The sequence below is a fragment of the Pristiophorus japonicus genome, chromosome 26 (assembly GCF_044704955.1).
Source record: "Pristiophorus japonicus isolate sPriJap1 chromosome 26, sPriJap1.hap1, whole genome shotgun sequence".
NCBI lineage: Eukaryota > Metazoa > Chordata > Chondrichthyes > Pristiophoridae > Pristiophorus > Pristiophorus japonicus.
In genome coordinates, this window is record NC_092002.1 from 12,036,324 (window position 1) to 12,313,408 (window position 277,085).

General features: G+C 44.1%; 5 protein-coding genes and 1 long non-coding RNA gene across 16 annotated transcripts; 4 read left to right on the plus strand and 2 right to left on the minus strand.

The window, feature by feature from the left end:
• Window positions 1–1,717: 1,717 nt before the first annotated feature.
• Window positions 1,718–143,981, minus strand: LOC139239185 (hepatocyte nuclear factor 3-beta-like). 3 transcript variants are annotated; one of them, XM_070867819.1, is made up of 2 exons: window positions 143,912–143,981; window positions 1,718–2,896 (listed from the first exon to the last, which is right to left on the minus strand). In XM_070867819.1, the coding sequence occupies exon 2, from the start codon at window positions 2,873–2,875 to the stop codon at window positions 1,718–1,720; it is 1,158 nt and encodes a 385-aa protein (XP_070723920.1). In that variant the 5' UTR covers window positions 2,876–2,896; window positions 143,912–143,981. The 3 variants fall into 3 exon arrangements, with proteins under 3 accessions (XP_070723920.1, XP_070723918.1, XP_070723919.1); XM_070867817.1 differs by lacking the exon at window positions 143,912–143,981 and adding an exon at window positions 129,524–129,595; XM_070867818.1 differs by lacking the exon at window positions 143,912–143,981 and adding an exon at window positions 129,045–129,147.
• A 6,095-nt stretch (window positions 143,982–150,076) lies between these two features.
• LOC139239184 (WD repeat-containing protein 20-like) lies at window positions 150,077–170,307 on the plus strand. Of its 6 annotated transcripts, none has more exons than XM_070867809.1 (4): window positions 150,077–150,386; window positions 151,622–151,822; window positions 157,073–158,350; window positions 169,532–169,669. In XM_070867809.1, the coding sequence occupies exons 1-4, from the start codon at window positions 150,135–150,137 to the stop codon at window positions 169,583–169,585; spliced, it is 1,785 nt and encodes a 594-aa protein (XP_070723910.1). In that variant the 5' UTR covers window positions 150,077–150,134; the 3' UTR covers window positions 169,586–169,669. The 6 variants fall into 6 exon arrangements, with proteins under 6 accessions (XP_070723910.1, XP_070723911.1, XP_070723912.1 ...); XM_070867810.1 differs by having other exon boundaries at window positions 151,622–151,804; XM_070867811.1 differs by having other exon boundaries at window positions 157,073–158,342; window positions 169,532–169,649.
• A 6,569-nt stretch (window positions 170,308–176,876) lies between these two features.
• Window positions 176,877–228,271, plus strand: LOC139239186 (delta(14)-sterol reductase TM7SF2-like). Of its 3 annotated transcripts, XM_070867822.1 has the most exons (13): window positions 176,877–176,940; window positions 203,869–203,943; window positions 206,145–206,256; window positions 207,754–207,932; window positions 210,064–210,118; window positions 210,203–210,400; window positions 210,582–210,685; window positions 220,797–220,916; window positions 221,007–221,175; window positions 224,785–224,865; window positions 225,772–225,894; window positions 227,500–227,627; window positions 228,066–228,271. In XM_070867822.1, exons 2-13 carry the CDS (start codon window positions 203,923–203,925, stop codon window positions 228,075–228,077), a joined length of 1,302 nt encoding a protein of 433 aa, XP_070723923.1. In that variant the 5' UTR covers window positions 176,877–176,940; window positions 203,869–203,922; the 3' UTR covers window positions 228,078–228,271. The 3 variants fall into 3 exon arrangements, with proteins under 3 accessions (XP_070723923.1, XP_070723921.1, XP_070723922.1); XM_070867820.1 differs by having other exon boundaries at window positions 227,500–228,271; XM_070867821.1 differs by lacking the exon at window positions 176,877–176,940 and adding an exon at window positions 203,707–203,783 and having other exon boundaries at window positions 227,500–228,271.
• LOC139239188 (uncharacterized) lies at window positions 221,045–225,405 on the minus strand. The gene is made up of 3 exons (XR_011588611.1): window positions 225,106–225,405; window positions 224,776–225,010; window positions 221,045–222,262 (listed from the first exon to the last, which is right to left on the minus strand). It is a non-coding gene; the product is annotated as an uncharacterized lncRNA (long non-coding RNA).
• Window positions 228,272–228,824: 553 nt separating the features above from the next.
• On the plus strand, window positions 228,825–243,394 carry tbcb (tubulin folding cofactor B). Its single transcript, XM_070867823.1, has 6 exons — window positions 228,825–229,163; window positions 233,255–233,398; window positions 235,179–235,275; window positions 239,333–239,524; window positions 241,706–241,778; window positions 241,929–243,394. Exons 1-6 carry the CDS (start codon window positions 229,041–229,043, stop codon window positions 242,044–242,046), a joined length of 747 nt encoding a protein of 248 aa, XP_070723924.1. The 5' UTR covers window positions 228,825–229,040; the 3' UTR covers window positions 242,047–243,394.
• A 5,723-nt stretch (window positions 243,395–249,117) lies between these two features.
• Window positions 249,118–254,969, plus strand: sdhaf1 (succinate dehydrogenase complex assembly factor 1). Of its 2 annotated transcripts, none has more exons than XM_070867596.1 (2): window positions 249,118–249,175; window positions 254,498–254,969. In XM_070867596.1, the coding sequence occupies exon 2, from the start codon at window positions 254,516–254,518 to the stop codon at window positions 254,795–254,797; it is 282 nt and encodes a 93-aa protein (XP_070723697.1). In that variant the 5' UTR covers window positions 249,118–249,175; window positions 254,498–254,515; the 3' UTR covers window positions 254,798–254,969. The 2 variants fall into 2 exon arrangements, with proteins under 2 accessions (XP_070723697.1, XP_070723698.1); XM_070867597.1 differs by lacking the exon at window positions 249,118–249,175 and adding an exon at window positions 250,566–250,601.
• The last annotated feature ends 22,116 nt before the right edge of the window (window positions 254,970–277,085 follow it).

Sequence of the window (277,085 nt, forward strand, 5' to 3'; positions counted from 1 at the left end):
CCGAAGCTCGCGTCCGCTAGAATCGGGTAGGGCCCAGCGATACTTCTGCACTCCCACAAAGGTTATTGCCCCCAGGCGGGGCGCCACGCAATTTCTGGCCCCCGAGAGTTACAGGGGGAGGGGAATCAGGCGGGAAGGTGGAGCTGAGGTCGAAGGTCAGCCATGATCTTATTGAATGCCCGAGCAGGCTCGAGGGGCCGAATGGCCGACTCCTGCTCCTATTATCATTTAAAAAAAAACATTTTTCGTTCATGGGATGTGGACATTGCCGGCATTTATTGCCCATCCCTAATTGCCCCTTGAGAAAGTGGTGGTGAGCCGCCTTCTTGAACCACTGCAGTCCATGTGGTGTAGCTGCTCCCACAGCGCTGACTGTGTCGTAGCGGTTTGGTACAACTGAGTGTCTCGCTGGGCCATTTCAGAGGGGCAGTTAATGATCAACCACATTGCTGTGGGTCTGGAGTCACATACTGGCCAGACCGGGTAAGGGCAGCAGATTTCCTTCCCTAAAGGACATTAGTGAACCAGATGGGTTTTTACGACAATTCGGTAGTTTCATGGTCACAATTAGTGACACGAGCTTGTTAATTTCAGATTTATTTAATTCACTGAATTTAAATTCCCCAGCTGCCGTGGTGGGATTTGAACTCGGGTGTCCGATCATTAGTCCAGGCCTGGGGATTACTGGTCTAGTAACATAACTACGATCCTCTTATGTCAAGGCGTGCGGTTACCCAGGTGGGAGGTGCATATTACAGCCATTGGCAGATTCTAGTCTGCTCTAACTTTCAACTTCATGCAAGACAGTCGACGAGTTGCGTCCAATTTATTATTCGCCGCGGAGGCCGGCGATAAGCGTTTGACTGTGGGGGCTCTTGTCCCCGAATTCGAAATCCAACCCGCATCAGCCAATAAAAGCGATCATGACGCAGGGATCCTGTCTGATGATCAATGTCTCTGGGATTCCGATCCTGGGGATTGTGCCTCGAGCCTCCTATCCCGGGGCATCCTGCCTCCAGTGTACGTGCGAATCCTATCTGGGCGATCCCACCCTCGGGATTGCTTGAGGCTCCTGTGGCAGGGATGCAGCCCGAGTCTCCTGTGCACGTAAGGAACCCGGGAGAGGCGAGGGCCCAGGGGCAGCACGGGCCCAGCCCACACTGTGCGAGATGTGCGCGCACTAGGTCCGTGCAGCAGAGCAGGTCTCCAGTCGTCCTGGTTAACCCTTGCCACTGGACAAAGGCCGGTGTGCAACGGCCACCCCACGTTAAAAAAATCTACGCACAGGCATCTTCCGCCCCTGGAGTTCAGGACTGGAACATCAGGTCCTTCATTGAAACTCATGTGGAAGCAAGTCATCCTCGTTCGAGGGACCTCCTGTGACGATGATGACACGTAAGGACCTCGCTTCAGGTCGCCTGTCTGATAGCTGCTGTCTCACAAGTCCTCGGACTAGGGTCCTGTGCAGGGGATCCCAGTCTATTTTTTTCTTTCCAAAAAAAAACGCATTGCAAACAAAAAACAATCCAAAAAGAGAGGTGTGACAGTCCGGAGGGAAGAGGCCGGACGAAGGGACGGAGGGGGGTAAGTGAGCCCACACAAAGACACAAAGAGGGAGAGGGTGCCGAGGGCCAATGCAAGGCCCTGAGTACTTTGCACCTCTCGGCTCGAGCTGTGGTCCACGGGCTCGCCATCGGCCGGCAGGGAGCTGCCGCGGTTACGAGGTGTTGAGGACCGACCTGTTGTACATCACCTGGTAGTAGGAGCTGGACTCGTTCATGGCCCCTAGCCCCTCGAAGCCGGGCTTGCCCAGCAGGGAGTTGTAGGTGTTGTTGTAGTGCAGCGGCTGGTCGTAGAGCTTGAGGTCCATCTTGTGGGACTGCTCGGAGGACATGAGGTTGGTGATCGAGAAGGGGTGGTTGAAGCTGTAGTGGGGGTCCATCTTGAGCTCGCTCTGGAGGTCGGGCAGGTGCTGGGCGGAGGGCGAGAGGAGGTGGTGGACCATGGCCTGGTGCAAGGGGGCCGGCGAGCCCCCGGAGGCCGAGGGCCCGCTGTCCGCCCTGCGGCAGGCCAGCTCGGTCAGAGTCCGCTGCTCCTCGGACCCCGGCGAGCCGTCCGACCGGCTGGACTCGGCCTCCTCGGAGCTGGGGCTGGAATGCTTGCCGCCCGGGCCGACCTCTGACCCCTTGGCGCCCGGCTCCGGGGCCGGCCGAGGCGCCAGCTTGTCCTTCTGGCACTTGAAGCGTTTCTGGCGGCGGAGGTAGCAGCCGTTCTCGAACATGTTGCCCGAGTCCGGGTGCAGGGCCCAGTAGGAGCCCTTGCCGGGCTTGTCGGGCGAGCGGGGCACCTTGACGAAGCAGTCGTTGAAGGACAGGGAGTGGCGGATGGAGTTCTGCCAGCGCTGCTGGTTCTCCCGGTAGTAGGGGAAGAGGTCCATGATCCACTGGTAGATCTCGTTCAGCGTCAGCATCTTGCTGGGGGCCTGCTGGATGGCCATGGTGATGAGGGAGATGTAGGAGTAGGGGGGCTTGGCGTGGCTGAAGCTGCGGCGGTACGGCTTGGCCTCCTTGCCTCGGCTCAGCGCCGGCGCGTAGGCCAAGCCTCCCAGCTGCGGGCCCATGTTCTGGTAGGGCGACAGCGAGTTGATGGGGGGCGGCTGGCCTCCCGCCGGGCCCACGCAGGGGCTGACGGAGCCCGGCATCGAGGAGAGCCCGTTGGTCATGGGGCTGACCGTCCCCGGCAGCACCGAGAGGGGCGGGCTGAGGTTGGTGTAGGACATGTTGAGCGAGGCAGGCGACAGGTTTCCAACGGAGCCCATGGAATTCATGCTCATGTAGCTGTTGATGGTGTTCACTGTCCCCAGACTGGGATTCATGCTGCTTGCCACAGGATAGATCTTTGGGAAGACACAGAGATTCCATGTCAATGCAAGGTAGACGCAACTGAGAAATAATATTCCTCACAGTAACATTTCATGTCATTCTACAGCATTTTCATGACCTCGGGACATAGAAACATAGAAAATAGGTGCAGGAGTAGGCCATTCGGCCCTTCGAGCCTGCACCGCCATTCAACGAGTTCATGGCTGAACATGCAACCTCAGTATCCCATTCCTGCTTTCTCGCCATACCCCTTGATCCCCCAAGTAGTAAGGACTACATCTAACTCCTTCTTGAGTATATTTAGTGAATTGGCCTCAACAACTTTCTGTGGTAGAGAATTCCACAGGTTCACCACTCTCTGGGTGAAGAAGTTTCTCCTCATCTCGGTCCTAAATGGCTTACCCCTTATGCTGTGACCCCTGGTTCTGGACTTCCCCAACATTGGGAACATTCTTCCTGCATCTAACCTGTCTAAACCCGACAGAACCTTCGCTGCACTCCCTCAACAGCAAGAACGTCCTTCCTCAAGTTAGGAGACCAAAACTGTACACAATACTCCAGGTGTGGCCTCACCAAGGCCCTGTACAACTGTAGTAACACCTCCCTGCCCCTGTACACAAATCCCCATCTCAAAACGCTTTTACGTATAAGAGTTAGGAAGTCCTGCTACAATTGTACACGGCCTGGAGTACTGCGCACAGTTTTGGTCTCCTTATCTAAGGAAGGACATATTTGCCTTGGGGCTTGGCACCCGGACTCGGGCAACATGTTCACGAGATTGATCCCTGGAATGAGAGAGTTGTCTTGCGAAGAGGGATTGAGTAGTTTAGAAGAATGAGAGCTGATCTCATTGGAACACACAATTCTGCGGGGCATTGACAGGGTAGATGCAGAGAGGATGTTTCCCCCCGGCTGGGGAGTCTAGAACCAGGGGTCACAGTCTCAGGATAAGAGGTTGGCCATTTAGGACTGAGATGAGAGGGTGGTGAATCTTTGGAATTCTCTGCCCCAGAAGGCTGTGGATGCTGAGTATCTCAATGTATTCAAGGCCGAGATCGATAGTTCAAGAGGAATCAAGGGAAAGAAACATAGAAACATAGAAAATAGGTGCAGGAGTAGGCCATTCGGCCCTTCGAGCCTGCACCACCATTCAATAAGATCATGGCTGATCATTCCCTCAGTTCCCCTTTCCTGCTTTCTATCCATACCCCTTGATCCCTTTAGCCGTAAGGGTCATATCTAACTCCCTCTTGAATATATCCAATGAACTGGCATCAACAACTCTCTGCGGCAGGGAATTCCACAGGTTAACAACTCTCTGAGTGAAGAAGTTTCTCCTCATCTTAGTCCTAAATGGCTTACCCCTTATCCTTAGACTATGTCCCCTGGTTCTGGACTTCCCCAACATCGGGAACATTCTTCCTGCATCTAACCTGTCCAGTCCCGTCAGAATTTTATATGTTTCTATGAGATCCCCTCTCATCCTTCTAAACTCCAGTGAATACAGGCCCAGTCAATCCTGGGAATCAGTCTGGTGAACCTTCGCTGCACTCCCTCAATAGCAAGAATGTCCTTCCTCAGATTAGGAGACCAAAACTGAACACAATATTCCAGGTGAGGCCTCACTAAGGCCCTGTACAACTGCAGTAAGACTTCCCTGCTCCTATACTCAAATCCCCTAGCTATGAAGGCCAACACACCATTTGCCTTCTTCACCACCTGCTGTACCTGCAACTTTCAATGACTGAGGTACCTTGACACCCAGGTCTCGTTCCAACTCCCCTTTTCCTAATCTGCCGCCATTCAGATAATATTCTGCCTTCATGTTTTTGCCCCCAAAGTGGATAACCTCACATTATACTGCATCTGCCACGTGTTGGCCCACTCACCTAACCTGTCCAAGTCACCCTGCAGCCTTTTAGCGTCCTCCTCACAGCTCACACTGCCACCCAGCTTAGTGTCATCTGCAAACTTGGAGATATTACACTCAATTCCCTCATCCAAATCATTAATGTATATTGTAAATAGCTGGGGTCCCAGCACTGAGCCCTGCGGCACCCCACTAGTCACTGCCTGCCATTCTGAAAAGGACCCGTTTATCCCCACTCTCTGCCTTCTGTCTGCCAACCAGTTCTCTATCCATGTCAGTACATTATCCCCAATACCATGTGCTTTAATTTTGCACACCAAACTCTTGTGTGGGACCTTGTCAAAAGCCTTTTGAAAGTCCAAATACACCACATCCACTGGTTCTCCCTTGTCCACTCTTCTAGTTACATCCTCAAAAAATTCTAGAAGATTTGTCAAGCATGATTTCCCTTTCATAAATCCATGCTGACTTGGGACCGATCCTGTCACTGCTTTCCAAATGCGCTGCTATTTCATCTTTAATAATTGATTCCAGCATTTTCCCCACCACCGATGTCAGGCTAACCAATCTATAATTACTCGTTTTCTCTCTCTCTCCTTTCTCAAAAAGCGGTGTTACATTTGCTACCCTCCAGTCCATAGAAACCAATCCAGAGTCGATAGACTGTTGGAAAATGATCACCAATGCATCCACTATTTCTAGGGCCACTTCCTTAAGTACTCTGGGATGCAGACTATCAGGCCCTGGGGATTTAATCGGCCTTCAATCCCATCAATTTCCCTAACACAATTTCCTACCTAATAAGGATTTCCTTCAGTTCCTCCTTCTCACTAGACCCTCGGTCCCCTAGTATTTCCGGAAGGTTATTTGTGTCTTCCTTCGTGAAGACAGAACCAAAGTATTTGTTTAACTGGTCTGCCATTTCTTTGTTCCCCATTATAAATTCACCTGAATCCGACTGCAAGGGACCTACGTTTGTTTTCACAAATCTTTTTCTCTTCACATAGAAGCTTTTGCAGTCAGTTTTTATGTTCCCAGCAAGCTTCCTCTCATACTCTATTTTCCCCCTCCTATTTAACCCCTTTGTCCTCCTCTGCTGTATTACAAAATTCTCCCAGTCCTCAGGTTTGCTGCTTTTTCTGGCCAATTTATATGCCTCTTCCTTGGATTTAACATTATCCTTAATTTCTCTTGTTAGCCACGGTTGAGCCACCTTCCCCGTTTTATTTTTACTCCAGACAGGGATGTACAATTGTTGAAGTTCATCCATGTGATCTTTAAATGTTTGCCATTGCCTATCCACCGTCAACCCTTTAAGTATCACTCGCCAGTCTATTCTAGCCAATTCACATCTCATACCTTCGAAGTTACCTTTCCTTAAGTTCAGGACCCTAGTCTCTGAATTAACTGTGTCACTCTACATCTTAATAAAGAATTCTATCATAGTATGGTCACTTTTCCCCAAGGGGCCTCGCACAACAAGATTGCTAATTAGTCTTTTCTCATTACACATCACCCAGTCTAGGATGGCCAGCCCTCTAGTTGGTTCCTTGACATATTGGTCTAGAAAACCATCCCTAATACACTCCAGGAAATCCTCCTCCACCGTATTGCTATCAGTTTGGTTATCCCAATCAATAGATTAAAGTCGCCCATGATAACTGCTGTACCTTTATTGCACGCATCCCTAATTTCTTGTTTGATGCTGTCCCCAACCTCACTACTACTGTTTGGTGGTCTGTACACAACTCCCACTAGCGTTTTGTGCCCTTTGGTATTCCGTAGCTCCACCCATACCGATTCCACATCATCCAAGCTAATGTCCTTCCTTACTATTGCATTAATTTCCTCTTTAACCAGCAACGCCACCCCATCTCCTTTTCCTTTCTGTCTATCCTTCCTGAATGTTTGAATGCCCCTGGATGTTGAGTTCCCAGCCTTGGTCACCCTGGAGCCATGTCTCCGTGATGCCAATTACATCATATGGAGAACTCCAGTGAATACAAGCCCAGTTGAGCCAGTCTTTCTTGATAGGTCAGTCCCGCCATCCCGGGAATCAGTCTGGTGAACCTTCGCTGCACTCCCTCAATAGCAAGAATGTCCTTCCTCAGGTTAGGAGAACAAAACTGGACACAATACTCCAGGTGTGGCCTCACCAAGGCCCTGTACAACTGTAGCAACACCTCCCTGCCCCTGTACTCAAATCCCCTTGCTATGAAGGCCAACATGCCATTTGCTTTCTTAACCGCCTGCTGTACCTGCATGCCAACCTTCAATGACTGATGTACCACGACACTCAGGTCTCGTTGCACCTCCCCTTTTCCTAATCTGTCACCATTCAGATAATAGTCTGTCTCTCTGTTTTTACCACCAAAGTGGATAACCTCACATTTATCCACATTATACTTCATCTGCCATGCATTTGCCCATTCACCTAACCTATCCAAGTCACTCTGCAGCCTCATAGAATCCTCCTCGCAGCTCACACTGCCACCCAACTTAGTGTCATCCGCAAATTTGGAGATACTACATTTAATCCCCTCGTCTAAATCATTAATGTACAATGTAAACAGCTGGGGCCCCAGCACAGAACCTTGCGGTACCCCACTAGTCACTGCCTGCCATTCTGAAAAGTACCCATTTACTCCTACTCTTTGCTTCCTGTCTGACAACCAGTTCTCAATCCATGTCAGCACACTACCCCCAATCCCATGTGCTTTAACTTTGCACATTAATCTCTTGTGTGGGACCTTGTCGAAAGCCTTCTTAAAGTCCAAATATACCACATCAACTGGTTCTACTAGAAACATCCTCAAAAAATTCCAGAAGATTCTTCAAACTGGCTGCCGCATTTGCCACATTACAACAGTGACTTCACTTCAAAAAGTATTTCACTGACTGCAGGGTGTTTTGGGTCATCCGGAGGTTGTGTTCAAGGATACACATTTCTTCTTTTTCTATTTGAAGTACCAAAGTTTTTATTTACATGAGAAAGCCATTTGAATTTCGGCTCAACAAGTGTCCTTCACAGATTCACATCAAACGGGAAACAAATTCCTTCTCAGATTCATGAATCCCCGGTAACACCAACCCCTCTGTTCACGTGGAACGGAAGATACAAATCGACAGACAGCAACATACGACTGTATCCTTCCACAGGCCAAGTTTGCCCCTGCCCACTACACTGTGGCTAACTCTGCAACACATGCATACGGTCGCTGACACAACAAAGGAATCGGATATAAAAACACACACTGACACACTGGTATAAACACACACTGACACACTGATATAAACACACACTGATACACTGGTATAAACACACACTGACACACTGATATAAACAGACACTGACACACTGCTATAAACACACACTGACACACTGATATAAACACACACTGATAGCAACACAAACTGACACACTGATATAAACAGACAGGGACACACTGATATAAACCCACACTGATATAAACACATACTGAAACACTGATATAAATACACACTGATATGAACACACACTGACACACCGATATAAACACACACTGATAAACTCACATAAACACACACTGTCACACTGATATAAGCACTCACTGACACACTGATATATACACACACTGATATAAACACACACTGACACACTGATATAAACACACACTGACACAGATATAAACACACACTGACACACACTGACACACTGATATAAACACACACTGATATAAACACACACTGACACACTGCTATAAACACACACTGACACATTGGTGTAAACACACACTGGCACACTGCTATAAACACACACTGACACACTGCTATAAACACACACTAACACACTGATATAAGCACACACTGACACACTGATATTAATACACACTGACACACTGCTATAAACACACACTGACACACTGATATAAACAGACCCTGAAACTCTGATATCATCACACACTGATATAAACACACGCTGACACACTGAAAAAACACTCACTGATACACTGATATAGACACACACTGACACACTGATATAAACACACTCTGACACTGACATAAACACACACTGACACACTGATATAAACAGACACTGACACACAGATATAAACACACTCTGATATCAACACAAACTGACACACTGATATAAACAGACAGGGACACACTGATATAAACCCACACTGATATAAACACACACTGAAACACTGATATAAATACACACTGATATGAACACACACTGACACACCGATATAAACACACACTGATAAACTCACATAAACACACACTGTCACACTGATATAAGCACACACTGACACACTGATATATACACACACTGATATAAACACACAGTGACACATTGACATAAACATAGACTGACACACCGATATAAACACACACTGCCACACTGATATAAACACAAACTGATAGAAACACACTGATATCAACACACACTGATAGAAACACACACTGACACTGATATAAGCGCACACTGACACACTGATATAAATACACACTGATATAAATACACACTGACACACTGCTTTAAACATGCACCGACACAGATTTAAACAAACACTGATATAAACACAGACAGAAACACTGATGTAAACACAGACTGACCCACTGATATAAACACACACTGACACACTGATATAAACACATACTGACACACTGATATAAACACACTTGCACTGGTTTAAACACACACTGACACTGATATAAACACACACTGATATAAACACACACTGACACACTGATTTAAACACACACTGATATAAACGCAGACTGAAACAAGGATGTAAACACACACTGACACACTGATATAAACACAGACTGAAACACTGATATAAACACACACGGACACACTGATATCAACACACACTGACACACTGATATCAACACACACTGACACACTGATATAAACAGACACTGATATAAACGCACACTGATACAACCACACACTGACAAAGTGATATAAACACACACGGACACACTGATATAAGTGCACAGGGACACACTGATTTAAACACACACTGACACACTGATATAAACACTCACTGACACACTGACATAAACACACACTGACACACTGATATAAACACACGCTGACACACTGATGCAAACACAAACTGACACACTGATATAAACAGACACTGACACACTGATATAAACAGACATTGACACACTGATATAAACACACACGGACACACTGATATAAACACACACTGACACTGATATAAAAAAACACTGACATACTGATATAAATACATACTGATATAAACACACACTGACACACTGATATAAATACACACTGATATAAACACACACTGACACACTGATATAACCACATACTGACACGCTGATATAAACACTCGCTGACACACTGATTTAAACACACACTGACACTGATATAAACACACAGTGCCACACTGATATAAATACACATTGACACTGATACAAACACAAAATGACACATTGATATAAACAGACAGTGACACACAGATATAAACACATACTGATATAAACACACACTGACACACTGATACAGACACTGACACACAGATATAAACACACTCTAATATCAACACAAACTGACACACTGAAATAAACAGACAGCGACACACTGATATAAACGCACACTTATATAAACACACACTGAAACACTGATATAAATACACACCGATATAAACACACACTGACACTCTGACATAAACACACACTGACACACCTATATAAACACACTGATATAAACACATACTGACACACTGATATAAACACACACTGTCATAAACACACACTGATATAAACACACTCTGATACACTGATACAAACACACACTGCCACACTGATATAATCTCACACTGATACACTGATATAAACACACACTGACACTGAGATAAACACACAATGACACTGATGTTAACACACACTGACAGACCGATAAAAACACACACAGATATAAAAACACACTGATATAGACTGATATAAACACACTGACACACTGATATAAACAGACACTGACACACTGATATAAACACACATTGATATAAACACACACTGACACACTGATATAAACACACACTGACACATTGATATAAACAGACACTGACACACTGATATAAACACACATTGATATAAACACACACTGACACACTGATATGAACAGACACTGACACTGATATAAATACACAATCACTCACAGTTATAAACACACTCTCATATCAACATAAACTGACACTGCTATAAACACACGTGACACACTGATATAAACACATGCTGATACACTGATATAAACACTCACTGACACACTGACATAAACACACACTGACACTGATATAAACACACTGACACACTGATATAAACACACACTGACACTGATATAAACACACACTTACACTGATATAAACAGATACTGACACACTGATATAAACAGACATTGACACACTGATATAAACACACGCTGACACAATGATATAAACAGCCACTGACACACTGATATAAACAGACATTGACACACTGATATAAACACACGCTGACACAATGATATAAACAGCCACTGATACACTGATATAAACACAAACTGACACACTGATATAAACAGACACTGACACACTGATATAAACACACACTGACACTGATATAAAAAAACACTGACATACTGATATAAATACATACTGATATAAACACACACTGACACACTGATATAAATACACACTGATATAAACACACACTGACACACTGATATAAACACACGCTGACACAATGATATAAACAGCCACTGACACACTGATATAAACAGACACTGACACACTGATATAAACACACACTGACACACTGATATAAACACACGCTGACACACTGATACAAACACAAACTGACACACTGATATAAACAGACACTGACACACTGATATAAACACACATTGATATAAACACACACTGACACACAGATAAAAACACACACTGACACATTGATATAAATACACACTGACACACTGATATAAACACACACTGATATAAACACACTGGCACTGATATAAACATACACAGACACCGATATAAACACACCCTGCCACACTGACATAAACACACACTTTTATACTGATATAAATACACACTGATATAAACACTCACTGACACATTGATATAAACACACTGGCACTGATATAAATGCACAGTGACACTGATATAAACACACACTGACACACTGATATAAACACACACTGATATAAACGCACACTGACACACTGCTTTAAACACACACTGACATACTGATTTAAACACACACTGACACACTGATACAAACACACTGGCACTGATATAAACATACACAGACACCGATATAAACACACCCTGCCACACTGACATAAACACACACTTTTATACTGATATAAATACACACTGATATAAACACTCACTGACACATTGATATAAACACACTGGCACTGATATAAATGCACACAGACACTGATATAAACACACACTGACACACTGATATAAACACACACTGACACACTGATATAAACACACACTGACACACTGAAGAAACACTCACTGATATAAACACACACTGACACACTGCTTTAAACACACACTGACACACTGATTTAAACACACACTGATATAAACACAGACTGAAACAAGGATGTAAACACACACTGACACACTGATATAAACACAGACTGAAACACTGATATAAACACACACGGACACACTGATTTAAACACACACTGACACACTGATATCAACACACACTGACGCACTAATATAAACACACACTGACACACTGATATAAACAGACACTGATATAAACGCACAGTGATACAACCACACACTGACACACTGATATAAACACACACGGACACACTGATATAAGTGCATAGGGACACACTGATTTAAACACACACTGACACACTGATATAAACACACACTGACACACTGACATAAACACACACTGACACTGATATAAACACACACTGACACACTGATAATAAACACACACTGACGCACTGATATAAACACACACTGACACACTGATATAAACACACACTGACACTGATATAAACAGACACAGACACACTGATATAAACAGACAATGACACAATGATATAAACAGACACAGACACACTGATATAAACAGACAATGACACACTGATATAAACACACACTGACACTGATATAAACACACACTGACACACTAATGTAAACACACACTGATATAAACACACACCAATATAAACACACAGTGACACACTAATATAAACACACACTGATTATAAACACACACTGATTCACTGGTATAAACACACACCAATATAAACATACACTGGCGCACTGATATAAACACACACTGATACAAACACACACTGACACACTGATATAAACACACGCTGGCACACTGATAAAAACACATACTGACACACTGATATAAAAACACAGTGACACCGATATAAACATACGCGGACACACTGATATAAACACACACTGACACACTGATATAAACACACACTGACACTGATATAAACACACACTGACCCACTGATATAAAAACAGGCCGATATAAACACACACTGACATACTGATATAAACACACACTGATATAAACACACACTGCCACACTGATATAAACACACACTGACACACTGATATAAACACACACTGATATAAACACACACTGATACACTGATATAAACACACACAGACACTGATATAAACATATACTGACACACTGATATAAACAGACATTGACACACTGATATACACATACACTGACACACTGATATAAACACACGCTGACACACTGATACAAACACAAACTGACACACTGATATAAACAGACACTGACACACTGATATAAACACACATTGATATAACCACACACTGACACACTGATATAAACACACAGTGACACTGATATAAAAACACACTGACACACTGACATAAACACACACTGACACACCTACATAAACACACTGATATAAACACACACTGATACACTGATATAAACACACGTGTACACACTGATGTAAATACACCTTGATATACTGATATCAACACACACTGCCACACTGATATAAACACACACTGACACACTGATATAAATACACACTGATATAAACACTCACTGACACACTGATATAAACACACTTGCACTGATATAACACACACTGACACACTGATATAAACACACACTGACACTGATACAAACACAAACTGACACATCGATAATAACAGACAGTGGCACACAGATATAAACACAGGCTGATATAAACACACACTGACACACCGATATAAACACACACTGACGCACTGATATAACCACATACTGACACGCTGATATAAACACTCGCTGACACACTGATTTAAACACAATTGCACAGATATAACACACACTGACACTGATATAAACAGACAGCGACACACTGATATAAACCCACACTTATATAAACACACTCTGAAACACTGATATAAATACACACCTATATAAACACACACTGACACTCTGACATAAACACACACTGACACACCTATATAAACACACTGATTTAAACACACACTGATACACTGATATAAACGCACGGGGACACACTGTCATAAACACACACTGATATAAACACACACTGATACACTGATAGAAACACACATTGCCACACTGATATAATCTCACACTAACACAGAGATAAACACACAATGACACTGATGTAAACACACATTGCCACAATGATATAAACACACACTGATATAAACACATACTGACACACTGATATAAACACACACTGTCATAAACACACACTGATATAAACACACACTGATACAAACACACACTGCCACACTGATATAATCTCACACTGATACACTGATATAAACACACACTGACACTGAGATAAACACACAATGACACTGATGTAAACACACACTGACAGACCGATAAAAACACACACAGATATAAAAACACACTGATATAGACTGATATAAACACACGCGGACACACTGATATAAAAACACACTGATATAAACACACACTGACACAAACACACACTGACACAATGATATAAACACACACTGACGCACTGATATAACCACATACTGACACGCTGATATAAACACTCGCTGACACACTGATTTAAACACACTTGCACTGATATAACACACACTGACACTGATATAAACACACAGTGACACACTGATATAAACACACACTGACACTGATACAAACACAAACTGACACATTGATATAAACAGACAGTGACACACAGATATAAACACAGACTGATATAAACACACACTAACACACTGATATAAACAGACAGCGACACACTGATATAAACCCACACTTATATAAACACACACAGAAACACTGATATAAATACACATCTATATAAACACACACTGACACTCTGACATAAACACACACTGACACACCGATATAAACACACTGAAATAAACAGACACTGACACACTGATATAAACAGAAATTGACACACTGATATAAACACACACTGACACAATGATATAAACAGCCACTGACACACTGATATAAACAGACGCTGACATACTGATACAAACACACACTGCCACACTGATATAATCTCACACTGATACACTGATATAAACACACACTGACACTGAGATAAACACACAATGACACTGATGTAAGCACACACTGACAGACCGATAAAAACACACACAGATATAAAAACACACTGATATAGACTGATATAAACACACGCGGACACATAGATATAAAAACACACTGACGCACTGATATAAACACATACTGACACACTGATAAGAACACACTTGCACTGGTTTAAACACTCACTGACACTGATATAAACACACGCTGACACACTGATATAAACACTCACTGACACACTGATATAAACACACACTGACACACTGATATAAATACACAGTGACACTGATATAAACACACACTGACACACTGATATAAACACATACTGACACACTGATATAAACACACTTGCACTGGTTTAAACACAGACTGACACTGATATAAACACACACTGATATAAACACACACTGACACACTGATATAAACATGCACTGACACGCTGATATAAACACACACTGATATAAACACCCGCTGATACACTGAAAGAAACAGACACTGATACTGATATAAACACACACTGACACACTGATATAAACACACTGGCACTGATATAAACATACACAGACACCGATATAAACACACCCTGCCACACTAATATAAACACAGACTGACACACTGATATAAACACACACTGACACACTGATATAAACAACCTGACACACTGATATAAACACACACTGACACACTGATATAAACACACACTGACACTGAAATAAACAGACACTGACACACTGATATAAACAGACATTGACACACTGATATAAACACACACTGACACAATGATATAAACAGCCACTGACACACTGATATAAACAGACGCTGAAATACTGATATAAACATACACTGACACACTGATATAAACACACGCTGACACACTGATACAAACACAAACTGACACACTGATATAAACACAAACTGACGCACTGATATAAACACACACTGACATAAACACATACTGACACACTGATATAAACACACTTGCACTGGTTTAAACACAGACTGACACTGATATAAACACACACTGATATAAACACACACTGACACACTGATATAAACATGCACTGACACGCTGATATAAACACACACTGATATAAACACCCGCTGATACACTGAAAGAAACAGACACTGATACTGATATAAACACACACTGACACACTGATATAAACATACACTGGCACTGATATAAACACAAACTGGCACACTGATACAAACACAAACTGACACACTGATATAAACAGACACTGACACACTGATATAAACACACACTGACACACTGATATAAACACACGCTGACACACTGATATAAACACACATTGATATAAACACACACTGACACACTGATATGAACAGACACTGACACTGATATAAATACACAATGACTCACAGTTATAAACACACTCTCATATCAACATAAACTGACACTGCTATAAACACACGTGACACACTGACATAAACACACACTGACACTGATATAAACACACTGACACACTGATATAAACAGACACCGACACACTGATATAAACACACACTTACACTGATATAAACAGATACTGACACACTGATGTAAACAGACATTGACACACTGATATAAACACACGCTGACACAATGATATAAACAGCCACTGACACACTGATGTAAACAGACACTGACACACTGATATAAACATACACTGACACACTGATATAAACACACACTGAAGCACTGATATAAACACACTGATATAAACACACACTGACACTGATATAAACAGACACAGACACACTAATATAAACAGACAATGACACAATGATATAAACAGACACAGACACACTGATATAAACAGACAATGACACACTGATATAAACACACACTGACACTGATATAAACACACACTGACACACTAATGTAAACACACACTGATATAAACACACACCAATATAAACACACAGTGACACACTAATATAAACACACACTGATTATAAACACACACTGATTCACTGGTATAAAAACACACCAATATAAACACACACTGGCGCACTGATATAAACACACACTGATACAAACACACACTGACATACTGATATAAACACACTGGAACTGATATAAACATACACAGACACCGATATAAACACACCCTGCCACACTGACATAAACACACACTTTTATACTGATATAAATACACACTGATATAAACAGACATTGACACACCGATATAAACACACGCTGACACAATGATATAAACAGCCACTGACACACTGACATAAACAGACACTGACACACTGATATAAACATACACTGACACACTGATATAAACACATGCTGACACACTGATACAAACACAAACTGACACACTGATATAAACAGACACTGACACACTGATATAAACACACACTGACACACTGATATAAATACAAGCTGACAGACTGATATAAACACACTGGCACTGATATAAACATACACACTCACTGATATAAACACACACTGACACACTGCTTTAAACACACACTGACACACTGATTTAAATACACACTGATATAAACACAGACTGAAACAAGGATGTAAACACACACTGACACACTGATATAAACACAGACTGAAACACTGATATAAACACAGACGGACACACTGATTTAAACACACACTGACACACTGATATCAACACACACTGACGTACTAATATAAACACACACTGACACACTGATATAAACAGACACTGATATAAACGCACACTGATACAACCACACACTGACACACTGACATAAACACACACTGACACTGATATAAACACACACTGACACACTGATATCAACACACACTGACGTACTAATATAAACACACACTGACACACTGATATAAACAGACACTGATATAAACGCACACTGATACAACCACACACTGACACACTGATATAAACACACACGGATACACTGATATAAGTGCACAGCGACACACTGATTTAAACACACACTGACGCACTGATATAAACACACTGATATAAACACACACTGACACTGATATAAACAGACACAGACACACTGATATAAACAGACAATGACACAATGATATAAACAGACACAGACACACTGATATAAACAGACAATGACACACTGATATAAACACACACTGACACTGATATAAACACACACTGACACACTAATGTAAACACACACTGATATAAACACACACCAATATAAACACACAGTGACACACTAATATAAACACACAGATTATAAACACACACTGATTCACTGGTATAAACACACACCAATATAAACACACACTGGTGCACTGATATAAACACAGACTGACACACTGATATAAACACACGCTGACACACTGATAAAAACACATACTGACACTGATATAAACACACACTGACACACTGATATAAAAACAAGCCGATATAAACACACACTGACATACTGATATAAACACACACTGATATAAACACACACTGCCACACTGATATAAACACACACTGACACACTGATATAAACACACACTGATATAAACACACACTGACACACTGATATAAACACACACTTACACTGAAATATACAGACACTGAAACACTGATATAAACAGACATTGACACACTGATATAAACACACACTGACACACTGAAATCAACACACACTGACGCACTGATATAAACACACACTGGCACACTGATATAAACACACACTGACACTGATATAAATACACACCGACACACTGATATAAACACATCCTGACACTGATATAAACACAAACTGACACACTGATATATACAGACACTGACACACAGTTATAAACACACGCTGAATAAACTCACACTGAAACACTGATATAAATACACACTGATATAAACACACACTGACACACTGATATAAACACACACTGTCACACAGCCATAAACACAATCTGACACACTGATACAAACACACACTGACACACAGATAAAAACACACACTGACACACAGATAAAAACACACGCTGACACACTGATACAAACACAAACTGACACACTGATATAAACAGACACTGACACACTGATATAAACACACACTGACATACTGATATAAACTTATACTGATATAAACACACACTGACACACTGATATAAACACACACTGACACACAGATAAAAACACACACTGATATAAACACACACTGACACACTGATATGAACAGACACTGACACTGATATAAATACACAATGACTCACAGTTATAAACACACTCTCATATCAACACAAACTGACACACTGATATAAACACATGCTGATACACTGATATAAACACTCACTGACACACTGACATAAACACACACTGACACACTGATATGAACACACTGACACACTGATATAAACACACACTGACACACTGATATAAACACACACTGACACTGATATAAACACACACTGACACACTGATATAAAAACAGGCCGATATAAACACACACTGACATACTGATATAAACACACACTGATATAAATACACAACAATATAAACACACACTGCAGCACTGATATAAACACACACTGATATAAACACACACTGATACACTGATATAAACACACACAGACACTGATATAAACATATACTGACACACTGATATAAACAGACACTGACACACAGTTTTCAACACACTCTGATATATAGACAAAGTGACACATTGATATAAGCAGACAGGGAAACACTGATATTAACCCACATTGATATAAACACTCTTTGAAACACTGATCTAAATACACACTGACACACTGCTATAAACACACACTGACATATTGACATAAACAGACAATGACACACCGTTATAAACACACACTGCCACACTGATATAAACACACACATATAAATACACACTGACACACTGATATAAACACACACTGATATAAACACACACGGACACTGATATAAACACACACTGACACAATGAAAAAACATACACTGACACTGATATAAACACACACTGACACACTGAGAAACACAAACACTGATATAAACACAAACTGACACACTGATATAAACACACACTGATACTGATATAAACACAAACTGATATAAACACACACTGATATAAACACACACTGACACACTGATATAAAAACACACTGACACACTAATATAAACACACACTGATATAAACACAAACTGACATACTGATATAAATACATACTGATACTGATACAAACACAAACTGACACACTTATACAAACACACTGACAAACTGATGTAAACACACACTGATATAAACATACACTGACACTGATATAAACACACACATATAATTACAGAGTGAAACACTGATGTAAACACACACTGACACACTGATATAAACACACACTGACACTGATATAAGCGCACACTGACACACTGATATAAACACACACTGATGTAAACACACACTGACACACTGAAATCAACACACACTGACGCACTGATATAAACACACACTGACACACTGATATAAACACACACTGACACACTGACATAAACACACACTGACACTGATATAAACACACACTGACACACTGATAATAAACACACACTGACGCACTGATATAAACACACTGATATAAACACACACTGACACTGATATAAACAGACACAGACACACTGATATAAACAGACAATGACACAATGATATAAACAGACACAGACACACTGATATAAACAGACAATGACACACTGATATAAACACACACTGACACTGATATAAACACACACTGACACACTAATGTAAACACACACTGATATAAACACACACCAATATAAACACACAGTGACACACTAATATAAACACACACTGATTATAAACACACACTGATTCACTGGTATAAACACACACCAATATAAACATACACTGGCGCACTGATATAAACACACACTGATACAAACACACACTGACACACTGATATAAACACACGCTGACACACTGATAAAAACACATACTGACACACTGTTATAAAAACACACACTGATACAAACACACACTGACACACTGATATGAACAGACACTGACACTGATATAAATACACAATGACTCACAGTTATAAACACACTCTCATATCAACACAAACTGACACACTGATATAAACACATGCTCATACACTGATATAAACACACACTGACACACTGATATAAACACACACTTACACTGAAATATACAGACACTGAAACACTGATATAAACAGACATTGACACACTGATATAAACAGACGCTGACACACTGGTATGAACATACTCTGACACACTGATATAAACACACGCTGACACACTGATACAAACACAAACTGACACACTGATATAAACAGACACTGACACACTGATATAAACACACACTGGCACACTGATATAAACACACGCTGACACACTGATACAAACACAAACTGACACACTGATATAAACAGACACTGACACTGATATAAATACACAATGACTCACAGTTATAAACACACTCTCATATCAACACAAACTGACACACTGATATAAACACATGCTCATACACTGATATAAACACTCACTGACACACTGACATAAACACACACTGAAACTGATATGAACACACTGACACACTGATATAAACACACACTGACACACTGATATAAACACACATTGATATAAACACACACTGACACACTGATATGAACAGACACTGACACTGATATAAATACACAATGACTCACAGTTATAAACACACTCTCATATCAACATAAACTGACACTGCTATAAACACACGTGACACACTGATATAAACACATGCTGATACACTGATATAAACACTCACTGACACACTGACATAAACACACACTGACACTGATATAAACACACTGACACACTGATATAAACACACACTTACACTGATATAAACACACACTTACACTGATATAAATAGACACTGACACACTGATATAAACAGACATTGACATATTGATATAAACACACGCTGACACAATGATATAAACAGCCACTGACACACTGATATAAACAGACACTGACACACTGATATAAACATACACTGACACACTGATATAAACACATGCTGATATAAACACAGACTGAAACAAGGATGTAAACACACACTGACACACTGATATAAACACAGACTGAAACACTGATATAAACACACACGGACACACTGATATCAACACACACTGACTCACTGATATAAACAGACACTGATATAAATGCACACTGATACAACCACACACTGACACACTGATATAAACACACACGGACACACTGATATAAGTGCACACTGACACACTGATATAAACACACGCGGACACACTGATATAAGTGCACAGGGACACACTGATTTAAACACACACTGACACACTGATATAAACACTCACTGACACACTGACATAAACACACATTGACACTGATATAAACACACACTGACACACTGATATGAACAGACACTGACACTCATATAAATACACAATGACTCGCAGTTATAAACACACTCTCATATCAACACAAACTGACACACTGCTATAAACACACGCTGACACACTGATATAAACACAAACTGACACACTGATATAAACAGACACTGACACACTGATATAAACAGACATTGACACACTGATATAAACACACACTGACACACTGATATAAACACAAACTGATATAAACACACACTGACACACTGATATAAACAGACACTGACACACTGATATAAACACACATTGATATAAACACACACTGACACACTGATATAAACACACACTGACACACTGATATAAACACACATTGATATAAACACACATTGACACACAGATAAAAACACACACTGACACACTGATATAAACTTACACTGATATAAACACACACTGACACACTGATATAAACACACTGGCACTGATATAAACATACACAGACACCGTAATAAACACACCCTGCCACACTGACATAAACACACACTTTTATACTAATAGAAATACACACTGATATAAACACTCACTGACACATTGATATAAGCACACTGGCACTGATATAAATGCACAGTGACACTGATATAAACACACACTGACACACTGATATAAACACACACTGATATAAACGCACACTGACACACTGCTTTAAACACACACTGACCACTGATTTAAACACACACTGACACACTGATTTAAACACACACTGATATAAACACAGACTGAAACAAGGATGTAAACACACACTGACACACTGATATAAACACAGACTGAAACACTGATATAAACACACACGGACACACTGATATCAACACACACTGACTCACTGATATAAACAGACACTGATATAAACGCACACTGATACAACCACACACTGACACACTGATATAAACACACACGGACACACTGATATAAGTGCAAACTGACACTCTGATATAAACACACGCGGACACACTGATATAAGTGCACAGGGACACACTGATTTAAACACACACTGACACACTGATATAAACACTCACTGACACACTGACATAAACACACACTGAAACTGATATGAACACACTGACACACTGATATAAACACACACTGACACACTGATATAAACACACACTTACACTGAAACATACAGACACTGAAACACTGATATAAACAGACATTGACACACTGATATAAACACACACTGACACACTGAAATCAACACACACTGACGCACTGATATAAACACACACTGACACACTGATATAAACACACACTGACACTGATATAAATACACACCGACACACTGATATAAACACATCCTGACACTGATATAAACACAAACTGACACACTGATATATACAGACACTGACACACAGTTATAAACACACGCTGAATAAACTCACACTGAAACACTGATATAAATACACACTGATATAAACACACACTGACACACTGATATAAACACACACTGTCACACAGCCATAAACACAATCTGACACACTGATACAAACACACACTGACACACAGATAAAAACACACACTGACACACAGATAAAAACACACGCTGACACACTGATACAAACACAAACTGACACACTGATATAAACAGACACTGACACACTGATATAAACACACACTGACATACTGATATAAACTTATACTGATATAAACACACACTGACACACTGATATAAACACACACTGACACACAGATAAAAACACACACTGATATAAACACACACTGACACACTGATATGAACAGACACTGACACTGATATAAATACACAATGACTCACAGTTATAAACACACTCTCATATCAACACAAACTGACACACTGATATAAACACATGCTGATACACTGATATAAACACACTGACACACTGATATAAACACACACTGACACACTGATATAAACACACACTTACACTAAAATATACAGACACAGAAACACTGATATAAACAGACATTGACACACTGATATAAACACACACTGACACAATGATACAAACAGCCACTGACACACTGATATAAACAGACACTGACACACTGATATAAACATACACTGACACACTGATATAAACACACGCTGACACACTGATACAAACACAAACTGACACACTGATATAAACAGGCACTGACACACTGATATAAACACACACTGACACACTGATATAAACACACGCTGACACACTGATACAAACACAAACTGACACACTGATATAAACAGACACTGACACACTGATATAAACACACATTGATATAAACACACACTGACACACTGATATAAACACACACTGACACATTGATATAAACAGACACTGACACACTGATATAAACACACATTGATATAAACACACACTGACACACTGATATGAACAGACACTGACACTCATATAAATACACAATGACTCACAGTTATAAACACACTCTCATATCAACACAAACTGACACACTGCTATAAACACACGCTGACACACTGATATAAACACAAACTGACACACTGATATAAACAGACACTGACACACTGATATAAACAGACATTGACACACTGATATAAACACAAACTGACACTGATATAAAAACACACTGACACACTGATATAAATACATACTGATATAAACACGCACTGATTCACTGATATAAACACACGTGTACACACTGATCTAAATACACATTGATATACTGATATCAACACACACTGCCACACTGATATAAACACACACTGACACACTGATATAAATACACACTGATATAAACACTCACTGACACACTGAAATAAACACACATGCACTGATATAACACACACTAACACACTGATATAAACACACAGTGCCACACTGATATAAACACACACTGACACTGATACAAACACTTGCTGACACACTGATTTAAACACACTTGCACTGATATAAACACACAGTGACACACTGATATAAACACACACTGACACTGATACAAACACAAACTGACACATTGATATAAACAGACAGTGACACACAGATATAAACACAGACTGATATAAACACACACTGACACACTGATACAGACACTGACACACAGATATAAACACACTCTAATATCAACACAAACTGACACACTGATATAAACAGACAGCGACACACTGATATAAACCCACACTTATATAAACATACACTGAAACAATGATATAAATACACACCTATATAAACACACACTGACACTCTGACATAAACACACACTGACACACCTATATAAACACACTGATATAAACACACACTGATACACTGATATAAACGCACGGGGACACACTGTCATAAACACACACTGATATAAACACATACTGATACACTGATACAAACACACACTGCCACACTGATATAATCTCACACTAACACAAAGTTAAACACACAATGACACTGATGTAAACACACAATGACACTGATGTAAACACACATTGCCACAATGATATAAACACACACTGATATAAACACATACTGACACACTGATATAAACACACACTGTCATAAACACACACTGATATAAACACACACTGATACACTGATACAAACACACACTGCCACACTGATATAATCTCACACTGATACACTGATATAAATACACACTGACACTGAGATAAACACACAATGACACTGATGTAAACACACACTGACAGACCGATAAAAACACACACAGATATAAAAACACACTGATATAGACTGATATAAACACACGCGGACACACTGATATAAAAACACACTGATATAAACGCACACTGACACTGATATAAACACACACTGATATAAACACACGCTGACACACTGATATAAACACTCACTGACACACTGATATAAACACACACTGACACACTGATATAAACACACTTGCACTGGTTTAAACACACACTGACACTGATATAAACACACACTGACACACTGATATAAACACACTGGCACTGATACAAACACAAACTGACACATTGATATAAACAGACATTGACACACAGATATAAACACAGACTGATATAAACACACACTGACACACTGATACAGACACTGACACACAGATATAAACACACTCTAATATCAACACAAACTGACACACTGAAATTAACAGGCAGCGACACACTGATATAAACCCACACTTATATAAACACACACTGAAACACTGATATAAATACACACCTATATACACACACACTTACACATCTATATAAACACACTGATATAAACACATACTGACACACTGATATAAACACACACTGTCATAAACACACACTGATACACTGATACAAACACACACTGCCACACTGATATAATCTCACACTGATACACTGATATAAACACACACTGACACTGAGATAAACACACAATGACACTGATGTAAACACATACTGACAGACCGATAAAAACACACACAGATATAAAAACACACTGATATAGACTGATATAAACACACGCTGACACACTGATATAAAAACACACTGACGCACTGATATAATCACATACTGACACACTGATAAGAACACACTTGCACTGGTTTAAACACACACTGACACTGATATAAACACACACTGATATAAACACACGCTGACACACTGATATAAACACTCACTGACACACTGATATAAACACATACTGGCACACTGATATAAACACACTTGCACTGGTTTAAACACACACTGACACTGATATAAACACACACTGATATAAACACACACTGACACACTGATATAAACATGCACTGACACGCTGATATAAACACACACTGATATAAACACCCGCTGATACACTGAAAGAAACAGACACTGATGCTGATATAAACACACACTGACACACTGATATAAACACACTGGCACTGATATCAACATACACAGACACCGATATAAACACACCCTGCCACACTGACATAAACACACACTTTTATACTGATATAAGTACACACTGATATAAACACTCACTGACACACTGACATAAACAGACAATGACACAATGATATAAACAGCCACTGACACACTGATATAAACACACACTGACACACTGATATAAACACACACTGACACTGATATAAACACAAACTGATATAAACACACACTGATATAAACACACACTGACACACTGATATAAAAACACACTGACACACTAATATAAACACACACTGATATAAACACAAACTGACACACTGATATAAATACACACTGATACTGATACAAACACAAACTGACACACTTATACAAACACACACTGATATAAACACACACTGACACATTGATATAAACATACACTGACACTGATATAAACACACACTGATATAATTACAGACTGAAACACTGATGTAAACACACACTGACACACTGATATAAACACACACTGACACTGCTATAAGCGCACACTGACACACTGATATAAACACACACTGATGTAAACACACACTGACATACTGCTATAAAACACATTGCAACTGATGTATACACAAACTGATATAAACACAAACTGACACACTAATATAAACACACACTGACGCACTTATATCAACACAAACTGACACCGATATAAAGACACATTGCCACACTGATATAAACAGACACTGGCACACTGACATAAACGCACACTGATCTAAGCACACGCTGAAACACTGATATAAACACTCACTGACACACTGATATAAACACACAACGACACACTGATATGAACACACACTGAAAGAAACACACACTGATGCACTGATATAAACACACGCCAACACACTGATATAAAAACACACTGACACATTAATATAAACACAGAGTGACACACTGATATAAACACACACTGACACACTGAAATCAACACACACTGACGCACTGATATAAACACACACTGACACACTGATATAAACACACACTGACACTAATATAAATACACCACCGACACACTGATATAAACACATCCTGACACTGATATAAACACAAACTGACACACTGATATATACAGACACTGACACACAGATAAAAACACAAACTGACACACAGATAAAAACACACGCTGACACACTGATACAAACACAAACTGACACACTGATATAAACAGACACTGACACACTGATATAAACACACACTGACATACTGACATAAACACACACTGAAACTGATATGAACACACAATGACTCACAGTTATAAACACACTCTCATATCAACACAAACTGACACACTGATATAAACACATGCTGATACACTGATATAAACACTCACTGACACACTGACATAAACACACACTGAAACTGATATGAACACACTGACACACTGATATAAACACACACTGACACACTGATATAAACACACACTTACACTGAAATATACAGACACTGAAACACTGATATAAACATACACTGACACACTGATATAAACACACGCTGACACACTGATACAAACACAAACTGACACACTGATATAAACAGACACTGACACACTGATATAAACACACACTCACACACTGATATAAACACACGCTGACACACTGATACAAACACAAACTGACACACTGATATAAACAGACACTGACACACTGATATAAACACACACTCACACACTGATATAAACACACGCTGACACACTGATACAAACACAAACTGACACACTGATATAAACAGACACTGACACACTGATATAAACACACATTGATATAAACACACACTGACACACTGATATAAACACACACTGACACATTGATATAAACAGACACTGACACACTGATATAAACACACATTGATATAAACACACACTGACACACTGATATGAACAGACACTGACACTGATATAAATACACAATGACTCACAGTTATAAACACACTCTCATATCAACATAAACTGACACTGCTATAAACACACATGACACACTGATTTCAACACATGCTGATACACTGATATAAACACTCACTGACACACTGACATAAACACACACTGACACTGATATAAACACGCTGACACACTGATATAAACAGACACTGACACACTGATATAAACAGACATTGACACACTGATATAAACACACACTGACACTGATATAAAAACACACTGACACACTGATATAAATACATACTGATATAAACACACACTGATTCACTGATATAAACACACGTGTACACACTGATCTAAATACACATTGATACACTGATATCAACACACACTGCCACACTGATATAAACACACACTGACACACTGACATAAATACACACTGATATAAACACTCACTGACACACTGAAATAAACACACTTGCACTGATATAACACACACTAACACACTGATATAAACACACAGTGCCACACTGATATAAACACACACTGACACTGATACAAACACTTGCTGACACACTGATTTAAACACACTTGCACTGATATAAACACACAGTGACACACTGATATAAACACACACTGACACTGATACAAACACAAACTGACACATTGATATAAACAGACAGTGACACACAGATATAAACACAGACTGATATAAACACACACTGATATAAACACACACTGACACACTGATATAAAAACACACTGACACACTAATATAAACACACACTGATAGAAACACAAACTGACACACTGATATAAACACACACTGATACTGATACAAACACAAACTGACACACTTATACAAACACACTGACAAACTGATATAAACACACAATGATATAAACACACACTGACACATTGATATAAACATACACTGACACTGATATAAACACACACTGATATAATTACAGACTGAAACACTGATGTAAACACACACTGACACACTGATATAATAACACACTGACACTGATATAAACACAAACTGATATAAACAAACACTGATATAAACACAAACTGACACACTGATATAAACACACACTGATACTGATACAAACACAAACTGACACACTTATACAAACACACTGACAAACTGATATAAGCACACACTGATATAAACACACAATGACACATTGATATAAACATACACTGACACTGATTATAAACACACACTGATATAATTACAGACTCAAACACTGATGTAAACACACACTGACACACTGATATAAACACACACTGACACTGCTATAAGCGCACACTGACTCACTGATATAAACACACACTGATGTAAACACACACTGACATACTGCTATAAAACACATTGCAACTGATGTATACACAAACTGATATAAACACAAACTGACACACTAATATAAACACACACTGACGCACTTATATCAACACAAACTGACACCGATATAAACACACATTGCCACACTGATATAAACAGACACTGGCACACTGATATAAACACACACTGACACTGCTATAAGCGCACACTGACACACTGATATAGACACACACTGATGTAAACACACACTAACATACTGCTATAAAACACATTGCAACTGATGTGTACACAAACTGATATAAACACAAACTGACACACTAATATAAACACACACTGACGCACTTATATCAACACAAACTGACACCGATATAAAGACACATTGCCACACTGATATAAACAGACACTGGCACACTGATATAAACGCACACTGATCTAAGCACACGCTGAAACACTGATATAAACACTCACTGACACACTGATATAAACACACACTGACATACTGATATAAACTTATACTGATATAAACACACACTGACACACTGATATAAACACACACTGACACACTGATATGAACAGACACTGACACTGATATAAATACACAATGACTCACAGTTATAAACAAACTCTCATATCAACACAAACTGACACACTGATATAAACACACGCTGACACACTGATACAAACACAACCTGACACACTGATATAAACAGACACTGACACACTGATATAAACACACACTGACACACTGATATAAACACACGCTGACACACTGATACAAACACAAACTGACACACTGATATAAACAGACACTGACACACTGATATAAACACACACTGACACACTGATATAAACACACGCTGACACACTGATACAAACACAAACTGACACACTGATATAAACAGACACTGACACACTGATAAAAAACACACATTGATATAAACACACACTGACACACTGATATAAACACACACTGACACATTGATATAAACAGACACTGACACACTTATATAAACACACATTGATATAAACACACACTGACACACTGATATGAACAGACACTGACACTGATATAAATACACACTGATATAATTACAGACTGAAACACTGATGTAAACACACACTGACACACTGATATAATAACACACTGACACTGATATAAACACAAACTGATATAAACAAACACTGATATAAACACAAACTGACACACTGATATAAACACACACTGATACTGATACAAACACAAACTGACACACTTATACAAACACACTGACAAACTGATATAAGCACACACTGATATAAACACACAATGACACATTGATATAAACATACACTGACACTGATTATAAACACACACTGATATAATTACAGACTCAAACACTGATGTAAACACACACTGACACACTGATATAAACACACACTGACACTGCTATAAGCGCACACTGACTCACTGATATAAACACACACTGATGTAAACACACACTGACATACTGCTATAAAACACATTGCAACTGATGTATACACAAACTGATATAAACACAAACTGACACACTAATATAAACACACACTGACGCACTTATATCAACACAAACTGACACCGATATAAACACACATTGCCACACTGATATAAACAGACACTGGCACACTGATATAAACACACACTGACACTGCTATAAGCGCACACTGACACACTGATATAGACACACACTGATGTAAACACACACTAACATACTGCTATAAAACACATTGCAACTGATGTGTACACAAACTGATATAAACACAAACTGACACACTAATATAAACACACACTGACGCACTTATATCAACACAAACTGACACCGATATAAAGACACATTGCCACACTGATATAAACAGACACTGGCACACTGATATAAACGCACACTGATCTAAGCACACGCTGAAACACTGATATAAACACTCACTGACACACTGATATAAACACACACTGACATACTGATATAAACTTATACTGATATAAACACACACTGACACACTGATATAAACACACACTGACACACTGATATGAACAGACACTGACACTGATATAAATACACAATGACTCACAGTTATAAACAAACTCTCATATCAACACAAACTGACACACTGATATAAACACACGCTGACACACTGATACAAACACAACCTGACACACTGATATAAACAGACACTGACACACTGATATAAACACACACTGACACACTGATATAAACACACGCTGACACACTGATACAAACACAAACTGACACACTGATATAAACAGACACTGACACACTGATATAAACACACACTGACACACTGATATAAACACACGCTGACACACTGATACAAACACAAACTGACACACTGATATAAACAGACACTGACACACTGATAAAAAACACACATTGATATAAACACACACTGACACACTGATATAAACACACACTGACACATTGATATAAACAGACACTGACACACTTATATAAACACACATTGATATAAACACACACTGACACACTGATATGAACAGACACTGACACTGATATAAATACACAATGACTCACAGTTATAAACACACTCTCATATCAACATAGAAACATAGAAACATAGAAAATAGGTGCAGGAGTAGGCCATTCGGCCCTTCTAGCCTGCACCGCCATTCAATGAGTTCATGGCTGAACATTCAACTTCAGTACCCCATTCCTGCTTTCTCGCCATACCCCTTGATCCCCCTAGCAGTAAGGACCTCATCTAACTCCTTTTTGAATGTATTTAGTGAATTGGCCTCAACAACTTTCTGTGGTAGAGAATTCCACAGGTTCACCACTCTCTGGGTGAAGAAGTTCCTCCGCATCTCGGTCCTAAATGGCTTACCCCTTATCCTTAGACTGTGACCCCTGGTTCTGGACTTCCCCAACATTGGGAACATTCTTCCTGCATCTAACCTGTCTAACCCCGTCAGAATTTTATATGTTTCTATGAGGTCCCCTCTCATTCTTCTGAACTCCAGTGAATACAAGCCCAGTTGATCCAGTCTTTCTTGATAGGTCAGTCCCGCCATCCCGGGAATCAGTCTGGTGAACCTTCGCTGCACTCCCTCAATAGCAAGAATGTCCTTCCTCAGGTTAGGAGACCAAAACTGTACACAATACTCCAGGTGTGGCCTCACCAATGCCCTGTACAACTGTAGCAACACCTCCCTGCCCCTGTACTCAAATCCCCTTGCTATGAAGGCCAACATGCCATTTGCTTTCTTAACCGCCTGCTGCACCTGCATGCCAACCTTCAATGACTGATGTACCATGACACCCAGGTCTCTTTGCACCTCCCCTTTTCCTAATCTGTCACCATTCAGATAATAGTCTGTCTCTCTGTTTTTACCACCAAAGTGGATAACCTCACATTTATCCACATTATACTTCATCTGCCATGCATTTGCCCACTCACCTAACCTATCCAAGTCGCTCTGCAGCCTCACAGCATCCTCCTCGCAGCTCACACTGCCACCCAACTTAGTGTCATCCGCAAATTTGGAGATACTACATTTAATCCCCTCATCTAAATCATTAATGTACAGTGTAAACAGCTGGGGCCCCAGCACAGAACCCTGCGGTACCCCACTAGTCACTGCCTGCCATTCTGAAAAGTACCCATTTACTCCTACTCTTTGCTTCCTGTCTGACAACCAGTTCTCAATCCATGTCAGCACACTACCCCCAATCCCATGTGCTCTAACTTTGCACATCAATCTCTTGTGTGGGACCTTGTCGAATGCCTGCTGAAAGTCCAAATATACCACATCAACTGGTTCTCCCTTATCCACTCTACTGGAAACATCCTCAAAAAATTCCAGAAGATTTGTCAAGCATGATTTCCCTTTCACAAATCCATGCTGACTTGGACCTGTCATGTCACCTCTTTCCAAATGCACTGCTATGACATCCTTAATAATTGATTCCATCATTTTACCCACTACCGATGTCAGGCTGACCGGTCTATAATTCCCTGTTTTCTCTCTCCCTCCTTTTTTAAAAAGTGGGGTTACATTGGCTACCCTCCACTCCATAGGAACTGATCCAGAGTCAATGGAATGTTGGAAAATGACTGTCAACGCATCCACTATTTCCAAGGCCACCTCCTTAAGTACTCTGGGATGCAGTCCATCAGGCCCTGGGGATTTATCGGCCTTCAATCCCATCAATTTCCCCAACACAATTTCCCGGCTAATAAGGATTTCCCTCAGTTCCTCCTCCTTACTAGACCCCCCGACCCCTTTTATAACCGGAAGGTTGTTCGTGTCCTCCTTCGTGAATACCGAACCAAAGTACTTGTTCAATTGGTCCGCCATTTCTTTGTTCCCCGTTATGACTTCCCCTGATTCTGACTGCAGGGGACCTACGTTTGTCTTTACTAACCTTTTTCTCTTTACATATCTATAGAAACTTTTGCAATCCGTCTTAATGTTCCCTGCAAGCTTCTTCTCATACTCCATTTTCCCTGCCCTAATCAAACTCTTTGTCCTCCTCTGCTGAGTTCTAAATTTCTCCCAGTCCCCAGGTTCGCTGCTATTTCTGGCCAATTTGTATGCCACTTCCTTGGCTTTAATACTATCCCTGATTTCCCTTGATAGCCACGGTTGAGCCACCTTCCCTTTTTTATTTCTATGCCAGACAGGAATGTACAATTGTTGTAGTTCATCCATGCGGTCTCTAAATGTCTGCCATTGCCCATCCACAGTCAACCCCTTAAGTATCATTCGCCAATCCATCTCAGCCAATTCACGCCTCATACCTTCAAAGTTAGCCTTCTTTAAGTTCTGGACCATGGTCTCTGAATTAACTGTTTCATTCTCCATCCTAATGCAGAATTCCACCATATTATGGTCACTCTTCCCCAAGGGGCCTCGCACAACGAGATTGCTAATTAATCCTTTCTCATTACATAACACCCAGTCTAAGATGGCCTCCCCCCTAGTTGGTTCCTCGACATATTGGTCTAAAAAACCATCCCTTATGCACTCCAGAAAATCCTCCTCCACCGTATTGCTTCCAGTTTGGTTAGCCCAATCTATGTGCATATTAAAGTCACCCATTATAACTGCTGCACCTTTATTGCACGCACCCCTAATTTCCTGTTTGATGCCCTCCCCAACATCACTACTACTGTTTGGAGGTCTGTACACAACTCCCACTAACGTTTTTTGCCCTTTGGTGTTCTGCAGCTCTACCCATATAGATTCCACATCATCCAAGCTAATGTCCTTCCTAACTATTGCCTTAATCTCCTCCTTAACCAGCAATGCTACCCCACCTCCTTTTCCTTTTATTCTATCCTTCCTGAATGTTGAATACCCCTGGATGTTGAGTTCCCAGCCCTGCTCATCCTGGAGCCACGTCTCCGTAATCCCAATCACATCATATTTGTTAACATCTATTTGCACAGTTAATTCATCCACCTTATTGCGGATACTCCTTGCATTAAGACACAAAGCCTTTAGGCTTGTTTTTTTAACACCCTCTGTCCTTTTAGAATTTTGCTGTACAATGGCCCTTTTTGTTCTTTGTCTTGGGTTTCTCTGCCCTCCACTTTTCCTCATCTCCTTTCTGTCACTGCTATAAACTGACACTGCTATAAACACACGTGACACACTGATATAAACACATGCCGATACACTGATATAAACACATGCTGACACACTGACATAAACACACACTGACACTGTTATAAACACACTGACACACTGATATAAACAGACACTGACACTGATATAAACAGACATTGACACACTGACATAAACACACACGGACACACTGATATAAACACACACTGACACTGATATAAAAACACACTGACACACTGATATAAATACATACTGATATAAACACACACTGATTCACTGATATAAACACACGTGTACACACTGATCTAAATACACATTGATACACTGATATCAACACACACTGCCACACTGATATAAACACAAACTGACACACTGATATAAACACACACTGACACTGATATAAATACACACCGACACACTGATATAAACACATCCTGACACTGATATAAACACAAACTGACACACTGATATATACAGACACTGACACACAGTTATAAACACACGCTGAATAAACTCACACTGAAACACTGATATAAATACACACTGATATAAACACACACTGACACACTGATATAAACACACACTGTCACACAGCCATAAACACAATCTGACACACTGATACAAACACACACTGACACACAGATAAAAACACACACTGACACACAGATAAAAACACACGCTGACACACTGATACAAACACAAACTGACACACTGATATAAACAGACACTGACACACTGATATAAACACACACTGACATACTGATATAAACTTATACTGATATAAACACACACTGACACACTGATATAAACACACACTGACACACAGATAAAAACACACACTGATATAAACACACACTGACACACTGATATGAACAGACACTGACACTGATATAAATACACAATGACTCACAGTTATAAACACACTCTCATATCAACACAAACTGACACACTGATATAAACACACGCTGACACACTGATACAAACACAAACTGACACACTGATATAAACAGACACTGACACACTGATATAAACACACACTGACACACTGATATAAACACACGCTGACACACTGATACAAACACAAACTGACACACTGATATAAACAGACACTGACACACTGATATAAACACACACTGACACACTGATATAAACACACGCTGACACACTGATACAAACACAAACTGACACACTGATATAAACAGACACTGACACACTGATAAAAAACACACATTGATATAAACACACACTGACACACTGATATAAACACACACTGACACATTGATATAAACAGACACTGACACACTGATATAAACACACATTGATATAAACACACACTGACACACTGATATGAACAGACACTGACACTGATATAAATACACAATGACTCACAGTTATAAACACACTCTCATATCAACATAAACTGACACTGCTATAAACACACGTGACACACTGATATAAACACATGCCGATACACTGATATAAACACATGCTGACACACTGACATAAACACACACTGACATTGATATAAACACACTGACACACTGATATAAACAGACACTGACACACTGATATTAACAGACATTGACACACTGACATAAACACACACGGACACACTGATATAAACACACACTGACACTGATATAAAAACACACTGACACACTGATATAAATACATACTGATATAAACACACACTGATTCACTGATATAAACACACGTGTACACACTGATCTAAATACACATTGATACACTGATATCAACACACACTGCCACACTGATATAAACACAAACTGACACACTGATATAAACACACACTAACACTGATATAAATACACACCGACACACTGATATAAACACATCCTGACACTGATATAAACACAAACTGACACACTGATACATACAGACACTGACACACAGTTATAAACACACGCTGAATAAACTCACGCTGAAACACTGATATAAATACACACTGATATAAACACACACTGACACACTGATATAAACACACACTGTCACACAGCCATAAACACAATCTGACACACTGATACAAACACACACTGACACACAGATAAAAACACACACTGACACACAGATAAAAACACACGCTGACACACTGATACAAACACAAACTGACACACTGATATAAACAGACACTGACACACTGATATAAACACACACTGACACACAGATAAAAACACACACTGATATAAACACACACTGACACACTGATATGAACATACACTGACACTGATATAAATACACAATGACTCACAGTTATAAACACACTCTCATATCAACACAAACTGACACTGCTATAAACACACGTGACACACTGATATAAACACATGCTGATACACTGATATAAACACATGCTGACACACTGACATAAACACACACTGACACTGATATAAACACACTGACACACTGATATAAACAGACACTGACACACTGATGTAAACAGACATTGACACACTCACATAAACACACACGGACACACTGATATAAACACACACTGACACTGATATAAAAACACACTGACACACTGATATAAATACATACTGATATAAACACACACTGATTCACTGATATAAACACACGTGTACACACTGATCTAAATACACATTGATACACTGATATCAACACACACTGCCACACTGATATAAACACAAACTGACACACTGATATAAACACACACTGACACTGATATAAATACACACCGACACACTGATATAAACACATCCTGACACTGATATAAACACAAACTGACACACTGATATATACAGACACTGACACACAGTTATAAACACACGCTGAATAAACTCACACTGAAACACTGATATAAATACACACTGATATAAACACACACTGACACACTGATATAAACACACACTGTCACACAGCCATAAACACAATCTGACACACTGATACAAACACACACTGACACACAGATAAAAACACACACTGACACACAGATAAAAACACACGCTGACATACTGATACAAACACAAACTGACACACTGATATAAACAGACACTGACACACTGATATAAACACACACTGACATACTGATATAAACTTATACTGATATAAACACACACTGACACACTGATATAAACACACACTGACACACAGATAAAAACACACACTGATATAAACACACACTGACACACTGATATGAACAGACACTGACACTGATATAAATACACAATGACTCACAGTTATAAACACACTCTCATATCAACACAAACTGACACACTGATATAAACACACGCTGACACACTGATACAAACACAAACTGACACACTGATATAAACAGACACTGACACACTGATATAAACACACACTGACACACTGATATAAACACACGCTGACACACTGATACAAACACAAACTGACACACTGATATAAACAGACACTGACACACTGATATAAACACACACTGACACACTGATATAAACACACGCTGACACACTGATACAAACACAAACTGACACACTGATATAAACAGACACTGACACACTGATATAAACACACATTGATATAAACACACACTGACACACTGATATAAACACACACTGACACATTGATATAAACAGACACTGACACACTGATATAAACACACATTGATATAAACACACACTGACACACTGATATGAACAGACACTGACACTGATATAAATACACAATGACTCACAGTTATAAACACACTCTCATATCAACATAAACTGACACTGCTATAAACACACGTGACACACTGATATAAACACATGCTGATACACTGATATAAACACATGCTGACACACTGACATAAAAACACACTGACACTGATATAAACACACTGACACACTGATATAAACAGACACTGACACACTGATATAAACAGACATTGACACACTGACATAAACACACACGGACACACTGATATAAACACACACTGACACTGATATAAAAACACACTGACACACTGATATAAATACATACTGATATAAACACACATTGATTCACTGATATAAACACACGTGTACACACTGATCTAAATACACATTGATACACTGATATCAACACACACTGCCACACTGATGTAAACACAAACTGACACACTGATATAAACAGACACTGACACACTGATATAAACACACACTGACACTGATATAAATACACACCGACACACTGATATAAACACATCCTGACACTGATATAAACACAAACTGACACACTGATATATACAGACACTGACACACAGTTATAAACACACGCTGAATAAACTCACACTGAAACACTGATATAAATACACACTGATATAAACACACACTGACACACTGATATAAACACACACTGTCACACAGCCATAAACACAATCTGACACACTGATACAAACACACACTGACACACAGATAAAAACACACACTGACACACAGATAAAAACACACGCTGACACACTGATACAAACACAAACTGACACACTGATATAAACAGACACTGACACATTGATATAAACACACACTGACATACTGATATAAACTTATACTGATATAAACACACACTGATATAAACACACACTGACACACAGATAAAAACACACACTGATATAAACACACACTGACACACTGATATGAACAGACACTGACACTGATATGAATACACAATGACTCACAGTTATAAACACACTCTCATATCAACACAAACTGACACACATTTATAAACACATGCTGATACACTGATATAAACACTCACTGACACACTGACATAAACACACACTGAAACTGATATGAACACACTGACACACTGATATAAACAGACACTGACACACTGATATAAACACACACTGACACACTGATATAAACACACATTGACACACAGATAAAAACACACACTGATATAAACACACACTGACACACTGATATGAACAGACACTGACACTGATATAAATACACAATGACTCACAGTTATAAACACACTCTCATATCAACACAAACTGACACACTGATATAAACACATGCTGACACACTGATACAAACACAAACTGACACACTGATATAAACAGACACTGACACACTGATATAAACACACGCTGACACACTGATATAAACACACACTGACACTGTTGTAGAGAGTAGAAATATATATAGACTTAGGCATTAGGCACCTGCTGGATATTTAAAACTCACATAAGCTTAAATGGACACACACATAAAATGGCTGCCCAGGCATTATGGGAAATCAGGTAGTCAAACTGTGAACTGTTGAACGTTCACTGACCGAGCAATAACCCTGTGAGGCCCACTGTAGGAATGCCTGGGAAGACAGAGATAAGAAGGAAACCATCTCCTGTGAACAAGGCCATGAAACCAATTATTTCAGGAAGAAAGATAAGAGGGAAACCATTTGCTGTAAACAAGGCTATATACCAATTATTTCTCCCAGATGAAAGAACTAGGGAGAGAACCTATAAAGCCATCGATCAGCCCAAGCTGACAATAACCGAACATATGGTTCCCTGGATAGTAGGAGAATTCTATTGGGTTAAAGAACCTATATGTAATCTATAATCGTTGTGATTGGCTTGTGTCCAGCCGTGATGGGCTGTGTAACTGTAGTAAACTGTTTTGTAACTGTTGTGAAACATATAAAGGTGCATGTAACTCTTTGTTCTGTGAAGAGAAACCTGGATACGGTCCTGAGTTTTTCCTTCCCGCTGAGCGTAATAAAAGCTGCTTCAGCATTGGAACCGACCCTGAGTGTTGAGTGATTCTTCTAAGAAAACACTAACGCTAACAATGGCGTAGTCGACGGGATTTCCCGGAGTCGCTGGACGCCCTTGGAAAAAAAAACCCGGGTGAGTATAAAAAACAATTTTTAAGTATAAAGGGTGCGGAAGGTGGAAGCTGGTTGATCGACATGAGGAGACGGTCTAATATCTCAAACGCCTAGCCTGAGCCTGAATTGAGAGGACTTTTGTCCCACGTGACGGCCAGGAACCAAGTAGGCGTAGGGAACACACTTAGACCGTGGGATCGTGATACCGAGAGACATCTTCCGGACTCAGTAGTGTAATTTGAAATACCCCGGGATAGAACCAAGCGGTGTACAGCGGCTAACGGAATCCAAACCTGTGAACAGGGTCGGACCAACAGGCTGAGCGGTGGTAGGTAGTCGTTAAGGATACGTAGAGCACTGCGGGAATTGCTTAAACGCGTTTTTAAGAATTGTATAAGTTTGTGCAACAGCAGAACTTGTGACCTGACAGTAGCCAAGAGACAGTTTACTACAAGTCGCGCTAGAAAGAAAGCGGACCTCTGAGAGTAGATTCCTAACGGTAGTAGTCCTACCCAGGAATGGCCATGAAAACAAGTAAACTCGAGTGGGGACCAGAAGGGTCGCTTACCCGCCACCTGGCGGAAAAACAAAAGAAGCTAATTGCAAAAATGATTAAAGCAGGGTGGAATCCTCAGGAATTAGTTATGTGAGGAATTATTTAGATAAAACTACGAATTCCCTGAAAGGTCATGGATCCAAAAATAGAGCCGGCCAAAACAAGAAGAGAGACTGTTGTAAATGTCTGATCGTTGAGTGAGAAGTGTCTGTGTGATTTTTGACTGCAGAATGAATTTTTTATGTTTTCATGTTCCGAAAGCCTGGTTGGAAGAGGAATGCAAGTGTCTGTTTATTTTAGAAACAGAGTGAAAGTCTTTTTTTAAACCCTTTGTAATGTTGTCCTGTATGTGGGAAGTTTTAAGACATTTAAGTTAGAAACGCAGGTGTGGATTTATTCGGATGATAAGTTACGGAGCTAGGAAAATAAACAAATAAAGAATAGGTTTGTTGAGCAAAATATTTATTTGACATGCTCACTTACTTGCCGAAAGAAAACATGCAATGATTGATTGGGTTGAAAGACATAAATTTAGTCTCGGAATGAGATAAAGAATGCTTTAAAAAAAAAGAGCTTCTAAAAAAAAAGTTTTAAATAAAGATTGAAATTACAACGTTTGAATTGGGATTTTGAGATATTCAGAGAAGGCACAGGAAATACTGAGGTGGATTTAAAAAAAAAAGAGAAAGATTAAATTAAATCTGATCAGGTCAAACTCCTGGGCAAGTGGCGAGCTATCTGCGAAGGTGTAAAAGGAACTTTTGGAAAATGTTAAAAAACAGCAAGCTTTAGTAATGACTTTGAAACTGGAGCATTTTGAGATAACGAAAGGCAGCACTCAAAAGCTGGACTCCATTCCAGTTATGGAGAAAAAGAAAAAGATAAAGACGCCACTTTGAAAGTAAACAAATTATTTTAAATTAACAACTTTATGGAGTTACGAACCCTCCGTGTAAAATACAAAACCTAATTTGAAGAAAGAAAAAAAAAGATGTAACAGACTAAATGGAAAAAGACATAACTTACTAAATACTAGTTGATGTTTGCTGTGAAAAAGACATTGGTTTAATTAGAAGAGAAAAAAAATTGGAATAAGTAAAAAAACACTCTACATGGATTCGAATTTTCAATTATGAAAAAGTTTCAATGTAGTTTGAAAAGATTTCCAAAATGTCCCGAACAGTCTAAACAAGCAGGAGGGTTTTGAAGATAACGAGGAGAAAGAGAGAAATAAAAAAAAAACAGAATTGAATTTCAGTAAACAAAATTGCTATTGTATGTGTGGTCTTGTTTTAAAACAATTAAAAAAAAAAATTCTTTGGCAAGTACTTGAATTAGAAGTTAAGAAAACATTGGAGTTTACTCTAATGATTTATGCTGTTTAACGGATTCCTAATTTCGAAGCCAGTTTTGAAGGCACAAAGACTTTTTTTTTTCAGATGATTACGTGAAGTCACGTAATGACATCAGGTCTTCTTACAAACCTGGAAAGGAGTTAACCCTTTCCATTGACAGCCGTTTTATACTGAACATTATTAATTTGGATTTCTTAATAGGGAAAAAAAAGACTCACCTAACAGAGGAAACAAAAATAAAAACAGAACTAGCTTATGTAATAATACTTGCCTGATACAATAAAGAAATAGATATTCAATAAAACAAATTGAAGAGTTAAAAGCTAAGATAAACAGGCTGGAAGAGATAACGGGACTAGACGGATAGTGCAGTGCGCAGCCATAGCACCATCACCTCTGGCAATAGAGCCAATGTACCCCACGGTGGGTAGGTGTAGTCCACAAACCCAACCTAACGGTAAAGCAGACAACGATGTTTGGAGGAATAGCTTTGGCCTTGGTCATAATAGGAGTTTGGGTAATATTTAAGTGGGTAAAGACACGGGCGCACGCCCTACAGATTCAGCTCGAAATGGTTCGATTATAACCTTGTCCTTCTGATTTTGCAGGGTGACAGGGACACTCGTAGAGCAAAAAAACTTAACCCCTGGTGACGACCAGGCCGTCTGTTTAAAATTACAGATAATACTTACCGGAATGGGAATACGAAAGGCGCTACTCGTAATATGGATAGCCCTGCGACATGCACGTACCCTGGGCAACACCGACGGACAGCAGAGCACGCTGGAAATAAACAACTATATGAACTATGGAGTCTTGTTTAATTTAACGGACGGAATGTGCATCCCAGCAGCCAAGGACTGGAGCAAGGACAGGACTTATTTTAATGCATGGTTACAAGTGAATCCTAATAAGAATCCTAATAAGAATAAGAGTATGTGTACAGTGCTCCACGGGTATAAGGAGCAGATGCATTAAACGGAGGGATGTCAAAGGGCCTGATGAATGTACTTTCGGCATAATTTGCGCGCCTCCGGGACAATCCCAGCAATCGGTCATCCGCAAGAAGGGAATGGGGCTGTGTGGGTATTACGAGGAGGCGGGGGCGGCTGCAATATAATTGTATGTATGTTTCTCACCCCCTCCGACACCGCGCCCCATAAGAATCACTACATTGCCCGAAGAACTGCCTTGTCCCATAACTACTAAGGGACCAGAAAATGGGATTGCAATGTACAACGAAGGGGAATTATTGTATGATAATGTTAAACATGAAATTGTGCCTGTTCTGATCAATATTTCAGGCATCCAGATGCCGGAATATTGTACCGAACAGTCAAGGAAGATGTACAATGTATTAAGTAAAGTCGTAATGCAGCAGGCTGCCGATGCCATGGGTGCCAGTAAGTTCCGGGGACAGGGGTTAGCACCCAGGGTGAAGAGGGAAATAGTAAATGATGTTGCTACCGTTTTCAATACAGGAACCTCCGTAGTGAACTCGATAGACACACAAGGGCTAAATGAGAAGGTAGAACAGCTTAAAGGGGTGATGAAGGGGTTATTGGAGAGGGTGGAGCAAAACCAGGAAGACCAGGCCAACCTAGGAAAGGAGGGTGCCGAAATCCAGTTGGATGGCATCTCAGTCCTGGAAGCTCACGCTAAAACCATCAATCACCTCATTGATAGAGAACAAGAAGATACAATAAAGCAAAGACAGGGGCAACTCTGTCATGCTTATGGTCTGTGGATGGTGGGACAGATCCGCCACAACCTCGACCAGATCCAACGCGGGGAAGTACCCGATTGGATAGACAGTTCACATTTGGCTCAGTTGGCGAACCAAAGGGGGACACTGGATAATTGTACTCTGAAGGGACTGACCCGAGTATACCCCGCAATTCCAGATTGCCAGATGGGTAGGACTACCGGGATAGGGATAGTCCTGTTGATCCCCATAGCAACGCCGGACTCAGGGCCGTTCCCCTTATACCAACTAGAGAATATCGGAGTAATACGGGAAAATGTCTCCATACGCTACTACCTAACCACCACCTCTGCCGTTCGTCGAAAGAACATACTTACTGGGATTTCCCTAGCAGATTGCAAGCAAAGGGGGGAAATCACAGTATGCCCTCACCCGGTGGGCCGAGGGGAACTAGACGAGTGCGGGTTTAACCGAACCAACGGGTGTGTACTAGAAATAGTGCCCGCACACATGCACTTCGCGAGGGCAGGCTACGGAGGGAGGGGAAGATACTGCGTCTCTACTACTGAGCGTTCATACCAGTATAATGACCTGCAGTGCCCTATACCGCAGCCAAACTTTTGCTTTACACCACTACGACCTGTCGCGATCGGGCAAGCGCATATCACCCAGGTTAGGCGCCGGAAGTCCGAAGTTATTGAAGTAACTGATCAGCTCCATGATCATTTGCAGGATTATGACGAGCCAGAGCAGGTCCCTATCCCACATCTAACCGAGGTATTACGGGAGTTGAGGCTCAGAGTGGGTCAATCTGTAAAACTCTATCACCAGCTACAAACTAAAATCAAAGAAGATACCGAGGTAACTTACAAAGTTAGAGTTGGTGGAGAAAGGTCTGGGACTGGGGAATAAATGTGAACATCCACCCATGGATTCGAATAATTTCACACACACTGGTCGGAATACAATTAATCTTAGCAATAACATGGGGCGTGATGGCCTGCCAGGTATGCAGGCACCACAAACGGCGGAAACGGACTAATCACCGTTCCCTGGATATTAAACAGGCCTGTTTGATAAGGGGACGGGAGGAGCTAGCCTTTGTTAATTTGATCTAAGCAACCGGGACTCCTGAAACCGCGTGACTGGCCAGCACGTTGAGGCAAGGAGTACCGGGCAGTGCACAAATATCAGATAAAGGCAGTACGGTCGGTTAAAAGGGGACTAGGACTAGTCCCTTTACCGAAAGGGGGGAATTGTTGTAGAGAGTAGAAATATATATAGACTTAGGCATTAGGCACCTGCTGGATATTTAAAACTCACATAAGCTTAAATGGACACACACATAAAATGGCTGCCCAGGCATTATGGGAAATCAGGTAGTCAAACTGTGAACTGTTGAACGTTCACTGACCGAGCAATAACCCTGTGAGGCCCACTGTACTAATGCCTGGGAAGGCAGAGATAAGAAGGAAACCATCTCCTGTGAACAAGGCCATGAAACCAATTATTTCAGGAAGAAAGATAAGAGGGAAACCATTTGCTGTAAACAAGGCTATATACCAATTATTTCTCCCAGATGAAAGAACTAGGGAGAGAACCTATAAAGCCATCGATCAGCACAAGCTGACAATAACCGAACATATGGTTCCCTGGATAGTAGGAGAATTCTATTGGGTTAAAGAACCTATATGTAATCTATAATCGTTGTGATTGGCTTGTGTCCAGCCGTGATGGGCTGTGTAACTGTAGTAAACTGTTTTGTAACTGTTGTGAAACATATAAAGGTACATGTAACTCTTTGTTCTGTGAAGAGAAACCTGGATACGGTCCTGAGTTTTTCCTTCCCGCTGAGCGTAATAAAAGCTGCTTCAGCATTGGAACCGACCCTGAGTGTTGAGTGATTCTTCTAAGAAAACACTAACGCTAACAGACACATTGATATAAACAGACACTGACACACTGATATAAACACACACTGATATAAACACACGCTGACACACTGATACAAACACAAACTGACACACTGATATAAACAGACACTGACACACTGATATAAACACACATTGATATAAACACACACTGACACACTGATATAAACACACACTGACACATTGATATAAACAGACACTGACACACTGATATAAACACACATTGATATAAACACACACTGACACACTGATATGAACATACACTGACACTGATATAAATACACAATGACTCACAGTTATAAACACACTCTCATATCAACATAAACTGACACTGCTATAAACACACGTGACACACTGATATAAACACATGCTGATACACTGATATAAACACATGCTGACACACTGACATAAACACACACTGACACTGATATAAACACACTGACACACTGATATAAACAGACACTGACACACTGATATAAACACACACTGACACTGATATAAAAACACACTGACACACTGATATAAATACATACTGATATAAACACACATTGATTCACTGATATAAACACACGTGTACACACTGATCTAAATACACATTGATACACTGATATCAACACACACTGCCACACTGATATAAACACACACTGACACACTGACATAAATACACACTGATATAAACACTCACTGACACACTGAAATAAACACACTTGCACTGATATAACACACACTAACACACTGATATAAACACACAGTGCCACACTGATATAAACACAAACTGACACTGATATAAACACAAACTGACACTGATATAAACACAAACTGACACACTGATATATACAGACACTGACACACAGTTATAAACACACGCTGAATAAGCTCACACTGAAACACTGATATAAATACACACTGATATAAACACACACTGACACACTGATATAAACACACACTGTCACACAGCCATAAACACAATCTGACACACTGATACAAACACACACTGACACACTGATATAAACACTCACTGACACACTGACATAAACACACACTGACACTGATATAAACACACTGACACACTGATATAAACAGACACTGACACACTGATATAAACAGACATCGACACACTGACATAAACACACACGGTCACACTGATATAAACACACACTGACACTGATATAAAAACACACTGACACACTGATATAAATACACATTGATACACTGATATCAACACACACTGCCACACTGATATAAACACACACTGACACACTGACATAAATACACACTGATATAAACACTCACTGACACACTGAAATAAACACACTTGCACTGATATAACACACACTAACACACTGATATAAACACACAGTGCCACACTGATATAAACACACACTGACACTGATAAAAACACTTGCTGACACACTGATTTAAACACACTTGCACTGATATAAACACACAGTGACACACTGATATAAACACACACTGACACTGATACAAACACAAACTGACACATTGATATAAACAGACAGTGACACACAGATATAAACACAGACTGATATAAACACACACTGATATAAACACACACTGACACTGATATAAAAACACACTGACACACTGATATAAATACATACTGATATAAACACACACTGATTCACTGATATAAACACACGTGTACACACTGATCTAAATACACATTGATACACTGATATCAACACACACTGCCACACTGATATAAACACAAACTGACACACTGATATAAACACACACTGACACTGATATAAATACACACCGACACACTGATATAAACACATCCTGACACTGATATAAACACAAACTGACACACTGATATATACAGACACTGACACACAGTTATAAACACACGCTGAATAAACTCACACTGAAACACTGATATAAATACACACTGATATAAACACACACTGACACACTGATATAAACACACACTGTCACACAGCCATAAACACAATCTGACACACTGATACAAACACACACTGACACACAGATAAAAACACAAACTGACACACAGATAAAAACACACGCTGACACACTGATACAAACACAAACTGACACACTGATATAAATACACACTGACATACTGATATAAACCTATACTGATATAAACACACACTGACACACTGATATAAACACACACTGACACACAGATAAAAACACACACTGATATAAACACACACTGACACACTGATATGAACAGACACTGACACTGATATGAATACACAATGACTCACAGTTATAAACACACTCTCATATCAACACAAACTGACACACTGATATAAACACATGCTGATACACTGGTATAAACACTCACTGACACACTGACATAAACACACACTGAAACTGATATGAACACACTGACACACTGATATAAACAGACACTGACACACTGATATAAACACACACTGACACACTGATATAAACACACGCTGACACACTGATACAAACACAAACTGACACACTGATATAAACAGACACTGACACACTGATATAAACACACATTGATATAAACACACACTGACACACTGATATAAACACACGCTGACACACTGATACAAACACAAACTGACACACTGATATAAACAGACACTGACACACTGATATAAACACACATTGATATAAACACACACTGACACACTGATATAAACACACACTGACACACTGATATAAACACACGCTGACACACTGATACAAACACAAACTGACACATTGATATAAACAGACACTGACACACTGATATAAACACACATTGATATAAACACACACTGACACACTGATATGAACAGACACTAACACTGATATAAATACACAATGACTCACAGTTATAAACACACTCTCATATCAACATAAACTGACACTGCTATAAACACACGTGACACACTGATATAAACACATGCTGATATAAACACACACTGACACACTGATATAAACACACGCTGACACACTGATACAAACACAAACTGACACACTGATATAAACAGACACTGACACACTGATATAAACACACATTGATATAAACACACACTGACACACTGATATGAACAGACACTAACACTGATATAAATACACAATGACTCACAGTTATAAACACACTCTCATATCAACATAAACTGACACTGATATAAACACATGCTGACACACTGACATAAACACACACTGACACTGATATAAACACACTGACACACTGATATAAACAGACACTGACACACTGATATAAACAGACATTGACACACTGATATAAACACACACGGACACACTGATATAAACACACACTGACACTGATATAAAAACACACTGACACACTGATATAAATACATACTGATATAAACACACACTGATTCACTGATATAAACACACGTGTACACACTGATCTAAATACACATTGATACACTGATATCAACACACACTGCCACACTGATATAAACACACACTGACACACTGATATAAATACACACTGATATAAACACAAACTGACACACTGATATAAACAGACACTGACACACTGATATAAACACACACTGGCACACTGATATAAACACACGCTGACACACTGATACAAACAGAAACTGACACACTGTTATAAACAGACACTGACACACTGATACAAACACACATTGATATAAACACACACTGACACACTGATATAAACACACACTGACACACTGATATAAACACACATTGATATAAACACACAGACACACTGATATGAACAGACACTGACACTGATATGAATACACAATGACTCACAGTTATAAACACACTCTCATATCAACACAAACTGACACACTGATATAAACACATGCAGATACACTGATATAAACACTCACTGACACACTGACATAAACACACACTGACACACTGATATAAACACACGCTGACACACTGATACAAACACAAACTGACACACTGATATAAACAGACACTAACACACTGATATAAACACACATTGATATAAACACACACTGACACACTGATATAAACAGACATTGACACACTGATATAAACACACACTGACACACTGATATAAACACACGCTGGCACATTGTATTAACACACGCTGACACACTGATACAAACACAAACTGACACACTGATATAAACAGACACTGACAGACTGATATAAACACACATTGGTATAAACACACACTGATATAAACACACACTGACACACTGATATAAACACACGCTGACACACTGATACAAACACACATTGACACACAGATAAAAACACACACTGACACACTGATATAAACACACACTGACACACTGATATAAACTTACACTGACATAAACACACACTGACACACTGACATAAACACACACTTTTATACTGATATAAATACACACTGATATAAACACTCACTGACACATTGATATAAACACACTGGCACTGATATAAATGCACAATGACACTGATATAAACACACACTGACACACTGATATAAACACAGACTGAAACAAGGATGTAAACACACACTGACACACTGATATAAACACATGCTGACACACTGATACAAACACAAACTGACACACTGATATAAACAGACACTGACACACTGATATAAACACACATTGATATAAACACACATTGACACACAGATAAAAACACACACTGACACACTGATATAAACACTCACTGACACACTGATATAAAAACACTGGCACTGATATAAATGCACAATGACACTGATTTAAACACACACTGACACACTGATTTAAACACACACTGATATAAACACAGACTGAAACAAGGATGTAAACACACACTGACACACAGATAAAAACACACGCTGACACACTGATACAAACACAAACTGACACACTGATATAAACAGACACTGACACACTGATATAAACACACACTGACATACTGATATAAACTTATACTGATATAAACACACACTGACACACTGATATAAACACACACTGACACACTGATATGAACAGACACTGACACTGATATAAATACACAATGACTCACAGTTATAAACACACTCTCATATCAACACAAACTGACACACTGATATAAACACACGCTGACACACTGATACAAACACAAACTGACACACTGATATAAACAGACACTGACACACTGATATAAACACACACTGACACACTGATATAAACACACGCTGACACACTGATACAAACACAAACTGACACACTGATATAAACAGACACTGACACACTGATATAAACACACATTGATATAAACACACACTGACACACTGATATAAACACACACTGACACATTGATATAAACAGACACGGACACACTGATATAAACACACATTGATATAAACACACACTGACACACTGATATGAACAGACACTGACACTGATATAAATACACAATGACTCACAGTTATAAACACACTCTCATATCAACATAAACTGACACTGCTATAAACACACGTGACACACTGATATAAACACATGCTGATACACTGATATAAACACATGCTGACACACTGACATAAACACACACTGACACTGATATAAACACACTGACACACTGATATAAACAGACACTGACACACTGATATAAACAGACATTGACACACTGACATAAACACACACGGACACACTGATATAAACACACACTGACACTGATATAAAAACACACTGACACACTGATATAAATACATACTGATATAAACACACATTGATTCACTGATATAAACACACGTGTACACACTGATCTAAATACACATTGATACACTGATATCAACACACACTGCCACACTGATATAAACACACACTGGCACACTGACATAAATACACACTGATATAAATACTCACTGACACACTGAAATAAACACACTTGCACTGATATAACACACACTAACACACTGATATAAACACACAGTGCCACACTGATATAAACACAAACTGACACTGATATAAACACAAACTGACACACTGATATATACAGACACTGACACACAGTTATAAACACACGCTGAATAAACTCACACTGAAACACTGATATAAATACACACTGATATAAACACACACTGACACACTGATATAAACACACACTGTCACACAGCCATAAACACAATCTGACACACTGATACAAACACACACTGACACACTGATATAAACACTCACTGACACACTGACATAAACACACACTGACACTGATATAAACACACTGACACACTGATATAAACAGACACTGACACACTGATATAAACAGACATTGACACACTGACATAAACACACACGGTCACACTGATATAAACACACACTGACACTGATATAAAAACACACTGACACACTGATATAAATACGTACTGATATAAACACACACTGATTCACTGATATAAACACACGTGTACACACTGATATAAACACACACTGACACTGATACAAACACAAACTGACACATTGATATAAACAGACAGTGACACACAGATATAAACACAGACTGATATAAACACACACTGATATCAACACACACTGACACTGATATAAAAACACACTGACACACTGATATAAATACATACTGATATAAACACACACTGATTCACTGATATAAACACACGTGTACACACTGATCTAAATACACATTGATACACTGATATCAACACACACTGCCACACTGATATAAACACAAACTGACACACTGATATAAACACACACTGACACTAATATAAATACACACCGACACTGATATAAATACACACCGACACACTGATATAAACACATTCTGACACTGATATAAACACAAACTGACACACTGATATATACAGACACTGACACACAGTTATAAACACACGCTGAATAAACTCACACTGAAACACTGATATAAATACACACTGATATAAACACACACTGACACACTGATATAAACACACACTGTCACACAGCCATAAACACAATCTGACACACTGATACAAACACACACTGACACACAGATAAAAACACACACTGACACACAGATAAAAACACACGCTGACACACTGATACAAACACAAACTGACACACTGATATAAATACACACTGACATACTGATATAAACTTATACTGATATAAACACACACTGACACACTGATATAAACACACACTGACACACAGATAAAAACACACACTGATATAAACACACACTGACACACTGATATGAACAGACACTGACACTGATATGAATACACAATGACTCACAGTTATAAACACACTCTCATATCAACACAAACTGACACACTGATATAAACACATGCTGATACACTGGTATAAACACTCACTGACACACTGACATAAACACACACTGAAACTGATATGAACACACTGACACACTGATATAAACAGACACTGACACACTGATATAAACACACACTGACACACTGATATAAACACACGCTGACACACTGATACAAACACAAACTGACACACTGATATAAACAGACACTGACACACTGATATAAACACACATTGATATAAACACACACTGACACACTGATATGAAAAGACACTGACACTGATATAAATACACAATGACTCACAGTTATAAACACACTCTCATATCAACATAAACTGACACTGCTATAAACACACGTGACACACTGATTTCAACACATGCTGATACACTGATATAAACACATGCTGACACACTGACATAAACACACACTGACACTGATATAAACACACTGACACACTGATATAAACAGACACTGACACACTGATATAAACAGACATTGACACACTGATATAAACACACACGGACACACTGATATAAACACACACTGACACTGATATAAAAACACACTGACACACTGATATAAATACATACTGATATAAACACACACTGATTCACTGATATAAACACACGTGTACACACTGATCTAAATACACATTGATACACTGATATCAACACACACTGCCACACTGATATAAACACACACTGACACACTGATATAAATACACACTGATATAAACACAAACTGACACACTGATATAAACAGACACTGACACACTGATATAAACACACACTGGCACACTGATATAAACACACGCTGACACACTGATACAAACAGAAACTGACACACTGTTATAAACAGACACTGACACACTGATACAAACACACATTGTTATAAACACACACTGACACACTAATATAAACACACACTGACACACTGATATAAACACACATTGATATAAACACACAGACACACTGATATGAACAGTCACTGACACTGATATAAATACACAATGACTCACAGTTATAAACACACTCTCATATCAACATAAACTGACACTGCTATAAACACACGTGACACACTGATATAAACACACACTTACACTGATATAAACACACTGACACACTGATATAAACACACACTTACACTGATATAAACAGACACTGACACACTGATACAAGCAGACATTGACACATTGATATAAACACACGCTGACACAATGATATAAACAGCCACTGACACACTGATATAAACAGACACTGACACACTGTTATAAACATACACTGACACACTGATATAAACACACGCTGACACACTGATACAAACACAAACTGACACACTGATATAAATAGACACTGACACACTGATATAAACACACACTGACACACTGATATAAACACACGATGGCACATTGTATTAACACACGCTGACACACTGATACAAACACAAACTGACACACTGATATAAACACACATTGATATAAACACACACTGACACACTGATATAAACACACACTGACACACTGATATAAACACATGCTGACACACTGATACAAACACAAACTGACACACTGATATAAACAGACACTGACACACTGATATAAACACACATTGATATAAACACACATTGACACACAGATAAAAACACACACTGACACACTGATATAAACACACACTGACACACTGATATAAACTTACACTGATATAAACACACACTGACACACTGACATAAACACACACTTTTATACTGATATAAATACACACTGATATAAACACTCACTGACACATTGATATAAACACACTGGCACTGATATAAATGCACAATGACACTGATATAAACACACACTGACACACTGATATAAACACAGACTGAAACAAGGATGTAAACACACACTTACACACTGATATAAACACATGCTGACACACTGATACAAACACAAACTGACACACTGATATAAACAGACACTGACACACTGATATAAACACACATTGATATAAACACACATTGACACACAGATAAAAACACTCACTGACACACTGATATAAACTTACACTGATATAAACACACACTGACACACTGATATAAACACACTGGCACTGATATAAACATACACAGACACCGATATAAACACACCCTGCCACACTGACATAAACACACACTTTTATACTGATATAAATACACACTGATATAAACACTCACTGACACATTGATATAAACACACTGGCACTGATATAAATGCACAATGACACTGATATAAACACACACTGACACACTGATATAAACACACACTGATATAAACGCACACTGACACACTGCTTTAAACACACACTGACACACTGATTTAAACACACACTGACACACTGATTTAAACACACACTGATATAAACACAGACTGAAACAAGGATGTAAACACACACTGACACACTGATATAAACACAGACTGAAACACTGATATAAACACACACGGACACACTGATATCAACACACACTGACACACTGATATAAACAGAAACTGATATAAACGCACACTGATACAACCACACAATGACACACTGATATAAACACACACGGACACACTGATATAAGTGCACACTGGCACACTGATCTAAACACACGCGGACACACTGATATAAGTGCACAGGGACACACTGATTTAAACACACTCTGACACACTGATATAAACACTCACTGACACACTGACATAAACACATGCTGACACACTGATATAAACACACACTTACACTGAAATATACAGACACTGAAACACTGATATAAACAGACATTGACACACTGATACAAAGACACACTGACACACTGAAATCAACACACACTGACGCACTGATATAAACACACACTGACACACTGATATAAACACACACTGACACTGATATAAATACACACCGACACACTGATATAAACACATCCTGACACTGATATAAACACAAACTGACACACTGATATATACAGACACTGACACACAGTTATAAACACACGCTGAATAAACTCACACTGAAACACTGATATAAATACACACTGATATAAACACACACTGACACACTGATATAAACACACACTGTCACACAGCCATAAACACAATCTGACACACTGATACAAACACACACTGACACACAGATAAAAACACACACTGACACACAGATAAAAACACACGCTGACACACTGATACAAACACAAACTGACACACTGATATAAACAGACACTGACACACTGATATAAACACACACTGACATACTGATATAAACTTATACTGATATAAACACACACTGACACACTGATATAAACACACACTGACACACAGATAAAAACACACACTGATATAAACACACACTGACACACTGATATGAACAGACACTGACACTGATATAAATACACAATGACTCACAGTTATAAACACACTCTCATATCAACACAAACTGACACACTGATATAAACACACGCTGACACACTGATACAAACACAAACTGACACACTGATATAAACAGACACTGACACACTGATATAAACACACACTGACACACTGATATAAACACACGCTGACACACTGATACAAACACAAACTGACACACTGATATAAACAGACACTGACACACTGATATAAACACACACTGACACACTGATATAAACACACGCTGACACACTGATACAAACACAAACTGACACACTGATATAAACAGACACTGACACACTGATATAAACACACATTGATATAAACACACACTGACACACTGATATAAACACACACTGACACATTGATATAAACAGACACTGACACACTGATATAAACACACATTGATATAAACACACACTGACACACTGATATGAACAGACACTGACACTGATATAAATACACAATGACTCACAGTTATAAACACACTCTCCTATCAACATAAACTGACACTGCTATAAACACACGTGACACACTGATATAAACACATGCTGATACACTGATATAAACACATGCTGACACACTGACATAAACACACACTGACACTGATATAAACATACTGACACACTGATATAAACAGACACTGACACACTGATATAAACAGACATTGACACACTGACATAAACACACACGGACACACTGACATAAACACACACTGACACTGATATAAACACACACTGACACACTGATATGAACAGACACTGACACGCATATAAATACACAATGACTCACAGTTATAAACACACTCTCATATCAACACAAACTGACACACTGCTATAAACACACGCTGACACACTGGTATAAACACAAACTGACACACTGATATAAACAGACACTGACACACTGATATAAACAGACATTGACACACTGATATAAACACACACGGACACACTGATATAAACACACACTGACACTTATATAAAAACACACTGACACACTGATATAAATACATACTGATATAAACACACACTGATTCACTGATATAAACACACGTGTACACACTGATCTAAATACACATTGATACACTGATATCAACACACACTGCCACACTGATATAAACACACACTGACACACTGATATAAATACACACTGATATAAACACTCACTGACACACTGAAATAAACACACTTGCAATGATATAACACACACTAACACACTGATATAAACACACAGTGCCACACTGATATAAACACACACTGACACTGATACAAACACTCGCTGACACACTGATTTAAACACACTTGCACTGATATAAACACACACTGACATTGATACAAACACAAACTGACACATTGATATAAACAGACAGTGACACACAGATATAAACACAGACTGATATAAACACACACTGACACACTGATACAGACACTGACACACAGATATAAACACACTGATATAAACACACTCGAATATCAACACAAACTGACACACTGATATAAACAGACAGCGACACACTGATATAAATACACACCTCTATAAACACACACTGACACTTTGACATAAACACACACTGACACACCTATATAAACACACTGATATAAACACACACTGATACACTGATATAAACGCACGGGGACACACTGTCATAAACACACACTGATACACTGATACAAACACACACTGCCACACTGATATAATCTCACACTAACACAGAGGTAAACACACAAAGATACTGATGTAAACACACTGATATAAACAGTGATGTAAACAAACACATTGACTCTGGATCAGTTCCTATAGAGTGGAGGGTAGCCAATGTAACCCCACTTTTTAAAAAAGGAGGGAGAGAGAAAACAGGGAATTATAGACCGGTCAGCCTGACATCGGTAGTGGGTAAAATGATGGAATCAATTATTAAGGATGTCATAGCAGTGCATTTGGAAAGAGGTGACATGATAGGTCCAAGTCAGCATGGATTTGTGAAAGGGAAATCATGCTTGACAAATCTTCTGGAATTTTTTGAGGATGTTTCCAGTAGAGTGGACAAGGGAGAACCAGTTGATGTGGTATATTTGGACTTTCAGAAGGCGTTCGACAAGGTCCCACACAAGAGATTGATGTGCAAAGTTAGAGCACATGGGATTGGGGGTAGTGTGCTGACATGGATTGAGAACTGGTTGTCAGACAGGAAGCAAAGAGTAGGAGTAAATGGGTACTTTTCAGAATGGCAGGCAGTGACTAGTGGGGTACCGCAAGGTTCTGTGCTGGGGCCCCAGCTGTTTACATTGTACATTAAGAATTTAGACGAGGGGATTAAATGTAGTATCTCCAAATTTGCGGATGACACTAAGTTGGGTGGCAGTGTGAGCTGCGAGGAGGATGCTGTGAGGCTGCAGAGCGACTTGGATAGGTTAGGTGAGTGGGCAAATGCATGGCAGATGAAGTATAATGTGGATAAATGTGAGGTTATCCACTTTGGTGGTAAAAACAGAGAGACAGACTATTAGCTAAATGGTGACAGATTAGGAAAAGGGGAGGTGCAACGAGACCTGAGTGTCGGGGTACATCAGTCATTGAAGGTTGGCATGCAGGTACAGCAGGCGGTTAAGAAAGCAAATGGCATGTTGGCCTTCATAGCAAGGGGATTTGAGTACAGGGGCAGGGAGGTGTTGCTACAGTTGTACAGGGCATTGGTGAGGCCATACCTGGAGTATTGTGTACAGTTTTGTTCTCCTAACCTGAGGAAGGACATTCTTGCTATTGAGGGAGTGCAGCGAAGGTTCACCAGACTGATTCCCGGGATGGCGGGACTGACCTATCAAGAAAGACTGGATCAACTGGGCTTGTATTCACTGGAGTTCAGAAGAATGAGAGGGGACCTCATAGAAACATTTAAAATTCTGACGGGGTTAGACAGGTTAGATGCAGGAAGAATGTTCCCAATGTTGGGGAAGTCCAGAACCAGAGGTCACAGTCTAAGGATAAGGGGTAAGCCATTTAGGACCGAGATGCGGAGGAACTTCTTCACCCAGAGAGTGGTGAATCTGTGGAATTCTCTACCACAGAAAGTTGTTGAGGCCAATTCACTAAATATATTCAAAAAGGAGTTAGATGAGGTCCTTACTACTAGGGGGATCAAGGGGTATGGCGAGAAAGCAGGAATGGGGTACTGAAGTTGAATGTTCAGCCATGAACTCATTGAATGGCGGTGCAGGCTAGAAGGGCCGAATGGCCGACTTCTGCACCTATTTTCTATGTTTCTATGTTTCTATGACACTGATGTAAACACACATTGCCACAATGATATAAACACACACTGATATAAACACATACTGACACACTGATATAAACACACACTGTCATAAACACACACTGATATAAACACACACTGATACACTGATACAAACACACACTGCCACACTGATATAATCTCACACTGATACACTGATATTTACACACACTGACACAGAGATAAACACACAATGACACTGATGTAAACACACACTGACAGACCGATAAAAACACACACAGATATAAAAACACACTGATATAGACTGATATAAACACACGCGGACACACTGATATAAAAACACACTGATATAAACGCACACTGACACACTGATATAAACACATACTAACACACTGATAAGAACACACTTGCACTGGTTTAAACACACACTGACACTGATATAAAAACAAACTGATATAAACACACGCTGACACACTGATATAAACCCACACTGACACACTGATATAAACACACTTGCACTGGTTTAAACACACGCTGACACACTGATATAAACACACACTGACACACTGATATAAACACACACTGACACTGATATAAACACACACTGACACACTAATGTAAACACACACTGATATAAACACACACCAATATAAACACACAGTGACACACTAATATAACCACACACTGATTATAAACACACACTGATTCCCTGGTATAAACACACACCAATATAAACACACAATAGCGCACTAATATAAACACACACTGATACAAACACATACTGACACACTGATATAAACACACGCTGACACACTGATAAAAACACATACTGACACACTGATATAAAAACACAGTGACACCGATATAAACACACACTGACACACTGATATAAAAACAGGCCGATATAAACACACACTGACATACTGATATAAACACACACTGATATAAATACACAACAATATAAACACACACTGCAGCACTGATATAAACACACACTGATATAAACACACACTACCACACTGATATAAACACACACTGCCACACTGATATAAACACACACTGATACACTGATATAAACACACACAGACACTGATATAAACATATACTGACACACTGATATAAACAGACACTGACACACAGTTTTCAACACACTCTGATATATAGACAAAGTGACACATTGATATAAGCAGACAGGGAAACACTGATATTAACCCACATTGATATAAACACTCTTTGAAAAACTGATGTAAATACACACTGACACACTGCTATAAACACACACTGCCACACTGATATAAACACACACTGACACACTGATATACACATACACTGATATAAACACAAACTGACACACTGATATAAACACACACTGATACTGATATAAACACAAACTGATATAAACACACACTGATATAAACACACACTGACACACTGATATACACATACACTGATATAAAAACACACTGACACACTGATATAAACACACACTGATATAATCACAAACTGACACACTGATATAAACACACACTGATACTGATATAAACACAAACTGATATAAACACACACTGATATAAACACACACTGACACACTGATATAAAAACACACTGACACACTGATATAAACACACACTGATATAAACACACACTGACACATTGATATAAACATACACTGACACTGATATAAACACACACTGATATAATTACAGACTGAAACACTGATGTAAACACACACTGACACACTGATATAAACACACACTGACACTGCTATAAGCGCACACTGACACACTGATATAAACACACACTGATGTAAACACACACTGACATACTGCTATAAAACACATTGCAACTGATGTATACACAAACTGATATAAACACAAACTGACACACTAATATAAACACACACTGACGCACTTATATCAACACAAACTGACACCGATATAAACACACATTGCCACACTGATATAAACAGACACTGGCACACTGATATAAACGCACACTGATCTAAGCACACGCTGAAACACTGATATAAACACTCACTGACACACCGATATAAACACACACTGACACACTGATATAAAAACAGGCCGATATAAACACACACTGACATACTGATATAAACACACACTGATATAAATACACAACAATATAAACACACACTGCAGCACTGATATAAACACGCACTGATATAAACACACACTGACGCACTGATATAAACACACACTGACACACTGATATAAACACACACTGACACTGATATAAATACACACCGACACACTGATATAAACACATCCTGACACTGATATAAACACAAACTGACACACTGATATATACAGACACTGACACACAGTTATAAACACACTCTGAATAAACTCACACTGAAACACTGATATAAATACACACTGATATAAACACACACTGACACACTGATATAAACACACTGGCAGTGATATAAACATACACAGACACTGACATAAACACACCCTGCCACACTGACATAAACACACACTTTTATACTGATATAAATACACACTGATATAAACACTCACTGACACATTGATATAAACACACTGGCACTGATATAAATGCACAATGACACTGATATAAACACACACTGACACACTGATATAAACACACACTGATATAAACGCACACTGACACACTGCTTTAAACACACACTGACACATTGATTTAAACACACACTGGCACACTGATTTAAACACACACTGATATAAACACAGACTGAAACACTGATATAAACACACACGGACACACTGATATCAACACACACTGACACACTGATATAAACAGACACTGATATAAACGCACACTGATACAACCACACACTGACATAAACACACACGGACACACTGATATAAGTGCACACTGACACACTGATATAAACCTTCACTGACACACTGACATAAACACACACTGACACTGATATAAACACACACTGACACACTGATATGAACAGACACTGACACACTAATATAAACACAAACTGACACACTAATATAAACACACGCTGACACACTAATATAAACACAAACTGACACACTGATATAAACAGACACTGACACACTGATATAAACAGACATTGACACACTGATATAAACACACATGGACACACTGATATAAACACACACTGACACTGATATAAAAACACACTGACACACTGATATAAATACATACTGATATAAACACACACTGATTCACTGATATAAACACATGTGTACACACTGATCTAAATACACATTGATACACTGATATCAACACACACTGCCACACTGATATAAACACACACTGACACACTGATATAAATACACACTGATATAAACACTCACTGACACACTGAAATAAACACACTTGCAATGATATAACACACACTAACACACTGATATAAACACACAGTGCCACACTGATATAAACACACACTGACACTGATACAAACACTCGCTGACACACTGATTTAAACACACTTGCACTGATATAAACACACAGTGACACACTGATATAAACACACACTGACACTGATACAAACACAAACTGACATATTGATATAAACAGACAGTGACACGCAGATATAAACACAGACTGATATAAACACACACTGACACACTGATACAGACACTGACACACAGATATAAACACACTCTAATATCAACACAAACTGACACACTGATATAAACAGACAGCGATACACTGATATAAATACACACCTATATAAACACACACTGACACTCTGACATAAACACACACTGACACACCTATATCAACACACTGATATAAACACACACTGATACACTGATATAAACGCACGGGGACACACTGTCATAAACACACACTGATACACTGATACAAACACACACTGCCACACTGATATAATCTCACACTAACACAGAGTTAAACACACAATGATACTGATGTAAACACACAATGACACTGATATAAACACACATTGCCACAATGATATAAACACACACTGATATGAACACATACTGACACACTGATATAAACACACACTGTCATAAACACACACTGATATAAACACACACTGATACACTGATACAAACACACACTGCCACACTGATATAATCTCACACTGATACACTGATATAAACACACACTGACACAGAGATAAACACACAATGACACTGATGTAAACACATACTGACAGACCGATAAAAACACACACAGATATAAAAACACACTGATATAGACTGATATAAACACACGCGGACACACTGATATAAAAACACACTGATATAAACGCACACTGACACACTGATATAAACACATACTGACACACTGATAAGAACACACTTGCACTGGTTCAAACACACTTGCACTGGTTTAAACACACACTGACACTGATATAAACACACACTGACACACTGATATAAACACACTGGCACTGATACAAACACAAACTGAGACATTGATATAAACAGACAATGACACACAGATATAAACACAGACTGATATAAACACACACTGACACACAGATACAGACACTGACACACAGCTATAAACACACTCTAATATCAACACAAACTGACACACTGATATAAACAGACAGCGACACACAGATATAAACCCACACTTATATAAACACACACTGAAACACTGATATAAATACACACCTATATAAACACACACTGACACTCTGACATAAACACACACTGACACACCTATATAAACACACTGATATAAACACATACTGACACACTGATATAAACACACACTGTCATAAACACACACTGATATAAACATACACTGATACAAACACACACTGCCACACTGATATAATCTCACACTGCTACACTGATATAAACACACACTGACACTGAGATAAACACACAATGACACTGATGTAAACACACACTGACAGACCGATAAAAACACACACAGATATAAAAACACACTGACATAGACTGATATAAACACACGCGGACACACTGATATAAAAACACTCTGACGCACTGATATAAACACATACTGACACACTGATATAAACACTCACTGACACACTGATATAAACACACACTGACACACTGATATAAATACACAGTGACACTGATATAAACACTCACTGACACACTGATAACAACACATACTGACACACTGATATAAACACACTTGCACTGGTTTAAACACACACTGACACTGATATAAACACACACTGATATAAACACACACTGACACACTGATATAAACATGCACTGACACGCTGATATAAACACACACTGATATAAACACACACTGACACACTGATATAAACACACTGGCACTGATATAAACATACACATACACCGATATAAACACACTCTACCACACTGACATAAACACACACTTTTATACTGATCTAAATACACACTGATATAAACACTCACTGACACATTGATATAAACACACTGGCACTGATATAAATGCACACTGACACTGATATAAACACACACTGATATAAACACACAATGACACACTGATATAAACACACACTGATACACTGATATAAACACACACTGACACACTGAAGTAAACACTCACTGATATAAACACACACGGACACACTGATTTAAACACACACTGACACACTGATATCAACACACACTGACGCACTGATATCAACACACACTGATGCACTAATATAAACACACACTGACACACTGATATAAACAGACACTGATATAAACGCACACTGATACAACCACACATTGACACACTGATATAAACACACACGGACACACTGATATAAGTGCACACTGAAACACTGATATAAACACACACGGACACACTGATATAAGTGCACAGGGATACAGTGATTTAAACACACACTGACACACTGATATAAACACTCACTGACACACTGACATAAACACACACTTACACTGATATAAACACACACTGACACACTGATATAAACACACACTGACGCACTGATATAAACACACTGATATAAACACACACTGACACTGATATAAACATACACAGACACACTGATATAAACAGACAATGACACAATGATATAAACACACTCTGATATCAACACAAACTGACATACTGATATGAACACACACTGACACACTGATATAAACACACACTGACACACTAATGTAAACACACACTGATATAAACACACACCAATATAAACACTCAGTGACACACTAATATAAACACACACTGATTATAAACACACACTGATTCACTGGTATAAACACACACCAATATAAACACACAATGGCGCACTGATATAAACACACACTGATACAAACACATACTGACACACTGATATAAACACACGCTGACACACTGATAAAAACACATACTGACACACTGATATAAAAACACAGTGACACCGATATAAACACACACTGACACACTGATATAAAAACAGGCCGATATAAACACACACTGACATACTGATATAAACACACACTGATATAAATACACAACAATATAAACACACACTGCAGCACTGATATAAACACGCACTGATATAAACACACACTGCCACACTGATATAAACACACACTGACACACTGATATGAACACACACTGATATAAACACACACTGATACACTGATATAAACACACACAGACACTGATATAAACATATACTGACACTGATATAAACAGACACTGACACACAGTTTTCAACACACTCTGATATATAGACAAAGTGACACATTGATATAAGCAGACAGGGAAACACTGATATTAACCCACATTGATATAAACACTCTTTGAAAAACTGATGTAAATACACACTGACAACTGCTATAAACACACACTGACATATTGACATAAACAGACACTGACACACCGCTATAAACACACACTGCCACACTGATATAAACACACACATATAAATACACACTGACAAACTCATATAAACACACACTGATATAAACACACACGGACACTGATATAAACACACACTGACACAATGAAAAACTATACACTGACACTGATATAAACACACACTGACACACTGATATATACATACACTGACATAAACACAAACTGACACACTGATATAAACACACACTGATACTGATATAAACACAAACTGATATAAACACACACTGATATAAACACACACACACACTAATATAAAAACACACTGACACACTAATATAAACACACACTGATATAATCACAAACTGACACACTGATATAAACACACACTGATACTGATACAAACACAAACTAACACACTTCTACAAACACACTGACAAACTGATATAAACACACACTGATATAAACACACACTGACACATTGATATAAACATACACTGACACTGATATAAACACACACTGATATAATTACAGACTGAAACACTGATGTAAACACACACTGACACACTGATATAAACACACACTGACACTGCTATAAGCGCACACTGACACACTGATATAAACACACACTGATGTAAACACACACTGACATACTGCTATAAAACACATTGCAACTGATGTATACACAAACTGATATAAACACAAACTGACACACTAATATAAACACACACTGACACACTTATATCAACACAAACTGACACCGATATAAACACACATTGCCACACTGATATAAACAGACACTGGCACACTGATATAAATGCACACTGATCTAAGCACACGCTGAAACACTGATATAAACACTCACTGACACACTGATATAAACACACACCGGCACACTGATATGAACACACACTGAAAGAAACACACACTGATGCACTGATATAAATACACGCCGACACACTGATATACAAACATACTGACACAGTAATATAAACACAGACTGACACACTGATATAAACACACACTGACACTGATATAAACACAAACTGATATAAACACACACTGATATAAACACACACTGACACACTGATATAAAAACACACTGACACACTAATATTAACACACACTGATATAAACACAAACTGACACACTGATATAAACACACACTGATACTGATACAAACACAAACTGACACACTTATACAAACACACTGACAAACTGATATAAACACACACTGATATAAACACACACTGACACATTGATATAAATATACACTGACACTGATATAAACACACACTGATACACTGATATAAACACACACTGATGTAAACACACACTGCCACACTGATATAAACACACACTGACACACTGATATAAATACACACTGATATAAACACTCGCTGACACACTGATTTAAACACACTTGCACTGATATAACACACACTGACACACTGATATAAACACACAGTGCCACACTGATATAAACACACACTGACACTGATACAAACACAAACTGACACATTGATATAAACAGACAGTGACACACAGATATAAACACAGACTGATATAAACACACACTGACACACTGATACAGACACTGACACACAGATATAAACACACTCTAATATCAACACAAACTGACACACTGATATAAACAGACAGCGACACACTGATATAAACCCACACTTATATAAACACACACTGAAACACTGATATAAATACACACTGACACACCGATATAAACACACTGATATAAACACATACTGACACACTGATATCAACACACACTGTCATAAACACACACTGATATAAACACACACTGATACACTGATACAAATACACACTGCCACACTGATATAATCTCACACTGATACACTGATATAAACACACACTGACACTGAGATAAACACACAATGACACTGATGTAAACACACACTGACAGACCGATAAAAACACACACAGATATAAAAACACACTGATATAGACTGATATAAACACACGCGGACACACTGATATAAAAACACACTGATATAAACGCACACTGACGCACTGATATAAACACATACTGACACACTGATAAGAACACACTTGCACTGGTTTAAACACACACTGACACACTGATATAAACACACACTAATATAAACACACACTGACACACTGATATAAACATGCACTGACACGCTGATATAAACACACACTGATATAAACACCCGCTGATACACTGAAAGAAACAGACACTGATACTGATATAAACACACACTGACACACTGATATAAACACACTGGCACTGATATAAACATACACAGACACCGATATAAACACACCCTGCCACACTGACATAAACACACACTTTTATACTGATATAAATACACACTGATATAAACACTCACTGACACATTGATATGAACACACTGGCACTGATATAAATGCACACTGACACTGATATAAACACACACTGACACACTGATATAAACACACACTGACACACTGATATAAACAGACACTGACACGCTGATATAAACACACACTGATATAAACACCCGCTGATACACTGAAAGAAACAGACACTGATACTGATATAAACACACACTGACACACTGATATAAACACACACTGACACACTGATATAAACAGACACTGACACACTGATATAAACACACACGGACACATTGATATAAACACACACTGACACTTTTATACTGATATAAATACACACTGATATAAACACTCACTGACACATTGATATAAACACACTGGCACTGATATAAATGCACACTGACACTGATATAAACACACACTGACGCACTGATATAAATACATACTGATATAAATACTCACTGACACACTGATATAAACACACTTGCACTGATATAACACACACTGACACACTGATATAAACACACAGTGCCACACTGATATAAACACACACTGACACTGATACAAACACAAACTGACACATTGATATAAACAGACAGTGACACACAGATATAAACACAGACTGATATAAACACACACTGACACACTGATATAAACACACTGGCACTGATATAAACATACACAGACACCGATATAAATACACACTGCCCCACTAATATAAACACAGACTGACACACTGATATAAACACACACTGAAATAAACACACACTGACTCACTGATATAAACACACACTGACATAAACACACATTGACCCACTGATATAAACACACACCGATACAAACACACACTGACACACTGATATAAACACACACTGATATAAACACACACTGACACAACGATATAAACACACACTGATAAAAACAACGCACTGACACACTGATACCAACACACAGTGACACACTGATATAAACACACACTGACACGCTGAAAAACACAAACTGATGCACTGATATAAACACACACTGATATAAACACACACTGACACACTGATATAAACACACACTGACACACTGATATAAACAGACACTGACACGCTGATATAAACACACACTGATATAAACACCCGCTGATACACTGAAAGAAACAGACACTGATACTGATATAAACACACACTGACGCACTGATATAAATACATACTGATATAAATACTCACTGACACACTGATATAAACACACTTGCACTGATATAACACAGACTGACACACTGATATAAACACACACTGACGCACTGATATAAATACATACTGATATAAATACTCACTGACACACTGATATAAACACACTTGCACTGATATAACACACACTGACACACTGATATAAACACACACTGACGCACTGATATAAATACATACTGATATAAATACTCACTGACACACTGATATAAACACACTTGCACTGATATAACACACACTGACACACTGATATAAACACACACTGACACACTGATATAAACAGACACTGACACACTGATATAAACACACACGGACACATTGATATAAACACACACTGACACTTTTATACTGATATAAATACACACTGATATAAACACTCACTGACACATTGATATAAACACACTGGCACTGATATAAATGCACACTGACACTGATATAAACACACACTGACACTGATACAAACACAAACTGACACATTGATATAAACAGACAGTGACACACAGATATAAACACAGACTGATATAAACACACACTGACACACTGATATAAACACACTGGCACTGATATAAACATACACAGACACCGATATAAATACACACTGCCCCACTAATATAAACACAGACTGACACACTGATATAAACACACACTGACACACTGATATAAACAACCTGACACACTGATATAAACACACACTGACACACTGATATAAACACACACTGAAATAAACACACACTGACTCACTGATATAAACACACACTGACATAAACACACATTGACCCACTGATATAAACACACACCGATACAAACACACACTGACACACTGATATAAACACACACTGATATAAACACACACTGACACAACGATATAAACACACACTGATAAAAACAACGCACTGACACACTGATACCAACACACAGTGACACACTGATATAAACACACACTGACACGCTGAAAAACACAAACTGATGCACTGATATAAACACACACTGATATAAACACACACTGACACTGATATAAACACACACTTACACTGATATAAACACACACTGACACACTGATATAAACACACACCGATATAAACAGTAGGACCTAAATTAAAAAGTAGGACCTCAAAAGTAGTAATCTCTGGATTGCTACCAGTGTCACGTGCTAGTCAGAGTAGGAATCGCAGGATAACTCAGATGAAAATGTGGCTCGAGCAGTGGTGCAGCAGGGAGGGATTCAAATTCCTGGGGCATTGGAACCGGTTCTGGGGGAAGTGGTACAAACCGGACGGTCTGCACCTGGGCAGGACCGGAACCAATGTCCGAGGAGGAGTGTTTGCTCGTGCTGTTGGGGAGGAGTTAAATTAATATGGCAGGAGGATGGGAACCAATGCAGGGAGACAGAGGGAAACAAAATGGAGACAGAAGCAAAAGACATAAAGGAGATGAGTAAAAGTGGAGGGTAGAGAAACCCAAGGCAAAAAACAAAAAGGGCAGCAAAATGCTAAAGGGTTAAAGTGTAATAAAAAAGCAAGCATGAAAGCTCGGTGCCTCAATGCGAGGAGTATTCGGAACACAGGAGAGGGCTCTGAGCTAGTTCGAGTGGGTGAGAGCTCAGATGAACAGGGCCCCAAGAAAGAATGCAAAAGGAAGGAGGCAACAGAGCAGAGTAGCACTGGGGTAAGTGTAAACCACAAGGTGATAGGAATGGACAATATGTATGAATATAAAGGGGCTGTAGGAGGGGTCAAAACTAAAAATCATGGTTTAAAAACTAGTATTAAAACACTCTACCTAAACGCACGCAGCATTCGAAATAAAGTAAATGAGTTGACGGCACAAATCATTACAAATGGGTATGATTTGGTGGCCATTACAGAAATGTGGTTGCAGGGTGGCCAAGACTGGGAATTAAACATACAGGGGTATCTGACAATTCGGAAAGATAGACAAGAAGGGAAAGGAGGTGGGGTAGCTCTGTTAATAAAGGATGATATCAGGGCAGTTTAGAGAGATGACATTGGCTCTAATGAACAAAATGTTGAATCATTGTGGGTGGAGATTAGAGATAGTAAGGGGAAAAAGTCACTGGTGGGCGTAGTTTATAGGCCCCCAAATAATAACTTCACGGTGGGGCGGGCAATAATCAAGGGAATAATGGAGGCATGTGAAAAAGGAACAGCAGTAATCATGGGGGATTTTAACCTACATATCGATTGGTCAAATCAAATCGCACGGGGTAGCCTTGAGGAGGAATTCATAGAATGCATACGGGATTGTTTCTTAGAACAGTATGTTGCAGAATCTACAAGGGAGCAAGCTATTTTAGATCTAGTCCTGTGTAATGAGACAGGAATAATAAATGATCTCCTAGTAAAAGATCCTCTCGGAATGAGTGATCACAGTATGGTTGAATTTGTAGTACAGATTGGGGGTGAGGAAGTAGTGTTTCAAATGAACGTACTATGCTTAAACAAAGGGGACTACAGTGGGATGAGGGCAGAGTTGGCTAAAGTAGACTGGAAACACAGACTAAACGGTGGCACAATTGAGGAACAGTGGAGGACTTTTAAGGAGCTCTTTCATAGTGCTCAACAAAAATATATTCCAGTGAAAAAGAAGGGCGGTAAGAGAAGGGATAACCAGCCGTGGATAACCAAGGAAATAAAGGAGAGTATCAAATTAAAAACCAATGCGTATAAGGTGACCAAGGTTAGTGGGTAACTAGAAGATTTTGAAAATTTTAAATGACAGCAAAGAATGACGAAGAAAGCAATAAAGAAAGGAAAGATAGATTACGAAAGTAAACTTGCGCATAACATAAAAACGGATAGTAAAAGCTTTTACCGATATATAAAACAGAAAAGAGTGACTAAAGTAAATGTTGGTTCCTTAGAAGATGAGAAGGGGGATTTAACAATGGGAAATGTGGAAATGGCTGAGACCTTAAACAATTATTTTGCTTCGGTCTTCACAGTGGAAGACACAAAAACCATGCCATAAATTGCTGGTCACGGGAATGTGGGAAGGGAGGACCTTGAGATAATCACTATCACGAGCGGGGTAGTGCTGGACAGGCTAATGGGACTCAAGGTAGACAAGTCCCCTGGTCCTAATGAAATGCATCCCAGGGTATTAAAAGAGATGGCAGAAGTTATAGCAGATGCATTCGTTATAATCTACCAAAATTCTCTGGACTCTGGGAAGGTACCAGCGGATTGGAGAGCAGCTAATGTAACGCCTGTTTAAAAAAGGGGGCAGGCAAAGGGCAGGTAACTATAGGCCGGTTAGTTTAACATCTGAAGTGGGGAAAATGCTTGAAACTATCATTAAGGAAGAAATAGCGGGACATCTGGATAGGAATAGTGCAATCAAGCAGACGCAGTATGGATTCATGTAAGGGAAATCATGTTTAACTAACTTACTGGAATTCTTTGAGGATATAACGAGCATGGTGGATACAGGTGTACCGATGGATGTGGTGTATTTAGATTTCCAAAAGGCATTCGATAAGGTGCCACACACTGACACACTGATATAAACACACAGTGACACACTGATATAAACACTCACTGACACACTGATATAAACACACAGTGATATAAACACTCACTGACACACTGATATAAACACACACTGACACACAGATATAAACACACACTGATATAAACACTCACTGACACACTGATATAAACACACACTGACACACTGATATAAACACACACTGACTCTGATATAAAAACACAATGACACACTGATATAAACACACACTGACACACTGATATAAACACACACTGACACACGAATATAAACACACACTGACACCGATATAAACACACAGTGACACACTGATACAAACACACAATATAAAAATACACTGACACACTGATATAAACACACACTGACACACAGATATAAACACACAGTAACACACTGATTCAAACACACACTAATGCACTGATATAAACACACACTGATATAAACACACACTGACACACTGATGTAAAGACACACTGACACACTCATATAAACACACACTGACACTGATATAAACACCCACCGACCCACTGATATAAACACACAATGATATAAACACACACTGACACTCTGGTTTAAATACATACTGATATAAACACACACCGATATAAACACACACTGACACACTGATATAAACACAGACTGACACACGGATATCAACACACAGTGACACACTGATATAAACGCACACTGATATAATCACACAGAAACTGATATAAACACATACTGACACTTATATAAGCACTAACTTACACTTCTATAAACACACACTGACACACTGATATACACAGACACTGACACTGATATAAATACACAGACACACTGATTTAAACGCAGACTGACACACTGATATAAACACACAGTGACACACTGATATAAACACTCACTGACACACTGATATAAACACACACTGACACACTGATATAAATACACACTGACACACTGATATAAACACACACTGACTCTGATATAAAAACACAATGACACACTGATATAAACACACACTGACACACTGATATAAACACACACTGACACTGATATAAATACACACTGACACACTGATATAAACACAAACTGATGCACTGATATAAACACAGACTTATATAAACACACACTGACACACTCATATAAACACAAACTGACACTGATATAAACACACACTGATACTAATATAAACACTCAGTGACACACTGATATAAACACACACTGAGGCACTGATATAAACACACGCTGATATAAACACACATTGACACACTGATATAAACACACACTGACACTCAGAGAGAACCACACGCGGACACACTGATATAAACACAAACTGAAGCACTGATATAAAAACACACTGATATAAACACACACTGACACACTCATATAAACACACACTGATACTGATTATAAACAAACTGGCACAATTATATAAACACACAATGACACATTGATATAAATACTCGCGGACACGCTGATATAAACACACAGTGACACACTGATATAAACACACACTGCCACACGGATATAAACGCACACTGACACTGATATAAACACATACTGACAAACTGATATAAACACACACTGATATAAACACACACTGACACACTGATATGAACACACACTGACACACTGATATCAACACACAGTGACACACTGATCTAAACACACACTGATATAAACACACACTGACACATTGATATAATCACAGACTGATACACTAATATAAATACACACGGAAACACTGATATAAACACACACACTGACACACTGATATAAACACACACCAATATAAACGCACACCGACACTCTGATATAAACACACACTGATATAAACACACACTGACACACTGATATAAACAAACACTGACACTGATATAAACACACACTGACACGCTGATATAGACACACACTGACACTGTTATAAACATACACTGACACTGATATAAACACACACTGAGACACTGATATAAAGACACACAGACACAATGATATAAACACACGCTGCCACACTGATATAAACACACAATGACACACTGATAAATACACATGCTGAAAGACTGAGATAAATACACACTGACACACAGCTATAAACACACGCTGACACACTGATATCATCACACACTGACACACTGAGATAAACACATACGGACACACTGATATAAACACTCACTGACACACTGATATAAACACACAGTGACACACTGGTATAAACACACACCGACACTGATATAAAGACACACTGACACACTGATATAAACACTCACTGACACAATGATGTAAACACACACTGACACTGATATAAATACACACTGACACACTGATATCAACACATACTGACACACTGATATAAACACTCACTGACACAATGATATAAACACATGCCGAGAAACTCATATAAACATACACTGATATAAACACACACTGACACTGATATAAACACACACTGCCACACTGATAAAAACACACACTGACACTGATAAAAACACACACTGACACACTGATATAAACACACACTGACCCACTGATGAGGATGAGGTCCTACGAGATGAATTAACGGACCTAAGAGTTAAATTATAAAGTAGGCCTCAAAAGTAGTAATCTCGGGATTGCTACCAGTGCCACGTGCTAGTCAGAATAGGAATCGCAGGATAGCTTAGATGACTATGTGGCTTGAGCAGTGGTGCAGCAGGGAAGGATTCAAATTCCTGGGGCATTGGAACTGGTTCTAGGGGAGGTGGGACCAGTACAAACCGGACGGTCTTCACCTGGGCAGGACCGGAACCAATGTCCGAGGGGGAGTGTTTGTTAGTGCTGTTGGGGAGGAGTTAAACTAATATGGCAGGGGGATGGGAACCAATGCAGGGAGACAGAGGGAAACAAAATGGAGACAGAAGTAAAAGACAGAAAGCAGAAGAGGAAAAGTGGAGGGCAGAGAAACCCAAGGCAAAAAACAAAAAGGGCCACTTTACAGCAAAATTCTAAAGGTTCAAAGTGTGTTAAAAAGGCAAGCCTGCAGGCTCTGTGCCTCAATGCGAGGAGTATTCGGAATAAGTTGGATGAATTAACTGTGCAGATAGCAGTTAACGGATACGATGTGGTTGGCATCACGGAGACATGGCTCCAGGGTGACCAAGGCTGGGAACTCAATATCCAGGGGTATTCAACATTTAGGAAGGGTAGACAGAAAGGAAATGGAGGCGGGGTGGCGTTGCTGGTTAAAGAGGAAATTAATGCAATTGTAAGGAAAGACATTAGCTTGGATGATGTGGAATCGGTTTGGGTGGAGCTACGGAATACCAAAGGTCAGAAAACGCTAGTGGGAGTTGTGTACAGACCTCCAAACAATAGTAGTGATGTTGGGGAGGGCATCAAACAGGAAATTAGGGGTGCATGAAATAAAGGTGCAGCAGTTATCATAGGTGACTTCAATATGCATATAGATTGGGCTAACCAAACTGGAAGCAATACGGTGGAGGAGGATATCCTGGAGTGCATAATGGATGGTTTTCTAGACCAATATGTCGAGGAACCAACTAGGGGGGAGGCCATCTTAGACTGGGTGTTGTGTAATGAGAGAGGATTAATTAGCAATCTCATTGTGCGAGGCCCCTTGGGGAAGAGTGACCATAATATGGTGGAATTCTACATTAGGATGGAGAATGAAACAGTTAATTCAGAGACCATGGTCCAGAACCTAAAGAAGGGTAACTTTGAAGGTATGAGGCGTGAATTGGCTAGGATAGATTGCCGAATGATACTTAAGGGGTTGACAGTGGATGGGCAATGGCAGACATTTAGAGACCGCATCGATGAACTACAACAATTGTACATCCCTGTTTGGCGTAAAAATAAAAAAGAGAAGGTGGCTCAACCGTGGCTATCAAGGGAAATCAGGATAGTATTAAAGCGAAGGAAATGGCATACAAATTGACCAGAAATAGCAGTGAACCCGGGGACTGGGAGAAATTTAGAACTCAGCAGAGGAGGACAAAGGGTTTGATAAGGGCAGGGAAAATAGAGTACGAGAGGAAGCTTGCAGGGAACATTAAAACAGACTGCAAAAGCTTCTATAGATATGTAAAGAGAAAAAGGTTGGTAAAGACAAACGTAGGTCCCCTGCAGTCAGAATTGGGGAAGTCATAACGGGGAACAAAAAAATGGCAGACCAATTGAATAAGTACTTTGGTTCGGTATTCACTAAGGAGGACACAAACAACCTTCCGGATATAAAAGGGGTCAGCGGGTCTAGTAAGAAGGAGGAACTGAGGGAAATCCTTATTAGTCGGGAATTTTGTGTGTGTTGGGGAAATTGATGGAATTGAAGGCCGATAAATCCCGAGGGTCTGATGGTCTGCATCCCAGAGTACTTAAGGAGGTGGCCTGGGAAATAGCGGATGCATTGACAGTCATTTTCCAACATTCCATTGACTCTGGATCAGTTCCTATCGAGTGGAGGGTAGCCAATATAACCCCACTTTTTAAAAAAGGAGGGAGAGAGAAAACAGGGAATTATAGACCGGTCAGCCTGACATTGGTCGTGGGTAAAATGATGGAATCAATTATTAAGGATGTCATAGCAGCGCATTTGGAAAGAGGTGACATGATAGGTCCAAGTCAGCATGGATTTGTGAAAGGGAAATCTTCTGGAATTTTTTGAGGATGTTTCCAGTAGAGTGGACAAGGGAGAACCAGTTAATGTGGTATATTTGGACTTTCAGAAGGCTTTCGACAAGATCCCACACAAGAGATTAATGTGCAAAGTTAAAACACAAGGGATTGGGGGTAGTGTGTTGACGTGGATTGAGAACTGGTTGGCAGACAGGAAGCAAAGAGTAGGAGTAAATGGGTACTTTTCAGACAGGCAGTCAGTGACTAGTGGGGTACTGCAAGGTTCTGTGCTGGGGCCCCAGCTGTTTACACTGTACATTAATGATTTAGATGAGGGGATTAAATGTAGTATCTCCAAATTTGCGGATGACACTAAGTTGGGTGGCAGTGTGAGCTGCAAGGAGGATGTTATGAAGCTGCAGAGTGACTTGGAAAGGTTAGGTGAGTGGGTAAATGCATGGCAGATGAAGTATAATGTGGATAAATGTGAGGTTATCCACTTTGGTGGTAAAAACAGAGAAACAGACTATTATCTGAATGGTGACAGATTAGAAAAAGGGGAGGTGCAACGAGACCTGGGTGTCATAGTACATCAATCATTGAAGGTTGGCATGCAGATACAGCAGGCGGCTAAGAAAGCAAATGGCATGTTGGCCTTCATAGCGAGGGGATTTGAGTACAGGGGCAGGGAGGTGTTGCTACAGTTGTACAAGGCCTTGGTGAGGCCACACCTGGAGTATTGTGTACAGTTTTGGTCTCCTAACTTGAGGAAGAACATTCTTGCTATTGAGGGAGTGCAGCGAAGGTTCACCAGACTGATTCCCGGGATGGCGGGACTGACATATCAAGAAAGACTGGATCAACTGGGCTGTATTAACTGGAGTTCAGAAGAATGAGAGGGAATCTTATAGAAACATTTAAAATTCTGATGAGTTTAGACAGGTTAGATGCAGGAAGAATGTTCCCAATATTGGGGAAGTCCAGAACCAGGGGTCACAGTCTAAGGATAAGGGGTAAGTCATTTAAGACCGAGATGAGGAGAAACTTCTTCACCCAGAGAGTGGTGAACCTGTGGAATTCTCGACCACAGAAAGTTGTTGAGGCCAATTCACTAAATATATTCAAAAAGGAGTTAGATATAGTCCTTACTACTAGGGGGATCAAGGGGTATGGCGAGAAAGCAACAATATGGTACTGAAGTTGCATGTTCAGCCATGAACTCATTGAATGGCGGTGCAGGCTCGAAGGGCCGAATAGCCTACTCCTGCACATATTTTCAATGTTTCAAAAAAATGTTTCAATGATATAAACACACAATGAAATAAACACACACTGACAAACTGATATAAACACACACTGATCTAAACACACACTGACACTCTGATATAAACACACACTGACACACTGCTTTAATACACGCGGACACACTGATATAAACACACACTGACACACTGATATAAACACACACCGATATAAACACATACTGACACACTGATATAAACACACACCGATATAAACACATACCGATATAAACACACACTGACACATTGATATAAACACACACTGACACACTGATAGAAACACACACCGATATAAACACATACCGATATAAACACACAGTGACACACAGAAAGAAACACACACTGATATAAACACACACTGACACACTGATATAAACACACACTGATATAAACGCACACTGACACGCTGATATAAACACACACTGACACTGTTTTCAGCAGACACTGACACTGTTATAAACACACGCTGACACACTGATATAAACACATACTGACACACTGATATAAACACACATTGACACTGATATAAATTCACACTCACACTGATATAAACACAAACTTACACTTATATAAACACAACCTGACAGGCTGAAATAAACACAAACTGACACTGTTATAAGCAGACATTGACACTGTTTTAAACACACACTGACACACTGATATAAACACACATTGACACACTGATATAAACACACATTGACACACTGATATAAACACACACTGACATACTGATATAAACACACACTGACACACTGATATAAACACAGACTGACACATTGATATAAACACACAGTTACACACTGATATAAACACACTACGATATAAACATACACTGACACAATGATATAAACACACACTTATATAATCACACTGACACTGATATAAAGACACACACACTGATATAAACACACACTGACACTGATAGAAAAACACACTGACACATTGATATAAACACACACTGACACTGATATAAACACATATTGACACTGATATAAACACGCACTGATAGAAACACAAACTGACACTGATATAAAATACACACTGACACACTGATATAAACACACAATGACACTGATGTAAACACACACTGACACTGATATAAACACATATTGACACTTATGTAAACACGCACTGATAGAAACACACACTTACACTGATATAAACAGACGCCGACACACTGATATAAACACACAATGACACACTGATAAATACACATGCTGAAAGACTGAGATAAATACACACTGACACACAGCTATAAACACACGCTGACACACTGATATCATCACACACTGACACACTGAGATAAACACATACGGACACACTGATATAAACACTCACTGACACACTGATATAAACACACAGTGACACACTGGTATAAACACACACTGACACACTGATATAAATACACACTGACACTGCTATAAACATACATTGGCACTGATATAAACATACACTGACACACTGATATCATCACACACTGACACACTGAGATAAACACATACGGACACACTGATATAAACACTCACAGACACACAGATATAAACAACACAGTAACACACTGGTATAAACACACAATGACACACTGACATAAACACACAATGGCACTGATATAAACACACACTGGCATTGATATAAACACACACTGACACACTGGTTTAAACACACACTGGCACTGATATAAACACACGCTGGTTTAAACACACACTGGCACTGATATAAACACACACGGAAATACTGATACAAACACACACTGACACAATGATATAGACACACATTGACACACTGATATAAACACACACTGACACACTGATATAAACACACACTGACACACTGATATAAACACAGACTGACACGTTGATATAAACACACAGTGACACACTGATACAAACACACACTGATATAAACATTCACTGACACAATGATATAAACACACACTTATATAATCACACTGACACTGATATAAAGACACACACACTGATATAAACACACACTGACACTGATAGAAAAACACACACACTGATATAAACACACACTGACACTGATATAAACACATATTGACACTGATGTAAACACGAACTGATAGAAACACACACTTACACTGATATAAACACACGCCGACAGGCTGATAGAAACATACTTCGGCACTGATATAAACACACACTGACACACTGATATAAACACATGCTGACAAACTGATATAAACACATGCTGACACACTGGTATAAACACACACTGACACACTGACATAAACACACACTGACACTGACATAAACACACACTGACACTGATATAAACACACACTGACCCACTGATATAAACACACACTGATATAAACACACAGTGACACACTGATATCATCACACACTGACACATTGAGATAAACACATACGGACACACCGATATAAACACTCACTGACACACTGATATTAACACACAATGACACACTGGTATAAACACACACTGACACACTGACATAAACACACACTGGCACTGATATAAACACACACTGGCACTGATATAAACGCACACTGACACACTGATATAAACATTCACTGACACTGCTATAAACACACACTGACACACTGATATAAACACACACTGATATAAACACACATTGACACACTGATATAAACACACATTGACACACTGATATAAACACACACTGACACACTGATATAAACACATGCTGACACACTGCTAAATACACATACTGACACACTGAGATAAATACACACTGATATAAACACACACTGGCACTGATATAAACACACACTAATACACTGATATAAACACACACTGACACATGGATATAGAAGTGTCTGTTGTATCACGACACGCTGCTGATGGTTGGGGCGACAACAGCGAGGTGGCCTTGGGAATAGTGGATGCGTTGACAGTCATTTTCCAACATTCCATTGACTCTGGATCAGTTCCTATGGAGTGGAGGGTAGCCAATGTAACCCCACTTTTTAAAAAAGGAGGGAGAGAGAAAACAGGGAATTATAGACCGGTCAGCCTGACATCGGTAGTGGGTAAAATGATGGAATCAATTATTAAGGATGTCATAGCAGTGCATTTGGAAAGAGGTGACATGATAGGTCCAAGTCAGCATGGATTTGTGAAAGGGAAATCATGCTTGACAAATCTTCTGGAATTTTTTGAGGATGTTTCCAGTAGAGTGGATAAGGGAGAACCAGTTGATGTGGTATATTTGGACTTTCAGAAGGCGTTCGACAAGGTCCCACACAAGAGATTGATGTGCAAAGTTAGAGCACATGGGATTGGGGGTAGTGTACTGACATGGATTGAGAACTGGTTGTCAGACAGGAAGCAAAGAGTAGGAGTAAATGGGTACTTTTCAGAATGGCAGGCAGTGACTAGTGGGGTACCGCAAGGTTCTGTGCTGGGGCCCCAGCTGTTTACACTGTACATTAATGATTTAGATGAGGGGATTAAATGTAGTATCTCCAAATTTGCGGATGACACTAAGTTGGGTGGCAGTGTGAGCTGCGAGGAGGATGCTGTGAGGCTGCAGAGCGACTTGGATAGGTTAGGTGAGTGGGCAAATGCATGGCAGATGAAGTATAATGTGGATAAATGTGAGGTTATCCACTTTGGTGGTAAAAACAGAGAGACAGACTATTATCTGAATGGTGACAGATTAGGAAAAGGGGAGGTGCAAAGAGACCTGGGTGTCATGGTACATCAGTCATTGAAGGTTGGCATGCAGGTGCAGCAGGCGGTTAAGAAAGCAAATGGCATGTTGGCCTTCATAGCAAGGGGATTTGAGTACAGGGGCAGGGAGGTGTTGCTACAGTTGTACAGGGCATTGGTGAGGCCACACCTGGAGTATTGTGTACAGTTTTGGTCTCCTAACCTGAGGAAGGACATTCTTGCTATTGAGGGAGTGCAGCGAAGGTTCACCAGACTGATTCCCGGGATGGCGGGACTGACCTATCAAGAAAGACTGGATCAACTGGGCTTGTATTCACTGGAGTTCAGAAGAATGAGAGGGGACCTCATAGAAACATATAAAATTCTGACGGGGTTAGACAGGTTAGATGCAGGAAGAATGTTCCCAATGTTGGGGAAGTCCAGAACCAGGGGTCACAGTCTAAGGATAAGGGGTAAGCCATTTAGGACCGAGATGCGGAGGAACTTCTTCACCCAGAGAGTGGTGAACCTGTGGAATTCTCTACCACAGAAAGTTGTTGAGGCCAATTCACTAAATATATTCAAAAAGGAGTTAGATGAGGTCCTTACTGCTAGGGGGATCAAGGGGTATGGCGAGAAAGCAGGAATGGGGTACTGAAGTTGAATGTTCAGCCATGAACTCATTGAATGGCGGTGCAGGCTAGAAGGGCCGAATGGCCTACTCCTGCACCTATTTTCTATGTTTCTATGTTTCTATGTTTCTATGTAAACATTCACTGACACTGATATAAACACACACTGACAGACTGATTGAAACACTCACTGACACACTGATATAAACACATAGTGACACACTGGTATAAACACACACTGACACACTGATATAAACACACACTGACACTGATATAAACACACACTGGGACTGATATAAACGCACAGTGACACACTGATATCATCACACACTGACACACTGAGATAAACACATACGGACATTCTGATATAAACACTCACCGACACACTGATATAAACACACAGTGACACACTGGTACAAACACACACTGACACACTGATATAAACACACACTGACACTGATATAAATACACACCGGCACTGATATAAACACACACTGACACACTGGTATTAACACACACTGAAATAAACTCACACTGACACACTGATATAAACACACACTGATATAAACACACACTGACACACTGATATAAACACACACTGATATAAACACACACAGACACTTATATAAACACACACTGACACAGATATGAACACACACTGATACACTGATATAAACACACGCTAACACAGATATAAACACACACTGACACACTGATATAAAGACATTGACACACTGATATAAACACACACTGACACGCTGATATAAACACACATTGACACACTGATATAAGCACACACTGACACACTGATATAAACGTTCGCTGATATAAACACATTGACACACTGATATAAGCACACACTGACACACTGATATAAACGTTCACTGATATAAACACACGCTAACACTGATATAAACACACACTGACACACTGATATAAACACACTGACACACTGATATAAACACACAATGACACACTGATATAAACACACACTGATATAAACACACACTGACACACTGATATAAACACACATTGACACACTGATATAAACACATTGACACACTGATATAAACGCACAGACACACTGATGTAAACACACACTGACACACTGATATCAACACACTGATATAAACACACACAGACACTGATATAAACACACACTTAAACAGATATAAACACACACTGATACACTGATATAAGACACTGACACACTGATATAAACACACACTGACACACTGATATAAACGCACACTGACACACTGATATAAACACACACTGACACTGATATAAATACACACCGACACACTGATATAAACACACACTGACACACTGATATAAATACACACTGATATAAACACACACAGATATAAACACACGCTGACACACTGATATAAACACACACTGACACACTGATATAAACACACACTGATATAAACACACACTGACACACTGATATAAACACACACTGATATAAACACACACTGACAAACTGATATAAACACACACTGACACACTGATATAAACACACACTGACACTGATATAAACACACACTGGCACACTGATATAAATACACACTGGCACACTGATATAAACACACAATGACACTGATGTAAACACACATTGACACACTGATATAAACACATGCTGGCACTGATATAAACACACAGTGATACACTGATATATACACACAGTGACACTGATATAACACGCACTGATAGAAATACATACCGACAGACTAATATAAACACACACTGAGAGAAACACACACTGATATAAACACACACTGATATAAACACACTGACAATCATATAAACCACACTGACATACTGATATAAACACACACTGATATAAACACACACTGACACACTGATATAAACACACACTGACACTGATATAAACACACACCGATATAAACACACTGACACACTGATATAAACACACACTGATATAAACACACTGACACACTGATATAAACACACACTGACACACTGATATAAACACACACTGATATAAACACACACTGACACACTGATATAAACACACACTGACACTGATATAAACACACACTGGCACACTGATATAAACAAACACTGGCACACTGATATAAACACACAATGACTCTGATGTAAACACACACTGACACACTGATATAACCACATGCTGGCACTGATATAAACACACAGTGATACACTGATATATACACACAGTGACGCTGATATAACATGCACTGATAGAAATACATACCGACAGACTGATATAAACACACACTGAGAGAAACACACACTGATATAACTACACTGACAATCATATAAACCACACTGACATACTGATATAAACACATACTGACATACTGATATAAACACACACTGATATAAACACACACTGACCCACTGATATGAACACACACTGATATAAACACACAGTGAAACACTGATATAAATGTACTGACACTGATATAAACACACACTGATATAAAGACACACTGACATAAACACACACTGACACACTGATATAAACACACACTGACACACTATACAAACACACATTGACACTGATATAAACACACACTGACACATTGATATAAACACACGCTGACAAACTGATATAAACACACACTGACACACTGATATAAACACACACTGACACACTGATATGAACACACACTGACACTGATATACACACACTGATATAAAGACACACTGACATACTGATATAAACAAACACTGACACACTGATATGAACACACACTGACACAATGATATAAACACACACTTATAGACACACACACTGACACACTGATATAAACACGCTGACACAATGATATAAACACACACTGACACACTGCTTTAAATACACACTCATATAAACACACAGTGACACACTGATATAAACACACTGACACACTGATATAAAGACACACTGACATACTGATATAAACACACAATGATATAAACACACTGACATACTGATATAAACACACACTGACACACTGATATAAACACACACTGACACTGATATAAACACACACTGGCACACTGATATAAACACACGCTGGCACACTGATATAAACACACACTGAGAGAAACACACACTGACACTGATATAAACACTCATTGACACTGATATAAACACACATTGCACAATGGTATAAACACACACTGACACTGATATAAACACACACTGATATAAACACACACACACACACTGATATAAACACACACTGACACACTGATATAAACACACACTGACACACTGATATAAACACACACTGATCAAAACACACACTGACACACTATACAAACACACATTGACACTGATATAAACACACACTGACACATTGATATAAACACAAGCTGACAAACTGATATAAACACACAGTGATACACTGATATATACACACAGTGACGCTGATATAACACGCACTGATATAAATACATACCGACAGACTGATATAAACACACACTGAGAGAAACACACACTGACACTGATATAAACACTCATTGACACTGATACAAACACACATTGACACAATGGCATAAACACACACTGACACTGATATAAACACACACTGAAATAAACACAGTCTGACACACTGATATAAACACACACAGACACACTGATATAAACACACATTGACACACTGATATAAACACACACTGACACACTGATATAAACACATTCTGACACACTGATATAAACACAGTCTGACACACTGATATAAACACACACTGATATAAACACACACAGACACACTGATATAAACACACATTGACACACTGATATAAACACACACTGACACACTGATATAAACACACACTGACACACTGATATAAACACACACTGACACACTGATATAAACACACACTGATTTAAGCACACACATTGACACAGTGATATAAACACACACTTATATAAACACACACATATAAACACACACTGACACACTGATATAAACACACACTGATATAAACACACACTGAAATAAACACACATTGACAGACTGATATAAACACACTGACACACTGATGTAAACACACATTTACGCACTGATATAAACACACTGACACGCTGATATAAACATAGACAGATATAAACACACACTGACACACTGATATAATCACACACTGACACACTGATATAAACACACACTGACACACTGATATAAACACACTGACACACTGATATGAACAAACACTGATACACTGATATAAACACACAGTGAAACACACACTGATATAAGCACACACTGACACACTGTTATAAACACACACATATAAAACACACTGACACACTGATATAAACACACACTGATATAAATACACTGGCACACTGATATACACACACACTGACATACTGATATAAGCACACACTGATACTGATATACACACACTGATATAAAGACACAAAGAGATGAGTAAAAGTGGAGGGCAGAGAAACCAAAGGCAAGAAACAAAAAGGGCTACTGAATATAAAAGGGCTGCAGGAGGGGTAAAAACTAAAAATTATGGTTTAAAAACTAGGATGAAAACACTCTACCTAAATGCACGCAGCATTAGAAATAAAGTAAATCATTACAAATGGGTATGATTTGGTGGCCATTACAGAAACATGGTGGCCAAGACTGGGAATTAAACATACAGGGGTATCTGACGATTCAGAAAGATAGGCAAGAAGGGAAAGGAGGTGGGGTAGCTCTGTTAATAAAGGATGATATCAGGGCAGTTGTGAGGGATGATATTGGCTCCAATGAATAAAATGTTGAATCATTGTGGGTGGAGATTAGAGATAGTAAGGGGAAAAAGTCACTGGTCGGCGTAGTTTATAGGCCCCCAAATAATAACTTCATGGTGGGGCGGGCAATAATCAAGGGAATAATGGAGGCATGTGAAAAAGAAACGGCAGTAGTTATGGGGGATTTTAACCTACATATCGATTGGTCAAATCAAATCGCATGGGGTAGCCTGGAGGAGGAATTTATAGAATGCCTACGAGATTGTTTCTTAGAACAGTATGTAACAGAGCCTACAAGGGAGCAAGCCATTTTGGATCTGGTCCTGTGTAACGAGACAGGAAAAATAAACGATCTCCTCGTAAAAGATCCTCTCGGAATGAGTGATCACAATATGGTTGAATTTGTAATACAGATTGAGGATGAGGAAGTTGTGTCAGAAACAAGCGTACTATGCTTAAACAAAGGGGACTACAGTGGGATGAGGGCAGAGTTGGCTAAAGTAGACTGGAAACAAGGACTAAACAGTGGCACAATTGAGGTACAGTGGAGGACTTTTAAGGAGCTCTTTCATAAGGCGCAACAAAAATATATTCCAGTGAAAAAGAAGGGCGGCAAGAGAAGAGATAACCTGCCGTGGATAACCAAGGAAATAAAGGAAAGTATCAAATCAAAGACCAATGCGTATAAGGTGGCCAAGGTTAGTGGGAAACTAGAGGATTGGGAAAATTTTAAGCAACAGCAAAGAATGACTAAAAAAGCAATAAAGAAAGGAAAGATAGATTACGAAGGTAAACTTGCGCAAAACATAAAAACAGATAGTAAAAGCTTTTACAGATATATAAAACGGAAAAGAGTGACTAAAGTAAATGTTGGCCCCTTAGAAGATGAAAAGGGGGATTTAATAATGGGAAATGTGGAAATGGCTGAGACCTTAAACAATTACTTTGCTTCCGTCTTCACAGTGGAAGACACAAAAACCATGCCAAAAATTGCTGGTCATAGGAATGTGGGAAGGGAGGACCTTGAGATGATCACTATCACTAGGGAGGTAATGCTGGACAGACTAATGGGACTGAAGGTAGACAAGTCCTCTGGTCCTGATGAAATGCATCCCAGGGTATTAAAAGAGATGGTGGAAGTTATAGCAGATGCATTTGTTATAATCTACCAAAATTCTCTGGACTCTGGGGAGGTACCAGCGGATTGGAGAGCAGCTAATGTAACGCCTCTGTTTAAAAAAGGGGGCAGGCAAAAGGCAGGTAACTATAGGCCGGTTAGTTTAACATCTGTAGTGGGGAAAATGCTTGAAACTATCATGAAGGAAGAAATAGCGGGACATCTGGATAGGAATAGTGCAATCAAGCAGACGCAGCATGGATTCATGAACGGGAAATCATGTTCAACTAACTTACTGGAATTCTTTGAGGATATAACGAGCATGATGGATACAGGTGTACCGATGGATGTGGTGTATTTAGATTTCCAAAAGGCATTCGATAAGGTGCCACACAAAAGGTTACTGCAGAAGATAAAGGTACGCAGAGTCAGAGGAAATATATTAGCATGGATAGAGAATTGGCTGGCTAACAGAAAGCAGAGAGTCGGGATAAATGGGTCCTTTTCGGGTTGGAAATCGGTGGTTAGTGGTGTGCCACAGGGATCGGTGCTGGGACCACAACTGTTTACAATATACATAGATCCCCTGGAAGAGGGGACAGAGTGTAGTGTAACAAAATTTGCAGATGACACTAAGATTAGTGGGAAAGCGGGTTGTGTAGAGGACACAGAGAGGCTGCAAAGAGATTTAGATAGGGGTGGGCTACGGCTTGGCAAATGGAATACAATGTCGGAAAGTGTGAGGTCATCCACCTTGGGAAAAAAAACAGTAAAAGGGAATATTATTTGAATGGGGAGAAATTACAACCTGCTGCGGTGCAGAGGGACCTGGGGGTCCTTGTGCATGAAACTCTTTTGAGTTCCTTGTGCATGAATCCCAAAAGGTTAGTTTGCAGGTGCAGCAGGTAATCAGGAAGGCAAATGGAATGTTGGCCTTCATTGCGAGAGGGATGGAGTACAAAAGCAGGGAGGTGTTGCAGCAACTGTATAAGGTATTGGTGAGGCCGCACCTGGAGTACTGCGTGCAGTTTTGGTCACCTTACTTAAGGAAGGATATACTAGCTTTGGAAGGGGTACAGAGACGATTCACTGGGCTGATTCGAGAAATGAGGGGGTTACCTTATGATGATAGATTGAGTAGACTGGGTCTTTACTCCTTGGAGTTCAGAAGGATGAGGGGTGATCTTATAGAAACATTTAAAATCATGAAAGGGATAGACAAGATAGAGGCAGAGAGGTTGTTTCCACTGGTCGGGGAGACTAGAACTAGGGGGGCACAGCCTCAAAATACAGAGGAGCCAATTTAAAATCGAGTTGAGAAAGAATTTCTTCTCCCAGAGGGTTGTGAATCTGTGGAATTCTCTGCACAAGGAAGCAGTTGAGGCTAGCTCATTGAATGTTTTCAAGTCAAAGATAGATAGATTTTTAAGCAACAAGGGAATTAAGGGTTACGGGGAGAGGGCGGGTAAGTGGAGCTGAGTCCACGAACAGATCAGCCATGATCTTATTGAATGGCGGAGCAGGCTCGAGGGGCTAGATGGCCTACTCCTGTTCCTAATTCTTATGTTCTTATGTTCACACTGACATACTGATATAAACACATTGACACAATGATATAAACACACACTGATATAAACACACACTGACACACTGATATAAACACACACTGACGCACTGATATAAACACCCGCAGACACACTGGTATAAAAACACACTGACACACTAATATAAACACACACTGACGCGCTGATATAAACACACACTGATCTAAGCACACACATTGACACACTGATATAAACACAATGACACAGTGATATAAACACACATTGACACACTGATATAAACACACACTGATATAAACACACACTGACACACTGATATAAACATACACTGACACACTGGAATAAACACACACTGACACTGATATAAACACAATGACACAGTGATATAAACACACATTGACACACTGATATAAACACACACTTACACACTGATATTAACACACACTGACACACTGCCATAAACACACACTGACACTCTAATATAAACACACACTGACACACTGATATAAACACACACTGATATAAACATACACTGACACACTGATATAAACACACACTGATATAAACACACACTGATATAAACACACACTGACACTGATATAAACACACACTGACACTGATAAAAACACACACTGACGCAGATATATATACACACTGACACACTGATATAAACACACAGATATAAACACACACTGACACACTGATATAAAAATATACTGACACTGATATAAACGCACACTGACACACTAATATAAAGACACTGACACACTGATATAAACACACACTGACACACTGATATAAACAAAGTGACACACTGATATAAACACAAACTGATATAAACACACACTGACACACTGAGATAAACACACACTGATATAAACACACACCGACACACTGATATAAACACACACTGACACACTGATATAAACACACATTGACACTGATATAAACACACACTGACACTGATAGAAACACATACTGACACACTGATATCAACACACACTGACATTGACATGAACACACACTGATATAAACACAGATTGACACACTGATATAAACACACACTTCTAAAAACACACACTGACACACCGAGAAAAACACACACTGATATAAACACACAATGTTTTAACCACACACTGATACACTGATATAAACACACACTGACACACTGATAGAAACACACACTGACATTGACATGAACACAACTGATATAAACACAGATTGACACACTGATATAAACACACACTTCTAAAAACACACACTGACACACCGAGAAAAACACACACTGATATAAACACACAATGTTTTAACCACACACTGATACACTGATATAAACACACACTGACACACTGATAGAAACACACACTGACACACTGATATAAACACACACTGATATAAGCACACATTGACACACTGATATAAACACACACTGATAGAAACACACACTGAGATAAACACACACTGATATAAACACACACTGACACACTGATATAGACACACTGATATAAACACACACTGATATAAACACACACTGACGCACTGGTATAAACACACACCGACACTGATATAAACATCCACAGACACACTGGTATAAAAACACACTGACACACTGATATAGACACACTGATATAAACACACACTGATATAAACACACACTGACACACTGATATAGGCACACTGATATAAACACACACTGATATAAACACACACAGACACACTGGTATAAAAACACACTGACACTGATATAAACACACACTGATATAAACACACACTAATATAAACACACACTGACACACTGATATAAAAATACACTGACACTGATATAAACACACACTGACACACTAATATAAAGACACTGACACACTGATATTAACACACACTGAGACTGATATGAACACACACTGATATAAACAGAGACTGACACACTGATATAACCACACACTGAGATAAACACACACTGACAGACTGATATAAACACACACTGACACACTGATATAAACACACTGACAAACTGATACAAACACACACTGACACACTGATATAAACACACACTGATATAAGCACACATTGAAACACTGATATAAACACACACTGAGATAAACACACACTGACATACTGATATAAAACACACACTGAGATAAACACACACTGATATAAACACAGTGACACACTGATATAAACACACATTGACACACTGATATACCCACACTGACACACTGATCTCAACACACATTGACACACTGATATAAACACACACTGATAGAAACACACACTGACACACTGATATAAACACACTGACACACTGATACAAACACACACTGATATAAACACACACTGATATAAACACACACTGACACACTGATATAAACATACATAGATAGAAACATTCACTGACACACAGGTATAAACACACAACGACACTGATATAAACACCCATAGACACACTGGTATAAAAACACACTGACACATTGATATAAACATACACTGACACACTGATAGAAACACACGCTGATCTAAGCACACACATTTACACACTGATATAAACACAATGACACAGTGATATAAACACAAATTGACACACTGATATAAACACACACTGATATAAACATAAACTGACACACTGATATAAACATACACTGACACACTGATATAAACACACACTGACACACTAATATAAACACACTGACACACTGACATAAACACACACTAACACTGATATAAAGACACATTGCTATAAACACACACTGACACACTGGTATAAATACACACTCATACACTGGAATAAACATACACTGACACACTGATATAAACACACACTGACACACTGATAGAAACACACACTGACACACTGACATAAACACATACTGATATGAACACACACTGACACACTGGTATAAACACACACTGACACTGATATAAACACACTGACACACTGATATAAACACACTGACACACTGATACAAACACACACTGATATAAACACACACTGATATCAGCACACACTGATATCAAGACACACTGACACACTGATATAAACACACACTGATATAAACAGACGCTGATTAATCACACTGACACACTGATATAAACACACACTGACACACTCATATAAACACACACTGATATATGCACACATTGACACACTGATATAAACACACACTGAGATAAACACACACTGACATACTGATATAAAACACACACTGAGATAAACACACACTGATATAAACACACAATGACACACCGAGATCAACACAAACTGATATAAACACACGCTGATATAAACACACACACTGACACACTGATATAAACACACACTGAAATAAACACACACTGACACAATGATATAAACACACACTGATATAAATACACACTGATAGAAACACACACTGATATAAACACACACTGACACACTGATATAAACACACATTGATACACTGATATAAACACACACTGATATAAACACACACTGATATAAACACACATTGATACACTGATATAAACACACACTGATATAAACACACACTGATATAAACACACTGACACACTGATATAAACACACACTGACACAGTGGTATAAACACACAATGACACACTGATATAACCACACAGTGACACACTGATATAAAATACACTAACACTGATATAAACACACACTGACACTGATATAAACACACACTGGGACTGATATAAACGCACAGTGACACACTGATATCATCACATCACTGACACACTGATATAAACACACACTGATATAAAGATACACTGATATAAACACACATTGATACGCTGATATAAACACACACTGACACACTGATATAAACACACTGACACACTGATATAAACACACACTGATATAAACACACACTGATATAAACACACACTGACACACTGATATAAACACACACTGATATAAACACACACTGACGCACTGGTATAAACACACACCGACACTGATATAAACATCCACAGACACACTGGTATAAAAACACACTGACACACTGATATAGACACACTGATATAAACACACACTGATATAAACACACACTGACACACTGATATAGGCACACTGATATAAACACACACTGATATAAACACACACAGACACACTGGTATAAAAACACACTGACACTGATATAAACACACACTGATATAAACACACACTAATATAAACACACACTGACACACTGATATAAAAATACACTGACACTGATATAAACACACACTGACACACTGATATTAACACACACTGAGACTGATATGAACACACACTGATATAAACAGAGACTGACACACTGATATAACCACACACTGAGATAAACACACACTGACAGACTGATATAAACACACACTGACACACTGATATAAACACACACTGATATAAACACACACTGAGATAAACACACACTGACATACTGATATAAAACACACACTGAGATAAACACACACTGATATAAACACAGTGACACACTGATATAAACACACATTGACACACTGATATACCCACACTGACACACTGATCTCAACACACATTGACACACTGATATAAACACACACTGATAGAAACACACACTGACACACTGATATAAACATACACAGATAGAAACATTCACTGACACACAGGTATAAACACACAATGACACACTGATATAACCACACACTGACACACTGATATAAAATACACTAACACTGATACAAACACACACTGACACTGATATAAACAGACACTGGGACTGATATAAACGCACAGTGACACACTGATATCATCACATCACTGACACACTGATATAAACACACACTGATATAAAGATACACTGATATAAACACACATTGATACGCTGATATAAACACACACTGACACACTGATATAAACACACTGACACACTGATATAAACACACACTGATATAAACACACACTGATATAAACACACACTGACACACTGATATAGACACACTGATATAAACACATACTGATATAAACACACATTGACGCACTGGTATAAACACACACCGACACTGATATAAACATCCACAGACACACTGGTATAAAAACACACTGACACACTGATATAGACACACTGATATAAACACACACTGATATAAACACACACTGACACACTGATATAGGCACACTGATATAAACACACACTGATATAAACACACACAGACACACTGATATAAAAATACACTGACACTGATATAAACACACACTGACACACTGATATTAACACACACTGAGACTGATATGAACACACACTGATATAAACAGAGACTGACACACTGATATAACCACACACTGAGATAAACACACACTGACAGACTGATATAAACACACACTGACACACTGATATAAACACACTGACAAACTGATACAAACACACTGACACACTGATATAAACACACACTGATATAAGCACACATTGACACACTGATATAAACACACACTGAGATAAACACACACTGACATACTGATATAAATCACACACTGAGATAAACACACACTGATATAAACACAGTGACACACTGATATAAACACACATTGACACACTGATATACCCACACTGACACACTGATCTCAACACACATTGACACACTGATATAAACACACACTGATAGAAACACACACTGACACACTGATATAAACACACTGACACACTGATACAAACACACACTGATATAAACACACACTGATATAAACACACACTGACACACTGATATAAACATACATAGATAGAAACATTCACTGACACACAGGTATAAACACACAACGACACTGATATAAACACCCATAGACACACTGGTATAAAAACACACTGACACATTGATATAAACATACACTGACACACTGATATAAATACACGCTGATCTAAGCACACACATTTACACACTGATATAAACACAATGACACAGTGATATAAACACAAATTGACACACTGATATAAACACACACTGATATAAACATAAACTGACACACTGATATAAACATACACTGACACACTGATATAAACACACACTGACACACTAATATAAACACACTGACACACTGACATAAACACACACTAACACTGATATAAAGACACATTGCTATAAACACACACTGACACACCGGTATAAATACACACTCACACACTGGAATAAACATACACTGACACACTGATATAAACACACACTGACACACTGATAGAAACACACACTGACACACTGACATAAACACATACTGATATGAACACACGCTGACACACTGGTATAAACACACACTGACACTGATATAAACACACTGACACACTGATATAAACACACTGACACACTGATACAAACACACACTGATATAAACACACACTGATATAAACACACACTGACACACTGATATAGACACACTGATATAAACACACACTGATATAAACACACACTGACGCACTGGTATAAATACACACCGACACTGATATAAACATCCACAGACACACTGGTATAAAAACACACTGACACTGATATAAACACACACTGATATAAACATACACTAATATAAACACACACTGACACACTGATATAAAAATACACTGACACTGATATAAACACACACTGACACACTGATATAAACACAGTGACACACTGATATAAACACAAACTGATATAAACACACACTGACACACTGAGATAAACACACATTGATATAAACACACACCGACACACTGATATAAACGCACACTGACACACTGATAAAAACACACATTGACACTGATATAAACACACACTGACACTGAAATAAACACACACTGAGATAAACACACACTGACACACTGACATTAACACACACTGACACACTGATATAAACACACACTGACACTGATATGAACACACACTGATATAAACACAGACTGACACACTGATATAACCACACACTGAGATAAACACACACTGACAGACTGATATAAACACACACTGACACACTGATATAAACACACTGACAAACTGATACAAACACACATTGACACACTGATATAAACACACACTGTTATAAACACACACTGACGCACTGGTATAAACACACACCGACACTGATATAAACATCCACAGACACACTGATATAAACACACTGACACACTGATACAAACACACACTGATATAAACACACATTGATATAAACACACACTGACACACTGATATAGACACACTGATATAAACACACACTGACATAAACACACACTGACACACTGATATAAACACACACTGACACTGATATGATATAAACGCACAGTGACACACTGATATCATCACATCACTGACACACTGATATAAACACACACTGATATAAAGATACACTGATATAAACACACATTGATACGCTGATATAAACACACACTGACACACTGATATAAACACACTGACACACTGATATAAACACACACTGATATAAACACACACTGATATAAACACACACTGACACACTGATATAGACACACTGATATAAACACACACTGATATAAACACACACTGACGCACTGGTATAAACACACACCGACACTGATATAAACATCCACAGACACACTGGTATAAAAACACACTGACACACTGATATAGACACACTGATATAAACACACACTGATATAAACACACACTGACACACTGATATAGGCACACTGATATAAACACACACTGATGTAAACACACACAGACACACTGGTATAAAAACACACTGACACTGATATAAACACACACTGATATAAACACACACTAATATAAACACACACTGACACACTGATATAAAAATACACTGACACTGATATAAACACACACTGACACACTAATATAAAGACACTGACACACTGATATTAACACACACTGAGACTGATATGAACACACACTGATATAAACAGATACTGACACACTGATATAACCACACACTGAGATAAACACACACTGACAGACTGATATAAACACACACTGACACACTGATATAAACACACTGACAAACTGATACAAACACACACTGACACACTGATATAAACACACACTGATATAAGCACACATTGACACACTGATATAAACACACACTGAGATAAACACACACTGACATACTGATATAAAACACACACTGAGATAAACACACACTGATATAAACACAGTGACACACTGATATAAACACACATTGACACACTGATATACCCACACTGACACACTGATCTCAACACACATTGACACACTGATATAAACACACACTGATAGAAACACACACTGACACACTGATATAAACATACACAGATAGAAACATTCACTGACACACAGGTATAAACACACAACGACACTGATATAAACACCCATAGACACACTGGTATAAAAACACACTGACACATTGATATAAACACACACTGACACACTGATATAAACACACGCTGATCTAAGCACACACATTTACACACTGATATAAACACAATGACACAGTGATATAAACACAAATTGACACGCTGATATAAACACACACTGATATAAACATAAACTGACACACTGATATAAACATACACTGACACACTGATATAAACACACACTGACACACTAATATAAACACACTGACACACTGACATAAACACACACTAACACTGATATAAAGACACATTGCTATAAACACACACTGACACACCGGTATAAATACACGCTCACACACTGGAATAAACATACACTGACACACTGATATAAACACACACTGACACACTGATAGAAACACACACTGACACACTGACATAAACACATACTGATATGAACACACACTGACACACTGGTATAAACACACACTGACACTGATACAAACACACTGACACACTGATATAAACACACTGACACACTGATACAAACACACACTGATATAAACACACACTGATATAAACACACACTCACACACTGATATAGACACACTGATATAAACACACACTGATATAAACACACACTGACGCACTGGTATAAATACACACCGACACTGATATAAACATCCACAGACACACTGGTATAAAAACACACTGACACTGATATAAACACACACTGATATAAACATACACTAATATAAACACACACTGACACACTGATATAAAAATACACTGACACTGATATAAACACACACTGACACACTAATATAAAGACACTGACACACTGATATTAACACACACTGACACACTGATATAAACACAGTGACACACTGATATAAACACAAACTGATATAAACACACACTGACACACTGAGATAAACACACACTGATATAAACACACACCGACACACTGATATAAACGCACACTGACACACTGATAAAAACACACATTGACACTGATATAAACACACACTGACACTGAAATAAACACACACTGAGATAAACACACACTGACACACTGACATAAACACACACTGACACACTGATATAAACACACACTGACACTGATATGAACACACACTGATATAAACACAGACTGACACACTGATATAACCACACACTGATATAAACACACACTGTTATAAACACACACTGACACACTGATATAAACACACTGACACACTGATACAAACACACACTGATATAAACACACATTGATATAAACACACACTGACACACTGATATAGACACACTGATATAAACATACACAGATAGAAACATTCACTGACACACAGGTATAAACACACAACGACACTGATATAAACACACACTGACACACTGATATAAACACACTGACAAACTGATACAAACACACACTGACACACTGATATAAACACACACTGATATAAGCACACATTGACACACTGATATAAACACACACTGAGATAAACACACACTGACATACTGATATAAAACACACACTGAGATAACACACACTGATATAAACACAGTGACACACTGATATAAACACACATTGACACACTGATATACCCACACTGACACACTGATCTCAACACACATTGACACACTGATATAAACACACACTGATAGAAACACACACTGACACACTGATATAAACATACACAGATAGAAACATACACAGATAGAAACATTCACTGACACACAGGTATAAACACACAACGACACTGATATAAACACCCATAGACACACTGGTATAAAAACACACTGACACATTGATATAAACATACACTGACACACTGATATAAACACACGCTGATCTAAGCACACACATTTACACACTGATATAAACACAATGACACAGTGATATAAACACAAATTGACACACTGATATAAACACACACTGATATAAACATAAACTGACACACTGATATAAACATACACTGACACACTGATATAAACACACACTGACACACTAATATAAACACACTGACACACTGACATAAACACACACTAACACTGATATAAAGACACATTGCTATAAACACACACTGACACACCGGTATAAATACACACTCACACACTGGAATAAACATACACTGACACACTGATATAAACACACACTGACACACTGATAGAAACACACACTGACACACTGACATAAACACATACTGATATGAACACACACTGACACACTGGTATAAACACACACTGACACTGATACAAACACACTGACACACTGATATAAACACACTGACACACTGATACAAACACACACTGATATAAACACACACTGATATAAGCACACACTGACACACTGATATAGACACACTGATATAAACACACACTGATATAAACACACACTGACGCACTGGTATAAACACACACCGACACTGATATAAACATCCACAGACACACTAGTATAAAAACACACTGACACACTTATATAAACACACACTGACACATTGATATAAACACACACTGATATAAACACACACTGATATAAACACACACTGACACACTGAGATAAACATACACTGACACACTGATATAAACACAGTGACACATTGATATAAACACAAACTGATATAAACACACACTGACACACTGAGATAAACACACACTGATATAAACACACACTGACACACTGACATAAACACACACTGACACACTGATATAAACACACACTGACACTGATATGAACACACACTGATATAAACACAGACTGACACACTGATATAAACACACACTGAGATAAACACACACTAACAGACTGATATAAACACACACTGACACACTGATATAAACACACTGACAAACTGATACAAACACACATTGACACACTGATATAAACACACACTGTTATAAACACACACTGACATACTGATATAAACACACTGACACACTGATAGAAACACACACTGATATAAACACACATTGATATAAACACACACTGACACACTGATATAGACACACTGATATAAACACACACTGACATAAACACACACTGACACATTGATATAAACACACACTGACACTGATATGATCACACACTGATATAAACACACACTGACATAAACACAGATTGACACACTGATATAAACACACACTGATATAAACACACACTGACACACCGAGATCAACACATACTGATATAAACACACGCTGATATAAACACACACACTGACACACTGATATAAACACACACTGACACACTGATACAAGCACACACTGACACACTGATAGAAGCACACACTGGTATAAACATACACTGACACACTGATAAAATACACACTGACACTGATATAAACACACACTGACATACTGATATAAACACACACTGATACATTGATATAAACACACACTGATATAAACACACACTGACACACTGATATCAACACACTGACACACTGAGATAAACACACATTGATACACTGATATAAACACACACTGATATAAACACAGATCGACATACTGATATAAACACACACTGATATAAACACACACTGACACACTGAGATAAACACACATTGATACACTTATATAAACACACACTGATATCAGCACACACTGATATCAAGACACACTGACACACTGATATAAACACACACTGATATAAACAGACGCTGATTAATCACACTGACACACTGATATAAACACACACTGACACACTCATATAAACACACACTGATATATGCACACATTGACACACTGATATAAACACACACTGAGATAAACATACACTGACATACTGATATAAAACACACACTGAGATAAACACACACTGATATAAACACACAATGACACACCGAGATCAACACAAACTGATATAAACACACGCTGATATAAACACACACACTGACACACTGATATAAACACACACTGAAATAAACACACACTGACACAATGATATAAACACACACTGATATAAATACACACTGATAGAAACACACACTGATATAAACACACACTGACACACTGATATAAACACACATTGATACACTGATATAAACACACACTGATATAAACACACACATATATAAACACACATTGATACACTGATATAAACACACACTGATATAAACACACACTGATATAAACACACTGACACACTGATATAAACACACACTGACACAGTGGTATAAACACACAATGACACACTGATATAACCACACACTGACACACTGATATAAAATACACTAACACTGATATAAACACACACTGACACTGATATAAACACACACTGGGACTGATATAAACGCACAGTGACACACTGATATCATCACATCACTGACACACTGATATAAACACACACTGATATAAAGATACACTGATATAAACACACATTGATACGCTGATATAAACACACACTGACACACTGATATAAACACACTGACACACTGATATAAACACACACTGATATAAACACACACTGATATAAACACACACTGACACACTGATATAGACACACTGATATAAACACACACTGATATAAACACACACTGACGCACTGGTATAAACACACACCGACACTGATATAAACATCCACAGACACACTGGTATAAAAACACACTGACACACTGATATAGACACACTGATATAAACACACACTGATATAAACACACACTGACACACTGATATAGGCACACTGATATAAACACACACTGATGTAAACACACACAGACACACTGGTATAAAAACACACTGACACTGATATAAACACACACTGATATAAACACACACTAATATAAACACACACTGACACACTGATATAAAAATACACTGACACTGATATAAACACACACTGACACACTAATATAAAGACACTGACACACTGATATTAACACACACTGAGACTGATATGAACACACACTGATATAAACAGATACTGACACACTGATATAACCACACACTGAGATAAACACACACTGACAGACTGATATAAACACACACTGACACACTGATATAAACACACTGACAAACTGATACAAACACACACTGACACACTGATATAAACACACACTGATATAAGCACACATTGACACACTGATATAAACACACACTGAGATAAACACACACTGACATACTGATATAAAACACACACTGAGATAAACACACACTGATATAAACACAGTGACACACTGATATAAACACACATTGACACACTGATATACCCACACTGACACACTGATCTCAACACACATTGACACACTGATATAAACACACACTGATAGAAACACACACTGACACACTGATATAAACATACACAGATAGAAACATTCACTGACACACAGGTATAAACACACAACGACACTGATATAAACACCCATAGACACACTGGTATAAAAACACACTGACACATTGATATAAACACACACTGACACACTGATATAAACACACGCTGATCTAAGCACACACATTTACACACTGATATAAACACAATGACACAGTGATATAAACACAAATTGACACGCTGATATAAACACACACTGATATAAACATAAACTGACACACTGATATAAACATACACTGACACACTGATATAAACACACACTGACACACTAATATAAACACACTGACACACTGACATAAACACACACTAACACTGATATAAAGACACATTGCTATAAACACACACTGACACACCGGTATAAATACACGCTCACACACTGGAATAAACATACACTGACACACTGATATAAACACACACTGACACACTGATAGAAACACACACTGACACACTGACATAAACACATACTGATATGAACACACACTGACACACTGGTATAAACACACACTGACACTGATACAAACACACTGACACACTGATATAAACACACTGACACACTGATACAAACACACACTGATATAAACACACACTGATATAAACACACACTCACACACTGATATAGACACACTGATATAAACACACACTGATATAAACACACACTGACGCACTGGTATAAATACACACCGACACTGATATAAACATCCACAGACACACTGGTATAAAAACACACTGACACTGATATAAACACACACTGATATAAACATACACTAATATAAACACACACTGACACACTGATATAAAAATTCACTGACACTGATATAAACACACACTGACACACTAATATAAAGACACTGACACACTGATATTAACACACACTGACACACTGATATAAACACAGTGACACACTGATATAAACACAAACTGATATAAACACACACTGACACACTGAGATAAACACACACTGATATAAACACACACCGACACACTGATATAAACGCACACTGACACACTGATAAAAACACACATTGACACTGATATAAACACACACTGACACTGAAATAAACACACACTGAGATAAACACACACTGACACACTGACATTAACACACACTGACACACTGATATAAACACACACTGACACTGATATGAACACACACTGATATAAACACAGACTGACACACTGATATAACCACACACTGATATAAACACACACTGTTATAAACACACACTGACACACTGATATAAACACACTGACACACTGATACAAACACACACTGATATAAACACACATTGATATAAACACACACTGACACACTGATATAGACACACTGATATAAACATACACAGATAGAAACATTCACTGACACACAGGTATAAACACACAACGACACTGATATAAACACACACTGACACACTGATATAAACACACTGACAAACTGATACAAACACACACTGACACACTGATATAAACACACACTGATATAAGCACACATTGACACACTGATATAAACACACACTGAGATAAACACACACTGACATACTGATATAAAACACACACTGAGATAACACACACTGATATAAACACAGTGACACACTGATATAAACACACATTGACACACTGATATACCCACACTGACACACTGATCTCAACACACATTGACACACTGATATAAACACACACTGATAGAAACACACACTGACACACTGATATAAACATACACAGATAGAAACATTCACTGACACACAGGTATAAACACACAACGACACTGATATAAACACCCATAGACACACTGGTATAAAAACACACTGACACATTGATATAAACATACACTGACACACTGATATAAACACACGCTGATCTAAGCACACACATTTACACACTGATATAAACACAATGACACAGTGATATAAACACAAATTGACACACTGATATAAACACACACTGATATAAACATAAACTGACACACTGATATAAACATACACTGACACACTGATATAAACACACACTGACACACTAATATAAACACACTGACACACTGACATAAACACACACTGATATGAACACACACTGACACACTGGTATAAACACACACTGACACTGATACAAACACACTGACACACTGATATAAACACACTGACACACTGACATAAACACACACTGACACACTGATATAAACACACACTGACACTGATATGAACACACACTGATATAAACACAGACTGACACACTGATATAACCACACACTGAGATAAACACACACTGACATACTGATATAAACACACACTGACACACTGATATAAACACACTGACAAACTGATACAAACACACATTGACACACTGATATAAACACACACTGTTATAAACACACACTGACACACTGATATAAACACACTGACACACTGATACAAACACACACTGATATAAACACACATTGATATAAACACACACTGACACACTGATATAGACACACTGATATAAACACACACTGACATAAACACACACTCACACACTGATATAAACACACACTGACACTGATATGATCACACATTGATATAAACACACACTGACACACTCATATAAACACAGATTGACACACTGATATAAACACATACTGATATAAACACACACTGACACACCGAGATCAACACATAATGATATAAACACACGCTGATATAAACACACACACTGACACACTGATATAAACACAAACTGACACACTGATACAAGCACACACTGACACACTGATAGAAGCACACACTGGTTTAAACATACACTGACACACTGATAAAATACACACTGACTCACTGATATAAACACACACTGACACATTGATATAAACACACACTGATATAAACACACACTGACACACTGATATAAACACACTGACACACTGAGATAAACACACATTGATACACTGATATAAACACACACTGATATCAGCGCACACTGATATTAAAACAGACTGACACACTGATATAAACACACACTGATATAAACAGACGCTGATTAATCACACTGACATACTGATATAAACACAGATCGACACACTGATATAAACACACACTGATATAAACACACACTGACACACTGATACAAGCAACACTGACACACTGATATAAACACACACTGATATAAACACACACTGACACACTGATAAAACACACACTGAGACTGATATAAACACACACTGACACACTGATATAAACACACACTGACACACTGATATAAACACACAGTGACACATTGATATAAACACACACTGATATAAACACACACTGACACACTGATAAAAACACACTGACACACTGAGATAAACTACATTGATACACTGATATAAACACACACTGATATCAGCACACACTGATATAAAGACAGACTGACACACTGATATAAACACACACTGATATAAGCAGACGCTGATTAATCACACTGACACACTGATAAAAACACACTGACACACTGAGATAAACTACATTGATACACTGATATAAACACACACTGATATCAGCACACACTGATATAAAGACAGACTGACACACTGATATAAACACACACTGATATAAACAGACGCTGATTAATCACACTGACACACTGAAAAAAACACAGATCGACACACTGATATAAACACACACTGACACACCGAGATAAACACATACTGATATAAACACATGCTGATATAAACACACACACTGACACACTGATATAAACACACACTGACACAATGATACAAGCAACACTGACACATTGATATAAACACACACTTATATAAACATACACTGACACACTGATATAAACACACTGACACACTGAGATAAACACACATTGATACACTGATATAAACACACACTGACACACTCATATAAACACACACTGATATAAGCACACACTGAGATAAACACACACTGACATACTGATATAAAACACACACTGAGATAAACACACACTGATATAAACACAGTGACACACTGATATAAACACACATTGACACACTGATATACCCACACTGACACACTGATCTCAACACACACTGACACACTGATATAAACAAACACACACTGATACACTGATAGAAACACACACTGACACACTGATATAAACACACTGACACACTGATACAAACACACACTGATACAAACACACACTGATATAAACACACATTGATATAAACACACACTGACACACTGATATAAACACACACTGACACTGATATGATCACACATTGATATAAGCACACATTGACACACTGATTTAAACACACATTGATATAAACACACACTGACACACTGATATAAACACACACTGACACATTGATATAAACACACACTGAGATAAACACACATTGATACACTGATATAAACACACACTGATATCAGCACACACTGATATAAAGACACACAGACACACTGATATAAACACACACTGATATAAGCACACATTGACACACTGATATAAACACACACTGATATAAACAGACGCTGATTAATCACACTGACACACTGATATAAACACACACTGACACACTCATATAAACACACACTGATATAAGCACACATTGACACACTTATATAAACACACACTGATATAAACACAAACTGACACACTGATATAAACATACACTGACACACTAATATAAATACACACTGACACACTGATATAAACACACTGACACACTGACATAAACACACACTAACACTGATATAAAGACACACTGCTATAAACACACACTGACACACTGGTATAAATACACACTCACACACTGGAATAAACATACACTGACACACTGATATAAACACACACTGACGCACTGATACAAACACACATTGACACACTGATATAAACACACACTGTTATAAACACACACTGACACACTGATATAAACACACTGACACACTGATACAAACACACACTGATATAAACACACACTGATATAAGCACACACTGACTCACTGATATAGACACACTGATATAAACACACACTGACGCACTGGTATAAACACACACCGACACTGATATAAACATCCACAGACACACTGGTATAAAAACACACTGACACACTTATATAAGCACACACTGACACACTGATATAGACACACTGATATAAACATCCACAGACACACTGGTATAAAAACACACTGACACACTTATATAAACACACACTGACACACTGATATTAACACACACTGACACACTGATATAAACACAGTGACACACTGATATAAACACAAACAAATATAAACACACACTGACACACTGAGATAAACACACACTGATATAAACAAACACAGACACACTGATATAAACACACTGACAAACTGATACAAACACACATTGACACACTGATATAAACACACACTGTTATAAACACACACTGACACACTGATATAAACACAGTGACACACTGAAATAAACACACACTGATATAAACACACACTGACACACTGACATAAACACATACTGACACACTGATATAAACACACACTGACACTGATATGAACACACACTGATATAAACACAGCCTGACACACTGATATAACCACACACTGAGATAAACACACACTGACAGACTGATATAAACACACACAGACACACTGATATAAACACACTGACAAACTGATACAAACACACATTGACACACTGATATAAACACACACTGTTATAAACACACACTGACACACTGATATAAACACACTGATATAAACACACACTGACATAAACACACACTCACACACTGATATAAACACACACTGACACTGATATGATCACACACTGATATAAACACACACTGATATAAACACAGATTGACACACTGATATAAACACACACTGATATAAACACACACTGACACACCGAGATCAACACATACTGATATAAACACACGCTGATATAAACACACACACTGACACACTGATATAAACACACACTGACACACTGATACAAGCACACACTGACACACTGATAGAAGCACACACTGGTATAAACATACACTGACATACTGATAAAATACACACTGACACTGATACAAACACACACTGACACACTGATATAAACACACACTTATATAAACATACACTGACACACTGATATAAACACACTGACACACTCATATAAACACACACTGATATAAGCACACACTGAGATAAACACACACTGACATACTGATATAAAACACACACTGAGATAAACACAGTGACACACTGATATAAACACACATTGACACACTGATATACCCACACTGGCACACTGATATAAACACACACTGACACACTGATATAAACACACACTGATATAAACACACACTGATACACTGATATAAACACACTGACACACTGAGATAAACACACATTAATACACTGATATAAACACACAGTGATATCGGCACACACTGATATAAAGACAGACTGACACACTGATATAAAGACGCACTGATATAAACAGACGCTGATTAATCACACTGACACACTGATATAAACACAGATCGACACACTGATATAAACACACTGACACACTGAGATAAACACTCATTGATATAAGCACACATTGACACACTGATATAAACACACATTGATATAAACACACACTGACACACTGATATAAACACACACTGACACATTGATATAAACACACACTGATATAAACACACACTGACACACTGATATAAACACACTGACACACTGAGATAAACACACATTGATACACTGATATAAACACACACTGATATCAGCACACATTGATATAAAGACACACAGACACACTGATATAAACACACACTGATATAAACAGACGCTGATTAATCACACTGACACACTGATATAAACACACACTGACACACTCATATAAACACACACTGATATAAGCACACATTGACACACTGATATAAACACACACTGATATAAACATACACTGACACACTGATATAAACATACACTGACACACTAATATAAATACACACTGACACACTGATATAAACACACTGACACACTGACATAAACACACACTAACACTGATATAAAGACACACTGCTATAAACACACACTGACACACTGGTATAAATACACACTCACACACTGGAATAAACATACACTGACACACTGATATAAACACACACTGACACTGATATAAACACACTGACACACTGATACAAACACACATTGACACACTGATATAAACACACACTGTTATTAACACACACTGACACACTGATATAAACACACACTGATATAAACACACACTGATATAAGCACACACTGACACACTGATATAGACACACTGATATAAACACACACTGATATAAACACACACTGACGCACTGGTATAAACACACACCGACACTGATATAAACATCCACAGACACACTGGTATAAAAACACACTGACACACTTATATAAACACACACTGACACATTGATATAAACACACACTGATATAAACACACACTGATATAAACACACACTGACACAATGAGATAAACATACACTGACACACTGATATAAACACAGTGACACACTGATATAAACACAAACTGATATAAACACACACTGACACACTGAGATAAACACACACTGATATAAACACACACCGACACACTGATATAAACACACACTGACACTGAAATAAACACACACTGATATAAACACACACTGACACACTGACATAAACACACACTGACACACTGATATAAACACACACTGACACTGATATGAACACACACTGATATAAACACAGACTGACACACTGATATAACCACACACTGAGATAAACACACACTAACAGACTGATATAAACACACACTGACACACTGATATAAACACACTGACAAACTGATACAAACACACATTGACACACTGATATAAACACACACTGTTATAAACACACACTGACATACTGATATAAACACACTGACACACTGATAGAAACACACACTGATATAAACACACATTGATATAAACACACACTGACACACTGATATAGACACACTGATATAAACACACACTGACATAAACACAGATTGACACACTGATATAAACACACACTGACACACCGAGATCAACACATACTGATATAAACACACGCTGATATAAACACACACACTGACACACTGATATAAACACACACTGACACACTGATACAAGCACACACTGACACACTGATAGAAGCACACACTGGTATAAACATACACTGACACACTGATAAAATACACACTGACACTGATATAAACACACACTGACATACTGATATAAACACACACTGATACATTGATATAAACACACACTGATATAAACACACACTGACACACTGATATCAACACACTGACACACTGAGATAAACACACATTGATACACTGATATAAACACACACTGATATAAACACAGATCGACATACTGATATAAACACACACTGATATAAACACACACTGACACACTGAGATAAACACACATTGATACACTTATATAAACACACATTGATATCAGCACACACTGATATCAAGACACACTGACACACTGATATAAACACACACTGATATAAACAGACGCTGATTAATCACACTGACACACTGATATAAACACACACTGACACACTCATATAAACACACACTGATATATGCACACATTGACACACTGATATAAACACACACTGAGATAAACACACACTGACATACTGATATAAAACACACACTGAGATAAACACACACTGATATAAACACACAATGACACACCGAGATCAACACAAACTGATATAAACACACGCTGATATAAACACACACACTGACACACTGATATAAACACACACTGAAATAAACACACACTGACACAATGATATAAACACACACTGATATAAATACACACTGATAGAAACACACACTGATATAAACACACACTGACACACTGATATAAACACACATTGATACACTGATATAAACACACACTGACACACTGATATAAAATACACTAACACTGATATAAACACACACTGACACTGATATAAACACACACTGGGACTGATATAAACGCACAGTGACACACTGATATCATCACATCACTGACACACTGATATAAACACACACTGATATAAAGATACACTGATATAAACACACATTGATACGCTGATATAAACACACACTGATATAAACACACACTGATATAAACACACTGACACACTGATATAAACACACACTGACACTGATATAAACACACACTGATATAAACACACTGACACACTGATATAAACACACACTGACACAGTGGTATAAACACACAATGACACACTGATATAACCACACACTGACACACTGATATAAAATACACTAGCACTGATATAAACACACACTGACACTGATATAAACACACACTGGGACTGATATAAACGCACAGTGACACACTGATATCATCACATCACTGACACACTGATATAAACACACACTGATATAAAGATACACTGATATAAACACACATTGATACGCTGATATAAACACACACTGATATAAACACACACTGATATAAACACACTGACACACTGATATAAACACACACTGACACTGATATAAACACACACTGACACACTGATATAGACACACATTGATACACTGATATAAACACACACTGATATAAACACACACTGATATAAACACGCACTAACACACTGATATAAATATACACTGACACAGTGGTATAAACACACAATGACACACTGATATAAACACACACTGACACACTGATATATAAATACACTAACACTGATATAAACACACACTGACACACTTATTTAATGCACACTTACACACTGATATCAACACACACTGATATAAACACACACTGATAGACTGATATAAACACTCACTGATTTCAACACACACTGACACACTGATATAAACACACTGACACACTGATATAAACACGCACTAACACACTGATATCAACATACACTGACACACTGATATAAACACACGCTGAAATAAACACACACTGACACGCGGATGTAAACACACACTGATATAAACAGATACTGACACACTGATAGAAAAATACACTAACACTGATATAAACACACACTGACACACTGATATAAATACACACTGATATAAACACACACTGAAATAAACACACACTGACACACTGATATAAACACACACTGATATAAATACACACTGATAGAAACACACACTGACACATTGATATAAACACGCACTAACACACTGATATAAACACACACTGATATAAACACACTGACACACTAATATAAACACACACTGACACTGATATAAATACACATTGATACACTGATATAAACACACACTGATATAAACACACACTGATATAAACACACCGACACACTGATATAAACACGCACTAACACACTGATATAAACATACACTGACACAGTGGTATAAACACACAATGACACACTGATATAACCACACACTGACACACTGATATAAAAATACACTAACACTGATATAAACACACACTGACACACTGATATAAATACACACTTACACGCTGATATAAACACACACTGATATAAACACACACTGATAGACTGATATAAACACTCACTGATTTCAATACACACTGACACACTGATATAAACACGCACTAACACACTGATATCAACATACACTGACACACTGGTATAAATACACACTGATATAAACACACACTGAAATAAACACACACTGACACAATGATATAAATACACACTGACACACTGATATAAACACGCACTGATATAAACACACTGTCACACTGATATAAACACACACTGGCACACTGATATCAACACAAAATGGCACACTGATATGAACACACACTGACACACTGATATAAACACGCACTGATATAAACACACTGTCACACTGATATAAACACACACTGGCACACTGATATAAACACACAATGGCACACTGACATAAACACACACTGACACTGATATAAATGCACACTGATATAAAAACACAATGACACACTGATATAACCACACACTGACACACTGATATAAAAATACACTAACACTGATATAAACACACACTGACACTGATATAAACACACACTGAAACACTGATATAAACGCACACTGATAGACTGATATAAACACACACTGATATAAACACACATTGACACACTGATATAAACACACACTGATATAAAGATACACTGATATAAACACACATTGATACACTGATATAAACACACACTGATATAAACACACACTGATATAAACACACTGACACACTGATATAAACACACACTGACACTGATATAAACACACACTGACACACTGATATAAACACACATTGATACACTGATATAAACACACACTGATATAAACACACACTGATATAAACACACACTGACACTGATATAAACACACACTGGGACTGATATAAACGCACAGTGACACACTGATATCATCACACACTGACACACTGATATAAACACACACTGATATAAAGATACACTGATATAAACACACATTGACACACTGATATAAACATACAATGACACACTGATATAAACACACACTGATATAAACACACTGACAGACTGATAGAAACACACACTGACACACTGATATAAACTAACACTGATATAAACACACACTGATATAAACACAAACTGATATAAACACACACTGATATAAACACACACTGGCACACTGATATAAACACACACTGATATAAATACACACTGATAGAAACACACACTGACACATTGATATAAACACGCACTAACACACTGATATAAACATTCACTGACACAGTGGTATAAACACACAATGACACACTGATATAAACACACACTGACACACTGATATAAAAATACATTAACACTGATATAAACACACACTGACACACTTATTTAATGCACACTTACACACTGATATAAACACACACTGATATAAACACACACTGATAGACTGATATAAACACACTGACACACTGATATAAACATGCACTAACACACTGATATCAACATACACTGACACACTGATATAAACACACGCTGAAATAAACACACACTGACACGCGGATGGAAACACACACTGATATAAACAGATACTGACACACTGATATAAAAATACACTAACACTGATACAAACACACACTGACACACTGATATAAATACATACTGATATAAACACACACTGAAATAAACACACACTGACACAATGATATAAACACACACTGATATAAATACACACTGATAGAAACACACACTGATATAAACACACACTGACACACTGATATAAACACACATTGATACACTGATATAAACACACACTGATATAAACACACACTGATATAAACACACTGACACTCTAATATAAACACACACTGACACTGATATAAACACACACTAATATAAACACACACTGACACACTGATATAAACACACACTGACACACTGATATAAACACACACTGCCTCACTGATATAAACACACACTGATATAAACACACACTGATATAAACACACACTGACACACTGATATAAACACACACTGATACACGGATATAAACACACAATGATATAAACACACACTGACACTGATATATAAACACACACTGATATAAACATACACTGACACATTGATATAAACACACATTGACACACTGATATAAACACACACTGATATAAACACATACTGATATAAACATACACTGACACACTGATATAAACACACACTGGCACACGGATATAAACACAGACTGATATAAACACACACTGACACGTAGATATAAACACACACTGACACACTGATATAAACACACACTGAAATAAACACACACTGTCACACAGATATAAACACACACTGACACTGATATAAACACACGCTGATATAAACACTACTGACACACAGATATAAATACACACTGACACACTGATATAAACACACACTGACACACTGATATAAACACATACTGCCACTGATATAAACATACACTGACACACTGGTATAAACACACACTGACACACTGATATAAACACACACTGAAATAAACACACACTGTCACACAGATATAAACACACACTGACACTGATATAAACACACGCTGACACTGATATAAACATACACTGACACACTGGTATAAACACACACTGACACACTGATATAAATACACACTGATATAAACACACACTGAAATAAACACACACTGACACAATGATATAAACACACACTGCCACTGATATAAACACACACTGACACACTGATATAAATACACACTGATATAAACACACACTGAAATAAACACACACTGACACAATGAAATAAACACACACTGACACACTGATATAAACACGCACTGATATAAACACACTGTCACACTGATATAAACACACACTGGCACACTGATATAAACACACAATGGCACACTGACATAAACACACACTGACACTGATATAAATGCACACTGATATAAACACACACTGCAACACTGATATAAACACACACTGCCTCACTGATATAAACACACTTTGACATACTGATATAAACACACTGACACAATGATAGAAACACACACTGACACACTGATATAAACACACACTGATATAAACACACACTGACACACTGATATATACACACACTGATACACTGATATAAACACACACTGATATAAACGCACACTGACATACTGATATAAACACACACTGATACACGGATATAAACACACAATGATATAAACACACACTGACACTGATATATAAACACACACTGATATAAACATACACTGACACATTGATATAAACACACATTGACACACTGATATAAACACACACTGATATAAACACACACTGATATAAACATACACTGACACACTGATATAAACAAACACTGACACACTGATATAAACACACACTGACACACTGATATAAACACATACTGACACTGATATAAACATACACTGACACACTGGTATAAACACACACTGACACACTGAAATAAACACACAATGATATAAACACACACTGCCACTGATATAAACACACACTGACACACTGATATAAACACACATTGACACACTGATATAAATACACACTGATATAAACACACCCTGATATAAACACACACTGACACACTGAAATAAACACACAATGATATAAACACACACTGCCACTGATATAAACACACACTGACACACTGATATAGACACACATTGACACACTGATATAAACACACACTGACACACTGATATAAACACACACTGTTATAAACACTGATATAAACACACACTAACACACTGATATAGACATACATTGATACACTGATATAAACACACACCGACACACTGATATAAACACACACTGATGTAAACATACACTGATATAAACTCACACTGACACACTGATATAAACACACATTGACACACTGATATAAACACATTGACACACTGATATAAAGACCCTGACACACTGATATATACACACACTGACACTGATATAAACACACACTGACACACTGATATAAACACACTGATATAAACACACACTGACATAAACATAAACTGACAAACTGATATAAACACACAATGATATAAACACACACTGGCACTATATAAACACACACTGACACACTGTTATAAACACACACTGACACACTGTTATAAACACACACTAACACACTGATATAAATACACACTGACACTGATATAAACACACACTGACACACTGTTAAAAACACGCACTGAAACACTGATATTAACACATACTTACACATTGATATAAACACACACTGACACACTGATATAAACACATACTGGCACACTGATATAAACACACACTGACACACTGATATAAACACACACTGATATAAACTCGCACTGACACACTGATATAAGCAAACACTGATAGAAACACACACTGACACACTGATATAAACACATTGACACACTGATATAAACACCCTGTCACACTGATATATACACACATTGACACACTAATTTAAACACACACTGACACTCTGATATTAACACACACTGACACTGATATAAACACACACTGACACATTGATCTAAACACACACTGACACACTGATATAAACACACACTGCCTCACTGATATAGACACACTTTGACATACTGATATAAACACACTGACACAATGATAGAAACACACACTGCCTCACTGATATAAACACACACTGATATAAACACACACTGATACACTGATATAAACACACACTGATATAAACACACACTGACACACTGATATAAAAACACACTGATACACGGATATAAACACACAATGATATAAACACACACTGACACTGATATATAAACACACACTGATATAAACATACACTGATATAAACATACACTGACACACTGATATAAACACACACTGGCACACGGATATAAACACAGACTGATATAAACACACACTGACACGCAGATATAAACACACACTGACACAGTGATATAAACACACACTGAAATAAACACACACTGTCACACAGATATAAACACACACTGACACTGATATAAACACACACTGAAATAAAACTACTGACACACAGATATAAATACACACTGACACACTGATATAAACACACACTGACACACTGATATAAACACATACTGACACTGCTATAAACATACACTGACACACTGGTATAAACACACACTGACACACTGATATAAACACACACTGAAATAAACACACACTGTCACACAGATATAAACACACACTGACACTGATATAAACACACACTGACACTGATATAAACATACACTGACACACTGGTATAAACACACACTGACACACTGATATAAATACACACTGATATAAACACACACTGAAATAAACACACACTGACACAATGATATAAACACACACTGCCACTGATATAAACACACACTGACACACTGATATAAATACACACTGATATAAACACACAGTGAAATAAACACACACTGACACAATGAAATAAACACACACTGACACACTGATATAAACACGCACTGATATAAACACACTGTCACACTGATATAAACACACACTGGCACACTGATATAAACACACAATGGCACACTGACATAAACACACACTGACACTGATATAAATGCACACTATTATAAACACACACTGTAACACTGATATAAACACACATTGACACACTGATATAAACACACACTAATATAAACAAACACTGACACACTGATATAAACACACGCTGACACACTGATATAAACACACAGTGATCTAAACACACACTGATACACTGATATAAACACACACTAATATCAACACACACTGATAAAAACACATTGACACAGTGATATAAACACCCTGATACACTGATATATACACACACTGACACACTGATATAAACACACACTGACACACTGATATAAACACACACTGATATAAACACAAACTGATATGAACACACACTGACAAACTGATATAAACGCACACTGATATAAACACACACTGCCTCACTGATATAGACACACTTTGACATACTGATATAAACACACTGACACAATGATAGAAACACACACTGACACACTGATATAAACACACACTGATATAAACACACACTGACACGCTGATATATACACACACTGATACACTGATATAAACACACACTGATATAAACACACACTGACACACTGATATAAACACACACTGATACACGGATATAAACACACAATGATATAAACACACACTGACACTGATATATAAACACACACTGATATAAACATACACTGACACATTGATATAAACACACATTGACACAGTGATATAAACACACACTGATATAAACACACACTGATATAAACACACACTGACACTGATATATAAACACACACTGATATAAACATACACTGACACATTGATATAAACACACATTGACACAGTGATATAAACACACACTGATATAAACACACACTGATATAAACATACACTGACACACTGATATAAACACACACTGACACACTGATATAAACACACACTGAAATAAACACACACTGTAACACAGATTTAAATACACACTGACAGTGATATAAACACACACTGATATAAACACTACTGACACACAGATATAAATACACACTGACACACTGATATAAACACACACTGACACACTGATATAAACACATACTGACACTGATATAAACATACACTGACACACTGGTATAAACACACACTGACACACTGAAATAAACACACAATGATATAAACACACACTGCCACTGATATAAACACACACTGACACACTGCTATAAACACACATTGACACACTGATATAAATACACACTGATATAAACACACCTGATATAAACACACACTGACACACTGAAATAAACACACAATGATATAAACACACACTGCCACTGATATAAACACACACTGACACACTGATATAGACACACATTGACACACCGATATAAACACACACTGACACACTGATATAAGCACACACTGTTATAAACACACACTGACACACTTGATATAAACACACACTGATGTAAACATACACTGATATAAACTCACACTGACACACTGATATAAACACACAATGGCACACTGACATAAACACACACTGACACTGATATAAATGCACACTGATATAAACACACACTGACACACTGATATAAACACACACTGATATAAATACACACTGATAGAAACACACACTGATAGAAACACACACTGACACACTGATATAAACACACATTGATACACTGATATAAACACACACTGATATAAACACACACTGATATAAACACACTGACACACTAATATAAACACACACTGACACTGATATAAACACACACTAATATAAACACACACTGACACACTGATATAAACACACACTGACACACTGATATAAACACACACTGCCTCACTGATATAAACACACACTGATATAAACACACACTGACATTGATATAAACACACATCTGACACACTGATAAAAGCAAACACTGATGGAAACACACACTGACAAACTGATATAAATACACAATGATATAAACACACACTGCCACTGATATAAACACACACTGATATAAATACACATTGGCACACTGATATAAACACACACTGGCACTATATAAACACACACTGACACACTGTTATAAACACACACTGACACACTGATATAAACACACACTGATATAAACACACACTGACACACTGATATAAACACACACTGACACACTAATATAAACACACACTGACACTGATATAAACACACACTGACACACTGGTAAAAACACGCACTGACACACTGATATAAACACATACTTACACACTGATATAAACACACACTGACACACTGATATAAATACACACTGATATAAACTCACACCGATATAAACAGATACTGACACACAGATATGAACACACTGACACACTGATATAAACACATACTTACACACTGATATAAACACACACTAACACACTGATATAAACACACACTGATAGAAACACACACTGACACTGATATAAACACACACTGACACACTGGTAAAAACACGCACTGACACACTGATATAAACACATACTTACACACTGATATAAACACACACTGACACACTGATATAAATACACACTGATATAAACTCACACCGATATAAACACACACTGACACACCGATATAAACACACACTGACACACTGATATAAACACACATTGACACACTGATATAAACTCACACTGATATAAACAGATACTGACACACTGATATGAACACGCTGACACACTGATATAAACACACACTAAAACACTGATATAAACATACTCTAATATAAACACACACTGACATTGATATAAACATACACTGACACACTGATAAAAGCAAACACTGATGGAAACACACCCTGACACACTGATATAAACACCCTGACACACTGATATAAACACACACTGACACTGATATAAACACACACTGGCACACTGATATAAACATACTTACACACTGATATAAACACACATTGACACACTGATATAAACACACACTGACACACTGATATAAACACACACTGACACACTGATCGAAACACACACTGACACACTGATATAAGCAAACACTAATATAAACACACACTGACACTGATATAAACACATTGACACACTGATATAAACACCCTGACACACTGATATATACACACACTGACACTGATATAAACGCACACTGACACACTGATATAAACACACACTGCTATAAACACACACTGACACACTGATATAAACACACTGACACACTGATATAAACACACACTGACACTCTGATATAAACATACACTGATACACTGATATAAACACACACTGATATAAACACACACTGACACATTGATATAAACACACACTGATATAAACACACACTGACACACTGATATAAACACACTGACACACTGATATAAACACACACTGACACTCTGATATAAACACACACTGACACACTGATATAAACACACACTGACACACTGATATAAACACACAATGATATAAATACACACTGACACTGATATAAACAAACACTGATATGAACACACACTGACACACTGATATAAACACACATTGACACACTGATATAAACACACACTGATATAAACACACACTGACACACTGATATAAACTCACACTGATATAAACAGATACTGACACACTGATATGAACACGCTGACACACTGATATAAACACACACTAAAACACTGATATAAACAAACTCTAATATAAACACACACTGACATTGATATAACCACACACTGACACACTGATAAAAGCAAACACTGATGGAAACACACACTGACACACTGATATAAACACCCTGACACACTGATATAAACACACACTGACACTGATATAAACACACACTGGCACACTGATATAAACATACTTACACACTGATATAAACACACATTGACACACTGATATAAACACACACTGACACTCTGATATAAACACACACTGACACACTGATCGAAACACACACTGACACACTGATTTAAGCAAACACTAATATAAACACACACTGACACTGATATAAACACATTGACACACTGATATAAACACCCTGACACACTGATATATACACACTGACACACTGATATAAACACACACTGATATAAACACACACTGACACACTGATATGAACACACTGACATACTGATATAAACAAACACTGACACACTGATATAAACACACACTGATATAAACACACACTGGCACACTGATATAAACACACACTGACACTGATATGAACACACACTGACACACTGATATAAACACTCACTGATATAAACACACACCGACACACTGATATAAACACACACTGACACGCTGATATAAACACACACTGCTATAAACACACACTGTTATTAACACACACTGACTCACTGATATAGACACACATTGACACAGTGATATAAACACAGTGGCACACTGGTATAAACACACACTGACACACTGATATAAACACACACTGACACACTGATATAAACACACACTGATATAAACACACACTGATATAAACACATTGACACACTGATATAAACACCCTGACACACTGATATATACACACACTGACACTGATATAAACGCACACTGACACACTGATATAAACACACACTGATATAAACACACACTGACACACTGATATAAACACACTGACACACTGATATAAACACACACTGACACTCTGATATAAACACACACTGACACACTGATATAAACACACAATGATATAAATACACACTGACACTGATATAAACACACACTGATATGAACACACACTGACACACTGATATAAACACACACTGATATAAACACACACTGACACTGATATAAACATACACTGACACACTGATATAAACACACACTGATATAAACACACACCGACACACTGATATAAACACACACTGACACACTGATATAAACACACACTGACACACTGATATAAACACATTGACACACTGATATAAACACCCTGACACACTGATATATACACACACTGACACTGATATAAACACACTCTGACACATTGATATAAACACACACTGATATAAACACACACTGACACACTGATATAAACACACACTGACACTCTGATATAAACACACACTGACACACTGATATAAATACACACTGACACTGATATAAACACACACTGATATGAACACACACTGACACACTGATATAAACACACATTGACACACTGATATAAACACACACTGATATAAACACACACTGACACACTGATATAAACACACACTGATATAAACACACACTGACACACTGATATGAACACACTGACACACTGATATAAACACACACTGGCACACTGATATAAACACACACTGATATAAACACACACTGACACACTGATATAAACACACACTGATATGAACACACACGGACACACTGATATAAACACACACTGATATAAACACACACCGACACACTGATATAAACACACACTGACACCTGATATAAACACATACTGCTATAAACACACACTGTTATTAACACACACTGACTCACTGATATAGACACACATTGACACACTGATATAAACACAGTGACACACTGATATAAACACACACTGACACACTGATATAAACACACACTGACACTGATATAAACACACACTGACACTGATATAAACACACACTGATATAAACACATTGACACACTGATATAAACACACACTGACACACTGATATAAACACCCTGACACACTGATATAAACACACACTGAAATAAACACACACTGACACACTGATATAAACACACATTGACACACTGATATAAACACACACTGACACACTGATATAAACACACACTGACACACTGATATAAACATACACTGATATAAACACACACTGGCACACTGATATAAACACATTGACACACTGATATAAACACACACTGACACACTGATATAAACACCCTGACACACTGATATAAACGCACACTGATATAAACACATTGACACACTGATATAAACACACACTGACACACTGATATAAACACCCTGACACACTGATATAAACACACACTGAAATAAACACACACTGACACACTGATATAAACACACATTGACACACTGATATAAACACACACTGATATCAACACACACTGACACACTGATGCAAACATACACTGATATAAACACACACTGATATAAATACACACTGATATAAACACACACTGATATAAAACACTGATATAAACACACACTGACACTGATATAAACACACATTGACATTTCTAAACTTCCTTGTGAGCGAGCTTCATTTAACATCCAAGTAATGTTCAATTTCAGGCTGTGCCGAGTGACCCCTTGAAAGTGACCCGGTCGATTTCAGGGCTGCAATCAGTGAGACGTTATGAATGAAATGAATTTGAATCTGACGCCCTGACGGAATTTGTTCAATCTCTTTGCGGCACTGACGATCCGGACTGATATTCCATCCTCACTGTGTTGCCCCAGCTTCCAGACAAGCTGTAACTTGTCAGGCTTGAAGTTGTCATCCACTCAAGCAATAGGCTCCTTTTGGAGGTTGAGAAACAGAATGCAATCTCCTTATTCCCAAATTGAGAGATTGGTAAAGCACTCTCTGTTGCTTCGGTGATCTGACAAAGACTTTGCACGGAATAGAACATTTGGTAAAATGATTGCATGCCCTGTCGGTATCCCAGCACCGACTCCAACAGGTGGCCCATGTGATATACTGACCTCGCCAGGGTCCGAATATAAACTGCTCCACTCCGGCATTTCATGTGATTCCATTTTCACTGAACCCAACATTTCTTTTCCTTCGAAAAACACCAGTCAGATGAAACAAGGCAGGGGGGAGTTTGGAGTGGGGGGAGGGGGGGGAGGTTGGGGGTGGGGGGGAGGGGGGGCTCCAAATTGTATTCCAATCCCTAACCCCCCGGAGTTGTGACCGAGACTTCACCAAGCAGAGGAACTCCGAGTTTCAGAGGGAAGAGGACTTGGAGGACCTAGATAGGCCAGGGAGAGAGGGGATGGGGGTGGGGGGTGGGGGAGGGAGGGGGTGGGGGGGTGTTGGTTCCTTGACACTCCGATTCGAAAGGATCCCAGAGTTGCAGCAGCACAGCCCTGGCACACTGGTGGCCGTAGAGTCCAAAGCTTCAGGCTTGCTCAGATGTTGGTGGGAGAGGTCCCTTGAGTTGGTGAGCCCCTTTCACACTCCACCTGGGCTTTACAGCAGTTGCAGCTCTTGTGCTCTCTCTCTCTCTCGCTCTCGCTCTCGTTTTTTGAGGTCCTCAGGCAGCCTCTGGGATACAAGTGTGTGACTGTTGGGGAAGTTACTGATTAACTGAGCGCTTGAGGTGTGGTGCCTCTGGACCAAGGTTGCTGCAGTTGGGAGGCTTTGGGGAGGAGATAGACAACCAGGCGACAACACCGCCCTCTGGCGGCCGCGGCGGCGAATTGCTCAAGCCTGCCGTCCCGAGTCTGGTCAGACAATGTCCTCTGCCCCAGGGTGGGGACATCCTGCACCTTCAGGACGCAGTCCTGTCGAGTGCATTCCAAAATGAATTTCAACCCATCCCTGCTTGCATTCCCCCCCACCCCATCATCATTGGCAGTCCCTCGGAATCGAGGAAGACTTGCTTCCACTCTAAACATGAGTCCTTGGGTGGCTGAACAGTCACAGGGGTCACAGTCTAAGGATAAGGGGTAAGCTACTTAGGACTGAGATGAGGAGAAATTTCTTCACTCAGAGAGTTGTTAACCTGTGGAATTCCCTGCCGCAGAGAGTTGTTGAGGCCAGTTCATTAGATATATTCAAGAGGGAGTTAGATGTGGCCCTTACGCCGAAAGGGATCAAGGGGTATGGAGAGAAAGCAGGAAAGGGGTACTGAGGTGAATGATTAGCCATGATCATATTGAATGGTGGTGCAGGCTCAAAGGGCCGAATGGCCTACTCCTGCACCTATTTTCTATGTTTCTATGTTTCCAATATGGGAACCACAGTCCCTGTCACAGGTGGGACAGACTGTCGTTGAGGGAAGGGGAGGGTGGGACTGGTTTGCCGCACGCTTCTTCCGCTGCCTGCGCTTGATTTCTGCATGCTCTCGGCGACAAGGCTCGAGGTGCTCAGCGCCCTCCCGGATGCACTTCCTCCACTCAGGGCAGTCTTTGGCCAGGGACTCCCAGGTGCCGCTGGGGATGTTGCACTTTATCAGGGAGGCTTTGAGGGTGTCCCTGTAACGTTTCCTCTGCCCACCTTTGGCTTGTTTGCCGTGAAGGAGTTCCGAGTAGAGCGCTTGCTTTGTGAGACTTGTGTCTCGTGCCTTAAATAGCAACCCAACTCGGGAGCAGCAAAGCAGCATTACAGACGGCTCATGGCTGAGGTCCATCAAAAAGCCCGGGACCTAAAGAGCAGGTGGTGGATGTAGAAAGCACAGGAGATACAGCAGCTGGCCGACAGCCATGATGTGCGAGGATTCTTCATCGCAGTCAAGGCCACATACGGTCCAAACTCCCAAGGCCCCACCCCACTGCTGGCCAAGAACGGGGAAACACTCATCAAGGATGCAGGTACAGCAGGCGGTTAAGAAAGCAAATGGCATGTTGGCCTTCATAGCGAGGGGATTTGAGTACAGGGGCAGGGAGGTGTTGCTACAGTTGTACAGGGCCTTGGTGAGGCCACACCTGGAGTATTGTGTACAGTTTTGGTCTCCTAACTTGAGGAAGGACATTCTTGCTATTGAGGGAGTGCAGCGAAGGTTCACCAGACTGATTCCCGGGATGGCGGGACTGACCTATCAAGAAAGATTGGATCAACTGGGCTTGTATTCACTGGAGTTCAGAAGAATGAGAGGGGACCTCATAGAAACGTTTAAAATTCTGACGGGTTTAGACAGGTTAGATGCAGAAAGAATGTTCCCAATGTTGGGGAAGTCCAGAACCAGGGGTCACAGTCTGAGGATAAGGGGTAAGCCATTTAGGACCGAGATGAGGAGAAACTTCTTCACCCAGAGAGTGGTGAACCTGTGGAATTCTCTACCGCAGAAAGTAGTTGAGGCCAATTCACTAAATATATTCAAAAGGGAGTTAGATGAAGTCCTTACTACTCGGGGGATCAAGGGTTATGGCGAGAAAGCAGGAAGGGGGTACTGAAGTTTCATGTTCAGCCATGAACTCATTGAATGGCGGTGCAGGCTAGAAGGGCTGAATGGCCTGCTCCTGCACCTATTTTCTATGTTTCTATGTTTCTAGGACACCGAGGCAGTCAGGGCCTGCTGGAAGGAACACTTCGAAGATTTCCGAGACTCTGCCTTTGACTCGAGTGTTCTCGACTCCATTCCGCTGCATGCGACCTGCCACCACCTCAGTGAGACCCCAACACTGCACGAGGTAGGGAAGGCCATAAGATAGCTAAAAAAAACAACAAGGCTACGGAAGCAGATGGAATCCCTGCTGAGGCACTGAAGTATGCGGAGAGGCACTACTGCCGTGAATATACGACCTCATCTCTCTCATCTGGAGGGAGGAGAGGATGCCGGGAGATCTCAGAGATGCAGTGATCATGACTATCTTTAAAAAAGGGGACAAGTCCGACTGCGGCAACTACAGAGGTATCTCCCTGCTATCAGCCACTGGAGTCCTCCTCAACCGTCTTCTCCCCGTGCCCGAGGAGCTCCTCCCAGAATCACAGTGCAAATTTCATCCCCTACGGGGCACAATGGACATGATTTTTACAGCGCAACAACTGCAGGAAAAATGCAGGGAACAGCACCAGCCCTTATACATGGCCTTCTTTGACCTTATACAGGCCTTTACACTCCCACCCCACACTTCTCTAGCGATGAGGAAAGATTGGACAGGCTGGGGTTGATTTCTTTGGAACAGAGGAGGCTGGGGGGAGACCTTATTGAGGTGTATAAAATTATGAGGGGCCTGGATAGAGTGGATAGGAAGGACCTATTCCCCTTAGCAGGAGGTCAACAACCAAGGGGCATAGATTTAGGAGGTTTAGAGGAGATGTGAGGGGAAATTTCTTCACCCAGAGGGTGTTGGGGGTCTGAAACTCACTGCCTGAAAGGATGGTAGAGGGAATAACCCTCGCAGCATTTAAAAAGTACTTGAATGTGCACTTGGATATCACATTGCTGTGTGTGGGAGCTTGCTGTGCGCAAATTGGCTGCGGCCAATTTGGGACGTCCGGTGGTCGTGAAAGGCGCTATAGAAATGCAAGCCTTTTTCTCCCCGGGGAGGAGACACAGTCTGCCAGTCGGAACGTGCGGTGGGAATTAACCCAAAAGAGACAAGCCGAGTTGGCTCTGCATTAATGCGCTGAGGAAACCAGACCGTGCTCTGGGTCTAGGTCTGTCTGAGAGTTTGGTGAGTGTGGGGTATCTTTGCTTTTTTTTCCGGCTTGAAACCTGGAGGGGAAAAAAGATTTTTGTATAAATTGGGAGGCGTCGAAAGCTGGTTCCCTGAAAGAATTCCCTTCTGTGTGTGTGTCTGTGTATCAGACTAGACGACAACATACAGCCACTCTCAGGCAAAAAAAAATCCAGATTCCTCCTTCAGGAACGCTTCCGCCGACAAACCTCCAACTCTGTCAATATCCCTGCTGCCTTGGAATTCAAAGACTTTTCTGATACATTTATTCCAGCCAATGGGGTGAGGTGCAGGGAGTGTGGGAGGAGCCAGCATTGGATCAGTTGGGGGCCAAATGTTACTGTAAAATGTCCAGCTGATTTATTAAAACACAAGAGGTGAGGCGACTTGGGTTTGATGCAATGTCCCAAATTGTTTTGTCTGTAAGTTTCCGGATTGTGAAATGTACCTGCCAGTCAAGTGGAAACCCTCCCGGCCAAAGCATGTGCAGGGGCAATCGGATACCCGCAGGTTTGCCCCTGAAACTCCAGCCCGGATAGACAGACAACTGTTCAAACCTTGGAAGAAAAAACATTTTTTTAAATGGGTGCGGCGTGTCTGGCACCTGCTCGGTGTCAACACGGGGGTGGTCGGAGGGACATTGCGGGAGCGGTGAGCACTCTGGTTCAGCAGCTCCATGTCCCAAACCCAGAACTCCAACACACCGCCCGGCTTCAGACCCGGCATAAAATGTGAAGTGTGAGTGAGTGTGTGTGTGTGAGTGAGAGTGTGTGTTGGAGTTTGTATGTATGCGCGAGTGTGAATGTGCGTGTTGGAGTGTGTGTGAGTGTATGTGTGTTGGGGTGTGTGTGTGTAAGAGTGTGTGTGTTGGAGTGTGAGAGATTGTGAGTGTGCGTGTTGGAGTGTGCGTGGGTGTGCGAGGTGTGAGTATGTGTATGTGTGAGTGGTGTGTTGGTGTGTGTGTTGGAGTGTGTGTGGGTGTGGGTGTGTGAGTGTGTTGGGGTGTGTGTGTGTTGTGGGGTGTGTGCATGTGTGTGTGTGTTGGAGTGTGTGAGAGAATAGGTCTGTGAGTGTGTGTTTGTGTGTGTAGGTTTGAGTGTGTGTATGTGTGTGTGTGTAGGTTTGTGGGTGTGTGTGTGTGTGTTGGAGTGTTGGTGTGTGTAGGTTTGTGAGTGTGTGTTGGAGTGTGTGTAGGTGTTGGTGTGTGTGTTGGAGTGTGTGTAGGTGTGGGTGTGTGAGTGTGTTGGGGTGTGTGTGTGTTGTGGGGTGTGTATGGGTGTAGGTGTGTGAGTGTGTGTGTATGTAGGTGTATGGGTGTAGGTGTGTGAGTGTGTGTGTGTATGTAGGTGTATGGGTGTAGGTGTGTGAGTGTGTGTGTATGTAGGTGTATGGGTGTAGGTGTGTGATTGTGTATATGGGTGTAGGTGTGTGTGAGTGTGTCTATGTAGGTGTATGGGTGTAGGTGTGTGAGTGTGTATATATAGGTGTATGGGTGTAGGTGTGTGAGTGTGTGTATGTAGGTGTAGGTGTGTGTGTGAGTATGTGTGTATGTAGGTGTGTGAGTGTGTGTGTATGTAGGTGTATGGGTGTAGGTGTGTGAGTGTGTGTATATAGGTGTATGGGTGTAAGTGTGTGAGTGTGTGTATATAGGTGTATGGGTGTAGGTGTGTGAATATGTGAATGTAGGTGTATGGGTGTAGGTGTGTGAGTGTGTGTATATAGGTGTATGGGTATAGGTGTGTGTGTGTGTATATAGGTGTATGGGTGTAGGTGTGTGAGTGTGTGTGTGTGTGTGAGTGTGTGTATGTAGGTGTATGGGTATAGGTGTGTGAGTGTGTGAATGTAGGTGTATGGGTGTAGGTGTGTGAGTGTGTATGTAAGTGTATGGGTGTAGGTGTGTGAGTGTGTATGTAAGTGTATGGGTGTAGGTGTGTGAGTGTGTGTGTATATAGGTGTATGGGTGTAGGTGTGTGAGTGTGTATGTAAGTGTATGGGTGTAGGTGTGTGAGTGTGTGTGTATATAGGTGTATGGGTGTAGGTGTGTGAGTGTGTGTGTGTGTATGTAGGTGTATGGGTGTAGGTGTGTGAGTGTGTGTATATAGGTGTATGGGTGTAGGTGTGTGAGTGTATGTATGTAGGTGTATGGGTGTAGGTGTGTGAGTGTGTGTATATAGGTGTATGGGTGTAGGTGTGTTTGATCTCTGCCTGCAGCCTGTTCCAGCGATGCTGTGTCTGGACCAGGCCCAGCATTGACCTCCGGCAGCTGGTTATGGAGCAGCCTGGTGGCCCATCGCACCCGTTACCTGCCGACAGTAGAAAAGCAAAAATATGAAGCAGCTGTTTTATTTTTAATGTCTTTATAAATGAGCAGTGCCCGGTGGTCCTGATCCCACTGTTCACCAGCAGGTGAAAGCAGCATCACCTCTCCGTCATCAGCCGTCTCGAGTTACAGATAGCTGGGCAGGAGTCCAGCAGCGAGAGGGTTAAGTTCCGTTGTGTTTAAGTGATCAGCCAAGTTCTCCGCTGCTGAGGAGCAGGGGAGGAAGTTTCTTGCCACCTACTGCTTGCCGCTGAACGGGAAGTTAATCATTCTCGTCCTTGTGTGCTCAAATCTCTCCATGTCTGCGCTCCTCCAATTCTGGCCTCTTGAGCACCCCTGATTTTAATCGCTCCAACGTCGGCGGCCGTGCCTTCTGTTGCCCGGGCCCCAAGCTCTGGAATTCCCTCCCTGAACCTCTCCACCTCTCTCTCCTCCTTTAAGACGCTCCTTAAAACCTACCTGTACTTCAGTGGGTAGCACCCTCACCTCTGAGTCAGAAGGTTGTGTGTTCAAGTCCCAGTCCAGGGACTTGAGCACATTAATCGAAGAATAAAGGGTTATGGGGAGCGGGCAGGGAAGTGGCGCTGAGTCCATGATCAGTTCCGCCATGATCGTATTGAATGGCGGAGCAGGCTCGAGGGGCCGAATGGCCTCCTCCTGCTCCCAAGTCTTATGCTCTGACACTCCCAGTGCCAGTACTGAGGGAGCGCCGCACTGTCGGAGGTGCCGTCTTTCGGATGAGACGTTAAACCGAGGCCCCGTCTGCTCTCTCAGTATAGATGTAAAAGATCCCACGGCACTATTTCGAAGAAGAGCAGGGTGGAGTTATCCCCGGTGTCCTGGGGCCAATATTTATCCCTCGACCAGCATAACAAAAACAGATTATCTGGGTCATTATCGCATTGCTGTCTGTGGGAGCTTGCTGTGCGCAATTTGGCTGCCGCGTTTCCTACATTACAACAGTGACTACACTCCAAATGGACTTCGTTGGCTGTAAAGCACTCTGGGACATCCGGTGGTCGTGAAAGGCGCTATATAAATGCAAGGTTTTCTTTACCTCTTTGAGCACCCTTTTGGTCACCTGCTTTGGCTCGGTATCAGATTATTGTGTCTGATAACTCTCCTGTGATGGGCCTCGGGATGTTTTCCTGCGTTGACGGCGCTATATGACGACAAGTTGTTGTTGCCGAGCCCACCTGGGGCAGGTTGGGCCAAGTCGGTGTTGCTTCACCTCCGTACCGTGTGCAATGCCGCCCTCCGGTGGCGGGTCAGTGACATTCCATCCAGGTACTTGAACAGATCACAATCCCCAGGGTTCAGGAGCTGCCGTGTATCTTTGGCAGAAGATAAGGCGGAAACCCCAGAGCGCCCCACCCCTGTTCCTATTTATTGTGTTCTTATGGGGGATCGGGAGAAGACCGACAGAAACTTTATATTTCCATCCATTTTCAAAGGGCTCTCGGGGACTGAGGGCCCTCGGGGACTGACACAAAATGCCAAGTGATGTTTGATACAATATAGGAGGAGTCGGCCATTCGGCCCCTCGAGCCTGCTCTGCCATTCAATCAGATCATGGCTGATCATCGACCTCAACTCCACTTTCCCCGCTCGATCTCCAGATCCCTTGATTCCAAAAATCTATCTCTGTCTTGAATATACTCAATGACTGAGACTCCACAGCCCCCTGGGGCAGAGAATTCCAAAGATTCACCACTCTCTGAGTGAAGAAATTTCTCCTCATCTCTGTCCTAAATGGCCGACCCCTTATCCTGAGACTGTGACCCCTGGTTCTAGACACTCCAGCCCGGGGGGAAACATCCTCCCTGCATCTACCCTGTCAATCCCCCTCAGATTCTTATAGGTTTCAATGAGATCAGCTTTCATTCATCTAAACTCCAGAGAGTATAGGCCCAATCTACTCAGTCTCTCCTCATAGGATAACCCTCTCATCCCAGGAATCAATCTGGTGAACCTTTATTGCACCCACTCTGAGGCAAGAATATCATTCCTCAGATAAGGAGACCAAAACTGTGCGCATTACTCCAGGTAGGTGCTGCACAGAGGAAGGTGAAATGGGCAACTCCCAGACTTCAGAAATGGTGGTGAAATAACTACAGGTGAAGTTGAAAAAGATTTAGGCGCCTTAGGAGATTCAACACTCAGTGTATCGAACCAATGCAGAGCATCAATCAGTGAGACCAGCGCTCACTGTATCCGCTCTGTGCCAGTGCTCACTGTATATTCCCTGTGCCAGTGCTCACTGTATACGCTCTGTGCCAGTGCCCACTGTATCTGATCTGTGCCAGTGCTCACTGTATATTCCCTTTGCCAGTGCTCGCTGTATATTCCCTGTGCCAGCGCTCACTGTTTCCGCTCTGTGTCAGCTCTCACTGTATCCGCTCTGTGCCTGCACTCACTGTATCCACTCTGTGCCTGCGCTCACTGTATCCGCTCTGTGCCAGCTCTCACTGTATCCGCTCTGTGCCAGTGCTAGCTGTATCTGCTCTGTGCCAGTGCTCACGGTAGCTGCGCTTGGTCAGTGCTAGCTGCATCTGCTCTGTGCCAGTGCACACTGTGTCCGCTCTGTGCCAGTGCTCACTGTGTCTGCTCTATGCCAGCTCTCACTGGATCCGCTCTGCACCAGTGCTAGCTGTATCTGCTCTGCGCCAGTGCTAGCTGTATCTGCTCTGTGCCAGTGCCCACTCTATCCGCTCTGTGCCAGCTCTCACTGTATCCGCTCTGTGCCAGTGCTCACTGCATCCACTCTGTGCCAGTGCTAGCTGTATCCACTCTGTGCCAGTGCTAGCTGTATCCGCTCTGTGCCAGCACTCACTGTATCTGCTCTGTGCCAGTGCTCAATGTATCTGCTCTGTGCCAGTGCTCACTGTATCCGCGCTGTGCTAGCGATCACGGTATCTGCCCTGTGCCAGTGTTAGCTGTATCCGTCCTGTGCCAGTGCTCACTGTATCTGCCCTGTGCCAGCGCTCATTGTATCCGCTCTGTGAAAGTGCCCATGGTATCCGCTCTATGCCAACGCTCACTGTATCTGCCCTGTGCCAGTGCCCACTGTATCCGTTCTGTGCCATGCTTGCTGTGCCGCACTGTGCCAGTGCTCACTGTATCCGCTCTGTTCCAGTGCCCACTGTATCCGCTATGTGCCAATGCTCACTGTTTCCGCTCTGTGCCCGTGTCCACTGTTTCCGCTCTGTGCCAACGCTCACTGTATTGGCTCTGTGCCAGTTGCCACTGTATCCGCTCTGTGCCGGCGCTCAATATATCCATTCTGTGCCAGCGCTCGCTGTATCCGCTCTGTGCCAGTGCCCACTGTATCCGCTCTGTGCCAGTGCTCAATGTATTCACACTGTGCCATCGCTCGCTGTATCTGCTCAGTGCCAGTGATCACTTTATCCGCTATGTGCCAGTGCCCACTGTAACCGCTTTGTGCAAGCACTCACTATACCCGCAATGTGTCAGCGCTCGTTGTATCTGCTCTGTCTCGGTGCCCACTGTACCCACTCTGTGCCAGCGCTCACTGTATCCACACTGTGCCAGCGCTCGCTGTATCTGCTTTGTGATCACCGTATCTGCTCTGTGCCAGTGCTAGCTGTATCCGCTCTGTGCCAGCGCTCACTGTATCTGCTCTGTGCCAGTGCTCACTGTATCTGCTCTGTGCAAGTGTTTACTGTATCCACTCTGTGCCAGTGCTAGCAGTATCCGCTCTTTGCCAGTGCTCACTGTATCTGCTCTGTGCCAGTGCTCGCTGTATCTCATCTGTGTCAGTGCTTACTGTACCTGACATATGCCAGTGATCACTGTATCTGCTGTGTCAGCACTCACTGTATCTGCTCTGTGCCAGTGCTGGCTGTATCTGCTCTGTGCCAGTGCCCACTTTATCCGCTATGTGCCAATGCTCACTGTATCTGCTCTGTGCCAGCGCTCACTGTATCTGCTCTGTGCCGGTGATCACTGTGTCTGCTTTGTGCCAATGCTCACTGCATCTGATCTGTGCCAGTGCTCACTGTATCCGCTCTGTGCCAGCACTCACTGTATCCGCTCTGTGTCAGTGCTCACTCTATCCGTTCTGCGCCAGTGCTCTTGTATCTGCTATGTGCCAGCGCTGGCTGTATCTGTCCTGTGCCAGTGCCCACTGTATCTTCTCTGTGCCAGTGCCCACTGTATCCGTCCTGTGTCCGCGCTCACTGTATCTGCTCTGTGCCAGTGCTCACTGTATCTGCTCTGTGCAAGTGTTTACTGTATCCGCTCTGTGCCCGTGCTAGCAGTATCCGCTTTTTGCCAGTGATCACTGTATCTGCTCTGTGTCAGCACTCACTGTATCTGCTCTGTGCCAGTGCTGGCTGTATCTGCTCTGTGTCAGTGCCCACTGTATCTGCTCTGTGCCAGTGATCACTGTGCCTGCTTTGTGCCAATGCTCACTGCATCTGATCTGTGCCAGTGCTCACTGTATCTCATCTGTGTCAGCGCTCACTGTATCCACTCTGTGCCAGCACTCACTGTATCCGCTCTGTGTCAGTGCTCACTCTATCCGTTCTGCGCCAGTGCTCTTGTATCTGCTCTGTGCCAATGCTGGCTGTATCTGTCCTGTGCCAGTGCCCACTGTATCTTCTCTGTGCCAGTGCCCACTGTATCCGTCCTGTGTCAGCGCTCACTGTATCTGCTCTTTGCTAGTTCCCACTGTATCCAGTCTGTGCCATCGCTCACTGTGTTCCCCCTGTGCCACTGCTCACTGTATCTGCTCTGTGCCAGTGCCCACTGTATCTGCCCTGTATCACTGCTCACTGTAACTACTCTGTGCCAGTGCTCACTGTATCTGCTCTGTGCCAATGCTAGCTGTATCTGCACTGTGCCAGTGCCCACTGTATCCGATCTGTGCCACTGCCCGCTGTATCCGCCCTGTGCCGGCGCTCACTGTATCCGCCCTGTGCCCACGCTAGCTGTATCCACTCTTTGCCAGTGCTAGCTGTGTCCACTCTGTGCCAGTGCTCACTGTATCTGCTCTGTGACAACGCTAGCCGTATCTGCCCTGTGCCAGTGCCCACTGTGCCTGCTCTGTGCCAGTGCTAGCTATATCCGCTCTGTGCCAACACTCACTGTACCCACTCTGTGTCAGCACTCACTGTATCCGCTCTGTGCCAGCACTCACTGTATCCGCTCTGTGTCAGTGCTCACTCTATCCGCTCTGCGTCAGTGCTCACTGTATCTGCTCTAAGCCAATGCTGGCTGCATCTGTCCTGTGCCAGTGCCCACTGTATCCGCTCTGTGCCAGTGCCCACTGTATCTGTCCTGTGCCAGCGCTCACTGTATCTGCTCTTTGCCAGTTCCCACTGTATCCAGTCTGCGCCAGCGCTCACTGTATTCCCCCTGTGCCCCTGCTCACTGTATCTGTGCTATGCCAGTGCCCACTGTATCCGTCCTGTGCCACTGCTCACTGTATCTACTCTGTGCCAGTACTCACTGTATCTGCTCTGTGCCAATGCTAGCTGTATCTGCACTGTGCCAGTGCCCACTGTATCCGCTCTGTGCCACTGCCCACTGTATCCATCCTGTGCCAGCGCTCACTGTATCCGCTCTGTGCCCACGCTAGCTGCATCCACTCTTTGCCAGTGCTAGCTGTGTCCACTCTGTGCCAGTGCTCACAGTATCTGCTCTGTGACAACGCTAGCCGTATCTGCCCTGTGCCAGTGCCCACTGTCTGCTCTGTGCCAGTGCCCACTGTAGCCGCCCTGTGCCAGCGCTCACTGTATCCGCTCTGTGCCAGCGCTCACTGTATTCCCGCTGTGCCCGCACTCATGGTATCTGCTATGTGCCAGTGCCCACTGCATCCGCTCTGTGCCAGCGCTCACTGTATCCGCTCTGTGCCAGTGCTCACTGTATCTGCTCTGTGCCAGTGCTCACTGTATCTGCTCTGTGCTAGTGATCACTGTATCTGCCCTCTATCAGCACTCACTGTAACTGCTCTTTGCCGGTGCCCACTGTATCCTCTATGTGCCAGCGCTCACTGTATTCTCCGTGCCACTGCTCACTGTATCTGCTCTGTGCCAGTGCCCACTATATCCGTCCTGTGCCACTGCTCACTGTATCTGCTCTGCGCCAGTGCTCACTGTATCTGCTCTGTGCCAGTGCTCACTGTATCTGCTCTGTGCCAATGCTAGCTGTATCTGCCCTGTGCCAGTGCCCACTGTATCCGCTCTGTGCCACTGCCCACTGTATCCGCCCTGTGCCCGCGCTCACTGTATCCGCTCTGTGCCAACGCTAGCTGTATCCGCTCTGTGCCAGTGCTAGCTGTATCCACTCTGTGCCAACGCTGGCTATATCTGCCGTGTGCCAGCGCTAACTGTATCCGCTCTGTGCCAGCGCTCACTGTATTCCCCTGTGCCAGCGCTCATGGAATCTGCTCTGTGCCAGTGCCCACTGTATCCGCCCTGTGCCAGCGCTCACTGTATCCGCTCTGTGCCAGTGATCACTGTATCTGTTCTGTGCCAGTGCTCACTGTATCTGCTTTGTGCCAGTGATCACTGTATCTGCTCTGTGTCAGCGCTCACTGTATCTGCTGTGCCAGTGCCCATCGTATCCACTCTGTGCCACGCTCACTGTGTCTGCTCTGTGCCAGCGGTCACTGTATCTGCTCTGTGCCAGCACTCACTGCATCCGCTCTGTGCCAACGCGCACTGTATCCGCTCTGTGCCAGTGCCCACTGTATCCGCTCTGTGCCAGTGTCCACTTTATACGCCCTGTGCCAACGCTCACTGTATCCGCTCTGTGCCAGCGCTCACTTTATTCCCCCTGTGCCAGCGCTCACGGTATCCGCTCTGTGCCAGTGCCCACTGTATCCGCCATGTGCCAGTGCCCACTGTATCCGCCCTGGGCCAGCGCTCACTGAATCTGTTCTGTGCCAGTGCTCACTGAATCTGTTCTGTGCCAGTGATCACTGTATCTGCTCTGTGCCAGCGCTCACTGTATCTGCTCTGTGCCAGTCCCCACTGTCTCCACTCTGTGCCAACGCTCACTGCATTTGCTCTGTGCCAGTGCTCACTGTACCTGCTCTGTGCCAGCGCTAGCTGTATCCGCTCTGTGCCAATGCTCATTGTATCCGCTCTGTGCCAGAGCTAGCTGTAACCGCTCTGTGCCAGAGCTAGCTGTATCCGCCCGGTGCCATTGCGCACTGTATCCGCTCTGGGAAAGTGCTCACTGTATCCGCTCTGTGCCAGAGCTAGCTGTATCCGCTCTGTGCCAGCTCTCACTGTAACTGCTCTGTGCCAGTGATCACTGTAACTGCTCTGTGCCAGTGCCCACTTTATCCGCTCTGTGCCAACGCTCACTTTATCCGCTCTGTACCAACGCTCACTGTATCTGCTATGTGCCAGTGATCACTGTATCTGTTCTGTGCCAGTGCCCACTGTATCGCTCTGTGCCAGCGCTCACTGTATCCGCTCTGTGCCAGTGTCCACTGTATCCGCCCTGTGCCAACGCTCACTGTATTCCCCCTGTGCCAGCACTCACGGTATCCGCTCTGTGCCAGTGCCCACTGTATCCGCCATGTGCCAGTGCCCACTGTATCCGCCCTGGGTCAGCGCTCACAGTATCCGCTCTGTGCCAGTGGTCACTGTATCTGTTCTGTGCCAGTGGCCACTCTATCTGTTCTGTGCCAGTGATCACTGTATCTGCTCTGTGCCAGCGCTCACTGTATCTGCTCTGTGCCAGTCCCCACTTTATCCAATCTGTGCCAACTCTCACTGTATCTGCTCTGTGCCAGTGCTCACTGTACCTGCTCTGCGCCAACGCGCACTGTATCCGCTCTGTGCCAACGCTCACTGTATCTGCTCCGTGCCAGCGCTAGCTGTATCCGCTCTGTGCCAATGCTCATTGTATCCGCTCTGTGCCAAAGCTAGCTGTAACCGCTCTGTGCCAGAGCTAGCTGTATCCGCCCGGTGCCATTGCGCACTGTATCCGCTCTGAGAAAGTGCTCACTGTATCCGCTCTGTGCCAGAGCTAGCTGTATCCGCTCTGTGCCAGCTCTCACTGTAACTGCTCTGTGCCAGCTCTCACTGTAACTGCTCTGTGCCAGTGCCCACTTTACCCGCTCTGTGCCAACGCTCACTGTATCTGCTCTGTGCCAGTGCTCACTGTATCCACCCTGTGCCAGCTCTCACTGTATCCACTCTGTGCCAGTGATCACTGTATCTGTTCTGTGCAGTGCTCACTATATCTGCTCTGTGCTAGTGATCACTGTATCTGCTCGGTGCTAGTGATCACTGTATCTGCTCTGTGCCAGCGCTCACTGTATCTGCTCTGGGCCAGTGACCACTGCATCCACTCTGTGCCAGTGCCCACTGTATCGCTCCGTGCCAGCGCTCACTGTATCTGCTCTGTGCCAGTGCTAGCTGTATCCGCTCTGTGCCAATGCTCACCGTATCTGCTCTGTGCCATTGCACACTGTATCTGCTCTGGGAAAGCGCTCACTGTATCCGCTCTGTGCCAGAGCTAGCTGTATCCGCTCTGTGCCAGCTCTCACTGTAAGCGCTCTGTGCCAGCTCTCACTGTAACCGCTCTGTGCCAGTGCCCACTTTATCCGCTCTGTGCCTACGCTCACTGTATCTGCTCTGTGCCAGTGCTCACTGTATCTGCCCTGTGCCAGTTCTCACTGTGTCCACTCTGTGCCAGTGATCACTGTATCTGTTCTGTGCCAGTGCTCACTGTATCTGCTCTGTGCTAGTGATCACTGTATCTGCTCTGTGCCAGCGCTCACTGTATTTGCTCTGTGCCAGTGCCCACTGCATCCACTCTGTGCCAACGCTCACTGTATCCGCTCTGTGCCAGTGCCCACTGTATCGCTCTGTGCCAGCGCTCACTGTATCTGCTCTGTGCCAGCGCTCACTGTATCTGCTCTGTGCCAGCGCTAGCTGTATCCGCTCTGTGCCAACGCTCACCGTATCTGCTCTGTGCCATTGCACACTGTATCTGCTCTGGGAAAGCGCTCACTGTATCCGCTCTGTGGCAGAGCTAGCTGTATCCGCTCTGTGCCAGCTCTCACTGTAACCGCTCTGTGCCAGTGCCCACTTTATCCGCTCTATGCCAACACTCACTGTAACCGCTCTGTGCCAGTGCTCACTGTTACCGTCCTGTGCCAGTGCCCACTTTATCCGCTCTGTGCCAGTATTCACTGTATCCGCACTCGCGATACTCTGTGTGTCCGCTCGGGGGCAGTGCAGCTGCCGTCCTGCGTGATGACGTCAGCCCGTGAGCCTGAACCAGGAAGTCCGTGTGAACGCGGAAGGTGGGTGTCGCTGTCGCGGCTCCGGGGACTGGGAATGGCGGGGGGAGGGAGAGGGGGAGACCGAGGAACGGCGGGGGGAGGGAGAGGGGGAGACCGAGGAACGGCGGGGGGAGGGAGAGGGGGAGACCGAGGAACGGCGGGCGGCGCACACCGGCTCCCGAGGCCCCGCGGGGCCGGCACTGAGTCACCGATCGGCGGCCGGTCAAACCCGGGCCGGTCCGATGGGAAATCCGCCAAAACACCTGTGTGAGGGTCAGGGGTTAGTGTGTGAGGGGGTCAGTGTGTGTGTCAGGGAGTCAGAGGTCAGTGTGTGAGAGAGTCAGGGGTCAGTATGTGGGGGTCAGGGGTCAGTGTGAGAGTCAGGGGTCGGTGTGCGTCGGGTCAATATGTGAGCGGGGTCAGGAGCCCGTGTGTGAGCGGGTCAGAGGTCAGTGTGTATGTGAGGGGTCAGAGGTCAGTATGTGCGTGTCGAGGGTCAGGGGTCCGTGTGTGAGCGGGTCAGAGGTCAGTGTGTATGTGAGGGGGTCAGGGGTCAGTATGTGAGATGGGGGAGAGGGTCTTGTCGCTCAGATTTCTAACAAACTTGTTTTCTGTGATTTAGCCTTAAGAATTGAAGCTGTTTAAGGATTCTTCTTGGCGTGAGGAGAGTGGACGATGTCAGATGGAAGTAGAGGGCTTAGCCTTCCAGAGCTGGCACAGCAGGTAATCCAGTCTGGTACAACAATTTACACATTACCCACTGTCTGATACAGCAGGTAAATCCCTAACCTGACCCTCTCCAGAGACACTAATCCATCCAAGCTAGTTACAGCCTCTCTGTCTGCCTGTCCCTATCACCGTCTCTACCCCTGTCTGTGCCTCATTATCATAAGAACATAAGAAATAGGAGCAGGAGTAGGCTGTACGGTCCCTCGAGCCTACTCCACCATTCAATAACATCATGGCTGATCTACTTCACTTTCCCACACAATCCGCTTGATACCCTTTTGTGTCCAAAAATCTAGGGATCTCAGTCTTGAATATACTCAACATCCACAGCCCTCTAGTTGAAAATTCGAAAGATTCACAGCAGTGAAGAAATTTCTTCTCGTCTCAGTCTTAAATGGCCGACTCCTTATCCTGAGACTGCGCCCACCCCTAGTTCTAGACTCTCCAGTCAGGGGCCACAACCTCTCACCATCTATCTCTGTCTGTCTCTCCCTGTCTGTCTGTTTCTATCACTGTCTCTGTCCCTCTCTATCCCTGTTTGCCTGTCTCTATCGCTGTCTCTCTATCTCTGATTCTCTCTCTCTTTCTGTCTCTATCTCTGTCTCTCTCTAATCCTGCCTGTCTGTCTCTATCATTGTGTCTGTCTGTCTCTCTATTGCTTTCTGTCTCCCTATTGGTGTCTGTCTCTCTATCACTGTCTGTCTCTCTATCTCTGTCTCTATCTCTCTCTAATCCTGCCTGTCTGCCTCTATCATTGTGTCTCTCTCTATCCCTGTCTGAGAGAGACAGTCACATTCAGCTGAAACGATGTAATTCTGGCTCTGATTGTTAAAGATAGCGCTGTGGAATTGGCTGAATTCTGAAGATGAGGCGAGCAAGCAGCTGTTGAAAGCAGTGACTGGAGCGCGATTGGCTCACTCACTGTTGCAGCGCCTGACGGGACAGGACACCATTAACCTGTACAAGGTAACGAGAAAGGCCGGCTGTGGACTCTTCCACCCTGGATCCGCTTCGGTTTGGTCTTAATCGCGAGGAGGTTCCTGATGGGTAAATCTGGGCGGAGGGGCTTCTGGAATGAGCATGTGATTATCATGTGAAAAGGGGGAGGGGCCAATGGGGAAATCTCCCTGGGAGTGTTTGATGGAGACAGTGTAGAGGGAGCTTTACTCTGTATCTAACCCCGTGCTGTATCTGCCCTGGGAGTGTTTGATGGGACAGTGTAGGGGGAGCTTTACTCTGTATCTAACCCCGTGCTGTATCTGCCCTGGGAGTGTTTGATGGCACAGTGTAGAGGGAGCTTTACTCTGTATCTAACCCCGTGCTGTACCTGCCCTGGGAGTGTTTGATGGGACAGTGTAGAGGGAGCTTTACTCTGTATCTAATCCCATGCTGTACCTGCCCTGGGAGTGTTTGATGGGACAGTGTAGAGGGAGCTTTACTCTGTATCTAACCCCATGCTGTACCTGCCCTGGGAGTGTTTGATGGGACAGTGTAGAGGGAGCTTTACTCTATCTAACCAGTGCTGTACCTGCCCTCAGAGTTTTGGATGGGACAATGTAGAGGGAGCTTTACTCTGTATCTAACCTGTGCTGTACCTGCCCTCGGAGTGGGTGATGGGACAGTGTGGAGGGAGCTTTACTCTGTATCTAACCCCATGCTGTACCTGCCCTGGGAGTGTTTGATGGGACAGTGTAGAGCGAGCTTTACTCTGTATCTAACCCCATGCTGTATCTGCCCTGGGAGTGTTTGATGGGACGGTGTAGAGGGAGCTTTACTCTGTATCTAACCCCGTGCTGTACCTGCCCTGGGAGTGTTTGATGGGACAGTGTAGAGGGAGCTTTACTCTGTATCTAACCCCGTGCTGTACCTGCCCTGGGAGTGTTTGATGGGACAGTGTAGAGCGAGCTTTACTCTGTATCTAACCCCATGCTGTATCTGCCCTGGGAGTGTTTGATGGGATGGTGTAGAGGGAGCTTTACTCTGTATCTAACCCCGTGCTATACCTGCCCTGGGAGTGTTTGATGGGACAGTGTAGAGGGAGCTTTACTCTGTATCTAACCCCGTGCTGTACCTGCCCTGGGAGTGTTTGATGGGATGGTGTAGAGGGAGCTTTACTCTGTATCTAACCCCGTGCTATACCTGCCCTGGGAGTGTTTGATGGGACAGTGTAGAGGGAGCTTTACTCTGTATCTAACCCCGTGCTGTACCTGCCCTGGGAGTGTTTGATGGGACGGTGTAGAGGGAGCTTTACTCTGTATCTAACCCCGTGCTGTACCTGCCCTGGGAGTGTTTGATGGGACAGTGTAGAGGGAGCTTTACTCTGTATCTAACCCCGTGCTGTACCTGCCCTGGGAGTGTTTGATGGGACAGTGTAGAGGGAGCTTTACTCTGTATCTAACCCCGTGCTGTACCTGCCCTGGGAGTGGGTGTTGGGACAGCGTAGCAGGTGGCCCCCTGGAGGAGCAGCTGGATGGGGTAGGGAGCGTGGATCCGCTCCTCTGCAGCACGCCCTCGGTGTCTCTTCCCTCCCCGCCCGAGGAGCGTCAACAACTCTCGGGTGCTTTCCTGATCCTTTGTGTCGGGGGCCGTTGGAGAAACACTGTCACGATTCCAGCAGTAACCACGTTGCGTTCCCGTCCACAGAGGCAGTGCATCCTCGGCATGGCGGAGTTTGTGAAGGCCAATCCGCGCGCCTCGCAGTCTCAGCTGAACGAGGAGCTGAAGAAACAAGTGCTGCTGTTTGCAGTGCGAGTCAGTGCCTCCCAGTGACTCCCAGCCACAGGCCGATTGCGTGTAGAGTCTGGACCTTTGCCACTGTTTGAACTTGACTTGAGCGACCCCAATCGATGCCTTTTGTTAATCTCTCTGTCACATTCTCTCTCGCCCTTCATTCACTTCGCTGTGACATTCCCCAATGCTGTTGACTGTGTTACTAACCTCCTCATTCTTCCATGGAATTTCGAACTTGCTGAGAATGAAGCTTTGTTGCTGGGGTGCCTAATAAGGGGACTTCAGATTTATTATTGAACAGTTACACTAAAGTGTGCATTTGATCAGGAATGTTCCCTTTAAACATTGTGCCAAGCAACATTAAATCTCGGTAAACAAACTCTTCCAAGTCTACTCTTCAATCTCTCGTCGTCTTTGGGTTATTGAAACTTCTGCGTCTTCCAACTATGTTCTGTTTTGTGGCAGCTTAGGCCCGTGGCTCAGTGGGCAGCCCCCTCGCCTCTGAGTCAGAAGGTTGTGGGTTCGAGTCCCACTCCAGGGACTTGAGCACAAACATCCAAGTTGACACTCCCAGTGGAGTGCTGCAGTGTCAGAGGTGCCGTCTTTCGGATAAGACGCCCTGTTTGCCCTCGAGTTATCCCCGGTGTCCTGGCCAATATTTGTCCCTCAATCGACATCACTTTAAAAAAAAAACCCACAACAGATTATCTGGTTGCTGCAGGTGGGATCTTGCTGTGCGCAAATTGGTTGCCGCGTTCCTTAATTTACAACAGTGACTACACTTCAAAAAAAGTACTTCATTGGCTGTAAAGCGCTTTGAGACGTCCGGAAGTCGTGAAAGGCGCTATAGAAATGCAAGTCTTTTTCCACCCGCATCTGGTCCTGAAACCAGCCTCTGTCGATATCTATCAGATCAGCTTTGTGCAATAGGGTGAGATGTAGTAGGAGGAGGCTTGTGTGGAGTATAAACACCGGCACGGACCCGTTGGACCGAATGGTCTGTTTCTGTGCTGTACGTGTCAGCTGTGGCTCACCTCGCCTCTGAGTCAGAAGGTTGTGGGTTCAAATCCCACTCCAGGGACTTGAGCACAAAAATCTAGGCTGACACTCCCAGTGCAGTGCTGAGGGAGCGCCGCACTGTCGGAGGTGCCGTCTTTCGGATGAGACGTTAAACCGAGGCCCCGTCTGCTCTCTCGGGTGGACATAAAAGATCCCACGGCACTATTTCGAACAAGAGCGGAGGAGATGTCTTGGAGCCAATATTTATCCCTCAATCAACAACAAAAACCAGATGATCTGGGTCATTATCACATTGCTGTCTGTGGGAGCTTGCTGTGCGCAAATTGCCTGCCGTGGTTCCCCCATTACAACAGCGACTACACGCCAAAAAGTACTTCATTGGCTGTAAAGCGCTTTGGGATATCCGTTGCTGGTGAAAGGCGCTATATAAATTCAAGTCTTGTTACATTCCATGTCATTCACCCACACACACAGACTGCTGCGGGCCGGAGGGGGCGCTGTGGGCGGAGGCCGGAGCCGGGAGAGGAGAGGCCGGGCCGGAGGGGGCGCTGTGCGCGGAGGCCGGGAGAGGAGAGGCTGGGCCGGGCCGGGCCGGAGGGGGCGCTGTGGGCGGAGGCCGGGAGAGGAGAGGCCGGGAGGGGGCGCTGTGGGCGGAGGCCGGGCCGGGCCGGAGGGGGCGCTGTGCGCGGAGGCCGGGAGAGGAGAGGCCGGGAGGGGGCGCTGTGGGCGGAGGCCGGGCCGGAGGGGGCGCTGTGCGCGGAGGCCGGGCCGGGAGAGGAGAGGAGGGGCCGGGCCGGGCCGGGCCGGAGGGGGCGCTGTGCGCGGAGGCCGGGCCGGGAGAGGAGAGGAGAGGCCGGGGCCGGGCCGGGCCGGGCGGGTGTTGTGGCTTCGGGCTGAAGATGGCGGCCGAGGGCGGAGGCAAGGAGCTGAACGAGATCAAGTCGCAGTTCCGCACCCGGGAGGGCGCCTACAAGCTGCTCAGCCTGTCCGAGTACAGCCGCCCCAACCGGGTGCCGCTCAGCGCCGCGCAGGGCACCAACCCGGTGCGGGTGTCGCTGGTCAACGTGCGGGACCAGAGCGGCAGCGGGGACCGCATCTGCTTCAATGTGGGCCGCGAGCTCTACCTCTACTTGTACCGCGGCCCCAGGAAGGTAGGCCCAGCCCTGGGGGCAGGGGTTGGGGTGTCAAGGGTTGGGGGTCAAGGGTGGTGGGGTGTCAAGGGTTGGGGGTCAAGGGTGGTGGGGTGTCAGGTAGTGGGGTGTTAAGGGTTGGGGGGTCAAGGGTGGTGGAGTGTCAGGTAGTGGGGGTCATATACTGTGGGAGGTTTAAGGGTAGTGAGTCACAGGCTTGGGGTGTGGTGGATTCAAACCAGTTAGAGAGCGGTCACGGTTTGAGGGGCTGTCGTGTAGTGAGGGGGTCAAGGGTTGGGTGCCGGGTATTGGAGAGTTCAAGGGTTGGGTGTCGAGGGTAGTGGGGTGTCCAGGTAATGGGTAGTGGTGGGGAGGGTTAAGGGTAGTGGGTCACAGGTTAGGGGTCAGGTCGGGTGTGTGGTGGTTTGCGGTCTGGTAGTGAGGGGTCAAGAGTTGTGTGGTCAGATAGTGAGGTAACAAGTTTTAGGATCAGGTAATGCGATATCAAGTTTTGGGATTAGGTAGTGAGATTTAGGGTCAGGTAACATGGGGGGGGGGAGAGAGAGAGGAAGAGTTCGGGTCAGGTAGCAGGGGATGGAGAACCAGTGCTCATGGGCACAAGTGTTGGGAGACAAATGCAATGCAATACAATACCGAATGATCGCAAAACATCTGTTCCCATTAGAGCAGTGAAATACATTTGTATTTGTCAAGATGTTAATGTTTGTGATAATGGAATTACTCGGTGAGATATCAAGGGGGCCAGGCTGTGCGTTTACAAATTGTTTGGAGCTACAGGCTACATGGTCCCATCAAACACTATCAGGCTAGATTGTCAAGCTGGCTGGATGGACAGTGTGTAACCCACAACATCATCCGGGGGGGAAGAGCAGCCAGCATTGGTTCAGTGACTACATTTCAGGAAGTACTTCATTGGCTGGAGATTCTAGAACTAGGGAGCATAGTCTCAGGATAAGGGGTCGGCCATTTGGGACTGAGATGAGGGATTTCTTCACTCAGAGGGTGGTGAATCTTCGGAATTCTCTGCCCCAGAGGGCTGTGGAGACTCAGTCGTTGAGTATGTTCAAGGTTGAGATCGATACTTGGACTCTAGGGAAGTCAAGAGATATGAAGATCGGGCAGTAACGTGTAGTTAAGGTTGAAGATCAGCCATTCTTGTGTTCCGCTCATGCTGCTTGTAATACTGAGACCCAGAGCCGTCTGGACTGACAGTGAGTCTTTTATCTTCTCCTCAGGCAGCAGATCTGAGTAAACCCATTGACAAACGTATATACAAAGGGACGCAGCCCACCTGTCATGATTTTAACCAGTTCACCGCGACACCCGACAGTGTCTCGCTCGTCGTGGGCTTCTCAGCAGGGCAGGTCCAGTACCTGGATCCCATCAAGAAAGAAACCAGCAAGTTGTTCAATGAAGAGGTAGTGTCATCGCCCCAAGTACGAGTTGCACTTTCGAGGTTTGGCAATGATTCGGTCACTTTCTAACCAGCTGGGCAGCGGTTTCGGTTGTCCTGTTGTGGAGTGACGCAAGAGTGTTCGAGTCTACCCGAGTCTATCCTGTCCTTGTGGGGTGATTGAGTGTTCCTGAGTCTATCCTGTCCTTACAGAGTGACTGTGTGTCCGTGAGTCTATCCATTATTGTGGAGTGACAGTGTTCCTGAGTCTATCCTGTCCTTGCAGAGTGATTGAGACTGTTCCTGAGTCTGTCCCTGGGCACGGTAGTTTCATCATCATCATCATCATAGGTAGTCCCTCGAAGCGAGAATGGCTTGCTGCCACGCCAAAAAGGGATGAGTTCAGAGGTGTTTCAATGTTCCAAATCCCGAACTAATATTCCGGATCCCGAACTACATGTTGAAGGGTGGAAGATGCCTGTGCGTGAATATTTTTAACGTGCGGTGGCCGTTTTGGAGGATGTGGCACATGCGACTCCTCATCTGTAACAGAAAACAGCAGACGAGTGGTTAGCAGCAGGGGAGGGGGCAGGGTGACATGAGGAAGGTCACATAGCACAGGCTCATTTGAAATACTGCCCCGACTCCCATTATATGTAGTTCAACGACACTACGTCACATTGCCCCAACCCTAGTCCACAGACACTACGTCACATTGCCCCAACCCTAGTCCACAAACACTACATCACATTGCCCCAACCCTAGTCCACAGACATTACATCACATTGACCCAACCATAGTCCAGAGACACTACATCACATTGCCCCAACCCTAGTCCACAGACACTACATGACATTGCCCTAACCCTAGTCCACAGACACTGCATGACATTGCCCCAACCCGAGTCCACAGACACTGCATGACATTGCCCCAACCCTAGTCCACAGACACTGCATGACATTGCCCTAACCCTAGTCCACAGACACTGCATGACATTGCCCCAACCCTAGTCCACACACACTACGTCACATTGCCCCAACACTAGACAAGAGACACTACATGACATTGCCTCAACCCGAGACAAGAGACACTACATGACATTGCCCCAACTCTAGACAAGAGACACTACATGACATTGCCCCAACCCGAGTCCAGAGACACTACATCACATTGCCCCAACCCTAGTCCACAGATATTACGTCACATTGACCCAATAGTCCACAGACATTACATCACATTGCCCCAACCCAAGACAAGAGACACTACATCACATTGCCCCAACCCTAGTCCACACACACTACATCACATTGCCCCAACCCTAGTCCAGAGACATGACATCACATTGACCCAAACCTAGTCCACAGATATTACGTCACATTGACCCAATAGTCCACAGACATTACATCACATTGCCCCAACCCTAGTCCACAGACACTACATGACATTGCCCCAACCTTAGTCCACAGACATTACATCACATTGCCCCAACCCTAGACAAGAGACACTACATCACATTGCCCCAACCCGAGACAAGAGACACTACATGACATTGCCTCAACCCGAGACAAGAGACACTACATGACATTGCCTCAACCCGAGACAAGAGACATTACATCACATTGCCCCAACCCTAGACAAGAGACACTACATGACATTGCCCCAACCCTAGTCCAGAGACACAACATCACATTGCCCCAACCCTAGTCCAGAGACACTACATCACATTGCCCCAACCCTAGTCCACACACACTACATCACATTGCCCCAACCCTAGTCCAGAGACATTACATCACATTGACCCAACCCTAGTCCACAGACATTACGTCACATTGCCCCAACCCGAGTCCAGAGACATTACATCACATTGACCCAACCCTAGTCCACAGACATTACGTCACATTGACCCAATAGTCCACAGACATTACATCACATTGCCCCAACCCTAGTCCAGAGACACTACATCACATTGCCCCAACCCTAGTCCACACACACTACAAGACATTGCCCCAACCTTAGTCCACAGACATTACATCACATTGCCCCAACTCTAGACAAGAGACACTACATCACATTGCCCCAACCCTAGTCCAGAGACACGACATCACATTGCCCCAACCCTAGTCCACAGACACTGCATCACATTGCCCCAACCCAAGACAAGAGACACTACGTCACATTGCCCCAACCCTAGTCCACACACACTATGTCACATTGCCCCAACCCTAGTCCACAGACACGACATCATATTGCCCCAACCCCAGTCCACAGACACTACTGGGGCTGTGGCTGAGAGTGTTGTGGACTGGAATCTTTGCGTCCTGCAGCAAGGCCTTTCAATGGAGAAGAGAAAGGACTGGGAGATCGTCGGTGCTCTCCCGTACTCCCTGGATCGAGAGGACCGGGTGGCCTTGGGCTGAGGGCCAATAATGAGAAGCCTCCCATTTAACCGAGATCTTCCTCCCATTCGCTCCCTTCCATTCCTGCTGGCAATGTTATTTTTGTCACGTGGTCACTCGATTCACCCTCCCATTCCCCTTAGAATTTCCTTTGCCCGCCAATCCCGACGTGTAATGCTGCACACTGGAGGTCCCCTCAGCCCCGTTTAAAAATAACTTTCTCCCACTCAACTCACCGCATGAGTGGCACTCGGGATCCCAGCCTGTCACCTGCGTGGGCGGGATTTAAACCCAGCCCTTACTGTGCCACCCACCTGACCTTTCACCTGGTTGGACCTTGGTGGGACAGCAGCGTGCGAGGCGCTGAATGTACTTTCTAATGTCCAGAGTTTTGACATTGGCAGTAAATCGCTCATCTCTGTCTTTGAAAGCTGCCACGGGATTTTGTATTCGGGGTTAAATCTAACACAGCTACCACCTCGTGCCATGGGGAATGGTAGCATAGCGGCTATGTTGCTGGGCTAGTAATCTAGAGGCCTGGGCTAATGATCCAGAGACCCGAGTTCAAATCCCGCCACGGCAGCTGGAAGGATATAAATTCAGTAAATTAAATAAGTCTGGAGTATACAGCTAGTGTCGGTAATGGTGACCGAATTGTCGTCATAGCCCACTAATAGAATGCTGCACTGTCAGGTGCTGTCTTCCAGATGAGACATTAAACCGAGGCCCCGTCTGCTCTCAGGTGGACGTAGAAGATCCCATGGCTACTATTTCGAAGAAGAGCAGGGGCGTTCTCCCCGGTGTCCTGGGGCCAATATTTATCCCTCAATCAACACAACAAAAACAGATTATCTGGGTCATTATCACATTGTTGCTTGTGGGAGCTTGCTGTGCGTATTTTGGCTGCCGTGTTTCCTACATTACAACAGTGACTACACTTCGAAAGTGCTTCATTGGTCATAAAGCACTGTGGGACGTCTGGTGGTCGTGAAAGGCGCTATATAAATGCAAGTCATTAATGTCCTTTAGGGAAGGAAATCTGCCGCCCTCACCCCGGTCTGGCCTATATGTGACTCCAGACCCACAACAATGTGGTTGACCCGTAACTGCCCCTCTGAAATGGCCTCTGGATTGTCTCCACATCACGGAGCTAAATATTCCGGGCGCATTTTGTGCAGAAGATCCGCTTTCTCTTATTTACTGAAAACCAAGGCTCCGTCCTTGGGCATATTTGGGGGTGAGAGGGCTTCGCTCGCCTGTTACTGGGCTTCTCCCCGCAGACAGCCAGCAAGGGGACTGAACACGATGCCGTGAGATACGGGCCGGGTTCCTAAGTCCCCTCGGCGCTGCCGGTTTTTGTTTCTCTGCTTCTTTGCTTCAGGGTCTTGAGTGTGAAAAATCTTAAGCTGACACTCCACCCCAGTGCAGTGCTGAGGGAGCGCCGCACTGTCGGAGGGGCCGTCTTTCGGATGAGACGTTAAACCGAGGCCCCATCTGCGCGCTCAAGAAAGACTTGCATTTAGATAGCGCCTTTCGCAACCACCGGACGTGTCTCGAACTGAATTTGAGCTTTTTAAAAAAAATTAATTCAGTGGACGCAAAAGACACTATTTCGAAGAAGAGCAGGGGAGTTATCCCCGGTGTCCTGGGGCCAATATTTATCCCTCAATCAACATAACAAAAAACAGTTCATCTGGTCATTATCACATTGCTATTTGTGGGAGCTTGCTGTGCGCAAACTGGCTGCCGCGTTTCCTACATTACAACAGTGACCACACTTACAAAGTACTGGCTGTAAAGCGCTTTGGGACGTCCGGTGGCCATGAAAGGCGCTATATAAATGCAAGCCTTTCATGGCTTAAAGGGTTAAACTACGAGGGCAGGTTGCGTAAATGTGGTTCACGCTCCCTTGAGTTCAGAAGGTTGACGGCCGATCCAATTGGGGTGCTTAAAATGGTAAAATGATTCAATAGGGATAGACACAGAGAAACTATTTGCTCTGTTGCGGGAATCCACCACAAGGTGGGGATAGTGTTAAGATGACAGTGAGGACATTTAGGAGTGAGATCAGGCAGCCTTTTTAATCTGGAACATTGCTGTTTGTGGGAGCTTGCTGTGCGCAAACTGGCTGCCGCGTTTCCCACATTACAACAGTGACCACGCTCCAAAAAGTACTTCATTGGTTGTAAAGCGCTTTTGGGACGTACGGTGGTCGTGAAAGGCGCTATATAAACGCAAGTCTTTAATGTCCTTTAGGGAGGGAAATCTGCCGCCCTTACCTGGTCTGGGGCCTATACGTGACTCCAGACCCACAGCAATGTGGTTGACGTTGAAATGGCCCAGCGAGCCACTCCGTTGTCACCACCGCCTTCTCGAGGGCAATTCGGGATGGCCAATCACCATCATCGTCACAGGCAGTCCCTCAAAATCGAGGAAGACTTGCTTCCACTCTAAAAGTGAGTTCTCAGGTGGCTGCACAGTCCAATACTAGAACCACAGTCCCTGTCACAGGTGGGACAGACAGTGGTTGAGGGAAAGGGTGGGCGGGGAGTCTGGTTTGCCGCACGCTCCTTCCGCTGCCTGCGCTTGCTTTCTGCACGCTCTCGGCGACGAGACTCGGGGTGCTCAGCGCCCTCCCGGATGCTCTTCCTCCTCTTAGGGCGGACTAGTCTTTGGCCAGGGACTCCCAGGTGCCGGTGGGGAATGTTGCACTTTATCAGTTAGGGATGGGCAATAAATGCCAGCGATGCCCATGTCCCATGAATGAATTTTTTTTTTTTTAAAAAAAGCTCACATTCAGTTTGCGAGGTGTCCGGTGGTCAGGAGAGAGGCACGATACAAATGCAAGTCTTTCTTGGCAAGCAGTTAACGGTGGTTTCTTTCTCCTTGCGCCACAGAGGTTCATCGACAAGACCAAGGTGACGTGCCTGAAGTGGGTGCCGGAGTCCGAGAGCCTGTTCCTGGTCGCCCACACCAGCGGCAACCTGTACCTGTACAATGTGGAGCACCCCTGTGGCACGGCGGCCCCCCACTACCAGCCGCTGAAGCAGGGCTCCGGCTTCTCCGTCTACGCCTGCAAGAGCAAGTCGTGCCGTAACCCGCTGCTGAAGTGGTCGGTGGGCGAGGGGGCCATGCACGCCTTCGCCTTCGCTCCCGACGGCAAGCACGTGGCCTGCGCCAGCCAGGACGGCGGGCTGCGGGTCTTCCACTTCGACTCCATGGAGCTGCACGGGGCCATGAAGAGCTACTTCGGGGGTCTGCTGTGCGTGTGCTGGAGCCCCGACGGCCGCTACATCGTGACAGGCGGCGAGGACGACCTGGTGACGGTCTGGTCCTTCTGGGACTGCCGGGTGATCGCCCGGGGCCACGGCCACAAGTCCTGGGTCAGCGTGGTGGCCTTCGACCCCTACACCAGCAGCGTGGGCGAGGGCGAGGCCCCCGAGCTCAGCGGCAGCGACGAGGAGCTGCCGGAGCGCCCCCCGCTGGCCCGGGCCCGCACCGCCAGCTCCCTGTCCCGCCTCTCCAAGCGCAACTCCGCCTCCGCCGACGGCCGTCCGCCGTCCAGCCTGACCTACCGCTTCGGCTCGGTGGGCCAGGACACCCAGTTCTGCCTGTGGGACCTGACCGAGGACATCCTCTTCCCCCACCAGCCCCTGTCCCGGGCCCGCACGCACACCAACGGAGTGGGTGGCGGCGGCGGCGGCCTTCCGTGGTCGCTGAGCGGCCTGGCGCTGGAGTCGGGCCCCGCCAACCCCCTGCCCCACTCGCTCTCCCGCTCCAACAGCCTGCCCCACCCGCCCGCCGCTCGCCCACCGGCCGGCAAGGCCCCCGCCACAGACGGGGGCGGCCCCTTCGCCGGCGGCGGCGGCCGGTTCGCCACGCTGACGCTGCACGACAAGGCCGCCGACAAGACCCACAAGCCCAGCCACGGTGTCGGCCACGCCGCCAGCAAGAGCAACGACAAGCTCCACCTGGTGCCCAGAAGCAAGCTCGACCCCGCCAGGGCCCTGGGCACCGCCTTGTGCCCCCGCATGGACGAAGTGCCCCTGCTGGAGCCCCTGGTCTGCAAAAAGATCGCCCACGAGAGACTGACGGTGTTGATATTCTTGGAGGACTGCATCGTCACTGCCTGCCAAGAGGGCTTCATCTGTACGTGGGCACGGCCAGGTAAAGTGGTGAGTATGGGAGTGGCGGCTGGCCAGAGGCGTGGTCTCTGTCGCCTCCTCCAGCCCCACAACCCTCACTGCATGCCTCCAATTCTGGCCCCTTGAACATCCCCCCCCCCCACCCCATCTTGGATGTCCGAGGAGAGAATGAGTTTGAGCAGGAGATGGGACATTGAGTGTCAACAGAGTGAGGATGGAGGTTAAGAGGAACAAAGCAGGAGATAGACAGAACTTTGAGCAATAAGGGAATAAAGGGTTATGGGGAGCGAGCAGGGAAGTGGAGCTGAGTCCATGCGAGAAGAATAAGAGGGTATCTCATTGAATTCTGACGGGGTTGGATAGACTGGATGTGGGGAGGATGTTTCCCCCGGGCTGGGAAGTCTAGAACAAGGGGTCACAGTCTCAGGATACGGGGTAGGAAATTTAAGACCGAGATGAGGAGAAATGTTTTCACTCAGAGGGTGGTGAACCTGTGGAATTCTCTACCACAGAAGGCTGTGGAGGCCAAGTCACTGAATATATTTAAGAGGGAGATAGATAGATTTCTAAACACAAAAGGCAACAAGGGGTATGGGGAAAAAGCGGGACTATGGTGTTGAGATAGAGGATCAGCCATGATCATATTGAATGGCGGTGCAGGCTCGAAGGGCCGAATGGCCGACTACTGCTCCTATTTTCTACGTTTCTATGATCAGATCAGCCATGATCTTATTGAATGGAGGAGCAGGCCAAATGGCCTACTCCTGCTCCTATTTCTTATGTTCTTAACATTCAAAGGATCAGTGACCATCGTAGAGAGATACAACAGAGAGAGAGAGAGAGAACTATCAATTCTGGCTTCTTCACGTCCCCGATTTTCATCGCTCCAATATTGGCAGCCGTGACTTCAGCTGCCTCGGTCCCTAAGCTCTGGAATTCCCTCCCAAAACCTCTCCGCGCCTCTCCTTTTAAAACGCTCCATAAAACCTACCCTTGAGACCAAGCACCTGTCCCAATATCTCCATATGTGGCTCAGTGTTGGATTTTGTTTTGCATGGTTCCTCTCAAACGCTCTGGGACGTTTTTGCTACATTAAGGGCGCTATATTGTTGTTGGTCAATTGAGAATAAGCCGCACTTGTATGCAGTCGCAAAGTGTGGTTTGTGAAGGGCTTGCCGATATTCTAGCAGAGTTCGCGGAAGCCATGCCACAAGTTGCACAGCTTCTGAGAGCAGTTTGTACCCATGTGTGATCTCCTTGTCTCTGTCACTTTCTCCAGCCCTGCAACCTTCCGAGCTCTCTGTGCTCCACCAATTCTGGCCCCTTGCACATCCCCCAATTTCCTTCGCTCCACCATTTGTGGCCATGCCTTCAGCTGCCCGGGCACCAAGCACGAGAATTTCCTCCCTTAACCTCGTCACCCCTCTCTCTCCTTTTAAGATGCTCCTTAAAACCTACCTTTGTGACCAAGCTTTTGGTCACCTGTCCTAATATCTCCTTTTGTGGCTCGCTCTATCTGCGTGCTGCCCCCTCGGTAACATCATCGAAAAGCACAGCGTCAGTTTCCACATGTACGCTGACAACACCCAGCGCCACCTCGCCACCACTTCACTCGACCCCTCCACTGCCTCTAAATTGTCAGACTGCTTGCCCCACATCCAGTGCTAGATTGGCAGAAATTTTATATTTTTAATTTTTAATTAAATATTGGGAAGACCGAAGCTGTTGTTTTCGGTCCCCGACACAAGCTGTGTTCCCTGGCCACCGACTCCATCTCTCTCTCTCCCTAGCATCTGTCCGAGGCTGAACCAGACTGCTCGCAACCTCGGTGTCATATTTGACCCTGAAATGAGCTTTCCGGCCACATATCCGCAGCGTAACTGAGACCAAACTATTTCCCTCTCCGTAACATAGAAAATAGGTGCAGGAGTAGGCCATTCGGCCCTTCTAGCCTGCACCGCCGTTCAATGAGTTCATGGCTGAACATGCAACTTCAGTACCCCATTCCTGCTTTCTCACCACACTCCTTGATCCCCCTAGTAGTAAGGACTACATCTAACTCCTTTTTGAATATATTTAGTGAATTGGCCTCAACAACTTTCTGTGGTAGAGAATTCCACAGGTTCACCACTCTCTGGGTGAAGACGTTTCTCCTCATCTCGGTCCTAAATGGCTTCCCCCTTATCCTTCGACTGTGACCCCTGGTTCTGGACTTCCCCAACATTGGGAACATTCTTCCTGCATCTAACCTGTCTGAACCCATCAGAATTTTAAACGTTTCTATGAGGTCCCCTCTCATTCTTCTGAACTCCAGTGAATACAAGCCCAGTTGATCCAGTCTTTCTTGATAGGTCAGTCCCGCCATCCCGGGAATCAGTCTGGTGAACCTTCGCTGCACTCCCTCAATAGCAAGAATGTCCTTCCTCAAGTTAGGAGACCAAAACTCTACACAATACTCCAGGTGTGGCCTCACCAAGGCCCTGTACAACTGTAGCAACACCTCCCTGCCCCTGTACTCAAATCCCCTCGCTATGAAGGCCAACATGCCATTTGCTTTCTTAACCGCCTGATGTACCTGCATGCCAACCTTCAATGACTGATGTACCATGACATCCAGGTCTCGTTGCACCTTCCCTTTTCCTAATCTGTCACCATTCAGATAATAGTCTGTCTCTCTGTTTTTACCACCAAAGTGGATAACCTCACATTTATCCACATTATACTTCATCTGCCATGCATTTGCCCACTCACCTAACCTATCCAAGTCGCTCTGCAGCCTCATAGCATCCTCCTCGCAGCTCACACTGCCACCCAACTTAGTGTCATCTGCAAATTTGGAGATACTACATTTAATCCCCTCGTCTAAATCATTAATGTACAGTGTAAACAGCTGGGGCCCCAGCACAGAACCTTGCGGTACCCCACTAGTCACTGCCTACCATTCTGAAAAGTACCCATTTACTCCTACTCTTTGCTTCCTGAATGACAACCAGTTCTCAATCCACGTCAGCACACTACCCCCAATCCCTTGTGTTTTAACTTTGCACATTAATCTCTTGTGTGGGACCTTGTCGAAAGCCTTCTGAAAGTCCAAATACACCACATCAACTGGTTCTCCCTTGTCCACTCTACTGGAAACATCCTCAAAAAATTCCAGAAGATTTGTCAAGCATGATTTCCCTTTCACAAATCCATGCTGACTTGGACCTATCATGTCACCTCTTTCCAAATGCGCTGCTATGACATCCTTAATAATTGATTCCATCATTTTACCCACTACCGATGTCAGGCTGACCGGTCTATAATTCCCTGTTTTCTCTCTCCCTCCTTTTTTAAAAAGTGGGGTTACATTGGCTACCCTCCACTCGATAGGAACTGATCCAGAGTCAATGGAATGTTGGAAAATGACTGTCAATGCATCCGCTATTTCCCAGGCCACCTCCTTAAGTACTCTGGGATGCAGTCCATCAGGCCCTGGGGATTTATCGGCCTTCAATCCCATCAATTTCCCCAACACAATTTCCCGACTAATAAGGATTTCCCTCAGTTCCTCCTCCTTACTAGACCCTCTGACCCCTTTTATATCCGGAAGGTTGTTTGTGTCCTCCTTAGTGAATACCGAACCAAAGTACTTGTTCAATTGGTTTGCCATTTCTTTGTTCCCCGTTATGACTTCCCCTGATTCTGACTGCAGGGGACCTACGTTTGTCTTTACTAACCTTTTTCTCTTTACATATCTATAGAAACTTTTGCAATCCGTCTTAATGTTCCCTGCAAGCTCCTTCTCTTCCTCCATTTTCCCTGCCCTAATCAAACCCTTTGTCCTCCTCTGCTGAGTTCTAAATTTCTCCCAGTCCCTGGGTTCGCTGCTATTTGTATGCCACTTCCTTGGCTTTAATACTATCCCTGATTTCCCTTGATAGCCACGGTTGAGCCACCTTCCCTTTTTTATTTTTACGCCAGACAGGAATGTACAATTGTTGTAGTTCATCCATGCGGTCTCTAAATGTCTGCCATTGCCCATCCACAGTCAACCCCTTAAGTATCATTCGCCAATCTATCCGAGCCAATTCACGCCTCATATCTTCAAAGTTACCCTTCTTTAAGTTCTGGACCATGGTCTCTGAATTAACTGTTTCATTCTCCATCCTAATGCAGAATTCCACCATATTATGGTCACTCTTCCCCAAGGGGCCTTGCACAACGAGATTGCTAATTAATCCTCTCTCATTACACAACATCCAGTCTAAGATGGCCTCTCCCCTAGTTGGTTCCTCGACATATTGGTCTAGAAAACCATCCCTTATGCACTCCAGGAAATCCTCCTCCACCGTATTGCTTCCAGTTTGGTTTGTCCAATCTATGTGCTTATTAAAGTCACCCATTATAATTGCTGCACCTTTATTGCATGCACCCCTAATTTCCTGTTTGATGCCCTCCCCAACATCACTACTACTGTTTGGAGGTCTGTACACAACTCCCACTAACGTTTTTTGCCCTTTGGTGTTCTGCAGCTCTACCCATATAGATTTCACATCATCCAAGCTAATGTCCTTCCTAACTATTGCATTAACCTTTAACCAGCAATGCTACCCCACCTCCTTTTCATTTTATTCTATCCTTCCTGAATGTTGAATACCCCTGGATGTTGAGTTCCCAGCCCTGATCATCCTGGAGCCACGTCTCTGTAATCCCAATCACATCATATTTGTTAACATCTATTTGCACAGTTAATTCATCCACTTTATTACGGATACTCCTTGCATTAAGACACCAAGCCTTCAGGCTTGTTTTTTTAACACCCTTTGTCCTTTTAGAATTTTGCTGTTCAGTGGCCCTTTTTGTTCTTTGCCTTGGGTTTCTCTGCCCTCCACTTTTCCTCATCTCCTTTCTGTCTTTTGCTTTTGTCTCCTTTTTGATTCCCTCTGTCTCCCTGCATTGGTTCCCATCCCCCTGCCATATTAGTTTAACTCCTCCCCAACAGCACTAGCAAACACTCCCCCTAGGACATTGGTTCCGGTCCTGCCCAGGTGCAGACCGTCCGGTTTGTACTGGTCCCACCTCCCCCAGAACCGGTTCCAATGCCCCAGGAATTTGTATCCCTCCCTGCTGCACCACTGCTCAAGCCACGTATTCATCTGAGTTATCCTGCGATTCTTACTCTGACTAGCACGTGGCACTGGTAGCAATCCCGAGATGACTACTTTTGAGGTCCTACTTTTTAATTTAGCTCCTAGCTCCTTAAATTCGTTTCGTAGGACCTCATCCCTTTTTTTACCTATGTCGTTGGTACCAATGTGCACCACGACAACTGGCTGTTCTCCCTCCCTTTTTAGAATGTCCTGCACCCGCTCCGAGACATCCTTGACCCTTGCACCAGGGAGGCAACATACCATCCTGGAGTCTCGGTTGCGGCCGCAGAAACGCCTATCTATTCCCCTTACAATTGAATCCCCTATCACTATCGCTCTCCCACTCTTTTTCCTGCCCTCCTGTGCAACAGAGCCAGCCACGGTGCCATGAACTTGGCTGCTGCTGCCCTCCCCTGATGAGTCATCCCCCTCAACAGTACTCAAAGCAGTGTATCTGTTTTGCAGGGGGATGACTACAGGGGACCCCTGCACTACCTTCCTTGCACTACTCTACCTGCTGGTCTTCCATTCCCTAGCTGGCTTTGGACCCTTCACCTGCAGTAAGACCAACTTGCTACACGTGCTACTCATGTCATTCTCAGCATCGTGGATGCTCCAGAGTGTATCCACCCTCAGCTCCAATTCCACAACGCGGTGCGTCAGGAGCTGGAGGCGGATACACTTCCCGCAGACGTAGTCGTCAGGGACACCGGAAGTGTCCCTGAGTTCCCACATGGTACAGGAGGAGCATATCACGTGACCGAGCTCTCCTGCCATGACTTAACCCTTAGATACACTTAAATTTGCAACAACAATGTTAAAAGTTACTGACTGATATAAAAAAGAAAGAAAAAGAAAAGCTACTCACTAATCACCAGCCAATCACTTACCCCCTTGGCTGTGTCGTCACCTTTTGATTTCTTTCTACTTTTTTGCTTTCTCTCCCAGGTGGAGCTGTACAAGCCCCACCTCTCTCCCCGGACTGCCCGACTGCTGAACCTCTCTCGACGTTCGTCCGTCTCCGCCTCTTGCCTCAGCTCATCCGCTGCTGAAACCCTCATCCGTGCCTTTGTTACCTCTAGACTTGACTATTCCAACGCACTCCTGACTGGCCTCCCACATTCTACCCTACGTAAACTAGAGGTGATCCAAAACTCGGCAGCCTGTGTCCTAACCCACATTAAGTCCCGCTCACCCATCAACCCCTGTGCTCGCTGCCCCGTGTCCTAGTTCACACCGAGTCCCGCTCACCCATCACCCCCTGTGCTCGCTGCCCCGTGTCCTAGCTCACACCGGGTCCCGCTCACCCATCACCCCCTGTGCTCACTGCCCCGTGTCCTAACTCGCACCGAGTCCCACTCGCCCATCGCCCCCCGTGCTCACTGCCCCGTGTCCTAACTCGCACCGAGTCCTGCTCTCCCATCACCCCCTGTGCTCGCTGCCCCGTGTTCTAACTCGCACCGAGTCCTGCTCTCCCATCACCCCCTGTGCTCGCTGCCCCGTGTCCTAACTCGCACCGAGTCCCACTCGCCCATCGCCCCCCCGTGCTCACTGCCCCGTGTCCTAACTCGCACCGAGTCCTGCTCACCCATCACCCCCTGTGCTCGCTGCCCCGTGTCCTAACTCGCACCGAGTCCTGCTCTCCCATCACCCCCTGTGCTCGCTGCCCCATGCCCTAACTCGCACCGAGTCCCGCTCACCCATCACCCCCTGTGCTCGCTGCCCCGTGTCCTAACTTGCACCGAGTCCCGCTTGCCCATCACCCCCTGTGATCGCTGCCCCATGCCCTAACTCGCACCGAGTCCCGCTCACCCATCACCCCCTGTGCTCACTGACCTACATTGGCTCCCAGTTAAGCAACGCCTCGATTTAAAAATTCTCATCCTTGTTTTCAAATCCCTCCATGGCCTCACCCCCTCCCTATCTCTGTAATCTCCTCCAGCCTCACCCCCCCCCCCCCGAGATGTCTGCACTCTTCTAATTCTGTCATATTTGACCCTGAAATGAGCTTCTGACCAAATATCTGCCCCGTAACTGAGTCCAAACCATTTCCACTTCAGTAACATCGCCCGTCTCCGTCCCTTGCCTCAGCTCATCTGCATTCCCAATTTTAATCGCTCCACCATCGGTGGCCGTGCCTTCTGTTGCCTGGGTCCCAAGCTCTGGAACTGCCTGCCTAAACCTCTCCGCCTCTCTTTTGACTTTAAGACACTCCTTAAACCCTACCAAGCTTTTGGACAAGTGAGTAAAGGGTTATGTGGAGTGGGCAGGGAAGTGGAACTGAGTCCATGATCAGATCAGCCATGATCTTATTAAATGGCGGAGAGGCGCTCGAGGGGTCACATGGCCGACTCCTCCTATTTCTTGTGACATCCGCCCAGATTTCCCCTTGTGTGGCTCAGTAACAAATTTTGTTTTATAACACTTCTGCGAAGCGCCTAGGGTCATTTCACTACAGTAAAGGCGCTGTAGGAATGCAAGTTGTCATGCATCTCAGATCCTGCGGGAACAGCCAAACAGAGTGGGTGGGAGGAGAGGGCGACGAGAGAAACCCTCCCCACTGATGGCAGAGGACCGAAGTTAGAGAAACACTTCGACACACAAAGGGCAGCAGACGTTTGGAACTCTCTGCCGCTCACTGCAGTTCGTGCTCGGTCAATTATTAATTTTAAATCTGAGATTGTTGGAGGATTCTGAATGTAAACATGAGTTTGCTCGCTTTGAGGGGAGGGGAGGATGGGGGGAAAGGAGGGAGGGAGGGGAGGTTATTTTGTACCAGTCTTTATCCCTTAATACCTTTTTGGTTGACAAAAATCTACCAATCCCCGATTTAAAATTAACAATTGTCGCAGCATTGATTGCCGTTTGCGGAAGAGAGTTCTAAACTTCTACCGCCCTTTGTGTGTCAGAGTGTTCCCTAACTTCACTCCTGAAAGGCCTATTTTTAGACTCTGTCCCCTGGTCCTAGACTCCCCAACCAGCAGGAATAGTCTCACTCTATCTACCCACCCTATCTGTTCCACTTAATATCCTGAAAACTTCGATCAGGTCACCCCTTAACCATCTAAATTCCAGGGAATACAGCCCGAGTTTGTGTAATTGCTCCTTGTAATTAATCAGGTCTGATTCTGGTAAATCTCTGCTGCACTCCCTCCAAGGCCTGGTGCCCAGAACTGCTCACAGTGAACCCGGGATTATCCCTTTGGCCCTTTGGTACTTCACCCCTGGCCGTTTTTAAAGGGTTAACCCTAAACGGTGTGTGTTGACGGGGGCTGGTTCTCTGGAGGTGTTTCGCTGATCCTCAACCTCACGCCCCCCCCCCCCCCCACACATACACATAGGAGAAGAATCGCTGGACAGTGAGGAGGAGGGCTGGCTGGAGAGGGGGGTTGGGAGGGTGTGGTGCGTGGAGGGCTGGCTAGCGAGGGGGGGGGGGGTTGGAGGGCATGGGTGCGGTGCGTGTCGGTTAGCGATCAGGAGCAGAATCTCGAACATCCCCTAATGTGGAGGTGCTGTGACTACCTGTGAGGCTGCTACTGCTGTCTTGGCTAAGAGCATACTCTCGCAGGCTGTGTCGCGGCTCTAGGGTCCTCTGCAGGGCTTGGTGGCAGAGTAACGTTATCCACCAAGGGAAGTCACTGTGGCCCACTCTGTACTGGTATGTTACAATTATAATACAGCGTCCCTGTGGTGGTTATTTTACAGGGGTAATTACTGATACTTTGCCCATTTACAAATGTTCTTAGTCACGACATTAGTCCCTTATCCCGCGAGGTGACCCCTTAGCGCCTCCCAAACCCGGGACCTCTACCGCCCGGAAGGACACGGACAGCAGGCGCATGGGAACACCACCACCTCCACGTTCCCCACCGAGTCACACACCATCCTGACTTGGCCGTTCCTTCATCGTCGCTGTGTCAAAATCCTGGAACTCCCTCCCTAACAGCACTGTGGGAGCACCTTCACCACACGGGACTGCAGCGGTTCAAGAAGGCGGCTCACCACCACCTTCTCAAGGGGCAATTAGGGATGGGCAATAAATGCCGGCCTTGCCAACAACGTCCACATTCCAAAATCAAGGAAAAGAAAAAAAATAACACCTTTGTTGGAAGGGGAATGCGCATTTATCATCATTGAAATGTGGGGGGGGGCGTCCAGTGGACTCCACAACCGAGGTGTAGATAAACAGGCCCTGCCTCAAGGGTGGTGCTTATCTGAAACCTTTCCCCCACCCCCAGAGGGCAATACTGGATCAGTGAAATTTCCACGGCTGAGCACAGTAGGTTTGTTTTCGGTAACGGTGCAGCGAAGGTTCACTGGATTGATTCCTGGGATGAGGGCTGTCCTATGATGAGAGATTGTGTCGAGTGGCCCTATACTCTCTGCTGTTTAGAAGAATGAGGTGTGATCTCATTGAAACATAAGATTGTGAGGGGGATTGACAGGGTAGATGCTGAGAGGATGTTTCCCCCCCCGGACTGGAGTGTCCAGAACCAGGGGTCACAGTCTCAGGATAAGGGGTCGGCCATTTAAGACAGAGATGAGGAATTTCTTCACTCAGAGGGTGGTGTGAATCCTTGAAATTCCCCGCCCCAGAGGGCTGTGGATGCTGAGTCATTGAATATATTTCAAGGCAGAGAGCGCTCGAGTTTTGGTCTCCAGGGGAATCGAGGGATGTGACGATCAGGCGGGAAAGTGGAGTTGAAGTTGACGATCGTCCATGATCTTATTGAATGGTGGAGCAGGCTCGAGGGGCCGTACGGCCTTCTCCTGCTCACATTTCGTATGTTTTTATGATCTGGACCAAAGGCGGGTAAATGGGCTTGAGGTACAGATCAGCTGCAATGCAATTGAACGATTCAATACTCTCAACAGGAAGGACGTTCTTGCTATTGAGGGAGTGCAGCGAAGGTTCACCAGACTGATTCCCGGGATGGCGGGACTGACACATGAGGAGAGGCTGGATCGACTGGGCCTGTATTCACTGGAGTTTAGAAGGATGAGAGGGGATCTCATAGAAACGTACAAGATTCTGACGGGACGGGACAGGTTAGATGCGGGAAGAATGTTCCCGATGTTGGGGAAGTCCAGAACCAGGGGGCACAGTCTTAGGATAAGGGGTAGGCCATTTAGGACCGAGATGAGGAGAAACTTCTTCACTCAGAGAGTTGCTAACCTGTGGAATTCCCTGCTGCAGAGAGTTGTTGATGCCAGTTCATTGGATATATTGAGGAGGGAGTTAGATATGGCCCTTACGGCTAAAGGGATCGAGGGGTATGGAGAGAAAGCAGGAAAGGGGTACTGAGGTGAATGATCAGCCATGATCTTATTGAATGGTGGTGCAGGCTCGAAGGGCCAAACAGCCTACTCCTGCACCTATTTTCTATGTTTCAAAGGGCTGAATCGACTACTCCTGATCCTCTTGTGATTACTCTCTCTAGTCCCTGTCACGGGGTGTCAATGGTTAAAGAATATTGCAGCACAGAAGGAGGCCATTTGTCCCATCATGCCTGTGCCGGCTCTTTGAAAGAGCTATCCCCCGTTCTTTTCCCCCATCGTCCTGCAATTCATTTTCCTTTTCAAGTATTTATCCAAGTGCCTTTTGAAAGTTACTTTTGAATCTGCTTCCACCGCCCTTTCTGGCAGCTCATGCTAGCCTGGTGGAGAAACCATAGCAACAGCCCCACGAGCCAGTTCCGCCATTCAATTAGTGCGACTTAACATTACAACAGTGACTACACTCCAAAGGTACTTCATTGGTTGTAAAGCGTTTTGAGACGTCCGGTGGTCGTGAAAGGCGCTATATAAATCCAAGTCTTTTAACTCTATCCGTCTTGGTTCCCGTAACCCTTAATGCTCTTGCCTAACAAGCATCGGTTTTGAAAATTTCAATTGACCCCCCCCAGCCTCAACAGCTTTTTTTTGGGGGGGGGGGGGGTGAGTTTGAGATTTCCACTGCCCTTTACGTGAAGAAGTGCTTCCTGACAGCACCCACTGAACGGCCTAGCTCTAATTTTAAGGTTATTCCTCCCCCCCCCCCCGTGTGTTGATAAAACCTATGCGTATTTTCTGTTTTCAGGGTTTACTGTCTGCACAGAATCAAGCTAATTCACCGAGCGGGACTGTGGTGTAGCTGGAATCTGGTGCGAAAGGACATTGAGCTGTTGAGATACGTGGGCACTGCTGGTATCTCGGCACTCGCCCGTCAAGACCCGGAGCCGCTGGTGCATCGACACTCCTGGTTCGCGGAGAAGGAATCCCCAGAGCTGCGTCGGCCACGAGCCGAAATGGACTCCTTTATTTATTAATCATTTGAAACTAAAATCCTTGTCAGTGGAGCTCGGCCCTTAAATGACATCTAATTTATGTAACTGTACAGTCCAAGTGTAACACAGAGCGCGAAACGAGGAGCTTTATCAGTGTCTTAACTACAGATAGATTATTATATATTGTGTACATAGACAAAGGAACTAATCGAGGACAGGCAATCAATGTAATTCTCATCGCAGAGGCCGGTACAAGCCGGGAGCAGGCCAGATCCCACACTCCCGAGCACTAGAAATAGGATTTGGTCCAAGGCAAATCCCAATTATGTTCATCTCCAAACTGAAGAGGAAAATCACCCGAGGCTTTGAAGCCCGAACGGAACACTCCATCTGCTGTTGTTTGCAAAATGGGATGATGGCGAGTCGATGGTCGCTATTTTGTTTTTTTTGCACTTAATCGAATTGTTCGACCAGAGGCTGGGCTGTGATGCAGTACATTTGGTACCATTACCTCTGGCTATAAATATTGTCCCTGCAGAGATTTGCAACTGATAACTGGTTTCTCCTTTATTAAAATATTTAAAATATGTTTCTAATACGGTAGGGTTGTTTTTCTTGGCTACTTTTAGCCAGTGTCTGGAGGGAATAAAAACAGAATACGGGAAATCTCAGCGGGTCAGGCAGCATCTGTGGAGAGGAAGCAGCGTTAATTCTTCGTGTCGATGACCCTTCGTCAGAACTCACCAGTTGACCAGTTGCGATGTTGGGGAAGTCCAGAACCAGGGCTCCCAGTCTAAGGATAAGGGGTAAGCCATTTAGGACCGAGTTGAGAAACTTCTTCACTGAGAATTGTGAACCTGTGGAATTCTCTACCACAGAAAGTTGTTGAGGCCAGTTCATTGGACATATCCAAGAGGGCGTTAGATGTGGCCCTTACGGCTAAAGGGATCAAGGGGTATGGAGAGAAAGCAGGAGTGGGGTACTGAAGTTGCATGATCAGCCATGATCATATTGAATGGTGATGCAAGCTCGAATGGCCTGATCCTGCACCTATTTTCTATGTTTCTATGACCTGCTGAGATTTTCAGCATTTTCTGTTTTCAATCCAGATTCCAGCATCCGCAGTATTTTGTTTTTGTATTGGTGTCTGGAGGGAGCAAGGGTGACCTTGAAGTGAACCTCTGAGCTGTGGGAGGGCCCGGAGATAGAAACATAGACAATAGGTGCAGGAACAGGCCATTCGGCCCTTCGAGCCTGCAGTACCATTCAATATGATCATGGCTGATCATGCAACTTCAGTACCCCACTCCTGCTTTCTCTCCATACCCCTTGATCCCTTTAGCCATAAGGGCCACATTTTACTCCCTTTTGAATATATCCAACAAACTGGTATCAACAACTTTCTGTGGTAGAGAATTCCACAGGTTCACAATTCTCTGAGTGAAGAAGTTTCTCATCTCAGTCCTAAATGGCTTACCCCTTATCCTTAGACTGTGACCCCTGGTTCTGGACTTCCCCAACATCAGGAACATTCTTCCTGCATCTAATCTGTCCAATCTCGTCAGAATTTTATATGTTTCTATGAGATCCGCTCTCATTCTTCTAAATTACAGTGAATATAAGCCTAGTCGATCCAGTCTTTCTCCATATGTGGGCATGTGAGATAGAACTGACCATTTTGTGTTTCTGCAGGACTGAGATGAGGAGAAATGTCTTCACTCAGAGGGTTGTGAATCTTTGGATGCTAAACGGTTCAGTATATTCAAGACTGAGCTCGATAGATTTTTGGACTCTCGGGGAATCGAGGGATATGGGGATCGGGCGGGAAAGTGGAGTTGAGGTCGAAGATCAGCCAGGATCTTGTTGAATGATGGAGCAGGCTCAAAGTGCCATATAAGGACATAAGAAATAGGAGCAGGAGTCGGCCATTCGGCCCCTCGAGCCTGCTCCGCCATTCAATAAAATCATGGCTGATCTACCTCAACTCCTCCTTCCTGCACTATCCCCATATCCCTTGATTCCCTTAATATCCAAAAATCTATCGATCTCTGTCTTGAATATATTCAACGACTGAGCCTCCACAGCCCTCTGGGGTAGAGAATTCCAAAGATATACCACCCTCTTGAGTGAAGAAGTTTCTTCTCATCTCAGTCATAAATGGCCGACGCCTTATTCCGAGACTATGATTTATTTCTAGACTCTTCAGCCAGAGGAAATATCCTTCCAGCATCTAAACTGTCAAGCCCTGTAAGAATTCTGTGTGTTTCAATGAGATCACCTCTCATTCTTCTAAACTCTAGAGAATATTGGCCTAGTCTACTCAATCTCTCCTCACAGGACAATCCCCCCCTCCATCCCAGGAATCAGTCTGGCGAACCTTCGTTGCACTCCCTCTATGGCAAGTATATCCTTCCTTAGGTAAGGAGAACAAAACTGTACACAATACTCCAGGTGCGGTATCACCAGAGCCCGATATAATTGCAGTAAGATGTCTTTTATCTTCTACTCAAACCCTCTTGTAATAAAGGGCAACATACCATTTGCTCTCTTAAACGCTTGGTGTACCTGCATGTTAACGTTCAGCGATTCGTGTACAAGGACACCCAGGTCCCTCTGAACACCAACATTTCCCGATATCTCACCATTTAAAAAATACTCTGCTCTTCTATTTTGACTACCAAAATGGATATAACTTCACATTTCTTTATATGACCCGCTTCTGCTCCTAATTCTTATGTTCTGATGCTGGCTCCAGGCTTACTCTGGCCTGCGACAGCCTCTCAGTTTCCTGGGCCAGGCTGCTGCACCTTCCCTCTTATTTGCTGATATTCCACGGACATAGCGGGAATTTAAGCCTGGGCAGGACTCCTGCGATACTTTGTCTATGGGGAACCTTTTCACGCATTCTAAACATTGCTCTTGCATTAAAGTTTCTTCCAAAAATCAGCAGGAAAAGACATGCCGAGAGGTGACTGGTGGGCAATGTGTCCACACGCAATGTTTCTGATGTACCCTGTGATCTTCCTGGCTCATCTCACAGCGAGTGGGATGACTTAGAAGAACATAAGAAATAGGAGTGGGTCACTAGGCCCCTCGAGCCTGCTCCGCCATTCAATAAGATCATGGCTGATCTGATCATGGCCTCAGCTCCACTTCCCCGCCCTCTCCCCATAACCCTTGACCCCCTTATCACTCAAAAATCTGTCTTATCTCCACCTTAAATGTATTCAATGACCCAGCCTCCACAGCTCTCTGGGGCAGAGAATTCCAAAAATGCACCACCCTCTGAGGGAAGAAATTCCTTCTCATCCCCATTTTAAATGGACGACCCCCTATTCTGAAACTCTGCCCCCTCGTTCTAGATTCCCCCACAAGGGGAAACAACCATTTGCTCTGTTCCTTTCATCTCGGGTAAGATATACTAGGCTTGTAGAGAGTGCTGTGCAGATTCACCAGAATGGTACCATGGCTTAAAGGGTTCAATCACGCAGACAGGTTGCCTAAATGTAGTTCGTGCTCCCTTGGGTTCAGAAGGTTAAGTGTGCGATCCAGTTGAGGTGCTGGAGATGATAAAGGAATTCAATAGGGTCGATACAGAGAAACTATTTGCTTTGGTATGGGAATCCACAACAAGTGGGGGCATAATTTTACAGACTCTGACCCCTGGTTCAAAAATCCCCAGCCAGGGGAAACATCTACCCTGTCAAAGCCCTCTAAGAAGTTTGTATGTTTCAATGAGATCACCTCTCATTCTTCTAAAGTCTAGAGAATATAGGCCTGGTCTACTCAATTTCCTAATAGGACAATTCCCCCATCCCAGGAATCAGTCTGGTGAACCTTCGTTACACTCCCTCTATGACAAATATACCCTTGGGTAAGGAGACCAAAACTGTGCTCAATAAGTCCATATAAGCCATTGGCCATAGGAAGGGTAGGTTTACCAGAATGATACCTGGACTCCAAGGGTTAAATTAATAGAAGAGATTATACAACTGGGGTTGTATTCGCTTGGAATTTAGAAGGTTAAGGGATAATCTGATCGAAGTTTTCAAGATATGAAGGGGAACTTTTTTTAAACTGAGTTGAGAAGTAATTTCTTCTCCCAGAGGGTTGTGAATCTGTGGAATTCTCTGCCCAAGATAGCAGTTGAGACTAGCTCATTGAATATATTCAAATCACAGAGAGATAGATTTTTAACCAATAAGGGAATTAAGGGTTATGGGGAGCGGGTGGGTAAGTGGAGCTGAGTCCACGGCCAGATCAGCCATGATCTTGTTGGGTGGCGGAGCAGGCTCAAGGGTCTAGATGGCCTACTCCTGTTCCTAATTCTTATGTTCTTATTAATGTTGGGGAAGTCCAGAACCAGCGGTCACAGTCTAAGAATAAGGGGTAAGCCATTTAGGACCGAGATGAGGAGAAACTTCTTCACCCAGAGAGTGGTGAACCTGTGGAATTCTCTCCCACAGAAAGTTGTTGAGGCCAATTCACTAAATATATTCAAAAAGGAGTTATATCTAATCCTTACTACTAGGGGGATCAAGGGGTATGGCGAGAAAGCAGGAATGGGGTACTGAAGTTGCATGTTCAGCCATGAACTCATTGAATGGCGGTGCAGGCTCGAAGGGCCGAATGGCCTACTCCTGCACCTATTTTCTATGTTTCTATTAACTGGTAGGGTAGATAGAGAAAAACTATTTCCGCTGGTTGTCAATCTAGCACTGGGGGGCATAGGAGTAAAGTTCTGAGGAACTTCTAGGCTCAAACGGTGGTAGAAGTTTTTTAACTCTCTTCCGCAAACGGCAATTGATGCTAAGTCAATTGTTAATTTTAAATCGGAGAGTGCTAGCTTTTTGTTAACCAAAGGTATTAATGGATATGGGGCAATGGTGGGTAGATGGAGTTAGATCACAGAGAAGCCGTGATCTCACTGAATGACGGAACAGCTCGAGGGCCTAAATGGCCGCCTCCTGTTCCTATGACGATCCTTTTAATTTGAATGTCAGCTCATGGTCTCACAGATACGTTTGATCGACACCCTTTATTAAACTCTGCAAATTCCACATACTTAGTATGCAGTAATTAGGAGATTGGTACAAACTTTGTGCTCACGATTAAAGAACCCATCAGGAGTCCAAATTGAGTTCTCTGACCGCTCACAGTCGCCCGGAGCAAGACTAGTTAAGAATCCCTTCGATGTATCGTGACTTTATACTGTTGAGTGCATAGGCTTGGTACATAGTGGCAACTTGGGACGTTTTACTATGTTAGTGGTGTTATATAAATGCAAGCTGTAAGCACGCCTGCAGTACGCACAGTTAAGGCACAAGTGCGTTAGTTGTGCGTAGGGTTGGTACATGAGGACACCCATGCACCTCACGGACCACTTCTCCCCTCGTGTACGCGTATTGAAGTTTTATCTGTTTAATTTTATCTGGGCATTTCACTCTTGAACAATCAGGCTGGCGTTGAACCCCTGGTTTTTCACATCTGGTCTTATGTCCAAACTCCCCGCTCATCCCTGACGCGTAACCAGACACCTCGTAACATTCCTCTCACACTTCTTCCCCACAAGCTTTCTTCCTTTTGCAGCTTTCGCTCGCGTTGGAGGCCATTCAGCCCCTTCCTCATATCATACCTATTCCACCATTCATGGCTGATCTGTAACGTAACTCCATTTAGCCCTCTTGGTTCCGTATCCCTTAATAGCCTTGCCTATCAAAAATCTTTATCAATCTCAGTTGTGAAATTTTCAATTGACCCCCCAGCCTCTTTTGGGAGAGGGAGCGTTCCAAATTTTCACTACCCTACAAGTAATCGCTCCACCATTGGTGGTCGTGCCTTCATCTGCCAAGGAGCCAAGCTCTGGAATTCCCTCCCTAAACCTCTCCGCCTCTCTGCCTCTCTTAAAACCTACCTCTTTGACCAAGCTTTTGGTCACCTGCCCTAACTTCTCCTTAGGTGGCTCGGTGTCAGGTGAAACACGTTGGGACGTTTTACTATGTTAAAGGTGCTATATAAATGCAAGTTGTGTATGAGGGTGGAAGGAACGGCAAATTTTGTTAAAGGAAGAAAGACTTGGATTTATATAGCGCCTTTCACAACCACTGCGATTCTGCTAATGAAGTACTTTTGGAGTGTAGTCACTGTTATAATGTAATAAAGGAATAAATGTAGTTGAGTGAGCAACAATATACCACATGTAGGGTGTAGGCAAAATTGACCAAATTGCATTTATTGCACGTCTCTTGTATCCCTCGAGAAAGTGATGGTGAGCCGCCTTCTTGAGCCGCTGCAGTCCGTGTGGTGAAGGTACTCTCACAATGCTATTAGATAGCGAGTTCCAGGGTTGATTTTCCAAATGTCCTGCTATTGCTTCCTTAATAAGGCATTTTCCCAACGACAGGCTAACTGGTCTATAGTTTCCTGCTTTCTGTCTCCTTTTTTAAATAGGGGCATTACATTTGTGGTTTTCCAATCTGTTGGGACATCTCCACAATCCAGAGAATTTTGGTAGATTACAACCAATGCATCCACTATCTCTGCAGCCACTTCTTTTAAGACCCTAGAATGCAGGTCATCAGGTCCAGGGGACTTGTCCACCTTTAATCCCATTATTTACCAAGTACTTTTTCTTTAGTGATAGGGATTGTTTTAAGTCTCCGCACCCCCACCCCCCACCCCCCCCCCCCCCCTCCCCGCAATAGCTTCTTGATAATCAATTATTGGGATGTTTTTAGTGTCTTCTACTGTGAAGACCGATACAAAATATTTGTTCAACGTCTCTGCCATTTCCCCGTTATTAATTTCCCTGTCTCATCCTCTGAGGGACCAACATTTATTTTAGCAAGTTCCAGGGTTGCACTGTCAACAATACAAAAAAGGTGAATGAACCCTTTAAAATTCTGAACTTGAGTTGATATCAAAAGTATATTATAGTTTAACCAAATATTCCTTAATTTCCACTGCTGTAAAACTCTCTCAATTAAATGTTTTGCAATGTTGCTTAATTCATCATTTGTGCAATCCCAGATCGTGGGTTGCTGAAGTAGTTCACCCCTATATCGTTTAAAATGAAGTCACACCCTTGGGTTGTTACAGCTGTTTTGTGGGTGTGTACATTGGCTTCCTGTCCGTATGCTAGTTATAATTCTAAGTTGCAGCTTTTTGGTGAGTTCCTCATTCTGGCACACTGAAGAAACGGTGCCAAGCTTAAAGCCAGCAGGTAAAGATAAAGAGTTTTATCTTATCTCATTTTAAATGTAACATTGTAATCAATGTAATATTTTTCAATTGCTTTTAATTTGATTTAACCAGCAAATATCAAACTATAAATAAGAGAAACAATCTTATCTCTGAAAATCAAGAAGCAGAATCAATTGGTGGAGCTAAGAAACAGCAAGGGTCAGAAAATAATGGTAGGAGTTATTTACAGGTCTCCAAACAGTAATTGTAATGTAGTGCAGAGTATAAATCAGGAAATTAGAGGTGCATGTAACAAGGGTAATGCAGTAATCATGGGGGACTTTAATCTGCATATAGACTAGGCAAACCAAATTTGCAGTAATAGTGTGGAGGACGAATTCATGCAATGTATACAAGATGGTTTTCTAGATCAATATTTTGAGGAACCAACTAGGGAGCAGATATTTTAGATCTAGAAATTGTACAATGAGAAAGGGTTAATTAATAATTTTGTAGTAAAGGGGCCCTTAGGGAAGAGTGGCCATAACATGATAGAATTTTATATTGAGTTTGAAAGTGCTTTAGTTAAATCCGAAACTAGGGTCTTAAATCTAAAGAAAGCAAACTACATAGATATGAGGGGCGAGTTGGCTAAAGTAGATTGGGAAACAACATTAAAGGGTATGATGGTAAATGAGCAACGGCTCGCATTTAAAGAATTAATACATAATTTACAACAAACATACATTCCTTTAAGGCACAAAAACTCCACAGGTAAAGTGGTCCAACCGTGGTTAAGAAGAGAAGTTAAAGATATTATTAGATCAAAGAGACTTATAATGTTGCCAAAAAGAGCAGTAAGCCTGAGGAGTGGGAGAATTTTAGAATTCAGCAAAGTAGGGCCAAGAAATTGCTTAAAGAAAGGGAAAATAGAATATGAGAGTAAACTAGTGAGAGACATAAAAACAGACTGTAAAAGCTTCTATGGGTATGTAAAAAGGAAATGGTTAGCAAAAGTAAATGTGGGTCCCCAATAGGCTGAGAAAGGAGAAATTATAATGGGAATAAGGAAATGGCAGAGAAATTAAATGAGTACTTTGTGTCTGTCTTCACGGAAGAAGTCACGAAAAACCTCCCGGCAATAGTGGGGTACCAAGGGTCTAGCGAGAATGAGGAATTGAAAGAAATTAGTATCAGTAAAAGAATAGTACTGGAGAAATTAATAGGACTGAAAGCCAATAAATCCCCTGGACCTGATGGCCTACATCCTGGGGTTTTGAAAGAGGTGGCTATAGAGATAGTGGATGGATTGGTTGTCATCTTCCAAAATTCCATAGATTCTGAACAGTTCCTGCAGATTGGAATTTTTTGAGGTTGTAACGAGCAGAATAGATAAGGGGGAACCAGTGGATGTGGTGTATTTGGATTTTCAGAAGGCATCAGATAAGGTGCCACAAAATTAGGGCTCATGGGATTGGGGGTAATATACTAGCGTGGATTGAGGATTGGTTAACGTCAGATAACAGAGAGTAGGAATAAACAGGTCATTTTCAGATTGGCAGACTGTAACTAGTGGGGTACCGCAATGATCAGTGCTTGGACCCCAGCTATTCACAATCTTTATCAATGATTTGGATGAGGGGACCAAATGTAATATATCAAAGTTTGGTGATGATACAAAGCTAGGTGGAATGTAAGTTGTGAGGAGGATACGAAGAGGCTTCAAGGGGGTACAGACAGGCTGAGTGAGTGGGCAAGAACATGGTAAATGGAATATAATGTGGAGAAATGTGAAGTTATCCACTTTGGTAGGAAAAATACAAAAGCAGAGTATTTTTTAAATGGTGAGAGATTGGGAAATGTTGGTGTTCAGAGGGACCTGGGTGTCCTTGTACACCAATCACTGAAAGTTAACATGTGGGTACAGCAAGCAATAAAGAAAGCAAATGGGACGTTGGCCTTTATTACAAGAGGATTTGTGTATAAGAGTAAAGGGGGCCAAAATTGCCTCTTTCCTTAAGGCCTGTTACCACCGTTGCGGAGTGCAATGGCCGCCAACTTTTGGTGGAATGTCCGCCAATAGCCCAATTGCCCTCCCGAGGTTTCCCGCCGGTGCCCCAATCCCTCCCTTACCGCTCCGCTGCTGCCGATCCACAGTAAGCGTGTCATCACTGCGCACCCACCGCCCATCTACCCCACCGACTGCGACACTCCCTTCTGAAAATCTTCAGCCCGCTCAGCGGTGCCAAAACAAGCTTTCAGCCGATAAGAACATAAGAAATAGGAGTAGGATTCGGCCATACGGCCCCTCGAGCCTGCTCCGCCATTTAATAAGATCATGGCTGATCCGATCATGGACTCAGGTCCACTTCCCCGCCCGCTCCCCATAACCCCTTAATCCCTTATCGGTTAAGAAGCTGTCTATCTCTGTCTTAAATTTATTCAAAGTCCCGGCTTCCACAGTTCTCTGAGGCAGCAAATTCCACAGATTCACAACCCTCTGAGAGAAGAAATTCCTCCTCATCTCAGTTTTAAATGGGCGGCCCCTTATTCTAAGATTATGCCCTCTAGTTCTAGTCTCCCCCATCAGTGGAAACATCCTCTCTGCATCCATCTTGTCGAGCCCCCTCATAATCTTGTACGTTTCGATAAGATCATCTCTCATTCTTCCGAATTCCAATGAGTAGAGGCCCAACCTACTCAACCTTTCCTCATAAGTCAACACTCTCATCTCCGGAATCAACCTAGTGAACTTGCTCTGAACTGCTCCAAAGCAAGTCTATCCTTTCGTAAATATGGAAACCAAAACTGCACGCAGTATTCCAGGTGTGGCCTCACCAATACGCCGTCTAACTGTAGCAAGACTTCCCTGCTTTTATACTCCATCCCCTTTGCAATAAAGGCCAAGATTCCATTGGCCTTCCTGATCACTTGCTGCACATCCATACTTACCTTTTGTGTTTCATGCACAAGTATCCCCAGGTCCCGCTGTACTGCGGCACTTTACAAATTTTCTCCATTTAAATAATAACTTGATTTTTGATTTTTTTATCTGCAAAGTGCATGACCTCACACTTTCCAACATTATACTCCATCTGCCAAATTTTTGCCCACTCACTTAGCCTGTCTATGTCCTTTTTCAGATTTTTTGTGTCCTCCTCACACATTGCTTTTCTTCCCATCTTTGTATCATCAGCAAACTTGGCAACGTTACACTTGGTCTTTCTTCCAAGTCATTAATATAGATTGTAAATAGTTGGGATCCCAGCACCGATCCCTGTGGCACCCCACTAGTTACTGGTTGCCAACCAGAAAATGAACCATTTATCCTGACTCTCTGTTTTCTGTAAATTAGTTAATCCTCTATCCATGCTAATATATTACTCCCAACCCCGTGAACTTTTATCTTGTGCAGGCACCTTGTCAAATGCCTTCTGGAAGTCTAAATACACCACATCCACTGGTTCCCCTTTATCCATCCTGTTCATTACATCATCAACGAATTCCAGTAAATTTGTCAAACATGACTTCCCTTTCATAAATCCATGCTGACTCTGCCTGACCGAATTATGCTTTTCCAAATGTCCTGCTACTACTTCTTCAATAATGGACTCCAACATTTTCCCAACCACAGATGTTAGGCTAACTGGTCTATAGTTTACTGCTTTTTGTCTGTCTCCTTTTTTAAATAGGGGCATTACATTTGCAGTTTTCCAATCTGCTGGAACCTCCCCAGAATCCAGTGAATTTTGATAAATTACAATCAATGTATCCACAATCCCTGCTGCTACTTCTCTTAAGACCTTGGGATGCAAGTCATCAGGTCCAGGAGATGTATCCACCTTTAGTCCCATTATCTTACTGAGTACCACCTCCTTAGTGATTGTGATTGTGTTAAATTCCTCCCCCCCTATAGCCCCTTGACTATCCACTGTTGGGATATTGTTAGTGTCCTCTACTGTAAAGACTGATACAAAATATTTGTTCAGAGTTTCTGCCATCTCCATGTTCCCCATTATTAATTCCCTGCTCTCGTCCTCTAAGGGACCAACAATTACTTTAGCCACTCTTTTCCTTTTTATATACCTATAGAAACTCTTGCTATCGGTTTTATATTTCATGCTAGTTTACTTTCATAGTCTATCTTCCCTTTCTTAATCATGGGCCAGTGAGGCTGTGGCCTTCTGCAACGGCGGAGCGGCTTCCCTTAAAGGGGAAGGCGCACTGCCGCCATGTTTTTTTTTTGTCGTCCGACGGCCAGGTCGGCCCGACAAACATGCCGCCGGGTTTGGCCGGGCCGCCAACAGGCAACCTGGCAGCCCCTCTTGGCCCGGCAGAAGCCCTCCCTGGTGGCCAAGCGGGCCCGAAGCTTTAAAAGCGCGGAGGCTCTCCCCTTTAAGTGAAGGGGAGAGCCGTGGTAACGTGGCGACGTGATGACGTGATCACGGCGGTGTCTCGGCACCGCCCCCAACTTCTGCCCCTCGGTTCCTGTGATGTATGTAATAATTCGATAGACTGAATGCTGTAAACTTACACAGCTACAAACCTGGCTCTGCTTTATTCGGGCACAAAGTGATTACACTACATGATGGCTTGCGTTTTCTACCTGGGCCGCACACATGTGCACACAGCCCAATGATCTTCGACAATGGCACCACCTGGTGGCTAGTAACCCCAAGCATACATACATGACAGTTCCTGTCACCGCTGCATTTTTACCCCTCCGGTGTAGTCACTGCCCTCCCATTATGACCGACTTCCGGATCAAAACAAAAAAAATAACAAAGAGCGCAATTTCGTGAAAGGGTGACCTGAACCACAGCTGCGGTAAAAACCATCGAAACGGGGCTCCGTCTCAGGCTGGGGGCAATTTGTACCTCAAGATGTCTTACTGCAATTATATAGGGCCCCGGTGAGATTGCACCTGGCGTATTGTCCACAGTTTTGGTCTCCTTACCTAAGGAAGGATATACTTACCATAGAGGGAAGTGCAGCGAAGGTTCACCAGACTGATTCCTGGGATTGTCCGAAGAGGAGAGATTGAGTAGACTAGGCCGACATTCTCTAGAGTTTAGAAGAATGAGAGGTGATCCCATTGAAACATACAGAGTTCTTACAGGGCTTGACAGGGTAGATGCAGGGAGGATGTTTCCCCCCGGGCTGGGGAGTCTAGAACCAGGGGTCACAGTCTCCAAATAAGGGGTCGGCCATTTAGGACTGAGATGAGGAGAGATTTCTTCACTCAGAGGGTGGTGAATCTTTGGAATTCTCTGCCCCAGTGGGCTGTGGATGCTCAGTCGTTGAGTATATTCAAGTCAAAGATGGATAGAATTTTGAATATTAAGGGAATCGAGTGATATGGAGAGTTATTCCCCGTGTCCTGGGGCAATATTTATCCCTCAATCAAAATAACAAAAACAGATTATCTGCTCATTATCACATTGCTGTGTGTGGGAGCTTGCTGTGCGCAAATTGGCTGCCGCGTTTCCCACATTACAACAGTGACTACACTCCAAAAGTACTTCATTGGCTGTAATGCGCTTTGAGATGCCCGGTGGTCGTGAAAGGTGCTATATAAATGCAAGTTTTTTTATTATCTGCAAATTTGCAGATCGTGCCTCCAACACCTACATCCTGATCTGTAATAAAAACAGTAAATCGCAGCCATCCCCACACACAACCCTGCGGGACGCCACTCGTAACCGGTCTTCAAACAGATGCAAATCCCCTATAACTGCTTTTTGCCTATTTTACTATTGTCAAATTAAGTTGTACTACAGATAAATGAGAAAAGGCCCCAAGGAAGACTGGGATAGAAACATAGAAATATAGAAAATAGGTGCAGGAGCAGGCCATTCCGCCCTTCGAGCCTGCACCACAATTCAATAAGATCATGGCTGATCATTCACCTCAGTACCCCATTCCTGCTTTCTCTCCATACCCCTTGATCCCTTTAGCCGTAAGGGCCATATCTAACTCCCTCTTGAATATATCGAACGAACTGTCATCAACAACTCTCTGCGGCAGGGAATTCCACAGGTTCACAGCTCTCTGAGTGAAGAAGTTTCTCCTCATCTCGGTCCTAGATGGCTTATCCCTTATCCTTAGACTGTGTCCCCTGGTTCTGGACTTCCCCAACATCAGGAACATTCTTCCTGCATCTAACCTGTCCAATCCCGTCAGAATTTTATATGTTTCTATGAGATCCCCTCTCATTCTTCTAAACTCCAGTGTATAAAGGCCTAGTCGATCCAGTCTCTCCTCATATGTCAGCCCTGCCATCCCGGGAATCAGGCCGGTGAACCTTTGCTGCACTCCCTCAATAGCAAGAACGTCCTTCCTCAGATTAGGAGACCAAATCTGAACACAATATTCCAGGTGAGGCCTCACCAAGGCCCTGTACAACTTTGTAAGGCCTCCCTGCTCCTATATTCAAATCCCCTAGCTATGAAGGCCAACATGCCATTTGCCTTCTTCACCGCCTGCTGTACCTGCATGCCAACCTTCAATGACTGATGAACCATGACACCCAGTTCTCGTTGCACCTCCCCTTTTCCTAATTCGCCACCATTCAGATGATATTCTGCCTTCATGTTTTTGCCACCAAAGTAGATAACCTCACATTTATCCACATTATATTGCATCTGCCATGCAATTGCCCACTCACCTAACCTGTCCAAGTCACCCTGCAGCCTCTTAGCGTCCTCCTCAAAGCTCACACCACCACCCAGTTTAGTGTGATCTTGGAGATATTACACTCAATTCCTTCATCTAAATCATTAATGTATATTGTAAATAGCTGGGGTCCCAGCACTGAATCCTGCGGTACTCCACTAGTCATGCCTGCCATTTTGAAAAGGACCCGTTTATCCCTACTCTCTGCTTCCTGTCTGCCAACCAGTTCTCTATCCACGTCAGTACATTACCCCCAATATCATGTGCTTTAATTTTGCACACCAATCTCTTGTGTGGGACCTTGTGAAAAGCCTTTTGAAAGTCCAAATACACCACATCCACTGGTTCTCCCTTGTCCACTCTACTAGTTACATCCTCAAAAAATTCTCGAAGATTTGTCAAGCAAGATTTCCCTTTCATAAATCCATGCTGACTTGGACCGATCCTGTCACTGCTTTCCAAATGCGCTGCTGTTTCATCTTTAATAATTGATTCCAACATTTTCCCCACTACTGATGTCAGGCTAACCGGTCTATAATTACCTGTTTTCTCTCTTTCTCCTTTTTTAAAAAGTGGTGTTACATTAGTTACCCTCCAGTCCATAGAAACTGATCCAGAGTCGATAGACTGTTGGAAAATGATCACCAATCCACTATTTCTAGGGCCACTTCCTTAAGTACTCTGGGATGCAGACTATCAGGCCCCGGGGATTGATCGGCCTTCAATTCCATCAATTTCCCTAACACAATTTCCTGACTAATAAGGATTTCTTTTAGTTCCTCCTTCTTGTTAGACCCTCGGTCCCCTAGTATTTCCAGAAGGTTATTTGTGTCTTCTGTCGTGAAGACAGAACCAAAGTATTTGTTCAATTGGTCTGCCATTTCTTTGTTCCCCATTATAAATTCACCTGTTTCTGACTGCAAGGGACCTACGTTTGTCTTCACTAATCTCTTTCTCTTCACATATCTATAGAAGCTTTTGCAGTCAGTTTTTATGTTCCCAGCAAGCTTCCTCTCATACTCTATTTTTCCCCTCCTAATTAAACCTTTTGTCCTCCTCTGCTGAATTCTAAATTTCTCCCATTCCTCAGGTTTGCTGCTTTTTCTGGCCAATTTATATGCCTCTTCCTTGGATTTAACACTATTGTTAATTTACCTTGTTAGCCACGGTTGAGCCACCTTCCCCGTTTTATTTTTACTCCAGACAGGGATGTACAATTGTTGAAGTTCATCCATGTGATCTTAAAATGTTTGCCATTACATATCCACCGTCAAACCTTTAAGTATCATTTGCCAGTCTATTCTAGCCAATTCACGTCTCATACCATCGAAGTTACCTTTCCTTAAGTTCAGGACCCTAGTCTCTGAATTAACTGTGTCACTCTCCAACTTAATAAAGAATTCTACCATATTATGGTCACTCTTCCCCCAAGGGGCCTCCCACAACAAGATTGCTAATTAGTTCTTTCTCATTACACATCACCCAGTCTAGGATGGCCAGCCCTCTAGTTGGTTCCTCGACATATTGGTCTCGAAGATCATCCCTAATACACGCCAGGAAATCCTCTTCCAGCGTATTGCTACCAGTTTGGTTAGCCCAATCTATATGTAGATTAAAGTCGCCCATGATAACTGCTGTACCTTTATTGCACGCATCCCTAATTTCTTGTTTGATGTTGTCCCCAACCTCACTACTACCGTTTGGTGGTCTGTACACAACTCCCAGTAGCATTTTCTGCCCTTTGGTATTCCGCAGCTCCACCCATACAGATTCCACATCATCCAAGCTAATGTCCTTCCTTACTATTGCGTTAATTTCCTCTTTAACCAGCAACGTTACCCCACCTCCTTTTCCTTTCTGTCTATCCTTCCTAAATGTTGAATACCCCTAGATGTTGAGTTCCCAGCCTTGGTCACCCTGGAGCCATGTCTCCGTAATCCCAATTATATCATATTCGTTAATAACTGCCTGCACAGTTAATTCATCCACCTTATTATGAATACTCCTCACATTGAGGCACAGAGCCTTCATGCTTGTCTTTTTAACACACTTTATCCCTTTAGAATTTTGCTGTAATGTTACCCTTTTTGATTTTTGCCTTGGGTTTCTCTGCCCTCCACTTTTACTTTTCTCCTTTCTATCTTTTGCTTTGCCCCCATTTTACTTCCCTCTGTCTCCCTGCATAAGTTCCCACCCCCCTGCCATATTAGTTTAAACCCTCCCCAACAGCACTAGCAAACACTCCCCATAGGTCATCGGCTCCGGTCCTGCCCAGGTGCAGACCATCCTGTTTGTACTGGTCCCACCTCCCCCAGAACCAGGTGCAATGTCCCAGGAATTTGAATCTCTCCCTCTTGCACCATTCCTCAAGCCACATAGTCGTCTCAGCTATCCTGCTATTTCTATGTGTGTATTGCTTATGTAGTTAGGGCAACCTGCAATGGCCAACACCTGATGATGTAATGATCAGGGTGGATAAAAGGGAACCACTGGATGTGGTGTAGTTGGACTTTCAGAAGGCATTTGACAAGATGCCACATAAAAGGTTACTGCACAAGATAAAAGTTCACAGGGTTGTGGGTAATATATTAGCATGGATAGAGGATTGGCTAACTAACAGAACACAGAGTCGGGATAAATGGTTCATTCTCTGGTCGGCAATCAGTAACTAGTGGGGTGCCGCAGGGATCAGTGCTGGGACCCCAACTATTTACAATCTATATTAACGACTTGGAAGAAAGGACTGAGTGTAACGTAGCCAAGTTTGCTGACGATACAAAGATGGGAGGAAAAGCAATGTGTGAGGAGGACACAAAAAAATCTGTAAAAGGACATAGACAGGCTAATCGAGTGGGCAAAAATTTGGCAGATGGAGTATAATGTTGGAAAGTGCGAGGTCATGCACTTGGGCAGAAAAAAAAATCAAAGAGCATGTTATTATTTAAATGGAGAAAGATTGCAAAGTGCTGCAGTACAGCAGGACCTGGGGGTACTTGTGCATGAAACACAAACGATTAGTATGCAGGTACAGCAAGTGATCAGGAAGGCCAATGGTATCTTGGCCTTTATTGCAAAGGGGATGGAATATAAAAGCAGGGAAGTCTTGCTACAGCTATACAGGGTATTGGTGAAGCCATATTTATGAAAGGATATACTTGCTTTGGAGGCAGTTCAGAGAAGGTTCACTAGGTTGATTCTGGAGATGAGGGGATTGATTTATGAGAAAAGGTTGAGTAGGTTGGGCCTCTACTCATTGGAACTCAGAAGAATGAGAGGTGATCTTATTGAAACGTGTAAGATTATGAGGGGGCTTGACAAGGTGGCTGCAGAGAGGATGTTTCCACTGAAGGGGGAGACTAGAACTAGGGGACATAATCTTGGAATAAGGGGCCGCCCATTTAAAACTGAGATGAGGAGAAATTTCTTCTCTCAGAGGGTTGTAAATCTGTGGAATTCACTGCCTCAGAGAGCTGTGGAAGCTGGGACATTGAATAAATTTAAGACAGAAATAGACAGTTTCTTAAACGATAAGGGGATAAGGGGTTATGGGGAGCGAGCAGGGAAGTGGAGCTGAGTCCGTGATCAGCCATGATCTTATTGAATGGCGGAGCAGGGTCGAGGGGCCATATGGCCTACTCCTGCTCCTATTTCTTATGTTCTTATATAAAAGCCGATCCCTGTAATGCATTTGCTTCATTGGTTCTTTGCTGAAGAATTCATAGCAACACATTGCTATAAAGAACTAGTTGGTTTATTAGCAAAGGTTTAACAATCACACTACACATTACCAATTCATCCACCAGGCTCACAACCACTTGCCTCGTCGTGGATCCCTTGAACCCAACTGACTGGGGTTTTATTGAGGTCGCAATTCAGGTGCACCAGAAAGCTGGTGCTTTGGAGTGGTACGCACTGTCATGTATCCTACATGGTTACTGCTTGTACTATTACAAGGTGTGCCACCAGAGGGCACAGCAGTGGGAGACTTGTAGGTTACCTGTACAGCTGTGCCTGGCCTAGTATAAAAGGCAGGGCCACCAGGTGTGATCCTCACTCTGGAGTTATCAATAAAGGACTAAGGTCATGACAGTTCAAGTCCAACACATTGCCTCATGGAATCATTAACAGAGCATCTAAAGACATAATACTTACCACGGGAACTCCTGGTGCGGTAAGTAGATCCATTTTCAGGACTTTGATATTTTTACAATTTTCTACAAGAAATGGATGATAATGGGAGTGGGCCTTAGATTCAAAGCCAGGCTGACTGGCTGAAAATGGGTCGGTTGGGCCGTCCACCGCTGTCAATCAGCGTGATGACATCACAGCGCGTGTGCATCACCACGCTCGCTCCCCTCCGTTAAAGGGGAGAGCTTCGATCATTTTTTTAACTTTGGCCACTAGGCCACCAGGTAGGGTTTCGGCCGGGCCAGCAGCCTGGCACTCGAGCGGGGGTGCCAGGCTGCCCGTTGGCGGCCCAGCCGAATCCGGAGGCAGTGTTTTGCCGGAAGGTCGGTGCGGAGACGGTGCACCGGCAGAAAAACCTGCCGGGGGCACCATGCGGTGGGGGGATCAAGGGATTCAGCTGAAAATGGCCACTAAGTATTTTTTTATGCCTTTAAATTGGCGGTGTAACCACTTGGGCGGGATGGGGCCCAGGCCGGAAATTCCCCGACCTGGATTTAGGTCAGATCGGCCTGTTGACCCCAAAGCGGCGGCCATTCGATTTTTTAGGAAAGGCCGCCGCAAACGGGCATTATCAGGTCTCTTCGAGGTCCTGAATTTTAGCCCCATTGAGTGTCGTCAACATCACTTTTGTTAAATTTCAAAATATATACTTTATTCATATAAAAATTTACACGATACATTGGAAAGCAGTTCAGTGCATTTAGATACGGTCAGCAATTCCATACAATACATTTGATGCTGACGGCAGTTCCGTTCAATACATTTGCTTGCTTTACATTTCGAGGTACATTTCAGTACAATCCAGGATACATTGTAATACAGTCATCAAATTACGTTACATGTGGCACTATACGGTACACGGAATGGGTGAGGGTACAGTTACATTTCTTTGCAACATACATTACTAAACAGAACTTGCATTATACATGGCACCACATGGGTGTTTTCAGATCATGGTGCTCTATACAAAAAAGTTTTACAAGTACAGCCCGAGGGGGGTTTTATACTGATTCCAGCCCCCGGGTTTACTGTGGCAGAAGGGCTTTAAACTGTGGCTCTTCCCCACCGTGTCTTTGCGGCGACTGCACCAATTTTTAGTGCGTCCCTCAGCGCGTACTCCTGGATCTTGGATTGCACCAGTCTGCAACACGCAGACGTGGACATCTCCTTGCTCTGGAAGACCAGCAAGTTTCGGCAAGACCAAAGTGCGTCTTTCACCGAGTTGATGGCCCTCCAGCAGCAGGTGATGTCTGTCTCGGTGTGTGTCCCTGGGAACAGCCCGTAGAGCACAGAGTCCTGTGTTATGGAGCTGCTCGGGATGAACCTCGACAGCAACCACGGCATCTACATCCAGTCCTGCCTTGCGAAGGGGCAATCCCAAAGGAGATGGATGACTGTCTCGTCCGCACCACAGCCAACTCGGGGGCAGAGTGCCGTGTCTCTGAAACCCCGGCTGTGCATGAAGGATCTGACAGGTAGGGCCCTCCTCACCGCCAACCAAGCTACGTCTTGGTGCTTGTGTGAAAGTTCTGGCGATGAGACGTTCTACCAGATGAGTTCGACAGTCTGCTCGGGGAACCACCCAACAGGGTCCACCCTCTCCTTTCGTAGGGCATCCAGGACGTTACATGCTGACCACTGTTTTATGGCCTTGTGGTCAAAGTTTTTTTTCTGAAAAACTTTTCCACGAAGGACTGGTGGACAGGCATGGTCCAACTGGTGGGGGTGTTTCGTGGCAGCGTGGCCAGACCCATCCTTCGCAACACCGGGGACAGGTAGAACCTCAGCACGTAGTGACACTTGGTGTTTGCGTACCGGGAGTCGGTGCACAGCTTGATGCAGCCGCACACAAAGGTGGCCCTCAGGATGAGGGCCACGTTCGGAACATCCTTTCCTCCACTGTCCAGAGATTTGTACATCGTGTCTCTGCGGACACGCTCCATTTTGGACCTCCAGACAAAGTGGAAGACGGCCCGGGTGACTGCCGCGGCACAGGAGCGAGGGATGGACCAGACCTGTGCCACGTGCAGTAACCCTGAGAGCACCTCACTCCTGATGACCAGGTTCTTTCCTGCGATGGAGAGGGAGCACAGCTTCCACCATCCCAGTTTTTGTTTCACTTTGGCGATACGCTCTTCCCAGTTTTTGGCGCACGCCCCGTCCGCTCCGAACCATATTCCCAACACCTTCAGGTAATCTGGCTTAACAGTGAAGGGAATAAAGGATCAGTCGGCCCAGCTTCCAAAGAACATGGCCTCGCTCTTGCTGCGATTGACCTTTGCTCCCGAGGCCAGTTCAAACTGGTCGCAGATTGTGAGCAATCTGTGGACCGACTGCGGATCCGAGCAAAAGACGGCGACGTCGTCCATGTACAGGGAGGTCTTGACCTGAGCGCCTCCGCTGCCTGGGATCGTCACCCCTCCAATGCCCGCATCCTTCCTGATGGACTCGGCAAAGGGCTCGATACAGCACACAAACAAGACAGAGGAGAGGGGACAGCCTTGCCTGACTCCAGATCTGATCGGAAAGCTTTCAGTTTCCCACCCGTTGATTAGAACTGCGCTACTGATGTCTGTGTAGAGCAGTTGGATCCAATTGCGGATACCCTCCCCAAACCCCATTTTGGAGAGCACGTCCATCAGGTACGTGTGCGAAATCCTGTCAAAGGCCTTCTCCTGGTCTAAGCTGATTAAACAGATGTCCACCCTCCTGTCCCGCACATAGGCGATCGTATCCCTGCCTTGCAAAGGGGCAATCCCAAAGGAGATGGATGATTGTCTCGTCCGTACACAGCCAACTCGGGGGCAGAGTGCCATGTCTCTGAAACTCCGGCTGTGCATGAAGCCACTCACACCTCAACAGCTCTACCAGCTCTGTGTGCATACTCGAAGGCGCACACAGTACAGCCCCCACCAGCTGGTGTGTACGGTTAACATACCCTCCTCCGTCCTTCCTGCAACCCTGTTCTGCATCTTGACCCTCCCTCTCCCTCCGCTCCACTCTACCTTCAGTGGCAGAGCCATCACCTGCCCTGCTGTGGCTCTACACTTTTGCCGTTCCCTCATCAGGTTCCTTCGCCCCACTGCCACCCTATAACCTTTAAAAACCATCTAGAAGGTGTTGGTTTCAACAACAACAACAACTTATATTGATATAGCGCCTTTAACGTAGTAAAACGTCCCACGGCGCTTCACAGCAGTGTTATGACAAAACCGATAAATTTAACACCGAGCCACATAAAAAGAAATTAGGTCAGGCTGGGTCAAAGAGGTAGGTTTTAAGGAGCGCCTTAATGGAAAATAGAGAGGTAGAGAGGCGGAGAGGTTTAGGCAGGGCGTTCCAGAACTTGGGGCCCAGGCAACAGAAGGCACGGCCACCGATGGTGGAGCGATTATAACCAGGGGTGCTCAAGAGGCCAGAATTTGAGGAGCGCAGACATCTTGGGGGGTTGTTTCACCAAAGTCCTGGTTGCCCCTCCCGTCCGTTCAGCAGAGCCCGAGTGCTTGCTCCTTTTCCCATTTGTGAAGTGTCTCAGGACGTTTGCAAAACCGAAGGCCCTACAAAGAGGCACGGCCTTTGATCCTCCGCGAGGTGCACCCACTGACCATACAGGCTGCAGCCGCACTGGGTGGGCACAGCGGAGGGGGATTGAAGTGGGGCGGACTCTCGGCCACCCCAAAGGCCCCGCTCCTCAACCCAAGGCCAATGAACAGATGTAGCTCTCCCTGTCAGCCTCACGTCCTGGCGACGCCTCCCTTGTAAAGGGCTCCCTCGCTGGGACAGAACCTGCCTCCATTCCATCGTACAGCACAGAAGGAGGCCATTTGGCTCATTGGGCCTGTGCCGGCTCTTTGAAAGAGCAGTCTAGTTAGTCCCACGCTCCCTGTTCTTTCCCCCTAGCCATGAAAATTTCTCCTTTTCAAGTATTCATCCAATTGCCTTTTGAAAGTTACTATTAAATCTGCTTCCACCACCTTTCAGGCATGCCTTCCCGATTATAGCTCGCTGCTGAAAATAAATCTTCCTCATGCCGGCTTCTGCTTCTTTTACCAATTACCTTAAATCTGCTTCCTCAGGTTACCGACACACCTACCAGTGGGAATAGTCTTACTATTTGGCTCAGTGGGCAGCACACTGGCCTCTGAGTCAGAAGGTTGTGGGTTCAAGTCCCACTCCAGGAACTTGAGCACAAAAATCTAGGCTGACACTCCCAGTGCAATGCTGAGAGAGCGCCGCACTGTCGGAGGTGCTGTCTTTGGGATGAGACGTTAAATCGAGGCCCTGTCTGCTCTCTCATGTGGACATAAAAGATCCCATGGCACTATTTTGAAGAAGAGCCGGGGAGGGTTATCTCGGTGTCCTGGGGCTAATATTTATCCCTCACTGAACATAACAAAAACAGATTGTCTGGTCATTATTGTTATGTATGCAATAAAGGTTCAAAGTGAGTACTGTTTAACTAAGCAAGGTACAACCTTGATCGGTTTTATTTGGGCCCAAAGTGCCTGACTCTCAACATGGCTGGCCTTTTATACCAGAGCAGCACCATGTGCGTGCTGCTCAGTGGCCTTCAACAATGATGCCATCTGGTGGCTACAAACAGAACGTACACACATTGCTGAGTGTGGGAGCTTGCTGTGCGCAAATTGGCTGCCGCGTTTCACATATTACAACAGTGACTACACTCCAAAAGTAGTTTATTGGCTGTAATGCACTTTGAGACGTCCGGTAGTCGTGAAAGGTGCTATATAAATGCAAGTTTTTTTTATCATCTGCAAATTTGCAGATCGTGTCTCCAACACCTACATCCTGATCTGTAATAAAAACAGTAAATCGCAGCCATCCCCACACACAACCCTGCGGGACGCCACTCGTAACCGGTCTTCAAACAGATGCAAATCCCCTATAACTGCTTTTTGCCTATTTTACTATTGTCAAATGAAGTTGTACTGCAGATAAATGAGAGAAAGCCCCAAGGGAGACTGGGATGTGTGTATTGCTTATTTGGTTAGGGCAACCTGCAACGGCCGACACCTATATAAAGGGCGACCCCTGTAATGTATTTGCTTCATGGGTTCTTTGCTTAAGAATTCATAGCAATACATTGCTATTAAGAATCACTTGTTTGGGAAGAGTTATACTAATATAGCAGGGGGATGGGAACCTATGCAGGGAGACAGAGGGAAACAAAATGGAGACAGAAGCAAAAGATAGAAAGAAGAAAAGTAAAATGGAGGGCAGAGAAACCCAAGGCAAAAAACAAAAAGGGCCACTTTACAGCAAAATTCTAAAGGGTCAAAGTGTGTTAAAAAGACAAGCCTGAAGGCTCTACGCCTCAATGCGAGAGGAGTATTCGGAATAAGGTGGACGAATTAACTGCGCAGATAGCAGTTAACGGATACGATGTGATTGGCATCTCGGAGATATGGCTCCAGGGTGACCAAGGCTGGGAACTCAACATCCAGGGGTATTCAACATTTAGGAAGGATAGACAGAAAGGAAAAGGAGGCGGGGTGGCGTTGCTGGTTAAAGAGGAAATTAATGCAATTGTAAGGAAGGACATTAGCTTGGATGATGTGGAATCGGTATGGGTGGAGCTGCGGAATACCAAAGGGCAGAAAACACTAGTGGGAGTTGTGTACAGGCCACCAAATAGTAGTAGTGAGGTTGGGGACAACATCAAACAAGAAATAGGGATGTGTGTAATAGAGGTACAGCAGTAATCATGGACGACTTTAATCTACACATTGATTGGGCTAACCTAACTGGTAGCAATGCAGTGGAGGAGGATTTCCTGGCGTGTACAAGGGATGGTTTCCTCGACCAATATGTCGAGGAACCAACCAGAGAGCTGGCCATCCTAGACTGGGTGATGTGTAATGAGAATGGACTAATTAACAATCTTGTTGTGCAAGGCCCCCTGGGAAAGAGTGATCATAATATGGTAGAATTCTTTATTAAGATGGAGAGTGACAAAGTTAATTCAGAAACTAGGGTCCTGAACTTAAGGAAAGGTAACTTTGATGGTATGAAGCGCAAATTGGCTAGATTAGACTGGAAAATGATACTTAAAGGGTTGACGGTGGATAGGCAATGGCAAACCTTTAAAGATCATATCGACAAACTTCAACAATTGTACATCCCTGTCTGGAGTAAAAATAAAATGGGGAAGGTGGCTCAACCGTTGTTAACAAGGGAAATTAAGGATAGTGTTAAATCCAAGGAAGAGACATACAAATTAGGCAGAAAAAGCAGCAAACCGGAGGACTGGGAGAAATTTAGAATTCAGCAGAGGAGGACAAAGGGTTTAATTAAGAAGGGGAAAATAGAGTATGAGAGGAAGCTTGCCGGAAACATAAAAACTGACTGCAAAAGCTTCTATAGATATGTGAAGAGAAAAAGATTAGTGAAGACAAACGTAGGTCCCTTGCAGTCGGATTTGGGTGAATTTATAATGGGGAACAAAGAAATGGCAGACCAATTGAACAAGTACTTTGGTTCTGTCTTCACAAAGGAAGACACAAATAACCTTCTGGATGTACTAGGGGACCAAGGGTCTAGTGAGAAGGAGGAAGTGAAGGATATCCTTATTAGGCGGGAAATTGTGTTAGGGAAATTGACGGGATTGAAGGCCAATAAATCCCCAGGGCCTGATAATCGACATCCCAGAGTACTTAAGGAAGTGGCCCTAGAAATAGTGGATGCATTGGTGATCATTTTCCAGCAGTCTATCGACTCTGGATCAGTTCCTATGGACTGGAGGGTTGCTAATGTCACACCACTTTTTAAAAAAGGAGGGAGAGAGAAAACAGGTAATTATAGACCGGTTAGCCTGACATCAGTAGTGGGGAAAATGTTGGAATCAATTATTAAGGATAAAATAGCAGCACATTTGGAAAGCAGTGATAGGATTGGTCCAAGTCAGCATGGATTTATGAAAGGGAAATCATGCTTGAGGATGTAACTAGTAGAGTTGACAAGGGAGAACCAGTGGATGTGGTGTATTTGGACTTTCAAAAGGCTTTTGACAAGGTCCCACACAAGAGATTGGTGTGCAAAATCAAAGCACATGGTATTGGGGGTAATGTACTGACGTGGATAGAGAACTGGTTGGCAGACAGGAAGCAGAGAGTCGGGATAAACGGGTCCTTTTCAGAATGGCAGGCATGTCTAGTGGAGTGCCGCAGGGCTCAGTGCTGGGACCCCAGCTATTTACAATATACATCAATGATTTAGATGAAGGAATTGAGTGTAATATCTCCAAGTTTGCAGATCACACTAAACTGGGTGGCGGTGTGAACTGTGAGGAGGACGCTAAGAGGCTGCAAGGTGACTTGGACAGGTTAGGTGAATGGGCAAATACATGGCAGATGCAGTATAATGTGGATAAATGTGAGGTTATCCACTTTGGGGGCAAAAACACGAAGGCAGAATATTATCTGAATGGTGGCAGATTAGGAAAAGGGGAGGTGCAATGAGACCTGGGTGTCATGGTTCATCAGTCCTTGAAAGCTGGCATGCAGGTACACAGGCGGTGAAGAAGGCAAATGGTATGTTGGCCTTAATAACAAGGGGATTTGAGTATAGGAGCAGGGATGTCTGACTGCAGTTGTACAGGGCCTTGGTGAGGCCCCACCTGGAATATTGTGTTCAGTTTTGGTCTCCTAATCTGAGGAAGGACATTCTTGCTATTGAGGGAGTGCAGCGAAGGTTCACCAGACTGATTCCAGGGATGGCTGGACTGACATATGAGGAGAGACTGGATCAACTTGGCCTTTATACACTGGAGTTTAGAAGGATGAGAGGGGATCTCATCGAAACATATAAGATTCTGACGGGACTGGAGAGGTTAGATGCTCCCGATGTTGGGGAAGTCCAGAACCAGGGGACACAGTCTTAGGATAAGGGACAGGCCATTTAGGAATGAGATGAGGAGAAATTTATTCACTCAGACAGTTGTTAACCTGTGGAATTCCCTGCCGCAGAGAGTTGTTGATGCCAGTTCATTGGATATATTCAAGAGGGAGTTAGATATGGCCCTTACGGCTTAAGGGATCAAAGGGTATGGAGAGAAACCAGGAAAGGGGTACTGAAGAAATGATCAGCCATGATCTTATTGAATGGTGGTGCAGGTTCTAAGGGCTGAATGGCCTACTCCTGCACCTATTTTCTATGTTTCTATGTTTCTCGGCTCACAACTACACACCTCATCGTGGATGACCGAGACCCAATTGACTGGGGTTTTATTGAGTCTTGTGAATATCAAGTGACAGGCTAAGGCACTCACAACTCAACAGCTCTACAACTATTTTAAATAAACAGAGAAAGTCGATTGCTCACAACCACCTGCCTCATCGTGGACCCCCCGAACCCAACTGGCTGGGGTTTTATTGAGGTCGAAATTCAGGTGCATCAGAAAACTGGTGTGGTACTCACCGTGGGAACTCCTCGTGCGGTAAGTAGATCCATTTTCAGGACTTTGATATTTTTTCAATTTCCTACAGGAAATGGATGATAATGGGGGCGGGCCTTAGATTCAAAACCAGGCTGACTGGCTGAAAATGGGTCAGTTGGGACCTCCGTCGCTGCCAATCAGCGTGGTGACATCACAGCGCGTGTGCATCACCACGCTCTCTCCCCTCTGTTAAAGGGAGAGCTTCGATCATTTTTTAACTTTGGCCTCTAGGCCACCAGGGTGGGTTTCGGCCGGGCCAGTGGCCTGGCACCCAAGCTTGGTCAAAGAGGTAGAGTAGCCAGCCTCCTCCTGTAGTCTGTGTGTCAATAGACCTGGTCGAGTTCAGCTTCTGTTCAGGCACGGCCCGAAGATGTTGATAGAATGGAACCCAGTGATCGTGGTGAGGTTCGAGGACATGGGGCGATGATGGGGCTTTTTCATGAGCAACTAACCAAAAAGCAACAAGTAGAACTGTAATTGACATAGAACAATAGGCCAGGGAGCCAATCAGGGTAGAGCACATCCATAACATCTCAGCATCTGGCCACAAGCCTAGGTCTTGGCTTTATGTTACATTGTGTAAGCAACACCTCGGTTTCAAAATGATCATCCTTGTTTTCAAATCCCTCCATGGCCTCGCCCCTCCCTATCTCTGTGATCTCCTCGAGCCCCACAAACCCCCCGAGATATCTGCGCTCCTCTAATTCTGCCCTCCTGAGCATCCCTGATTATAATCGCTCAACCATCAGTGGCCGTGCCTTCTGTTGCCTGGGCCCCAAGCTCTGGAACTCCCTGCCTAAACCTCTCTGCCTCTCCGCCTCTCTTTGTTTCTCTAAGACACTCCTTAAAACCGACCTCTTTGACCAAGCTTTTGGTCACCTGCGCTAATTTCTCCTTATGTGGCTCAGGGTCAATTTTTTTAATCTCATAATACTCTTGCGAAGCACCTTGGGGCATTTCGCTACGGTAAAGGCGCTATTTAAATACAAGTTGTTGTATCGAAGGGGACAAATGTCTCAGGGACAGTTGGTAAAAACCCATTTAATATGGAGCTGTTGCTTCTTAAAGGCAGGCATCATACTTTCTCTCTTTCCTTCATCCTTTTATTCCCCTCCCCTCCTTGCCTCCTCAAGCTGCTGACTCAGGGGGTAACAGTGACCCTACAATACCCTATTCTGTGTATTATGTCTGTAATGTACTTGTGAATGACTCCATGAGGCAATGTGTTGTACTCAAACTGTAGTGACCTTGGTCCTTTACTCGTAACTCCAGAGTGAGGCAGCCGCATGGTGGCTCCCCTTTTATACAGCCCCTGCCACCAGGGCAGGAAACCCCGGTCTCCACCTGTTGCACCCTCTAGTGGTGCCAGCATAGTATATACACAGTGTAAACCTTATTTTATAGTACATCAGGTAAACAAGTCTCCATCTTATGCAACTATACAATGACGACACAGAGAGTATATCTATAGTCTGCATATATAACACTGTGTTTCCCGATTGCTTGTTAACATCCATTGGTAGTTTGGTTCAAAAAAAAGGACAAAATAAATGCATAAAAAGATAAGGGACTGGATTTTCCGCTCCTTTGCGCTGCAGGTTTCGTCCCGGGCGCGGCGTGAAAGGCGTCGGCGAGGTCTCCCGTGCCCCGCCGCGATCCTCCCGTCGGGTTTCACGGTGGCGCTGAGCAGCACCGCCGGGAAGACCCGCGCCGGGTGTGTGCAACGCCTCTGGTTGCGACACCGGCGCGAGTTTTGCCCGACCCGTCCGCCTGAAAGAGCGCCCGTCACGCAGCGCCCGGGAACTCGGAGCAGTCCGGCACAGCCGGCGGCGGAGAGAAAAGTGAAGTACTCCACAGGAAAGTGCGAGCGTTTGCTCCTTTAATTTTTTTTTTTTTAGCGTGGGCAATGTTGTGGGAATGTTTTTTTAAGGTTCCCCCCCACTCCCCCCTCTCGGAGCGCACAAGGCCCCCCGGCACTTTGGCTCGCGAGTTTCCCATCCTTGCCCCACAAAAAGTGCACAGCGCCTCCCTTCGTACTGCGCCCCTGACGCAGGGCCAGAATGCCCAAACTCCCACACTAAAGCGCAAACTATTCCGGTAACTTTCGCCCCGAAAACAGAAAAACCTAAGACCCAGCCCAAAGTCCTGGTGAGGTGTCATTTTAATTCCGATCTCCGTGGAGTGGAATGTCGCAGGGCGGAGGGTGCTTTTACTTGGGACTGAACTGCGAATTACGATAAATCAAGTGAGATGGTTCTGAGTCTGTGGTGAGTGTGTGCTGTGACTGCTCTTCACACTGACAATACCAAAGGAAGCATTTCTTGTGAAGGTGCTAGTCTGAGCTGCAGTTTGTGATGAACAGAGAGGTCAAACCACATGCTGCAGCTGTGATGTAGAATGAATTGAAGCCCTTACTGCAGCTACTGGCAACCAAATTGTAATTTGATCCATTATTGCAAAAAGTATTCATTTGTTTAATTTGTCGGTTTTAATAAGGGAGCTCTTGATTTATTGTTTCGACCAAAATGTTATGGGCGTCGCTGGCAAGGACAGCATTTATTGCCCTCACCCCTTGGCCTTCTCTTTTCACTATTTTATCTCGATGTAATTATCTCCTTATTCTTTACCCCCTCCATCCCCTGGCCTTTGATACCTCTGCTGGAAGAAGATTGCCCAGGTAGAAGTCTACCCTGTAATTTTCCCTCCCCATTGCAAAAGGACAACATCGCCACATGGCTGGTGATATTGGTGTACTGGTTTCTGTGCAAGTATAGCTTGAGGCAAGCGGTGACTCAAATTCCACCAGCTAGTGTCAACCACAACACAAATAAATATGGTCAAAGGGCAGGGCTTCAGTCCCCACATCCTTTATTTATGCGGTGAAATACTCAGAGGATTGTGAACTGTAAGAATGCAAAACAAGGAATAGATTTCTTGTCATCATCATCATAGGCAGTCCCTCGAAGCGAGGATGACTCGCTTCCACGCGAAAAAAGGATGAGTTCCCAGGTGTTTCAATGAAGGACCTAATATTCCCGATCCTGAACTACATCCTGAAGGGTGGAAGATGCCTGTGGGTGGATTTTTTTAACGTGGGGTGGCCGTTGCACACCAGCCGCCACACGGGGCTTGACAGAGCTAGGCCTTGGTCCAGTGGCAAGGGTTAACCAGGACGACTAGAGACCTGTTCTGCTGCATGGGCCTAGTGCGCGCACATATCGCAGTGTGGGCTGGGCCCGTGCTGCCCCTGGGCCGCTGGCCCCGAACTCGCGCCTCCCCTGGGCCTCGATCACATCCCTCCACAGTCTCTCGCCGCTCCTGCTGTATCATAGATACATAGAAAATAGGTGAAGGAGTAGGCCATTTGGCCCTTCGAGCCTGCACCGCCATTCAACAAGATCATGGCTGATCACCCATTCCAGCACCCACCCCCCGCTACACCCCTCCACACCCCCCGACCCCCCCAGCCACAAGGACCACATCCAACTCCCTCCCGAACACATCCAATGAACTGGCATCAACAACTCTCTGCGGCAGGGAACCCCACAGGCCAACAACTCCCCAAGTGAATAAGTCTCTCTCCATCCCAGCCCCAAACATCCCACCCCCCCCCTCCCCCCCACACTGGCTCCAGACCCACCCAACACCGGGAACACTCCCCCCGCACCCAACGTATCTGCCCACGCTCCAATCACCGACCTGGACCTTGATGACGTCACTCTTCGCTGCCGTCGCAGCTCGTGATGCTCCCCGAGGTCTCCACGCTGCTCCCAGGCCGCTGCTCGCCGCTCCTTTTATGGCCCCGACCTGCCGCTGGTGTTCTCACGCAGGTCTTGTAATACATCACCAGGAGTAACAATACCTGGGAAGAGGTATAATAATCGAACAATCCACTAATAATCTAATCAAAGCATTAAATAAAGCCAGAAAAGGCACAAGCAAGTGAAAAACAAAATCAAGGGATCGCTTCGACACATAGAACTTAAGGGAATTGTAAATACTAAATACAGAGATTGCACGGTTACATAAAATCATGCAATAAAGAGGCAATAAAAGAGAAAAATACTCATTTGACTGTGGGTCTGGAAAGTGTCACATTAACAGGGAGATCTGGGGGCCGAAATTGCCACCCTGCCCTAAAGGGGGCGCACGTACCCCGTGTCAATGGTTTTTACCGCCGCGGTGGTTGAGGTCGCCTCTCGAGCGACGTTCCGCTCTTTGTTGCTTTTTGTTTATTCGGATCCGGAAGTCGCTCTTACTGGGGGCGGTGATTACACCAGGGTGGCGATTCCCTGGCGGTGGTAACTCCGGAGGGGCGGAAGTTTGGGCGGGGGGGGGGGCGGGCGCGGAGTGGCCGCCGCGATGACGTCATCACGGCGCCGCGTCATCACGGCTCCGCCCCCTCACTTAAAGGGGAGAGCCCTCACGATCTTAAAACTTGGGTCCGCTGCGCCATCAGGGAGGGTTTCGGCCGGGCCAGCGGCCTGGCACCCACGAGGGTTTGTGTTTGCCAGGCTGCCTGTTGGCGGCCCGGCCGAAAACCCGGGGGCATAATTGTCGTCCCGACATGGCAGTCGGCCAACAAACCAAAACATGGCGGTAGGCCCTCCCCTTTAAGGGAAGCCACACTGCCGTTACAGAAGGCCTCAGCCTCACTGGACCACCGGGTGAAAGCTTGTTTTGGCACCGGCAGACGGGCCGAAGGTTTTCACGGCGGAATTTCGCCTGGGGGGTGGGGGGGGGGGGGGTAGATCGGCGGTGTGCACTGTATCGACGCACTTAGCACGGATCGGCAGTGGCGGAGCGGTAGTGGAGGGAGCAGGGCACCGCCGGGATAACACGGGAGTGGAATTTTGATAATGGCGCCCGTTACAAGAGAAGTCGGCGGCCATTGCACTCCGCAGCATGGCCGCCGATTTCTGGTGTTAAGAGGCCTTCAGGAAAGGGGCAATTTTGGCCCCCCCTGCTCACCAAATTAAAAATAACGTGGCTCAGTAAGTGAAGATAAAATCAAGAATTAATAATTACACGTCAGGAGCAAAATGTCTACTATGTTCATGTGTCTTCAAATATCTGCTGAAACCTGAAGGGCGCCTCCCTGTGGCGGAAAATGGTAAACTAACGGAAGGTGTATCATGGAGACTATCACAAGGAATCTGGTTTAATGTAGTAAAACATCCCAAGGCCCTTCACAGGAGCCATTCTTCAGACAAAATTTGACACCGAGCCACATAAAGAGGTATTCGGACAGGTGACCAAAAGCTTGGTCAAAGAGGAAGTGTCTTAAAGGAGGAGAGGTAGAGAGGTGGAGAGGTTTAGGGAGGGAATTCCAGAGCTTGGGGCCCAGGCAGCTGGAGGCACGGCCACCAATGGTTGAGTGAAGAATATTGAGGATGCACAAAACCGGGGTGTCCTTGTCCAAGAAACACAGAAAGCTAGCATGCAGGTACAGCAAGCAATAAAAATGGCATGTTGTCCTTTATTGCAAGGGGGTTGGAGTATAAGAGTAAGGAAGTCTTGCTACAATTGTACAGGGCCCTGGTCGGACCACACCTGGAGTACTGTGCACAGTTTTGGTCTCCTTATCTAAGGAAGGATATACTTGCCTTGGAGACGGTGCAATGGAGGTTCACTGGATTGATTCCTGGGATGAGAGGGTTGTCCTAAGATGAGAGATTGTGTAGAATGGGCCGATACTCTCTGGAGTTTAGAAGAATGAGAGGTGATCTCATTGAAACAAACAAGATTCTGAGGGGGATTGACAGGGTAGATACTGAGAGGATGTTTCCCCCCGGGCTGGAGAGTCTAGAACCAGGGGTCACAGTCTCAGGATAAGGGGTCGGCCATTTAGGACTGAGATGAGGAGAAACTTCTTCACTCAGAGGGGAGTGAATCTTTGGAATTCTCTACCCCAGGGGGCTGTGGATGCTGAGTCTCTCAATATATTCAAGGCTGAGATCGATAGATTTTTGGAGTCTAAGGGAATCAAGGGATATGGGGATCGGACGGGAAAGTGGAGTTGAGGTCGAAGATCAGCCGTGATCTTATTGAATGGCGGAGCAGGCTCGAGGGGCCTTATGGCCTACTCCTGCTCCTATTTCTCATGTTCGTAAAGGCCAGAATTGGAGGAATGCAGAGGTCTCGAAGGCTTGAGGGGCTGGAGGAGGTTACAGAGATAGTGAGGGGGCGAGGCCATGGAGAGATTTGAACGTTCGATGTCAAGGCTTACTGATGCAACATTGTCACTGGGGTGAAGTCCCAGAAGGGTAGGATAAGAAGAAAGAAAATTGGTGAGAATATTTATATTTTAAAAATAAGCTTAGGATGTGTGAGAATGTGAAACTCGCTGCCACAGGGAGTGGTTGAGGCGAATAGTATCGATGCATTTAAGGGGAGGCTGGACAAGTATATGGGGAGAATGGAATAGAGGGTTATGCTGATAGAGTTACATAAGAACATAAGAGCATAAGAATTAGGAACAGGAGTAGGCCATCTAGCCCCTCGAGCCTGTTCCACCATTCAACAAAATCATGGCTGATCTGGCCGTGGACTCAGCTCCACTTACCCGCCCGCTCCCCATAACCCTTAATTCCCTTATTGGTTAAAAATCTATCTATCTGTGAGTTGAATACATTCAATGAGCTAGCCTCAACTGCTTCCTTGGGCAGAGAATTCCACAGATTCACAACCCTCTGGGAGAAGAAATTCCTTCTCAACTCGGTTTTAAATTGGCTCCCCCGTATTTTGAGGCTGTGCCCCCTAGTTCTAGTCTCCCCGACCAGTGGAAACAACCTCTCTGCCTCTATCTTCTCTATCCCTTTCATTATTTTAAATGTTTCTATAAGATCACCCCTCATCCTTCTGAACTCCAATGAGTAAAGACCCAGTCTACTCAATCTATCATCATAAGGTAACCCCCTCATCTCCGGAATCAGCCTAGTGAATCGTCTCTGTACCCCCTCCAAAGCCAGTATATCCTTCCTTAAGTAAGGTGACCAAAACTGCACGCAGTACTCCAGGTGCGGCCTCACCAATATCCCTATACAGTTGCAGAAGGACCTCCCTACTTTTGTACTCCATCCCTCTCGCAATGAAGGCCAACATTCCATTCGCCTTCCTGATTACCTGCTGCACATGCAAACTAACTTTTTGGGATTCATGCACAAGGACCCCCAGGTCCCTCTGCACCACAGCACGTTGTAATTTCTCCCCATTCAAATAATATTCCCTTTTACTGTTTTTTTTCCCAAGGTGGATGACCTCACACTTTCCGACATTGTATTCCATCTGCCAAACCTTAGCCCATTCGCTTAACCTATCTAAATCTCTTTGCAGCCTCTCTGTGTCCTCTACACAACCCGCTTTCCCACTAATCTTTGTGTCATCTGCAAATTTTGTTACACTACACTCTGTCCCCTCTTCCAGGTCATCTATGTATATTGTAAACAGTTGTGGTCCCAGCACCGATCCCTGTGGCACACCACTAACCACCGATTTCCAACCCGAAAAGGACCCGGCATGGACTGGTTGGGCCGAATGGCCTTTTTCTGTGCCGTATATCCGGTGTAAGTGTGACTGGACTGTTGAGCAGGGAAACTAACTTTCTGAATTTGCTTCTTGCCGTTGGTAGTTATGCTTTTGTCTCCACAGTTGCGTTGACTTTCTGCTCCTGCCTTATGATTGGTGAAAGTGAGAATCAGATACATGATGAGCGACCATTCTCAGGTGAGGGTTTCAACTTGTTTTTAGAAACATAGAAACATAGAAAATAGGTGCAGGAGTAGGCCATTCGGCCCTTCTAGCCTGCACCGCCATTCAATGAGTTCATGGCTGAACATGCAACTTCAGTACCCCATTCCTGCTTTCTCACCATACCCCTTGATTCCCCGAGTAGTAAGGACTTCATCTAACTCCTTTTTGAATATATTTAGTGAATTGGCCTCAACAACTTTCTGTGGTAGAGAATTCCACAGGTTCACCACTCTCTGGGTGAAGAAATTCCTCCTCATCTCGGTCCTAAATGGCTTCCCCCTTATCCTTAGACTGTGTCCCCTGGTTCTGGACTTCCCCAACATTGGGAACATTCTTCCTGCATCTAACCTGTCTAACCCCGTCAGAATTTTAAACGTTTCTATGAGGTCCCCTCTCATTCTTCTGAACTCCAGTGAATACAAGCCCAGTTGATCCAGTCTTTCTTGATAGGTCAGTCCCGCCATCCCGGGAATCAGTCTGGTGAACCTTCGCTGCACTCCCTCAATAGCAAGAATGTCCTTCCTCAGGTTAGGAGACCAAAACTGTACACAATACTCCAGGTGTGGCCTCACCAAGGCCCTGTACAATTGTAGCAACACCACCCTGCCCCTGTACTCAAATCCCCTCGCTATGAAGGCCAACATGCCATTTGCTTTCCTAACCGCCTGCTGTACCTGCATGCCAACCTTCAATGACTGATGTACCAGGACACCCAGGTCTCTTTGCACCTCTCCTTTTCCTAATCTGTCACCATTCAGATAATAGTCTGTCTCTCTGTTTTTACCACCAAAGTGGATAACCTCACATTTATCCACATTATACTTCATCTGCCATGCATTTGCCCACTCACCTAACCTATCCAAGTCACTCTGCAGCCTCATAGCATCCTCCTCGCAGCTCACACTGCCACCCAACTTAGTGTCATCCGCAAATTTGGAGATACTACATTTAATCCCCTTGTCTAAATCATTAATGTACAGTGTAAACAGCTGGGACCCCAGCACAGAACCTTGCGGTACCCCACTAGTCACTGCCTGCCATTCTGAAAAGTCCCCATTTACTCCTACTCTTTGCTTCCTGTCTGACAACCAGTTCTCAATCCATGTCAGCACACTACCCCCAATCCCATGTGCTTTAACTTTGCACATTAATCTCTTGTGTGGGACCTTGTCGAAAGCCTTCTGAAAGTCCAAATACACCACATCAACTGGTTCTCCCTTGTCCACTCTACTGGAAACATCCTCAAAAAATTCCAGAAGATTTGTCAAGCATGATTTCCCTTTCACAAATCCATGCTGACTTGGACCTATCATATTACCTCTTTCCAAATGCACTGCTATGACATCCTTAATAATTGATTCCATCATTTTACCCACTACCGATGTCAGGCTGACCGGTCTATAATTCCCTGTTTTCTCTCTCCCTCCTTTTTTAAAAAGTGGGGTTACATTGGCTACCCTCCACTCCATAGGAACTGATCCAGAGTCAATGGAATGTTGGAAAATGACTGTCAATGCATCCACTATTTCCAAGGCCACCTCCTTAAGTACTCTGGGATGCAGTCCATCAGGCCCTGGGTATTTATCGGCCTTCAATCCCATCAATTTCCCCAACAGAATTTCCCAACTAATAAGGATTAGAAGGATAGCTTCCCTTACCGCTGCTTCAGACCTGTCATTTTTTTTTGTTTCACCTTCCCCCATGCGCTGTGATTCTCCTCTCATCCCTCATATTGAGCCTAAGTATTGATGCTTCTTTTCAAATCCCTCCATGGCCCTCGCCCCTCCCTATCTCTGTAATCTCCTCCAGCCCCACAACCCCCCCCCGAGATATCTGCGCTCCTCTAATTCTGCCCTCCTGAGCATCCCTGATTATAATTGCTCAGCCATCGGCGGCCGTACCTTCTGTTGCCTGGGCCCCAAGCTCTGGAACTCCCTCCCTAAACCTCTCCGCCTCTCTACCTCTCTTTCCTCCTTCAAGACGCTCCTTAAAACCTCCCTCTTTGACCAAGCTTTTGGACACCTGCGCTAATTTCTACTTATGCGGCTCGGTGTCAAATTTTTATTGCTTAATACTCCTGTGAAGCACCTTGGGACGTTTCACTATGTTAAAGGCGCTATATAAATACAAGTTGTTGTTGTTGTAAATATTACAACCTCCTTATATCTTTTCAGAATCAAGTGTCTTCTCTTCTGCGTAAGAAGCAGGCGTGCCTTGTGAGCGAGGAAACGGATCAAACTCCCGCAGCTTCACCTCTGGAGAAAGACGACAGATTCTCCACCCTTCGTAAGCTATTAGCCAGAGCGGAGAATTAAGTTTTGTTTCATTCAAGCTCAGGCCCGATATTTCTTGGGTTTCGGAGATGAGCTCCGAGTATTAGGGAAAAACATGAGAGAAGTAGAACGACAAATCACAGAAGGCAGCAAGCTGGATGTTGTGTCCTTAGATGCTCCAGTAATGATTCCTTAGTCCTTTATTTGTTAACTCCAGAGTGAGGATCACACCTGGTGGCCTGCCTTTCGTACTAGGCTAGGCACACCTGTACAGGTAACCTACAAGTCTCCCACTGCAGTGCCCTCTGGTGGCATACCTTGTGATGAGTACCAATAGTAGCCATGTAGGATACATGACACTGGACATGGAATGAGAGGGAGAGACAGTCAAATCGTAGAGGCTGGCAAGTGGGATGTTTTACTACATTGCAGGCACTATATAAATGCAAGTTTTTACAACAGTTGTTCTTTTAATATCGAGTGAATCATCATCATCATAGGCGGTCCCTCGAACGAGGATGACTTGCTTCCACGAGTTCACAGATGTTTCAATGAAGGACCCGATGTTCCAGTCCTGAACTCCAATTGGTGGAACAGGTGGAAGATGCCTGTGGGTGGATTTTTTTAACGTGGGGTGGCCGTTGCACACCAGCCACCACACGGGCTTGACAGAGCGAGGTCTTGGTCCAGTGGCAAGGGTTAACCAGGACGACTGGAGACCAGCTCTGCTGCACGGACCTAGTGCGCGCACATATCGCACAGTGTGGGCTGGGCCCGTGCTGCCCCCTGGGGCCTCGGCTCTTCGGGGCCCCGTGCCCTTATTCGCCGCACTTCCGCCGCGATCTCTCACCGCTCCTCCGCCACAAGCATTCGCTGCACCTCCGCCACGACCCCTCACCGCTATTCCGCCACAAAAACACTCGCTGCACCTCCGCCACGGTCTCCCTCCGCACCAAACATTCGCCAAACCTCCGTCACCTATAGTACAAGAGCGACTACACTGCAAACGTACTTCACTGACTGTAAAGCGCTTTGGGAATATCATGAGGGTGTAGAATCATAACAGCACAGTAGGAGGTCATTTGGCCGGTCAAGCCCATGCCGGCTCTCTGCAAGAGCACTTCAGCTAGTCCCAATTCCCTGCCCTTTCTCTGTAGCCCTACAAATTGTTTTCTTTTAAGTACTTATCTAATTCTATGAAGTGTTTATTTCTATAGTATGGTTGATGTGTTTCTGAAGAACCATCCAGCATTATAGTTAGTCAGGCCTTCACACATATCTGTGCCAGTAGCCCTGTCACAATTTGCCTTATGAGCTGGTGCCACAGCCTGCACTAATCTCCCACCAACGCAAGGTAAGTTCTTCTCTGTCTATGAATATTGTACAGCTAATTCACAAAGTTGTGGATCAGCAGATTACAGATATTCTAAGGCAAGGTTCCATTCCCGTTGTCTCTGATGCCTTGAGTCTGTCGCGGCCGAACTTGACATGTAGCTGTTTTGTCTTTCAGATCTTGCGGTGCTGTGTGTCTGCCTGCCAGGTCTGGTCCTGTACTTGCTGAACAAGTACGTGGCTGAAGATGGAAGTCAGCAGCTCGCGGTCGCTACGCTGTGGGATTTGAATTCGTTTCTCATTCTCGTCGGTTTCGTGCTTTTCCAGGCAGCGCTCTACCTCCTACCCATAGGCAAGGTGAAGTAGTCCCACGCGACGTTTACGATTAACCTCTGACCTCACCCGACAGAATCGGAGCCTCGGTCTCATCAAACCACCCGCCAAAGTGACGTCAATCGCCCGCCCCACACATCACATGGTTGGTCCCACTCCAGAGTCCGGAGCACAAATGCACACTGGCTCTCCCAGTGCAGCAGCCATAACTTGCATTGATACAGCGCCTTTAATGTTTATTCATGTGGGTGTCGCTGGCAAGGCCTGCATTTATTGCCCATTCCATTTTCCCTTGAGAAGGTGGTGGTGAGCTGTCTTCTTGAACCCCTGTTCTTTGTAGCGGTTTGGTACAACTGAGTGGCTCGCTGGGCCATTTCAGAGGACAGTTAAGAGTCAACCACATTACTGTGGGTCTGGAGTCACATATCGGCCAGACTTCCTTCCCTAAAGGGACTTTAGTGAACCAGATGGGTTTTTGTGACAATTCAATAGTTCCATGGTAACCATTACTGATACTAGTTCTTTATTCCAGATTTATTTAATTAACTGAATTTAAATTCCCCAGCTGCTGTGGCAGTGGTGGGATTTGAACTCAAATCTCGGCCTCCTCGTAGGACTGCTCCTGGGCCTGGCCAAGGGGGCCATCAGCCGATCCAGGCAGCGGGCGGTCGAGGGGGTCATTCGGCCCGACTGCCTGCCTCTCTTCCGCGCCTACATCCGGGCCAGGGTGTCCCTGGAGATGGAGCACGCGGTGTCCACCGGTACGCTCGTGGTCTTCAGTGAGAGGTGGGCACCGGAGGGACTGGAGTGCTTCATCACCCCCGGCAACCAAATTTTAATTTGATTTTATATGTTTTAAAGTTTAATTTGCTTTAATTGCTGGATTTTTAGTGTCCCCCTCCCCTTTTATAGGGGGCACTAATATATGGTTTTAATGCCCCAAAAAAAATCACAAAAAAAAACATTTATTAAAAAAAGGGACAGCTAAATGTCTGGAGTGTCCCCCAGATCAGGGGGCACTTGATCTAACGTTTATTTTGTTCCCACCCAAAAGAGTTGAACTCAAATCTCCAGATCATTAGTCCAGGCCTCTGCATTACTAGTCCAGTAACACAACCACTATGCTATCCAGCTTCCCCTTAAACGCATCTGTGCTATTCGCCTCAACTGCTGCTTGTGGTAGCGAGTTCCACATTTTAACCACTCTCTGAGTAAAATAGTTCCTCCCGAATTCACTATTGGATTTATTTGTGACTATCTTATGTGTATGGCCTCCAGTTCTGGTCTCCCCCAACAGTGGAAAAACCTTCTCTACGTCTACCTCAAAAAATCCCTTCGTAATCTTGCAGACTTCTATCAGGTCACCTCTCACCTTCTAGAGAAAAGAGCCTCAGCCTGTTCAGTCTTTCCTGATAGATGTACCCTTTCAGTTCTGGTATCGTCCTGATAAATCTTTTTTGCCTCTTCTCCAGAAATTGGTCTCATAGAATGTTTGTAATGTAAAGCTGATAAATCTTTCTCAGGTGTCAGGATTTCAGTTCAGCCCCAGTAAACCTTCTGTATTTTGGTGGTGGTTTGTTGGTCTTCATGAGTCAGAAGGTTGTGGGTTCGAGTCCCACTCCAGGGACTTGAGCACAAAAATCTAGGCTGACGCTCCCAGTGCAGTGCTGAGGGAGTGCTGCATTGTCGGAGGTGCCGTCTTTCGAATGGGACGTTAAACCGAGGCCCCGTCTGCTCTCTCAGGTGGACAAAGAAGATCCCATGGCACTATTTCTAAGAAGAGCAGGGGAGTTCTTCCCGGTGTCCTGGGGCCAATATTTATCCCTCAATCAACATCACTAAAACAGATTATCTGGTCATTATCACATTGCTGTTTGTGGGAGCTTGCTGTGCGCAAATTGGCTGCCGCGTTTCCCATATTACAACAGTGACTACACTCCAAAAGTACTTCATTGGCTGTGGAGCGCTTTGAGAGGTCCGGTGGTCGTGAAAGGCGCTATATAAATGCAAGGCTTTCTTTCAAGTCTTTCTTTCATCAACGCTTGTAACCTGTAACAGCTTCAATATGGAAAGATGAGTTGGCTAACTGGTCTCCTGCACTGTAACATTTGATGATTCAGTGGGATTTTACCTGCCTATTGTGTCTTCATTGCAGATTGTCAAGGGAAAGCGAATAGCCACTGGTGAACGAGATGATTACTGTATCAATGGTAAGAGAATGTTCTTCATTTCTAAATACAGCAGCTCTGACAGGCACTGAGGTTGAATTTTAACACTCTTTTCATTATTCTCAGGCTTCTACGCCTTCCTGATCACCGTTGTGGTACTTGGAGGCCTCTGGTTCTTTGACCTGGTTGATGTCACCATTGGCCACGATAAGTGTTTACAGCTTGCTTTCTCCGGAATCTTGGTGTCACTGTTTCTCAGTATCGTGTGGTTTCTGAAATCCTTCACCATTCCCAAAGAACAGCTCATGAACTATAGGAAGAAACGTGAGTTAACTATGGGGAGAAATGAATGGCACATTGGCTGTAAATACTGTAGTAGCAGACATGGCCATTGGCGGCCGGGCTCTTGGTAACTCTAAAATCAATTGCGGATGCAAACTACTGGGTGAGAATTTGTCTTGTCGAAGAACTTTTGTTCATTGAATGGACCTTCTCTTACATACAGGAAACTTCGTCCAAGAGTTTTGTATGGGTCGAGAGTTAAACCCCAAGTTTGGAAAATTAAACATAAAGTTTTTCTCCATGCTACGAATCGCTTTCATTGGCTGGGTAAGTTTAAGAATCTCTCTACTGCAGTACATCGGATTAACTCATTGGGATGCCCACTAATGACAGTGAAGTTTAGGAATGACATTCACTGTTAGCATAAATTCTCGTATTTCCTTTTAATGCTACTTTCCTTTGAATGGCCGTATGTGGCGATGTTAAGTCACTGTTACATACAATGACGTTATGTATGTTAACTGGGTTTTACCTGCCACCGGAGGGCGCGACTGTCGGAGTCCTAATGGTCACTGGCAGACACGTGCAAGCCGGGTATATAATATTGGCAGCCATGTTGAATCCTCACTTTGAGAATAAATAAACTGAAGTAAGGTCATGCCTGAACTAGCTCACCGTACTTAGCCTCGTGGAGTTATTCAATGCTTAATAATTGGTGACGAGTTAAAAATACAAACTTTCACGCAACCATGTCCGTAGGACTTTTGGAGAGATTCGTAGAAGGGGAAGACTGGGAGGATTTCACTGATCACCTCAACCAGTACTTCGTAGCCAATGAATTGGAAGGAATCGATAACGCAATTAAGTGCAGGGCGGTTCTCCTCACCGTTTGTAGGTCAAAAGTTTATGGCCTTATCAAGAATCTACTCTCACCGACTCGACCAACAGATAAAACTTGCAATGGATTGTGTACGCTGGTTCGGAACCACTTTAAACCGAAGGAAAGCACCATCACGGTGAGGTATCGTTTCTATACGCACAATCGCTCCGAGGGCCAGGCCGTGGCGGAAGTTGTCGCCGACCTGAGACGTCTCGCTGGGCCGTGCAACCTCGGAGCTGCATTGGAGGAAATGCTGCGGCACTTTGTCGCGCTTGGCATTGGCCACGAGGTCATCCTTCGAAAGCTGCAGGCTGCTGAATCTCTCGACCTGAGCGGGGCCATCACGATCGCCCAGGCATGCATGTCCATGGACGAAAACTCGAAATAGATATCTTCCCAACATCGAAACTCACGGGCAAGTACTGTGCATAAAATAATATCGTCGGCAGGCCGAGCTGCACATGGCAGGGCCTAGTCCTCCGCGTTCATATGGCCTGTAACTACTCAAAAGTCCGCCATCGGGAGTGAAACAAATCTCGCCTTGTTGGCGTTGCGGGGGCTATCATCAGGCCCATCAATGCCGATTCAAGCAATACGTGTGCAAAGGCTGTGCAACAATGGGGCACCTTCAGCGAATGTGTCCGCAACCGAGCAAGCGTGCTGCGACACACCACGGGGCTGAGGATGATCGATCCAGCGTGGATCAAGCGGCACAGGCAACTCAACCCGAGGTACAGGATGAAGAAGTGTATGGGGTACATTGTGTTACCAAAAGTCCTCCAATAATGCTGAAAGTTAAATTAAATGGGGTTCCAGTATCCATGGAATTGGACACGGGTACGAGTCAGTCAATAATGAGCCAGAGGGCTTTCGAGAAGCAGTGGGACACTAAGGCAAAAAGACACAAACTGAGCCCAATCAATGCGAAGCTGCATACCTACACCAAAGAGCTCATACCAATCATTGGCAGCGCGGCAGTAAAGATATCGTACGATGGCGCTGTGCATGATTTATCGTTGTGGATTATTCCAAGCAATGGCCCAACGCTGTTCGGCAGGAGTTGGCTTGAGAAAATTAAATGGAACTGAAACGATATTAAAGCCTTATCATCAGTGGATGACACTTCGTGTGCTCAAGTGCTGAGCAAGTTTCCCTCGTTGTTCGAACCAGGCATTGGCAAATTCACAGGAGCCAAAGTGCAGATCCACCTCGGCCCAGATGCAAGACCCGTCCATCACAAGGCTCGGGCAGTTCCATACATGATGAGGGAGTAGGTTGAGATCGAACTTGACAGATTCAACAGGAAGGAATTATATCACCAGTTGAGTTTAGCGAATGGGCCAATCCAATTGTCCCAGTGTTGAAAAGTAATGGCACGGTCAGGATCTGCGGCGACTACAAGGTAACGATCAACCGAGTCTCAATACAGGATCAGTACCCGTTACCCAAGGCTGACGACCTGTTTGCAATGCTAACGGGGGGGGGAAGTCGTTCACCAAATTGGACCTGACCTCCGCTTACATGACACAGGAGCAGGTCGAATCGTCGAAAAAACTGACGTGCGTCAACACGCACAAAGGACTGTTTATATACCACAGATGCCCTTTCGGGATTTGCTTGGCAGCAGCCATATTTCAGAGAAACATGGAGAGTTTGCTGAAGTCCGTCCCGAGAACCGTCGTGTTCCAAGATGACATCCTGATCACTGGTCGCGATGCCACCGAACACCTGCACAACTGGAAGAGGTTCTACATCGTCTGGACAGAGTGGGACTCAGGCTAAAACGCTCCAAGTGTGTTTTCATGGCACCAGAAGTCGAATTCCTGGGGAGAAAGATTGCAGCAGATGGCATCAGGCCTACGGACTCAAAGATAGAGGCCATCAAGAATGTACCCAGACCCCAGAGTGTGACGGAGCTGCGTCCATTCCTGGGCCTTCTCAACTATTTTGGTAACTTTCTACCTAATTTGAGCAATTGCTAGAGCCCTTACACATGTTGCTGAGAAAGGGTAATGACTGGGTTTGGGGCAAATCTCAAGACAGGGCCTTTGAGAAGGCCAGGAGCCTGGTATGTTTCAATAAATTACTGGTACATTATGACCAATGTAAGCGGTTGGTGCTGGCCTGCGACGCCTCATCATACGGGGTCGGTTGTGTGCTCCAGCAAGCCAATGTATCAGGCAAACTCCAACCAGTTGCATATGCATCCAGAAGTCTGTCTAAGGCTGAAAGAACCTATAATATGGTAGAGAAAAAGGCTTTAGCATGCGTAAATGGGGTTAGGAAAATGCACCAATACCTGTTTGGGCTTTGGTTTGAGCTTGAAACAGACCACAAGCCACTCATTTCATTGTTTTCTGAGAGCAAAGGTATAAACACCAATGCCTCGTCCCGCATCCAAAGATGGGCACTGACATTATCCGCTTATGATTATGTCATCTGTCACAGATGAGGAACTGAAAACTGTGCTGATGTGCTTAGCCGGCTACCATTGCCCATAACCGGGGTGGAAATGCCGCAGCCCGCAGATTTGCTGCTGGTTATGGATGCCTTCGAGTGAGGGGTCACCCATCACGGCTCACCAAATTAGGACCTGGACCAGCCAGGATCCTGTACTGTCAAGCGTAAAAAGGTGTGTCCTAAATGGAAATTGGTCTGCCATTCCCAGGGAAATGCAGGATGAAATTAAGCTTTATAGCCGCCACAAAGATGAATTGTCTATTCAGTCTGATTGTCTGTTATGGGGTAATCATATTGTTATGCCAAAATAAGGCAAGGAAACTTTTGTGCGAAATTTACATAGTACCCACCCAGGCATTGTCATGATGAATGCCATTGCCAGGTCTCATGTTTGGTGACCCGGCATTGAATCGGACTTGGAGTTATGCGTGCATCAGTGCAACACTTGCACGCAACTGAGTAATGCACCTGTGGAGGCTCTGCTGAGACTCTGGTCATGGCTATGCCAAAAAAAGACATTTTGAAAAAGGAGGGTCAACAGCCAGTTGTCGTGGTGCATATAGGTACCAACGATATAGGTAAAAAAAAAAAACGGGATCAGGTCCTACAAGCTGAATTTAGGGAGCTAGGAGCTAAATTAAAAATTCGGACCTCCAAGGTAGTAATCTCAGGATTGCTACCAGTGCCACGTGCTAGTCAGAGTAGGAATTGAAGGATAGCTCAGATGAATACGTGGCTTGAGGAGTGGTGCAGATAGGAGGGATTCAAATTCCTGGGACATTGGAACTGGTTCTGGGTGAGGTGGGACCAGTACAAACTGAACGGTCTGCACCTGGGCAGGACCAGAACTGATGTCCTAGGGGGAGTGTTTGCTAGTGCTGTTGAAGAGGAGTTAAACTAATATGGCAGGGGGATGGGAACCTAGGCAGGGAGACAGAGGGAAATAAAATAGGGGCAGAAGCAAAAGATGGAAATAAGAAAAGTAAAAGTGGAGGGCAGAGAAACCCAAGGCAAAAATCAAAAAGGACCACATTGCAGCAAAATTCTAAAAGGGCAAAGTGTGTTAAAAAGACAAGCCTGAAGGCTCTGTGCCTCAATGCGAGGAGTATTTGTAATAAGGTGGACGAATTAATTGCACAGACAGCAATTAATGAATATGATATAATTGGCATCACGGAGACATGGCTCCAGGGTGACCAAGGCTGGGAACTCAACATCCAGGGGTATTAAACATTCAGGAAGGATAGACAGAAAGGAAAAGGAGATGGGGTAGCGTTGTTGGTTAAAGGGGAAATTAACGCAATAGTAAGGAAGGACTTTAGCTTGGATGATGTGGAATCTGTATGGGTGGAGCTGCAGAATACCAAAGGGCAGAAAACACTAGTGGGAGTTGTGTACAGACCACCAAACAGTAGCAGTAAGGTTGGGGACAACATCAAACAAGAAATTAGGGATGCGTGATATAAAGGTACAGCAGTTATCATGGGCAACTTTAATCTACATATAGATTGGGCTAACCAAACTGGTCGCAATACGATGGAGGAGGATTTCCAGGAGTGTATTAGGTATAGTTTTCTGGACAATATATGTCGAGGAACCAACTAGAGGGCTGACCATTCTAGACTGGGTGATGTGTAATGAGAAAGGACTAATTAGCAATCTTGTTGTGGGAGGTCCCTTGGGGAAGAGTGACCAAAATATGGTAGAATTCCTTATTAAGATGGAGAGTGACACAGTTAATTCAGAGACTAGGGTCCTAAACTTAAGGAAAGGTAACTTCGATGGTATGAGGTGTGAATTGGCTAGAATAGACTGGCAAATGATACTTAAAGGATTGACGGTGGATAGGCAATGGCAAACATTTAAAGATCACATGGATGAATTTCAACAATTGTACATCCCTATCTGGAGTAAAAATCAAATGGGGAAGGTGGCTCAACCGTGGCTAACAAGGGAAATTAAGGTGTGTTAAATCCAAGGAAGAGGCATATAAATTGGCCAGAAAAAGCAGCAAACCTGAAGACTGGGAGAAATTTATAATTCAGCAGAGAAGGACAAAGGGTTTAATTATGAGGGGGAAAATAAAGTATGAGAGGAAGCTTGCCAGGAACATAAAAACTGATTGCAAAAGCTTCTATAGATATGTGAAAAGAAAAAGATTAATGAAGACAAACGTAGGTCCCTTGCAGTCAGATTCAGGTGAATTTGCAATGGGGAACAAAGAAAAGGCAGACCAGTTGAACAAATATTTTGGTTCTGTCTTCACGAAGGAAGACATAAATAACCTTTCCGGAAGTACTAACGGACCGAGGGTCAGGTGAGAAGGAGGAACTGAAGGATATCCTTATTAGGCGGGAAATTATGCTAGGGAAATTGATGGGATTGAAGGCCGATAAATCCCCGGGGCCTGATAGGCTGCATCCCAGAGTACTTCAGGAAATGGCCCTAGAAATAATGGATGCATTGGTGAACATTTTCCAACAGTCTATCGACTCTGGATCAGTTCCTATGGACTGGAGGGTAGCTAATGTAACACCACTTTTTAAAAAAGGAGGGAGAGAAAAAACGGGTAATTATAGACCAGTTAGCCTGACATCAGTAGTGGGGAAAATGTTGGAATCAATTATTAAAGATGAAATAACAGTGCATTTGGAAAGCAGTGACAGGATCGGTCCAAGTCAACATGGATTTATGAAAGGGAAATCATGCTTGACAAATCATCTGGAATTTTTTGAGGATGTAACTAGTAGAGTGGACGAGGGAGAACCAGTGGATGTGGTGTATTTGGACTTTCAAAAGGCTTTTGACAAAGTCCCACTCAAGAGATTGGTGTGCAAAATTAAAGCACATGGTATTGGGGGTAATGTACTGACGTGGATAGAGAACTGGTTGGCAGACAGGAAGCAGAGAGTTGGGATAAATGGGTCCTTTTCAGAATGGCAGGCAGTGACTAGTGGGGTGCCGTAGGGCTCAGTGCTGGGACCCCAGCTATTTACAAAATACATTAATGATTTAGATGAAAGAATTGAGTGTAATATCTCCAAGTTTGCAGATGACACTAAACTGGGTGACGGTGTGAATTGTGAGGAGGATGCTAAGAGGCTGCAGGATGACTTGGACAGGTTAGGTGAGTGGGCAAATGCATGGCAGATGCAGTATAATGCGGATAAATGTGAGTTTATGCACTTCGGGGGCAAAAACACGAAGGCAAAAATATTATCTGAATGGCGGCAGATTAGGAAAAGGGGAGGTGCAACGAGACCTGGGTGTCATGGTACATCAGTCATTGAAAGCTGGCATGCAGGTACAGCAGGTGGTGAAGGCAAATGGTATGTTGGCCTTCATAGCTAGGGGTTTTGAGTATAGGAGCAGGGAGGTCTTACTGCAGTTGTACAGGACCTTGGTGAGGCCTCACCTGGAATATTGTGTTCAGTTTTGGTCTCCTAATCTGAGGAAGGACGTTCTTGCTATTGAGGGAATGCAGTGAAGGTTCACCAGACTGATTCCCGGGATGGCTGGACTGACAAATGAGGAGAGACTGGATCGACTGGGCCTTTATTCACTGGAGTTTAGAAGGATGAGAGGGGATCTCATAGAAACATATAAGATTCTGACTGGACTGGACAGGTTAGATGCAGGAAGAATGTTCCTGATGTTGGAAAAGTCCAGAACCAGGGGACACAGTCTAAGGATAAAGGGTAAGCCATTTAGGACTGAGATGAGGAGAAACTTCTTCACTCAGAGAGTTGTTAACCTGTGGAATTCCCTATAGCAGAGAGTTGTTGATGCCAGTTCATTAGATATATTCAAGAGGGAGTTAGATGTGGCCTTTACAGCTAAAGGGATCAAGGGGTATGGAGAGAAAGCAGGAAAGGGGTAATGAGGTGAATGATCAGCCATGATCTTATTGAATGGTGGTGCAGGCTCGAAGTTCCAAATGGCCTACTCCTGTATCTATTTTCTATGTTTCTATGTATCCAAACCATGGTCAAGGATCCACATAGACTTTGCCGGCCCCTTTCTCGGCAAAATGTTTTTAGTGGTAGTGGACGCTTACTCCAAATGGATTGAATGTGTAATCATGTCATCCAGCACGTCCAAAGCCACTATTGAAAGCCTCCTGGCCATGTTTGCCACCCATGACATGCCCGACGTCCTTGAGCGACAACGGACCGTGTTTCACGAGTTTATGACCCGTAATGCCATCAAGCATGTCAGGTCTGCCCCTTTCAAACCCGCATCTAATGGTCAAGTGGAGAGGGCTGTCCAAACCATTAAGCAGATCCTAAAACACGTGACTCACGGCTCCCTACAGACCCACTTGTCCCACATTCTGCTCAGTTACCGGACGAGACCCTACTCGCTCACCTGGGTCCCTCCTGCCGAGCTGTTAATGAAGAGAGGCATCAAAACCAGTCTCTTCTCTTGTACACCCGATCTCAATGATCACGTCAAAACCAGAAGGCAACAGCAATAATGGTACCACGATTGCGAGGCCGTGTCACGTGACATTGCTGTTCATGACCCTGTGTTTGTTCTGAATTATGGTCATGGTCCAAAGTGGATTGCTGGCACAGTTTTGGCCAAGGAGGGGAACAGGGTGTTTGTAGTCAAACTGTTAAATGGCCAAATGTGTAAAAGGCACATCGACCCAACCAAACTGCGATTCACAGACAACCCAGAACGAATTGAAGATGACATCATCATTGACCCTTGTGTCATTCACGAAGACGAACCTACCATCCCTGACAGTCCTGTCAGATTGACTGCTCTGCAATGCAGCAATGGTCCTACTAAATCACCCAAGCTTGAGTTCGAACTGAGAAGATCAACTAGGGAGCGGAAGGCCCCGGACCGTCTCAACTTGTAAATACAACCTGTACCAAGGACTTTGGGAGGAATGATGTTATGTATGTTAACTGGGTTTTACCTGCCACCGGAGGGCGCGACTGTCGGAGTCTAATGGTCACTGGCAGACACGTGCAAGCCGGGTATATAATGTTGGCAGCCATGTTGAATCCTCACTTTGAGAATAAATAAACTGGAGTAAAGTCATGCCTGAACTAGCTCACCGTACTTAGCCTTGTGGAGTTATTCGATACTTAACACAAACCAAGAATGGGGGGTTACGGCACAGAAAGAGGCCATTTGGCCTGTTGCATTAGTGCCAGCTCATTCCCAGAACAATTCAAAACTAATCTCAATGCCCTGCTATCTCCTGAAAACCCTGTGTCTTCCACTGCTTCAGAACTGTTATAATTTTCCTTTGCAACAAACCATGGTCCCTGCCTGATCTACTTACTCTTTCATAAGAATATGAGTGGGTGTAGGCCATACAGCCCTCCTGCCTGCTCCGTCATTCAATAAGATCATTGCTGATCTTGTATTTCAAACCACTTTCCCATCCTATCCCCATATTCCTTGATTCCCTTAGTGTCCAAAAAAATCTATCGATCTCAGTCTTGAATATACTCTCAATGATTGAGCATCCAAGCCCTCAGAGGTAGAAATTCTAAAGATTCACAACCCTCTGAGTGAAGAAATTTCTCCTCATCTCAGTCCCAAATGGCCGACCTCTTATCCTTAGACTATGCCCCCTCGTTCTAGACTCTCCAGTCAGGGTAAACTGCCTCTCAGCATCTACCCTGTTAAACCCTTTAAGAACTTTATACGTTAAGCAATGGCTGGATTTCAAACTTCTCACCCTTGTTTACAAATCCTTCCATGGTCTCGGCCCTCCCTATCTCTGTAATCTCCTTCAGCCTCACAACCCCCGGCGATGTCTGCGTTCCTCAAATTCTGCCCTCTTGAGCATCCCTGATTATAACTGCTCAATCGTTGGTGGCCGTGCCTTCAGTTGCCTGGGCCCCAAGCTCTGGAATTCTCTCCCTAAATCTCTCTACCTCTCTTTCCTTCTTTAAGACGCTTTTTAAAACCTACCTCTTTGTCCAAGCTTTTGGTCATGTACCGTAATTTCTTATGCGGCTCAGTGCCAAATTTATTTGTTTTGTCCTCTATCGCTCCTATGAAGCGCCTTGGGACATTTTACTACGTTAAAGGCACTATATAAATAAAGTTGTTGTTTCAATGAGATCACCTCTCATTCTTCTAAACTCCACAGCACACCACTTCAAAGCATCCCATGCTGCAGCAACCCTCGGCGTACAGAAATTTCTGTAACCTCTCTTCTCACGCAGTGACAATTTAAAATTGATGACTATTTGTCACTGACTCCCTAAGCAGAGGAAATAGTCCTTACCTCATCATAATTTCAAAAATCTCTAAGAAACCTCCCGAGAACCTTCCTTGCTCCAATAGAAATAGTCTCGGTCTCTCAAGTTTCTCCTCATGACTATAGTTGCCTGGCATTTTCTCTCCTAACATCATCATTTAAGCAATTTCCCAAGGGAATGATTTTTTTTGAAAGACATCAATGTGGGCCACTCGAGCCTCTCGAGTCAAATACCGAGCCACAATATCACATCAGCTGTCAGTAGTGGCTTAGTGGGTAGCACACTCGCCTCTGAGTCAGAAGGTTGTGGGTTCAAGTCTCACTCCAGAGACATGAGCACAAAAATTAAGGCTGACACTCCCAGTGCAGTGCTGAGGGAGTGCTGCACTGTTGGAGATGCTGTCTTTCAGATGAGATATTAAACTGAGGCCCCATCTGCTCTTTCAAGTGGATGTAAAAGATCCCAAGGCCCTATTGCAAAGAAGAGCAGGGGAGTTCTCCCCGGTGTCCTGGGGCCAATATTAATCCCTCAATCAACATAACAAAAACAGATTATCTGGTCATTATCACATTGCTGTTTGTGGGAGCTTGCTGCGTTTCTCACAACTGTGACTGCAGTTCAAAAGTGTTTAATTGGCTGTAAAATGCCTTGGAATGTCCAGTGGTCATGGAAGGTGCTATAGAAATGCAAGTCTTTGTTAGCTAGAAAATGGTGTGAGTTTTGGCAAGATAGATGGAGCTCTAACGGTGTGTAATGCCAGACATACCTTCAAAGAATTACTCAAGTAATGTTCAAATGGCCTTAATTCGTTATTTTCAAATTTGCTCATATAACATTTGGAATAGTGATTTATTTTTCATTACAGGCACTCTTCATCTTAACGATTCTGGCTGAAGGTGTGGAGCGGAATGGAAGAGTATCGCCAGCCCTCGGCCTTGTTGTTGTTTTCCAGCTTTTTTACATTCTAGATGCACTGTATGATGAGGTAGTTACACAATGCACGACCAGAATTCATCAAACCATTCATAAGGTAGATCACTCAATGCACTGCAAATTCAATCTGATTCTTTTACAGGAATCGATTTTATTCACAAAGGAAATAGTCAATGACACATTTGGATACATTATGACTTTTGGCGAAATGGTTTGGATTCCTTTTACTTCAAGTCTGCAGGCACTCTACCTTGTCCATCACCCACAAGAACTCAGTTACTTGCAAGTCGCCATCATCATTGTGATTTACGGTAAGCAGGATGAAGTTTCGAATATAAAATACCACCTTTGTTACATACACAGGATTACATTGGATATAGGCACAGAAACAGGCCATTCGGCCCAACCAGTCCATGCCGGCGTTTATGCTCCACTCGAGCCTCCTCCCGTCTTTCTTCATCTAAATCTATCAGTATAACCCTCTATTCCCTTCTCCCCCATATGCTTGTCTAACCTCCCCTTAAATGTATCGATACTATTCGCTTCAACCACTCCCTGTGGCAGCGAGTTCCACATTCTCACCACTCTCTGGGTAAAGAAGTTTCTTCTGAATTCTCTATTAGATTTCTTGGTGACTATCTTATATTGATGGCCTCCAGTTATGCTCTTCCCCACAAGTGGAAACATTCTCTCTGTATCCACTCCATCAAAACCTTTCATCATTTTAAAGATCTCTATTAGGTCACCCCTCGACCTTTTTTCAAGAGAAAAGAGACCCAGCTTGTTCAGCGTTTCCTGATATGTATACCCTCATTGCCGAGAGCATGCAGAAAACAAGCGCAGGCAGCGGAAGGAGCGTGCAGCAAACCAGACTCCCCACCCACCCTTTCCTTCAACCACTGTCTGCCCCACCTGTGACAGGGACTGTAATTCCCGTATTGGACTGTTCAGCCACCTGAGAACTCACTTTTAGAGTGGAGGTAAGTCTTCCTTGATTTCAAGGGACTGCCTATGATGATGACGATGATTGGTACCACAGTAAGAGGGAAGTTCTGTTTCCGGAATGGATGCCGTGGATCTGGAATTTTAGTCCACTCCAACTGTGCATGAAACGAGCCTATCAGGAGCACCGCGCTTGTTGCTTCTGGTCCTAGAAGGGGAATCAGGAAGCACTTCTCAAAGGGCAGTAGAAATCTGGAATTCTCTCCCCCAAAAGGCTGTGAATACTGGGACAATTGGAGCTTTCGAGATGGAAAATAATAGAATTTTGTTAGGTAATGGTAGAAAAGGATATGGAGCAACAGTGGATAAATGGAGTCGAGATACAGACCAGCCAGAATCTAATTGAATGGCGGAACAAATCTGATGGGTATCAATTTAGCCTTTTTTGTAGTCTGCCTGTTTGGAATGAGAGAAAGGGAAGCTGAATGAACAAAGATCTTAAGTGCGTTACAATGTACTTCTTTTGCAATGTTTAAAGGTTTTAATACAATGTGATTATAAGAACATAAGAACATAAGAATTAGGAACAGGAGTAGGCCATCTAGCTCCTCGAGCCTGCTCCGCCATTCAACAAGATCATGGCTGATCTGGCCGTGGACTCAGCTCCACTTACCCGCCCGCTCCCCGTAACCCTTAATTCCCTTATTGATTAAAAATCTATCTATCTGTGACTTGAATACATTCAATGAGCTAGCCTCAACTGCTTCCTTGGGCAGAGAATTCCACAGATTCACAACCCTCTGGGAGAAGAAATTCCTTCTCAACTCGGTTTTAAATTGGCTCCCCCATATTTTGAGGCTGTGCCCCCTAGTTATAGTCTCCCCGACCAGTGGAAACAACCTCTCTGACTCTATCTTGTCTATCCCTTTCATGATTTTAAATGTTTCTATAAGATCACCCCTCATCCTTCTGAACTCCAACGAGTAAAGACCCACTCTACTCAATCTATCATCATAAGGTAACCCCCTCATCTCCGGAATCAGCCTACTGAATCGTCTCTGTACCCCCTCCAAAGCTAGTATATCCTTCCTTAAGTAAGGTGACCAAATCTGCACGCAGTACTCCAGGTGCGGCCTCACCAAATCCTATACAGTTGCAGCAGGAACTCCCTGCTTTTGTACTCCATCCCTCTCGCAATGAAGGCCAACATTCCATTCGCCTTCCTGATTACCTGCTGCACCTGCGAACTAACTTTTTGGGATTTCAGGTCCCTCTGCACCGCAGCATGTTGTAATTTCTCCCCATTCAAATAATATTCCCTTTTAGGTGGATGACCTCACACTTTCCGACATTGTATTCCATCTGCCAAACCTTAGCCCATTCGCTTAACCTATCTAAATCTCTTTGCAGCCTCTCTGTGTCCTCTACACAACCCGCTTTCCCACTAATCTTTGTGTCATCTGCAAATTTTGTTACACTACACTCTGTTCCCTCTTCCAGGTCATCTATGTATATTGTAAACAGTTGTGGTCCCAGCACCGATCCCTGTGGTACACCACTAACCACCGATTTCCAACCCGAAAAGGACCCATTTATCCCGACTCTCTGCTTTCTGTTCGCCAGCCAATTCTCTATCCATCCTAATACATTTCCTCTGACTCCGCATACCTTTATCTTCTGCAGTAACCTTTTGTGTGGCACCTTATCGAATGCCTTTTGGAAATCTAAATACACCACATCCATCGGTACACCTCTATCCACCATGCGCGTTATATCCTCAAAGAATTCCAGTAAATTAGTTAAACATGATTTCCCTTTCATGAATTCATGCTGCATCTGCTTGATTGCACTATTCCTATCTAGATGTCCCGCTATTTCTTCCTTCATGATAGTTTCAAGCATTTTCCCCACGACAGATGTTAAACTAACCGGCCTATAGTTACCTGCCTTTTGTCTGTCCCCTTTTTTAAACAGAGGCGTTACATTAGCTGCTTTCCAATCCGCTGGTACCTCCCCAGAGTCCAGAGAATTTTGGTAGATTATAACGAATGCATCTGCTCTAACTTCCGCCATCTCTTTTAATACCCTGGGATGCATTTCATTAGATTGATAACTATTTGAAGAATTAGCAACATCATGTATAAAATTATGAGGGGCCTGGATGGAGTGGATAGGAAGGGCCTATTTCCCTTTGCAGAGGGGTCAACAACCGGGGGGAGTAGATTTAAACTAGTTGGTGGAAGGATTAGAGGGGAGATGAGGAAACATTTCTTCGCCCAGAGGGTGGTGGGGGTCTGGGGTGGAACTCACTGCCTGAAAGGGTGGTAGAGGCAGAAAACCTTACCACATTAAAAAAGTACTTGGATGTGCCCTTGAAGTGCCGTAACCTGCAGGGCTACGGACCGAGAGCTGGAAATTGGGATTAGGCTGGGTAGCCTCCTTCTGTGTTGTAATTTTCTATGATTCTATGATCAGTTACAAGGATCACCCTCGGTGTAATACTAAACAAGTGTAAGTGGTGGAAATTTGAACAGAACTGCTATAAATACACACAACTGGTCGTTCAGCACCTGAAAAGAGAAAACATGGGTTTTATCTGAGTGCGTTCCAGGTGGTCTTTGCTCCTTCCAGGTGTTCACGAAGCCACTGCGTATCTTAAAGCATTTTTTGTTTTTTTCCTTCTTGTTTGGAATTCTCTAACACAGAGGGCTGTGGATGCAGGCGGAAATTGATAGATTTTGGACTCTAGGGATATGGAGCTCGGGCGGGAAAGTGGAGTAGAGGTCGAAGATCAGCCATGATCTTATTGAATGGCGGAGCAGGCTCAAAGGGCCGTGTGGCCTACTCCTGTTCCTAATTCTTATGTTCTTCATTTTTCTAAGTTTTATAACAAAGGGTCGGCAGTCGCTAACTATTCTGCTGTTCATTTTTCTTGGGATTTTGTATTTTATTTATAATTCTAATCTTACCTCACACAGCTGTAGGAATCTTCATTTACTGTCATTCCAATAAGCAGAAGAATAACTTCCGCAGAGATCCTCAGGACGTGGCTTTTACCAGTGAGTAACCATCAAATATTACATCAAAACTGAAAAGCTGCCCAGGTTAATCGACTGAGAAATGATGGGAGAGCAGTGATAGTGAAGTTACTTTAAGTTGCGTTCCTGCTGTCAGCTCTGGTTCAGGATTGTTAAGGCGATAAAACTAATTAAGGGATAAAAATTAAATACGTAGTTAAAGGAATATTTATATATAAAATGTCAAGACCATTTATAGTTTTCACAGAATAAGGAGCTCACCTCGGAGTCAGAAGGTTGTGGGTTCAAGTCCCACTCCAGGGGCTTGATCACAAAAATCTAGTCTGACCCTCCCAGTGCAGTGCTGAGGGAGCGCCGCACTGTCGGAGGTGCCGTCTTTCGGATGAGACGTTAAACCGAGGCCCCGTCTGCCCTCTCAAGTGGACGTAGAAGATCCCATGGCACTATTTCGAAGAAGAGCAGGGGGAGTTATCCCCGGTGTCCTGGGGCCAATATTTATCCCTGAATTAACATCACAAAAACAGATTCTCTGGTTATTATCACATTCCTGATTGTGGGAGCTTGCTGTGCGCAAATTGGCTGCCGCGTTTCCTACATTGCAACGGTGACTACACTCCAAAAGTACTTCATTTACAGCACGGAAGGAGGCCATTTCGGCCCATCGTGTCCGCGCCGGCCGACCAAGAGCTATCCAGCCTAATCCCACTTTCCAGCTCTTGGTCCGTAGCCCTGCACGTTACAGCACTTCAAGTGCACATCCAAGTAACATTGCAATTTTTTATTTCAGTCACACCTCCCCGCCCCACATCCACTGATGGAATAGGAGCCTTATGTAAGGAGAGGTTTCCATTGAGAGTTGCACCAAGGCCAATATCAGATTTCGAGGGTGTACACAACAACAATTATTTTCTCTTTTTCTCTTTGAAGACCTGGAGACCATTGACACAGGTACAGGAAAGAAGCTGCTGGTTTCTGAATGGTGGGGCTGGCTACGACATCCCAATTATCTGGGGGACATCATCGTCCACTTGGCCTGGTCTCTGCCCTGTGGTAAGAAACCCCCTTAATAAAATGGTGGAAAAATCAGTCTCAATTTTGACTCCACGAGAGGTGGGGTGCACAACTGCCTCAATGGTTAATTCACCAGCATCAAACAAGAAGCAACAATAACTATCTGCCTTGTGTTGGGTGTTTCCTTGTTTGATAGACGCTGAAAGGACTCTGAAAAATTAGGATTGTCCATTCAGGTGCTGTCAAATGTAGAGATCCTATTTAATCGCCCGCTCAGGTGGATGAAAAAGATCACACAGTACTATTCCGAAGGAAAGCTGGTGCATTCTCTCCGGTGTCCTGGGCCAATATTTGCCCCGCAACCAACATCACAGATGATCTGGTCATTATTACACTGCTGGTTGTGGGAGCTTGCTGTGCGCAAATTGCTGCTGGGTTTCCCACATTACAACAGCGACTGCCGTTCAAAAGCGCTTCACATTACAATAGTGGCTACATTCCAAAAAGTACTTAATTGGCTGTAAAGCGCTTTGAGACGTCTGGTGGTCGTGAAAGGCGCTATATAAATGCAAGTCTTTCTTTCCTTGGCTGTAATAATAGAAAAGCAAATTATAATTTAAATAGAGAAAAATTGCAAAGTGCTGCAGTATAGAGAGACCTGGGGATCCTTGTGCGTGAAACACAAAATGCAGGTACAGCAAGTAATCAGGAAGGCAAATGGAATCTTGGCCTTTATTGTAAGGGGGGATAGAGAAGTCCTGTTACAACTGTACAGGGTATTGGTGAGGCCACACCTGGAATACTGCGTACAGTTTTGGTCTCCGTATTTAAGGAAAGATATAATTGCATTAGAGATTGTTCAGAGAAGGTTCACTAGGTTGATTTCGGAGATGAGGGGGTTGACTTATGAGGAAGGGTTGAGTAGGTTGGGCCTATACTCATTGGAGTTCAGAAGAATGAGAGGTGATCTTATCGAAACATATAAGATAATGAGGGAGCTCGACAAGGTGGATGCAGAGGGTATTTCCACTCAAAGGGGAAACTAAAACTAGGGGACGTAGTCTCAGAATAAGGGGCCGCCCATTTAAAACTGAGATGAGGAGAAATTTCTTCTCTCTGAGGGCCGTGAATCTTTGGAATTCTCTGCCCCAGAGAGCTGTGGAGGCTGGGTCATTGAATATATTTAAGGCAGAGATAGACAGATTTTTGAGCGATAAGGGAGTAAAGGGTTATGGGGAACGGGCAGGGAAGTGGAGCTGAGTCCATGATCAGATCAGCCATGATCTTATTGAATGGCGGAGCAGGCTCGAGGGGCTAAATGGCCGACTCCTGCTCCTATTTCTTATGTTCTTAAAGAGCTGTGGGACATTCTGAGGTCGTGAAAGGCACTATATAAATGCAAGTCTTTCTTTTACTGGAATAAGTAACTGCACTACAGCTGCAGCTGAAGGTTCCAGGAGATACAAGACCATAGATCAGGAATGTCTTGGCCTTATCGATTATTGGATTTAGTTCTTTTGCTAATTAAAAAATTGAGATCAGAACACTGTGTCACCTCTGTTACTTACAGTTCCTGAACCTCTTTCATGTATTTTATGTTGTAATTTACATTAATATAATTGTTTTGTCTTCCCTCAACCGCAGGGTTTTCTCACATCATTCCATACCTCCAGTTGCTTCTTTGTGTCCGCATGCTCATTAAACGAGCAACAGAGATTGAGGAAGATTGTCACGGGAGATACGGAGCAGCTTGGGAAGAATATTGCAGACGGGTGAAATATCAAATTTTCCCGCACATTTATTGAGAAGCTGTTCCAATAAATGTGTTTGCATGATCAGAGTATCTTACTGAATACTCCAACGGCACTAACTTCACCCACCATCCTGTCCTGCAACTGTGCTGTCCAATTCATATTGCACTGACCAATTGCCACAATATGGACCGCCTGACTCCCACTGTATCGAATGCCTGACTCCCACTGTATCGAATGCCTAACTCTCACTGTATCGAATGCCTGACTCCCACTGTATCGAATGCCTGACTCCCACTGTATCGAATGCCTGACTCCCACTGTATCGAATGCCTGACTCCCACTGGACTGACTGCCCGACCATGTGAATGTACCATTTGTTACTATGCGAGAAAACAACCTGGTTTGTGTACAGTAATTCATGACATCATCTGTATATTTATTATCTTTTTGTACTAGGCAAGGAAATGAGAGTTCAAAGGCCTTTTTGGTATAAGAGATGAGAGAAAAAGCTGTTTGAGGCAATAGACACTGGAAATTCAAAAGGCGTGTGCCTCACAAGCAGCGCTGGAAATCGGAACAAGCAGTGAACTGGCCTTGTGCAGTGTCTCAGTAACTTTCATACTTGGTCTGTATAGTATGTTGAAATAAAAAAGACCTGATCCTGCCAATACTACAACTGAGTGTGTGTGTAATTCTGACGTTTAAAGCAACGAAGCAAGAAAGCTGTCCAACACCTCCTTTCTCCTTCCCCATCTACCATCTCCTATCTCCTTCCCCATCTCCCCCTCCTCCTATCTCCTTCCCCATCTCCCCCTCCTCCTATCTCCTTCCCCATCTCCCCCTCCTCCTATCTCCTTCCCCATCTCCCCCTCCTCCTATCTCCTTCCCCATCTCCCCCCTCCTCCTATCTCCCCCCTAATCTCTCCCTCTCCCCGAAAACTCCTTCAAACCCCCCCATCTTCTCTCTCCTCTCCACCCCATCTCCCACTCTCTCTTCCCCCATCGCCTCCCCCTCTCTCCCCATCAGTCAGTGGCTAGGGAACGTAGTTTGTGGTTGTGTGTCATCAGGAGTACATCTGGGAACTTCCCCATCTCCACCTCCCATCTTCACTTCTCCATCTGCCCAGCACCAGCTCCTCCCCTCCCCGTGATTGGCCGGCGAGCAGTGGGCGTGGCCTGCCGATCGTCCAACCCGCACCGCCGCCTCGGAGCAGCGCTGGAATATTCTGGAATCCGAGAGGGGGAGCTGCGCGAGAGAACAACGGTCCAAACATTCAAACCCGTGTGCGGAGAGCGGCCGCACCGCACCCCTAGCCTAGCCTGTGCCCCGGGGAGCGGAGCCCGGCCCGCCCACAGACACACACACACACACGGTCTCCGGGCCGCACGGTGCCCGCGTCTCTTTCACACATCCACACACCCAGAGCGGACATGGAGGCGGACTCGTACCGGGTGGTGTCGCCGGCGGCGGTCAACGTGCGGATCACCAGCTCGCTGACGTCGTTCGTGGCGGAGAAACGGTTCAACCGCGGCATCACCGTGTCCGAGCTGAAAGTGAGTAACCGGGGGCGGGGGGGGGAGCGCAGCCCCAGGGGCAGGCGGCGGCGGCGGGATAAATAACCCAGGCGACGGACAACCGAAGGCCCCGGTGGGCGGAGTCCGCTTGTGCGTGTGATGAAGTCCCGGGTGAGCGTGGGCGGGGCCAGTTGGGCGTGGGCGGAGTCAAAAGTGGGAGTAGGCGGCCCCGCTTGTGCGTGTGACGAGTCCCGGGTGGGAGTGGGCGGGGTCACGGGCGAGGGCGATTGAGCGTGGGCGGGGTCACGGGCGAGGCCGATTGAGCGTGGGCGGGGTCACGGGCGAGGCCGATTGAGCGTGGGCGGGGCTTAAGTTTAGGGGCGGAGCTAACGTTGGCAGGGTCAGTGAGAGAGGGTCGTGGGGGCACATGCGCGGAACCGACTAGCTTTCATTCGCTGCGCAGCCGGTCGTGCGCTGGAAGTTGCTGAAGGAGCATCCAGTCATCGACATTCGACAGCTACGGCCAGCAAGTGCTGTGGAAATCCTTCATTCAAAGAAAGACTTGCATTACAACAACGTTTCCACATTACAAGTGACTGCACACCAAAAATAAAAGTTTGCAGATGCTAAGAGGCTTCAGGGTGACTTGGACAGGTTAGGTGAGTGGGCAAATACATGGCAGATGCAGTATAATGTGGATAAATGTGAGGTTATCCACTTTGGTGGCAAAAAACATGAAGGTGTATTATTATCTGAATGGTGACAGATTAGTAAAAGGGGAGGTGCAATGAGACCTGGGTGTCATGGTACATCATTCATTGAAGGTTGGCATGCAGGTACAGCAGGCACCTCAAATTGCTGGAGAAATACCACCAACAATATCTCTGCAAGATCCTGCAAATCCCCTGGGAGGATAGACACACTAACGTCTGTGTTCTCGATCAGGCCAACATCCCCAGCATCAAAACACTGACCACACTCGACCAGCTCCGATGGGCGGGTCACATTGTCCGCATGCCCGACACCAGACTCCCAAAGCAAGCGCTCTACTCGGAACTCTTAACACGGCAAGCGATCCCCAGGTGGGCAGCGGAAATATTTGAAGGACACCCTCAAAGCCTCCTTGATAAAATGGAACATTCCCACTGATACCTGGGAATCCCTGGCCAAAGACCTCCCTAAGTGGAGGAAAAGCATCCGGGAGGGCGCTGAGCTCCTAGAGTCTCATCACCGAGAGCATGCAGAAATCAAGCAGGCAGCAGAAGGAGCATGTGACAAACCAGACTCCTCGTCCACCCTTTCCTTCAACCACTCTGTTCCACTGTGACACAGACTGTAATTCCCGTATTGGACTGTACAGTCACCTGAGAACTCACTATTAGAGTGGAAGCAAGTCTTCCTTGATTTCGAGGGACTGCCTATGATGTAGGAAATGCAGCAGCCAATTTGTGCACAGCAAGCTCCCACAAACAGCAATGTGATAATGGCTACATAATCTGTTTTTGTTATATTGATCAAAGGGATAAATATTGGCCAGGACATCGAAACAGTGCCATGGGGTCATTTATGTTCACCTCCAATAACAGACAGGGCCTCAGTTTAATGCCTCAGCCCGATAGACGGCACCTCCGACAGTGCAGCACTCCCTCTGCACTAGGAGTTTCAATCAAGATTTTTGTGCTCGTCCCTGGAGTGGGATTTGAACTGATGACCTTCTGACTCCGACACGTACAAGTGCCGACATGCAGCTTTTTGCTTTCTGCAATTTATTATTTGTATGTATGTGAAATCGGGCACTTTTCCACTTGGAGGACATGTCAGAATTGGACATGCCCAGTTTATGTGCAGAGTTAAGATCCATCTACCCTACCTCAACCTGTACCTGGGAGCACCAGTTTGTCTGCGGGCAATTGGGACAAACCACTGGCCTGGACTCGCCTTGAGCACGGAGTACGTTCTGGGCACTGAACATCCTGATCTCCGACTGAAAAGAAAGACGCTCCAGCTGATTATTCAGTTTGGCCACTGACTGTGTGTGTGTGTGGAGGTGGAAGATGTGGGTTCTTAATGAATACTTTGCATTTGGCTTCACAAGAGGGGGATGATGCAGATGTTGCAGTTGAGGAGTAGTGTGAAATATTGGATGGAATAAACATAGTGAGAGATGAAATATTAAGGGGTTTAGCAGGCTACAAGTGGCATGCCGGAGCACTGCTAACATTGTACTGTACAGGCCAGTCAGCCTAATCTTGGTGGGTAAATTATTGGAAAAACTTCTGAGGGACAGTATATATCGTCGATTAGAAAGGCACGGATTTATTAAGGGAAGGTTGAGTCTAACTAACTTGATTGAATTTTTTGAAGCGGTAACAAGCGGGGTCGATAAGGTAGCACATTTGATGTAGCAAGGCTTTTGACAAGGACTCGCATGGCAGACTGGTCCCGAAAGTAAAAGCCCATGGGTTCCCAGGGAAAGTGGCAAGTTGGCTCAGTGGCAGGAAGCAAAGGGTAATAGTTGACAGGTGTTTTTGTGACTGGAAGGCTGGTTCCAGTGCTCGGTACTAGGTCTTTTGCTTTTTATAGTATATATCAATGATTTAGACTTAAATGTAGGGGACATGATGAAGAAGTTTACAGATGATACAAAAATTAGCCATGTGGTTGCTAGTGAGGAAGAAAGCTGTAGACTGCAGGAAAATGTCAATGAACTGGTCAGGTGGGCAGAACAGTGGCAAATGGAATTCAATCCAGAGAAGTGCAAGGTAATAGATTTGGGGAGGGCTAACAAGGCAAGAGAATGCACAATACATGGTAGGATACTGAGAAATGTAGAGGAACAGAGGGCCCTTGGCGTGCTTCTCCACCGATCCTTGAAGGTAGCAGAACAGATATTGTGGTTAAGAAGGCATACAGGATACTTTCCTTTATTAGCCAAGGCATTAGAATATAAGAACAGGTTAGATCAGAACTGTTTAAAACACTAATTAGGCTATTGTACAGTTCTGGTCATCAAATTATAGGAAGGATGTGATTGCACGAGAGAGGGTGCCAGAGGAGATTTACAAGGATGTTGTCAGGACTGGAGAATTTTAGATATGAGGAAAGATTGGATAGGTTGGGGTTGTTTTCTTTGGAACAGAGGATGCTGAGACTTAATTGGGGCGTATAAAATTATGAGGAGTCTAGATGGTGGATAGGAAAGACCTATTTCCTTTAGCAGAGAGTTCAATAACTATAGATATAGATATCAAGTAATTGGTAGAAGGTTTAGAGGAGAGTTGAGGAGAACTTTTTTCACCCAGACAGTGGTGGGGGTCTGGAACTCACTACCTGAAAGGGTGGTAGAGGCAGAAACCTTCATCGCATTTAAAAAGTACTTGGATGTGCACTTGAAAGTGCAATAATCTATAAGTAATTCGAACCCTGTCTAGCTGGTGCGATTGGGTGCTAAAATATACCAGGATATAGGATTGGTGGTGTCCCACAAGATCAGTGTTGCAGTCCTAGCTTTGCAATTCATACATAAATTACTCTGGTTTGGAAATAGAACAGTGTACACTGATGATACTCAGGAGGATGTCGTGTCTTTGCAGTTTTTGACACCATTTGCTCAAAAGATTGGAATAAGAGTTTATTTTACTATTGGCTTTTAAAGCATAGTGTTTTCTCTCTTTTTAACAATAAGTGGCTTTGACAAGATAGCATTATTGCCCCAGAGTCTGTAAACAATTCACTATCCGGTCTCGACAATTGCGGAACACCTCACGCCCATTATTTTGGAAAGACCTTGGATTTTTTTTTGTTTGGGCTGTGAAATGAAGGAGAAAAGATAGACTGGGACACAGGCTGGCTGGCTGAATTGGGACGCTGCACAGGTTGTCATGTTTTTAAGCAGTAGGCTGCTAGAAGGATATACTGAAAAGAGTAGTTAGAAATTAGTTTGTCGAGGCAGATGGGCGCACTGATGTGAGCAAGCGTCGCATTTATTTTCACAATTTTCTTTACAGAGTAGTATAAAAATTGTACTGATTTTAAAAATAAGACCACACTGCAAACCCAGTATCCCGTTTGTTTCAATCCTCGGAGTGCTGCGATGAGCCTGTTTTTAAAACCTTACTGTTAATTTTTAGTGCAAACTGGAACTGATTGTGGGCTCCGTTGCCTCCTGCATGGAGCTGCAGCTGTTCGGCACTGATGATAAGTTCATTGGCTTGCTGAGCCAAGATGACGCACTGCTTGGATCTTATCCCGTTGATGACAACTGCCGGATACATGTGAGTACAAACCAGTTATATAACTGCTTTCAATAAAGCTCATTGAATGGGAACCTCCCAACTTTTTGCGTTGCAACTTGAATTTATTTGCTTTGGGTAAAGATTCAATGATGCTCCTTTTATAATCTTCCACTTTTTAAAAAAAAATCCTTTTTTTTTCTATTGCCCCAATACCATGTTTTTTTTTTCAGTCCTCCTTATTGCCCAAGTAATCATGTTAGTATTTTTTTTATTGCTTTCTCTAATTCCAGCACTTGAACACACAATCTAGGTTGGCACTTGAATGCAGAATTACAGCAATGCTCCATAATTGAACCTGCTGCCATCCTTTTGGATGTGATGTTAAACCAGTGATCGATGTCTGTCTTTCATACACCTATTTCAGCCTTTTGAACATTCCCGATTTTTAAATGCTCCACCATTGGCGGTCAGTGCCTTCAGCTGCCTCGATCCTAGACTCTGCAATCTCTCCACCTCCTGGAATCTAAAAGAATGAATCCAATGAACTAAATGTCCCCCTTTTTAGAATGTTACTGCAGTCTTTGGGGTGGCGTGAAATCACTACAATGGAGAGAATTCGTTTGGCCCCATCGTCACTGCTGAGCTGATAGATGGGGATTCATTTTTGTTTAATTCGTTCATGGGATGTGGGCATCGCTGGCAAGGCTGGCATTTATTGCCCTCGAGAAGGTGGTAGTGAGCCACCTTCTTGAACCGCTGCAGTCCGTGTGGTGAAGATGCTGTTGGGGAGGGAGTTCCAGGATTTTGACCCAGCGATGAAGGAACGGCCGATATATTTCCAAGTTAGAATGGTATGTGACTTGGAGGGGAAATTAGAGGTGATGGTGTTCCTTGCACCTGCTGCCCTTGTCCTTCTATGTGGTAGAGGTAGCGGGTTTGGGAGATGTTGCTGAAGAAGCCTTGGCGAGTTGCTGCAATACATCTTGCCGATGGTACACACTGCAGCCATGGTGCACCAATGATGGAGGGAGTCAATAATTAGATAGGTGGATGTGGTGCCATTCAACCTGGCTGCTTTGTCCTGAATCATGTTAAGCTTCTTGTGCTGTTGTGTTGTACACTTATCCAGGCAAGTGGAGAGTATTCCTGACTTACGCCTTGTAGATGATGGAAAAGCTTTGTGGTGTCAGGAGGTGAGTCACTCGCTGCAGAATACCCAGCTTCTGATGTGCTCTTATAGCCACGGTATTTATGTGGCTGGTCCAGTTAAGTTCTGGTCAATGGTGACCCCTAGGATGTTGAAGGTGGGAATTCGGCGATGGTAATGCCGTTGAATGTCAAAGAGTGATGGTTAGACCTTTGCTTGTTGGAGATAGTCATTGCCTGGCACTTGTGTGGTGTGTATGTTACTTGCCACTTATCAACCCAAGCCTGTATTCCTGCATGCGGACATGGACTGCTTCATTATCTGAGGAGTTGCGAATGGGCAATTGTCAATGAACAACTTAGTTCATCAGATTCATTCTTTTAGTAATAAGGTGCAGCGTCGAGAATCCGGAGTTCCGGAATGTTCCAGACTCCGGACCGATTGGTAGCAGGATCATCCTGAATCCATAAAATGTTCCGAAATCCGGACCCGACAACCCTGCCGACCTCGTTTCGCCGCCGCTCGCCTCACCACCGCTACCCTCACCTCGGGGCCTCCTTGCTGGCCTGCCCGAACACCTGCCTTTACTATACTGGAACTGTGCAGAATGGTTATTGCTATCTTCCTTTTAAAGTTAACTGGGGTGATTATTTCACATGTTTTGTTTTGTAGGTAATAGACGAAAGTGGAGTGAAGTTAGGAGAGTTCGAGGATGTGTCTAAAGTTATAAAATATGAAATGTCCAATGAAGCATATGAAAAGAGAACAGGTAAGATGATTTAAAGGAGAACCATGTTAGGTACTGGTTAATTTTGTCAAATGTCTTTCTTATTTGTACTACAACCATGGGATGACGGGTCTGTATTCTGTAGCACGTAGAAGCAGAGACTTGTTTTTTTAAAATGAACTGTGCATATTTTGCTCTCTTTTTTTTCTACTTCATTTCTTTCTTGCTTAACCCATTAGTGAGTCTCGTGGCTAGGCAAGAAACTGTCTACCAGACTGCTCTTTATCCGGGCACTGAAGTGGGCAGCGGTCACCTGAGGGGTACTTTCTGAGAATTGCAGGGCTGAAATACAAAAGAATTTGAATATGACACCAAATATGGTTTCCAACATAATCCTTTTATTGTGTTCAACCAAGTCTTTGGCACACACACTGCCTCGAAGCATGCGACATCGAGAATTTTTTGAGGATGTGACTAGTAGAGTGGATCAGGGAGAACCAGTAGATGTGGTGTATTTGGACTTTCAAAAGACTTTTGACAAGGTCCCACACAAGAGATTGGTGTGCAAAATTAAAGCACATGGGATTGGGGGTAATGTATTGACTGGTTGGCAGACAGGAAGCAAAGAGTAGGAATAAACAGGTCCTTTTCAGAATGGCAGGCAGTGACTAGTGGTGTACTGCAGGGTTCAGTGCTGGGATCCCAGCTATTTACAATATACATCAATGATTTAGACGAAGTAATATCTCCAAGTTTGCAGATGACACTAAGCTGGGTGGCAGTGTGAGCTGTGAGGAGGAGGACGCTAAGAGGCTGCAGGGTGACTTGGACAGGTTAGGTGAATGGGCAAATGCATGGCAGATGCAGTATAATGTGGATAAGTGTGAGGTTATCCACTTTGGCAAAAACAGGAAGGCAGATTATTAACTGAATGGTGACAGATTAGGAAAAGGGGAGGTGCAACGAGACCTGGGTGTCATGGTACATCAGTCATTGAAAGTTGGCATGCAGGTACAGCAGGTAGTGAAGAAAGCAAATGGCATGTTGGCCTTCATAGAAAGAGGATTTGAATATAGGAGCAGGGAGGTCTTGTTACAGTTGTACAGGGCTTGGTGAGACCACAGCTTGAGTATTGTGTGCAGTTTTGGTCTCCTAATCTGAGGAAGGACATTCTTACTATTGAGGGAGTGCAGTGAAGGTTCACCAGACTGATTCCCGGGATGACAGGACTGACATGAAGAAAGACTGGATTGACTAGGCTTATATTCACTTGAATTTAGAAGAATGAGGGGGGATCTCATAGAAACAAAATTCTGACGGGATTGGACAAGTTAGATGCAGGACGAATGTTCCCGATGTTGGGGACGTCCAGAACCAGGGATCACAGTCTAAGGATAAGGGGTAAGCCATCTAGGACTGAGATGAGGAGAAACTTTTTCACCCAGACAATTGTGAACCTGTGGAATTCTCTACCACAGAAAGTTGTTGAGGCCAGTTCGTTGGATATATTCAAAAGGGAGTTAGATGTGGCCCTTACGGCTAAAGGGATCAGGGGGTATAGAGAGAAAGCAGGAAAGGGGTACTGAAATTGCATGATCAGCCATGATATTGAATGGTGGTGCAGGCTCGAAGAGCCGAATGGCCTACTCCTGCACCTATTTTTTTATGTTTCTATAAACCATATTACCCCTTTCCCTTCTGGGTAGAATGCAACCTTTGTTGATCCTTTCAATCCTGATCCTCTACAAATTGTGATGGAAAGCTCGAGGCCTCTAGTCACGCGCACTGTCCTAGATGATTCATTAAATCCTGATACAATGAGGCTCCCCCACCCCACCCCAAAATGAGGTCGTTCCTACAAAACACAAGATGCCAACATTGTCTCACTTTCTGTCGCTATCTTAGGCCCATCTCGTTTCACAATGTACTGACCATGTTTAGTCAAACAGACACGAATCTCAGATTCTGCACTTGCAGCAGAAGCTAAAACGTGCAGTCAGCTAAATTGTACCCTGACACATCAAACCCTAAAGCAAAAGCAAAATACTGCTGATGCTGAAATCTGAATATAAAGCATCCTGATTATGAGAAACTTTTAACTTTTATTATTTCTTGCTACAGGACAAATCCACAATCCATTTATAAGTAAAAAGAATGCAAAAACCTTAACCATGAGATGAAACCTGACCCAACTCCTATGTATCTATATGCACATGGCTAGGATATCTTCGAGAAGCTTGCTATGTTTTGGCCTTCTCCCGAACACTTGCTTTTTAGTTGGCGCCAATGTTCCCTTTAAGTTGCGAGGCCGCGCAGCTCCCTGGACTTCCCGCGCAGTCAATGCTGGCTTTTCAATGCAAAAACAAAAATGCGCGTACGTGGTATTTTGAATGGGCCACACAGCCACTTAAAGGGGCCGTGCACTTTTTATAAAAAATTTATTTTAAATGAATGGAAACATTGGTTGGTGCAAGAGGCGGATTCCTTGGGGCAATCCATATTTCCTGAAACCAATCTTGGAAGTGACATCTTGGCGAGTGTGGAACAGTGAACCCTTCAACCACCAGAAACATGGCCTGTCCATTATCCCCCAGTAATCAGTAAGAGGTTTAGAGGGGAGTTGAGGGGAAATGTCTTCACCCAGAGGGTGGTGAGGGTCTGGAACTCCCTGCTTGAAAGGGTTGTATAGGCAAAAACCCTCACTACATTTAAAAAGTACTTGGATGTGCACTTGAAGTGCTGTAACCTACAGGGCTATGGACCGAGAGCTGGATAGCTCTTTGTCGGCCGGCACGGGCACAGTGGGCTGAAATGGCCTCCTTCCGTGCTGTAAATTTCTATGACTCAATCTCCGAGGTAGCAAAAACATCCTCTGACAGAACACTTTTGGCTCAAGCTAAAAGGTACTCATGACGCTTAATTTTTAAGTATAATAATTACTTTTGATAGCATACTTCGCTTAACTTGGCACCAACTGTTCCAGCATAAACGTTCTGACGTTTACAGCTCTCAGTAACTTTTTGAATGAATCGGTGATGAAAAGCTTTGTGAGAACTGATCCTTATGGAGCCCCTATTAATCTCCCATCTTGTAGCCTTAAGTTGGGCATTGAGAGAATGGGCACCAGTCTACTTAAATGTCTTTGTCCAAACTGGCAAGTGGTGAGATAGCAGTATCCCATGTTGATGAGTAGTATCTACTGAGTAATTAGGAATGCAGACAAAATGCCACATCATCGTACTGTTTTCCCTTGTCTCATTTAATGATGGGGTCAGACAGTGACCTGCTTCACCTCATTTGACCTTGTTAACACCACCTGGTTTGCATTTTTAACAGCAGATAGTTCAGAAACAAAACTCTATCCATTTGCACCGGTGTAAAGGAAGAAATACAGCGCACAATTTTGTAGTTTGAAACAGGACGAATGTAAAAATTAGCAGCTAGAGTCGGCCATTCGGCCCCTCGAGCCTGCTCCCCCATTCAATAAGATCATGGCTGATTGTCCACCTCAACTCCACTTTCCCACCCGATCCCCTTGATTTTCCCCGAGAGTTCAAAGATCCATCTATCTCCTCAACGATTCAGCATCCACAGCTCTCTGGGACCGAGAATTCCAAAGATTCGCAACTCTCTAGCAGAAGAAATTCCTCCTCATCTCAGTCTTAAATGGCCGACCCCTTATCCTGAGATTGTGACCCTGGTTCCAGACTCTCCAGCCCGGGGGAAACAACCTCTCAGCATCTACCCTGTCAATCCCCCTCATAATCTTGTGTTTCAGTGAGATCACCTCTCGTTCTTCAAAACACCCCAGAGAGGGGTCTATATAGAGGCTGGGATAATGAACTGCCTCTTGTCTGATTGGTGCCATTTGCTTCAGCCGAGTACGGAGCTGGAGTTGCTGAGAGCTGATGGATGAAGTTTAGCATGTGACCCTGGTTGGGGAATGGTTTCCATTTCCCCCCCCCCCCCCCCCAGTATCCCTTTGTTTAGTTAACTTTTGCACAAAGGCGTTGAACTATACTTTTCCCAGTTTGTTGGAGTAATGCTGAAAGTGCTTCTGGCTGATTGTAACCGAACAATGAACTGGTTTCCATTTTAGAGTCGGCGCGTTTATTCCTGAAGCGCAGTAAATTGGGCCTGTACAACGAGGAGAAGAAAGCAAAGGAAGAGTCTGAGCTCATGCAGAGGGAGCAAGAGGAGAAAGTCTTGGCAGATGCCATCCTCGTCGGTGCAAGGTGTGAGGTTGTAATATCAGGCCAGCCAACCAAACGAGGCACGGTGATGTATGTTGGTAAGTTGGTTGTGACGAGGCGGTGGAATCCATGGTGGTAAAGTGTGAAGAAAGCTGGTATAGTAGACACTGGAGCTTAAGAAAAATCTGCCTTGTATTGGGGAACATTCATTGCCACCTACACACTTGGAGGTACAAAGCTCCAATTTGGGCTGTAATCCAGGAAAACAATTGGTCTCTTGAATCAGGAGAGCTGATCACATTGAGTCCATGGTTGCTGAGAGCTGAGAACAAATTGCTAAACAACTCTTTTTGGGGCAAACATAAACATTAAATCAAGTGCCCCCCGATCTGGGGGACACTCCAAACATTCTTCAGGCCCTTTTTTGGTAGGTTTTTTTGGGCATTAAAATCATGATTTTTACAAGTGCCCCCTATAAAAGGGGAGGGGAACACTAAAACCTGGCAATTAAAACAAATTAAACTTTAAAACATATAAAATCAAATTAAAATTTGGTTGCCGGGGGTAACGATGCACTCCAGTCCCTCCGGCGCCCAAATTGCTAAACAACCAGAAATATTAAGGGCAGCTGTGGATTCTGCTTCTCCTAACAGCAGTCGGCGAATTTGACTGATCTTCAAAGGTGTAGTTCCACGTTTTAAAGCTGCTTCCCCTCCTCTCTCTGGTGCATCTTGGTATCAGCTGTGGCTCAGTGGGCAGCACACTCGCCTCCAAGTCAGAAGGTTGTGGGTTCAAGTCCCACTCCAGAGATTTCCACATAAAAATCTAGGCTGACACTCCCAGTGCAGTGCTGAGGGAGCGCTGCACTGTTGGCGGTGCCGTCTTTCAGATGAGACATTAAACCGAGGCCCCCTCTGCTCTCGGGCGGACGTAAAAGATCCCATGGCCACTATTTCGAAGAAGGAGCAGGGGCGTTCTCCCCGGTGTCCTGGGGCCGATATTTATCTCTCAATCAACATAACTAAAACAGATTATCTGGGTCATTATGTCATTGCTGTTTGTGGGAGCTTGCTGTGCACAAATTGGCTGCCACGTTTCTTACATTACAAGTATCTACACTTCAAAAATTCCTTCATTGGCTGAAAGACGCTATATAAATGCAAGATTTTTTTTTCTTTTCTTTTTTGAGCATCAGATGTGATCCCTTCAGATTCCTTTGTGCTGTATGTTTTGTTGAATGAAATGAAAACTAGAATAGTAAACTAACTCCATCAGAGCTGACTATATTTATGGCCATCTAAATTGGGGAGACCATCATTGGTCAGGCTGGAACCAGCTTTAAGTGTAGCCTTGGTCCCTGTTGGATTCCATTCCATTCTCTGGATTTCGGCTAACCATTATGGAGCAAGATGTTCAACCCCAGAATGATGAGATTTGAGGCAGCCTCTGAGGGATCAAGGGGTATGGAGAGAAAGCAGGAGTGGGGTACTGAGGTTGAATGATCAGCCATGATATTGAATGGTGGTGCAGGCTCGAAGGGCCGAATGGCCTACTCCTGCACCTATTCTCTATGTAACTGGGAAGAGAGGATTTTTGTCTCGAATGTAAGAAATGCTGGTTCTAAAACTATTCTGGCCTGCGTGTTCTACCCGTGGGGAATTTTGCTGCTTTTCTCTCGCGGCGTTGGTCGGATACTAATGTTTTTGTTTAAATGTTGCATGCTTCTGAAGTGTAGCCTGAAAAATGTTCCTTTTTTTTTTCAAGAAAAACAGCCAATTTGTGCAGCTTGTTGGTTCTGGTTGAGCAGAGTTTCCAGCATGAAACGAGGACCCGCAGGTCTCTTTCGGTCAGCCAGCTTCTGCCAGGAGCCCATTATGATGATGTCTAATCATAGAAACATCGAAAATAGAGCAGGAGTAGGCCATTCGGCCCTTTTGAGTCTGCACCGCCATTCAATATGATCATGGCTGATCCTCTATCTCAACACCATATTCCCACTTTTTCCCCATACCCCTTAATGTCTTTTTTGTTTCTAGAAATCTATCTATCTCCCTCTTAAATATATTCAGTGACTTGGCCTCCACAGCCTTCTGTGGTAGAGAATTCCACAGGTTCACCACCCTCTGAGTGAAAACATTTCTCATCGATCTCAGTTGCACATTTCATTGCCACTTAATGTATATTCATCTTAAACATTCACAAGTTCAGCATGCGTTTGCACATTGTCTCAAATATCAACAAATGCAAGTATGTCTCACGTTTTGGGTTGTCTGTTTCAGGCCAAACTGAGTTTAAACCCGGATACTGGATTGGACTGAAATATGATGAACCCTTAGGGAAACATGATGGAAGGTAACACCTCTGCTGTGGAATTCCACACTACCGCCAATTGAATCGTGTGCTGAAATAGCGCTTTGAATGTAAAACTGCCACAGTAGAATTGCAATGATTCGAGTCCTTTTTTTTTCTCGCCAAATAATTCCAGTTTTGTTTCCTCCGCAGCGTCAATGGGAAGAAGTATTTTGAGTGTCAGTACAAGTATGGTGCGTTTGTGAAGCCGCAGTCTGTAACCGTGGGAGACTATCCCGAGGATGACTACGGCCTCAATGACGAAATGTGAATGCGAATTGTCTACATCTTGGAAGCATTGACGCCCTGTCTGTGGACTTTTGTCCCGACGATCCTGAACACAATGATTCCTTATTGCAGCCACATTCAGGTGGCGAGTCCCTGAATCAGTTGGGACTTTGCAGTTATTTGGTTTACATGCTCCGCAGATAAAGTTTGGCTCATGGTGAAATAAAGACATCTATCACTTTTATATTTGCAGGATGAATATAATTCCCGGTTTAGTAGCTGACACTAGATTCTTGTAAATCTGTGCAGAATTTGCAAAGTACATTCGTTTGTCAGAAGACACTGTTTGAGTCCCTGTTGGGATTCTCTGTGTAAACATTTCACTGAAAAGTTGTTGGGATTGATGTAAGCCATGGAGATTAAAATCCTATTGAATCAACATCATCATGGCTCAGCATTGCCCGCCACTCCTCATTTAGCTATTTTTGTGAAAGAATGGTGTTCATTCATCCCTTCTGAGCTGCGTGTCTTTTATACTTGTGCATTTTGCAATTCTGCTCACTAGGGCGGAGCACCAAGCTGTCAACTGATCGCCACAATAGTAACTTTCGATAATAAGACCACAGTAACGTTAGATAATACTGCCAGGTATCTTGGTGATTGCTATTGAAAGTTAGTAGCTTATGTGTCACTTATTTCCTGGGACAACCGGTCACAATAGTGCTTGCTGCTAATTCTCTTAACTTATTCTGAGCAATCTGTGGGTGCAATCCCTATAAACAGAAGGCTTTCATTCTTGCATTAGTGCTGCCTTGGTTCCGTATTGAGCGGTGTTATTTATGCAGAGTACAATGTCACATCAGCTGTGTAAAAGGTTGTATGGTAAACATGCCTGATTTATTTTTTACTAATCTTTCCTATATTTTTCAGTGAGTTTATAACATTTAATGGGGATTTAAAGTTTGTCACTTTGCCAAACACCCACTTCCTTATATTTACAAAAAGCCAGGGCAGTAATTTATTCCTATGCTACTGAAATATTGTTTCATGATCTGGGTGTGTGCATAATATTTTTGTGTTTCTTGGAATGAAAAGAACATTTTTGTTTCTGCCTTAACTTGTGCTAATGGTCAATATTGCTGATGATCCAATTTAACGTTAAATGTATACTGGCACTCACTTATCTCCAGATTTTTTTCCTGCACAACTGTTTTCAAATTCTGTTGCTAATCAGTCATTTTGTTACCATGACCTGTTTGACAATGGGCTGCGGTACTGAAATTTTCCCCGCAGCAAGGTTGTGACATATGTACACCAATGTGTTTTTTGATGAGAGTTAGAAGATAGTGGAGAAATAAAGCATCATTGCCTCATGGTAGCTTTTCATTGCATTCTGGTGTTGGTTCTGTGTTGTGCAAGTTGGCTGCTACATTTCCTACATTGCAATAGGGATTACACTTCATTGGATGTAAAGCGCTTTGGGACGTTGATGGTGGCCCGGAAATCGACACGGTCGCGGGGCCTTTGGAGGGAGCAGCGTGCGGTGGCAGACCACTGCAGAGAGCAGCGCGTGCTGCTGCAGGAGGGCAACGGCTGCGAAGCCAGGTCGTTGATTGCAGTGCGGGCAGGCACAGCGGGAGGGACGAAGGAGCTGCAAGAGTCTGCAGAGGGAAGTGACCGCGGGCCCAGCCCACACGGCGATATGTGTGCGCTCGGTCTGTGCAGCAGAGCTGGTCTCCACTTAATCTTGGGTACCCTTGCCACTGGACCAAGACCTAGCTCTGTCAAGCCCGTGTGGTGGCTGGTGTGCAACGGCCACCCCACGTTAAAAAAATCCACGCACAGGCATCTTCCACCCATCACAATGTAGTTCGGGACCGGGAATATTAGGTGTTTCATTGAAACACCCGTGAGCTCACCCCTTTTTGGCGTGGAAGCAAGTCATCCTTGCTTCAAGGGACTGCCTATGATAATGGTGGTGGTGTAAGAACATAAGAAATAGGAACAGGAGGAGGTTATTTGAACCCTTGAGCCTGCTCCGCCATTCCAGACTAGGCTGATTCTGGAGATGAGGGGGTTACCTCATGTTGATAGATTGAGTAGACTGGGTCTTTACTCGTTGGAGTTCAGAAGGATGAGGGGTGATCTTATAGAAACATTTAAAATCATGAAAGGGATAGACAAGATAGAGGCAGAGAGGTTGTTTCCATTGGTGGGGGAGACTAGAACTAGGGGGCACAGCCTCAAAATACGGGGGAGCCAATTTAAAACCGAGTTGAGAAGGAATTTCTTTTCCCAGAGGGTTGTGAATCTGTGGAATTCTCTGCCCAAAGAAGCAGTTGAGGCTAGCTCATTGAATGTATTCAAGTCACAGATAGATAGATTTTTAACCAATAAGGGAATTAAGGGTTACGGAGAGAGGGCGGGTAAGTGGAGCTGAGTTCACGACCAGATCAGCCATGATCTTGTTGAATGATGGAGCAGGCTCGAGGGGCTAGATGGCCGCCTCCTGTTCCTAATTCTTATGTTCTTATTCAATAAGATTATGGCTGATCTGATTGTGGCGACAACTCCGCTTCCCTGCCTGTTCCCCATAACCCTTTAATCCCTTAACCCTAGGGGCTATATAAATCCAAGTCTCCCATGAATGCAAGTTCTTTCTATCACCTCTAACCAATTCTTGACATTGGGAAAAGATGGTACGCCTACATAATAGATCATCATAGGTATGCAGAGAAGCATTGATTATAGATATATATGGGTAAATAGAATGGTTACCATATAGAGGGTGGCAGCTTGAGAGGAGAGATAGAGCGGCTATAATACTGCGTCTTTTGTAGGCATTGCTACTTTGCTTGGAGGAACAGAATAGATCAATTGGCCTGCATAGTGGAGCCGGACTGCTGGGCTGGGGGTGAGCAGCCTTAAAACATTAGGCTCGTGATGCCAGCCTGATGAGAGTGGTAGGGGTGCTGTGCTAGGTGGAGCATAGTGTTTGTGGTTGGCAGATGTCACTGGGTGAAAGGGGAGAGTGAGGGCGACGGCTGGCGCTGTGCTGGGAGGAATAATAGGGAAAATGGGAACAGGAGGAGGCCATTCAGCCCTTCGAGCCTGTTCATCATTCCATTGGAACATGGCTGATCTGCTGGTAATCTATGCTGCACTTGTTCTCCATGGTCACGAATTTGTGTCTCCTACCTCAATTACAAACCCATGTCACAAGGTTGCTAACAATTCCACACGGTTAGGTCTAATTCCGTGCGCTCGTATTTTTACTGATAATCGCTTGTCCGGAACCTTACCATATCAAGGGGACAGGAGTCGATGAACAGCGAGGAGCAGCCCAGAGGACAACCAGTGGCACGGGTTGAGTCAGCAGGTAGCACTGAGCTGGGAGGAGGTGTAGGGACTGAAATTGCCCCTTTTTACAAAAGCCGTGTCGGTAAGGACTCACCGCCTCGTCGGCGCGGAATCGCTAACATTTCATAAATTCCCCTCTTTTTTTTTCCCCAGGGGTACTCGTCACCGTGCCGCCCATGTTGCCCGTAGTGCGCCGACTCCCTTTCCGACCCGCGTGGGGAAATTGCCCCGCGGGAGCGGAACCCCGGCAGCTTTCCCCTGCGAGATGCTGTTGATGTGGCTGGGCGGGGGCGGGGGCGGGCCGTCCGCCTTTAAAGGAGAGGGTGCTCGGCTGGGGCCGCCATTTTATTTTAATTGTCGGCCGACTGCGAGGTCAGACCGACAGTGGCGCCCACGGGTTCGGCCAGGCTGCTGGCCCGGCCAACACCCTCCCTGGTGGCCTATTGGGCCAAACAAACAAATGCAGAGTTCGCAGCTTTAATGGAAGAGAAGGGACGTTGTGATGTGGCGCTGATGACACCGACCGACATCACCTCCAGGCCGACTTCCCTTTTTTTTAATATTTCAAAATATACTTTATTCATATAAAAATTTGCACAATACATTCGAAAGCAGTTCAGTACACTTGGATGTTGACCGCAGTTCCGTTCAATTCATTACTTTACATTTCAAGGTACAATTCATACAATCCAGGATACATTGTGGTACATTCATCAAGTTACATTACATGTGTCACCGTACGGTACACAGTGAGGGTACAGTTACATTTGTTTCCAACATGCATCACGCAACAGAACTTGCATTATACATGGCACTACATACGTGTTTTCAGATCATGGTGCTCGATGTATACAAAAAGTTTACAAGTACAGCCCGAGGGGGGTTTTATACTGATTCCAGCCCCCGGGTTTACCGTGGCGGAAGGGCTTTAAACTGTGGCTCTTCCCCACCGTGCCTTTGCGGCGGCTGCACCAATTTTAAGTGCGTCCCTCAGCATGTGGTCCTGGATCTTGGATTGCGCCAGTCTGCAACACGCAGACGTGGACATCTCCTTGCTCTGGAAGACCAGCAAGTTTCGGCAAGACCAAAGTGCGTCTTTCACCGAGTTGATGGCCCTCCAGCAGCAGGTGATGTCTGTCTCGGTGTGTGTCCCTGGGAACAGCCCGTAGAGCACAGAGTCCTGTGTTACGGAGCTGCTCGGGATGAACCTCGACAGCAACCACGGCATCTCCTTCCAGACCTGCCTTGCAAAGGGGCAATCCCGAAGGAGGTGGGTGACTGTCTCGTCCGCACCACAGCCAACTCGGGGGCACCGTGGCGTGTTGCTGAGACGCCAGCTGTGCATGAAGGATCTGACGGGTAGGGCCCTCCTCACCACCAACCAAGCTACGTCTTGGTGCTTGTGTGAAAGCTCTGGCGATGAGACGTTCTGCCAAACGAGTTCGACAGTCTGCTCGGGGAACCACCTGACAGGGTCCACCCTCTCCTTCTTTCGTAGGGCGTCCAGGACCTTACGCGCTGACCACTGTTTTATGGCCTTGTGGTCAAAGGGGTTTTTTGTGAAAAACTTTTCCACAAAGGACTGGTGGACAGGCATGGTCCAGCTGGTGGGGCCTTTTCGTGGCAGCGTGGCCAGACCCATCCTTCGCAACACCGGGGACAGGTAGAATCTCAGCACGTAGTGACACTTGGTGTTTGCGTACCGGGGGTCTGTGCACAGCTTGATCAGGATGAGGGCCACGTTCGGAACATCCTTTCCTCCACTGTCCAGAGATTTGTACATCATGTCTCTGCGGACACGTTCCATTTTGGACCTCCAGACAAAGTGGAAGACGGCCCGGGTGACTGCCGCGGCACAGGAGCGAGGGATGGGCCAGACCTGTGCCACGTGCAGCAACCCCGAGAGCACCTCACTCCTAATGACCAGGTTCTTTCCTGCGATGGAGAGGAAACACAGCTTCCACCATCCCAGTTTTTGTTTCACTTTGGCGATACGCTCTTCCCAGTTTTTGGCGCACGCCCCGTCCGCTCCGAACCATATTCCCAACACCTTCAGGTAATCTGGCTTAACGGTGAAGGGAATAAAGGATCGGTCGGCCCAGCTTCCAAAGAACATGGCCTCGCTTTTGCTGCGATTGACCTTTGCTCCCGAGGCCAAATCAAACTGGTCGCAGATTGCGAGCAATCTGTGGACCGACTGCAGATCCGAGCAAAAGATGGCGATGTCGTCCATGTACAGGGAGGTCTTGATCTGAGCGCCTCCGCTGCCTGGGATCATCACCCCTCTAATGCTCGCATCCTTCCTGATGGACTCGGCAAAGGGCTCGATACAGCACACAAACAAGACAGAGGAGAGGGGACAGCCTTGCCTGACTCCAGATCTGATCGGAAAGCTTTCAGTTTCCCACCCGTTGATTAGAACTGCGCTACTGATGTCTGTGTAGAGCAGTTGGATCCAATTGCGGATACCCTCCCCAAACCCCATTTTGGAGAGCACGTCCATCAGGTACGTGTGCGATATCCTGTCAAAGGCCTTCTCCTGGTCCAAGCTGATTAAGCAGGTGTCCACCCCCCTGTCCCGCACGTAGGCGATCGTAGCCCTGAGTAGTGCGAGGCTATCAGAGATCTTCCTGCCGGGGTCAGCGCAGGTCTGGTCCGGGTGAATCACCAGCTCAAGAGCAGACTTGACCCTGTTGGCGATGACCTTTGACAGGATCTTGTAGTCCACATTGAGCAGCGAAATGGGCCGCCAGTTTTTGATTTCCTCCCTCTCCCCCTTCTGCTTGTAGATGAGGGTGATGATGCCTTTCCTCATTGATTCTGGCATACTGCCGGCCAGAAGCATACCCTCGTACACTTCCAGCAGGTCTGGGCCCATCCAGTCCCACAGAGCCCAATACAACTCAACCGGTAAGCCGTCGCTTCCGGGGGTTTTATTCGTCTCGAAGGACCGGACGGCCTTTGTCAGATCATCCAGAGTTAACGAATGGTCCAGTCTCTCCCGCTCGCTGTCGTCTAGGACCTCCGTGATAGACGACAGGAACGACTGGGTCTGTGGCTTGACGTCATACAGCCTGACATAGAAGGATTTGCTGATCCTCAGCATGTCGGGCTGCGAAGACGTCACAGAACCGTCTTCTTCCTTTAGGCTGGTGATCACAGAGCTCCCCCCTGTGTACCTTTTGGAAGAAGAAACGCGAACACGTCTCATCCTGCTCGACGGAGTGGACTCTGGAGCGGAAAATGATTTTGGAGGACTCTGAGGCAAAGAGCGAGGCTTGCTGGCCCTTCACCTCTTCGAGTTCCTCCGCGACATCGACCCCAATCGACTGCAACAGGAGCAGGTTTTGCATACTCTTCTGGAGTTGGGACAATTCCCTCTGTCTCCCTCTCGCCTCCTGGTCGACTTCCGCCCCGAACACAAGCACGGAAGACTTAAAAAATTTAAAGAGCAGAATTTCACTCTACTCTCCGGTCCCAATCCATCCGTGAAGGCACCCCCTTTTGGTCGGAGGGCAATTTCGGCCCCAGTCGGTGGGTAGCTCTGAGCAGGGTGAGCATGGGCTGGTGGTGCTGAGCTGGATGAATTGGCATGGGGCAGCAGGACCAAGAGGTCCTCCTGTGCTGGGGCATTGACGGAACGGTAGAGCCATCAGGCAGCACTGTGCTGGGGTACAGTGGGGCGGTGGGACCGACAGGCGGCGCTGTGCTGGGGCGCAGTGGGGCGGTGGGACCGACAGGCGGCGCTGTGCTGGGGTGCAGTGGGGCGGTGGGATCGACAGGCGGCGCTGTGCGAAACGGCGCATTTCCGGGTAAGTCTCGATTTGGTGAAATGGATCGCGATTTTGGCCGCTTAATTATAATTATAAAGTAGCAGCCGGGGCGCTGAGCCGCCGGCTTCTAGCGCGAATGAACGCCGCCTTTATCGGCAGCAGCGAGGGCAGTGGGAGCAAGGCCCAGCCAGCACTGAGCCATGCCCGTGTGAGCTCCTGCAGGCACTGAACAGCAGATACTGAGGTTCCGGCAGCTTCACACCGTCTCAGAATTGAAAATCAATAAGCTGAGAGAGAGAAACTTATGGAAAAACAACACAGCAAGTTCAAGGAAGGGGTTTTGTCTGATGCTGTCCAACTTCTGTCTGACCTACCCAGACTGTTCGCAACCTTGGTGTCATATTTGACCCTGAAATGCGCGTTCGACCACATATTCGCAGCATTAACTAAGACAGTCTATTTGCACCTCCGTAACATCACCCGTCTCCGCCCCTTGCCTCAGCTCATCTGCTGCTGAAGCCCTCATTCCTGCCTCTGTTACCTGCAGACTTGACTATTCCAACACACTCCTGGCTGGCCTCCCACATTCTACCCTCGGTAAACTAGAGGTGATCCAAAACTCGACTGCCCCGTGTCCTAACTCGCACCAAGTCCGGCTCATCCATCACCCCCTGTGCTCGCTGTCCCGTGGCCTAACTCACTCCGACTCCCGCTCACCCATCACTCTCTGTGCTCGCTGACCTACATTGGCTCCCGGTTAAGCAACGCCTCGATTTCAAAATTCTCATCCTTGTTTACAAATCCCTCCATGGCCCTCGCCCCCCTCCCTAGCTCTGTAATCCCCTCCAGCCCCACAACACCCCCGAGATGTCTGCGCTCCTCTAATTCTGCCCTCTTGAGCAGACCCTGATTATAATCGCTCCACCATTGGTGGCCGTGCCTTCTGTTGCCTGGGCCCCAAGCTTTAAGCCTAAACTCTAAGCTGACACTTGTGTGCAGGAGCGAGGAAGCAATGTTCCCGCTAAACCGCGTGGCCGGCCAGCCTTCTGCGGGGGTCCCACTCAGGCCGTTCACCGGCTTTTGTATTGTGCATGCGCAGAAATATCAATGGGCTGTGCAGGAGGCAGTGCGGCTTGTGGGGTGGGGGCGGTACATTGTATGGGAGTGCTACACTTTCAGATAAGACGTTAAACCGAGGCCCCGTCTGCCTCTCTCAGGCGGACATAAAAGATCCCATGGCACTATTCAAAGCCGGTGTCCTGGTCAATATTTATCCCTCAACTAACATCGCCAAAGCAGGTGATCTGGTCGTTGCTGCTTGTGGGACCTTGCTGGGTGCAAATTGGCTGCCGTGTTTCCTACCTTAGAACAGAAGCTATACTTCATATGCTCTTCATTGGCTGTAAAGCGCCGTGGGACACCCTGTGGTTGTGAAAGGCGCTATAGAGATCTTTCTTTCTTAAAGGTTTGTCTGTCGAATCGCGTTCTCAATTGACCTGGTTTATTTTTTCCAGCTGCACTCTCTAATTGCTTAGAATTAAACGAATGTGCCCAGTGTCATCATAAGTTGATTGATACGATCTCTTGCTACCCAATTTGTTGAAAATGAACAAGATTGGAAGTTATTTTGAGTAACTATTGCAAGTGTAGGTTTTATAAGAACATTGCAAAGGTTCGAGGGGCCGTATGGCCTACTCCTGTTCCTATTTCTTATGTTTTTATAAGAAATAGGAGCAGGAGTCAGCCATTCGGCCCCTCGAGCCTGCTCCGCTATCCAGTAAGATCACGGCTGATCTGATCTTGGCCTCAGCTCCACTTTCCTGCACTATCCCCACATCCCTCGATTCCCTTAATATCCAAAAATCTATCGATCTCAGCTTTTAATATACTCAAAGACGGAGCCCCCACAGTCCTCTGGGGTAGAGAATTCCAAAGATTCATCACTCTGTGAGTGAAGAAATTTCTCCTCATCTCAGTCCTATACGGTCGACCCCTTATTCTGAGACTGTGGCCACTGATTCTGGACTCCCTGGCCATGTTGATTTATATACATACAACATTCTCACAGGGCTTGACAGGGTAGATGCAGGGAGGATGTTTCCCCCAGGCTGGGGAGTCTAGAACCAGGGGTCACTGTCTCAGAATAAGGGGTCGGCCATTTAGGACTGAGCTGAGGAGAAATTGCTTCACTCAGAGGGTGGTGAATCTTTGGAATTCTCTGCCCCAGAGGTCTGTGGAGGTTCAGTCTTTGAGTATATTCAAGGCTGAGATCGATACATTTTGGGATATTAAGGAAATCAAGGGATAACAGCAACAACAACTTATATTTATATAGCGCCTTTAACATAGTAAAACGTCCCAAGTCACTTCACGGGAGTGTTATAAGACAAAATAAATAAATTTGACACTGAGCCACATGAGAAGAAATTACGGCAGATGACCAAAAGCTCGGTCAAAGAGGTAGGTTTTAAGGGGCGTCTTAAATGAGGAAAGAGAGGCGGAGAGGTTTAGGGAGGGAGTTCCAGAGCTTGGGGCCCAGGCAGCTGAAGGCACGGCCACCGATGGTTGAGCGATTATAATCAGGGATACTCAAGAGGGCAGAATTTGAGGAGCACAGCCATCCCGGGGGGTTGTGGGGCCGGAGGAGGTTACAGAGATAGGAAGGGGGCGAGGGCCATGGAGGGATCTGTAAACAAGGATGAGAATTTTGAAATCGAGGCGTTGCTTAACTGGGAGCCAACGTAGGTCAGCGAGCACAGGGGGTGATGGGTGAGCGGGACTCGGTGCGAGTTAGGACACGGGCAGCCGAGTTTTGGATCATCTCTAGTTTAGAAACATAGAAACATAGGTGCAGGAGTAGGCCATTCGGCCCTTCGAGCCTGCACCACCATTCAATGAATTCATGGCTGAACATGCAACTTCAGTACCCCATTCCTGCTTTCTCGCCATACCCCTTGATTCCCCCTAGTAGTAAGGACTACATCTAACTCCTTTTTGAATATATTTAGTGAATTGGCCTCAACAACTTTCTGTGGTAGAGAATTCCACAGGTTCACCACTCTCTGGATGAAGAAGTTTCTCCTCATCTCGGTCCTAAATGGCTTACCCCTTATCCTTAGACTGTGACCCCTGGTTCTGGACTTCCCCAACATTGGGAACATTCTTCCTGCATCTAACCTGCCTAAACCCGTCAAAATTTTAAAAGTTTCTATGAGATCCCCTCTCATTCTTCTGAACACCAGTGAATACAAGCCCAGTTGATCCAGTCTTTCTTGATATGTCAGTCCCGCCATCCCGGGAATCAGTCTGGTGAACCTTCGCTGCACTCCCTCAATAGCAAGAATGTCCTTCCTCAAGTTAGGAGACCAAAACTGTACACAATACTCCAGGTGTGGCCTCACCAAGGCCCTGTACAACTGTAGTAACACCTCCCTGCCCCTGTACTCAAATCCCCTCGCTATGAAGGCCAACATGCCATTTGCCTTCTTAACCGCCTGCTGTACCTGCATGCCAACCTTCAATGACTGATGTACCATGACACCCAGGTCTCTTTGCACCTCCCCTTTTCCTAATCTGTCACCATTCAGATAATAGTCTGTCTCTCTGTTTTTACAACCAAAGTGGATAACCTCACATTTATCCACATTATACTTCATCTGCCATGCATTTGCCCACTCACCTAACCTATCCAAGTCATTCTGCAGCCTCATAGCATCCTCCTCGCAGCTCACACTGCCACCCAACTTAGTGTCATCCGCAAATTTGGAGATACTACATTTAATCCCCTCGTCTAAATCATTAATGTACAGTGTAAACAGCTGGGGCCCCAGCACAGAACCTTGCGGTACCCCACTAGTCACTGCCCGCCATTCTAAAAAGTACCCATTTACTCCTACTCTTTGCTTCCTGTCTGCTAATCAGTTCTCAATCCACGTCAGCACACTACCCCCAATCCCATGTGCTTTAACTTTGCACATTAATCTCTTGTGTGGGATCTTGTCGAAAGCCTTCTGAAAGTCCAAATACACCACATCAACTGGTTCTCTCTTGTCCACTCTACTGGAAACATCCTCAAAAAATTCCAGAAGATTTGTCAAGCATGATTTCCCTTTCACAAATCCATGCTGACTTGGACCTATCATGTCCCCTCTTTCCAAATGCGCTGCTATGACATCCTTAATAATTGATTCCATCATTTTACTCACTACCGATGTCAGGTTGACCGGTCTATAATTCCCTGTTTTCTCTCCCTCCTTTTTTAAAAAGTGGGGTTACATTGGCTACCCTCCACTCCATAGGAACTGATCCAGGGTCTATGGAATGTTGGAAAATGATGGTATCCGCTATTTCCAAGGCCACCTCCCTAAGTACTCTGGGATGCAGACCATCAGGCTCTGGGGATTTATTGGCCTTCAATCCCATCAATTTCCCCAAATCGATTTCCCGACTAATAAAGATTTCCCTCAGTTCCTCCTTCTTACTCGACCCTCTGACCCCTTTTATATCCGGAAGGTTGTTTGTGTCCTCCTTAGTAATACCGAACCAAAGTACTTGTTCAATTGGTCTGCCATTTCTTTGTTCCCAGTTATGACTTCCCCTGATTCTGACTGCAGGGGACCTACGTTTGTCTTTACTAACCTTTTTCTCTTTACATATCTATAGAAACTTTTGCAGTCCATTTTAATGTTCCCTGCAAGCTTCCTCTCGTACTCTCTTTTCCCTGCCCTAATCAAACCCTTTGTCCTCCTCTGCTGAGTTTGAAATTTCTCCCAGTCCCCTGCTTCGCTGCTATTTCTGGCCAATTTGTATGCCACTTCCTTGGCTTTAATACTATCCCTGATTTCACTTGATAGCCACGGTTGAGCCACCTTCCCTTTTTTATTTTTACGCCAGACAGGGATGTACAATTGTTGTAGTTCATCCATGCGGTCTCTAAATGTCTGCCATTGCCCATCCACAGTCAACCCCTTAAGTATCATTCACCAATCTATCCTAGCCAATTCACGCCTCATACCTTCAAAGTTACCCTTCTTTAAGTTCTGGACCATGGTCTCTGAATAGGGTAGTATGTGAGAGACCAGGCAAGAGTGCATTGGAGTAGTCAAGTCTGGAGGCAACAAAGGCATGGATGAGGGTTTCAGCAGTAGAGGAGCTGAGGCAGGGGCGGAGGCGAGGATATGGGGATAGTGCAGGAAAGTGGAGTTGAAGTTGAAGATCAGCCATGACCTTAATAAATGGCGGACCAGGCTCGAGGGGCCGAATGGCCGACTCCTGCTCCTGATATGTTCTTATTTGAACATTTTGGTTGGCAACGAAATGCAGAAAGTGCCATAACATCCTTTTTTTTGTGTTTGTGGACAGATCCAGACAGATGACACCATGGCTAGACACAGCAAACTCCAGAAGCAGGTCTTAAATCTTTACAAACAGTTTCTCCGAGCGGCCAGAGGGAAGCCTGGATTTTTGCCTCTGATTCAGGATGAGTTTCACAAAAACTCCCAAATCCCCCGAAGTGACGTGATGCACATCGAGTACCTGCTGCGGAGGGGGTGGAGGCAGTTGGACCTGCTGCGGGATTCGAACACCGTACAAGTGACGGCTTTCACCAGCTACAATCCACCGACGGACCGGGGCACACAAACCACCAAAGACTCGACATGATAGTTTAAAGAGATGGACTGAAGTCTGTTCACAGCCTGAGTATGAAGCACAGTTTATGTAGTGATTGCGTGAAACTGTAAATCGGGTAAGAATTAAGCCAAAGGATGTACATTGAATCCAATGAACTAGATTGTAGTGGTCACGTCAATAAATTAATAAAAATTACACATCATCATCATCATCATAGGCAGTGCCTCGGAATCGAGGAAGACTTGCTTCCACTCCTGAAGTGAGTTCTCAGGTGGCTGAACAGTCCAATACGGGAATCACAGGTGGGACAGGCAGTGGTTGAAGGAAAGGGAGGGTGGGACTGGTTTGCCACACGCTCCTTCCGCTGCCTGCGCTTGATTTCGGCACGCTCTCGGAGATGAGACTCGAGGTGCTCAGCGCCCTCCCGGATGCACTTCCTCCGCTTAGGGCGGTCTTTGGCCAGGAACTCCCAGGTGTCAGTGGGGATGTCGCACTTTATCAGGGAGGCTTTGAGGGTGCGCTTGTAACGTTTCCTCTGCCCACCTTTGGCTCGTTTGCCATTGGACAACTTGCCATTAAAGTTGTCTACAGCCAAAATGGTGCTTCTCTGATCCTCATAACAGATAAAGCAGAAGCCTTTTGATTTGCCGGTTTGCGGCGAAGGAGCTCCGTGTAGAGCACTTGCTTTGGGAGTCTCGTGTCTGGCATGCGGACTCTGTGGCTTGCCCAGCGGAGCTGATTGAGTGTGGTCAGTGCTTCAATGCTGGGGATGTTGGCCTGGTCGAGGACGCTGATGTTGGTGCGTCTGTCCTCCCAGGGGATTTGTAGGATCTTGCAGAGACATCGCTGGTGGTATTTCTCCAGCAACTTGAGGTGTCTACTGTACATGGTCCATGTCTCTGAGCCATACAGGAGGATTACACATATAATATTACTAATTCACCTAATTTATGAAACAGAAGAGAAAAAAATGAAAGACTTGCATTTATATAGTATTTATGATCACTGGACATCGCAAAGCGCTTTACACCCAATGAAGTACTTTTGAAGTGCAGTCACTGTTGTAATGTGGGAAATGCAGCAGCCAATTTGCGCACAGCAAGCTCCCACAAACAGAATGTGATAATGACCCAGATAATCTGTTTTTTTTATGTTGATTGAGGGATAAGTATTGGGCCCAGGACACCGGGGAGAACTCCCCTGCTCTTCTTCGAAATAGTGCCACGGGATCTTTTACGTCCACCTGAGAGAGCAGACGGGGCCTCGGTTTAACGTCTCATCCAAAAGATGGAAACGGGTAATAGGAAGTATTATGATCTTTACAGAAGAATTTTCTGAATTTTCCAGTAGCAGTGTTAATGCCAAAGGGATATTGCAGACAATCTGATATTATGTGTCAGCTGTGGCTCAGTGGGCAGCACCCTCGCCTCTGAGATAGAAAGTTGTGGGTTCAAGTCCCACTCCAGGGATTAGAGCATAAAAATCTAGGCTGACACTCCCAGTGCAGTGCTGAGGGAGTGCTGCACTGTCGGAGGTGCCGTCTTTCAGATGAGACGTTAAACCGAGGCCCCGTCTGCTCTCTCAGGTGGACGTAAAATAACTATTTCGAAAAAGTGCAGGGGGAGTTCTCCATGGTGTCCTGGGCCAATATTTATCCCTCAATCAAAATATTAAAAACAGATTATCTGGGTCATTATCACGGTTGCTGTTTGTGGGAGCTTGCTGTGCGCAAATTGGCTGCCGCGTTTCCCACATTACAACAGCGACTACACTCCGAAAAGTACTTCATTGGCTGTAAAGCGATTTGGGGCGTCCGGTGGTGGTGAACGGCGCTATATAAATGCACGTCTTTCTTTTCTTTAAATACAAGCAGATTTACATTCGTTACGAATTTACCTTTCTTATAATTTTGCAAACAACAGCTACTTTGTATGCAAACAGTCAACATAAAACTGACCCTAGTAATTCATTCCCTTATGTCTTATGTGGCTATTTAGTTCCGCTGAGTCTCCGTTCTGCCTGGTCATGAACAGCTTCACAATGGCAGCTAACTGACAGCTACCCTCATGGTATACACTCAAAATCTTTTGAAGTTCAGCATCATCATAGGCAGTCCCTCGAGTCGAGGATGACTTGCTTCCACGTCAGAAAGTTCACAGGTGTTTCAATGAATAATATTCCAGATCCCGAACTACATGTTGAAGGGTGGAAGATACCTGTGCGTGGATTTTTTTAACGTGGGGTGACCGTTGCACACCAGCCACCACACGGGCTTGACAGAGCTAGGTCTTGGTCCAGTGGCAAAGGTCATAGAAACATAGAAAATAGGTGCAGGAGCAGGCCATTTGGCCCTTTGAGCCTGCACCACCATTCAATATGATCATGGCTGATCATGCAACTTCAGTACCCCATTCCTGCTTTCTCTCCACACCCCTTGATCCCTTTAGCCGTAAGGGCCACATCTAACTCCCTTTTGAATATATCTAACGAACTGGCCTCAACAACTTTCTGTGGCAGAGAATTCCACAGGTTCACAATTCTCTGAGTGAAGAAGTTTCTCCTCATCTCATCCTTAGACTGTGACCCCTGGTTCTGGACTTCCCCAACATCGGGAACATTCTTCCTGCATCTAACCAGTCCAATCCAAGATGACTGGAGACCAGCTCTGCTGCACGGACCTAGTGCGCACACATATCGCAGTGTGGGCTGGGCCCGTGCTGCCCCTGGGCCCCTGGCCCCGAACCCACACCTCTACTGGGCCCCGATCACGTCCCTCTACAATCTCTCGCCGCTCCTTCGCCCCGACCTCGCCGCTCCTGCTGTACCTGCCCACCCTCCAATCTCCGACCTGGACCTTGGTGAGGTCACTCTTCGCTGCTGTTGCTCTCCTGCTCCAACACGCGCTGCTCCCTGGAATGGTACGCCTCCACGCTGCTCCGATGGTGCTCCCAGGCCGGGAGCCGCTCAGCCTGCTGGGCAAGGCCGCCAGGATGCTCCTTCCGCTCCCCGGCCTGCTCCCATGGTGCTCGCAGGCCGGGACAAAGGACAACAATAATGTATCTTTCATGGCTACATTATGTGGTCAGCCATTCATGGGAAAACTCTTATTTGTCCATACAAATAGAGCTGTCACTTACAGTAGGGCTCAAAGATGTTACTCTCCTGTCCATCTGTACTTGACCGAGGCGTCAAGCTGAACAAATGGAATGGGGCACCCAAGCTGGTTGGTTTCGACACCTCATCATCCTTAGACAGATTTTTTTTTTGTTTCAAAATATACTTTATTCATATAAAAATACATTGGAAAGCAGTTCAGTACATTCGGATGCTGACGGCAGTTCCGTTCAATACATTTGCTTGCTTTACATTTCGAGGTACATTTCAGTACAATCCAGGATACGTTGTAATACAGTCATCAAATTACGTTACATGTGGCACTATACGGTACACGGAATGGGTGAGGGTACAGTTACATTTCTTTGCAACATACATTACTAAACAGAACTTGCATTATACATGGCACTACATGGGTGTTTGCAGATCATGGTGCTCTAGGTATACAAAAGGTTGACCATTGCAGCCCGAGGGGGGTTTTATACTGATTCCAGCCCCTGGGTTTACCGTGGCGGAAGGGCTTTAAACTGTGGCCCTTCCCCACCGTGCCTTTGCGGCGACTGCACCAATTGTTAGTGCGTCCCTCAGCACGTAATCCTGGACCTTGGATTGCGCCAGTCTGCAACACGCAGACGTGGACATCTCCTTGCTCTGGAAGACCAGCAAGTTTCGGCAAGACCAAAGTGCGTCTTTCACCGAGTTGATGGCCCTCCAGCAGCAGGTGATGTCTGTCTCGGTGTGTGTCCCTGGGAACAGCCCGTAGAGCACAGAGTCCTGTGTTACGGAGCTGCTCGGGATGAACCTCGACAGCAACCACTGCATCTCCTTCCAGACCTGCCTTGCAAAGGGGCAATCCCAAAGGAGATGGATGACAGTCTCGTCCGCACCACAGCCAACTCGGGGGCAGAGTGCCGTGTCTCTGAAACCCCGTCTGTGCATGAAGGATCTGACAGGTAGGGCCCTCCTCACCGCCAACCAAGCTACGTCTTGGTGCTTGTGTGAAAGCTCTGGCGATGAGACGTTCTACCAGACGAGTTCGACAGTCTGCTCGGGGAACCACCCAACAGGGTCCACCCTCTCCTTTTGTAGGGCATCCAGGACCTTACGTGCTGACCACTGTTTTATGGCCTTGTGGTCAAAGGTTTTTTTTCTGAAAAACCTTTCCACGAAGGACAGGTGGACAAGCATGGTCCAGCTGGTGAGGGTGTTTCGCGGCAGCGTGGCCAGACCCATCCTTCGCAACACCGGGGACAGGTAGAACCTCAGCACGTAGTGACACTTGGTGTTTGCGTACCGGGAGTCGGTGCACAGCTTGATGCAGCCGCACACAAAGGTGGCCATCAGGATGAGGGCCACGTTCGGAACATCCTTTCCTCCACTGTCCAGAGATTTGTACATCGTGTCTCTGTGGACACGCTCCATTTTGGACCTCCAGACAAAGTGGAAGACGGCCCGGGTGACTGCCGCGGCACAGGAGCGAGGGATGGGCCAGACCTGTGCCACGTGCAGTAACCCCGAGAGCACCTCACTCCTGATGACCAGGTTCTTTCCTGCGATGGAGAGGGAGCACAGCTTCCACCATCCCAGTTTTTGTTTCACTTTGGCGATACGCTCTTCCCAGTTTTTGGCGCACGCCCCGTCCGCTCCAAACCATATTCCCAACACCTTCAGGTAATCTGGCTTAACGGTGAAGGGAATAAAGGATCGGTCGGCCTATTGTGTTCCTAACACAGATGAGGCTGCACACAGGGTGGTTAAAGTAACAGTGACCTCAGTCTTTAATAAGACACTCCAGAGTGAGGAACAGGCCTTAGGGGCTGGCTTATATACAGTGCTCCCAAGGGATTCAGGGGATGAGCTCTCTGGTGGCGGAACATGGGAGTGCATGCTTTACAGATACACAACATCACTCCCCCCACAAAGTCAAAGTAAAAACTATTTACAAGGTGAGGCGGTCGGGAGCCTTTCTTTCCCTGGTGGACCACCTCGGTACAAATGTCTGTTCTGGTGTGTTGGCTGTGCCCTCGATGGGCTGGCGTGTTGTTGGCCCAGCAGGGCTGCTAGGTGAGCCTGGCCTTGATGGGCTGTTGGGCGTGATGGGTTCAATTTCCTGGTCCAGCGTGGTGTCGTTGATCCTTTGGATGTGTGTTGTGGGCTCGAAAAAGGTGGTGTCTGCTGTGGGTTGTTCAGGGCAGTCTGTGAACCGCAGCCTCGTTTGGTCCAGGTGCTTTCTGCAAATTTGTCCATTGTCTAGTTTGACTACAAACTATTCCCTTCTTTAGCTATCACCGTGCCCACAATCCACTTGGGACCATGTCCATAGTTTAGCACATACACAGGGTCATTCAGATCAATTTCCCGTGACACAGTGGCGCGACCATCGTTTACATTTTGTTGCTGCTGCCTGCTCTCTACCTGATCATGCAGGTTGGGGTGAACCAGCGAGAGTCTGGTTTTAAGTGTCCTTTTCATGAGTAGCTCAGCCGGGGGCATCCCTGTGAGCGAGTGAGGTCCCGTGCGGTAGCTGAGCAGTACTCGGGACAGGCGGGTTTGGAGTGAGCCTTCTGTGACTCATTTAAGGCTCTGTTTGATGGTTTGTACTGCCCGCTCTGCCTGTCCATTGGAGGCTGGTTTAAACGGGGCCGAGGTGACATGTTTGATCCCATTGTGGGTCATGAATTCTTTAAATTTAGCACTGGTGAAACATGGCCCGTTGTCACTGACCAGTGTGTCAGGCAGGCCATGGGTGGCAAACATGGCCCTCAGGCTTTCAATGGTGGCGGTGGCGGTGCTTCCCGACATTATTTCACGTTCAATCCATTTTGAAAAAGCATTCACCACCACCAGGAACATTTTACCGAGAAACGCATAGTCGACATGGATCCTCGACCATGGTCTGGAGGGCCAGGACCACAAACTTAGTGGTGCCTCTCTGGGCGCGATGGTCAACTGAGCACATACGCTGCATTGCCGTACACAGGACTCTAAGTCAGAATCGATACCGGGCCACCACACGTGAGATCTGGCTATCGCTTTCATGTGTGCTGTGGAGATCCGAGATGAATGTCTTCCTGCCCTTTTTTAGTAGCACTACGCGGTTACCCCACAACAGGCAGTCTGCCTGAATGGACAGCTCGTCCTTTCGCCGCTGGAACGGCTTGATTAGCTCTTGCATTTCAACAGGGATGCTGGCCCAGCTCCCATGCAGTACACAGTTTTTTACTAAGGACAGCAGAGGATCTTGGCAGGTCCAAGTCCTAATCTGGCGGGCTGTGACAGGTGATTTATCATTTTTAAACGCTTCCATGACCATCAACAAGTTTGCAGGCTGCGCCATTTCCACCCCCGTGGTGAGCAATGATAGCCGACTGAGAGCATCCGCACAGTTCTCGGTGCCTGGCCTGTGGCGGATGGTATAGTTATACGCTGATAGCACGAGTGCCCACCTTTGTATGCGAGCTGAGGCATTAGTATTTATCCCCTTGTTTTTAGCGAACAGGGATGTGAGGGGCATGTGATCGGTTTCCAGCTCAAATTTGAGGCCAAACAGGTACTGATGCATTTTCTTTACCCCGAACACACACGCTAATGCCTCTTTCTCATCATGCTGTAGGCCCTCTCGGCCTTAGACAAGCTCCTGGAAGCATAGGCGACAGGTTGCAACTTCCCCGCAACATTAGCTTGTTGTAATACACACCCGACTCCGTACGACGACGCATCACGTGCTACCACAAATCTTTTACACGGGTTATAGAATACAAGCAGCTTGTTGGAGCATAATATGTTTCTGGCTTTCTCAAAAGCAATTACTTGTTTTTTTCCCCCATACCCAGTTCTCACCTTTGCGCAATAACACATGTAGGGGCTCTAAAAGGGTGCTTAACCCCGGTAGGAAGTTACCAAAATAGTTGAGGAGTCCCAGGAACGACCGCAGATCCATAACGTTCTGTGGCCTGGGTGCATTCCTGATAGCCTCTGTCTTGGCGTCTGTGGGCCGAATGCCGTCCGCCGCGATCTTTCTCCCCAAAAACTCCACTTCTGTTGCCATGAAGATGCATTTCGACCTCTTCAGCCGCAGCCCTACGCGATCCAGTCGCTGGAGGACCTCCTCCAGGTTTTGTAGGTGCTCAGCGGTGTCCCGACTCGTGACCAATATGTCGTCCTGAAAGACCACCGTGTGTGGTACCGACTTGAGTAGACTCTCCATGTTTCTCTGGAAGATCGCTGCAGCCGACCGAATTCCAAACGGGCATCTGTTGTAGATGAACAGTCCCTTGTGCGTGTTGATGCAGGTGAGGCCCTTCGAAGACTCCTCCAGCTCCTGCGTCATGTAGGCCGAAGTCAGGTCAAGCTTGGCCAGCGTCGCAAATAGGTCGTCTGCCTTAGGTAGCGGGTATTGGTCCTGTAGTGAGAAGCGATTAATTGTTACTTTATAATCGCCGCAAATCCTGACCGTGCCATCACTTTTGAGTACTGGAACAATCGGGCTGGCCCACTTGCTGAATTCCACTGAAGAGATGATGCCCTCGTGTTGCAGCCTGTCCAGCTCGATTTCCACTCTCTCCCTCATCATGTGAGGTACCGCTCGCACCTTGTGGTGAATGGGTCGTGCCTCTGGGACCAAGTGGATGCGCACCTTTGCCCCGGAAAAGTTTCCAATGCCTGGCTCAAAAAGGGAAGGAAATTTGTTCAGAACCTGGGTACATGAGGCCTCATCGACATGTGATAGCGCTTCCTGTTTCTATGTTTCTATGTCATCCCAGTTCCAGCGGATTTTGTCAAGCCAGCTCCTTCCAAGCAGTGTGGGGCCATCGCCCGGGACAATCCAGAGTGGCAGTTCATGCACCGTGCCCTCGTAGGTGACCTTGACCATGGCACTGCCCAGAACAGTGATAAGCTCTTTGGTGTACGTTCTCAGTTTCGTGTGGATGAGGCTCAGGGCTGGTCTGAATGCCCTGTTGCACCACAGTCTCTCAAACATCTTTTTACTCATGATGGATTGGCTAGCGCCAGTGTCCAGTTCCATGGCTACGGGTAAGCCATTCAATTTTACGTTTAGCATTATAGGTGGACATTTCGTCGAAAATGTGTGCACCCCGTGTACTTCAACAACTGCCTCCTCTCTCTGAGGCTCGAAATTACTTTGATCCACTATGGACCAATCTTCCTCTGCCACGTGGTGGTTAGCAGGTTTTGCAGAGCTTGCAGCTCGTTTGCAAGCTCGTTGGAAGTGCCCCATTGTTCCACAGCTCTTGCAAACATACCCTTTGAAACGGCATGAATAGGCTGAATGGAAGCCTTCACAACGGCAACAAGGTGTGAATTGCCTTGCATTCATCCTTTGTTGGGGACTCTGAGTCATCTGGGTCACCTGAGGCCTGCTGGCAGTTGCAGACTCGTGGGTTCTGCCCTGTACATTTCTGCTCGCTAACATAGTTCCAGTTAATTTATGAACATTGCTAGTACTTGTGTGCTGAGAAATTTATTTGGTGTTATCACTGGTGGACATAAACGCCTGTGCTATCGCAATGGCTTTACTGAGGGTCGGTGTCTCTACAGTCACAATTTTTCATAGGATGGTCTTGTGGCCAATGCCCAGTACAAAAAAGTCTCTGAGTATTTGCTCCAGGTAGCCATCAAACTCACATTGTCCTGCAAGTCGCCTTAGCTCGGCGATGTAGCTCACCACTTCCTGACCTTCAGATCGCTGGCATGTGTCGAACCGATACCTCGCCATCAGCATGCTCTCCCTCGGGTTAAGATGCTCCCGAACCAGTGTACACAGCTCCTCATACGACTTATCTGTGGGTTTCATCGGAGCCAGAAGATTCTTCTTGAGGCTGTAGGTTGGTGCCCCGCAGACCGTGAGGAGGACCGCTCTCCTTTTTGCAGCGCTTCCTTCTCCATCCAGCTCGTTGGCTACAAAGTACTGGTCTAGCCGTTCGACATAGACTTCCCAGTCCTCACCCTCCGAGAACTTTTCCAGGGTGCCCACAGTTTGCTGCATCTTTGCGTTGGATTCGTATTCTCGTCGACAGTTATTGTGTTCCTAACACAGATGAGGCTGCACACAGGGAGGTTAAAGTAACAGTGACCTCAGTCTTTAATAAGACACTCCAGAGCGAGGAACAGGCCTTAGGGGCCGGCTTATATACAGTGCTCCCAAGGGATGCTGGGATCCCTTGAAACTTCAGGGGATGAGCTCCCTGGTGGCAGAACATGGGAGTGCATGCTTTACAGATACACAACATGGCCCAGTTGCCAAAGAACATGGCCTCGCTTTTGCTGCGATTGACCTTTGCTCCCGAGGCCAGTTCAAACTGGTCGCAGATTGTGAGCAATCTACGGACCGACTGCGGATCCGAGCAAAAGATGGCGATGTCGTCCATGTACAGGGAGGTTTTGACCTGAGCGCCTCCGCTGCCTGGGATCGTCACCCCTCTAATACCCGCATCCTTCCTGATGGACTCAGCAAAGGACTCGATACAACACACAAACAAGACAGAGGAGAGAGGACAGCCTTGCCTGACTCCAGATCTGATCGGAAAGCTTTCAGTTTCCCACCCGTTGATTAGAACTGTGCTACTGATGTCTGTGTAGAACAGTTGGTTCCAATTGCGGATACCCTCCCCAAACCCCATTTTGGAGAGCACGTCCATCAGGTACGTGTGCGATATCCTGTCAAAGGCCTTCTCCTGGTCTAAGCTGATTAAACAGGTGTCCACCCTCCTGTCCCGCACGTAGGCGATCGTATCCCTGAGTAACGCCAGGCTATCAGAGATCTTCCTGCCGGGGACAGCACAGGTCTGGTCCGGGTGAATCACCAGCTCAAGAGCAGACTTGACCCTGTTGGCGATGACCTTTGACAGGATCTTGTAGTCCACATTGAGCAGCGAAATGGGCCGCCAGTTTTTGATTTCCTCCCTCTCCCCCTTCTGCTTGTAGATGAGGGTGATGATGCCTTTCCTCATTGATTCTGACATACTGCCGGCCAGAAGCATACCCCAGTACACTTCCAGCAGGTCTGGGCCCATCCAGTCCCACAGAGCCCAATACAACTCAACCGGTAAGCCGTCGCTTCCGGGAGTTTTATTCGTCTCGAAGGACCGGACGGCCTTTGTCAGATCGTCCAGAGTTAGCGGGTGGTCCAGACTCTCCCGCTCGCTGTCGTCTAAGAGTTCTGAGATAGACGACAGGAACGACTGGGAGACCCCGCGGTCTGTGGGCTTGACGTCGTACAGCCCGGCATAGAAAGATTTGCTGATCCTCTGCATGTCAGGCCATGAAGACGCCACAGAACCATCTTCTTCCTTGAGGCTGGTGATCACAGAGCTCCCCCTGTGTACCTTTTGGAAGAAGAAGCGGGAACACGTCTCATCCTGCTCGCCGGAGTGGACTCTGGAGCGGAAGATGAATTTGGAGGACTCTGAGGCAAAGAGCGAGGCTTGCTGGCCCTTCACCTCTTGGAGTTCCTCCGAGACATCGACCCCCATCGACTGCAGCAGGAGCAGGTTTTGTATACTCTTCTGGAGTTGGGACAATTCCCTCTGTCTCCCTCTCGCCTCCTGAACACCTTTGAGGATGAAGAACCTCTTGATGTTCGTCTTGATTGTTTCCCCCCAGTGCATGGGGGAATCGCAGAGGGGTTTTATGGTTCTCCAACCTTTGTAATCCCTCTTGAGTTCCTCAACGTTTTCCGGAGTCAACAGTTTCACGTTCAGCTTCCACATCCCTCTGCCAACTTCCTGGTCTTCCTGTGGGTGGCATTCGGCCAGTAGGAGGCAGTGGTCAGAGAAGAACACCGGCGTGACGTAGTTGGACCTGACCTTGAGCGTGTGGGACACAAACAGGAAGCCTACTCTGGAACGGACGGACCCGTCTGGTCTTGACCAGGTGTATCTGAGCGGTGCTCTGTCTGCAGGGTTGCTGAAGACGTCGCTCAGCCTGGAATCTTTTACTGCGTCCATCAGGAGTCTGGACGTGGTGCCCAGTTTGCTGTCGGCTCTGCTGGATCGTCCAGCCACATCGATGATGCAGTTGATGTCACCGCCCAGAATGACCGGCCTGGACGTTGCTAGTAGCAGTTGGAGCTGCTGGAAGAGGGCCAGCCGCTCGTTCTTGTGAGCTGGGGCATAAACATTAAGTAACCTGAGAGGAGAATTTTTGTACATTACGTCTGCTACGAGGAGGCGGCCGCCCACCACCTCCTTAACTTCGGTGATGGTGAAGTGGCCTCCCCGCAGCAGAATGCCCAGGCCGGAGGCCCGGCAGTCGTTGCCTCCTGACCAGACGGATGGTCCATGGGCCCACCATCGTGACCACTGCCGGTAACTGCTGGAGTGCGGCAGACCGCACTCGTGCAAGAACAGCAGGTCCGCTTTGACCTTGGCGAGGTACCCCAAGGTGGAAACACATCGCATAGTGGGTTTTACGCAACGCACGTTAATAGATGCAATATTTAAATCCATTTTAAAGTTACTGGTTACAGTTCAAAACATTTACATTACCAATAAACCGTCTTTTACGTTGGAGACCTGCCCAGTGGCCGGGTCCTGCATACATGGATTAAAACTATAAAAGTCTACTTCACCTGGGCGGGGATACTGGTCGTCCTCTGCCGTGGGGGTGGTTCGACCAGGGGACTGGTGCAGTGTTGTCAGAAAGTCCGATATGTCCTCTGCACCATCCTCGCCAGGTGTTGGTGGCTCCCTCTTTTCCTCACTCACAACGTTCTCGAGCTGGGGTGTTTCAGTCGCTGTGTCGCTCCCGGTATTCCGGAGGTGGGGTGTGCTGGGAACTTCACTGCTCCCGTTATCCTGGAGCTCGGCTGTGCTGGTCGCTTCTTCGCTCCCGGTGTTCCGGAGCTTGTGTGCTCTGGGCGCTTCGCTGCTCCCGGGTTCCCGGAGCGGGGCTGCGCTGGTCACTTCGCTGCTCCCGGGTTCCCGGAGCGGGGCTGCGCTGGTCACTTCGCTGCTCCCGGGTTCCCGGAGCGGGGCTGCGCTGGTCACTTCCCTGCTCCCGGGTTCCCGGAGCGGGACTGCGCTGGTCACTTCGCTGCTCCCGGGTTCCCGGAGCGGGGCTGCGCTGGTCACTTCGCTGCTCCCGGGTTCCCGGAGCGGGGCTGCGCTGGTCACTTCGCTGCTCCCGGGTTCCCGGAGCGGGGCTGCGCTGGTCACTTCGCTGCTCCCGGGTTCCCGGAGCGGGGCTGCGCTGGTCACTTCCCTGCTCCCGGGTTCCCGGAGCGGGGCTGCGCTGGTCACTTCGCTGCTCCCGGGTTCCCGGAGCGGGGCTGCGCTGGTCACTTCCCTGCTCACGGGTTCCCGGAGCGGGGCTGCGCTGGTCACCTCGCTGCTCCTGGGTTCCCGGAGCGGGGCTGCGCTGGTCACTTCGCTGCTCCCGGGTTCCCGGAGCGGGGCTGCGCTGGTCACTTCGCTGCTCCCGGGTTCCCGGAGCGGGGCTGCGCTGGTCACTTCGCTGCTCCCGGTGTTCCGGAGCGGGGCTGCGCTGGTCACTTCGCTGCTCCCGGGTTCCCGGAGCGGGGCTGCGCTGGTCACTTCGCTGCTCCCGGGTTCCCGGAGCGGGGCTGCGCTGGTCACTTCCCTGCTCCCGGGTTCCCGGAGCGGGGCTGCGCTGGTCACTTCACTGCTCCCGGTCGCCTGTGGCTGTGGATTGGCGTTTTGCCTCTTGTTCTGGTGGCGGTAGTGAGGGGCTTTGTCTCGCCTTTCAACATCCGACGAGCTGCCGTCACTGCTGTCTGTCGCGGACGTTAGCCGCCTCTTCCCTTTCGTTTCAGCAGGGGTCCTTGCTTGCCTCTTTTCCTTACACTTGCCGGCCTTTTTCTTGACGGTCTCCCATCCCGCTCCATCATCTGCTGCCTCCTCGTTCATGGACTCGGTGCGCTGAGGGAGAGCTTCACTGCTGGGTGCTGGTGTCTCGCAGCTCGCCATGGCAGGCTTCTCTTCCTCCCTGACTTGTTCCGAGTCCACGAGGGCGGTTTCTTCTTTGCCCAGCGTGTTGGTCGGGGGAAGGGTGTGGGTCTCCTCTGGAGCGTTGTGTTCCTCAGCTTCCTCCTGCTCTCGTGCAATGTTCTTTGCCGCCTGCGCATAGCTGAAGTTGTGTTTGGGGCAGTTTTTGTAAAGATGCCCAGCCTGACCACAAAGGTTACACCACTTGGTCTCCTTACAGTCCTTTGTCTGGTGGCCTTCCTGCTTGCAGTTGCGGCAGATGACTGTTGTGCAGCTTGCCGCCACGTGGCCTGCCTTCCCGCAGGTCCGGCACACGTTGGGTTGTCCGGCGTACACCATGTAGCCCGACTTCCTCCGATGGAGAAGCTGGAGGGGGGCGGTGCAGGATGGTTCTGCTGGCGTCCACTTTCATGGTGACCTGGATCTGGCGCTTGCTGATCCAAATCCTGTGGAGGTCTTTCAGGTCGCTGCTGTTTCCTGCCCCATCGACATACCTGGCGAGGAAAGTCAGCACATCAATGACCGGGATGTGGGGCTTGTACATCTGCACTGTGATAGTGCGTTACCTCTGCGACGGGAGGGTGGACACTGGTTCCCAAGTCAACACTGACCACAGTGGTTCACTCGCCTCCTTCAATCCCTTCAGGAACTTCAGGCATAGGGTTCTGAAGGTTACATCAAAGTAACCTCTCTTCGGGAGATCCTGCAAGGCGAAGACATCCACGACTTTCATGCCACAGGTTCCGAGCAGGGTTTTCTTCACAAACAGGTCCCGGTTGATGGTTGTCTGACCTTCCACTTTCTTCACCGTCACTCGGATGGTGTTTCGGACGCCCTGGTTCGCCGCTTGGTTGGCTGCCATCCGGGTTGTAGATTCCTCCTTTCGGCTTGAGTTTTGACTGAAGCCTTCAATCTGTTGTGGTGAGTGTCCGGCACCTTGGCGGACCTCCTGGCCCGCCCAATGGTCGGTCGACATGCAGATTTTCTTCTTCTCCCCAATTGGTGCTTGGCCCGAGCCAAAAGCCCAAACTGGAAAGCCCAGCCAAACTGGAAGTTCAAGCTTCTGCAATTGGTCAATTAGCATATGAATGCCCAATCAATACTTGATCCTAGCCAAAAGGCCGCGAGCCAGCAGGGAGTGCCTTTGAGCAGCAATGCATGAAAAGAGCCAGCACTCTCTTTCAGGCAACAATCTCAGCTCATGCTGGAGTTGCGGGGGCAGACACGCTGCGAAGACCTGCCGGTTTCAACAATTCATCTGCAGAAATTGTAACTTGAGTGGACATTTAGCCAGGATGTGCAGGAAGTCCGCAGCGAATGAACCACGAAGCGGATGAACCACAAGAGGGGTCTGCAAGGCAGGGATATGCCTGGGACACAGCAATGGACGCTGAAGTTCAGCGTGTTCAGGTGGCAAACATCCACAGCTCATACACAAGAACGCCACCTATGATGATGAGAGTACTGTTAAATATCCTGTTACACATGGAGCTGGACACAGGAGCCAGCCAGTCACTTATGAGTGTCCAACAATTTGAGAAACTGTGGCCACTCAGAGCTAGCAGACCCAAACTAGAACGCATTGAGACGCAATTACGGACGTACACCAAAGAGATCATCCCAGTGCTAGGCAGTGCAATGTTGGTGGTCACACATAATGGATCAGAGAACCGACTGCCACTCTGGATTGACCCGGGAAATGGTCCCGCGCTTTTGGGGAGGAGCTGGCTAGCCGAGATGAACTGGAAATGGGGGGATGTGCATGCCATTTCACCTGTGGAGCGAAGTTCATGCTCACAGCTCCTACAAGAGTTCGAGTCATTATTTCAACCTGGTGTCGGTACCTTCAAAGGTACCAAAGTAGTGATACGCATCACCCCGGACGCCACACCAGCGCACCACAAAGCCAGAGCTGTGCCGTATGCGATGCGGCAGAAAATTGAGAGTGAGTTGGACAGGTTGCGAAGAGAGGATATAATTTCGCCCGTTGAATTGTCCCTGTTCTAAAAACGGATGGCTCGGTCAGAATCTGTGGCGACTACAAGGCCACCATCAACCGAGTGTCCCTTCAGGACCAATACCCGCTTCCGAGAGCAGAGGATCTTTTTGCCACGCTGGCAGGCGGCAAGCTGTTCACCAAGTTGGACCTCACTTCGGCCTACATGACCCAAGAATTGGCCGAAGAATCCAAGCTACTGACCACCATCACCACGCGCAAGGGGCTGTTTGTCTACAACAGGTGTCCATTTGGCATTCGCTCAGCAGGGTGAAAAAGATGCACCAGTAACTTGTTGGCAGAAGGTTCAAGTTAGAAACGGGCCACAAGCCGTTAACATCCCTGTTGTCGGACAGCAAAGCTGTCAATGCCAATGTGTCTGCTCGCATACAGCGATGGGCTCTCATGCTGGCTGCATATGACTACACCATACGGCACCGGCCAGGCACCGAAAATTGCGCTGACATGCTCAGCAGACTTCCACTGGCCACCACTGAGGGGGCAGCGGAGCAAAGCGCGGAGATGGTCATGGCTGTCGATGCCTTTGACAGCGCAGGCTCCCCCATCACAGCCCACCAGATCAAAACCTGGACAAACAGAGATCCCCTCCTATCTCTGATTAAGAAATGTGTCCTGACTGGGGATTGGGCGCCCGCACACGGAGCATGCCTTGAAGAGGTCCGACCATTCCACAGACGGATGGATGAACTCTCCATCCAAGCCGACTGCCTACTTGGGGGCAGCCGGGTAGTCATGCCCCAGAAGGGAAGGGAAGCATTCATCAGGGAACTCCACAGCGAGCACCCAGGCATTGTGCTAATGAAAGCCATTGCCCGGTCACATGTATGGCGGCTGGCAATTGATGCAGACCCGCAACACTATGTTCACAGGTGCACGACGTGTGACCAGCTGGGCAATGCCCCCAGGAAGGCCCCACTCAGCCCGTGGCCCTGGCCCACCAAGCCATGGTCACGTATTCACATAGACTACGCGGGCCCGTTCATGGGAAAAATGTTTCTCATTGTGGTAGATGCGTACTCGAAATGGATCAAGTGCATCCTATTGAATTCGTGAACAATATCCACCACAGTGGAGAGTCTGCGTGAGGTCTTTGCGACCCACGGCTTGCCGGACATTCTGGTTAGCGACAACGGCCCGTGTTTCACTAGCTATGAATTCCGGGAGTTCATGTCAGGACAGCGCCGTTCAAGCCGGCTTCCAATGGCTAGGCGGAACGTGCGGTCCAAATCATAAAGCAAGGCATGCTCCGGATTCAAGGACCCTCCCTTCAATACCATCTATTACGCCTCCTGCTGGCCTATAGGTCCCGACCGCACTCGCTCACGGGAGTCCCGCCAGCGGAACTATTCATGAAACGTACACTTAAAACTCGGCTGTCCCTCATTCACCCAGTCTTTTCAGACATTGTTGAGGGCAAGCGCCAGTCCCAGAATGAGTGCCACGACCGCAACTCAAAGGGGAGATGGATAGAAATCGATGACCCTGTATTTGTTCTTAATCACGCTTTGGGGCCCAAGTGGCTCGAGGGTACTGCAATTGGTAAAGAGGGGAATAGGATCATAATGGTCAGACTTAACAATGGGCAGATATGCCGCAAGCATCTGGACCAAGTATAAAAAAAAGATTCAGCATGGACACTGAGGAACCTGAGGAACATCATGAGATGCCACCCACACCACTGCCAGAGAACGAGCAACAAGAACCGTCAGCAGCATGCACAGTCCCTGCGGTCAGCCCGGACGAGCCGGAATCACCACAGGTGACAGAGACGCATACCAAGGCTCAACAACCAGAGCCCCAACTGCGGCGCTCCACGAGAGAGCGTCGACCGCCTGAAAGTCTCAATCTTTGACCCAAAGACGTTGGGGGGGAGGTGATGTCATGTTTGTAACCTTCACATAACTGTAACCTTTATGTAACAACACTGAACACAGTATACACCTGAGAAATGCACACCTTGACCACAGGGGGTGAACTTGTGGGAGACACTCCTCACCTGGTCATCCAGGTACATAAAGGGAGGTCCCACGCAGGGTACTTCTTGGTCCTGTGAATAAAGGTACAGGTCACAGAGTGACCTTGTCTCCAGTCTGTGCCTCGTGTTGATTTGCTGTAGTGTGTAAGGACACAACACCTGGGATAAGGAGGTCTTGTGCTGATTGCTATCCAGTGACCGATGCTGAGAAGTGCACGAGACACAATTCATGGTATCGGCATTGTATTTTTAAAAATTTGTTCATGGCATGTGGGTGTCGCTGGCAAGGCCAGCATTTATTGCCCGTCCCTAATTGCCCCTTGAGAAGGTGGTGGTGAGCCGCCTTCTTGAACCGCTGCAGTCCGTGTGGTGAAGGTGCTCCCACAGTGCTGTTAGGGAGGGAGTTCCAGGATTGTGACCCAGCGACGATGAAGGAACGGCCGATATATTTCCAAGTCGGGATGGTGTGTGACTCGGAGGGGAACGTGGAGGTGGTGGTGTTCCCATGCGCCTGCTGCCCTTGTCCTTCTAGGAGGTAGAGGTCGCGGGTTTGAGAGGTGCTGCCGAAGAAGCCTTGGTGAGTTGCTGCAGTGCATCTTGTAGACGGTGCATGTTGAAGGTGGTGGGTAGCGTGCCGATCAAGCAAACTGATTTGTCTTGGATGGTGTCGAGCTTCTTGAGTGTTGTTGGAGCTGAATTCATCCAGGCCATTTATCTCATTGCTGTATGTAAGACCTTGCAGGAACCTTGGTCCAGAAAAGGGGAACTGAAAAGGAAGGTTCTTGAACTGATGGCTTTTAGACTATGGGGAAAGAGCGGGGGTGTGGAACTAACTGGATTGTTCTTTAAAAAGCCGACGCAGACTCGATGGGCCGAATGGCCTCCTTATATGTGCTGTACTATTCTTTGATTCTATAAGTGGCTATTGTAAAGTCCTGTCCCCTCAGTACAGATTCACACGAGGCACATACTGAAGTCAAGGTCACTCAGGACCTGCACCTTTATTACACAGCTCTCGAATGCCACACTTGCCTGAGACCTGTCCTTATATACCTGTCTGGGACAGGTATCCAGTGTCTCCTGCAAGTGCACCCCTGGTGGTAAGGCAAGCTTGTGGTTACAGGTCATCTCTAGTTACAGTCATGTACAGCATGGTAAGATACAGTTATGTACAGTAGTGTGAGATACATGACATCACCCTCCCCCAAGGTCTTATTGTCTTTATAGGTACAGTCTCTCAGGTGGTCTATGCTCTCGCGTGGAGCATCTTAGTTGTGGTTCAGTTGTTTGCCTTGGTGCCTGTTTTTCTTTCGGTGTGATTGCTGGTATCTCGCCTGATCTGTCTGTTTCGTTCAGTATGATTGTTCGTGTCTCACCCAAGGCAGTCTGTTGGGATTGCCCTTTCCTCAGGTTGTTCCCTCTGTCAGTCCACCAGGTGTGGTGTGAGTTACACATTGTAGTCTGCCTCTGGTTCAGCAGTGTTGTTGGTAAATCTACTTTTGACTTGGTCTACATGCCTCCGGCAGGTTTGGCCATTGTCCATTTGTACCACCAGTAGCCTGTTTCCTTCCTTGCCTGTTATTGTCCCTGCAAGCCATTTGGGATCCCTGCCATAGTTTAGCACAAACACTTTGTCCCCTATCTCATTCCACCTCCCCCTCGAATTTCGGTCATGGTACTCGGTTAGCTTACAGCGCTTTGCCTCAACGATTTCATGCATGTCTGGGAGGATTAATGAGAGCCTTGTCTTTAAGGTCCGTTTCATTAATAGTTGCGCGGGGGGAGCTCCAGTTAATGAATGCGGACGAGATCTGTATGCCAGCAGCAGTCGCGACAGGCAGCCCTGCAGCGTGGGACCTTGGATTTTGAGCATGCCTTGTTTAATGATCTGCACTGCTCGCTCCGCCTGGCCGTTGGAGGCTGGCTTGAACGGTGCCGTCTTAACGTGATTTATGCCGTGGTCACTTATAAAATCTTGGAATTCCGCGCTGGTGAAGCACAGACCATTATCACTGACCAATATGTCAGGAATGCCGTGTGTTGCGAACATGGTTCCAAAGCTCTCCACAGTGGTGGAGGTAGTGCTCGAGTTTAAAATGGTGCATTCGATCCACTTTGAAAATGCATCTACAACTACGAGGAACATTTTACCCATGAATGGGCCCGCATAGTCTACGTGCACCCGCGACCACGGTTTGGTGGGCCCGGGCCAGGGGCTCAGGGGGGCCTCCCTGGGGGCATTGCTGAGTTGGGCACAAATGGTGCACCGTCAGACGCAGAGCTCCAAGTCTGCATCAATACCAGGCCACCAGACGTGGGATCTGGCTATGGCCTTCATGAGAACGATCCCCGGGTGTTCGCGGTGGAGCTCCCGGACAAATGCCTCTCTGCCTCGCAGAAGCATAACGACTCGTCTGCCCCACATCAGGCAGTCTGTTTGTAGTGATAGCTCATGCATGCGCCTGTGGAAAGGATTGATCTCCTCAGGGCTGGCATCGCGAGCCTCTGCCCAGTCACCGGTTAGGACACATCTTTTTACTAAGGATAACGTGGGGTCGCTGGTCATCCAGGCTCTGATTTGGCGAGCCGTCATGGGCGAACTTGTGGACTCAAAGGCATTGATTGTCATGACTATCTCACAGTCCTGTTCGTCAGACCCTTCCATGGTCGCCAGGGTTAGCCTGCTGAGCGCGTCGGCACAGTTGTCTGTGCCTGGTCTATGCCTTATTGTGTAGTCGTAAGACGCCAGCATGAGTGCCCACGGTTGAATGCGTGCCGAGGCGTTGGCATTTGTTGCCTTGCTCTCGAATAGTAGGGACGTGAGGAGCTTGTGGTCGGACTTGGCCCCGAAAAGGTATTGGTGCATCTTTTTGACACTGTACACGCACGCGAGCGCCTCCTTCTCCACCATTCCGTACCCGCGCTCCGCCCGCGAAAGTGACCTGGAGGCATAAGCTATGGGTTGTAATTTGCCCGCACTATTGACATGTTATAAAACGCACCCGACCCCGTATGCTGACGCATCACATGTAAGAACTAGCTTTTTACCTGGATCAAAGAAAGTGAAAACACTGTTGGAACACAGAAGGTTGCGTGCCTTGTTGAAGGCGCGTTCCTGGGCGTCCCCCCAAAACCAATCGCACCCCTTTCTGAGTAGCACGTGGAGAGGCTCCAGCAGCGTGCTTAAGTTCTGCATAAAGTTCCCAAAGTAATTGAGTAGCCCGAGAAAGGCGCGCAGTTCTGAGACATTCCGGGGCCTGGGTACCAGGCGAATTGCTTCGGTTTTGGACTCTGTTGGGCGGATTCCATCAGCAGCAATCTTTCTGCCCAAAAATTCAACCCCAGGCGCGAGAAACAGGCACTTGGATTTCTTAACTCTTAGGCCTACCCAATCCAACCGCTTTAGTACTTCTTCCAAATTGCGGAGATGGGAATCGGTGTCCCTGCCCGTGATAAGTATGTCGTCTTGAAATACAACCGTACCCGGGATGGATTTGAGCAGACGCTTCATGTTGCGCTGGAATATGGCAGCTGCCGTCCTGATGCCAAAGGGGCATCGATTGTACATGAAAAGGCCTCGATATGTGTTGATGGTGGTGAGTAGCTTGGATTCCTCGGTCAATTCTTGCGTCATATACGCAGATGTGAGATCTAATTTTGAGAAAAGTTTTCCTCCAGCCAACGTGGCAAATAAGTCCTCCACTCTAGGCAGCGGGTATTGGTCCTGTAGGGAGACTCTGTTTATGGTAGATTTGTAGTCCCCACAGATTTGTACGGATCCATCAGGCTGCATGACTGGGACGATGGGACTTGCCCAGTCGCTAAATTCCACAGGTGATATAATGCCTTCCCGCAGAAGCCTGTCCAGTTCATGTTCAATCTTTTCCCTCGTCACATAGGGTACAGCTCTGGCCTTGTGATGGACCGGTCTAGCATCCTGTGTGATGTAGATTTTGACTTTAGCCCCTTTGAAGGTGCCCACACCTGGCTGAAAGAGATATTTAAATTGACTTAAAACTGTTGAGCAGGAGGTCCGTTCCTCTGACGACATGGCGTGAACATTATCCCATTTCCAGTTTAGTTTTGCCAGCCAGCTTCTCCCCAGCAGTGCTGGGAGATCTCCGGGGACAATCCATAGGGGAAGTCAGTTCACTGTCCCTTTGTGTGTGACAGAGAGCATGGCGCTGCCGAGGACTGGGACGATTTCTTTGGTATAGGTCCTTTGGTGTCGACCCTTGTGAGTTTTGGTCTGTCTCTTTTGTGTGGCCACAGCTGTTCAAATTGTTGGATGCTCATGAGAGATTGACTCGCTCCCGTATCCAGCTCCATGTTGACGGGTATCCCGTTGAGTAGGACCCTCATCATTATTGGAGGCGTCTTGTTGTAGGAGCAGTGGCCATTGATCGTGTTGATCCGCTGTACACCGGTGTCCTGGGTACTGTCCCCACCGTCTTCTGGTCCGCTTTCCGACCCTTCCGATTCGTATACCAGCCGAGCTGCCGTTTTTCTGCACATGCGGGCCAGATGCCCTGTATAGTCGCAGTTTCTGCAAACAGCATGCTGAAATCGACACCCCCTTGATGAGTGTCTTCCCCACATCTCCAGCACAGACCGCTTCCATTGTTTCCAAAGGATGAGCTGCGTCTGGCTGATCTCTCTTGAGCTTCTCTCAGTTTGTAGTTGATTGCTCGCATTGTGGGTTGATGAGGTGTGAACGGCCATTCATGTGGCCCTTGATGGCTTCTGGCGCCACTGCCTGCTGTTGAGGGCCTGCTCTCCTGCCTTTGTCTGTGTGTGGGGGTAGCGGCTTGTTTCACGCTGTGAACCCCTTGTTCCGATGTTTCGTTAGTTGTCGTACTCGCAGTGTAGATCAACCTCGTCTCTTCTTCTCCTGCCAGGAATGTCTGTGCAACCAGTGCTGCTACCTCTGGGGTCAGGTTCTTGGTCTCTACGAGCTTTCGGAATATGCCTGCGTGGCCTATTCCTTCAATAAAAAAGTCTCTCAGTACTTCTCTTCTTAGTTCATCGGAGAACTCACATAAGCTAGCCAACCACCGAAGTTCTGCCACGAAGTCGGGTATGCTCTGGCCCACACAGTGTCTGTAGTTGTAGAACCTGTGTCTGGCCATGTGTAGGCTGCTTGCTGGCTTCAGGTGGTCTCTTACCAGTGTGCTCAACTCTTCAAACGACATGCTTCCTGGTTTCTCGGGTGCCAGCAGGTCCTTCATTAAGGCGTATGTTTTCGAG

Excerpts from the sequence above, each read along its gene's own strand:
- LOC139239184 (XM_070867809.1), top strand. The coding sequence starts at position 150,135 with ATGGCGGCCGAGGGCGGAGGCAAGGAGCTGAACGAGATCAAGTCGCAG. Across the intron at positions 151,823-157,072 it reads AGGTAGTGTCATCGCCCCAA|AGGTTCATCGACAAGACCAA; the intron begins GTACGAGTTGCA and ends CTTGCGCCACAG. Across the intron at positions 158,351-169,531 it reads GGGCACGGCCAGGTAAAGTG|GGTTTACTGTCTGCACAGAA; the intron begins GTGAGTATGGGA and ends TTCTGTTTTCAG.
- LOC139239185 (XM_070867817.1), bottom strand. The coding sequence starts at position 129,595 with ATGTTGGGTTCAGTGAAAATGGAATCACATGAAATGCCGGAGTGGAGC. Across the intron at positions 2,897-129,523 it reads TATATTCGGACCCTGGCGAG|ATCTATCCTGTGGCAAGCAG; the intron begins GTCAGTATATCA and ends GTCTTCCCAAAG.
- LOC139239186 (XM_070867820.1), top strand. The coding sequence starts at position 203,923 with ATGATGAGCGACCATTCTCAG. Across the intron at positions 206,257-207,753 it reads CGACAGATTCTCCACCCTTC|ATCTTGCGGTGCTGTGTGTC; the intron begins GTAAGCTATTAG and ends TTTGTCTTTCAG. Across the intron at positions 224,866-225,771 it reads TCAGGACGTGGCTTTTACCA|ACCTGGAGACCATTGACACA; the intron begins GTGAGTAACCAT and ends TTCTCTTTGAAG.
- tbcb (XM_070867823.1), top strand. The coding sequence starts at position 229,041 with ATGGAGGCGGACTCGTACCGGGTGGTGTCGCCGGCGGCGGTCAACGTG. Across the intron at positions 233,399-235,178 it reads ATGACAACTGCCGGATACAT|GTAATAGACGAAAGTGGAGT; the intron begins GTGAGTACAAAC and ends TTTGTTTTGTAG. Across the intron at positions 239,525-241,705 it reads AGGCACGGTGATGTATGTTG|GCCAAACTGAGTTTAAACCC; the intron begins GTAAGTTGGTTG and ends TGTCTGTTTCAG.
- sdhaf1 (XM_070867596.1), top strand. The coding sequence starts at position 254,516 with ATGGCTAGACACAGCAAACTCCAGAAGCAGGTCTTAAATCTTTACAAA.